Genomic DNA, 257,835 nt, shown 5'->3' with positions numbered 1-257,835 from the left:
CTCCGTAGTCTACCTTGAGCATGAGGTGGGTAACGGGCAGGTTTGACTGTTGGATGCCAAGACCCAATCTGTTATGAAGCGGGAGGTGCCCATTACCCAGACTGAGGTGAGGCCCTTTTTAGGACTCACATGATAATACAGGCACTTTGCGGCCAACTATGGGATGTGGTGGTACCACTGAGTGCATTCACCTCTAGGAAGCAGTCCAGTGAAATGATCTGGACTGAGGAGTGTCAAAGGGCATTTGAGGAGCTGAAGACAGCACCATTTAGTGCTCCTGTACCGAGAGCATGGTACTATAGCCAGCATTTTAATGTACATATAGATGCCTTTGACCATAGGGTTGGAAGTTTGCTAGCTCAACTGAATGACAAATGTAAAGCATACGGACGCCTTTATCAATAGACGGTTACTCACCAGGGAAAGGAACTGGGCGGCCACTTAGAAGGAGTGCTTTGGAACAGTGTGGGCCTTGTAGAAGTTCCATCCTTACTTGTTTGGCACTAGGGGGCAGATTTACAAGCCCCTTGCGCCACTTTTGCGTCACTTTTCCCATGTTAAAAGTGACGCAAAAGTGGCGCAAGGGGCTTGTAAATCTTCCCCCAGGTTTGAAGAGCATCGGATCATGTGCTATTGGAGTGGTTGATGTCAATGAATGGAAATTGTTCCCGGTTGTTGAGATGGTCTATATGACTGCAAGGGTTAGCTTTTGTAGTGGAGCCCTGAATTGGATTAAACCACAAGAATGCACATGGACTTTTCCATAGGTTTTGCCCATATGACAACTTAACATTAGGAGTTGGTGCAAGGTAGTCTAATCTGAGAGTGGTGTCTGTTGAGACAGAAAAGTCCCCTGCATGGTGACGGACGTGCATCCCTGCCCTGACTGTCCCAGATGCATGGAGATTTGGACCTATGGCACTGATTCGTGGTCAACAGCAAACATGCATCATATGTGTGCCCCATGACCTAAGCATTGAAATGAGGTCTTGTTGGACAGAGAGGCGCACACCAAGTGCTACCCTCATGATGGTAAAGGGCTACTGTCCTTGCCGGGTGTTAATTAACACAAGCACTGTGGTGGCAGCATACCCATTTTGGGTTCGGTAGTAATCAGTACTGTAAGCAGGCCTTTTTACCTGTGTAACTGGAGTGGTGGCTGCTGGTACTGTGCGCTCCATGCCACTGGAGTCAAGCTATCCTGGCTGATGAGGGGTAAAACCCCAAAACCAGTCCTAGGATGATTGGTTCTAGTCCAGGGAGGACCTGGCCTGGCAGTTCGGGCTGGACTGTTCCCATGAGGAACAGGGTCAAGACTGATTTGCATATGGCTGGGTTCAAACTGGAATGGCACGAGGAGCAAAAAAACGATGGATTTAGGCCCAGATCTCTGTACTGGGGTGAATGTATGACATCGTTCTGCATTCTGTCCATCAATTGTTCTTTTTGCATTTGTCACCCGAGTGGGACGGGTATGCCAGACGTGCTCTCCATGCCACTGGAGTCAAGCTATCCCGGCTGATGAGGGGTGAAAACCCGTAACCGGTCCTAGGATTCTTGGTTACAGTCCAGGGAGGACCTGGCCTGGTAGTTCGGGATGCACTGTTCCCATTGGGCACAGGGTCAAGACCGATTTGCATATGGCTGGGTTCAAACTGGAAAGGCATAGGAAGCAAAAAAACGACGGAATTATCAAGACTGGGATGAATGTATGGCATTATTCTGCATTCTGTCCATCAATTGTTCTTTTTCCACTTCTGTAAAGCTCCATGACTATGTACTTAATTCACTCTTGACCTACATGAATTGTGTACAATACCGGAGAGCGTATGATACTTATGACTGCATGCTGGGATGTATGTGTGTGCACCTGTGTGTGGTACATGACATGGAAGCCAGTGGGTTCCATTTTGGAAACACGGGGCCTGGAAAGGCGTGTGGAGGTGAGAATCGCTGACATTCTGGAGGGCAGTGGTGGGATCACACTGAACAAAGGGGAACAGGGAATCGTCTATGCACACGCGAGGTCTCTTTGATTCCAGGAACAGTTACTGATTAGTGGGGTCTGGGCTCATTGTCAGGGAAATGGTAAGACTGATAAGGTAGGCACTGTGGAGCAGAGAATCTTGCTAGAGAGGATGGTTTGGGTCTATGAACCTTTATGAGTCCTATTTCAGTGGAGGTTGACAGTCAGGTGTGCTCCCCAGTTACTCAATTGGCCTGTGTTGTGGCCAATCAGAATCGGAGCCAATCCTGCTTTGGTACACTATGCCTTTGACAAAAGGCAGTGCAAAGTACAGAGCACTTCAAAGAAGCTGTAATCCAGACTAATTTCAAAGAACCAGACACTAAATCACATTTGTGTTTGGACCTGGACTGTAAAGGTTGGAGAATGAGCCTCACACTTAGTTCAACAGCACTGTTCAGTCATGAGAGAAAATTATCAAGACCTTCGGCTCTTAGACCAGGACTAGGGACCATGGTCTGCTAGTCTCCCAGCTGGGTGAGTGGTCACCACCCATAAAGTCAGGGCCACAAGCACTGAGCCTAGAGAACCAGCCTTCTGCCTGTCTGCCAAGACCAGTGGACTCTGTGAGGAGGAGGTATGCACCTGAGGAAAGGAGTCCTAGTAGGTATGTCGCCGTGTATCTCAGTGAGCAAAATGTGAGATGTCTGGTCCAGTCAGGACCATTGCTGCAGCAAAGTTGGATTCCTCTATATGCTAAGTGGAAGCCATTGTGATGTAAGGGCTGATGTCCTTGTGCAGTGCGAGATGGTGACCCCTGCATGCTAGGTGGGGGCCACCGTGAAGTAAGGGTCGTCGCCCTGTGCAGCGCCAGTCAGAAACACCCGTTTGCCTGGTGGTGGCCACTTTGGAAGCAGGACTATTACCCGGGCCCACCATCCGAGGCTGCTGCCAAGAACACTTTGTGATCAATTGTGAGGATCCACAGAGGAGGATCTCTGGCACCGACACAGGCTGTCGGGAGACTGAAGGAGGCACAATGCATCCAAGAGGAAAGACCGCAAGAGGTTGCGGACCCTTCTCATTGGGGGACCGGAGCCAGCCAAAGCACACCGTGGTCCTCCTGCACTTGCCAGCTTCCATCAGGTCAGATAAGATTGTGCAAAGCCAGCATGCCTTCGGGGAACTTAGCACATAGCACTGTTAAAGTTGACTCTTAAGGCCAAACTTAGGTTTTGTCGTGCAGAGACTAGCGTTGGTTGCATCTGGGAGTCGCCTCTAGTATCAAATGGGGAATAACCAGTCTCACTAAAATGGGATGGAGGAACTCGAGGATAAAACCCAGAACAACACTAGCGCAATGATCTTATGAGACTGTGGATGTTATTTAGTGTGTTGCCCCTATACCTTGTGTGCTTTCATTAAGAAAAACTCCTTTTAAAAAAAAGAAAACGTTAAAAAAAAAATCAAGTATTTGGCTTCAGAATAATCTTATTTCTGTTACTGTGTGTATTTTGAGACTTGATCCTCTGTATGCCTCACACCTACCTCCCACTAAAAGAGACTACCCGCGCTACCACTAAGAGTCAAGTGCTTAAAGGGGTAGTAGCTGGCCAAGTTACTCAGAACCCATACTAGGTAAGGCCCCAGGACATTAGGGGTAACTCCGGTGGTTTGGCTTAGTAAAGTCTGCTTGCCTCATAGCCCTCTGAAAGGGGTTTTGACAAATACATGACAATGTTTTCACAGTCTGTAAAGTACAATTTACAAAAGTAAAAGACAAAACATTTTAAAATACTGGAGGAAAAGCAAATACATATCATGGGATCTCAGAACTGCACATTAAATTCAATGTTTTCAATCTTAAGAAATGGCATGGTTTATTTTTAAAATATTTTTCACTCTGGAAACTTTAAACATAATTTAACGAGAATAAGGAGGCCTCAGAATTAAGAGAAAAATAGTTGCCAAAGCCTAATTCTCTTTCCATATGATTCAGCCATTAGGCCTTCATTGGGAGCTGTTCTGCTCGATTTTCCTGGCCTTCTTGTGTTAACAAGTGATTGAATGTGACTTCAGTCTCTTACCATTCAAGCCTAAGGGTTAGAGTAGTGAATGGAGCCTATTTACTAGGCACTTCGACATGATTCTGTGCTCTTCCCCATAGATCAGGGCTTGCACACATAGCCTAGGGGATAGATTCGTTAGTATTAGGGATAACCTGTCCTGTAGTGAGGGTATTTCATGGAGCTGTACTGAATTCAGGCCTGGTAGGCCTCAAACGGGAGAGACTCCATCTTTCTTTCTGCTTCGGCAGCTTGGGATGTTTCTAGGCCAAGAGTAATGTTTTAGTTATGAGGTGTTATTCGCTTGGAGAGAACCGGTTCAGGCCGGCCCTTATCGAAGGATTGTATTTTTCTTCATGCCGAAGACACTACATCAGGCCGGCCGGCTGGGAACGTGTCCTTGGTACGGGGAGGTACAAGAATTTGGTGGGCGGCAGGTTACGGGCCGGAATTTTCCATGAGGAAATGCACCTCTATATTAGTGAAAGTCTGAGGCAGTTACATGTTCAGTCCGTAGGCGGCATCTAGCCGTTAGCAGTAAAGCTACTACTTATTCCAGGGAAGACAGACGCCATCTTGAAGGCGGAGAAGAACTGAGAGACAGATGCTTTCCTAACAGAATAGCCAGAGAGGAGAGAGTAGCCGATAAGGAAGAGGTCCCAGTGACTCGGAGAAGGGTGATTCCAGACGAGCCGAGGCACAGACGAGAAGGGAGCCTAGATGACCACTGAGTGCAGGCTACATACTACTAAGGTGATGTCGACCCTTTCTTATTAGAGTGTACAACTTAATCTTTCACTTTTCTTTGCAGGTTATGTGTTATATCGTAATGTTATGTGATTGTATATGCAATGAGTAATAAAGTATCCAGTTTGTAGTGAACCAACATGTGCTGTGTGTTCTTGTATAAGAGGGTAGCCTATTCTTCTAGTCAGCTGCGGCTACATGAACAGATGCTAACCCTGATCAGGTAAGTGGTAACTGAATAAGGGAAAGAGGAGCCCCTCAAACCTGAGAACAGGCTATGCCCGAACTGGCAATCCTTGTGTGATCTGATGAATAGTGAGACTGATTCCCTTTTTGTATGTTATGGTGATCATAGGATGAACTGTCGTATGAGACTGCCGTCTAGGTAGAGAGGTCTGGATTCGTAGGGGATCGCGAGGCCGCTGATTGTGCTGAGACTGCCGTCTGGGTAGAGAGGTCTGGGTTCGTATGGGACCGCGAGGCCGCCACTTGTGATACTGTCGTATGGGCAGAGAGGTCTGGGTTCGTATGGGACCGCGAGGCCGCCACTTGTGATACTGTCGTACGGGCAGAGAGGTCTGGGTTCGTATGGGACTGCGAGGCCGCCACTTGTGATACTGTCGTATGGGCAGAGAGGTCTGGGTTCGTATGGGACCGCGAGGCCGCCACTTGTGATACTGTCGTATGGGCAGAAAGGTCTGGATCCGTATGGGATCGCGAGGCCGCCGATTGTGAGATCTTGGTATGCATAGTAGGAATCCCCTGTCCTTAGGTGATAGATTTATGTGGTTGTAGGATTGTAAATAGGTTCTAGGGAGGGGGTAACGTTCTGGCTGGGTTAGTGAGGCTCTGATGAGCGAGTTCTATCTGATCCGAAAACCCAAGCAGAACAGGAGCCCAGGCAGCAAATGTATAGGCCTCCAGGGGCCTAAGAGACCATCCCTGCGCCATTAAATCCTTTGAGTACCAAAGCTTGTACTTTCATACTATATGTGGAATGCGGGATATAAAACTAAATATAACCCTACATTTCTGTTCTTCTATCACACCCCAACAAAAATAAACTTGTTGCTGTGGTTTTACATGCAAACCAGAAGGGGTGGAGAGCAATGCAGCATGGGGAGGTAGTACTTGAGGAGGGTAGCATCACTCATGGAGTGCTAAATTAAAGGAAACAGGTAGTTCCTTAAATGTGAACAGTGGAAGGATACAAGTGAGGGAATCAAAAGGATAGTAAAGAGGCTATGTCCCAGAGAAAGGAAAGCCATGGAATAACCTACAACCGAATGAGTGAGCAGCACAAAATACAGTTTATGTGTGATTGGAGGGGAAGATGGTTTCTAAGAGCCAGAATTGACTGCTAGTGATGTAGAGTTCTTTAAAAAGGTCCCTCTGGAATCTACCTGCTCCCACAAGCAGGAGGGGAAGGTGTTTTTCGATCAAGGGGAGTTTTTGTTTCCTTTTTAGCATAGTGATTGATCTATGAGGGGGCTCAGAGCTCTTGGGAGGGGACTCAGATGTGCCATTTCGAATGAGGGACTCTGCAAAGATTTACAGTAAGGGTGAAAGTGGAATGGCTGAAAAAAGGCAGTGGAGATTTGAAAAGGAATCTTTTAAGGAGATTCTGGCAGGATTGGGCATAAGGTCTGCTTTAATCACTGGATACTGCACATGAATAGAATGGTACCTCAAACCAACTCTCCCCAATATTCCCAGACCCGAAAGAACATCTAAAAAAAGCAAGAACGTCTTCTGACTTGCTTGGAAAGAAATCGGAGGGGCACCTGGTCTCCATTTTCACCCTGGGACAGGACCTGTTCTCGGACAGTCATATGGCTCACCTCTTGTACACTGTCACCCCAGGGCCACAAAAGATAGTTAGGGCCCCATCCTTTGAAGAAGGCCCATCAGGCCTGTTGTGAGTGGATTGTGCTGGGCCCTGTGAGAAACATAAATGTAGAGAAACCTGGTGCTTACAAGCCTGCCTTAATGTTCTGTAGGCTGTAGAAAAGACCAAGAGTGCCTTTCACAAGATCAAGAAATATTGGGACGTAGTAATTTTTCTCTACCTCCGGAGGAGGGGAGCAAGATGTTGAGGTTACCCAAGAGAGAGGGCGCAACCAAGATTCCCAGATAAATCTTGAGTGACTTGGGCAGGGTAGCAAAGTTATCCCAGTGGCGAAGAAACCTTGGCTGCCAGGTGATCGGACTTTCTTCTGCTTGGAACTGTTGGCACCAGAAATCAAGGTTTTAGGAAGAGCTCAATAAACACTTTTCTGACTTCAAGGGACCCTAACAAGCTTTAGCATCTTACCTTGTCCCGCTGAAGGATTTTAGAAACTAGAAAAGTAATACATTCCCAAGGTAAAACTTTGACCAGTTTGACCCGACTCCCTCTCCATTGCAATTAGTCAGAAATCACTTCTAGATCCTGGTAAACAGCAACCATGGACCATGACTGGTGCTTTGCCATTTCTTACTGCATTTTGCTTACCAACATTAACAATCCATAACTCTGTTTTCCTTAATCCATTTTTAACAATGTTTTGTAATTTTGACTATTAGATTTTTCTTGATTTCTTTTCTTTCTAGTTTGGGAATATTACTGCGTTGCATTCTTAATTTTGATACGGCTTAGCACCTCTTGAATCTAACATGCTTTTCTCTGGAGAACGGCCTGCTGCTTTCTCTACAGCTACCAGCGGTTAAGCAGTGTTTCTCACCGCATTGTGTTTTGACCTAACCAGCCTACATATATTAAGCTGGTAAGGGTCTCCACTTCAAACCTAATTACTCAATTTCTGACACCCTGTTACCAAAATATTGCCAAAAATATCACGCCAAAGTATACACAATAAAAACAGCACAGGAAATACCAGCAACCACACGCTTTAACATTCCTTGAGCACTTAATCTGGATGGCCGGTGCAGATATAAAATGATAATTTAGCATGACTGCTCAGGGTGTTACATTTCTGGTCATAGGTTTGCAACACAGCTCTTCTTTTTGTAAAGTCAACAAACTGAGTGACATTCAATGGGTAATAAAACAAATTTCCAAGCACTCTCAAATAAATCCACATGGCGTTGTGTAGTTTTTCATCAATCTTTTTTATTTTCCTCCAGAGTCATTATCTAATATTCAATGTGTCTGCCTATAGCTTCAGCCAACATGGGTAATAGCTACAAACTGTTATTTACAGTGCCCTAAAAATCAAGATAGCATTATTAAGGAATGTGTTCTTTTTTGCCACTTTATGCATATGCCAGACTTTTTTTTTTTTTGCAGGTTTATATAGCGCAAACTTGACCCAAAGGTATTGGAGCACTTCACATGAGCACCAGTTACATTACACAAGGGCACATTATATTTTTTTGTAGGCACGGGGAGCTTAAGTGATTTGCCCAGGATCGCAGGCTGTTGAGCCGACGCAGAGACTTGAGCCTGGTTCCCCAGCTCCAAAGCTCGCTGCTCTGGCCGTTACTACACATCCTCTCCTGCATTCCTTGGCTACCAGGTAGGTTGGTAAATTAAACTGTCCCACTTTCGAGCAACGTGTGATACTGCTACCCACACTCTCGCTCAGAGTGACGGGTAGACTATAAGCAGCCATTAGCCTGTGTGTGGATTCAAGGATATGCAAAGTTGTAAATGCTAAGAATCTGAGTCAGAGCCCATGCAACGGATCCATGGAGCGTGTACCTTTTTGTGAAATCTGCAATGGTATTGTGTTGAAGAACATGTGCCGCAGAACAATCATTGCATTAGTGAACCGTTTATTCCTTGAAATTGAATGCAGGTCATTTAACAAAATGGACATGTATGTTACTAGAACAGAAAGAGAAAGCACAAAAGGCTACATTCTAAAACAAAGTAATGTTTTGAGCAGAAGGGTACGGAATAGTACCATTTAATTTTTTCCAAAATACAGTCGTATTTATAGAACACTTGATGCACTAGACGGAAGTAACAGTATTGCGCACAGTCATGTTCATCTGTTTCACTTTTTAGTTTTTTATGCATTTTTAGTACTGTGCAAACCCTTCTCCAAGTATTGCATCAAACCCAACTCTAGACTTGTGGGTAAGAAAAATCCTAGGGACATCATCGGAGAAAGTGGCTGTATAAAGAGACCTGGAAGATATTGAAAGGTAGCCTAGAATCCTTTTCAACTCCATGCCATCATTAGAATTACTGGTCTGCCATTCCTGTTGGGTTTGAGATCAGTATGCCCTTCACTTTTTCTTTTGCATCTAAATTGAACTAAGCTAGGTGGTGAAGCGGTAACGGCATTATTATTTGCCGATGATACCATCCTCATTTCTCAAACACCGAGAGGCTTACAAAACTTGGTTGACACATTCCAGAAATATTGTGTGGGGAATGGGTTAGAAATAAACCCTAGCAAAACTAAGTACATGTCCATAAACCCCAAAAAATCCATCAGGAGTAATCTGTTCCTAGAGAATAAAAAACTGGAACAGGTTGGGAGCTTTACCTATTTGGGGATAATGTTGGACAGCAATTTGTCTTGGAAAGGGCAGATGGACAAAAGTTCCCTATCCCTCAAACAAAACTCAATGCCTATTTTAAAAGTCCATGGAGCCAGCTACTCCAAAGCTATATCTCCGGCTCTTGAAGTATATAAAGCTAAGGCACAATCGGCTGCCCTTTATGGTGCTGAGGTTTGGGGCTACTATTGTAATAATACCTTTGGAAAAGTGGAAAATCACTTTGTGCGTAGTCTACTAAAAATACCAACTAGAACCCCTTTGGTTCCCGTATTTTTAGATACCAATCTCAAAAAAATAGATTACCAAGTAATATTAAGACCTTTGCTATATTGGGTCAGGTTATGGGTAACCCCGGAATTGAGTGTTTATAACAGTGGTCTAGTTGAATTATCTCAGATCGAGGGTTACCTGTATACTCCATGGGTAAAGTATGTTTCAAAGTGGTATGAGAAATTAGGGCTTGCAGATTTATGGGATGTTCCACAGAATATGACACTGTCTTCTAGGAAGCTCGTAAAGGATACTTTTTGGTCGTAGGTCAACAGAGAACTATTGCATAGCTCATCGTCTGGTAAATTGACCTTGGAATTTTTGAATTTCAAAGATACACCTAGTTTAGAGCAATTTATGGATGAGATCTGTCCCCCATTGGCAAAAACATTATACTTACAGTTTAGGTATGGGGTTCTACAGATTAATGCATATACATCCCGTGGGGGGGGGGGCCAAAGGTCCTGATTTGTGCACCCTTTGTTCTCTAGGGGTTAAAGAAGACGTCGCCCACTTACTCTTTTTCTGCCCGACATTCAAAAAACCAAGGGCTTGTTGGATCAAACCCGTTTGCAACTATGTGGGGGTTAGATCCTACAAAGAGGCAGTGCGTATATTTAGGTCAAACACCTCACAGTTAGTGGTGTTTGGCACAAGTAGATTTTCATACAGTGTATATTTTATTAGGAAACGATCAGGTTATAAACTGTAAATACTTGATATGCTCTGCCTTCCCCCCTTTTTTGACTTAAGTACATGTTTTATTGTCTCTCCAGCCCACGTAATTAATTCTCCTCTGGCTTTTAAACTATTTATAACTGTTATTTATATTTTTATACGCGGTATTGTGTATTCACGGGTTATTTATAAAAAAAAATTTTTATCGCCAACTAAATGTAATAATCTCCCATTATCATGATGGATTGTATATATGTATGTTGTACTTATCTCTTGCTGACTTTTATGGCATATTGCCGAAATAAAGTTTAAAATAAATAAATAAATACATTGAACTATGTTTAACCTAAAAATTGGTGATCTGTGTATAAGATGATTACATATTAAAATTTCAAAATTGATCAAGAACACGCTATGTACTTTTTTTAGTTTAATATGTTTTCTTCAAGTATCAGCTTCATGGTCTTTTAGGTGAAACACAGGTTTTATATTTTCGTACTGCCTTCTCAAGGAAGTGGTGGCACACACGTCTATTGTCTGGCAACTGGCTACCTGCCAGAGGGCTGTGAATCGTGCAAGGAATTTACTCAGGCCAAGCACATTCAACTAAAGGGGTACAAGAAGGATGGCAGAGGAAATTAGGTTAAAGGAGGTGTCTCTCCTCCACATATCATCAAAACTGAATTGGGGAAGTGGAGGGGTGGTGCTTAGAAGCCTTGTTTTTAGTATTTTTAATCAGCGTCTCGTCCTCTCCTATGAAAAAAAACCTATTTCAAAAGGCATTGAGTATGCACCAGTCTCAGTTAAACCAGAACAGATCCTAAGAGTCATTACTGCCAAGAAGAGCAGAGGTGTATGTCTAACATTACAGCTTTGCCAGCTCAACAAGGATGCTGCCAAATTATTTACGCTATTTTTTAAATAAACTATTCGTTTACTGCAGGAGAAGCCATTCAGTTGTTATCATTATTGGCACTTGATTAGCACCCAGTCGGCTATTAGTATCAGCCTTATATACCTATTTCTAGATTTTCATCAATAGGTGTGACTGAAGCTATTAAAGACACATTTCACAGAAAGCATAAGGTTCTAACATTCAGTATTAAGTTACTAAGAAGAGTTTACAACAAGTTCCTACAGTATTCTTTAAAGGGAAATTATTTAAAGGAGTCCACACTTGGATACAAATGGTTACCTGGACAGCCATCTCCGGACACCTGTCTTGGCCATGCAAGCACGACTTGGGCTTGGGAAAGAAATATTAGAACAGCTGTTGTGGTTTGCGAGTCTGAGAGGTAAATGCTGAAAGGCCATTATAGCGACTGAGCAAATAAAATGATGGTATATTGCAAAAAGAATGAGTACAATAATTGTGCAACATTTTCTCAAATTCCAGACATCTGTGCATCAAGACTGAAGCAGCCCCAGACTTCTAATACTGCTTGCAAGACAGTGGGTGCCTCAGTTGAAGATAAACCTAGGGGATCAGAAGGCTAGGGAACGGAGGACTAAAAGGATCACGTGATAGTGATGCAAGTAGCGACACAAGTCCTTTAGTGTTGAAACCCAATTTTCATTTCAAACAAGCATAGTGGGCCATGAGGATTGTGGCAGATGCCTCACTCATAGCATTGGACTGGTAGTGCATACAAGAGTGTGCTTCCTGAAATAAGGTTGCACATGAATTAATAGGAACTGAGCAGTCTATACCAGAAATGACGTTCGCGGTGACTATATGGGAGCCACGCAGGCGTGCCAACATCATTTACTTTTTGCGAATTTCTAAGCCAGAGAAGCAAAGAGCCACGGAGTACACTGGCCACTGGTGTGGAAAACTAGGGCCCTGAAAAACGGAAAGCTCTGTCCCTAGAAATCCATTTGTAGGGTGGGAAGTATGGGTGAGTCGGTAAGGAGTCTGCGGCTAGAAAGTCTCTACCGGATAAGGCATTACCAAAGCTAAGTAACTGGTTCGTCTGATATAGACTTCTAGCAGCAGATTACTTACCTTAGACTAGATATACCCAAGCAGTACCTCCCCGGAGGTGGGTCTGCAGACCGATTTCACATCAGGAAGTCATGCAGGACCAAACGGGTAAAGTGACCATCCCTACGGACCTGATGGTCCAGACAGTAGAATTTGGTAAATGTGTGCATGAAATCCCATGTTGCTGCCTGGCAGAGGTCCAGGACCTGAACTCTGTGAGCTAACACAGTAGTGGCAGGTTTAGCTCTGGTGGAATGAGTACGCAAACCCTCAGGGGGTTGCTTCGTAGCCAGTGCTTAGCAGATTTTGATACAGAGAATGATCCATTGTGAGATAGTGCTCTTCTGAACAGCCCGTCCTTTCTTCGCTCCGACATACCCCAAAAAAGAGTTGGTCATCCACTCAGAACTCTAGTGTGCGGTCAAGGTAGAACAAAGCAGCTCTTTTTGGGTCCAGAAGGGGAAGTTGTTGCCCCCCCTTCCTTGGAAGGATGAAGCACAGCGTAAAAAGTAGGCTGAGTGATGGTTCGGCCTTAGTGAAATGGAGTGACCATTTTCGGAAGAAAGGAAGCGCTTGTACAAAACACCAGTTTGTCTGGGTAGATGTTGAGATAAGGAGGCTTGGATGACAAGGCCTAATGCTCACTGACCCTCCGGGCAGATGTGATTGCCACCAGGAAGGCCGTCTTGATGGTAAGGAGCCTGAGAAGACTCAAACTGAATACACATCAAGGAACGTCAGGGCCAGATTAATGTCCCACTGATGCATAATGAAAGGAGAAGGAGGAAACATGTTGCAAACCTTTCAAAAGCCTGTGTGCAATAGGGGATTGGAAAAGGGATGGTTGGTCAGGCAACCGACGAAAAGTAGAGACTGCAAAAAGATATCCTTTAACAGTGCCCAGAGCAGAGCCCTGCTGGGCAAGGCAAATAATGAAGAGGAGAACCGGAGAAAGCAGGGCAGAAAGGGGAATCAATGCGCCTTTTTGAACACCATGCCACAAATTTTGTCCAATGGCAGGTATAAACTGTCTTGGTAGAAGGATGCCTGGCTGCCAGGATAAAGTTACAGACTTCGGGTGAAAGATTAAAAGCTGTCAACTGTTGCTGCTCATTCTCCATGCAATAAGGCGGAGCGTTGACAGGTTCGGGTGAAGAAACCCCACATTGCTGCGACAGAAGATCCTCCCGAAGGGCAGCCTGATTGGAGGACCGATGGCCATGCTCAACAGCTCAGGATACCAGAATCTCTGTGCCCAATCTGGCACCACAAGGATGACTTGAGCCTGGTCGTTCCTGATCTTCTTGAAAACTCTGGGCAGGAATGTTGTGGAGAGTAAGGAGTACAGGAGGTCTGAGCTCCACTCGAGAAGAAAAGCGTCTCTGAGCGAGAGACGCATTGGAAACTCTAGCGCGCAGAACTGCTAACATTGCTTAGTCTCGTTGGTGGCGAACAGATCTAGCCAGGCTCTCCCCACTGCTAAAAGAGACCTTGCACCACCTCCAGATGGAGAGGACATTCATGATCCACTAGGCTTCGTCAGCTGAGTATGTCCGCTATGGCATTCAGAAAGCCCGACAGATGTTGAACCACCAGGTATATGCCCTGCTGTTCCAGCCATGTCCAGAGATGCAGGGCCTCTTAACAAAAGAGTTCACAACCCTACCCGCCCTGTTTTTGCAGTATCACATGGCGGTGGTGTTGTCTGTGAACACTTGCACAAGCCTTCCCTTAATGGAGGGAAGAACGGCTTTCAATGCCAATTGGATCGCTCAGAGCTCCAACAGATTGATTTGGAGTCTGGATTCTGCCAGAGACCAGAGTCCTCGGATCTCCCAGATGGGAGCACCCTACTAGGAATGACTCATCTGTCACTACTCTCAGATCTGGTTGGGGAAGGTAGAGGGGGTCTGTCCCGGTTCATAAGCCACCACAGCAGGTCCTTTGCAGTTTCCTCCGAGATCAGGACCATGTCGGAGAGATTACCCTGATGCTGCACCCACTGGAACTTCAGGTTCCACTGCAGAGCCTGGATATGCCAACAGGTATGTGTCAGAAGCAGGATGCAGGGTGCCATGAGGCCCAGAAGCCTCAGAGTCAGTCTCACCAAAATCCAGGATTGAGGCTGAAACATCAGTATCATAGCCTGGGCTCACCGTTTGGGAGGATAGGCTCGAAACTGCACCGTGTCGAGAACAACTCTGATGAAAGCAAGCACATGAGAGGGAGTCAAGTGTGCCTTCGGCACATTGATAGTGAACCACAGCGAATGCAGGAGGTCTGCTGGAGTCTGGATGTCGGAGACGACAGACTGGGGCAAGCCCGCCTTCAACAGCCAGATGTTGAGATAGGGGAAGACTGGCTCACCTGATCTCCGTAGATGAGATGCAACCACCACCTTCACCTTGGTGAACACCCGAAGGGCGCTGGTGAGGCCAAAGGGGAGCACGATGAACTGAAAGTGCTCTTGGCCCATGGGGAACTGCAGGTAATGCCTGTGGGCAGGCAGGACAGGTGAGTGAAAATACGCATCCTGAAAGTCCAATTCTACCATACACTCTTCTGGGTCCAGGGCAGACAGGACCTGAGCTCGAGTGAGCTTTTTGAACTTCTCCTTTTTGAGAAAGAGGTTGAGAGAGCACAGTTCTCAGATAGGAGAAAGTCCTCCATTCTTCTTGGGCACCAGAAAGTAGCAGGAACAACAACCACAGCCCACTTCTGGCGTCGGCACCCTCTCTATGGCTTCTTTGGCCAAAAGAGCAGTCACATCTTGACGAAGAGACAGGTGGTCTTCTGTCAGCCTGTCATAATTAGGTGGGACAGAGGGAGGCATAGTCTCGAAAGGGAGGGAATAGCCTCTTCCGACAATCTGCAAAACCCACCTGTCCTATGTTAGGGACTGCCAGTGGTGGAGGTGACTGCGAACTCTACCACCCACTGTGTGCCCATGATGGAAAGCGGGCAGACTCGGAGGGCTTGAAATCTGTGACTGAAGGGGGAGTTGATGGACTGACACGATCGCTGTCCACTCGACGATTTGGGTCCGGTGAGAGACACATCCATGGCCATACAGAGGCTGGTAGGCTTGTGCGCTGCGGTGGCTGGACGGGTTTGGACGCTGCTGTACACCGCTTTCGTGGCCATGAATGAGCAAAAGCCGGATTGGGGGTGATGAGGGGTCATGGAAAGGCACAAGGACCTGGCTGTAGCCGTGCGGTCCTTAAAACTCTCCAGCGCCGGGGGGCGTGGTTTCGGCGCCGAAGGAAATGGCCGCTGCTCCGGAGAGCTCCGTAGGAACGTAGCCGCGACGGGAGTTCTTCAAGTGCTCCTAGCGACTAGCGGTGCCTCAAAACCGCATAAATCACCTGCGGAATGCCTGCTGCTTCTTCTGTTGTCTTCATGCTTCACTGGGGTGAGCGAAATAGTCCTTTTTTCGTCGTTGCATTTTCGGCGGTTCGCGCTTGAGGTGCGGCCGCCATTTTGTGCTCTCTGCCTCCCCCAGTGAACGCTGCATACCCTCCATTCAGTGAGCGCTGCATATTCTTCACTCAGCTTCACGATGACATGGATTTTGTCAAGCGCCTTTACGCTGAAATATTTGCCTACATTGTTGCTTTTTAAGTAATGGAAACTTCTTTCCTGACTGACTCTGCTTTATTTTGAACTGTAAGTTCATCTAACTGCCATTTTTGATGGGGGAATCTCCTCACTAGCTTTCACCTCACTATTTTCCTACGCTACAAAGTAGATTTCTTCGGAATACAAATTTTTGCAAGTCGCTTATTTGCTTATCTATTTGAGGGGAAAAGTTGCTTCTACTGTGGACTCCTCTCTGTTCAAGTATTTTTAGCCCTGTATTGTAGAAACGACAGATAAGGTAATATTACATCCAGTTTTGCCAAGTCGCTCTCCCTTTGTGGCATTCTTTTTCGTGGACTATTGTTTTGGAACAGTGGCTCTTGGAAATTTTTATTGCAGCATTTGCAATTCACGTTTGTCAAAGTATCCAACTTACTTCTTGAATTGTTATTTCATTTTCATATTTAAACCTCATTTTCTCAATGGCAATGCCGCGCGGTAACCGGAATTCCTCTCAGCAGGTTAATGCTGCCAACGTGCCTTTGGAAGATGCTAACCCCTTTAGTGTCTTGCAAGAGAATTTGGAAGATTCACCCAATGACTATTGCCGCAAAATGCTCCTCTCCTCATATTTCGCGTCCAAGCTCAAAAATTTCTCTCCTACAAATATAACAACCTCCATCTCTATGGAGCTTTTATTAGAGGAAATTCGTTCACTCAAACCCTACATGGCAGAAACAAACGCCCGACTTCAAAGTCTTGAAGACAACTGGTCGCATACTGAACAAAAGGTTGAGCATCTTGAAAAGACAATTGCGTCAGTTCAGGTTTTTACTGACCAAGTTCCAAGTATGCACAGAGAAATTCAGAACCTCAAGCTACAAGTGGAAAATTTAGAAAATCGAAGCAGGCGTAATAATTTACGCATTTACGGTCTTGCAGAAGGTCTTGAAGGATCAAACTCCGTATCCTTTTTGCAAACGTTTTTACCTACGCTGCTTGGTCTCCCAAGCTCTCCAGCTTTGAACATCCAACGGGCGCATCGCCTGGAACCAATTTCTCGTTCATCTAGTGCTTCTTCTTCCTCTGTATCAAAACCCAGGGGTGTTATTCTGTATTTTTTAGAATATACAGATTTACTCAAAGTTTTTCAGGCTGCTAAGCAGAAAGGGAAAATGAGTTGGCATGGCTCTAACCTTTTCTTTGCTCAGGACTACGCCAAAATTACTGCAGACCGCCGCAAGAAGTTTTTGGAGATGAGACCTGCTCTTCGTTCTTTGAATGCTCGTTATGGTCTGTTTCACCCATGTTTGTTTAAAGTGACTTATAACAATAAGACGACGAATTATGAGGATCCGGCTGTGCTTCAACAATTCTTGGACTCTTGTACAAATGAACGGATGGATATCCCTCGAGTTTAACTATTGAGCATAAAGTGCTTTTTATATATTGGAATGATATTCCGTGCTGATGTCGTTTCTGTCTTACTCCCCCTTTTGTATTTTGTATTTAGTATTTTGTATTCCGTACTTGGTCTTTTGTAGTATATATTTTGTGCTTTATATTTGCTTGTCTTCTGTTGTGATTTTAGTTCTTAATATTATCTCTTTTTGTATTCTTTTAGACGCGGTTTTGTGACCCTTGACGTGTGTGTTCTTCAAACTCACTTGGAGGTCGTTCTCCCCTTGCGCATTCCTGTGGAGTCTTCGGTTTGGTGTGCTGATTTCCTCATGTGGTTCCACCATCCTCAGTCTCATTGTTTTCTTGTGGTATGTCTTTCTGTCGTCTTTTTTCTCTGTCAATTGTTAATATTTAATCACTTCTTTGTTCGTTGTTCTCTTCTCTCCCAGACGTTTTCTCTCTTTTCCTTTTTTCTCCCCTTTTTCTTTTACGGTATCTTAGTTTCTACTCTAAACTATATTCCTTTTGTCATCTCTCCTTTTATACATATCCTGTTCTTCTCCCTTATCCTGAATATATTTCGCAATCCTCTTTTCCCTGTTTTCTGTCTATTAGGTAATAACAATCTGAACTCTTATACTGTTTGCATATTGATCGCTCATATTTTCTTTGCTAGATATTTTTCAAATGTTTTCATTATACTTGTGCATGTTCTTTTTAATGGTTTGCCTTTAGAGTTGTAACCTGGGATGTTAAAGGAGTTAATAATCCTATCAAAAGACAACGCGTGTTAACCCATTTATCTAGATTGAATACGGATATTGCTCTAATACAAGAAACTCACTTATCAGATGCTGAAGCAGCTAAGCTAAAAAGATGTTGGGTGGACAATGTTTTTTCTTCCCCGGCCCTAGGAAAGAAGAATTGTGCATCGATTTTATGTCATAAGAAACATCAGTTTTCAGTTATATCTCAGGAGAATGATCCAGATGGTCGTTGGGTAATTGTTAAATTACTTATTGATCAATTACCCTTAGTATTACTTAATGTTTATGCACCTGTTAATGTGGATAATAAGTTTTGGACTCAGATTTCTGACAAACTTCTTCTGTTAGATGATGACTATGTTATCTTTGGAGGTGACTGTAATCAGGTCATAGACCCCATATTAGATAGATGCTCTTCTGTAAAATTTTCTAATACCAAGATGCACTCACAATTCATTTCTGCCATACGTCGTAAAGCTTTAATTGACAGTTGGAGACTTTGTAACCCAGATTTACAAGAGTACACTTTCTTTTCTCCTCCTCACCATTCACAATCTAGGATAGATTATCTCTTTTTTAGTAAACCGTTATCCCAACATATTTCTCATGCTGAAATAGGTTCTATCCTCATATCAGATCATGCTCCGGTCTTTGTAGATATTGATTTGCTGCCCTTTTCCCCTAATGTTGGTAGATGGCGTTTTAATAACACGTTATTATCAGACCCTAATTTCACAAGCCAATTCACTTCTTTTGCTTCTGAATTCTTTTCTTTTAATTCCACTCCGGATGCATCTCCTGTAATGATTTGGGATTCTTTTAAAGCTGCAGCGAGAGGATTTATCATAAATTTTGTTTCACGAAAGAAAAAGGTTTTTGAAGCTAAAAACATTCAGTTACTAGCCTCAATTAAGCAACTTGAATATTGTTATTATCGCTCTAATTCTGAAGCATCGTTAAAGAATCTTATTGAAGCAAAAATCTCTTTTAATAAAGAAGCCGCATCCTCTTATCTCTTAAAAAGTAGTGCCCGTTATTATGGAGGCCAGAATAAGATGGGCAAATTGCTTGCAAATTATAAAAATCCGTCGCGAACGGACTAAAATAGACACCATTCGTAATAATGTAGGAGATTTGTTGTTTAAAGATAATGACATTCTAAATGAATTTGTTTCATTTTACAAAAATCTGTATACACCAGAACATCAGCCAACTTCAGAGGCACTGTCCTCTTTTTTCCAATCAATAAATTCCCCCCCTTCGCATGATACTGATTTTTAATGAACGGACATTACTTTAGCTGAGATTAAGCACGCTGTGTCCGTACTGAAAAGAGGTAAAGCACCTGGTCCTGATGGATTTACTATCGAATTTTATGCTCACTTCTCGTCCCTATTACTTCCGCATCTCTTATTGCTTTATAAGTCTTTTGTCAAGGATGGTTCCTCTTCAGGATCTTTTCAAGAAGCTATGATTTGTTTGATTCCCAAGGAGAACAAGGATCCCGCTTTTTGTAAAAATTATCGTCCGATCTCCCTAGTAAATTTAGATTATAAGGTTTTCGCTAAGATTCTTGCTCTTCGTATTGATCCCATTCTCCCGAACCTTATTGGCCCAGAGCAATCAGGTTTTGTCAAAGGTCGTTTGTCTTCAGATAATTCCAGAGTCTTTTTTAACATTTTGAGTAAGGCCTCTTCTCTCGACTATCCCATTGCTGCAATAGCTTTAGATGCGGAAAAGGCATTCGATAGAATCGGTTGGGATTTTATGTTTCACGCTCTTCAATGGATTGGTTTCCCTCTTATTTGATTTATTTTATTTCTTTATTATATTCTGGCCCTAAGGCCTCTATTTTTGTTAATGGGAAAACCTCTGAATACTTCCCTCTTTTTAGAGGTGTTCGTCAAGGATGCCCTCTATCCCCTCTTCTTTTCATAATCGCGTTAGAACCTTTTCTAACGAAAATTAGGTTATACGAGAGAATCACTGGTTTTAAATTGACCTCTACTCATGTTAAAATGTCGGTATATGCTGACGATATCCTTCTTTATTGCTCAAATCCGGCTACTTCTCTTCCAGCCTTTCTTTCCCAAGTTGATACTTTTTCTCAACTTTCTGGATACCGCCTTAATTCAGATAAATGTGAGGTTCTTCCATTAAATGTTCTCTGTTTAAAACAGGATTTTGTCTCCACTGGCTTCTCCTGGAAAAACTCTAAAATAAAATATTTAGGTCTATGGTTCTCTCCTACTATTCCAGAAACCTTAAAAGAAAATGTTGATAATCTTGCAAAAAATGTATCTATATCTAATGACCGTTGGCATCCACTTTTCCTCTCATGGTGGGGACGTATGGACTCTATCAAGATGATGCTTTCTCCGTTAGTTCTCTATCTCTGGTCTATGATCCCGGTACATATCCCTGGTTTTTACTTCAAAAAAATTGATTCTTTGTTAAATAAATTCCTCTGGAAAAATAAGACTCCTCGAATAGCTCTCAACGCCCTTAAAGCTGACAAAAACTCCGGTGGTCTCAAATTCCCTGATTTTAAATCCTATCATTAAGCCTTTTCTCTCAGACAATCCTCTCGCTGGCTTTCTCCAGATCAATGTGTTCATCCCCCTATTTGGTTGAATATTGAAAAACACTTTCTGACTCCTTTCAAGTTTCATGAATCCCTTACTTTTAATAACACTATTTCTTCTTTTCGCTCTCAAGTTATTTCTCATACACGTAAAATATTAATGCCATTACTTCCATCCTCGTATCCCTCTCCTTCTTTGTTAGACCAACAACCTATCTGGAATAATCTTCTATTACGTGTTAAGGGTCGTACTATCTATTGGAAATCTTGGAGACTCAAAGGTTTACTCTGGATTTCACAATTGGTATCAAATAATACTCCGCTATCCTTCTCAGAGCTTCCACCACAATTTTCCTTACCCCCTTCATGTAAACCTCAATATGACTCTCTTCTTCCTCCTCTTTTACAATATCTTCTTTCCCTACCGCCTAGTCCCAATATCCCTTCCAAATGTTCCAATCTTTTTCCTTTATTATCTTCTAATTCATCAGCTTCTTCTTTATATAGAACTTTGTTTTTCTCTTCTGATAGAATCAAGGGGAAGGCTGAATTGGCTTGGGAGAAGGATCTTGGGGAGTGTTGGCCTATCGCATTTTGGGATAAATTATGGTTAAAAATTCATAAGACATCTAGGGCAGCGAATACTTCTCAGACTCTTTATTTTGTTTACAAACGCCTCCTTCTAACTCCTTTGAAGATAGCTTCTTTTTCTACAGAATATTCTTCGGCCTGTTGGACATGCGAAAGGGCTTCAGCGGATTTAAAACATATGCTCTTTGACTGTCCCTCCCTTTCCCGTTTTTGGTTTCTAGTTTGGTCCCAAATTAATAAAATTTTCAATACCCACATTCCATTTTCCCTATCTAGCGTCTTTTTAGGCTCCTTATCACCTTCCTTGCCACACCCAACTCCCAATCCCTCTTTAATTGACTTACTATTAGCTATAGCCCTACATTTAATAGCTTCCAATTGGAAGCAAGCTAACAAAGTCACTTTCAATGCTTGGTGGAATGCTGTTTGTTTTAATCATAGACTGGACACAAGCAATGTTTCTCTCATATCTTTATCTGTTAAAAGGGATCTTTTATGGCTTCCTTTATCCTCTTACCTAACTGATATAGCTTCTAATTCCGCCACTATAGTTAATACTCCAGATGAAGTCAGAAAACCTCCATAAATCTTATGTTGTCTCTTTAACTCAGTGCTAAGTGTATATTTTGATATTGCTCCTTTTTATTTTTCAGTATTGTGTTTTATGAATCTATAATTACAGTATATTCACTAGATTGCTTGTTTATGCAATAGAGTTTCAAGCTCTGATGATTTCTTCTACCCATACAGGATTTTCCTCCTCCCTATCCCCTCTCTCCCTCTTTTGCCCTTTTTCTTTCACTCATAGGTTTTTTGTCTGTTATACATTTAGAGTATTCATTAAGCTGTGATTTATCCTATATAATGTTACTTCCTTGTATACTGCAATTTATTCTTCAATAAAATTTAAACTTAAAAAAAAAAACTCTCCAGCGCCGAATCTGCCTTCTCTCCCAAGAGACAGGGGTCATCAAAGGGCATGTCCATGAGTGATGGGACATCCCCAAGAAAACCAGTAGTTCTCAACCAGGTGTGGCTTCTCAGAGCCACGGTCGATGAAACCGCTCTGCCAAGAGAGTGGGCAATGTCTAGTCCACAGCGAATGGTGGACGTGGCTTTCTCTCTCCAGATGGCAACACCCTGGGAGAGCATGGCCTGGGCCTGCTCCTGAACTCCTGGCAGCACCTGCGCAACTGTGTCCCACAGAGCGTGAGAGTAGCGACCCAAAAGACATGTGGTGTTCACAGACCGCACTGCCAAGCTAGTGGAAGAAAACATTTTCTTGCCAAAGTTAGCCTGCTTTTTGGATTCCTGGTCTGGCAGGGCTGTAGGGAATGTGCCAGGGTTTACTTGAGAGGTGGAGGTCTGGAACATCAAGCTCTCAGGGGTGGGTTGTTGGGTGAGGAAGTTTGGGTCCCCTGAAAAGGGGGGCGGTGGCAGCAGGCAATAGTCCTCTTCACAGTGCTGGGCTTGGACCAATACCAAGCAGGAAGTCAGTAAGTGCCTCATTAATGGGAGGAGCGGTTCAGATGGGGGAAACACCTGCCTGAATCACTTCTGTCAAACCATTAGTCTTGACTGCCACTGAGGACAAACTAAGGTCCTGGACCTCAACAGCCCTTCGCACCACCATTGAACATGAAGCTCCCTCCTCCATTACCATGGTCGGAGGGGAAAGCATATCAGCATCTGGAGAGGTGTTCAGTCCACTGGCTTCACCCAGATCCTCACACTAGTCCATAGGGTTTTCATAAGGCTGGCATTCTTCAGGGTCCAGCGACCCCTCCAATTACTCCGTATGTACCAGCCCAAATATGAGATGCATGGCCTCATAAAATTCTCGTAGCTGGGCAGGAGTCGCTCCGGCTCCTGGAAACTCAGAAGGCGCATAGCCAACCCAGATGTTGGCGCAACCGCGGAGCCAGGCCGAGTGGCGACACTCCATCTCGTCCGGCAACGTACGAGAAGTCGAAGCACACTTCGGTTTCTATTTCTTCTTATCTTTGGTCATACCAGAGTAGCTTGACGTCTATGAGTGCGACGGCAACACCGGGCCCTTCATTTTGACCAGAACCCTGATCGTTGCATCTTCCAATGTCGAGCCGCTAAAAGCTTGAGGCATCGCTCCCTCAAGGCCTTCAGGTGAATGACACGGCAGTCGGGACAGGTCTTTGAGTCATGGTCCCGCTTGAGGCACCAAAGGCAAACAAGGCGGAGGTCCGTCACTGACATCTGCCAGTTTCAGGTGCCCAATGGTTTTAAGTCGACCTCCCTAGATGACATATTCCTACCACATCAGGAAGATATTCTCAAAAAAAGTCGACAATATGGCAAAAACCTAATTGAAAATGACTAAGGAGAGCTCTTCCCGGATCTGTGCTGACTGGTGGTGAAAGAAAAGAATTTACATCAGCGCGCCAGGGTGGCGCCTCTATAGGCACTGTGAACGTCACTTCCAGCACAGACGACACAGACGCCATGTGTAGCCGAACGACACCGCCTACGGGTGCACAGGGGTACTGCTCACAAAAATTTACGGATCCAGTCTGGGGATAATTCTAAGGTAAGGAATCTGCGACTAGAAGTCTCTATCAGATATTACCACAATGACTATCCAGACTGATGAGCAATGCTCTCTAAACAAGCTAGGAGGCCATCAATGTTTGTATGTCAAACTACTGAGTATTAATTATCAACCTGTAATAAAATAGTATCAAGAATATCGAATGTTACTATATGATCATGGTAATGATATATAGGTAAGTATGGATTTTCTCACTTCCCGCAGGCGAAAATAAATGCCCGACACGTGATTTGCGCATTGTGTAATAAAGTGCTTCACAGAGACCAGCCTGGTCAATATTCGATAGGCACTAGTGGAATGTGGCAACTCTTGCATGCAATCCAACCAAACCATATTGCCTGTGTAAAGATGTAGAGACAACATTAAGGGGAAGCGCAAGAAGCTTTAACACTGCAGCAACGCAGCATGAAGACAATGCAAAGATGCAGTAGTTTGCCACAGACTGCATGCAAGGTGTTTGTTCTGTGGAGAGGACGGCTGTATAGGATTAACCACCAAAACAAGCCTCAAGACTTGCAATTTACAATCAAAATGTAGGCATGTATGCGTTAGTCAATGATAAGTCACATTCGTCTAAGTGCAATGGACAACCCTCTGTTTTGTTTACAAAAAAAAAAGCACTGCACACTTTGCTGAGATGGGCAGAATGGCATACAACTTTACAGCCATGCATAAAATCAAATATTGATATAATGCATGTGTAAGCGGTCACCCGAAATTTGTAGATTCTTGAACAATGTGCAGTAACTCAAAAACATCAGTGAAGTTCTGCATCTAAACAAACACATTATAAACCTTCACTTTACATACAATTTGTCTTTAGCTATGTATGACGACCTTTTCACAGGGGCTCGTGGCCACACATGCACCAATGGATAATCTTTTGTCAAAAGAATATTTGACTTTTTCACAGATGTTTGGTGATATGCTTTACCCCTAAGGCAGAACCTCCTTTAATAAGTGCCACTGCAACCCACACATGGCATGTTCAGCCTTTTGTCATCGTTAAGAAGCAGAACTGCTGGCACCTGAATCTTTACTGGTAGGTAAACCATGCACCAAATGACTTTCCCCATGCACAGCCACACTTGACTGAAGGGCTTACCGTATATGTCCTTCATAAGCAACTATGAGTATATTGAGTGTAGCTTGTTCATGACGCAAGACCTTTAAATATCAATTTTATTTTTTAAGAATGCCAGCGTTCATGGGCAAATGTGAATAAGAGTATCATGGATGATTTCATCAATGATGTCATCTGATATGTCATCAGTGATGTCATTTAATATGTTATCATTGATGTAATGTAGCACATTATGAATGTTGTAATATGCTAGGTCACAAGCAGTGCATGATGGCAGCTCAAGTTATAGTTAGTTCACTACATAATAGCTGGTGAATTTCAGTAGTTTTTCGTTTTTTAAACAACTTCATGTCTCATTTCCACACCTAACTAGAACGTCACTTTATCTTGACTTGATGATACATATGCTGGTAGCCGATACTGTGAACACAATACTATTGCAGGCAGATAATTTAAACTCAGTAAAGTGGCAGAACATGCCGCAAGTTAATAACTTAGTGCCATAAAGTGTAAGGAATTTCTTACAGTTCTGTTAAGTATTTAAGTGACTGAAATTTTATGAGGTGACTAAAAGGTTTCCCATAGAAAATGATATGCACGAAATGTCGTGTCCAAATAAGTATTTTCCCATTATTGGGTTTCGTTGGTGACATTTTCCCTTAATTACTGCATTTAGCGCATTGAAGGTTTGCGTAATTAACAAAGACAGTACATTTGGCTGATTTAAATGTTGCTCAAAGAAATTGGGCACTTCTTTACTATTCCAGTTATTGATGCCATTGTTGAGATTCTTAAAGGGTCATTTTGTCTGACCACACTCCAAACATTTCTTGGGAGCTTGGTACTGGTTTTACCAACTAACATATTCAGGTTTCGATTCCATCCTTAAGTGTAACATTATGTTTTACCTAAGAAAGTAGTTTTCATTGCTGCTATTAACTGAACTTGCAGAATCAGAAAATGTGACATTTTGTCACTTATTGAAGCCTTATAGGAGGCCATGTGTAGGAGTTGCTGGTCACTCCCCACGCCGCACGGCTCCTCCTGGTTGCCCGTGACTGCCCCTACTGCTGCTGCCAAGGGTTCGCCGCTGGTGTGCCCCTGGTACCTGTTTTCGTGGTACTATATTGTTGCTCCGTTTTTTCTCCCCCTTTCTGGCTGTTATTTTGTTTTCCGGCACTTCTAATTGCCGTTCCTGTACCCTTGTCCTCTGTGCCCCCCACCCGCTCCCCGCTTCCCGCCGCTGCTCCCAGCGGCCCCGCCCCCTTTTTCCTTCTGTGCCCTCGCCCATTGGCCGCCCCGCTCCCGCCTCCCAGCTGCTCCTCCCTCCCACCTCCCCTCTTATGGAGGGCGCCACGCGGAAGCGCAGCGGGCGCGCCGCTGGTGCGCCAAAGTCAAGCCCGTCTGAGCCCGGACCGCGCCTCGAGCCAGAACCCCTGGCCCCCGCAACACCAGACTGCACTACGACTCCAGCACCCTCCACGCACTCAACACCGGACGATACCACCCCTGCTACCGGGCCACCCCGAAGCACACCCAAGGACCCTTCACCTGCCGGAACTGCAGATACACCAGCATCCAGCCCTACAAACCACCAGCCAGCGGACCCAACCACCTCCGCTGCATCCTCCTCAACACCCGCTCCGCTCGCAAGCATGCCATCGAACTCTGGGACCTTCTGGACTCCACCGCTCCCGACGTCGCCTTCCTGACGGAGACCTGGCTGAACGCCACCTCAGCACCAGACATCGCCATAGCCATCCCTGAGGGCTACAAGATCTCCCGCAGAGACCGCACCAACGGAGTGGGAGGGGAAATCGCCATCATCCACAAGGACACCCTCAGAGTCTCAACCAACACTGACGACACCCTCACCACCGCCGAGCGCATGCACTTCCAGATCCACACCGACCCCAACACCACCCTCAGAGGAACTCTCGTCTACAGACCACCCGCACCACGACCACAGTTCTGCGACACCATCGCCGACCTCGTCAGCACCCACGCCCTCGCCTCCACAGACTACATCCTCCTCGGGGACCTGAACTTCCACCTCGAAAACAACAACGACACCAACTCCACCACCCTGATCGACAACCTCGCCAACCTCGGACTCAAACAACTCGTCACAACACCCACCCACGCCGCTGGACACACACTGGATCCCATCTTCTCCACAAGCCCCCACATCTCCTTCAACCACACCACCGAACCCCACTGGACCGACCACAGATGCATCCACTTCACCTTCAGGAAAACCACCACACACCACTGCACCCAACAGCTACCACGCCACCGCTGGGGAAAGGTCACCAAGGACCAACTGACTACCACCCTCACCCTGAGACCACCCGCCGACCGCACCGACCCAGACACCGCCGCGACCAACCTCAAACAATGGATCAACGACTGCGCCAACACCCTCGCCCATCTCAAAACCTCCACTACTAACCACACCAACATGAAAGCCGCCTGGTTCACCGAAGACCTCCGGACCTCCAAGCGCACCTGTCGGAAGCTGGAGAAGAAATGGCTCCACGACCGAACACCATACAGCCACGAGGCCCACAAAAGCGCCACCCGCAGACACCACCAACTCATCAGAACTGCCAAGAGGACCGCCTTCAAGGACCGGTTAGACAACAACGCACACAACACCAAAGAACTCTTCAGCATCGTGAAAGAACTCTCCAACCCCAGGTCCAACACCAACGACATCCCACCACCACAAGACCTGTGCGACTCCCTGGCCACTTTCTTCCATCGCAAGATCGCCGACATCCACAACTCCGACACCCCCACACCCACCACCGAGCCCACAACCCCTGCGATCACCACCCACACACGCCGCCTGACCACCTGGACTCACGTCAGCGACGAAGACACCATCAAAACCATGAACTCCATCCACTCAGGATCCCCATCCGACCCCTGCCCTCACCACGTCTTCAACAAAGACAGCACAACCATTGCACCCCATCTCCGGAAAACTATCAACAGCTCCTTCGAGACAGCAACCTTACCGACAAGCTGGAAGCACGCCGAGATCAACGCCCTTCTGAAGAAACCCAAGGCGGACCCCAAGGACCTCAAGAACTTCCGGCCCATCTCCCTGCTCCCGTTCCCGGCAAAAGTGACAGAGAAAATTGTCAACAAACAGCTGACCCGCTACCTCGAAGACAACAACGTCCTGGATCCATCCCAATCTGGATTCCGCAGCAACCACAGCACCGAGACCGCCCTCATCGCCGCCACTGACGACATCAGGATCCTGATGGACAAAGGAGAAACAGCCGCCCTCATCCTCCTGGACCTATCAGCTGCCTTCGACACGGTCTGCCACCGCACCCTAGCAGCGCGCCTCCATGACGCCGGAATTCAAGAGAAGGCCCTGGCCTGGACCACATCCTTCCTCTCCGGCAGAACCCAGAGCGTCCACCTCCCTCCATTCCGCTCAAGAACCACCGAGATCATCTGCGGCGTCCCACAGGGTTCCTCCCTCAGCCCGACGCTGTTCAATATCTACATAACTCCACTCGCCCACGTCGCACGACAACACAGTCTCAACATCATCTCCTACGCCGACGACACCCAGCTGATCATATCCCTCACCGAAGACCCCAACACCGCCAAAGACAACCTCTACAGAGGAATGAAGGCCGTCGCCGACTGGATGAAGGACAGCAGACTGAAGCCGAGTTCAGACAAGACGGAGGTTCTCATCCTCGGACCCACCCCATCAGCCTGGGACGACTCCTGGTGGCCCACAGCGTTAGGCACACCCCCGGAACCCACCGACTATGCACGCAACCTGGGGGTCATCCTCGACTCCTCCCTCTCCATGACAAAGCAAGTCAACGCCGTCTCCGCGTCCTGCTTCAACACCCTCCGAATGCTCCACAGGATTTTCAAGTGGATCCCTCCCGACACGAGAAAAACCGTCACCCAGGCCCTCATCACCAACAGACTCGACTACGGAAACGCCCTCTACTTGGGAACAACAGCCAAGCTCCAGTGACGACTACAACGAATCCAGAACGCCTCGGCACGACTGATCCTCGACGTCCCCCGACGCAGCCACATCGCACCCCACCTGAAAGGCCTGCACTGGCTCCCAGTCAACAAGAGGATCACCTTCAAGCTCCTCGTTCACGCACACAAGGCGCTACACAACACCGGACCAACATACCTCAACAACCGACTCAGCTTCCACACCCCCACCTGCAACCTCCGCTCTGCCACCCTCGCCCTCGCCAAAGTTCCTCGCATCCGGAAAACCACCGCTGGAGGCAGATCCTTCTCCTACCTCGCCGCCAAGACCTGGAACGATCTCCCTGCCAACCTACGACAGACCCAGGACCTGCTGGCCTTCAGAAGACTTCTCAAGACCTGGCTCTTCGATCAGTAGCAGTCCCCCCCAGCGCCTTGAGACCCTCTTGGGTATGCAGCGCGCTTTACAAATGCATGATTGATTGATTGAAGCTCTCGCCCCTGAAATCTACTTTGAGTTGATGGTCTCAAGTGTGAATGCAAACAAGGTCGAACTCGTTCTTCCATCGTTTTGCTATAGCTAAACTGTGTTTGAGGACATTGCACCAATTATTTACTGCAAAATCGGTGTTGTGAGGTGCCACAAAAATAAGCAATAATGTAATATTTCAACATTCAGATGAAGAAAGTGTTTCTAAGATATTATCGAATAAATCAAAACATTTTCCTACCAAAGTTCTTTACAATAACCCAGAGGGTAAGTGAAAATTCCTTGCATTTATTGGATGAGAAAAGGGCTTTGCTGGAATGCATCAACCATATTTAATGGGTTTTTATTGCTATGGGAGCAAACAAAGTTACCAACTGGTTAAATGTCCCATTCCTCAAAATCCAAGTACTCACTAAACAAGAGGGAAGCATGTTACTGTTGGAATAGCTCATTGGCTACATCTACAAAGAGGTGATGTGACACTCATTACCTGTCTTCACACAGCACTTGGATTGGCTTCCAAAGTTAGTGAGTGTGTTAATTGTCAGTGCAGCATTTACACTTTGACATTTTGGCACCAGGTCTAGAATGAACCCCCAAGAAAGAGAGCTAGAAAAATGCACAAGTAGACCAGGTGGTGAGGCGTCTGTTCAAGTAGGTTTTCTTTATCTGCATAATACCTTAAAAATAATATTTGTTTGACAACACAGATCACATGAATTTACAACATATCAATTGTGCGAAGTGAGAAGTTAAACTCCAGTTCTGAAGTTGTGTATCTTTCATAGATTCACTTGCAATTCAAGAAGAAAACAGATGAGGACACAAAAGATGCTTTCTAGCTTCACTGGCCCAAAAACGTATAAGACAATGATGGCTAAGCTGAAAGAATTCTAGGGTTCCTGTTGGGATACAACCAGGATCTAATTACATACATGACCTATAATGATTGTCACAAGATCTTATTTTATACTTTTTCAAAGACGTCTTTGGCTTTTGTCACAGGGCAGCAAAAAAAAGTTCAAACTATAAACCGTACCAGGTACAAAAAACAGTGTTAAAGGGAAGCCAGTCTACTATAGCAAACCAGGAACATATACAAATATCCATAGCAAACATTCATGTGTCGGGAAATAAGAAAAATTGGAGATACACACAAGGACACCATTCAGCTTGACGAAAACCGACAAACGGATGAGATTATGTGTAGAGTTTTACATTAAGCAGTGAATTATACAAGAGCAACATTCATACTAAAATAGAGTGACATCCGTGCCCTAGGGCAAACCACGCTGCCTTCCTAAAGCCGTACAATCGTATTAAACGGGAAGCGGCGTTTACTTAGCATGTGTTACTTCGCATGCCGTTACTACGCGGTCGTTAGTACGACCGCGTTGTTACTTAGCATACCTTTACTTCGCAATTCGGAACTACGAATTGCAGTAAGGGGGGGAAGGTGTTGGATTTAAAATCCAACACCTTCCCTAGTGTCCGCATAGACTGGAGTTGGAATAGTAAATTATACTATTCCAACATCCAGCACCCCCGCATGCGAAGAAAAGTTATATATTCGTATTAAACTGCTTTCAAGCTGAAATTAATTCATTTAAAACACAGGACAAGACCTGTGCTAAAAATGGGAAATAAAATCACAGTATAAATAAAGAGTGATGACTGCAGAAGCATGTGTGGTCATCCAGGACATGTGTGTTCATGTGAGGAACTGCCCCATTTCTCTTTGGCTTGAGTGGAAAAAGGAAAAGAGTGCAGTTTTTGTCAAACTGCACAATTGCAATATCCGCAAAAAGCGGATTCGTCGTTCCTTCCTCTCTTTGACTGAAAAAGGTCACGCTGTAACAATATTAGCACACAGGTCCTGGCCTACTAAAAGGGCCCCAAAAGCAGCATTTGCAGGTTAGTCCCTCAACCCAACAGAAGGTCCTCTGTCCAATAGGACCTCACACCAGCACAAGCTACTTCAGAATCAGTTGATTTGTTAATGCATGTGTGAGGGAATTTCAGAGTCACAGTCATGGAGTTCTCAGAGCAATGAACCCTTTTGATACCAAAATATTGGTCACTTTTGACTCTGATGTAAAGTCCTGGTCTCAGTGAGAAATGCAGCTAAAGTTATGGACACAGGTCAGCAGCAGCGACTACGTAAAAAACATGGATTTCCCAATACTCAAAATGTAACCACTGCAGCAATAAACTTTCGGTTAATGCACCAATCTCCACAAAGCTGAACGCTCGTTTAAGGCACAGACTCATTTAGGAGCGAGCACTCCGTGGCGGCACGGATCCTTGTGCCAGGTTGCACTCCATCGAGGTACCGAAGCATGGAACAATTAAACACTTGTGTGCCAGACCATTGCCAGTAACAGCAAAAATGCAGTCGAGACCTTGATAACTCAAAGAATGACGACTCATTTGAGGATCCAGAGGCTAAAAAAACTGTACCCCAAAGGGAGTAGCAACTTCTGTGCCAGGGACTATTCAGCTGAGGCACCATTCACTGTAACAGCCAACACTTGTTTGAGGCACTAATCCGTGTAACAATGATGGATCCTTCGAACCATCCATATCTGGAACCGGAGACACTCACTTGTGGCATAGTATCCAGAGATATAAATAAGGCAGGTGAGACATCTGACGACACAGATCCTCTGTTAGGCCTCCTCGTGCAGTGTTTCCGTTTCCTCTTCATTCACCATCTCCTTGAGGAGCTGGGACCCTTCGCGCCCAGTACCTTCCCGGCCGAGCATCTTCTTGGTGGCGGTGACCAGGCGTGAGTAGTTCTCTGGGTTGTATTCTCTGCTTCTCTTGCGCTGGGACAGCAGGGGGAAGCCGTCCACGGTATGGGACAAGAAAAGAGGCGGCCGTCGCAGGTTCTCCCCATCCTTTAGGGACTCTGGCAGGCACTTGCGCTTGCTCTCGGGCAACAGCATGATGGTGAGTACGGAGAGGATAGCGAAGGATGAGAAGACCACATGGTGCAGGAAGAAGCCTCGGTTATTCTGCAGGTCCATGAGGGGAGCTACCGCTCTACCGACAAAGCTGGATGCCATGATGAGCCCCAGGCCAGCACCCCTGCAATACGAAGAGAGAATAGTGAGATGCAGGCAGGGATGTGATAAACATGTGACCCGGGCAGAAAGCCAAGCACTAATGAGGAGGAATGGGGATACACGGACCAGAACCCCTGCAGTAATGAGACAAAGATGTGTCACAGGCAATCCCTGCAATGAGAGAGCATGACAAACAATCAAAAACGCAATAGCCAAATGGACTCAGTGGTAAATCCTGGAGCAGTTGGTTTCCTAAGTGCTGGACTTATGGCCAAGGGACAGACGTTGCCTAGGCTGAAAGGCCATAGAGTGTGCAGTTGTGACAATTTGTTCATTAAATCCTCTTGTGTGAAAACTGCCCTGCTGAAAGCACCACATCCTTTCAGGGTGCCGAAACATGTTGAGTAAGGTAATATGCTGGATCTGACATAAAGACCTGCATGATATGAGACTTGTGATGGGGACGGCATGAACAAAGTCTATACTAGTTGGCAGTCCCTTTGTACAATTTGTATGTCTCATTGTTGCTCCTTACACACATTTGCTACTCAGACATAACACACTACCTATCTCCGTTACACAGCATCTGCAACAAGTCCACGTGACAAACTGGACTATATCAGGACTCCTCTCAGCTCCAGATGTGGAGCCCAATGATAAAGAGTGACACGCTAGATGGGTGAGGATTCATGTTTCCATGGGAACAATAATCCTCAATTCAATTTGAGGTAGTGCGTCAAGCCCCACAGAAGTGGACTGATTTTTTTGTGTCTTTCAGGAACAGCCTTGTTTCTCTGTAGCAGAAAGAAAAGAGTCAGGCAGAGGCTAGGTCCACAGAATGACATGAGACATTTGGAGCCAGACCCGACCCACTGCAGTTATGAGAGCAAAACATTTGATTCAGGCCAGAACCTATTTATTAATGACACCAGGCAGACACCAATGAAGCAATGAGAGAATTATATGACCCAAACTCAGACTCCTGCAGCAAGAACAAAGGAATCAGACCAAGTCTGGATCCTCTGCAGTAACCTGGGCAGATCCCCTGTGGACGGAGTAAATGATAAAAGCAAGACCAGATCCTCTGCAGAAAATAAAGAGAATGACTGAACGTTAACAGATCCCAAATGAGAGAAAGAGTGAACTTGAGATTGAGAGGTCAGCGATGTGGAAAGTGAGACTGCGGGTGCGTTTGAGGCCAGTGATGTGGGGGGTGAGAGTACTGGAGTGTTTGAAGCTACTCATGAGGGAAGGGAGACTCTATGGAGCAAGTGGGGCCAGTAGCATATGGACTGACACTCTGCTACCAGGGTGAGAGGCCAGTTCACCAGGAACATAACCAAAAGTGTCTTGTGATCAGTGGGGTGAGCACAGGTGAGATGAATGTGGAGAGTGACGTAGGAATTGCCAACTATGCACCCAAGTGACAGAGGTGAGGAAGGTGGCAAGGAATTAGTGGAAAAGTGTGATGGACTGAAGGTGACAAATCCCACATTATACTGAGGCGGCTCCTCATCCCCCTCCTATTCACTGGTAAGAGAGCGGTCGCCAGCTACACAGCTAGTGGTAGAACATGAACTCACCTCACAACCGTGGGAAGGATTTCACTGGCAAAGAAGATGCTCAGCATAACTAGGCCATGTGATGCCAAGGAGCCCAGGATGGAGATCGCAAGCGTGAGTCCCTTGTATAAATCTGAAAACACAAATCCGCAATAGAGGGGTTTACAACCAATACAATGAAAGACTAAGGCTGAGAAAAAGCCTTAGTGATGAACAGTGACATTAAAGCGCCAGTAATGTGTACTAATTTGATATGGGTAATAGGGAACACTGGGCATGTGCTAATTTTGCAGCCACCATAACGCACCAAATCACTACCAACAACTCAAAATTGCATAAAGACAGCAACACAGCAGTGGCACAAAATCAATCATGTCCCAGTGACGGGAACACCAAGGTTGGGTAGAGCCAGACGTGGGTTCTGTGCTCACTGTGCCATAGGATTCAAACAGCATCTTTCTGAAGAGGCCCAAATGGGCTGAAAGTGGTCGGAGGTTGATTGTATTCATTAGGTCTCGCCTGGCCATCTCGTAAGCGATCGCTCAGCGAGACTTATGTAGGGGCTTCCGAAAATGCTCCCAAAGGCTTCCCAGGCGGATCGGGTGGCGGTTACGCGCACAACCACGCGCATTCCATTTGCCACCAGCTACTTTCTGCGCGTGCGCCGCCTCACACATTCAGAGAGATTTAGTAAGGGGCACACGACCTTAGGAATGCGGTTTATGGCCAGTGCATGTGAGGCATTCAAGCGCGAAGCTGGCAGCTGGCATCTGGCATCCGACTTGAAAGCAGCAGCCTGCTTTCGCCAGAACTTTCGTTATAACTCACACCCCATATGCTTGTTCCCTCCCACCCTTCTTTTGATCTCCGCTTTTCTTGTTGTTTACAAACCACGCCACACACTGCTGCACGCCGCACACTGCTGCACGCCGCACACCACACACTGCTGCATTACACACTGCTGCATTACACACTGATGCACGCCGCACACTGCTGCAAGCCTCACACTGCTGCAAGCCTCACACTGCTGCAAGCCTCACACTGCTGCACGCCTCACACTGCTGCACGCCACACACTGCTGCACGCCACACACTGCTGCACGCCTCACACTGCTGCACGCCGCACACTGCTGCACGCCGCACACTGCTGCACGCCACACACTGCTGCACGCCACACACTGCTGCACGCCACACACTGCTACACGAAACACTGCTGCACGCCACACACTGCTGCACGGCACACACTGCTGCACGCCACACACTGCTGCACACTGCTGCATTACTCACTGCTGCATGCTGCACGACACTGCTGCATGCAGCACACTATTGCACGCCACACACTGCTGCACGCCACACACTGCTGCACGCCACACACTGCTGCATGCTGCACAATGCTACACGAAACACTGCTGCACGCCACACACTGCTGCACGCCACACACTGCTGCACACTGCTGCATTACTCACTGCTGCATGCTGCACGACACTGCTGCACGCAGCACACTGCTGCACGCTGCACACTGCTGCACGCCGCACACTGCTGCACGCCACTGCACGCCACACACTGCTGCACGCCACACACTGCTGCACGCCGCACACTGCTGCACGCCGCACACCACCGCACGCCACACACTGCTGCGCATACTGTTGCATTACACACTGCTGCATTACACACTGCTGCACGCCTCACACTGCTACACGAAATACTGCTGCACGCCTCACACTGCTGCACGCCACACACTGCTGCACGCCACACACTGCTGCACGCCGCACACTGCTGCACGCCGCACACTGCTGCACGCCGCACACTGCTGCATGCCGCTGCACGCCACACACTCCTGCACGCCGCACACTGCTGCACGCCGCACACTGCTGCACGCCTCACACTGCTGCACGCCGCACACTGCTGCACGCCGCACACTGCTGCATACCGCTGCACGCCACACACTGCTGCACGCCGCACACTCCTGCACGCCGCACACTCCTGCACGCCGCACACTCCTGCACGCCGCACAGTCCTGCACGCCGCACACTGCTGCACGCCGCACACTGCTGCACGCCGCACACTGCTACACGAAACACTGCTGCACGCCACACACTGCTGCACGGCACACACTGCTGCACGCCACACACTGCTGCATGCCGCACACTGCTGCACGCCGCACACTGCTGCATGCCGCACACTGCTGCACGCCGCACACTGCTGCACGCCGCACACTGCTGCACGCCGCACACTGCTGCACGCCGCTGCATGCCTCACACTGCTACACGAAACATTGCTGCACGCCGCACACTGCTGCACGCCGCACACTGCTGCACGCCACACACTGCTGCACGCTGACACTGCTGCACGCCGCACACTGCTGCACACTGCTGCATGCCGCACACTGCTGCATGCCGCACATTGCTGCATGCCGCACATTGCTGCATGCCGCACATTGCTGCATGCCGCACATTGCTGCATGCCGCACATTGCTGCACTCCACACACTGCTTTTATGCGAGTTTATGCTACTGACATTGTAAATGACAATGCCTTTTATTTGTTTTAAAACCAAAACATAAATAAAAGGCATTGTAATTTTACAATGCCAATAGCTCAAACTCTTATAAATGCGAGACCTATTGCATTGCAAATGCTTGTTTTTACATGGGATCTGGCATGGCAGCTCAGGCTGGATTGTACCTATTCAATCAGGAGAGGGGCAGTTTTGTATATGGATCCTAAAGACAGGAAAGTTATTTGATTAATCTCAGACTCACTTACCCACACCATTCTCACTAAGTAAATAGACTAAGAGTTACTGATCAGTATGAATGTCAAGTTTAACTTCACCAAAAGAAAGTTTTGAAATTTTTAATTGCCCATAGACAAGCTACAACCTCCCTCTAAATGCTAAGATAGTGCGATTTAGATAAGTTCATGCACCCGAGGCAAATCCAATGGTGTGTTCTTTTCCTAAAGAGCTTTGTGTTAAGACTACTCACTGCCTATTGCACTAGCATGAACCTTTAGTACACAATCTGCATCAGGACTCAACGGACTGATCATGGATTTAAATTTGTTTGGAAGCATAATTGTCCTATCTACCACAACCAAACACAGTGCTCCTTCAAAGAAGCCTTTTAAATGGTTCTGCTATTACAGCACAGCCAGGAAAAAATCAAGCATAACAGGTGCACAAGCCTAAAAACAACTTAATCTGCCCCTTTTTAGAGGGAAAAGTATCATTCTTAATTGCACCAAAAATGATAATTTTCAGGTAGGATTGTTTTGGAGGTTATCATATGCCCCAAGCTAGCAACAAACAAAACCGATTTATGGCACATAAAGCTACTGCATTCTGCTTTTAGCTGTGCAATTAACAAGGTCGCTAAACTGCATTCTCTCATCGACGACTGGCACACCTAATGGTTTGGTGCCACGTCTGGATGATTTTGCAACCCTATAACACTTTAGAACCAGCAGCATACCTCAGCACGACATATCCAGCCTATTTAAAGAGAAAGCTGTTGGTCATTGGGTCAGGGGTCTTGCCATCTTTGGCTGACCATCCAGCATGGAAACACAAAGGCCCTATTACATGCAGATTATGTGATGCTCAGAAGGAAGACATCATACACTTGGTTTGCATATGCTCAGCCCTAAAGAAATTACGTGCTTTACTGCTGAAATCCAATTTCAACGAACGGGGGATACAAACTTGTTGGATGGCCATAATAAAGAGCAATGACCCTTCAGACCCCTAGATCAATTGCAAACTTCTGAAATTTCTGGCATTGCACGGTAAACTACTTAAATATTGCTAGGTCACCCTGGGAACAGCATAAACAAGGATGTTTTAGTGACACTGTGGTACTCTATCAACCAAGAACCCAGATAATTTTTTTAACCGAATGATATGTGTCTATGGCACTTTATTTCTTCAGCCGAGATTTTAACGACAAACAATTTATACTAATCGATGCAAGGAAGGAAAATGTTACTTACCAGTAGACATCTGTTTTTGGCATGTAGAGCTGTAGAGTCACATGCTGTGCATAGATCGCCATCTTGTGTTGGGTCCGGATGTTTGCAATTTGTTTTTATTCGAAGAAGTCTTTCCAGTCACGAGGCCGATAACTCCTCCTTTCGGTGATAGTGCACATGGGCATCGACTCCATTGTTAGATTGTTTGTCGTCATTAGGTGAGAATGGAGTTAATAGTATATAAAGAGATGACCATGCGTATGTATGTAATAAGTGTTGAATTAAATGATTGTAACTGCAACAGGTATAGGTACCCGGGGAGGCAGGTGGGCGCATGCAACTCTACAGCTCTACATGCCAAGAACAGATATCTACTGGTAAGTAACATTTTCCATTCGAGGCATGTGAGCTGTAGATCACATGCTGTGCATAGACTATACAGCAGTTTGCTCCCAAGTTAGCCTGTTGTCTGGCTAGCACATCTATGCAGTAGTGTTTAGTAAATGTGTGTGGAGTAGACCATGTTGCAGCTTTGCAGATATCTGCAATTGGAATGTTGCCTAAAAAGGCCATAGTAGCCCCTAATTTGCGTGTGGAATGAGCTCTAGGGGGTGTAAGTAAAGTCCTTTTTGCTTTAGCATAACAAATTTGGATACATTTCACGATCCATCTTGCAATGCCAGACTTAGAAATTGCATTGCCTTTATGCAGTGGTTTAAAAGCAACAAATAGTTGCTTGGTTTTACAAAATGTTTTTGTTCTTTCAATATAATAAAGTAATGCTATTTTTACGTCTAATGTGTGAAGAGCCCTTTCTGCCACTGAATCTGGTTGCAGAAAGAATACAGGCAACTCTACAGATTGGTTCAAGTGAAAAGCAGAAACTACCTTAGGTAGAAATTTTGGGTTGGTACGAAGAACCACTTTATCATTGTGTAGGCGGAAACATTGTTCTTCGATTGTGAATGCCTGCAGCTCACCAACTCTCCTTAGCGATGTAATGGCTACGAGAAAAGCATCTTTCCATGTGAGAAACTGCAGCTCACATTTGTGTAAAGGTTCAAATGGTGGACCCATTAGCCTGGTAAGGACAATATTTAAGTTCCACGCTGGTGCTGGTGGAATTGTTGGTGGAATCACTCTTTTTAGTCCTTCCATAAATGCTTTAATCACTGGGACACTGAAAAGTGAGAGATGCTGTCTATTCTGCAGATATGCAGCAATAGCAGCTAAATGAAACATTATAGATGTATACGCTATATTTGAGCGTTGTAAATGTAGTAACATAAGATGTTTTGTACTGAAACATCAAGTGGGTCAATGTGGTTGTTATTGCAGTATATAACAAATCTTTTCCATTTGGCTGCATAGCAAGCCCTAGTGGTAGGTCTCCTTGCTTCTTTAATGATGTTCATACAGTCTGGTGGGAGGTTAAGATAACCAAATTCTAGGACTTCAGGAGCCAAATAGCAAGATTGAGCTCATTTGGATGCCTTATGTCTCCATGGCTCTGAGTGAGGAGACTGGGTGTGAGATGCAGCTTTTGATGTGGTACTTCCGGCAGTTCTAGTAGGGTTGTGAACCATGGCTGTCGAGCCCATGTAGGAGCAACCAAGATTAGAGTCAGGGATGCTTGTCTGAGCTTCCGGACCACTAAGGGAATGAGTGGGAGAGGCGGAAAAGCGTAAGCAAACCTCCCTGACCAGTTCATCCATAGGGCATTGCCCTGTGATTGTGGATGTGGATACCTGGCGGCAAAGTTCGGGCATTTTGCGTTAAGGTGAGTTGCAAACAGATCTCTTTCCAGAAACCCCCACATTTGGAAGAACGGAAGGAGAACGTGAGGATGAAGTTCCCACTTGTGGATCTGTTGCTTTTGCCTGCTGAGTAGGTCTGCTATTTGGTTGCTTTCTCCTGGTAGATGTTCTGCCATGAAATAAATCTTTTGAGGAATGTCCCACTTCCAAATGGTCTGAGCAAGATGCGACAGTTGGAGAGAGTGTATCCCATCCTGTTTTTGTACATAGAACATTGCTGTCATGTTGTCTGTGCGAATCAAAACAGCTTTGCCCTTGAGGTGGGTCTGAAAAGCCTTGAGTGCTAGGAAAATTGCTAGCAACTCTAGGTGATTGATATGTAGGTGCTTCTGCTCCAGACTCCACAGTCCTTGAATGGTTAGAGTCTGGAGATGTGCTCCCCAACCTATTAGTGATGTGCCTGCTGTTAAGATAGTCTGTGGAATCGGGACGCTAAATGGCCGCCCTTTGGACAAGTTCTGTGGATTCCACCACTGCAGAGAGCGGTGGGTGCAGCCGTCCACCAATACTAGATCCTTCAGTTGACCTTGTGACTGATTCCACTGATGAGCTAAACACTCTTGAAGGAGACGCATATGAAGTCTTGCATGTGGTACTATTGTGATGCAGGACGCCATCATTCCTAGCAATTGCATGAAAACTCTTGCAGGAAGTGATTGGTTGGTTTGGAATTGGGAGATCAGGGTTTAAAGATTGTGTATTCTGGTTGCAGTTGGAAATGCTAGAGCTTTGTGAGTATCTACCGTAGCCCCCAAGTATGTTTGAGACATGGAGGGCTGCAGATGCGATTTTGTGAGATTGACTGTGAAGCCCAGACTGTGTAACAGTTGTACTGTAATCTGTGTGTGCTGGAGACACATTTGTTGAGAGCTGGCTTTGATGAGCCAGTTGTCCAAATACAGGAAGACATGTACGTTTTGTCCTCTGAGATGAGCTGCGACTACTGCCAGACATTTGGTGAAGACTCTGGGAGCAGTGGTGATTTCGAAATGAAGCACTTTGAACCTGGTAGTGATGGCCCGCTACCACAAACATTAGGTATTTACGATGAGCAGGATGGATTGGGATATGAAAGTATGCATCCTTTAAGTCCAGAGCGGACATAAAGTCAGCTTGTTGCAGTAATGGAAGCACTTGTTAACATATGGAAGTGGTTGGAATAAATGTAGAAACTCAAGTCTCTGAGGTCCAAAATGGGTCTGAGTGATCCGTCCTTTTTGGGAATTCGAGAATAAAGGCAATAGATGCCTGTGTCCTGATATTTTAATGGGACTGACTCTATTGCTCCTTTTTCTAGAAGAGATCGAACATCTTTGTTCAATAGGTGAAGGTGTTCTGGAGACATTTTGTGTGTTCTTGGTGGAATGTTTGGAGGGTTGTTGGTAAGCTCCAGGCAGTAACCAGATTGGATAATTTGTAATACCCATTTGTCTGAGGTGATGTTATTCCAGACTGGGAGTGGAATGATCTGGCGTTATCGTCAAAAAGTCACTGTTTGGTATTTGCGGGGGAAGTACGTGTTGAGTTGCCTCTACCTCTTCCCTTTCCATTGTTTCCTCTAAATCCACCTCTGAAAACCTCTTAATGAGGGCGATTGACTGTTGCCCTTGGAAGAGGGATTTTCTGATGCCATACTTTTGGAGCCTGCCCTATAATAGGAGCGACGAAAGGAACCCCTACCTGAAGATGTTTGCAAGGCCCCCATAGACTTAGCGAATTCAGAATCTTTTTTCATCTTTCCCAGCGAGGTGTCAACTGATGGACCAAAGAGGTGTTCCCTATCGAATGGTTGGTTAAGAATAGAGGCTTGCACCTCAGGCTTAAAACCTGAAACTCTCAATCAAGCATGTCTGCGCAGAATTACACTGGTGTTTACTGCTCTGGCTGCTGTGTCTGCTATGTCTAAGGCGCATCTAATTGAAGTATTAGTAATGAGCTTGCCTTCTTGAATAAGATCATTATCCTTAGATTTGTGCTCATCAGATAAAAATTGCATGAGCTTCTCTAGCTCGTCATAGTGAGCTCTATAGTAACGAGCTAATAAGACTTGAGTATTAGCAATGCGCCATTGATGGCTGCTTGCGATGCCACTCTTTTGCCTGAGGCATCAATTAACTTGGACTCTTTATCAGGAGGAGGGGCTTCACCTGTGGTCTGTGAGTTAGCTCTCTTGCATGCATTGGAAACTACAAGAGAGTCTAATGGCAACTGACCTCTGATGTAAACAGGGTCAGTAGGTGCAGGTTTATACTTTTTGTCCACTCTAGGTGTGATTATTCTTGCCCTTATAGGGTCTTTAAAAATGTCTTCTGCATGCTTAAGCATTCCCTTGAGTGGTCCTTTGAGTGGTATTAAGGGTTTCAAATAAAAAATCATCTTCTAAGTTTTCTTTATATAACTCCACTCCGTGATAATGAGCAGCTCTATTAAGAAGCTCAATATATCCTATGTTGTCATCCGGTGGTGAGGGTTTAGACGGACATAAATCCGGGTCATTATCAGTATTAACATTAGTATCATATTGTTCCAATGGTTCAGGGTCCCTTATCCAACCCTGATTATCCTCCCCATCCCCTTCATCCTGTGTGTCAGGTGATTGTGGTGAGTTTGCAGGTGAAATAAGCAAATTTGGGTCAATCGGTGGAGGAGATGGATTGTAGGGTGGGGAAGAGTTAGTGCCCACATTTTTCCTCTTCAAAAGGTATGTGGTAATCTTCCAGAAGGCTCAAATTCCTCTTTTCAGGTAATTTGTCAATGATATGTCCAGTAGCTGGATTTATTTCCAGTTCTTTTGGTTTGGATCCGAAGATGGAACGTCGGACCGAAGTTCTTTAGAAAGTCTTTTCTTTACTTGCCGTTTTAGGCATCAAAAGTTGTGGCTGAGATGTTTTCGGCTCCGAAGATTTCGTTTTGGATAAAGATGGAACAAGTACCATGACATGTTTCGAATTTGGCACCAAAGCTTTCAGTTCGGTGCTGGTATGGGGCTGACTCGAGCCCAAGCCCGAAGGCTTTCCTTTATGTTTCTGGGCCGGACCAGATGGTGGGGTGCTCTAAACTTTTTGTCGGTACCGACCTCGGCCCGAGGGCAGAGGAGGGACCAGAGCCTTTTTGTGGAGTAAGTGGCAGGGAAAGGCAGTCTCTGATACGTTGACCTGGTGTGATTTGGTCTTCGACATTGGAGTCGGCTTCATACACAGCGATGTGTTCGTCCTCCACTTCGGCATCGGCTTCCAGCGCTTTGGATTCCTCTTGAGCGGCATCTTCTCCGAAAAGATCCACCATGGAGCCGCTTTGCTGATGCATTTCGTGACATCGAGTCCGAGGGTCACGGAGCATCTTCTTCAACCGAAAAGATCGGCACGTGCCGCAGTCCTTCTCGTCGTGTTCCGGAGACAGATTTTGCACACTTCGTGCAAGTCGGTGCACGGAAACTTAGAGCGACACCCAGAACATAACTTAAATGGAGTCCGTTCCATCAACTGCTATGGAGCCCGACGCGGGTAGGCCCAACGGTCCTCCACGAGTCTTTCCGATCGAAGGTCTTTGACTTGAAACGATACAAGGAGAATGGGAAACGCATTCGAGAAACAATACCGTCGAGAGTAGTGGATTGCGCACCAAGGGGAACCAGAGAAACGGTGTTGAACCGGAGCGCAACAATTCACGCCCGAACCCGATGGCGGAAAAAAGTCTAACAAGTTGATGCCCATGCGCACTATCACCGAAAGGAGGAGTCACCGGCCTCCTGACTGTAAAGAATTCTTCGAAGAAAAACGAACTGCAAATATCTGGACCCAACACAAGATGGCGATCTATGCACAGCATGTGATCTACATTTCACATGCCTCAAACACATTTATTTTTGTAGTTTACAGTATTAGATCACCTGGGTCTGTCGCAGTGTTGAATATTAACAGGTATTTTATGAAAAATGTTGACAATGGTACCTTTTAAGGCAACTAACCACTTACCAGCCCAATTTGATATGTTTATGTTATGTTAGGTAATATTGTGATGGTTTTTATTTACTTAAAACAATAAACAATTCTGACTGAATGATTCATATGCGCCAAGTAGTATAATAGCACTCATACTGAACTTTATAGGCTTGATTCCTTTGGACGTTATCAAACCTCCTCAAGTACTCTACTTTGTCAGATAAATACATACACTTTCTAATGATTATTCCGTGAATTTGGAGAACGTTGAGAACTCTCTCTAATAACACATTATGCTGGTAAACTGTCTTCGCAAAGATGAGGATATCCTCTTGATTTGCCATCACATCAAAAAGAATGTACATTAGTTCTTGAAAGACAGCACTGCTCAGGGAAGTGACAGACATATCATATGCAACAGAAGATGAGAAGTTGTGCTAATACCGTTCACGTAAGGGCTTCATACTCACACTGCGTTAGTGCCAAAAGCAGCAGAGAGGAGATCCCGGTGAGGATGGCACACAGCAGAAGGATCCCCCGGCGGCCGAAGCGGTCAACAGTTACACACAGGAAGATGCAAGCCAAGGCCTCGGACCCGGCTAGCAGGAAGTACATGAAGTACAGGGGAGGTCCATAGCCCATCAGGTTCCGTGAGAAGCACTGCCGGATGCCACTACCAATCAATCTGCAGACAGAAGCGGAAGGCCGAGAAGTGAAAACAGCTGAAAGAGTCATAACATGAGTGAAGAAGACTAACTGAGCCAAAGAATAAAGTGGGAGAATCAACCAAAGTAGAGGTGAAAGAATAAGCCAACCATATGTAGAGTAAAGGAATGACAATGAAGTGAACCAGGTTAGGGAGTATTTAAACTAAGGAGGGGTGAGTTAAGCAGAGTGACAGAGCCAGGCTGAAGGGTCTAGCTTAAATCTGAAGAGTGGAAACTCCAGCCATGAAGGATCTCAACTGAAGGAGGATGGAAGCAAAACCCGGGTAAATGAAGGCGGCAAAAAGTAGAAAATAAAGGAAAGGTAGTGCAGGTGAGAAGGAAGGATGTGTTAAGAGGGTTGTTACATGCATTGCTTCATTGCAACCTCCAATATTTCAGCACACCTTAAAATTTTCTCTAGCATATACTACTGTCTCATTCAATTTTTACAAAGCTCCACAAGCTTTTTGAGAAGCTCAGTATCGAACTTCAACGAGAGGCCTCCTTCTGTTTACCTATCCTTCTTTGTAAAGGCCACAGCTCTAATTATCTCCAGGAGTCCCAATCCTCTTTCTCCAATCTGCCTACACAGCTTCCTCCGACCTATCATACCTTGTTTCCAGGTTCTCACATTCAAGTTCCAATGTCTGCAATTCTTCTCTAGTCACTTTAACTACCTTTATGTCAGGCTGTATCTGCTCTTCAAAAGATCGTCTGCCTTCCTCCTGGTCCCCTGCACATCATTCTCCAGACTCACCATTCATCTTTCACCATTTTTGCCAACCTTTCCTTGCCCCTCACTCCACCTTTTAAATCCGACCTTCCTGCATGCCCCAGGTTGATATGTTTCCCCTGCCATCCTATCTGCCTTTGCCCAGATTTGTAAAAGCTTTTCTCTGCCTTGAACTGGCCTAGTCACCCTTCTGCCAGGTCACACCCTCAACCCCCTTAACTGCAGCCATTTAGGCAGCTTTTAAGGTCTGTGGTTTGGCTTGAAATGTATACATAAAGCACAAGTCCAAGCTCCATTTCTACACTGGTACTCAGTGTACCCCTCGAAAGGCTCATTATGTGTTTTCCAGTTTGAAAACAAAGCTGGTTGTAGCCCAGCTGGCACCACCATGTGCATAAAACAGACAAGCAACCTGATTAGATGATGGACATAGTAGGACAAAGATACGCAGCAGAGGGAAATAGGAGGAAGTGGAGGAGACAATAGGCAACACCTCACAGAATTCCCAGTGTGAGTATGGCTCCTGCTTACGCTGTGAACCCCAAGATGAGAGTATTTTTGCTGATCACCCGTGAACGAAAGATCTCATAGATGGTGTAGTAGTGGGGAAGTGGATCATCCTCGGCCAATGCATCGATCTCTGTGGGTGAAGAGCAGTAGCAGTGAGTAACAACATGACAATAATACAACTTGTTGTGCCCCCAGCAGATAACCTTCCTTATTCCATTGCTCTAATAGTGATGGCACAACTGTGGCACTAACACTCTCCTCTCTAAACTATTTAGGGCTATCATCAAGCATTTTTATCATGAGATTCCTCCCTATCTAGTCCTCAGAGAAAGTAATTAATGTGGTGACTTGCTATATATGTTGAACTACGGGGGACAGACGTGTACCTGAGGTACCATAATCATAATTGACTTCACAAATGACAATATCACCAAAATGTTTACCTTTGCACATCTATCAGAAAGCAATAAGAGCCAACTGCCTGCTGGCTCAAATACATCAACCCTGTGTACAATCTCTGCAGCAATATATTGTGGTTGAGGATAACAAAAGCTGCTGATGGGACTGGAAGTATCAACAGAGCTTTGATCCATGATCTTAAGAACAGTCATCTGAACATCCAGCTGGGCCATTTCCATGCTTCTAATTGTCCTACACTGGGATTGCCACTTCCCTAATCTATGTTGATGCTCTAAATAGGTTTCAGTTCTAAGGCTATGGCCTTCTCCAAGGCTTTCAAGCAGGCAGGGGATGCTGGAAATCTCTTTGAATGTTTTTTTGTTTCAGATTAGGGATGCTAACAGACACATTTTTTCAAATCACTGAAATGGGATTCACTTTTTAATGATTCGTTCACAAACTGGGAAGCCAGCGGCCTTTTAGAGTTGCAAAGTTTGATGACCACAAAGGAGCAAGGGGGGCTCTTATAGGTCACAGGGCATAAAAAGTTTACTCTGTCGTTAACTTCACCAGGAGTCGCTTCCAAGGCAGAAAAATTCCAAGAAAGAAAACGTGGGCTATTATTGTGTTTGGGCAGACTGGAACACCGAGCTTTCCAGTACCCAGTGCTGGTACTGTTGGTGATAATGTGTCTAGTACTAAGAAGCTTCTCCATGGAATCATCGTGAATCACCTGGCACCATTCCTCTTTGGGGGGGGGAGAGGGGACACAGTGCAGTTTGCAACTGAGATTTAGAGATTTAACATGTTCATGTCCAAAGTTACCTGGCCTCTCGATTTGATCAGTAATAGAATTCTTCTTTACCTTGAGTGTACTTTCTAAATGTGTCCTTACTTTCTTCTTAATATGAAGTTTCAGCTCTCTGGATTTTTTACCAAGCCTGTGGAGCCCGTTCAACGTTAGCTTTTGCAGTTCTCAGGTCTTCAGAGAACCAGGTAATCGTATTATTTGTGTTTTTGTAGACCTTGTTTCTCTGAGGCATAAAGATTGAGGGAAGAGATTTCAGGCCCAATATGGGGGCCCATCATATGAGCTATCTAGTCTTTAGTAGATGATTGGGTTTACAAAGGGCTGACTTTTTTTTTTTTTTTAGCCCTTTATGCTTTTCCCGGGGTCAGATTCTCATCACTTCTGTAGTGCTCGGTTTTCCAAAGTTTGGCTCCGATTGGTAGCAAGATGCATCACCCCATCTGCATCCCATTCTACTTTGTGCACCCGAGAATGGAGGATATACACAAATGGGCATGTTATTCCCTTCTGTGATGCTCACAAACAATGCAGCTGTACTTGGACTATAACTCCCAGTTGGATGTAAACAGAAGTTTGTGATCAATTCGGTATTATAGCAGTGATTAAAATTGGGGCCTACCTTTTCATAAGCCGGTGATATGTTGGTCGAAACCGGATGAATGGGCAATATTAACTGATGGCTCATTGTTACTCCACTGCCCTTGCCATTAACTCTGTCCATCCTGACTACCCCCTGACTCTATGGGATAGCCAAAAGCAGGAAAGTCATCAAGCCAAGGTTCTGGAATGAGTATCAAGCTCATGAATCAATAGATCATCAATGGCAGCGCAGTGTGCATTTACTAAACGTGCAATTACTAATGCACTACTCACTTTAGATGATGGTGTGAACTGTAGGCGGCTGATTGATATAGTGCTTGATGCATCAATAAGTGGGTCTGTGTTGGGGTTACAGGCCTTATGCCCACTGATAGCACACATCTGCCCGTCACAATCGATATCTGCCTCCTGGTTCAGGGAGTCTTATGTTAAGCTAAATAATGTGCTTTTTTGCTAATCTTCTATCAAAGAGAACACCATAATAATTCACTGCTCTTTGGGTTTCTGCTCAACCCTGGTCTTTGTCCTACTGTTTGTTTGGTCATACATGTCTCATTCAAAACCACCAATAAAGTCCTCCCTCTAACCAATGACATGTCCTCGCCCAAGAGATAGACTGGTGCATCACTTTCATCCAAGATTAACCTACTAATATATGGAGATCTTAGATCTCAAACTAGAACCTCCGGATTATTATGTTTTAAGTCATCTATATGCACCTGTAGCACCTCTGGCATATTTGAAGGTTCCTCGTTAGTCCTATTCATGACCTTAATGCCAGATTTATTCCTCTAATCAGTAGCCAAGGCTCCCTTTGCCTCACTCTTGTCTAGCCCAGCTCCAGGTGTGGAGTAGGTATTTATCTGGGCTGAGGAGAGACTCTCTCTCACTCTTCTGTTCAGTCTTGCTTGATATTCTTTGCTATCACTTGCACTACCCTGGGGTGGCGAATGTGAAGGCGCTAATGGAGCGAGGACAGCACTCGCCTGGGTGACTACTCAATGTTAGGGGGCCCTAACTATGTGTTCCATGATTTTCAAAGTGAACCATCACTTCATACCTTTTCTTTTCTATAAGTAGGTTAAATCCTTAAAGCGCCAACTAGAGCAGAATGCCAAGCCCTCCCATCGCTCAAACTGGTCCAAGAAGGCGCATGCATAGGTGCACACCAAAGCGGCTTGTTTAGGGGGGTCTATCGCCAAACGAGTTGTGATGCGTTGCCTCATGTGCCACCATCAACTCTTGGGAGTCCTAGTTTCCGACTTGAGATACAGCCCCAACACAGCGGTAGAACAATCTAAGAAGCCCCCATACAAAAGGTGACCCAAGCGATCTGGACATTTTCCATGGTGAGAACCACAGCTTTTCAATTATGAAGAACACATTAGCCATTTTTGTTCAAAACAGCAATTCATAATACTGCATTACTGAAGATAGTCAACATCCCACATTTTACCTGCAAACAGGTTGTCATGGTTGTATAATTCATCATCCACGTTAATACCGTTGGCCTCGGCGAAAATGCGCAGCGCCTTCTTGCACCGGTCGAGCTGACGCGTGGCCAGAAGCCAGCGAGGTGATTCCGGAAACAGAGATTGACAGCTGGTGGCAGAGGGAGAGATGGCAACAAGCGTTAGGAACAGCAAGAAAGGAGAATTCAGAAAGCATATGACTAGTGTGGCACGGATCACAGAAGATGCAACAACTGAGTATACAATACACAAGGGATTCATAAGTTGGGCAGAAATTTCACAAGACAGGGCTTCAACAAACACAAGATGGCTGGCACTCTTGATCGGTGATGTACACAAGTAACTAATCGTTCCCTTGTTCAGGATACATTCGCAGTTTGTCATCAACTAACCGTCAGATAGTCTCTTTCAAATGTCCACCAAACACTCGCGTACACCCCAAAAACACACATCTCCCATAATTTCCAAAGGACTGTAACATTGCCCCAGCAGGCACCTACATAACCCACGCACAATCTCATAAAGCCACCAATGGGTATGAAACAGCCCCAGCAGAGAAACCGATGGACCTAAGAGTCCCTCCCATCCCCTTCAGAGACATTATCCAAAATATACCTTCATTTAGCCCCTCATAAAACCACTGACAGCCCTCGTTTAGACCCAGCCCACCTGCAAAACACAACAAACAAACCCTACTGTCGCACAGAAGAAAAACTCTCACTAAGCACACAACGGACACTCACACAGCTATCTCACAAAGAGATGAAAGACCTGAAATTTCTCCCAAAGGACCTCTACATATCCACTAAATATAATTAAATACAATCTAACACACCATCACACAGCCCAGACAGAAGAGAGTCAGACCTTTACATAAACTAAATTTGATCCTCACAAAAAATACAGCACATCCGAAGCTCCGAAGGACCCTATCAGCACCATCATAGTCCACCAGATAGCCCAAACCGGCTATCACATAGACCCCAAACAGAGGCTCACACAAACAAGGCAGGAACATACAAAAACCAGCATATTTTCAGGTGAGACCCCAAAATGCCCTCATATAGACAACATTCCTAATGTCGAAACTAACATAGGCTCATGGGGACTCCAAGTTACATCCAGGCAGGCACTTAAATGGCCACCATAATACAGCAACTAGCATTCCCCTACAAAGACCCCCACAGAACCACACAAAAAGGGTGCAATCCATCCTACCTGGCACACCACTATCACATTTGGCACTTCACTGGAAGCACCACTGGCACATTGCGGCACCAGTAACATCACTGGTACCATCAGCAAGCCTGGTTGCTCACCAGTTCTCAGGGCATCATACCTGGCACTGACTGGGTGCATCATCATGTGTCACGCATCACTAGAAGCACTGTCACACGTGGGATAACACTAGGACCAGTGTCATACATGGCATGCCACTGGGTACATCATCATACAGGAACAATATCAGCTTCTCACATCACTGGTACCAACATCACCACTGCAGTGGCGACTCCTTTGCTAAGGCTGCCCAAAACAGTCATGCGCGCTTCCCTGTTCCCCATGCAGGCTGCATTACAGCCTGCATGGAGAACATGCCCACCCCTCCAGCCCCTGGCTGAGTGCTGTGTCATGGCGCTCATTCCACACACAACTCTGCATTGCTGCGTTGTGATTGGCTCAGGGGAGGGAGCCTGGATGCCTGCGTCCTGTCCCTGGAGTCGGACGCAGCAGAGCAGGAGCAGAGGCGTGGGATCCGGCGGCAAGGCAAGTGTTATTTTTTTACATTGCAGTCCGCGCCCCTCACACCCGTGAGCCGTGTTGGCCGTCACTGCACCACAGTGAGAACAATACTAGAAGTAGTATTACTTCAGACGTTCACTGAGCATCACACAAGGAACATCAATGGGGTTACCATTATACCTGGCACTTGACTAGAGCCAAGATCACACCAGCAGCACGTCACTTGTCCCATCTTATGGCCACTGTCAATTTCCCAGGGTCCAGCAAACATACATCACACCTGAACCATCACGGAGTCCAGCACAGCACCCAGCTCATTCACATGCAGAGCCAGCTGGCTTAAAACTACCTTATATTACGATGCACACATTTGTAGTTTATCAGTGAGTTAAGTCCTCATGATCCAGGAGGACCCGACCAAAGTCTTGGAGGGTGACAATAGAAATCTGAATACCAAACGATTTGGTGTGTGTTTCTATGACTGATGGTAGTTTAAGTTTGCACCTCTTTCATGGATGGTTGAGGAGTGTGCTAATTTGACGAGCTCCTCACCCTTCTTAGTAGATTAGGTATATACAATAAAGGTCCTGATGAAATGCCATTTGACCGCTTCTCGACATCTCCAGGCATGAAACATGTTGACTGATAATTAAGATTCAAGTACACTTACTTGAACCTACATGCGAACAACACTCTTCGGACTTAAGAGACTTGGACCATGATATTCCACAGTCTCTTCTAAATTTTTAACATCAACATTGACCAGATACCCTATTAAATACATAGACTTATATGGTCGTAAGTTGATTTTAAGCCACAACCCTTTCTTTTCCAATTTGTCCCAATCTTCTCACTCACTGACTGGACACACACTCACTGCCCCTCAGTCTCTTTATTGATGACTAAAAGATCTCTGGTAAAGTGCCCCCTTGAGTGGCCTGTCGGGCATTGCAGTGACAGCCCGACGTGGAGCAAAGCCCGATGATGAAGCATGATTCCCTTGGGTGTGTGTGGTCAATTGTTCCTAAGAGCACATGCTCCCAGTGGCTCTACATATACTCCAGTGCGAATTTCTAGTGATATTCACGGAACAGTCTACTTTGTGTTTAAATAGTTCTACTTTAGAAGCCTAAAACTACCTTCATGCTCTCCAGAGCTAAGGCATTCCTCAACCAAAGCAGACAGTGATGGTTGCCCTAATGTTGAGAGGTTCTGAGGGAAGGTGCATGGGGCTCTTTCCCCGCTGCATCATACACTGCACATTATCTGAAGTCAAACTCTAGACTTTAGTTTCCCGTTATGTTAAGTTGAAACCTTAATTTCATATCATTTTATTGTACTTCTCAAGCACGGGTGCTTAAGGGCTGAGAAGAACAAACATCACATGGTGCACCGTAAAATTATTTCACCATGCTAGCAGAGCTGGGAATGCCTCACAGAGAAGATGTTCTTTCACCAAACAAGAGTTGAGCATACAGAAAAAGGTTATGAATGCTAAAGCCCCGGAGCAAGAAGGGGAAAGGATTTGAATCTATAGTGGAGGAGGGGGGAATTCCAATCAGAATTGAAAGGCAGGTTATAAGGGACAAGGGGGAAATGTAAATCTGAACCAGAGAAAACTGAGAGGGTCAACGACATGGAAGCATATGAAAGCAATTCATAGAAAGCTGAATTGTAGCCGGAAAAAAAACAAAAGCCAGGGGAGGGATGAGGCAAAGAATGAGATGGAAAATGGGAAAGAGTTTAAGAGAATTTGAATAGCATAGTTAAAGACTGAGTTTATAGGAGTGAGACAATAGGTAAGAATGGAGAACAGTACAAAAGAACAATAATCAAGTCAGGAGAAAATCAGAGCGAGCATGAGAATTTTGATGGTCTAAATCCAGAAAACAGTGAGTTTTGCTAAAATTGTAGACCTGTAAAGGCAGGACTTAGAAACACAAGAGGCGTGTAAAGAAAACAAGAGGCTAGAATCAAACAGGCATTAGCAATGCAATAAGTCTCGCATTTGCGAGAGTTTGAGCTATTGGCATTGTAAATGACAATACCTTTTATTTATGTATTGGTTTATAAAACATAAATAAAAGGCATTGTCATTTACAATGCCAATAGCTTAAACTCTCGCAAACGCGAGACCTATTGCATTGCTAATGGTTGTTTGTAAAAGCACTCCATGCCGCGCTTTCACTTTAATGGTGGCCACGCCCCTTTCTTTAGAAGACCTGCATCTAAAGAAAGGGGCGTGGCCGCCAATAAAGTGAAAGTGTGGCATGGGGCGCGAGTTATAGTTATCTGAACTAACTAGAACGGTGGAATTTCAATGGTTTTTTACGAGTGAAATGTCCAGTTAACTATAACATGTGTGAAACCTATGGTTTTTTAAGTGAATTTGCAAGGTTTTTTAAATGCTAATTCCTAACTATAACGTGTGTGAAACCTATGGTTGTTTTAAGTGAATTTGTAAGGTTTTTTAAATGCTAAGTTATGTATGTTTTATTATATTTTTTATATATTTATTTTACACTCGTTTAAAATGTTTTTTTCTTTTTAAGGTTTTTCACCGTGCGCGCACCCCGCGATTTTTTGAAAAAAAAAAAAAAATGTTTTTTTCACCCTTCGGGGTCCTTCAGGGACCCCCTGACAAAGGCTAGGGGGTCAGGAACGCTCTACCCTGCCCCCTTTTCACGTTCTCCACCTTTCTTTTTCCCTGTCACACACACACAACGCACAAAATGGCGGCCGACACTTCCTGATTTCGACCGATTCGAACGTTGACTGACATGTAACCACCAATCAGAATTACGCTCGCGCACGTTGAGGTGCGCGCACCGTGCGCGCACCGTGCGCGCTTATAGACATTTATGTGCTTTTAACTGCAATTTTCTCAGGAACTACTGAACAGATTGACACCATATATGTAAAAGGCACATGCCTGACCTGAGGACTACCTCTTTGCCAAATTTCAAGTAATTCTGTTCAGCCGTTCGGGCTGTACCTTCGACTAAAGGTCCGATGGGAAAATGCATGGGGAAAACACGTTTTGGGACCCCCCTTTTTTCTCAGCCCCCGCTTGACGAATCACCCCGAGACTTTCAGGGTAGGAGCTGAGCGGAGCGCCCCATTAGTTTTGAAAATTTCGCGAGGATTCGTCAACCGGCGCCAAAGTTATTCAAAATAGAATTTTCAGATTTCCTATGGAAACACGGTCCTAACTATAACTATCTACTGGCGACCGCCAGTAGATAATATACATATATATATATATATATATATATATATATATATATATATATATATATATCAACCACTCCACCAGTACGTCAAAGCCTGATTCCAGGATTCAAACGCTTTATTAAACAACAATCCCTATGCACTTCAGCTCTGCTTGGAGCATTGATCAGGGCAGAAATTAAATGAGGGCGGAGTCAAGTAAAGGTTGTGAACTTAAATCTTTTCAGACTTAGCAAGAGCATACATTCTGTGCAGACCACTTCTGTAAAATGGTCCGGCCACATATCTCCATTTAATGCCTGCTTGACGATGTCCCAGCCTCTCCTTCCTTTAAGTATCAATATTGGGCTACTTTTTGGTTGGCTGTGCGCAAGAGAATGGCAACACTGTCCCTGGGGCAAGAGAGAACGAGAAAAGAATGGGCCCTTGAGACAGAATAGGTACAATCAGAAACGACAGGAAGAGAACCAAGAGAGAACTGTGTCAGAGATACCAAAGGAAGAGAGGGTGGAACGCACAGTCGAGTTTACTACTGAATCAAAAGCAGCCGACAAGTGTAGGAGAATAAAGGAGGGAGGCCAGTGTAAAATGGAGCGCGAACTGGAGATCATTTTAGGGGGCAAGATTTGCTGTCTCCGATGAACTGGCCGGTTGGACACTGGACTACGAAGGAGGAAGCGCAGAGTGGGGTTACAGTAGAACAGGAAGCTGATTATGAAGAGCGTGTTCCAGAAATTTTGGAAATAAAGGGAAGAAGCAGTGGTCGAAGTGGGCGGGATCGGAAGGGCACGGCTTGCCCCTACTTTTTACATTTATTACGGTCTGTTCCCCTACTTCTTTTTATTAAGAAAGCGTCCCAGGACTGCAGGAATGGTCCATACTAAAATGAAAGCTTAATCATTTAGCCATGTCCCTCCCCTGTGTGGTGCATATCGAAGAAGGCCTCTGCAGTGCCCATGACCTCCCCCCCCTTCCCCTCTGTATCTGGGGACAGGGGCCTGTAAAACAACACTGAAAGGGCTATCAGTGGGAACACTGCTACCTCTGATGGCTCTAATTACAGTGATTTACAGCTCATTTACTGCTGATGCTACCTGCCTGCCCCCACTGTGACCAATACAATGGTCACATCAAGAAGGTTTGGTGGCGCCGCCCTTGACCTCATGTGCCCTTTATTTTCGGGCTCACCCAGATTGACGGACACCTCACTGAAAAAGAAGTGAGAGGGATTCAGTGAGGAATCCCTGGCTGGCTGCGAATCTGCTCTCCAACCAGCCAGAACTCGAAAATAGGAGGAAGGCGGCTGCTGTAGAAGAGGCCCCCAGCTGACCCAAGCCCCCAAGCCTCTCCTGGAAATTGTTCTACGTGCCTGCCCAGAGGTCCCCAGCCCCTCCTTTACAGACCTGCTCTTTTCTCCGCACTGGAGCCTGGAAGAAAAGCCTGGACTGCCTCAACTCCAGGTTGCTCGTATATAAACATCAAGTAAGTTGGGAAATTTAAAGAATACCTTGATGCATTTTTTTTAACAAGCGTTTAATGTCTTAATCAGCTGTTTTTCTTATGTTATTTTATTTAATGTGTCTTATGTTATTTTATTTAATATGTGAATGGCTACTCTATATGTGTTAAGAGATGTGTTTTAAAAACATACTGTTGACCTTTTCAAAAAAATAATATTGCATTTAAGCAGCACAAGTTCTGTGACCCCCGAGCACCAGAGCCCCTTTCAGACCCCATCCCGGGTCAGACTATGAAAACAAATAGGCCCTGGCACCAAGGTCAGACTGGCAATACCGGATATGGGAGGAGAGGCTGGTTTTGTAACTGGGGACTGGTTTTGCGGCAGTGCTGCAAAATCGGCCCCCAGTAACAAGACAAGCATTTACAATGCAATAGGTCTCGCATTTGCAAAATTTTTAGCTACTAGCATTGTTAACGACAATGCCTTTTATTTATCTATTTTCAAAACCAACACATAGATAAAACGTTTGTCATTTACAATGCCAGTAGCTCAAAGTCTCGTAAATGCGAGACCCATTGCATTGCAAGTGCTTGTTTAAAGCCCTCCCAAAAATGTGTGCAGACTACAAACATACTAGGATCCCAAAACACAAAACAGATACTGAAAAAGAACAAATAAATGTACTTCTTTTAAAAAGCATTTACAATTTTAATTTCTTTCATGTTTACACAAGATCACACAGTGCTTTCGTGTTTTAATACATCACAGAGTTACCACCTTGTTGGAAGGCGGTTCCCGGGGAGGTTGCGGAATACGTTCCCGACCACCCGAAGGCCCACCTTTCCCAGAGTTAGGCCGAGCAAGAGCGGAGAGGCCCTTCCTGGAAGGGTCTCGTACCTAGGATCGCACACGCTGCACTCACTTTCTTCGGATAGAGGGACACCACACAGGAGTTCTTTACAAGATAATAGACTTTATCGTTGGTTGTCAGGGATCTTTATGATCCGGAAGGCAGGTGCAGAATTAGTGCCACAAGCGGCAGCGATCTCGTGATGAGGGGTAAGGGGTAGCGGGACAGTCTTTGAATCAGTGTCTCTGCGGAGTATCCCGCGCACAGCTCTCAATCCTCGAGCTGAGGGGATGTTGCTTCTTTCGGCGATCTCTGCCGATTCTCTTGGAGGAGCGGGCCGCGAGTCACTCAGCAGGCACCGGAGGTTCGTAGTTCGGGGCGCCGCGACGGCGTCAGCAGGGCTCAGATGGTTCAGAGTTCGGGGAGCCGCGACAGCATCAGCAGGGCTCAGATGGTTCAGAGTTCGGGGAGCCGCGACAGCGTCAGCAGGGCTCAGATGGTTCAGAGTTCTTCCGTTCGGGGAGCGATCGAGCCGCGACCAGGTCAGCAGGCTCTCGTCAGTCCAGGTCTTCTCTGCCTCCCGTCCCTTCAGCACCCCTTGTTATACTTCCCCTCCTCTTTGAAGTCCGGAGTCCTCGCGGAGAGGGGTCTGGTGCCTGGGGGCGGTGTGTCGGGACTTCCTGTCGCTCGGCCCTTTGATCTGTTCAGGTCGGTCTGGGAGGGACTCCAGATACCCAGCAGGCGAGGCGGCCGCTCACCGGGGGCCTGGTGGTCGATCGAAACCTCCCTCAGGGAAGAGACCAGAGGTGTGACAGGGTCGGCGCCTCTCGGTCTGATTTGGGGGGTTTCGCTCTCCCTCGGCTGGGCATGCGTGTAGGGGATCTGGCCGGCCCTCGGGATGTTGGGCCATGGGGGCCGGAAGTCTGTGACATCGAGGATCGGTGCGGTTGCAGGGTAGCTTGCTGGTCGGGAGGGCCCATGCCACGAGGCCGGTCTCACACATTGCCCCCCCCAGCTGAAAGGCGGGGAGAACTACCCATCCACTTGGGGGTTCTCCTCGCTGAAGCGGAAGAATCGGGACAGGCCGTCCGCGTTGGCGTGGTCCATCCCGGGGCGATGTTCCACAGTAAAATCCATCCCCTGGAGGGAGATGGACCAGCGTAGCAGCTTGGGGTTTTCCCCTCGCATCTGCATCAACCACCACAAGGGTCGGTGATCGGTTTGCACTCGGAAGTGTGTTCCGAACAGGTAGGGCCGTAGCTTTTTGAGGGCCCAGACTACTGCGAAGGTCTCTCTTTCAATAGTGCTCCACCGCTGTTCTCGGGGCAGTAACCTTCGGCTGATGAAGGCTATGGGCTGATCTATGCCTTTGTCGTCGAACTGTGAGAGGACTGCCCCGATGCCGTGTTCCGAGGCGTCCGTCTGGACCACAAACTCCTGGGCGTAGTCGGGGGCTTTAAGCACTGGAGCCGTACACATAGCGGCTTTTAGGGCGTCAAACGCTTTCTGGCAGGGGGGAGTGCATTGTACTTTCTTGGGGTGTCTTTTGGAGGTCAGCTCTGTGAGGGGGCCCGCGATGCTGCCATAGTTCTTAATAAACCTCCAGTAGTAACCGGTGAGGCCCAGGAAGGCCCGGACTTCCGTTTGGGTCGTGGGGGGTTCCCAGGACAAGATGGCGTCGATCTTTGGCTGGAGGGGGGCGACCTGTCCGCTTCCCACCTGGTGCCCCAGATAGGTTACGGAGCCGTGCCCAATTTGACATTTGCTGGCTTTGATGGTGAGGCCGGCTCGGCGCAGAGCCAGCAGGACTTGTCGGAGGTGCTGGAGGTGCTCGGTCCATTGGGAGCTGAATACCGCTATATCGTCGAGGTATGCCGCGCTGAACCCCTCTAGTCCGGACAGGACCCTGTTCACCAGCCACTGGAAGGTGGCCGGGGCATTCTTCATTCCAAACGGCATCACCCTAAAGCGGTAGTGCCCATCCGGGGTGGAGAAGGCGGAGCGCTCCTTGGCTCCCTCGGTGAGGGCAATCTGCCAGTATCCACAGGTTAGGTCGAAGGTGCTGAGGTAGCGAGCGGCCCCGAGGCGGTCAATGAGCTCGTCTGCGCGGGGGATAGGGTGAGCGTCTGCTCGGGTGACCGCATTGAGTCCTCGGTAGTCCACGCAAAACCTCAGCTCGGGGGCGATACCCGGGGTAGTCGCTTTCGGAACCAGGACTACCGGGCTGGCCCAGGGGCTGTCGGAGGGTTCAATCACCCCGAGGGGCCAGCATCTTTGCTACCTCGGTCTGGATGCAGGTTCGGACCCGATCAGGGACCCGGTAGGCCCGGTGTCTCACGGCCGGGCTGTCGCCGGTGTTCACGTCGTGGACACACCAGTTGGTGACCCCAGGGGTTAGGAAGAAGAGGTCCGCGAACTGCCTTAGTAGCTGGCGGCAGTCGTCGGACTGTTGGGCTGTGAGGGCGGTTGATAGTCTCACCCCCTCCACGGAACCATCGGTCTCTTTCGCCCCCAGGGGGTCTGGAGGGGGCTCGGTGTCTTCTTCGGCCCCATCGTCGGTGGCCAGGAGTAAACTCAACTCCGTCCTTACAAAGTGGGGTTTGAGGCGGTTCACGTGGAGAACCCGGAGGGGGTTCCGCGGGGACTGCACATCAACGAGATAGGTGACTTGGCTCTTCCGCTCGACCACCTTGAAGGGTCCAGTCCATTTATCTTGGAGAGCGCAGGGTTTCACCGGGGCCATGACCCAGACTTGTTGGCCCGGCTGAAACTCGACCAGCGTAGCATTCTGGTCATACCAGCGCTTCATCTCTTCCTGGCTAGCCTCGAGGTTCGCCTCTGCGAGTTCTCGGAATTTACGGGTCTGGTTGCGGAGCGCCAAGATGTATCGGAACACATCCGGAGGGGTCCCCCGGAGAGTCGTTTCCCAACCCTCCTTGACCAGGCTCAGGGGTCCCCAGACGGGGTGTCCATATAGCAGTTCGAATGGGCTGAACCCCAGGGATTTTTGTGGAACCTCCCGGTAGGCGAACAGGAGGCATGGGAGGAGGACGTCCCATCGCCGGCGTAGAGGTTCTTCGAGGCCCATGATCATTCCTTTCAGTGTCCTGTTAAAGCGTTCGACTAGGCCATTCCCTTGGGGGTGGTACGGGGTGGTGAACTTGTACGATACTCCGCACTGCTGCCAGAGGGACCTCATGTATCTGGAGATAAAGTTCGTACCCCGATCACTCACGACTTCGCGGGGGAACCCCAAGCGGGAGAAGATCCCCATCAAGGCCCGGCCCACCACGGGGGCCGTCACGGTGCGGAGGGGGATGGCTTCGGGGTAGCGGGTGGCATGGTCCACCAGGACGAGGATGAACCGGTGGCCCTGGGCGGTCTTGGGGTCCAGCGGTCCCACGATGTCGATTCCTACCCGCTCAAAAGGAGTACTGACGACGGGGAAGGGTTGTAGCGGAGCCTTGCGCTTCCCCCCACTCTTTCCGCTGGCCTGGCACGTGAGGCAGGACTTGCAGTGGGCCTCCACATTCGCTCGCATCTTGGGCTAATAGAAGTGGGTGACGAGTCGCTGGTAGGTCTTATCTTGGCCTAAGTGTCCGGCCAGGGGTACATCATGGGCCAGGCCCAGGAGGAGACTTCGGAAGCGCCGGGGTACCACCAGTACTCGGGCCGATCCCAACTCGGCCGACTTCTGTTCGCTGTACAGGAGGCCGTTTTCCCAGTATACCCAGTGGTTGCCGGTCCGGTCGCCTGCTGCTTGGGCCTCGGCCTGTTGTCGGGGTCCAATGAGGGAAGGGCAGGTGGATTGTTCTTGGCAGAATTCTTCTCGGGAGGGGCCTCCTTCGCAGTGCCACTGGGCCATTTCCGGCAGGTCCCCGAGCTCGGTCAGGGGTTCGGGGTCGGGAGGCACGGACCCCTCGTCGGGAACGGTCGCTTCGTCCGGAAGGGGGTCGTTGGCCCCTGGTGGCGCATCCTGGACCTCGGGGATGATGGCGGTGCTCAGCGGCATGGCCTCCCCCCCCCTCGGAGGAAGGCACTCTGAGAGTCATCGAGCGCGTGGTGGCGCATACCCATTCGGGTAGGCCCATCATCTCGAGATGGGCTCTTCGTTCCACTTGTCCCCACGGGGAATTCTCCAGGTCGTTGCCCAGGTGGCAGTCCACGGGCTGGGAGGTTCGAACCGCCACTTTTAACTTGCCAGTGACTCCCCCCCCCATTCGAAGGGAACTAGGGCCATTCGGCAGAGGCTCTCGGAATTGTCTGATGATACGACGGGACAAAAGGCGCCGGGCAGGATCTGATCTTCGGAGACCAGGTGACAATGAACCGCCGTGACACTCGCCCCCGTGTCCCGGAGGCCCTCGACGCGGTGACCGTTGACCGCCACCTGCTGTCGGTACTTCTTCGTGTTGGCGGGTAGAGACGTTCCGGGGACCATCTCCCGGTCCCCTAGGGAGACCAAGGCCATGGCGGCTGGTTCCCATTCTTCGGAGTCTTCCATCTCTTCCCCCAGGGCTACGGAGGCCATTTGTCGAGCCGGCGTGGTGGTTGTGGCGGTTCGCTGGTACATGGGACATTGAGGGTCGCTGGCGTAGTGTCCGGTCTGTTGGCAGCGGAAACAGGTGATCCTCACTCGGGGCCCCGGCCTCCCCGGTGGCCCGGGGCTAGCCGGAGGTGGAGCTGGAAAGGGCGGAGGTTGTCCCCTGGGGGGGGGGCTGAGCGGGGATCCCCCCGGGAGTTCCCTTGGCCGGCCTGGATTCCCTCTGCCCCTCTGGCGAGGGGGTCCCTGACTGTGGCGACCGTAGTCTCCCACGGGACCCCGGGAGGCCCGGGTGTTGACCCACCGGTCAGCCTCGACGGCCAGTTTTCGAGGGTCTGTGAGTTTGCTGTCCAGGAGCTGCTGGCGCAGTTCTACAAAGCAATTAGCGGACAAGTGTTCCCATGCAATTAGGTCGAACAGCTCCTCAAAGGTGGAGACCTTGCTGCCCTTGATCCACCCGTCCAAGGCCCGGCTGTAAAAGTTCACGTACTCCACCCAGGTGGTACCGGGTATCTTCTTGCAGTCTCTAAACCGTTGCCGGTACATTTCAGGGGTGAGCCCATATCTGGCTACAAGGGCCTCTTTCATGTGACTGTAGGAGTTCATCACCGTGGAGGGCAGGTCCAGCAGGGTATCTCTCCCCTCGCTCAGGAACTGGCCCCACAGCCCAGCCCCCCAGTCTTTCTGCGGGACTCGGTGGGAGGTCATGGCGACTTCGTAGGCTTTGAACCATTGCTGGATGTCGTCGTTCTTATAGTATTCCTTCACCACATCCTTGGGGATGTGGACCTTTGGTTCCACGGTGGAGGAGATGGGTTGGGTTTCCGAGGGTCTGGCCTCCGCATTCTTAGCCTTGAGCTCGATCTCTTTCAGGCTACGTTCGTGCTCCAGTTGGAGTTTTCTTTCTTCGTGTTCTCTTTGTCGTTTCTTTTCCTCAAGTTCTCCTTGTAGGCGTAACTGTTCTACCGCCAGCTTCTATTCGGCCAGTTTTAGTTCTCCTTCGATTTTTAATTTTGCTAGTTCTAGTTCGTGGTTGCGACCTCTCTCTCGGTCCGCTAGTTCCTCTGGGGATAGGCCCCCCTCGGGGGCGCCGTTCCTCTCCGGGGCGCTTCGTGGTTTGTTAGGAGGTTCTCCTTCTGTTTGTGTCCGGGGAGTCCCCGCCTCGACCCAGGTTTTTAATGCTCCCTGGAAGTCCTCTTTCGTGCTTAGTCCAGTGGTAGCGATTCCAAGGTCTTTGCAAAATTGTTTCAGTTCTCGGTGCGTATAAGATTCCAACTGGTCCTCTCGGAATGTCGTGCTCGGGTTGGTGCCTGCGGCACCTAGGGAGGTTTCTCCTTCCATTTCTTCTTGGTAGTGCGTTAGCCGTCTACTGCACGATCTCTAGGTGTTGGCTCGGATCCCGTCGCCTGCCACCAAATGTTGGAAGGCGGTTCCCGGGGAGGTTGCGGAATACGTTCCCGACCACCCGGAGGCCCACCTTTCCCAGAGTTAGGCCGAGCAAGAGCGGGGAGGCCCTTCCTGGAAGGGTCTCGTACCTAGGATCGCACACGCTGCACTCACTTTCTTCGGATAGAGGGACACCACACAGGAGTTCTTTACAAGATAATAGACTTTATCGTTGGTTGTCAGGGATCTTTATGATCCGGAAGGCAGGTGCAGAATTAGTGCGACAAGCGGCAGCGAGCTCGTGATGAGGGGTAAGGGGTAGCGGGACAGTCTTTGAATCAGTGTCTCTGCAGAGTATCCGGCGCACAGCTCTCAATCCTCGAGCTGAGGGGATGTTGCTTCTTTCGGCGATCTCTGCCGATTCTCTTGGAGGAGCGGGCCGCGAGTCACTCAGCAGGCACCGGAGGTTCGTAGTTCGGGGAGCCGCGACGGCGTCAGCAGGGCTCAGATGGTTCAGAGTTCGGGGAGCCGCGACAGCGTCAGCAGGGCTCAGATGGTTCAGAGTTCGGGGAGCCGCAACAGCGTCAGCAGGGCTCAGATGGTTCAGAGTTCGGGGAGCCGTGACAGCGTTGGTAGGGCTCAGATGGTTCAGAGTTCGGGGAGCCTTGACAGCGTCAGCAGGGCTCAGATGGTTCAGAGTTCTTCCGTTCGGGGAGCGATCGAGCCGCGACCAGGTCAGCAGGCTCTCGTCAGTCCAGGTCTTCTCTGTCTCCCGTCCCTTCAGCACCCCTTGTTATACTTCCCCTCCTCTTTGAAGTCCGGAGTCCTCGCGGAGAGGGGTCTGGTGCCTGGGGGCGGTGTGTCGGGACTTCCTGTCGCTCGGCCCTTTGATCTGTTCAGGTGGGTCTGGGAGGAACTCCAGACACCCAGCAGGCGAGGCGGCCGCTCACCGGGGGCCTGGTGGTCGATCGAAACCTCCCTCGGGGAAGAGACCAGAGGTGTGACAAGGTCGGCGCCTCTCGGTCTGATTTGGGGGGTTTCACTCTCCCTCGGCTGGGCATGCGTGTAGGGGATCTGGCCGGCCCTCGGGATGTTGGGCCATGGGGGCCGGAAGTCTGTGACATCGAGGATCGGTGCGGTTGCAGGGTAGCTTGCTGGTCGGGAGGGCCCACGCCACCAGGCCAGTCTCACACACCTCAAGGTGAGAAGACGGAAACAAAACTCTGTTGCAAGAATGTAGCAGCCAGGTTGCTGGGCGCTTTAATCTCAAAGATGTTATTTTGTGCAATAAAGAATTCTGAAGTCGACAAAGTTAATAGACCCTAAGCACTGTAAACTGCCCCAGATCACCACCATATGTGAAAGTGACGCCAAGACTCAAATGGTTGTTTTGTACATTGAAATCGCCGCGGTCTGTGAAAAAAAAGAATTCTTATCGAACTGAATTTGTACAAAGCTGTTCTAATGTACTCCAAGTTAAATATGAAGTCGTGCATGCACAGCTACACACAATTTCTCAAAAAGGGTGTAAGTCATTGAAGTTTACGACAGTATACACTCCATAATAAGAGTTATTTTTTAAGTTCATAAACAAAAATCAAATGACTTTGAAACCATTTTATGCTCACGTGTTTTTGTTACAAAGAAGTATGCCCTTAAATAAAGTAACTGGTGACCATGTAACGTGCTCTAAAGACCTCTGGTTGTGTGTCCGTCGCTGTGAGCAGGTCATTGCCACATGTAAACAGGGCGCAAACTCTTTAATGCAAGCATTTGTAATGCAATAGGTCTTGCATTTACGCGAAACCTATTGCATTACAAATGGGAGGCATCACGGACAACGGGAGGGGGAGGAGGGAGGGAGAGGCATTACGGCCAACGGGAGGGGGGTGGCATCACGGCCAACGGGGGCGCGGGTGAGATTGAAAGGCACAGGCAACAGGAGGGGGTGGGTGGGGGAGTGAAAGGCACAGACAACGGGAGGGAGGGCTGGGGGAGTGAAAGACAGACAACGGTAGGGAGGGCAGGGGGGAAGTGAAAGGTACGGACAATGGTAGGGGTGCGGGGGGGTAAAAGGCACAGACAACGGGAGGGAAGGAGGGGAATAGTAAAATGCATGGACAACGCACAGACAAGAGGAAGGGGGGAGTGAAATGTACGGACAACGGGAGGGGGGTGAAAAGGACGGACAATGGGAGGGAAGGCGGGGCGGGACAGGGCAGGGGAAAGAATGCAGCAAAGCACGTCCTGCGTGCAGTAGGAGAACCTCATTAGCGAAAATAGTGCTCAAAGTCTAAAATAACACCTACCATGTAATACTCAAAGTAAAGGGGACAGTCGCCATGGGAGGTGACAAATGGAGAGGAGGCGGTACTAAGAAGGGACTAACAAGCCTATTGAAAAATCTGAAGGCAACACTTAGGACGGACAATGACACAAGCCAATGGCAAATATGGGCAGAGTGGGCGGAGCTTGTACTCCGGAGCTTCTACTCTGTACTCCTCTACAATTAGCCTTGCAGAGCAGCGCATTCGCGCGCTGGCTCTGGGCTCCACCTAACCAGCAGAACTGTGCAGCAAAAAGACTATCCCTTAAAGACACATAACTCCCTGCAGAGTTCCTTGTAAACCCAGTAGTTATTCTGCAACTATTAAAGTGTTAAGACTGTTATCTCTGATTGTTTATCTTCTTGCTGGAGATAGATTAGAGATTTGTTTGTTGGCAATTTTGAGGTTTGACTCATCTAATGTAACGCACAGGGGTAATATGCCTGCTGCAAAGAAGCTGCACCATACAGATGGCAGAAATTTATTTAATGTTCCGAAGTTCTAATTAATTAATGGGAAAGCTGGATCGGTAGTTTGTGGCTGTCATTAATTCATTGATGATTAAACCCATATTTTATAGGGACCTCTAAAAAATTGTTAGTTTCTGTGAAAAACAAGAAACATTTAGAAACTTCATATTATTTAATGCATAAAGATAAATTAACCATTGCCGATACTTCTCAGTTTTTGATACAAAAATGTCAAACGCCAACCAGAATCGAAATCAATAGCTGAACTGTAGGTTAGTTTGGTGAACAATTGGTCCCTTTGTATATGAGAGAGGACTTGTAGAAATTGGGATAGTATTATGGCTTCCCTGCCAAAAAGATTTTTGCATAGTAAAGCATAGGCAAGAAATGTACAGGAAGGTCAAAAAGGCAAGAGGTCTACCCAGAGGCCTTCTTTTGGAGATAAGTCGTGTAGGAAGCTTTGTACCAAACTGCTCATGTGTATCATTCATGCAGGAACCCAATTCAAAGGATATTCAGAAAGAATCTGTGTCTTACACTAAGAGTGATCCATGACGTTTATATCAAATAAGCATATATATCTACAATAGTGCATTGAAAAAGGCTTTACAGTAACTGGGCCAGACTGGCCGTCCCGGGCATCAGACGTTTCCCAGGGCATCCGGAAGGGTAAGGGGGTCGGTTTAGTTAGTGGGGGCCGGTTTTGTAGCAGTGCAGGAGTTTTAAAAACACTGCAATGTTCCTTGTATATTCAGCAGGTTCCGGGCAACAATAAAAGTGCCAAGATAACTCTGGTGATCAATGTACCTGAAGAGAGAGATGGGATGGAGTTTTGTCTAATAGCTATTTTGACCCATCTAAGGTAGTGCAGAAGTTTAATATGCCTGATGAAGAGAAACTGTACCATGCATATCAAAAACAATAATTTATGTGCATAGCTCAGTGGGTTACTGCTTTTTGTTCACTTCCCAAATGAAAATATAATTTTGTCTTTTACTGTCAAGATCTCTTTCAAGTTTTTTGTGAGTAGAAGAATTAGCCAAGCCAGACAGTTCAAAAGGTATCCTTTGCAGGACACTTGAATACATAACGCCTATGTTTGAGCAGCTAGCTGGCTGACGTGGATGGGGAGAAGTCCTGGTGGGTTTCCGTGAGTCAGATCAGATTCTCCTGAATAGCCCCTTTCTCTTCTGAGGCCTGCTTAACCCCTTCCTTGCTGTCCAGGAATGCAAAAAAGGCACACCTGTGTACAGGAGGAGCCTTGTATTCATGTCCTCAAAGTTTGAGACAAAAAATACTCATTGATTTCTGAACAATGAGTGTAAAAGCGTTAAGGTAACATGTCGTTCCTGCTTATATTTCGCATTCTTTTTCCAGGGTGTTATTTTTTTCAGGCAGTGCATAATTTGAATTGAGTCCCATCCAGGTGTTTATAATGGGGCAGAATTGGTTTGTAGCTGAAGACAGTGCAAGTTTCTCTCAGTGGGGCACAAGGGTGTTTGGGGGGATAGGATGTGGCACTATGGCCAGTGCTACCGAATTTGGAACTGGGGAACCTGGCTCAGCCTTCATGACTAGTCCACTAGACCACTCTCCTGAGGGAGCAGATTCCCCTACTAGACCTTAGAAGGCCTAGCTAGACCTGAGAAGCCCTGGTATCTTAGCACTTTGAAGGACTGTCCACCACAATCCATACTGAATTTCACCTCCAGTCTTGCAGGCAGGACTAAAAAGCAGCACACCCTCGAGCAGCAGTGAATTTGTCACTGAGGTCATAGGACCCTTGAGGCTAGTCCACCTCACTCATTGGTGCCTCCATTGGCTTTGTTTCAGCAGTACTAATGCAACTCACCAGGGATTGGCATGCACAACGCAAAACTCCAAGTCATATTTTAAAAGCCACGCAAAGCCACTTTGCATGTCTTGAATGGCTTCATAAATATGAAGTAATACAATGCAGCGCAAAGTGCTGCGTTGCCTTACTGTGCGCAAAGGAGGTGTTGCGGTGGGTGTTGGGTGGGAGACTGGTTTTGTAACCGGGGACTGGTTTTGCAGCAATGCTGCAAAATCAGCCCCTAGTAACAAAACCAGCAGAACTGTGCACTCACTCTTAAACACACATAATACACTGCAGAGTTCCTTGTAAACCCAGTAGTTTTCCTGCAACAATAAAAGTTTCCACGCAACTCCCACGGTTTCTGATGTATTCACAGATTTACAAGGACTTCTAAACTTGGGATTGCATCAAAATCTTGCACCTCCTGAGAGGAGGCATAACGAGGAGAAATATTGTTATTTCTCCTTCTTTTTTCAGCACACATAGAAAGAGGAAAGAGCCTCTTAGGATTGTTTTTGCACAGGAAGGTGCATGCAACAGAGGCATCCTTGCACCATGGTACAAGTGTGTCTTCGTTGGGGCTAGGCTGCCAAAATGGCATCAGCACAGGGGAAAAGGAAAGGAATGCACCATATTGGATAAATACGGTGCATTCCTGCCCTTTCCCTGTGACGCAGGGCAGCGCAGCAAAGTAACTTGCTGCGCTGCCCTGCGCCACCATTCCCATAAATATTCCCCTAAGTTTGCAAACTTCAGTCTCTCTGCTTCATGCACAAGCACTTTTAGCATGTTCTGCCTGCTTTGATGCTGCTGCAATTATGCAGCAATGGAAGACAAAATTATGTTGCAGTGTTGACTAAATCCTGCAGCAAAAAAGGCTGCAGCATAATGTTGTACATTTTCTGATACTTTATTATTTTGACATTTTTACACATACTAATAGTCTCTGCAAAGCAGTTTAACAAACAAGTGCAGCACTGAGAACGTGATCAGTCAACCTTTGTAAAGGGCCCGCCACTTCACAGCAACACAAGTCACGTTGTTAATCAATTTGAGCTACAATTTATTAATTTTTTTAGTTAAAATCATCAGATTATGCAGCAGATGGTGCATTATGTGGCAAACACGGTAGAGCAATAATTATGTGGAAAACATTTGCAAACTAGGATATTTTGCCATCCATGTTTGAAGTTCTCTCATGCAGTCTCTGTTGGGTGGTATTCCTAGACACCTACAGTGCTCATGGAGAGACAAAGGACGAAGTTGGCTAATAGTGATTGCAGAGGATAGTAGTCTGGAGGGGAGAAAATAACTGATTGAGATAATCCGAGGACCACTACCTATTTCTGACTCTACCACTGTTTGAGTCTCATAATTTCAGAATTGATGCATTTGCAATTCTCATTGCTAACTAACTTGAGTAGTAATTACACAAACTACTAATAAAAAAGTTGCATTTCATTCGTCTGATACTACTAAAAGCATCTGCGAAACCACCAGGTCTGGGTTGTTTGAGTGCGCTATGTTTAGATACAATAACAGGAAACTAAGAGGCATCTAATGCTGGCTTCATGACATGTTGCGTGAAGCACGTAAAAACGTAGGAATACAATTTTGCATGGACCGGGGGGCACAGAATGATGTAATCAACAGTGCTCCCAAACTCGTGGGGCCTTCTGTCACAGAATCTAAAGCCACATTTTATGTTCAGAAATGGTTAGAAAAATGGAGGAAAAGTGCTGCTGAAAGAAACTACATGGCTTGGACACACATGGCTTATGATTCCACTTATGCGTATTTGGGACATTCTGTGATTGAAAACGTATCCCACATTGTAAATGTATTTTAATGTCAATAACTTGTTTTAAACCTCAAATAAACGTGTTTCTATTGGTAAAAAACACTTATAAGCTGTAACTGGTCAGTGAAATGCCAAACATGCTAAAAATTAGGATGTTTCGCTCTTTCTAGCCACACCTCTGACTCCGCCTACTAAACCAATCCCAGATTATTCCCGCCCCCTGATGCCCCGCCCACAGTTCCCCTACTTTTTTTTCCCCACGTCGACCACTGGGAAGAAGAGACATAGATCAGACATTAGAGAGCAAGGGGAGATCAAGGGAGACTCAAGGGAGCAGAGACTAAACGAGAACTTGAAAGGAAGGGGGAAGGAACCACGTAGAAGAGAAGGATACAAATAGGAGGAAGAAATGAGGGTGAAGAGAGCAGCACTCCGAGACAAGGGAAGCAGGAACGGGATAGAGCGCTGGATCGGTTAAAAAGAAAGAGGCTCAAATCAGGGAAGCTGTAGCTGATGGAGCAGCAGGTGATGGCCCGGCCGAAGACAAGTTATGGCGTGAGAACATTTTAAAAGTGAAAATGTTAGGTCCGGGGTACCAGAGATTGATAGTGAAGAGACATAGCCAAGGGGTAGGGTACGGCGGAGGAGTGGAGAAAAGGCGGCGGAGACAGGATTACTTGGCAGAAGATGTCTCCACACATAAAACTACTGGAATGTTCCATAAAATGTGAGCGCAGATAAGATCCCTTTCCTGGAAAAGTAAACCTCTGCCAAATTAAGCATGGTGCCATTAGAGAACAATGAATAGCAAGTCAGTGGTCAAGCACCCCCTATATTTGGCCCTTGGGTGTTATTATAGGGTGTGCATAATTTAGACTGGTAAACCACATACAAGAAAGTATTTTGTATAGAGCGCTCCATTAACTGATGTATTTCAAGTAAATACCTAGGATCACACAATTTAATCAAGTGAGAATTTGGAAATAATCAGTTTTCCTGGTTCCAAAATGTGCACATCAACCACTAGATCGGTATCCATGACCCGTTTAACTTCAAAGATTAGTTCTTCGTGTTTAATTCTTTCAAGCATCCCCTCACACACACAAAACACCAAGTGGCGGCTGGTGACATTTAAAAAGTGGTAGGGCGTAAAAGTTACGACGTGAGTGTTACATCTCGAGCAAGTCTGACTTACATAAAGGGATCTTAGGACGTAGGCGGGTTCTCCCTAAAGAGAACATTTTGAAAAAAAGAGTGGCCAAATGGAGCATTTTAATTGTTCCAGGACCACTGCAGACTCCATGGGAGACCAGATTGATAGACCTGATGCAGTTAGTTACCGTCGGCATCCTCAGGCCCAAAATGAAATCTGCGCATGGTGAAGGCAGGGAAAAAAATTATTTGCAAGCAAAAGAAACACCTCTGCAAAGCGAGAATTTATCACTGCCCTTCCAAGCTATTCTGTCTGTATCCAAATAAAACAGTGTGCACATACTGCACAGTTGAGTTGATTCGTGTTTGGTGTACTGTAGTCAGACTGTCACCCACCTCAAGGCCAAGCAAGAAGAGACAACTGCAAAAAAAAAAAAAAAAAAACTATAGACCTGCATGTAGAACCACAAGAAGCAGAATGCAAAAGGTGCACACGGTAAAGGATGCGCTGGCAAGGAATGACTTGAAATCACAGAAACTTTACAGTCACTTCATGAACATTTGAAACTGAGCGGCAGCCATCGGTAGTCCACGCATTTTGCAAGTTTAGAAATGCCAAAAGTGGCAGAATATTGCACTATGTTGGATATTTACGCAGACACAACCTGAAGCATTTCCCTCACACACTGAAAGCTAGATACACAGTCAAACTAATTGGTTTAAAGGTGGTTGGGTGCCTACCTTGCACCGTCTACACCTCATCACAGCACAGAGTTACCGGTTCTTGCTTGCAGTGATAATGGCACACTTCATTATTCAGCTAACGCACTCCTAAAAATCCAAAGCAATGCTTTCCAAAATGTAAACAAAAAAGCAGAATGTACTTTCTGCAGTCGCACCTAACACACGGTATAAAATGCCTCATGATTAGGCAGGGGAATATGCGCGGCTGCCCTGGAAATCCTCGGGGTAAACAGTGCGGACCCGCGTGCGCACACACCCCCGTTTGTTTCTGGCATTTACAGATATCCTTTCCGGCGAGTATAGTAAGGCGGGGCCGGCATCGGACACGCCGCATGTATGGCGGTCCTGCCGGCCCCCGATGACCAGGCGTGCCCCGGAAGTGATGGTAATCACTTCCGGGGCACGCATCGCAGCAACGCTAGGCCGGTTAGAACTGGCCTGGCTGGAATAGTTTTGGAATAAAAGGCTGGGGAGCGGCGGAGTCTACCTCTTTGCTCGCCGCTCCCACAGCCTGCCCCTTAAGGACAACAGCCTCGCTAGGAGGCTGTAATTTTATTTCATTTCTTCTTTGTTTTCCAGGTCATCGAGAGTCGAGCAGAGAGCAGAGTGGGGCAGTTTTATCGCCGACTAAGCGGGACTTTTCAGCGCCTGGCGGAGGACGTGCAGCGCCTGGCGGGGGACGTGTGCTGCATCACCGGACGAGTGTAGAGGTTGCCTTCTCGAGACCTGCGTGATGAGAAGAGCAGCTGGGCTTGGCGTGCGACCAGTGCCGGTGTTGGGCTCGGCGGCGGAGGAGGCGATCGTGCGCGAGAGGAGCAGCTGTGTCAGTCGGCTGTGGTGCGACCTGCGGCCGCCCCCCCCCCCACCTCTTATAACGATGGTGAGCATGCGCTTGGTGGCAGCGTAATTTTTCAATGGCAGGGGGACTTGAATTAGGAAAACGTAGCAAACGTCACACGGGTGCAAGGGATATAAAAATGCAGCATGCTCTGGCGCAACACTGTAATGCTACGATTTAATTTAAGGGTATTTCGACCGTGCTTCGAGTTTGCCATTCATCCGGTGTGGGTGCAACGGGGCAGCTGTGCGTCACTGGAGAGGAAGGAGTGAGCCAGTGGCGCAATCGGTTAGCGCGCGGTCTTATGCAGCAGTACTTGCAGTGAGCCATGCCGAGGTTGTCAGTTCGTGCCTCACCTGGAGCAGCCGAGTGGGTTTTTAAATAATATCACATGCAAAGATTGGCAATGCAAAATTAAAAGAGCATATTGTGTAGCTCAGTCGGAGTTAATCTTGATTTTAGTATAGCTCTGTTAGTCGTGTTTGGGCTATATTTTTAACCACACATGCACCGTTGAGGACGCTAATGGGATTGATTTTTAACAGCGGCAGCGTCCGGCTTTAACCTGATTTACAGGTGGGAAAACGATCATGCCATATACGAGAAGAAGCCCCGTATATTTAAATTAGATTTCGGAAAAGGCATGCTGTGTAATTTTTTAAACTTTATTAGGCGTGCACTGCAAATCAGACAACGTTATGAGTTTGTCGCCCTCTAATGGGCATTTAATGTTCCATATAAAATCCCATTTTATTATGGAGAATTGTTAGAATTAATGTGAAGAGCAACTTTTAGATTGTTATCAAAAATTCGGTTTTATTGATGTTAGGATGTGACGATCATTTTAACAAAGTAGTATTGTCTGTCCTTGGATGTTTTATATGCTTTTATGGCAAGCATGCCGAAATAAAGGAGAGGATGTTGTTTGGTGGCTAAAGCTGCCGATTTCGGTGTTGGAAACCAGGGTTCGAGCTTCGGGGTAGCGTCCACATCCTGTGAGTATGGGCAAATCTCTCCGTGCATTCTAACACAAGTACATGAACGTGTCCTTGTGTAACGTAACCGGTGCTTAGGTAAAGCGCGCCAATACCCTCGGGTCGAGTTCGCGCTTTAAACATGGAAATTGAACCATACCCCTCCATGCCTTACACAAGTTCCCTCAGGCTAAAACACAGTCACATCTTATGCTCCCTTGCGGAGCGCAACTATGTTGGACATAATTTTATACCGGTTTTCAAGCGCCATGCTACACTACGCGCTCCCATTTTAAAGAATATATTCTTAATGTTCCTCGTGTAAAGGATATGGCGCAGAGATACGCGCTCTAAATTAACAGTCTATTTGCAAAGTGTTGTCTTATACGGCAATGTGTGCTATGTAATGCAACGGGTTCTAAGCTGGGTGCACTCAATTGAAAGTGAGTACAATGCTCCTCAAGTAATGTTAATGGTAGGCACTCTCATTAGGGTGATTCCAATGTTACCTCATGTGATGCAATTGGTGAAAATGGCAAGTCTGATAGGTAAAACTGGTAAGGGGGTACATCATAGTTGCATATTTCTTTCCCTTACACTCAAAGTGAATTTTGAAGCACCTCGGACAATAGGTAATCTTTCCACCGATATCTCAATCATATGGTTTAAAGGCTATGTACCTTTTATCCCCTGTGGGTGCTTCGTGAGAGCCCAGTATAAACAAGCTGTAAAAAACAACCAACTTGTGCGAGCCTACTGACTTTCGCCATAACATATGAAAAGTTGGGAGGAGGTGCATCTCAGGCCTGTTTGTTTCTTCAGGCATTTTTTCTGGTTACTAGTGCCTTCTTTGTCAGAAATGGCAGGGTCTCATCATCTTCCTATAAGATATATATTGTAGTGTATAAGCTATCTATACAAAGAGGGTCTGGTTCAGCTGACTGGTGTTAGGCAGTTACCATATGAGAGGGCCCATATATGCCTTATATGATCTACAGTGAGTGAGAGGCTAGGTGTAGGGTTTAGCCCAGGATCATATGGTCTGCTCAAGTTAGGCAGCCACAATTGAAACTCACGCCGCCTGGTTCTAAAAGCCCACATTCAGCCAGCGATCACATTTCCTACCTCTGGGAAATTCTTTTTGTCTGTGTCTTAGCCTGTATTCCATGGGATCGCAAACACAGTGATAGGATTAGATCCAGCACTTTACCATGCCTGGTTTTTAAACCCAGAGAGAATGCATTTGGATGCAAATATTGGAATTAGGTTTCCCAGATGGTTCTATTATTCATCAGCATTATGCTCAGATTCTGGCATTTCAGGAGCTGGAGTCAAACAAGAAACTTTCACTGGCAATTCCTGTAATACAACTGGTGCTATGCTAAGCACTCTCAGCGGGCAGGCAGGCCTCATTGGAAAGTCTGATGTCAATGATCTGCACAGTACTTGATGATCTGAATAGAAAACCAAGAGAAAAAGGTTTGCGCTCCCTTGATGGTTTGTAACACCATGCATGGATAAGGGTGCTTTTGCCGTTTCACAAGGAATGCAAGTATGGATTCGGCTTTCGTAGGTTAAATTGAGTTTGGGCCGCTTCACAAAAGTGCAAGTTATAGATGCCGCTTTTGTCAGTTACACGTTCTTTTCACGTTTAGCCCAATTTTGGGGTATTACTGATTGGGGTAATTACTGTAAGCATGATGAGGGGTGCTGGTTCATCAGAATGCAATGAGCTCAATGTCACATACCCATGCGTGTTTTAATGGTCACATTTAAAGTGTCAGCGGAAGGTTTTTTCGCACTAATGACCTGGCCGTGGCGATTTGTTACCATCAGAATGGCAAAATCATTGGCGTTGGTAGTACGAAACGTGACTTGCCTTTCAGTGGCCATTCACATCTAGATATTCCAAGCTGTCATGTGACAGCAACCCATTCCACGGTTGGGAGGTCAGTCTTGCGAGGCGCTGGCCCATGTGAAGTTACTCAAGCGCATTATCGCCACGAATGATGTCACATCAGTACGTCCCATGCCTGGCTGTAACGCCTTCATGAGTACTTACGCACGCGTGTGCAGTTACACATACAAAGTAGGGGACTGCCGAAAAGCATCTAGACACCCATTGCAGCTACACCTATAGATTAGAAACCCGATAGGTCACAAGGAGGCGCAGCAATTTATGCTGGTGGTTGTCACATGGTACCGGTGCACCCATGTGCTCTACTGGTATGTATGCATACTACTAATTTATAGTGTCACACACTATCTCTGCACCCAGGTGCCAGAACACTGGTTCATTGGATGTCCGTGTGGTGGCGCACGCTACTGGTCTGCCCTATAGACCTGAACAAGCATAGAGGCCTATGGTTTGTCACGTAGTATCTCTGCACTCGATTTCTGCGATACACTGTACCTACCGTTCATGGCTTGCGCACTTATAGTGTGTTGGGATGCCTATGATATCCTGCATTTGTTTTGTGTTCACACTGTATCTTTTACCCAAGGACAAAAACACTAATCATCTGTGTTTTGATTTTCATTTATGTACGGCTGGATCCATGACTGTTACATGGGAGGCACTCCACACCACAATGACTGCAAGATGTGGGCAGGCAGGGGGACCAGAAGATCCAGGACGGGAGTGGCAAGCAGCGGAATCAAGGCTGATGGGCTATCGATGGAAAAGCTCAAGAGGTGCCAGCGTGCATGGGTGAGATGGTGCTGCCCATGCACTGTATTGGTTGAATATAAGTGTGTCAACCATTTGTTGTTGCCAGCCAGGGTATTTAGCAGTACGCTACTTTACAGGTGTAGGTGTCAACCATTTGTTATTGCCAGATGTGGTATTTTAGCAGTACGCTACTTCACAGGTGTATGCCTGGCCAGCGCGACTGAACCCAGGTTTTTAAAAGGCGGATCCGACAACCCTGGTCGGGAACAGGTATTCTGTCATTACGGCGCCTGTGCTCACAGGCGCCATCGTAGGCAAGCTGTTGGGATGCTACGCAGTAGGGGTAGAAGCTTGCGCAGACGGTATCCCAGAACATAGTGGTCCAGTGTAGGTTGTGTTCCATGATATGTTCATGGGGGATCTTGGGGGCCCGTAGGGGCCCTCCCGGTAAAGCCTTCCATTGGGGCACTTCCACCGGCAATGAGTATCTCTCTGGGGCATTGTGTATTGGGCACATCGCGCTGCTATCAATTGGGGCCGTTTAGTGGCTCCCAGACGATGTCATTTAGCCAGTCAGCCCTCGCATTATTATCCTACACTCGGGGTGGGGAGGACCGGGTACGCTTGATTAATAAGGGGGGCTGGGCAAAACACCAATTACAGATTTAGGCGGGCAGGCACGTCGATGCCCGTGGTACATCCGGGCACGAGGACTGCAAAGATCCCCTAAGGGGAGGCTATCTAGGACTCCACACCTCCAGACTATAGAGTCATGCTTCTTAAAAGACGGCATCCATCTGTCAGAGTTAGGGATTTGTACTGCAAGGATTCCCTAAGGGGAGGCTGTCTAGGGCCCCACACCTCCAGATAATAGAGTCGTGCTTCTGGAAAGACGGCATCCATCTGTCAAAGTTAGGGATTTGTAATCGTTATGGAGGATCTTCTAGTCGAGTTAGTTGGGTATAGGGGCAGGGCATGACCTTTCGGTGAGTTTTTTGGGGGGGCCTGATAGTCGGTCAACTATGCAGGCCTGTGGCGGTAAGGTCATGATTGGTGAGCAGTAAATTTAAGGTCCTTAGAGGGCGGCGCCATTCTTGAATGGCGGCGCCCAAGGGGGAGGGACAAGTGGTCTCTCATAGAACTCCAGGGGCAGTTACAGCCGGTTGGCTGGATGGGTGCGGGGGAGGGGGAGTCACGCTTTTCCTCTAGGATGCTTGGCCACCCCGCACGTGCACAAGGGCGCAAGTAAATGGCGCATAACTGCAAAGGCCCCTTATGGAGAGAATTTACAGGACGTACGGGGGTGACCTGGGGGGGGGGGGAAGTACCCTCACGGGAAATGGGCCCTCTGCGCATGCGCACTCCGGTTGGAGGGCGGGCATAAGGGCGTACAGGGGCGACCTGGGGGGGAAGTACCCTCACGGTAAACGGGCCCCCTGCGCATGCGCACTCCGTGGGAGTGCGGGCATAATTTGATAAGGATCTGGCACCAGTTAATGACCTTGCCGTAGGCTCAAAATAGGGATACGCAGAAAATGAAATGTTATTGTTATGATTATTGATTATGTAATGTTTAGATTCGGATAGGAATATCTTTGTATTAGAGATATGTTAAGGTTAGGAAATTACACCTGTACCTATCCAAGTAATCAATGTAATGGTTTTTCTGCGTATTGTTTAAAATATTATAATTAAAATTGTTGTTTTAATTTTATGTTAATAAATACGGCCGGGGTGTTTACGCCTCCCTAATCCAAAAAATTAATTCCTTGTGCTAGGCGTGTTACTGTCTTAGTATTGATAAGGGAGGAGGGGGTCTCGGCTGTACCTGACCATACCCCGTTTTGCTTTGGGCAGCCCCCAGCTAGGGCTAAGTGACAGATCCCTTCCCTTAGGCCGGGCCCAGACAGCACGCACCTGAGGCCTCTGAAGTACCCCTTACATAAAGGGGCGGGGTGAGGTCACATCAGTATGCCCCCATCCTTACCTTACCTCCACAGCTCCCCGTGCTTGCACCTTCTACGTATTTACATCTTGGTCTGGCCCCGCAGAATGCCGCTGTGCTCTGAAAACATGGACAGATTCAATATCTGGCAAACTCCAGCGCCTCGAAGCAGAGTCCTCTGCGCGCTTGTCACCAGTGGAGGGTATAGAAAGAGACCCTCGTATTAAGGCTCCCCCATCTGTGACTTTAAGACCTACTCTGGTCCCACAGCACACCTTGTTTTCCTTCAGCCAATCCCCAGCTGGGGCTTAGCGGCGGATTCCTGTCTTGGGCCAGGCCTTGTACCTCCCACCAGAGATGCCGAAAATAAGAGTCGGCTGTTTAAGTTTTAGTCCTCGACTCCCTGCTTAGCACACGGGGTGGCAAAAATATTGTTTGCAATCGCGGCCGGCATGGCGCAGGGGGGGGGGGGGGGTTAATTTAATGAATAAAACCTACCAGGCATCTCCTTCGGTCCCGCGTCGCATCACGTCTCCTCTGCAACGTGGTGGAACTAACTTCTCCCGCTCTTTTCTTTTGCCGCTCAACAGGAAATACTAACTGCAAAATCAGGAGACTGGATGTGACGGGGCCGGGCTGCTGACCCTGGTTTACTCTGTATCCTGGCATTTGATAGGGCATGGGGCGACTATGCGAAAACACATCACCGCCCGAGCAGGAGCCTATCTCCAGATGCCTGTACTACACTGGGCATGCGCAGCATACCTAATGGTTTGTGAATGTGAGTGAGGAGCAAAGCTCCTCTCTCACTTGCGCAGGCAGACCATCTTCTGGACTCCTGCTCTCGCCTGCTGTGCGTTGACATGCGCACTTTCACCCGTGAAGCACAGGCCGGCCCAGAAATGTAAACAGACAAATTGTGAAAGCTGTCAATTCGTCTGCTTACATTCCTGTTGCCCGAACTGCAGTGAGCAGTTTCTTTTGTGGGGCGACGCCCCGGCGCCCCTATGGACCAGTCCCCACTGAAAACACCCACTCACCTATAAGCACTGGGCATTCTTTTACTTTGCCTTCTCAATATTTTGAAAGCTGTATACCCCCTTCAGACAATTTCGCATAGAATCACAATTCCAATTGCTACATGTAACTATTGCCCTATGCACTCTGCAGTGAGGCCAAGGTATGGATGAATGTGTGTTTTGAACACCTTTATGACCCATTGACAGGCACTGTGTGAAACTAGCACTTCCTTCAGCCTCAACCCCAGAGCTCTCAATTGCGGCCCGTTATAAACACCACCTCAACTTGAAGACACAGAGGCGCCTATATTCTGTATGAAAAAACATACAGAAACACAACACCCTGGAAAAAGCAAACACTCCTAGGGAATGCAAGAGTAAGCAAAATAACATACATGTTCACAGGAACTACATCAATTACAGGGATTACCTTAATGATTTTAAGTCATTGCTCAGAAATGGAGCAGTGTTTTTTTCCTGTAAAGCTAGGGACACGAACATTGGGCCCAAGGGGGGCCAGTTTCACGATCAGGTTTTATGCAACTGGGGCATCCTGTGCGGAAAACCTCAAACTAGCCGAAATCTAACTCTTTGGCCAGGTATGGAGCCCATCGATTTTGGATACGCTCTGCCACGCAGTAAAGGGAATAGATTATGCTTTACCATAAATATCCTGTTCAGGTTTGATGCTTTCCCAGATTCACTGCTCACACAACAATCTATCGATCTATCTATCTATCTATCCATCTACCCATCCATCTACCCATCCATCTACCCATCCATCTATCCATCCATCTATCCATCCATCTACCCATCCATCCATCTACCCATCCATCCATCTACCCATCCATCCATCTACCCATCCATCCATCTACGCATCCATCCATCTACGCATCCATCCATCTACCCATCCATCCATCTACCCATCCATCTACCCATCTACCCATCTATCCATCTACCCATCTACCCATCCATCTACCCATCTACCCATCCATCTACCCATCCATCTACCCATCCATCTACCCATCCATCTACCCATCCATCCATCCATCTACCCATCTGTAGGAGAGTAGGGTCTGCTATCCTATGGTCACCCCAAATTTTTGCTTTTTGCTTCACTGGTTTTTGACATATTGAGGCTGTGGGCCTGCCAATCAGACCCCAGCCTGCTGTTCTCTCTACTAAATTTACACTATGCACCCTAGGTGCATAACCAATTGGAAGTGGATCACCCTGTGAGCCCCTGTACCAGTGTACACTAGGTACCCAGGGCATTGGTGTATCTAAGGCCTACCAGGGGCTGAAGCATGTATTGTGCCACCCCTGGCCTGGCCTAACAAATTTGACACAACTGGCTGATCACTCAGCTGGGGTAAGTTGGTGTAACCACCTCTTACTTAGGTGTAGTATACCTATACCTAACCTTAAATGGAACACATGGTAACCTATCAGCCACTCCTATAGCAGGCCTTGACAATCGAATTGGAATACTAACCCCTCGCCAATTCTGGCGACGGGGTTAGCATTCCACCCTTCTAGAGGGACACGACATGTACAGTACCTGAAACCCGGGTAAAATCAGACATAGCCTCAGCTCCACAAAATGGATGCTGCCACCACAGACACAAGTCTGCCCTCCTGCTGCTGGGAGTCCTTCCAGCTTGGGAGGTGTGGACAAAGGGTTTCCTGCCAGGGGAGGTGCGTGCACCACCCCAGACAGGATTTTGTGTATTGGTCAGGTAGGGCTTGAAAGAAACCAGACATGCCTGAGGCTCACAAGGAGCCTTGGTGCATATGCCAGTTCAAACCGGTCCTGGGGCACACCAGCCCTGGACCTGGGGCGAGCTGGACAAAGGATTGGGGGTGTAACCACCCCCCTTCCTGGTCCCACCCTTAGGGAGGGACCTAGCAGGTAGTCCGGCCCCTAGAATCCGAATAAAGGTAGGAGCTGTGTCCTAAGACTTTAGACATCCTGGAATCAACTTAACTACAAGAAGAAGACGGGAACTTCGACGCTCTGCCGCACAGAGGACTGAAGCCAATCTCCCCTGTGGTCAGGGAGTGACCACCTTGCTAACGCAAGCACCATCCAGCGAATCAACGTCTGCTTTGCCGCCGCCTCCCGCCGGAGCCCGAGCCCAGAGACTGACAAGACCTGGACCTCCAGACCTCTCACCGCCCGATCCACAGTCCCTGAAAAGAAGGAACCCGTGGAGGCACCGAGACACGTGGAGCCAGCCATCTTAAAAAGACCACGACAAGCTGCAAGCGCGACAACCGAGGCTCCCTCCAAGTTGTGCTTTGGGTTCTGAGAAGCCCAACACCCGAGCAGCATCTGCACCAAAGGTGAGCCCTCCAGCATCTCCACGATCTGCGTGGGGCCCCTCTGCATTTTGCCACTCGACGCGCCTAACCGGTTGCTGGCCCGTTGGCTAGTGGCCATCTTGGCGACGAACTTCAAGAACTACACCGCTGGTCTGGTTGCTCCAGACTGGCCCTTGCTCCCCTCCAAAGGAGCAGTCCCTGCGTGGGACAGCTCGTGAACCGACTCCTGGACGTCGTCGACCTTCAGGGACCACGTGGCTGCAGAGACAAGCTGCACCTTTCCTCCTGTTTGCACCCGACATCGCCTGGTACCCACCTGGTGCCACGCTGGTCACTGGCTAGTGACTGAACACTGTCCCCTCTGCTTACAGGTCTTCTACAACTCCGATCCACTCTGGGATCCACCGCATCTCTTCCGGACCGACCGCCTGCAGCATCTTTGTCTTCAGGCTCCATTGAACAGATAGAAGAAACCCGACGCACTTCGAGACCTATGCACCCGCTTCCTGTGGGTGAGGTAAAGCTGGCACTCCGGTGCCCAAGTGTAGAGTAACATCTCTAGTGTCTGTGTTTCCAATCTTGAGTTCATAGTCCATCCTGAAGATCCTTTTTGCAGTAACTTTGTAACTTTTACGCACCCATTGAAAACCTATGGGAGCCCGCGTGTGACTGTTTGCTCTGCACACGCAACCCGTGGACCTCCTGGTCACTAACTAAAGTTAGCTCCTTGTAGGCCCAGCGATTCTAGAGGCCCTAGGCCTTTTCCCTTTTCTGTTCGTGGTACTTATACCACTATTTTAGAATATGGTTCGAGTGGCCACCAGGGCCTATCCATATAAAGTGCAACTTCTGTGTATTCTAACGTATTCTTGTTTAACGATTTGTGCTCCTGTGCTCATAAAGAGTCTAGGGGATACTTTGAGAAATAAATACATATATATTTTCAATATATATCTGTGTGGTGTCCTTTCATTGGTATAAAGGGGGGGTTACATTTGGTAAAACAGCCTGCTTAACACGTTTCACGAGTTTAGCCTCAAAGACTGCTTAGCCTACGCTACCACTAGGGCAGCTGGTCCGAAAAGGTTGACTTACAACCACACCATAAGGGTTGCTTGGCATGGTACAAGGTGGTCACTTTAACTAGTGAACATCATATACCAGGCCAACTTCTCACATTGGTGAGCAGCGGTTGGATTTGAGCTTGCTGTGTTTTACCTCTGTAATCTCTTTGTTACCAATTGAAAGATCATACAGGTACCTTTAGGTACATATAAAACAAGAATAGATATACTTAAGTTCTACTGAACTTAGTTGTTGTAGAGCAAAGGGAGTAGCACACCCTGACTACAACTACTAGATAGGTTTAGTAGGAAAACCCAAGTGTAGGTAGATTGCAACACATCCACCCACACTTAAGAGCAATGGCTGGGGCAGAGGGGTCCAATGTACCCATCTCTGTTGAGAGTGACCCCCAGAGGGCACCATCCATCTTTGCTACCCTAAACCAAAATGAGCTCAGGCAGTTGGCAAATATCAGGGGCCTTAAACAGCCCAAGAATCCTACTTCTGCTGAACTCAGAGAGCTTTTACAGGCTGATGAAGATCAGAAAGCTCTCAGGAAAGCCTCCCAGTTAGGCCCCTTAGGGACTGGAACAGGAGGCCCCCCTTCTGAAGATGCTACTGAGGTACCCCTTTCCAATAGTCACCCCTTAGATGAGATTCATACTACAGAGGATGAAAGTGAGAAGGGTACTGATACAGAAGGTAGTGAGGATGAAGGGAGAACTAGCCCAGTGCCAAGTGTTATACGTGGCCCAGCTAACTTAAGGCTACTGGGGACTGACAATGGGATCACCCCATTGGATCTCCCTAGTGGACTTAACCAGGGGCTTGGGAGGCAAAGGAATCACTCAGGTGAATCTAATGCTTCTCATGCCTCTAGAGGCTCTCAAGGTCACTCCAGGAGAAGGATGACCACCCCTCAGAGGAGGGAGCATGAGGCCAGAATGCAGGAAGCTCAGCTGAGAATCAGGAAACAGGAGCTAGAAGTAGCTCTGATGGAAGAGAAACTGAGTAAGGCTAGGCAACCTAAAGAGAGTGGGTCTATACCCACTGGTGGCAGCATTGTCCCTAAGGACAAAGATAGGGTCTTTGATAATAGGAACCTGTCCAAGGTTGTGCCCCCCTACAAAAGTGGGGATGACATCCACAAATGGATGACTGCTCTTGAGAGAGCCTGCAAAGTGCAGCAGGTTCCTGAAGACCAGTGGGCAGCAATCCTCTGGCTCTCCTTTGAAGGAAGAGGCAGAGACAGACTCCTCACTGTTAGGGAGGAGGATGTCAGAAACCACAGAGTCCTGAAGAGTGTCCTAGTTGATGGGTTAGGCTTAACCACTGAACAGTACAGGTTAATGTTCAGAGACACCCAGAAGACACAGACTCAGGACTGGTCTGAATACATTGAATGTGCCACTAAGGCTTTGGAGGGTTGGTTGCTGGGAAGTAAGGTATCTGATTATACAGGATTGTACAATTTGATGATGAGAGAACAGATTTTAAATAACTGTCAAAACCAGCAACTGCATCAACACTTGGTTGACTCTGATCTGACCTCTCCCCAAGAATTGGGAAAGAAGGCAGACAAATGGGTCAGAACCAGGGTTAAGCAAAAGAACCAGAACCAGGGCCAAGGGGGTGATCAGAAGAAAACAGACCAAAAGGGTGGAGATCAGAAATCTAAAGACCAGAAGTCTTCAACAGGGCCCCAAACTAGTACTAAAGAGGGTGGGTCCCAGCCTAAAGGGAAGAAGAAAGAAGGTCAAAAGAAACCCTGGTGCAATTCTTGCAAGAATACAACTCACTGGACTAGTGATTGTAAAAAGGGTGGAGCCCCCAACACTGTTGCCCCTAAGGCACCTGCTCCCAGTACTACTGTTAGCAGTGTTGGTCCCCAGACAAAGGGTGTAGTGGGAATCACTATGGGAACTGAAGGAGATTCTGACTTAGACAGAACCCTGACACAGGCAGTCCTGATCTGTGATGGGGACATAGATTTGTCCCTGACTGTGAGCCCCAGTAACCTGGGCAAGTACAGACAGACTCCTTTAATTAATGAAAAAGTGGCTCAAGCCTACAGGGACACATGTGCCAGTGTCACTATGGTGACACCAGGCTTTGTGGACCCTGGACAGTACATACCAGGTGAGAATTACCTGGTGACCAATGCCAGCAATGCCACTACTTCACATAGTGTGGCAGTTGTTAACTTCTCATGGGGAGGGGTAACTGGCCTCAAAAGGGTTGTGGTTAGTGCAGACCTCCCAGTAGAATGTTTGTTGGGCAATGACCTAGAGAGTTCTCTATGGTCTGAAGTGGAGTACAGGACACATGCAGAGATGTTAGGTATATCACCACATGTCCTTGCTGTGACCAGGTCACAGGCCAAAAAGTGCCTTACTGAACCTCAGGTCTTGGATCCTGGAACAATGGACCAAGCACCTACCAAGAAGAAGAACAGGAGGGTCAAGGCTGTGCCTTCCCCCCTGCCTCAGAGTGATGATCAACCTTCCCAGGAAGCTGATCTAGAGAACCCTGAAGGGACTGTCCCTGAAGAGCTTGAACCTGATCAGGTTGAGTTTCTGGGGACAGGGGGACCTTCAAGGGCTGACTTGAGGCAGGCTCAGTTATCCTGTCCCTCTCTTGAACCCCTCAGACAGCTGGCTGCTGCTGAGGCTGCTGGGAATGCTCAAGGTACCCATAAAGTGTATTGGGATGAAGGGCTCCTTTATTCAGAGGCTAGAGACCCCAAGCCTGGTGCAACCAGGAGGTTGGTTATACCTCTGCAATTTAGGGGCTTCCTTCTTACCTTGGCCCATGATATTCCTTTAGCAGGACACTTAGGCCAGAACAAGACTTGGGACAGGCTTGTCCCTCACTTTCACTGGCCTCACATGAATGAAGATACCAAGGAGTTTTGTCGCTCCTGTGTGACCTGCCAAGCCAGTGGCAAATCAGGTGGCACAACAAAGGCCCCCCTGATACCACTACCTGTGGTGGGGGTCCCCTTTGAAAGAGTGGGAATAGATATAGTGGGTCCCATGGATCCTACCACTGCATCTGGGCACAGATTTATACTGGTGGTAGTGGATCATGCCACCAAGTATCCAGAGGCAATTCCCCTTAGGACCACTACAGCACCTGTTGTGGCCAGGGCCCTGCTGGGAGTATTCTCCAGAGTGGGGTTTCCTAAGGAGGTGGTTTCTGACAGAGGTACCAACTTCATGTCAGGATACTTGACAGCTATGTGGAAGGAATGTGGTGTCAACTACAAGTTCACCACCCCTTATCACCCACAATGCAATGGGCTTGTTGAGAGATTCAACAAGACCCTAAAGGGTATGATCAAAGGATTACCTGAAAAGCTCAGGCGAAGATGGGACATCCTTCTACCCTGCCTTCTGTTTGCTTACAGAGAGGTCCCACAAAAGGGGGTTGGCTACAGCCCCTTTGAATTGTTGTTTGGGCACCCTGTAAGAGGCCCACTGTGTTTGGTGAAGGAAGGATGGGAGTTACCTCTCAAAAAGCCTAAGCAAGACATAGTGGACTATGTACTTGGTCTCCGCTCCAGGATGGCTGAGTATATGGAGAAGGCATCCAAAAACCTTGAGGCAAGCCAGGCCTTGCAGAAAGCTTGGCATGACCAAAAGGCTGTCTTGGTTGAGTTTCAGCCAGGACAGAAGGTATGGGTGTTGGAGCCAGTGGCCCCAGCAGCACTCCAAGACAAATGGTCTGGACCCCATGCAATCCTGGAAAAGAAGGGAGAGGTTACCTACTTGGTAGACCTAGGAACTCCCAGGAGTCCCCACAGGGTACTCCATGTTAACAGGTTAAAAGCATATGTTGACAGGGCAGACATGGGCTTGCTCATGGCTACAGATGAGGGACAGGAGGAAGAGAGTGACCCTCTCCCAGACCTGTTGTCTCAGAACCCTGAGGATGGTTCAGTTGAAGGAGTGACCCTTGGAGGCAACCTCACTGATCATCAGCAGACTGAATGTAGACAAGTTCTACAATCATTTCAACACATGTTTTCCTTGATACCTAGCCAAACTGACTGGTGTACCCATGTGGTGGACACTGGTGACAGTCTGCCTGTAAAGAACAAGCTTTACAGACAACCTGATCACGTCAGGGACTGTATAAAGGCTGAGGTACACAAAATGCTGGAATTGGGTGTCATTGAACCCTCAGAGAGCCCCTGGGCTAGCCCAGTGGTTCTGGTCCCCAAACCTCACACCAAAGATGGCAAGAGAGAGATGAGGTTCTGTGTGGACTACAGAGGACTCAATGCTGTCACTAGGACAGATGCACATCCTATTCCAAGGGCAGATGAGCTCATAGATAAACTGGCTTCTGCTAAGTTTTTGAGCACATTTGACTTGACAGCTGGCTATTGGCAAATCAGATTAGCTGAGGAGTCTAAGGCCAAAACAGCATTCTCAACCCCAGGTGGGCACTACCAATTTGTGGTGATGCCCTTTGGTCTGAAGAATGCACCTACCACCTTCCAAAGGTTGGTGAATCAAGTCCTTACTGGGTTGGATGACTTTTGTGCAGCATATCTTGATGACATTGCTGTCTTTAGCTCCACCTGGGAGGATCACCTGATCCACCTGAAGAAGGCTCTTGAGGCTCTGCAAAGGGCAGGCCTCACTATCAAGGCTACTAAGTGCCAGATAGGGCAGAGTAAGGTTGTGTATTTGGGCCACCTTGTAGGTGGAGGCCAAGTTCAACCACTGGAGAGTAAGATACAATCCATCAAGGACTGGTCTCCTCCAACCACCCAGACTCAAGTTCGAGCTTTCTTGGGCTTGACTGGGTACTACAGGAAGTTTGTTAAGAACTATGGGTCCATTGTGACTCCTCTTAATGATCTGACATCCAAGAAGATGCCCAAAAAGGTTCAGTGGACAGTAAGCTGTCAAAAGGCATTTGATGACCTGAAGGAGGCCATGTGCTCTGCACCTATCCTGAAAAGTCCTGACTACTCCAAAGAGTTTATTGTCCAAACAGATGCTTCTGAGTTGGGTGTGGGAGCTGTGCTGTCACAACTTAATGCAGATGGTCAAGACCAACCCATTGCTTTTATTAGCAGAAGGTTGACCCCCAGAGAGAAGAATTGGTCAGCTATTGAGAGGGAGGCCTTTGCTGTGGTGTGGGCCCTGAAGAAGCTGAGGCCATACTTGTTTGGCACTCACTTCAAGATTCAGACCGACCATAAGCCCCTCTTGTGGCTAAATCAGATGAAGGGTGAAAACCCCAAACTGCTTAGGTGGTCCATTTCCCTACAGGGGATGGACTTTACAGTGGAGCACCGGCCAGGTACTGACCATGGGAATGCAGATGGTCTCTCCAGGTACTTCCACTTAGGACATGAAGACGAGACTGGTCAAGGCTAGTTTAATGTCCCTGCGTTTGGGGGGGGGGGGGGGTTGTGTAGGAGAGTAGAGTCTGCTATCCTATGGTCACCCCAAATTTTTGCTTTTTGCTTCACTGGTTTTTGACATATTGAGGCTGTGGGCCTGCCAATCAGACCCCCAGCCTGCTGTTCTCTCTACTAAATTTACACTATGCACCCTAGGTGCATAACCAATTGGAAGTGGATCACCCTGTGAGCCCCTGTACCAGTGTACACTAGGTACCCAGGGCATTGGTGTATCTAAGGCCTACCAGGGGCTGAAGCATGTATTGTGCCACCCCTGGCCTGGCCTAACAAATTTGACACAACTGGCTGATCACTCAGCTGGGGTAAGTTGGTGTAACCACCTCTTACTTAGGTGTAGTATACCTATACCTAACCTTAAATGGAACACATGGTAACCTATCAGCCACTCCTATAGCAGGCCTTGACAATCCTGAAGGCAGAGTGCTTGGTTCCATGTGAGATGGTGCTCTGGCATGAGCTGAGCCTGTCTGCAGTGGTCGGAACCACTTCCTTCTACTGTTTCCCGATATCGTCATACCATATACTCTTAAGTGCATTATGAACCTCGCGGTTAAATGCTATCTTTGGTTTGGCTTTATCAAAACATGTCGAGTAAGGTGTCATACGAATTGGAATACTAACCCCTCGCCAATTCTGGCGACGGGGTTAGCAGTCCACCCTTCTAGAGGGACACGACATGTACAGTACCTGAAACCCGGGTAAAATCAGACATAGCCTCAGCTCCACAAAATGGATGCTGCCACCACAGACACAAGTCGGCCCTCCTGCTGCTGGGAGTCCTTCCAGCTTGGGAGGTGTGGACAAAGGGTTTCCTGCCAGGGGAGGTGCGTGCACCACCCCAGACAGGATTTTGTGTATTGGTCAGGTAGGGCTTGAAAGAAACCAGACATGCCTGAGGCTCACAAGGAGCCTCGGTGCATATGCCAGTTCAAACCGGTCCTGGGGCACACCAGCCCTGGACCTGGGGCGAGCTGGACAAAGGATTGGGGGTGTAACCACCCCCCTTCCTGGTCCCACCCTTAGGGAGGGACCTAGCAGGTAGTCCGGCCCCTAGAATCAGAATAAAGGTAGGAGCTGTGTCCTAAGACTTTAGACATCCTGGAATCAACTTAACTACAAGAAGAAGACGGGAACTTCGACGCTCTGCCGCACAGAGGACTGAAGCCAATCTCCCCTGTGGTCAGGGAGTGACCACCTTGCTAACGCAAGCACCATCCAGCAAATCAACGTCTGCTTTGCCGCCGCCTCCCGCTGGAGCCCGAGCCCAGAGACTGACAAGACCTGGACCTCCAGACCTCTCACCGCCCGATCCACAGTCCCTGAAAAGAAGGAACCCGTGGAGGAACCGAGACACGTGGAGCCAGCCATCTTGAAAAGACCGCGACAACCGAGGCTCCCTCCAAGTTGTGCTTTGGATCCTGAGAAGCCCAACACCCGAGCAGCATCTGCACCAAAGGTGAGCCCTCCAGCATCTCCACGATCTGCGTGGGGCCCCTCTGCATTTTGCCACTCGACGCGCCTAACCGGTTGCTGGCCCGTTGGCTAGTGGCCATCTTGGCGACGAACTTCAAGAACTACACCGCTGGTCTGGTTGCTCCAGACTGGCCCTTGCTCCCCTCCAAAGGAGCAGTCCCTCTGACCTTGCTGGTCAGAACCATCAGCTTATTTCGTTTTCCACAACAATTGCTTTTGCCAAGGCTTGTTTGCTTCGATCAAGTCGCCGACACCGCCGACAGCGAGAGCCTGCGTGGGACAGCTCGTGAACCGACTCCTGGACGCGGTCGACCTTCAGGGACCACGTGGCTGCAGAGACAAGCTGCACCTTTCCTCCTGTTTGCACCCGACATCGCCTGGTACCCACCTGGTGCCACGCTGGTCACTGGCTAGTGACTGTGAACACTGTCCCCTCTGCTTACAGGTCTTCTACAACTCCGATCCACTCTGGGATCCACCGCATCTCTTCCGGACCGACCGCCTGCAGCATCTTTGCCTTCAGGCTCCATTGAACAGATAGAAGAAACCCGACGCACTTCGAGACCTATGCACCCGCTTCCTGTGGGTGAGGTAAAGCTGGCACTCCGGTGCCCAAGTGTAGAGTAACATCTCTAGTGTCTGTGTTTCCAATCTTGAGTTCATAGTCCATCCGGAAGATCCTTTTTGCAGTAACTTTGTAACTTTTATGCACCCATTGAAAACCTATGGGAGCCCGCGTGTGACTGTTTGCTCTGCACACGCAACCCGTGGACCTCCTGGTCACTAACTAAAGTTAGCTCCTTGTAGGCCAAGCGATTCTAGAGGCCCTAGGCCTTTTCCCTTTTCTGTTCGTGGTACTTATACCACTATTTTAGTATATGGTTCGAGTGGCCACCAGGGCCTATCCATATAAAGTGCAACTTCTGTGTATTCTAACGTATTCTTGTTTAACGATTTGAGCTCCTGTGCTCATAAAGAGTCTAGGGGATACTTTGAGAAATAAATACATATATATTTTCAATATATATCTGTGTGGTGTCCTTTCATTGGTATAAAGGGGGGTTATATTTGGTAAAACAGCCTGCTTAACACGTTTCACGAGTTTAGCCTCAAAGACTGCTTAGCCTACGCTACCACTAGGGCAGCTGGTCCGAAAAGGTTGACTTACCTTTGGGGTGGGGTGGTGGGGGTTAGAAACACAATATTTTTTTTAAAAAGTACCTTTTGCCACCGGTTGCCTCCAGCATTGCGTTTGCTGCCTCTCCTCTTCCTGGGTCCCCTGCAGTCCCTGGGACAGACTCCCATCCAATCCCCGTGCTGCAGAGCAGCACGGGGGATTGATCTGAGCAGTCTTGAAAGACGCCCTGCTCAGACCAGGGAGTCTGTGAGGTTTCTCCAGCCCGGCTGCTCAATGCAGCTGGGCTGGAGAAAACCTAAGTGCGCATGTGTGTTTTGGTCGGCCTGAGACAGCCGGCCAAACACACATGAGCACTTAGGGAGTGGCGTGCACATAGCACTCCTCCTCCCCCCTCTCATGCATCGGTCCCGCCCCACCCAACACCGCTGGCTAAGAGCCGCCAAATGCAAAATAAAAAAATGCAAGAACATGGTTTTATTTTACATTTGCTGGCTCCGAGCCAGGCAGTGAGGCGACGCTCCTCCACTATTGCGGAGGAGCCACCATTTAATGGGAGCCAGGAAGGCTAGGTCCTCCCAAGAGAGCCCCCTGGCCCTCCAAGGGTCCATCCTCAACATAGCAGCGGCCATCATTTGCTTTTAAAAAAAAAAGTTTCAAGTGTGTCTGTGTTCTATTAAATGCTGCTAAATCACCTCACTAGTATATACTGAAAGAAGCTCTTAAAACTTTCTGTATGAATAGGTGTGAATGTCAGGAGGAATAGATACTGATGTTCCCTTCTTATATAGCGCTTTATGAGGGATGAAAAAACTGGGGGCGTCTCTCAAAGGGGTGTGGTCGATGTAATTAAGGGTATGGCTTAAAAACCCAAACTAAAAACCTGTGCTTAGCTCAGTGTGCCGCTCGACAGGTATTTTGCTGCTTCTGTCATTGCATCCAGATATATAATACAACAAGTAACAATCCACCTACAACAAACCAGGACTATTGGATTTGTCAGTGGTCGTTAGTTGCATAAGATAAATAAGCAACAACTATGGCTTCATTGTATAGAATATTAAAAATGCTTCAGTTCTCACATGATGAGACAGTGGAAGAACTACAAAGAGTCTCTTGTGAGTCACATTAAAGGCAGTGAAGGGTGGTACTGCTGCTGAGTTAAGATTTTGTTTACCCTCATGATGAGGGCAAAAATGGAGACCCCGATAGAGACCCGTGCCAGCACCCGCTTTTTAGAACTGCCGGGGCTGAGCTCCGGCAGGACCCGGCCCACCTAAAGCCCTGCTTCTATACACAAAAAAAGAACAGCAGTGTATTTATTAAGCTCCCACTATAACAAAGAGTGGAAGGTCCCTATGGAGATTAATTCAAGCATTCTATGGATTATTGCACTGAGTTCACGTGACGTGCACGTGTATTTAGATAGGTATCTGTGCCAGTTGTGTGACTTCTACCCGAGACACGTGTAACCTGAAGGACACTGTTTTGAATGCCAGCATGGGCTTTTCGGCATTTAATCCTTAAGAAACTAATAAAATGGGATACATGGGATTAACCTATAAGAATTCCTTCTATTTGGAACGCTACAAAATATATGAAGTCCTGCATAAAACACACATTTGTGTATATTTCTTTAATAAAAAAAACAAGGTTGCAACGGTTAAACGTACAATGGAATGTAGAAAGCAGCACATAAAACTAAACACATCTCAAAAGCTGGTAATTAAATCAATTAAGATGCCTTTATTAAAAAAATAAAATACACATCGGTGTGTGTTACAAAATACATTAACTATTTATGAATACTGCAGGGAGTGTTGGCTTATTGATTATCATTCAGAAGTTGTTCTGAATTTTGTATAGCTCTGTGTGTGTACTGTTTTGTCAACAATGCTATATCTGACATACATCATCAGTACCTTTAAGAAATATTGGGCAACTGTGTATTATGGTTCTATACAAGTGTCTGCAAAGCTGTGAAGTTTATCACTTTGCATATTTGTTTTTAAACCTCATAAATTTTCTGAAGTTTGAAGCTGGCAAATCATTTAAAAATGCCCCCTCTGTTATACAAGACCATAATCACACCACCAGGCAACCCCATCTTACTGGCTCAGACGAGATTCTTATACCCACCCCCCACCTTTCTCCAGTACTAAAGGTATGGAGGAAGGTTTTCCGGCAGCAGGCAGGGGGAAGTATGCCATTAGCCCCCAGCTGACCCTCGAGGTGGAATGACCCCAGAGAAAACTATTTCCTGCAGTTGCATATCCTGCAAGGCTTCAGGCAACAGGATGGAAGGCATGTCATGAGAATGGGCACGTTTATAATTTGCCTTGCCTTAATTCTATACATAGAACGAGGGGTTCTTTTGACATGATTGTAAACTATGAGTTAGTGATGCGTAAATGTCACCAGTACTCCATAGCATTAGGTTTTGTACTGTTTATATCACACTTTTTGAGACATGAACAAGTGTTTTGAAACCAGCACTACATATCACAGCTGCATGCTGTAGTATAGTGTATTACACTACTCTCTGGTGTTATTGTTGGGTGATGATGTAATTTTCACAAATACTGCAAAATAAATATTTCATCAGTATGTCATAATTCATGTGAAACTTCAGTTGAGAAACTACTGCATAAAGAACATTCTACTTGTTAAACAAAACTTTTTTAAATTGCCTTTTCACAATTTATGTTGAGTTATGGGGTCCATATGCTTTAGGCAAGCCCTGTAGTAAAAATACTCTTGCCTGCAGTAATATCTGGGCATAGCTATGCTTAGTGAACACTGGGCAGAGCATGGGCAGTACCCTTGCCCTCTAACCAGGAAGATGCTCCCAGTGTCCCAATGGGCACATCATACAGCTGTGCTGACAGTGTAGTAAGTATGGATCATGGTGTGTAGGTATTCTGCCCAGTACCACACTGCACACGGCGAATTAGTTCTGTGCCAATGTTTGTTTCAATTAGAGTCAGCAATAGTAAAGACATGCAACTCTCACCTCTTAGGCTTGTCAAAACTGGACCTATGTTGCTAGTAACTAAAGCAGCAGAACATCTGAAATCCTTTGTTGGTTTTTTCCCTTACAATAGCCATCATCTTGGCCCACCCATGGTCTTCCCAGATCCAGAATCCTGGAGCTGGGCCTGATTCCCCATTTCCAAAGTCGGCCGATCTCTCCGCTAAACCACATCCTTCCTGTATTGTGTTGTTTATACTGTACTGTTGACAAAAGGTCTTCGACAATATACAGCTAAAGCTGTCCGTTGCGTAGACGCGACCAATAACCAGCATTGGCATTGCCAATAGATCTCGCGCCTTTGGGACCTTGTAAGCGTTTAGGTATGCAGCACATTATCCTATGTATTGTGTTGCTAGGTATTAAATAGCTTTACAATTACTATATATTCTGTTATGCAGTCTGACTTATGACGAAATGCTTGCCTCTTCCGCGTGCTGTATGCATGCTTTTCAATTGAATAACATGTGTATCTCCCTTTTTGTCCTGATGTGCTACTGTCAGTGTGTGCTTCCTACGGTGCATTCTTCTGTGCTGCTGCTCTTGTGCTCTACTGTACTTGCGACCTACGGCTCTTGGCAGCACACACACACACGCATTCAACTCACAAAATGTGACAGCGAAGATGAATCTACAGTGAAATCCGGAATTTGTGGGGAGTTGGAGGCTTCCGTGGATAAAATACACATACAACATGCTAGAGGAAGTTTGAATATCTGCAGCGCTGATTTGGCCTTTCATTCTACTGAAGGTGATTCAGACCTTTTTGTGAGTCACACTATTCTTCGTGTGAGCTGTGTGGGTGGTGTGTAGTGCTTCTACGGGCTTTCAACTCTGTTGTCTCGCTGTAAATTTAAGCCTTGTCACTTACATATTGCACTGAAACCCTGTCATTTAGTGACCAAGTAGAAGCATGCTTGCATGCAGGAGAGGAAGTCTCCAATCTTCCCAGCATTAGCATATTTTTAACTGAGTCTCGGCATCGGAGCAACATCCTGTGATTCTGGGCAAATCGCTTAATCTCCCAGTGTCTTTGTCACAATGATCTGATACACGGGCCGACTGTAACCTCCTCCCTCGCTTTAGCACCTAATAACAACCAATGCATGTGCTTTCATTGTTTCAGATAAAAGCTAGGAAGGCACCCTTTAACATTAATTTAAAAAACAAAAGCCAAAAAATTAAAAATGAAAAGTAATCTGGTGCGCCTGTAAAATTATTTAGAAAAAATTATTTAGAAAATGTATTACATTTACCTTAATAAACTGATCTTAAACGAACCGCGAACGATTCCAAAAGCCTCCGATACATCGGCCAGAAAGCCAAGCCAACGTGACGTCACTTAGCATTAAAATAAAAAAAAAGAAACAAGCGAAAGCGTGGCGCGTTGTGTGTAACCTGATCCACGAGGAATGCAGCTGCCACCCTGCGCGCCGCTGCTCACTCCCGAGAGCAAAACGCCTAGGGAGTGAACATTAAAAAAAGAGGTGGGACATGCGCCCGCCTTTAGCCATTTGCATGCTTTCATTATTGAAAGACCCACCCAAAAGCCAATCCTATATGTGGGAGGAGTCAGACTCACACGGAGTAAACACAAGCCTCACAGAGCAACGCATGCGCGCTTGCTCAGGCTCGACCTAAAAACGCCTTTGTGCTTCAGTGTACCCGAATTAGTGAATACAAATTATCTCTGATGTACTCTATCCCTCCACGGGAAGGCGCTGCTGCAGTATTTATGGGCTTGCTCTCCAGCGTAGTACCCAAATTCCGACTTACTTTTACAAACTGAAGTATTCGTGAAATTATGAATATGTGCCTATTCTGAATACACCTATTTTCATGCACTGCTTCCAGTTCTCTGATTTCAATTAGCTTTTACGCGCGAGATTTGTAGGTTCCCAGATTACCTTCTTAGATTGAGTGCCTGGTAAATATTTATGTATTTGTTTTTATTAGCGCTACTATATTCCAGGGGCATCAGAGAGTTTTCTGAGTAAAACAGAAAGCATTTCCTTCCCAGTTCCAGAGGTGTGTTGAGCACCGTCTGTCATGCCCGGGCAAAGTGTAGGCACAACCTGCAGGTGGCACTCTGTTCAGTCTAGGAAATGAGGTCACGGTGGAGTCAGAAGCAGGGGGTAGGGGGTGTGTACAAATCAAAAGGTCACCAGGGTACAAAGCAGAAGACCTCGCTTCATGGCCTAGATTTGACCCAGAGGAGGAAATAGAAACCCGAGGTCCACTCAGCACAACAGGGAGGCAGGATTCTATGTCAGGACCAGAGGCTCCAATTATGCTTCTCTTTTTTTAGTCTTCAAATTTCAGCAGCCAATCATATTAATACTTTTAACAAAACTACATTTCCTATGACCACCTAGTAATCACCTGATCAACCATACAGTTCCAGCCCTATATATTCCTCTTGCAGCAATTCAACTTTCTCTTTCTTTGCTGCTTCACAGCCAGTTAAGTGCATTCCTACTATTGAATATTTTTATTGTTTATTGACATGGTCTGCTGTGTGCTTGTTTTGCATATTGCGCGCTGTTTGCAATACCAGACTGCTTTATCGTGTTTACAATGTGGTTGCCCTTCTAGACGCTGAGGCACGAGGAGCTGTACAAGCTGTGTACGCGCTGTGTTTATTGCGAGTGGCCAAAGGGAGAGTTTGTCCTCCCGGTAGGGCGGCGTGCCGCCTTCGGCTCATTAACTGTGTACAGTGGGAGAAGAGGAGCGAGGACGCGCAAATGATTGTTGCGCGGTCCTCTATCTATGGAAACATTTGGTTGCCGGCGCGCATATGCAGCGGCCATTTTGCATCGTTCTAACACTCACAGCTAATTTGTAAATGCGCCGAGACATGTTTTTCTTCCTCTCTTGCCTCAGCCCTTCGTTCTGGCTCCCCATTTAAGCACTGGTGGCTTGCCTTATCCACAGGGTTGGACAATTGTCATAGGCTCTGCCTAGTGTTGGTAGCAGGTCCTCCCTCCACATTTTAAGTGTGTACAGCCACACCAGTGGTTAGACTTGACCTGCAGGTGGGGGTTCTATTTGATTACTCCACCCGATTGGCTCCTGATTGGATTGCCCATCTCCTACCCATCACCTCCTCCTGCCCTTAGTCCTAGCCCCTCCTGAGGCTCTTAAAGTGCTGCTTCACAGGTTTTGAGAATGTCGGAGTACTACAATGATAATACGGAGGGATATCATTATTATGATGTTTCTAAAGGGTCTCTGGAGCAGGACCTAGTGGATGCACTTGACGCAGGAGTGCAGCATTCTGTAAACAAAGCCCTAGTGTGGGCCACTGAACCTATAAAGCGACACTTTTGTGGGTACACTGAGTAGCAAGACTGGCTGCCAACCCACCCCCACCCCCCGTTTGGAGGTGGTCAAACGTCCTCTCAGGCCAAGTCCAGTGCAAAAACCCTTAATGGCCCCCATGCTTTAGATTTCGAAAAGTTGGTGAGTTCTCTGGCGAAAGATCACGCTTATAGCACTCCTCCAACCCACGGGGCACCCCGATCAAAGGCAGGATGACTCCAGCTCTAATTCATCTCAGAGCTCAGATGGTGCAGACAAACCAGGCCCTAGTAAGTGTAAAGGCAAGTCACACCACACTAACGTAACATATCAAGCTAGGGTACTCACCTCTGAGCCTAACAAAATCATCCACCTGAAGTCTGCTGTGTGGCTCCCACCACAGGAAGTGGTGGACTATGTTCAATCCCATATCAGACAGAGTTCAAGAAAGATGTAAGGGCACGTCTACAATCCAAGTGCCCCAGACCAGACCTCCTGGGCAAGGTCACTGAAACACCGAAGGTGGGCCTCACTCTAGTTACTTACCAGAAAAAATACTCTATGGATCCAAAGAAAGGGATTGATCGGGCTTAGGGCGGGTGCCATGATAAGCTACTAGATGGAGCAGGGCCCCTAACCAAAATACTGGAGTGGGATACCACACCAAGGAGTCGACGACCCTCATTGACCCCGACGCATTGGTTGGCTGGGCCCAAAGAGATATATGTCAACTGGGGAGTGCAAACTATGCCATATCCAGCGAACAGCGCCGGGCCATCCTCCTCAAACACGACTCGAAGTTCACTGAGCTCACATTGTCCAAGTCAGGTCCCACCGCCCAAGGGCTGCTGTTTGGAAACCCCTTTCTGGAAAAAATGTCGAAATTCGTAGCAACCTTCAGTAATCTGGATAAGGCTCAAGTGTCTCTCAAAAAGGTCTTTCGCCCAATTTTTGGCAGAGGTGGACGCTTCAGAGGGCGGGCGTTCGGCAGTGGCTATCAACAAGGCCCACAACAAGGTTTTTATTAACAAGGTAGAGGTGGAGGTGGATACCAAGATTCCTCCAACAGTTCCACCTTCAACCCCTCCCGCCCCAGAGGCAACAGGAACCATTTACTGAAGGGACGATACGGAGGCTCGCGCGGCTCTTCCCAGGAGTCTGGCACCACAGGTGTGAATCATTCCACTTTCAGAGATGCTGTGAGGGCAGGACCATGTTATTCCTACGCAACTGGCAGTGTATAATGCAGGACCCATTCAAGAGGCCGTTCAAGGTTACAAGTTGGAGTTCTACAGCTCCCCAATGCAGTCCTCCCCTCCTCCCATGATGTATTTTTCCCTACAAGAGCAAGACTTCATCACCTCAGAGGTTCAAGCTCTACTGCAGAAAGGCGCGATAGAGGTGTCTTACCCTCACCCAAATGGGTTTCTCAGTTGCATCTCCCTGGTAGAAAAGAAGGGAGGTGGGTCTCATCTGGTGCTGAATCTGAAGGATTTCAATAGCTGGATCGTTTACTGCCATTTCAAGATGGAAGGGATCCAACTCTTAAGGGATATTCTTCAGGCGAGAGATTGGATAGTCTGGTTATATTTAAAAGACCTCTACCTCACTCATCGTCCCCATTTTTCCGTCTCACCAGCATTTTCTTCAGTTCCTCTGGCACGGTTGTTGTCATAAGTACAAAGTCCTCCCTTTTGGCCTCTCCTCCACCCCTTGGTGCTTCATGAAGATCACAAGACCAGTGGTGGAATCCCTGAGAGCCCGAGGTGTCCATCTAATTATCAAACCTGGATGACATCATTATCACGGCCCAATGTCCTTAGTTTGTCCTAACCCACTTGGTGTTACCGTTTCTCCTCCTTCAGGATCTCGGCTTCATCATAAATGCTCAGAAGTCGAACCTGACTCCTTCCTTGCTGTTGGAGTTCTAGGGTTTTCAAGTAAACTCTCTCCTGTCCCAACTATTCCCCCCACACCCCCCCAGATACCAGGGGCATCAAGAAGGAGTTGTGGTCGACAATCAGCAAGCAGACTGTATCCTTGAGGTCGATAGCTCACATTGGGGGCCTATTGGCGTCATCAATTCAGGCCGTTTTTCCCATCCCCCTCCACTATAGCCCCCTTCAGAGAATCAAAATTCAACATCCCCGAAAGGGCCTCAGTTACTTAGAGCAGATTCTTTTTCAGAAGAGGCGAGGACGGAGATGTCATGGTGGTTGGACCACATGGAGGCCTGGAATGGCTGGGCAATTTTTGGCTCGACTTCAGAGATAATCATTGAGTCCTATGCCAGCCGGTGGGGTTGTGGGGCTTGTTGCGGTTTGATCTGGATGGGAGGGTGGGGGTCATTGGTCCAAATCGGAGCTGGATCTCCACATCAATTACTTGGAACTCCTGGCAGGTTCGTTCGCGATTCGCAGCCTCTCCCAGGAGAGGTCAGATTGATGCACACTTCTATATATGGACAATATCTCAGCAGTGCATTATGCGAACAATTGGGCGGGACAAAATCTTAACTTCTGGCCGAGATATCCAAATATTTTGGGCATTTTTGTCTCCAAAATCAAATATCTGTGTTAGCGGAGTATCTCCTGGGCCAGAGCGATGCCATCGTGGACTGGTAGTCGCAACATCTTCGGGACTTTAGGGACTGGAGACTCCACCCAAAAGTATTCCATGCGCTTTACCAGCTCTGGGGACTCTGTTGGGTGGACCTCTTTGCATCTCTCCTCAACTGACAGCTTCCAAGATTTTTCAGTTGGTGCCAGGACCCGGAAGCCCTGGCCACAGATGCATTTCTTCAGGACTGGTCCCCCCTTCGGGCTGTGGCTTTCCCCCAATCATGCTGATTCCCAGAGTTTTGACACAGTTGAAGCACCAGAGCTGAGCTGCTCTTTATGACTCCACTTTGCAGAGCACAAGCGTGGTTTCTGGTAATTCTGGAGATGACCTGTGCTTGTCCAATTCAGATTCCTTTCCGTTGGAACCTACGCCTGGATCCAATGAGCCTTCCACATCCTATAATCCTGTCACAACACCTCTCTCTCTAGTGGCATGGTGGGTTTGCGGGAAAGATGGAGTCTCCCTGGATATTCACAAGAGGCTAATGCTTTCATCTGCCAAGCCTGGTCTTCAAGAACACACGAGCATTATGCGTCCACTTGGAGACGCTGGTGGGCTGGTCCTGTAAATGGGGTGCAGATCCCGTTGGAGCGGATTGTAGGTTGGTCATAAATATTTTGTCCTGCCTGGCCTTCGCTGACATGGCATACCACTCAGTAAACAACTTTAGGTCCGCCATTTCAGGGGTCGTATGCCGGTTGATGGTAAACCGGTAGGGGAATACCCAATAGTGTGTAAGTTGTTAAGAGATATCAGTATGGTAAGGCCCCCTCTTCCAAACTATTCTGTTTTATGGGACGTTAACATAGTCCTGAGAGTTTTAGATACTTGGCCAGACAATAAATATCTATCACAGAAACAATTGTCAGCCAAATTGATCATGCTCTTGTGTCTGATTTTTTGTAAACGGGTGTTTGATGTACAAGCTTTAGATCTGGAAGGGAGAATTTTTTCTACTGAGGGTGTTGCATTCTCAATTTCTCGGCGGACCAAATGTAATTCCAGGTCAGTATCTTACCCAGCTTTTCAGGATAATGCTAAGCTTTGCGTAGTGCAATGTCTGAAAGCCTAGGAGGTGTGTACCGCTGAATTTCGTACAGATATTGGGGGTCAAGTGCTAATTGCCTTGCAAAAGCCTTTTTGTCCGGTGGCATCTCCCACTCTTGCCAGATGGAAGCGATGGCTGATGATTGAGGGTGGTATTGATACCTCTGTGTTTGGCGCCCATTCAGCTTGAAAGGCGAGGGTTTCCTAATCATTTGCTTTGGGTTCTAGTTTGAATGATATTCTAAAAGCGGCAGATTGGTTGGCAGGATCTACGTTTAAGTCTTTTTATTATAAGCCTAGTGTTGATGTTGCTTCTGTGGTGATGGCCAAGGTTTAAACAAGCATAATCTGAGCCTCTGGTCCTAATCTAGAGTTAAATATTTTCTAGCATTCGCAACAAGAATTTTTAAATCTATTAAGGACACGGAGGCGAGGATTGTCCCACCCATTTATTGGTCTTTGCCTGCATACAGTTATTGGCATACACATGTATTATGATGTATCGTTTGATAAGAGATTGTTCTTTTTCCTCCCTGATGACATTCTATACTGACTATGGTATGTCTTTCATGAGATCAGTGTTTATGGCTTTGGTGTTTTGACTTTCCTGCTAGGAACTGGTGTCAAGTGAGTTGTCTTTCGATAGTATTCTGACATTTTGGAAGTTGGCCTCCATGTTTCCAGAGTCAGCTTTCAGAACATCGTTTCTGATGTTTCAGACGGATAATTTCGGGTCTGGCAAAACCAGAATCTTTTAGTTAGGCTGCCGTTGGGGCTGATGGTGATGATCTCAGTTGGTTATAGATCCTGTCGTTACAGGGTTTTGGGCTGTTTTTCCTTGGACTGGAGCCAAGAAAGAGGAATCTGTATTTCTGCAAGAGGGTTATATAGGGCTGGGACTCTATGGTTGATCAGGTGACTACTAGGTGGTCATGGGAAATGTAGTAGTGTTATAAGTTTCAATATGATTGGCTGCTGAAATTTGAAGACTAAAGAAAGAGAAGCATAATCCTTGCCTCAGTGTCCTTAATAGAATTGAAACTTCTTGTCCCAAATGCTAGAAAATGTTTTACTCACCGGCAGCAGCACTCAATGGGCTTTCAGCTCCGAGGAACAGCAATGCGGGGTTGGGGGCCAGTAAATCGCCTTTGCCTCCATGTGCATCACGGAGGCAAGAGGGAGGATTGCATTCTATACAGCAATCGCCACTGCAGTTTTGTCATGCAGCATGCTGCTTATTATTGCACTTCAGAAAGATGAAAGGCTGAGTTGGCCCCGTAGAGGTCCAAACTTGTAATATGCACCTAATACAGAAAGATCTAAAAAAAACAAAAAACTTTCTACCTTAAGTTACAACCCTACTTAATGGACTAGCCCAAGTTCATCTGAAACAGAGCTACATAAAACCTGTGTATCGTATGAGAAACATGAGCGAACCCTCATAACAAGCTGAGAGGTGTTTCCAGGGATCTCTCTAAATTAGACATCAGCTGAGGACCAGGTAGAGAAGCCAAAAGGCTGGAGAACATTCAGAGCAAACATGTGTGACTGTCTCTGGCCCAGCCCTTCCAAGCATACAAGGCACCAACAAGTGGGGAAATATTCCATTTCACTTAGAATAGCATGCCTCTAATTAAGAGAGGGGGTCAAGTAGCTAAATCGGTCTCTGATTACCTTGGTTCAACCCTGACTCCCACAGTTGCTACACCGTGTAATCCTCGGCAGACGACAGGTTTCCCTCATCTGCCAGCATTGGGAAGCTTAGAAAAGGCCTAACTGCAGTCATGCAGGTCTAACGAAGTAAAAAGAGGGGAGGGAAGGCCCTTAAGGCATACATCAACAAATGGCAACCAATACAATTTGAGGTGCAGAATTGGTGAATGATTGTAGCCGTGTTCGTCATGTTTTATTATTATTAAACAGCTCGGTGCTCTACATGTGACCAAGACACCCAATTATGATAGGCAAAAACATGGACAGCTGGCACGGACTCATTTATGCGAAGGCGGATAATCGTTAAAAGTGAAGGGGGGGGGGGGGGGGTAGTCACGTGTCAAACAAGCAAACGAGGCCTACTAACCCCAGCCCTGCTTGCATTTCAGATGTGCTTGTATGTAGGGGAATCTATTTACAGGGGACCTTCAAGCCTCTGCTTCGAGGACTATATTCCCGGCCGCCATACATGTCCACATTGTGTGACCTGGGGCACATCACACTATGTTTGTGCACCTCAGATCCCTTCAATATCAAATCGCCGAGCGCTTACAAAGCACTACACAAGCAAGTTGGGCCTTTACAATGTATTTAATGGAGATGCGGTCATCACAGACCACAAAAGCCAACTGAAGTAGGAGCGGTGCGAGTGCACTGTTGATGCATAAAACAAGCGGCTCGAATCCAGTGATTACACATTTTAAGTGATTCATAAAAACAGCAAGGAATAAAAGCACCATATTTTCCACATACATTATTTAAAACGATAGTCTCTATAACCAAGGAGGAAACAGAAGCTGCCCTGTGTAGAAGCAGCAGTTTGACAGACACGTTTTACATATGCTGGAAAGACACCCTTATTTATCTCTGTTGTACATCATTCACATTTTGACACTGGCAAGAATAATGACTCACCTTTAGCGAAGCTCACTAAAGAAAACAGGCATTGGCAAAGCAATAGGTCCAGCCTTGACTATAGTTTGTATTTTTTTTTTTAATACGCCCACCTCTTCCCTCCCTCATTCTTCTAAGTGTGCCCGTGACCTAAGCACTCCTCTCCCCTTGTTGGGGAGGGATCCAGCATCTATGCCCTGGAGTCTCACCGTCCCCGCTGAGAGAGTCCACTGCGACAAGGGAATCACACAAAATGGAAGACTGGGAATGTTCAGGGAGCTGTCTCCCACCCGGCCAGACATCAGACACAGTTACTTCCTCCTTGGCTCGCGGTGTCTCCTACCCCCACCCCCACCTCTTCCCTCCTTCATTCTTAGCTTGCTTCCCGTATTCCTTTCCTCTCTCCCTTGAATCACTCTCCCCCTGCCTGCTTTGTTTATCCTTGTGCCTTTTCTCCGCTTAATCACCCTACCCATCACCCTGTTGCATCACCCCCTCACCCTTCCACATGCCATGAACCAACGGGTGCAACTTGTAATTGATGTACCTTCTATAACAATTTGTACTATGTAACTCTCCTCATGTAAAGCACGCTGATACCTCCGGGTCTAGCCAGCGCTATATAAAACTCAAGTAAATAAATAAATACATATGCAATGGCTTTAAAATGAAAAAGTAATAACTGATTTTTATGTTTGCAAAAAAAACAAGTAAAAAATGCTGCACTGCAAAAATTAATAAAGAATATCAAATAAAAGTAAAAATAGAAGCTTGGAATAGCCTAGTACCACTGGCTCGGAAGAGTACTACTTTCTAGGTAGACATTCACATGTGCAAGAGTCAAATGTTGTCACTCACTGTGAAAAAAGCCAAAGATGGAAGTGGGCTGACCCTCTGCCCCATGGTGTGGTGGGCAGAAGCAAAATGTGAATGACAGGTGAACAGACCAATAAATGAAAAGAGTTAGGTAAGTAGGTAGCATTAGATGAAAAGGAGGGTTAAATAGATATTTTCTGGAAAACAGGAGTCTGGCAAAACCGTTACAGCTTCCTTAAGGCCAGTCCTAATAAAGAAATAAGAACTTTCCGGAGCCAAACACTAGAGAGCAGAACAATGCTTAGCATGTGAATCCAGACAAGACTAACAGTGCAAAATCTCCTTCACCCTGTCTGCTTTCAGAGACTTCTCAGGTCCTCGTGCTAGCTCACCCTGCAACAGTTCCACTGGCGTAACAAAACTTGCGGGGGCCTCCCTGCAAGGTGTGTGGAGGGGCCCCCTCTGAGCTCAATCAGGAGCTCTCTGGCCAGAGTGCTATGCTGAGGGGGCCCCCTGGAGCTTGGGGGCCCCCCGTACCGCGGGTGCTGCAAAGGCCTGCGTTATGCCCCTGAACAGTTCTTCTGTCCAGCCTGCCCGCAGTCCACTACCCTCTGCTGCCTTAGGTTTGTGCCTCCTCTGCTCGTTTTCTGCCTGCTTTTCTGCTTGCTTTCTGTTCGTTTTTCTGCCCACTTCTACCTTTAATTTTTGCCTCTCTGCTCGTTCTGCCTGTTATTTTGCCTCTTTCTGATAGTTTTTGTCATAATTCTTCCTCTTTCTGCATGTTCCTGACCCTTATTTTTCCTAGCTTCTGACCTTTATTTTCCCTTTTTCTGCTTGTCTCTGACCTGGCTCTTTGACTGAGAAGTCTCATTCACAGTGCCCACATACCCCTAGGGGTGACAGTGCTGTGCTATACAAATGCTGATTGACTGATAGTGGCTTCAATGAAAATATGAAGGTGTAGGAAGCTGGCTCTGTATATACTATACCAAAGTGAGGTATAGTGTGCACAGAGTCCAATGGAACCCAAAAGGTAAGCAGAGGTAAAGTTAGATAGCACCTCACTCTCTATTTGAGGTAGTGTGGTCGAGCAGTAAGGCAGTATCCGAGGACAGTGTTAAGCATTTGTTGTACCCACTCAGTCAGCAAATTAATTCACACACTCAAAGACTGAACTTTAGACCAATTGTTGTTGTATACAAATATTCCTTTATTTATTTTATTTTCTAGAACCAAGCAAGCCTGGCACAGGTAAGCAATAAATACTTTACAGCAGTAATGCAGTTGTAACAGTTTGGATTGTATATGCACTTTGTTTTGATTACAGTATTGTTCCTGAAAATGCAATACTTTGGAAATACAGTACATATACCTTGTATAGGCTTTTTAGTAAAATGACCAGTAGATTACTTTGCAGATTACTTTTCTTACACAGTACAGTATACGAGGATACTGCACTGGGGCATTTGCTGTAAACAGGTGAGTAAAAGCGTTTTTGTAATTTATTACAATTTTAATTAGATTTCTTATCTTTTCCAACTCCACACTTAGAAACATTTCATTGAAAAACAGTCAATGTTATCCTATGGAGGAAAATAGTGTTATCAGTTGACAGGTAAGTACTTTGTTGTGGGAGTTGGTATCATGGAGTTAGACTCAGGGGTCCCCCAGGGGCAAGGATGCACTCTTGTTACACCCTCAGTGGCACTAGGCGGCCGAGTGCTGAGGCCCAATGTTATCCAATGAGGGATAGGGGGCCTCCGGTTGGTGGCTGCTGATGAGCAGGCCATTGGGATTTGGGAGCCAAGCTCCTGGACTTAAGCTCTGGGCAAATGGGGGTTTAGGCCAGCACTAAAGGTGCACCCTTAGAAGCAATGGGGCGGCCGGTTGCAGGGTGCTCTGCAGCTTTCAATGGGGAGTCTCCGGTTTGCAAACACACTGCAGGCTAAGGGACGAAGGTCTTCTGGGTACGACCCCCACATGGAGAGGTAAGTTGGGATGTTGGGGGTTGGTTAGGCACCATAGGTTGGACCACCCAAGGCTGTGGTGCATCGAGTGCTGGGTTGCCTTTTAGGGTCGGATCTTCTTACCAGCTCCTGGTTGCGGTTGGGGGGATCTTCCGGTTTGAGGTGGCAGGCATCGGCTGGAGACTTGAGGCAGGTCAGGGGTCACCAAATCTCGGGTCAGGATCGCCAGGGAGACCTCCTCTTAGTGTTGGGCCACTCGAACTCGGGCTGTGGGCGCCTGGTGCAGACCCGAGGATCCTTGCGGAGCTGGAGTCTGTTGATGAACAAATCCAGTGTTCCCTGGAGACAGTCTTTGGGAAGGAAGGCAGTCAGGTTCTCCGGGTTTCTCAAGGGTGCTGGCTGCAGGACACACCAGGATTTCACTGGAGCAGGTTCGGGGTGGGGACAGGCTGGTAGGGCTGGGGACAAGTCAGTGGGTGCCCTCCTCTTGTTAGCTCCGGCACGGCTGTTCGGTCCTTCTTTTCTTCTTCTGGTTTCTTGTCTGAGGAGGCAAGGTTCAGGGGTGCCCCTAAATACTAGATTTAGGGGTGTTACAGGTAGGTAAAAGGTTGGGACCAATGGGTCCCTTCCCTGGGTTGGGTACACCCCATATTATGCCACCCTCCGGTGGGAGGTGGGCATAAGCCTTTCCCTGGTTGGCTGGGTCCCCCCATCTGCAAGATGGCGGGGCAGAGTTGTGCTTCACCTCGCCTCCCCCACTGGAGGGGTGGAGTTGGCAGAGGTGGGCACACCTCTCTTCCTCACTTGTTTTTCCCGCCGGTTCTCCCACCCAAAGTGGGGGTCAGAACCAGTGGGGACCAGTTGCTGAAAGCAGCAAGTGGCCTGTGAAAGCTCACAAAGGCGGCAAGCCTTTGAAGCTTCCCCTTCGTGGACCCTGCCCATCCTGGGGGAGGAGGCTTGGTACCTCGTCCCAGGTTGTGCATTGTTTCAGGCCCCCAAGAGCAACAGGCTCTCGACCCAGGGGTCCAGAAACACGTCTGGTGGCGGCAGCTGAAAGCAGCCACTCAGCCTGAACACTAGTTGTAGGTCGTTTTTCAGAGGGCGTCTCTAAGATGCCCTCTGTGTGCATTTTTCACTTAACCCCACATGGCATCAGAGTGGGTTTAATGTGCAGAGAAGTTTGATACCAAACGTCTCAGTTTTCAGTGTAGCCATTATGGTGCTGTTGAGTTCGTAATGACAAGCTCCCAGCACCAAATACTCTTAATGGCAGCACTGCACTTACAATGTCTAAGAATGGACTTAGACACTGTAGGGGTACAGAGCTCATGCACCTGTACGCTCACCACTGGTATAGGGCACCCAGCTAGAGGGGTGACTGATCTATACCAGGGCATTGGGTTGTAGGCATGGCACACAGGGATGTGTGCTATGTTGACTCTTCACTTTGTTCTGAACCAAGACACGCAGCCTGCAAAGGCAGTGTGTAAGTGTAAAGGTACAGGACCTCTAAGGGTGGCACAATATGTGCTGCAGCCCTTAGAGGCCTTTCCTGGTAACAGTGCCCTGGGTACCTGTGGTACCATTTACCAGGGGCTGCCGGAATGTGGCCAGATATGCCAATTGGGTTTTGTCTTCAATGCAGTTTTAGGGAAAGAACATAGGCCCTGGGTACCTGATTGGCAGGAACCCAGGGCACACTTAGTCGAAGCACATCAGCAGTTCAGCAAAACGTGGGAGCTACCATGCAGAAATAGGGCACTTTCTCACAGAAGGAACCCCTCTTCTGCTTTTGTGTGCATGTTTTTTAAAGTTTAAATTACCAATGAAGTTTACTTACACACTTGTGTATGTTATGGGATGACAATCAGTATTTTCAGTCTTTCCATTTCCTGGAAGATTATTATGCCACAAGAGTACCAGCGTAAAGCTTTCATTTGTTTAGCTGTTATTTGCATCTGATGGGATCAGCTAGACTTGCTTACAGCAACGTGTACTGTAACATTATGCACAGTAGAAGAAACAGATTTAACAAGTAACCAGAAAATTAAATGTCTGGTAACTCCCTGTTCTAAGAATCATACTTGTAATAAAATGTGTTTATTTATCCTCATAATTCCGATGAGTAACTGCGCGTAAAATAAAAAAAGCAAGCGTACATAACCTATGTCTGCGAGGGATCATCCTATGCCAAAGTCTCAGGATAAACATGGATTATGCAAATTAGCTCCGTTTAGAGGCACTGTATGTAAACAGATCTTTGTGGATATTCCTGGAGACTGCAGGAAAATATCAGTATACCATCTTAGTACACTACTTCGTATTGACCTAATAGGTCTCTTAGCACATCTTTTATAAAATGTTGAAATACTGTTGGGGCATTGAAATGGGCAAGTTACATCACCAAGTATTCATCTGGGCCATAATTTATGTTAAAAGCCATCTTCCACTCACCTCCTTGACAAACATGTACCAAATTGTAGGCCCCATGCAGGTCAAGTTTTGTGAAATACTGGGCATTGCTTAATAAATAGTAGATGATGGTAAATGTGGGTGTGTCAATGACATTGAAAATTATCTCTTCCAGATGACAAGTAAGTGACACTATAGTGATCATTCAGTCTCCTAGACGACGTCCCTGGAGTCAATGGCCCTTATTTGGTTCTGCCTTTTCCTTTAATACTAATGCAATGGCCATTTTCACAGATAAGTTTATGATCATTGAAAGAGCTGGAGGCTCCTGAACCTACTATTGCGAACCTGTAGGCAAGGAGGGAATGATGCCCAAAAAGACGCAAGCTCTATTTTCAGCAGGAATTACAGTGAGATTGCACGAGACCTTTCTTTAAGGGCGAGCTTGGTAGTTTTTGCAACAGTTGTGGGCGCTTTTTTACAAAGTGTTAACAAAGTGGGCCGATATACCACAGTACATGTATTGACTCTTTATGTCTTTGTTCCAGCTCCTGATTGGTTACTTTTTTCCTGGAAGACTCAGTCTGCATCTCAAAAACAGAGGAATTTGTCTCCACCAGTGGGGTGGGTTTGTCCAAATAATGGGGTCTCTCTTTCTCCCTTTTAGTTATTGCCCAATTTGTATGGTTAAATAAATTAATTATACTTTAAAAAGTTGGTCAATCAGCAAGTATGGATAAGGCATCTTTAATCTCTTCATGTAATCTATTGTAGTTCAAGCCGCTTTGGAAACAAGCCACTGAAAATGAGCAATATAGGTTCTGAGTTCTAGGAATGCCGTGTCAACCAAATGAGTGGCATATGAGCGTCTTGTTTAATATGGTGGCTTTAAAAAATGGCTTGAATTTGCCTCAAAAAGTACCAAATTGAGAGAAACAAGGGTCTTGTTTTAGTATCAGGGGTGTAGTCCACATCAAAAGTCTAGGGTCAGGGAGGATAAACTGAAAGCTACCTTGGCCGTATTATTATCAAATAAGAGAGGGCCATTCATTAAGTACAGCTGGCATAGCGCTAAAAAGGCAGAGAAGGTTCTTGCATCTCCTGTTAATTTTTCAAAAGCGGCAAGTCCATGATTGTTAGACCGGTCAGCCTTAGGGCGGTCTTCCCCCAAACGTTTTATCTTCACTCCTCCTGTTTTTCTGAATTTATTTTTGTTGACCTTAGGACTCTGCACACTTTACCACTTCTAACCAGTGCTAAAGTGCTCTCTCCTTTAAACATGGTGAAATTGACTTACACCCAATTGGCACATTTTATTTACTTGTAAATCTCAAGTGAAGTAGTACCATATGTACAGAGGGCCTGTGAATTAAAGGCTGCTAGTGGGCTTGAAGCACTGATTGTGCCAACCATGTAAGTAGCCTTTTAAACATGTCTCAGGCAAATATGACACTTTACTCCGCATGCGTTTACAACGTGTGCCATTACCCCGCATTTTTTACTCTGCAAAATCTTTTGCAACGCAGGGCTTTACAACGCAATCCATTACAATGCATTGTCCATTACAACGCAATTTACTATTCTAACTCCACCGGGACGTTGTAATGGGGAAGGTGTTGTAGTGGTTTGTGGTGGAAAGCCCACGTTGTAAAAGATTTCGCGGAGTAAAAAATGCAGGGCAATGGACTGCATTGTAATGCAGCCATTGTAAAGGAGGTTTACCATCTGCAGTTTTAAACTCCAATTTCAATCCCACAAAATAAATCTTTTGCCAGGCCTAACCGTTCCTTTGAATACAAATAAGTCACACTTAGGGTAGGCCCTAAACAGCCCATAGGACAAGGGTGCATTATATTTAAAAAGCTAGACATGTAGTTTTAAGTTTTACATGTCCTGACAGTGACAAACTCCTACATTTGTTTTTCACTACTGCGAGGCATACATCTCCCATAGGATAATATTGGGTTACCTTATTACATTTAATGAGTGACAATGTTTGATTGGGAGTAGTATAAAGGTCGTAGAAATGAGATAGAAATGTTGAGTTTCTTTTTTAAAGAACTGTAAAACCCTGTTTAACGGTAAAGTCGGATTTTAAGTCACAGTTCTGAAAATGCCACTTTTTAGAAAGTTGGCATTTTCTTGTCCTATCCATTTGGTGCCTTCTGCCTGTTTCCTGGGTCCCATGACTAGGTGTAGATGGCAGTTAGTCTTTGTGTATTCCTCCCAGACAGTATCAAAAGGGGAACTAGGTGTTGGTAGGATGGGCCTCAGCACATTCACAAAGGGTTTCACACTTCTCCATTGTGATCTCAGGCAATCTGGAGTCAGGGCAGGAAGAAAGGAAATTCTAGACATCTTTGCGGGGCGGAAAACTCTATAAGCTTCTCCCATTGCAAAAGGGGCACTAGATATAAAACTAGGACCCTCAGACCCAATCTTCAGATCACTTCTGGACCTGTGGAAGACTCAGAAAAAGGACTGCTGTGCTGCCCTGCTGCTGGAAGGGCTGCCCTGCTGCCTGCGGAAGGAGGCCTGGACCTGCACCTTGAACCCAGGACCACCAAACTTACTCCAGATGCTAGTTGGCTGCCCCCCCCCCTGTTGTGAGCTACAGGGACATAAGAAGCTCCGACACCCTTGAACCCAGCACCTGGACTCTTGCCAGCAGTGAGTCCTGAACCTCCAAGTGGTGTCCCCCAGTCCTGGACCCTTGGGAGTGGAGCTAAAAGTCCTGTACCAGCCTAACTTGGGTCTACATCAAAAACGACGCAGAGCAACAACTTGACGCAGGAACTCACAGCCCTTGCAGCTCGTACTTTAAACTGACGCAACTCTGCACAGGAATACAAAGCCCTCACAAGTCCTAATTGGACACGACGCAGTACAATTCAACTCTGAGCGGGGCCTTACAGCTCCTAATCAGAACCGACGCAGCACGAAGCAACTCGATGCAGGACCACAAATGACAACCCTCACAGCTCCTCTTCAAAACCAACACAGTGCGATGCAATGCCCCATGTCAAGGACATAAGGTACAATTCTCAGCTGGACTAACCTTGGTCCTGTATCCAGCACGTGCTCCACAGCGGACAGTCTGAACTTGTGACTTTGTCCCAATTCGGCACGACCAGATAACCACAGTTGCCACTTTGTGCTTATCGGTGCTATTTTTACCTAAACCTTTAAAATTGCATATCTTCGGTTCCACTGATCGGATTTTGTTGTTTTGGTGTCATTTTATTTGCTTGTGTTGTGTTTTTAGTTTATTACAGTTTTTGTGCTAAGTTAAGCCTGACTGCTTTTGTGCAAAGCTACCAGAGGGTTAAGCACAGGTTAATTTAGTGACTTTTGTGGTTCACTTTGATAAGGATTGTGGCTGTTGCTTGAGAAGGGCTCACACCCACCTCAACTAACATCTCAATTTCTCACAATGATTAATTGGTGATGATTCTATCACATTATCTTGTGAACCCCGTATAGATACCGGGGAAACCGCTGGCAAAGATGAATGGGTCCCGGTTAAGCAGTGGTTCAACTATGACATTGACTGACTTTATCTAGGGGAAATTCTGCTCAGCTTTTGCTGTTTCCATTTCTTTCTCTAAATTCTAGATAGAGGAACTGGGACAATGAAGTGCAAAGGTTAAGCAGGATATCCTAAGTAGAGAAACCGAACTTATGAAGGGATGGCCAAGTGCATACTGGTACAAGAGTGAAGAAGCCCAACAAAATGCCCAGTTGAGAAGCAAGGTGTTCTCAATTCTGCTGGGTTAAACAAAATCTGTCGCCGACTTAGCCTGGAAATACTCCTCCACCATCTTGGATTGGGAAGTCTTTATATTCTCTTATGGAATCAGATACCCTGATTGAATGGGAAGGACAAAAACATTTCCAGCACTTCTAAAGTATCATTATGGCTATCGACAATGTAAATGTCGTTTTCTTAAGCCTCTGGAGTCTGATATTTCCATGAAAACAGTGAAACCTCATTACAACCCAGAGAGTGACGATGACAGTAGTGCAAGGACTCCTGTGCTGAGCCTAAAAGGATGAATATGTGTATGATAAAGACTCACTGATCCAGCCCCCCAGAGTTTCCGTGAGCTTTGTGGCTGAGCTTGACAAATTTCCAAAAGCAAGGGAGTCGCACTCATTAGCAAAGGTGGAAATTAGTCTTTTCCAGAGGAAGATACCTTTGATTTACACCATTTTAATAACTTAAGCAGAAGACTAACTGGAGAAGTAAGGGAACTCTATCCTGCTGAATAATGAACTATAGCTTGGAAGATAAGGTTCCCAGTGAATTAACTCCTAATTCTCCCTACTGTTGCTATAATAAGAGTATGGTGACCAAAAGAAACCCATTGCATACTGTTCTTCCATTCACAACTGCACAGCTGCAGTTCTTTTTGCCAGGCTGTTGCTGCACTTCTTAAAAAAGCTTCCAAAAACAATGTTTTGGGTTGCACTTTAATAGTTGCTGTTCCCCACTCCATGCCTGCTTCATTGCTCACAATGAAAACTCAACATTTAGCCACTGCACTCTAGTCCCAATATGACATAATTGAACCCTCTGCCTCTCACAACTCGCCAGTCAGGTGCCCAGGACGGAGCCCAGCTTCTCTGATGCCTAGCGCATAAGATAGGAGAGCCTCATGATTGTTCACTTGTTGCTGGACATTTGACTAAAACTAGGACTGATCTGTCTGATGCCTCTAAGAACAATAGCGAACTACTTTACTATGGAGCTGGATTGTGCCTCAGAAATGATGTTCGGAATCTTGTTGCTGGATATGCTGTACACATTGTATGAGGTAATAGAGGCCAACGACTGCCCCAGGTTCGCTCTGCTCAAGTGGCTAAACTTCTTGCTCTTACACGCGAGGACATTTTGACTTCACACAAAACTGTAACAATATTTACTTATTCCAAGTATGCATTTTATGTGGCCCATGATGTTGGGCTATTATGGATGCAGGGTGTTTCTTAATGTGTGCCGGAACCGCTAAAAAATAACGGGATGAGCATTAAAAACTTGTTAGACACTTTAATGCTGCCATGTAAGTTGCCATTCTTAAATGTGCTGCTCACGAGTCTTGTGAAGATGAACTGCCACGAGGTAAGGCATTTGTGAACGAGCTGGTTAAAAATGCAGGTTTATTTCCACACTATTAAATAACTATTTATACTAAGCAAACTGATGCATTTACTGTATTTGCTCTTAAGAATTTGCCTCTGCTACAGGAGGGGGCATCTGAGAATAAAGTCATGGGTCAAGCAAAATTATAAAATGGAGGCTAACAGAGCATCAACAGACTGAATGCATAGAGTGGTAGCCCTAAAAATGTCTGCTCCCCATCCTCGCAAGTTTGCACCACCGTCATGCCCATGACAGAAGGAATGGTATGCTTCAGATTGCAGCATTCTACTGGTCTGCATCCTTCTTTTCCTCGACCGCCCATCACACTTGTCACTCGTGTACCAAATTGCAAGACCCCAACACTTGAAAAGGGATTAAGACCACTCTTACTGCACACCCACATCTTTAGGACCCCTTTGACCACATACAGATGGACTTTAATTATACATCTAAGCGTTGTTCCTATTCCAGCCAACTAGCAACTGTATTCAAATGCTGTGGCTGGATAGAAGTGTACCCATGAGCTCCTGCTGATGCAGTTACCGTGATGAGGCAGCAGCTAAGGGATTCATACCTAGGCTTGGAATCCCTATACAGCTTTCTAGTAATCATGGAACGTTAACTGTTTCATCTGTAGTGCAGAAAGCATGCAAGGGTCTAGGGATAAAACACATTTTCATTGTGCTCATCACCCTTAATACTTTGCTAATGTAAATCAATATACTGTATACTCAAGAACAAGCAAGCTGGAAAGTAGATGGCACACCAGCAAGGAAATGACCAACAAGATCGCCTTCAAGACAACCCTCAACCTCTACCACACACAGTTGAGAGAATAGAACAAAAAAGGCCTAGATCCAATAATAGCAAATAACTTTTCAATATTGCCAAAGAATTCTCCAACCCCATGGCTGCAAAATACAACCTTACCCTTCACAGGAACTCTGAAACAACTTTGCAGACTTCTTCCGTGATAAGATCGCCAACATTTACAGAAACTTCAAACCCCAGCCCAAGACCACAACTTCTTCAAGCAACACAATGACCCAGCTACCACTACAGACATTCGACTAACTGAATGGAGCCAGCTCGTCCCACAGGTCACTGCCTCCACCATGAACTCTGTCGACTCAGGGGCCCCAACCAACATATGCCCTCACCACATCTTCAACCTAGGAGAAGCCAGAATCAGCCACATTCTCACCACCTTGTCCAACACCTCAATTGCTACGGCCACCCTCCCCACGGACTGGAAACATGCAGAAGTCAACACCCTACTAAAGAAACCATTGTCAGACCCTAGCAAACTCAACAGCTACAGACTGAAATCCCTTATCCTGTTTCTGGACAAAGTATTTGAAAAAGCCATCAACCAACAATTCTCCTCATATCTAGAACAGAACCTCCTACTCAACTCCTCCCAATCCGGATCTCGTAGCAACCACAGCATCAAGACAGCCCTAACGGTGGCTACTGACAACATCCAAGTCCTACTCAACCGACAAGATATTGCGGTTCTGATCCTCCTAGACCTCTCGGAAGCCTGTGATATGGTCTCCCACCACACACTCATCACAAGGATGTACAACATAGGCATCAAAGGAGCCGCTCTCACATGGATCACCCCTTTCCTCATCACGAGAATGCAAAAAATACACCTTTCCCCCCTTCACCTTCGAACCCAAGGAAATCATCTGTGGAGTACCCCAAGGTTCCTCGCTCAGCCCTACCCCCTTCAACACTTATAGGACACCTCTGGCCAGCATTACCAATACCCACTGTCTCAACACCATATCATACGCCGACGACACACAACTCATCTTCTCCCTCTCCGAAGACATCACCAACACCAAAACCAACTTCCACAACTGCATGACAACCCTCGCCAACAGGATAAAGGACAACTGCCTGAAGCTCAACTAAGAAAAGACAGAGGTACTGATTTTCAGAAACAAAAGTTCACCATGGGACGCATCCTGGTGGCATTCGGAACTCGGACCTACTCCTACCCCCACTGACCATGCTAGGAACATAGGCATCATTCTGGACAACAAGCTAACCATGATGTCACAGGTCAACTTTGTCTCCACCACCTGCTTCTTCATTATCTGCATGCTTTGTAAGATATTCAAATGGCTACCCCAAAGCTCAAGAGGCACCATCACCCAGGCTCTTCTCTCCAGCCGGCTGGACTACATCAATGCCCTCTATGCAGGGATGGCAGTTCACCTTCGATAACTACAGACCATTCAGTACACGCAACTAAACTCGTCCTGGATCTCCCTAGACAAAGCCACATCACCCCGTACCTCAGGGAATTCCACTGGCTTCCTGTACAGAAAAGATACCAGTTAAGCTCCTGACCCATGCATACAAAGCCCTACCAAAATGCTGACCCGCTCACTTATGCTACTAATGGGCCTACAAAATATTTTCAACAATATCTCAGCAGGAATTATTGAATTCTTTGCAATTGTATGTACAAAACATTACAAACCACAAAGCAAGTAAAAAAGAGGCTTCAAATAATTTGATTAACGCGCCCGTAGGCGTCATGTATTTGGAGAAGATTATGTGAAAAATATATACAGATTGTAACAGCACTACTTGGTATGAATACCAACACAACCCTAAAGAAAGAAGTGCACAATGTGCTCGTGATAATGGAGTGACGGCGCAAGTGACAACGTGAAAGAAACCCTAGCCAAATGGCGCAGAACAGTATTTACAAAATATATACAAGATGAAAGGTTCAGAAAACATCCAATGTTTGTCAATTGTTCATTTGGTATTTTTCGAATTTATTCGGAGAACCAAGCAATAGAGGGCGCCGGAAAGAGTTTAAGGCTGATGGGCACTGGTCGACGACGTTTCGATCCTATTGAATTAGGATCATCCTAAGGACCAGGGTCGCAAAATTCAGGGAGTGCTGTGGCACGGGAAGGAGGGGCTCGGAAGTGGAAGGAACCGGAGAGTGGATGTTAAGCCATCACGGTGGGGATCCAATTGAAGGCACGAACGAATGTAGCGTGTCTGTTGTCAAGGAATTGAATTGCATGACATCCGAAAAGGTGAGGAATTGGCGTCTCGCTGACAAGAGCGGAACTAGGGAGCCAGGGAGGGATTCGAAGGGAAGCTTCAACGAAATTGGATAAGCAGGTCAGGGGAGTCAGGGTCCGCAGATTCAACGAAGGTACACCAAGCCGCCACAGATTTGTGCGGTACGCCAGGCAGCGTTCGAGTACCGCACACGTCTGTGGCGGCTTGGTGTACCTTCGTTGAATCTGCGGACCCTGACTCCCCTGACCTGCTTATCCAATTTCGTTGAAGCTTCCCTTCGAATCCCTCCCTGGCTCCCTAGTTCCGCTCTTGTCAGCGAGACGCCAATTCCTCACCTTTTCGGATGTCATGCAATTCAATTCCTTGACAACAGACACGCTACATTCGTTCGTGCCTTCAATTGGATCCCCACCGTGATGGCTTAACATCCACTCTCCGGTTCCTTCCACTTCCGAGCCCCTCCTTCCCGTGCCACAGCACTCCCTGAATTTTGCGACCCTGGTCCTGAGGATGATCCTAATTCAATAGGATCGAAACGTCGTCGACCAGTGCCCATCAGCCTTAAACTCTTTCCGGCGCCCTCTATTGCTTGGTTCTCCGAATAAATTCGAAAAATACCAAATGAACAATTGACAAACATTGGATGTTTTCTGAACCTTTCATCTTGTATATATTTTGTAAATACTGTTCTGCGCCATTTGGCTAGGGTTTCTTTCACGTTGTCACTTGCGCCGTCACTCCATTATCACGAGCACATTGTGCACTTCTTTCTTTAGGGTTGTGTTGGTATTCATACCAAGTAGTGCTGTTACAATCTGTATATATTTTTCACATAATCTTCTCCAAATACATGACGCCTACGGGCGCGTTAATCAAATTATTTGAAGCCTCTTTTTTACTTGCTTTGTGGTTTGTAATGTTTTGTACATACAATTGCAAAGAATTCAATAATTCCTGCTGAGATATTGTTGAAAATATTTTGCATTTACCCTGATCTCAGTTGGGTCTATGGGTTACACTCCTGTGGTTTTCCTATACTAATGGGCCTACAGCACTGACTGTGCCAACTACTTTAGTAGCCCTTTGAACCCGTCTCACGCCTGCCATTACAGAGCCTGTGTGTGTAGTTTTAAACTGCCATGTCGGCCTGGCAAGTTAACCCTCTTGTCAGGCCCAAACCTTCATTTTTAAAATACATAAGTCACCCCCATGGTAGGCCCTAGACAGCCCTAAGGGCAAGGCACAGTGTATTTAAAAAGTAGGACATGTACTTTAAAGGTTTGACATGTCCAGGTAGTGAAAAACGATTACATTTGTTTTTCACTACTGCAAGGTCTATCTCTCCCATAGGTTAACATTGGGATTACCTTATTACATTTTGTAAGTGTAATTTCCAATTGGGAAAAGAAAGATATTTTGAGTATGGTTTCTCTGGACTCACAATACAAAATCACAACTTATGGTAAAGCCAGATTTTAAATTGTAAGTCTGAAAATGCCACTTCTAGAAAGTTGGCATTTTCATACTTTAACCATTCTGTGCCTCTGCCTGTCTCTGAATATACGTCTGGGGTGGGTAACAGCTGGGCTTTGTGCATTTCCTCTAGACAGCCACACACAAAGGGTGCTTAGGTGTGCTTGATGGGCCACTTACATCCTGAAGGGCCATTAACAGCCTGAGCAGGGTGGGAGGGTGGAGCTGACACTTGCACCTGAATGGACTGTGCCTGTCTCCACACAAAGAGCTGCATACCCCCTATAGTGAGTCTGGAGCCAGGGCCGGAAGGGCAGGGACCTTGTGTACTTTAAAGGCCTCTCCTTGAAGTCTCCCCCACTTCAAAGGCACAACAGGGTATAAGTACTGGACCTCTGACACCACCAACTCAGTACACTTCTGGACAGGAGGACATTCTGCTAGGAAGAAGGACTGCTATGCTGCTGAAAGGACCGTCACACTGCTGGACTCCGGCTTTGCTGTGCTTGTCCTGGTGTCCTCCTCACCTGAGAGTGAGAAGGACAGGACATGCTCGGACTCTCACTGTGAAAGTCTGGCATCCTTTTTCGTGGAGAAAGTGCAGGCGATCTACCGAGGCTTTACGTCATCTGTTCCTGGTGCTGAACAAGCTGGTGTGATGGCTACGGTTCACGAAACCCTGTCCTTCCTGCCTGGAATGTCTGACGAGGTTTTCGATACTCTGAGCCTCAAAATTAAATCCGGTTCTCCATTAGATCTGTTGAAGCCAGAGCTATTCAGACTTCTTCCTCCCTTATTTCGTGAGCCTATACTGGACTTGATCAATCTTTCGCTCGCATCGGGCGTGGTCCCTTTTCACTGGAAGCAGGCAGTGGTCAGCCCAATTCTAAAGAAGCCTAGCCTTGACCCCCTATTACCAGAGAACTACCGTCCCATCTCCCTCCTGCCCTGGACCGCCAAGGTTATTGAGGCACACGTGAACTCCATCTTGTCTGCCCACCTTTCTCGAAATAACATTCTTGACCAGAGCCAGAATGGATTTCGTGCACAACACAGCACCGAAACTGCACTGCTCTTTATGACCGAGCACTTGCGTACGGTGCTGGATGCTGGGCAGACAGCGGCGCTCCTTTTGTTAGATCTGAGCGCCGCGTTTGACACGATGTCTCACGACATTCTGATCCAGCGCTTGGAGGGAGTGGGAATTGAGGGGACTGCTCTCCAATGGTTTCGCTCCTTCCTTTCGGACCGGTCTTTTAAATTAGCCATTCCACCTTGTCAGTCCCCTTTCCATCCATTGGGGCTGGGGGTTCCGCAGGGCTCTGCGTTGAGCCCCACTCTGTTTAACCTATATGTGAAACCGCTGCCTGCAGTTGTCAGACGATATGGCCTAACCATGACATCGTACGCCGACGACACGCAGCTGGCGGTGACACTCAGCGGTGACCCCGAGGTGAACGCTCCCAGATTCCGTGCAGGACTCATAGCCGTGGCAAATTGGATGCGAACTAACTCTTTGCAGTTAAATGCCAAAAAAAACGAGGTCCTGATATTAGGAAAGCAGGCGGAGCTCTGGGGAGACCAGTGGTGGCCTCCAGAATTGGGGGTGACTCCCATCCCAGCTGCCGAAGTTAAGAACTTGGGGGTTTGGCTGGATTCCACACTCTCTTTCACCAGCCACACGAAGAAGGTTGCAGCTACCTGTTATGGTATTCTGTGAGGGCTGAGACCGGTCCTCAAATTCTTCGACCCCCCTACTCGGCAACTGGTGGTCCAAGCCTCCATTCTTTCTCGGCTGGACTATGGGAGTGCGCTGCTGCTTGGAGTGAATCAGGCGGAGGCTACCAGATTGCAAAGGGTGCAGAATGCCGCGGCGCGAGCCATCGTTGGCCTGCCTAGACAGTGCTCTGTCTCTGCAGTTTTGACCTCTCTCCACTGGCTGCCGGTCAGACAGAGAATTAAATTCAAGGCTCTGTGCCTGACATTTAAAATCTTGAAGCTTTCCTCCCCTCCAGCCCTTGCTAAGCTTGTTTCCTCCTATGTTCCTACGCGGTCCCTTAGATCGGAATCTCTCCATCTGGCGGTTAATACACGGTTTAGACTGAGTAGGATGGGAGGTCGCTCTTTTCGAGTATTAGCGGCAGGATTATGGAATTCTCTCCCTGTCCATATTCGAGCCTTGAACAATCTTACTTCCTTCAGGCGCGCCATAAAAACTTTTTTGTTCACAACCACTGACTGATTCCCTCCTTTTCCTTCCCAGCATCGATTTGTTGTGTTGTGGTACCTGATCAGGCGCCGGGACGCCCCTTGGCTGGGGCAGCTGCGCGCCTTATAAAAACTACTAACATAACATAACATAACATAACATGCAGCACTACATTCTCAGAACCAAAGTTAATCCAAGTTTTTGCTGAATTGCCGCCTGTTCTGAAGTCTCGGGGACATCAAAGACGTCCAACAACCTTTCTGCAGCCTCTGAACTCTGCCAACTGTGAGTCCTGCCCAGCTGAGAGGTGCTCATCCAGTTCTGGGCCCTTAGAAGTGGGTTTTCTGGCTGTTTGCTGCAAAAACCACACATCACCGTCATTGCACCGGTCTGCACTGGCGCATCTCCGCTCAAAGTCGACGCATCGCTGCTGTGGACAACGACATTGCATTGCCGGGTGCGCAGCTCAACGACAAGGCATCGCCTTCATCTTAAGGGGATCACCAATGACGCATCTCTGACTGCGTGGATCAGAACCGATGCATAGCCCAGAACTAGCTAGATCAACGGCAGTGCATCGTCTCCTTTGCTCCTCACATCCGGTCTTTGATGACGCATCCTCCATCCAAAGGTACTTTTTCAGAGGGACATGGTCCCTGTATCCGATACACACCCCATCACGGTCGGCCTGAATGTTTAGATTTACCCCGGTCAAGTGTTGCCAGATGTCCCCGGTTGGGGCGTTATGCTTTTAAGCACTATATTTCAATTCAACCATTAAAAATTCATAACTCTGGTTCTTTTTTGGGGGGGATTTTTGTCGTTATGGTCTTGCTTTGTTCATTGAATTAAGCTCTATTTTTCTAAGCTATTGTGGATTATTTTGTGTAATGTTTTCACTGTTTTGAGTGTTGCACAAATACTTTACACATTGCCTTAAGTTAAGCCGGACTGCTCTGTGCCAAGCTATCAGAGGGTAAGCACAGGTTAATTAAGGGTGTGTATCTGACATACCCTGACAAGGATTGTGGTCCCTATTTGGACAGGGTGCAGAACTCTGCCAATTAGAGACCCAATTTCTAACACTGGTGATCAGCGGTGAGGCTAGGACTTGTGTTTATGCAGTGCCTTACAGTAACTTAGTGTACACTACCAATGCATACCCAAGACCAATTCAAATCAATTCTTCCTGATTGCCATTTTGTTTCCTACCCTTCCTGATTGGCATTTTTAATGTTTCTATTCTCCCTGACTGCCATTTTTGCTTTTTTTACTAAAATCATATATCTGACTGGAGGTTCTACACCTACATTGATTTTGAGCTGGTCAAACTTAAGAGTTGTGCTGTGGCCCAGCTCAAGGATTCTGCAAGGGGTTTTTGTTTTCTATTAAAGGCTTCACTAGGAAGGTGGAGCTGCGAAAGGCGCTGAGGGCCTAGTTACAAGCTCGGGATGCAGCACTCTTGACCCCAGAAGAGGAGGTTGAAATACAGGATGAAGAGCTGAACCAGGATTCACTGGAGAATCTGGGACTGGCTGTGGACCAGGGGTCTAATGTCCTGCCAGGAGTAGTGGTTCCCACCAGGCCAGGGAGCAGTGTGTCATCCACAGGTCTGTCCCCAGAGGAGCTGGAGGACAGGAGGGGGGAGAAACAGTTGAAATTGGAGGTGGCTAAGCTCACATTGGATAAGGAGAAAGCTTTGGAAGAAAAAAGACTGACCATAGAAGAAAGGAAAATTATGTTGGCTAAGGAGCTGAGCCTTGTAAGAGCTGAACATAAAGGCCAGGAGGGCTGAGTCCAGCCAAGATGGTGGCATCATTTCTTCAGTGTCCTCCGACAGGAGAGCCACATACACAAGGGTCTGGTATCTAACTTAATGGTGGGAGACGACATAAATAGATGGTTTGAGGCTTATGAAATTGACCTACAAATGCACAGGGTCACTGAGGAGGATTGCGGGCTAGTTTGTTGAGGCATATCTCTAGTGAGGAGAGGGACATTCTACTCCTCGTAGAAGGGGTGGCAGTATGAGGTATCCCCCCATGAAGGAAGCCCTGATCAGGAAGTTTGGTCTGGCCCCAGAGAAGTATAGTAAGAAGTTCAGGGACAACCAGAAACTGCACCAACAATGTAGATTCTTTTTGCACTGGATGGTTAGGTGAAGGGCAGTGAGGTAAAGGATTACCAGGGGCTGTATAATTTGTTTGCAAAAGAGCACATGCTCAGTCTTGGTTTTCCAGATCTGTGCCAACACCTTGTTGACAGTAAGCTCTTTGACCCCAGGGAGCTTGCTCAGGAGGCGGACCACTGGGTCAGCACCAGGGTACACAAGAAGGTAAGGCAAGGTCCTCGTCAGAAGGAGGAGGCTTGGCAAACACAAGCGTAAAGAATCCTCATACGGACCCCAAAATAGTTCTTTGGTTCAGGACTCCCATACCCTACTTAGAAGAAGAAGAAATGGTTCTTTGACAGTAGGTCTGCAAGGAAGGCACCCTGAAGTGCTTTGTCTGCAGTAAGGGCCCTTCAAGGGAGATGATGCCAAGTGTCCCAAGCGGGCACCGCTCCCCACCGGTGAACAGTCACTGAGGTTGGCTAGTGTAGCGCTTGGGGAGGTGATTGCCCTAGATAGTTTGAGGGAGAGAGTAGAGGTTACCCTAGTGCCCCTGGGTGATGGAGAAATGGTGCGGAGAACCCACATGCCTGACAACACTAGGAAGTACAGTCGGTGGGTCACCATCATAGGCGGAGGGTAGAGACTCAGACACAGGAGCCAGCATGACAATAGGCCGGTGTCATCTTGTGTCTTCTGAGCAGGTAGTCCCTAATGTGTTCCACCAAGTTGTTGCAGCTGACAACCTTGAGAGCCACTACCCACTGGCTCTGGTTCCCTTTTAATGGGCGGGGGTCTCAGGTCCTGTCTGTCTGATTGGCAATGACCTGGAGCATACCATCTGAAGAAGGTGGAGCTCAGGATACATTAGGAGATGTTAGGGTTGCCTGAGTGGGTGTGCCTGACCACACGGTCCATGGCAGCCTGTGAGGGTGGGCAGGAGGACCCGGAGCGTGGATGATTGGCCCAGGTGCCTGCTAAGAAGAGGAAGGGCAAGGGGCATGGGAAACCCACTCCTGAAATGCCCACGGTCCGGGTTGAAGCTGACCCTGAGGGGGACACCCCGGTACTTACAGGGGAGGATGGGGCCAAACCGGGGAACGTGCCTGAGCTGTCCAACTAACAGCAGGAAGGGTATCCCACCAGGGAGGTGTTCTGCAGGGTGCAGAGGGAATGCCCTACTCCTGTGGGTCTTCAGCAGCAGGACGAGCCCCAGGCAGCCATGGATGCCTTTGGCAAACACCTGCTCTACTGGGAGAATGGTATCCTGTATAGTGAGCCTCAGGCTCCTGAGTCTGGTGCATTTCATGTGTTGGTGGTCCCCCAATGTTACAGGGCCTTCCTAGTGGGGCTGCCTCATGATGTGCCACTGGCAGGTCATTTGGGCCAAGACCTTTGACAGGCTTGTCACCCACTTCTATTGGCCTCAAATGAGAAAGCTTCGGATGTGTACTGTGGGTCCTGTCCGACCTGCCAGGTGAGTGGCAAGTCAGGGGGAGGGGAGGAAGTACAAGGCCTCCCTTGAATCTTTTCCTTTCATTGGCACTCATTTTGAGAGGGTGGGAAACTGCATCAATCGACCTCTGGACTTCAAAACAGCCATGGGCAATAGTTACGTTCTGGTCTTGGTGGACCATGCCACCCAGACCTGAACGTTATCCCTCTGAGAACTGTGACTGCGCCCGCCATGACCAGGGCACTAATGGGGATCTTTATCCATGTGGGTATTCCCAAGAAGGTGGTTTACCGGGGTACCAATTTCATGTCTAATTACATTAGACCGTGTGGAAAGAGGGTGGTGTAACTACATGTTCTCCACTCCATACCACCCCCAAACCAATGTCTTAGTTGAAAGGTTCAACCGAACCCTCAAAAGCAGGATTATGGGCCTACCAGAACATAAGTGCGACATTCTTCTGCCATGTCTTTTGTTTGCGAACAGGAGATACAGCAGAAGGGGGCTGGCTTAAGCCCCTTTGAACTTATGTATGGGCACCCTGTGAGAGGGTCTATTAGTTTGGTGAAGGAGGGCTGAGAGGAAGATCACAGGAGAGCCCCCCAGGATGTGGTCAGCTACATGCTGGCCCTTCACAACCAAATAGCCCTGCTTCCCGAAACTCACCCAGTCAAATCTGGAATGCCAGCCAGGAGGACAAGAAACACTGTATGGCCAGAATGCCACTCTGGTTGAGTTTTACTCTGGCCAAACATTGTAGGCAATGGAACCTGTGGAGCCCCGAGCTCTGCAAGACTGCTGGTCTGGGCTCTGAGAGGTGAAGGAGCACAAGAGCGATGTCACATACCTTGTGAAGCTCAAGACTCCTAGGAACCCTTTGAGAGTCCTGCAAGTTAATCGCCTTACGCCCCAGTTTGAGAGGTCTAAGCTTACCATTCTCTTGGTCACTGATGATTGGGCGGAAGAGGACAGTAAACCTCAGCCGAACCTCCTATCTTCCAAGGTGCAGAATGGGTCAGTGGAGGGTGTCAGCCTCTCTCCTACACTGACCCTAGACCAACAGAGAGACTGCTGCCAGTTGCAGGAGCAGATTCCCTCTTTATTCTCCCTTACACCAGGACTCACTACATGGTGTACCCATGATATTGATACTGGGGACAGCACACCTGTGAATAACAAAATGTATAGGTTGTCTGATAAGGTGAGAGCCAGCATTAAGGAGAAGGTCTCTATGATGCTGGTGTTAGGGGTTATTGAGCCCTCAAACAGTTCTTGGTCCAGTCTAGTGGTGTTGGTCCCCCAAGGCTGCCCTGACAGGTGTCACCCCTGAACTAAGGTTCCATGTGGACTACCGTGGGCTCAATGTGGTCACCAAGACTGGCACGCACCCCATTCCTAGAGCTGATGAGCTCATCGATCGACTTGTAGCTGCCAAATTCCTCAGCACTTTTGATTTAACGTCTGGGTACTGGCATATTGCCTTGCGCAAGGGGGCAAAAGAGCTCTCCATTCGCCACACCAGAAGGGCACTTCCAGTTCCGGGTAATGCCCTTTGGGCTGACGAACGCCCCTGCCACCTTCCAGAGGTTGGTCAAACAAGTCCTGGATAGGTTTGGAGAACTTAATTACCACCTTTCTAGATGGCACTGTGCTCTCCAGCTCTAGTTGGGTGGACCACCTGTGGCCTCAGAGAAGTGCTTCAGGCTCTACAGAGCGCAGACCTGACAATCAAAGCTAGCAAGTGACCGATAGGTCAGGAACTTGTGGTCTACTTGGTTCACCAAGTGGGAGGTTGCATGGTGCATCCCCTCCAGGCAACCATTCTGGCATGCAGCCCCCCCCCCCCCAAGACCCAGACACCAGTGAGATTCTTTTACTCCTCACTGGTTATTACAGGAGAATCATCAAGGGGTATGGCACCATTGTTGCCCCCTTGACAGGGCAGACTTCCAGGAAGCAGCCCAGTCAGGTGATTTGGACGGGTTCTTGTCTGAAAGATTTTGACACCCTGAAGGAGGACATGTGCACAGCAGCCGTGCTCAAGGCTCCCAGACCTCTCCCATGAATGTATTGTTCAAACAGACACCTCAGAACATGGTGTAGGGGCTGTGCTCTCACAGCTAAATGAAGATGGCCTGAATCAGCCTGTAGCCTTCATCAGTAGGTGGCTACTTCCCAGGGAACAGTGGTGGAGCACAATAGAATGGAAAGCCTTTGCTGTGGTCTGCACGCTGAAGATGTTAAGGCCATACCTGTGTGGCACTCACTTCCTGTTCAGACAGACCACAGGCCCCTCAGATGGTTAATGCGAATGAGGGGTGAGAATCCCAATCTGGTGAGGTGGTCCATCTCTCTACAGGGAATGGGCATTACAGCATGGTGGCCCTCCAGCATAGGTCCCTGCCCCATGCCAAAATCTACAGTGTGTAACCATAGGATTATGATAGATGATGAGTGATCTATGAAAAACCACGTAAACCAGACATTGACCACATGCTATGGCACCCTGAGAACGCTATGAAAGATCTTCCAATGGATCCCGCTGGAATCCAGGAAACGCTGGTGCAGGGTATAATAATTAGCAGACTAGACTACGCCAATTCCCTAATGGCCTCCATTAATTTAGACCTATATACGAGGCTCCAGGTAATGTGGAGCACCGCCACTAGCCTAGTTCGGAATCTTCCTTCCCGATCCCCATCTGTACCTACCCTGAGAGCACTGCACTGGCTGTCAATCAGGAAGCGTACTTGCTACAAACTTACGTGCATCGCACATAAAGCCCTGTATGCTATTTATCCAAGAAACTCAGCTGGTACTCACCAAGAAGAAACCTGAGATCTGAAGGAAAACATCTTCTCACCCCTCTCAAAGTGCAAATCGCCCAACAATGGAATTCGCTCCCAATGCATATTCGTGCCATCTCAGACCATTGACAATTTAAAAAGCAGCTAAAAACATGACTATTCTAAATCCATCTTTTCCATGTTGTAGGACCCCTCCATTATGGCCCGCTACAGAGACAGGAGACCCCTCAGAGTGGTACATGCACTTTACAAATGGTCATGACATAACACCGTCCAGGAAAAGACCATGCCAATGCTTATGGTCTCTCCAGGTTTTTCCACCTTAGTGAAGAGAACTCCCAAGGGGTTGAGTAGCTCTATAGCTCTTCCCTCTTTCAGCTCGGGGTGGAGGGGGGTATTTGTGTTAAACCTGGCATCTTGGTGTGGTTTCCCCTGACTCTTTGCCCTCTGAACTCTTGTTTTGCTGACTTCCTTTTTCCTGACCTTAGGCTTCTGGGCACTTTACCACTGCTGGCCAGTGCTGAAGTGCACATGCTCTTTCCCTAAAACTTGCTAACATTTGGCTTGTCCATAATTGCCATATTTAATGTACTTACAATACCCTAATAAAGTGCACTACATGTGCCCAGGGCCTGTAAATTAAATGCTAATAGAAGGCCTGCAGTACTGATTGTGCCACCCACTTTAGTAGTCCTTTAAACCTGTCTCAGGCTTGCCATTGTGTGCAGTTTAAAGCTGCCATGTTGACCTGGCGAGTTAACCCTCTTGTCAGGCCTAAACCTTTCTTTATATTATATATAAGTCACCCCTAAGGTAGGCCCAACACAGCCCTAAGGAGACGGTGCACTGTATTTAAAAAGTAGGATATGTACTTTTAAGTTTTACATGTCCTGGAAGTGAAAAAGTATTACATTTTTTTTTTCACAAGTGCAAGGCCTAACTCTCCAATATGTTAACATTGGGATTACCTTATTACAGTGTCATTTCCAATTGGGAAAAGCTAGATATTTCGAGTTTGGTGTCTCTGGACTCACAATTTCAAATCACAACGTATGGTAAAATGAGATTTAAAGTTGTAAGACTGAAAATGCCACTTTTAGAAACTTTCAGAAAGTTGGCATTTTTGTACTTTAACCATTCTGTGCCTTTGAATACACGTCTTGGGTAGGTGACAGTTGAGCTTTCTGCATTTCCTTTAGACAGCCACACACAAAGGGAGCTTATGAGTGCCTGATGGTCCACTCACATTGTGATGGGCCATTATCATCCTGATGGGTCATTCTGGGCAGAATGCGAGGGAGGAGCTGACACTTGCACCTGAATGGGCTGCGCCTGTCCCCACACAAAAAGCTGCACCCCCCCCCCCCATAGAGAGTCTGGAGCCAGGGGAGGGACCATCAAAGGCCTCTCTTTGAAGTCTCACCCACTTCAAAGGCACAATTGGGTACAAGTACTGGACCCCTGACATCACCAGCTCAGTACACTTCAGGACCTGAGGACATTCTGCCAGGAAGAAGGACTGCTGTGCTGCTGAAAGGACTGTCACTCTGATAGACTCCTACTTTGCTGTGCCTGCCTTGCTGCCTGCCGCCCTCCTTGCCTGCATGTGAGAAGGACTGGACCTGCATCTCTACATCCCCAGAACCAAAGTGAATCCTAGGGATTCCTGGCTTGCCTCCTATTTTGCAGTCTCTGGGACATTAAAGACTTCCAACAATCCTTCTGCAGCCTCTGGACTCTACCAACTGTGAGTCCTATCCTACAAAGAGGTGCCAACCCAGTTCTAGGCCCTTGGAAGTGGTTTTCGGTCTATTTGCTGCAAATATCACGCATCCCAATCACTGTGCTGGTCAGAACTGATGCATCTCCCCTTGACGCATAGCCGCTGTCGCTGAGGACAAAGACATCTCATTGAGGCTGCGTGGCTTAACGTCGATGCATTGCCTTCATCGAAAAGTGTTCGCCGTTGATGCGTTTCCACTGCGCGGATGAGACCCAAAGCATTGCCTACGTCAAGCCAGATCGACAACGACGCATCACCTCCTCCGCACCTTGCATCGGGTCTTCAACGACAACGTATCTTCCATCCAAAGGTACTTTTTCAGCCCGACAAGGTTGGTCACCCGTGCTTCATCATGGTCTGACTGAACTTTTGGATTTACCTCGGTCATGCGCGACCAGATGCCTCCATTTGGCGCTTGATGCTTTTAAGCACTATTTTTCAATTTAATATTTAAATATTCATAACTTCAGTTCTATTTATTTGATTTTTGTCATTTTGATCTTGTTTTGTTAATTACATTAAGCTCTATTTTTCTAACCTGGTGTAGATTATTTTTGTGTGGTGTTTTCACTGTTTTGAGAAGTGCACACATACTTTACACATTGACTCTTAAGTTAAGCCTGACTGATCTGTGGCAAGATACCAGAGGGTGAGTACAGGTTAATTTCGGGTGTGTATCTAACTTACCATAACTAGGATTGTGCTCCCTACTTGGAGATGGTGCATACGTCTGCAAACCAGAGACCCAATTTCTAACAGTGATCTACAGCACCAATCTCTTGCTTCATGTTGTGTCATGCTTTGTTTTACATCAAGCTGTGTTTCAGGCCTGACAACTTCCTAAATAATTTCAGTGTGATGAGAGGGCAGAGCTTAGTGTGTAGTAGTGCCCGAGGCACTTTAACTCACTCCCCAACCAAAATAATAAATAAAAAAAAGCTTTTCAGGCTGCTTTGGAATCTTGCAAGGTTTCACACCCTGGGATGGACGTTGGATGCTCAGAGGCTTCAAACAATTAGCTGGATGCCTGCTCTCTTCAGCAGTTTCCAGTTAATTGTGTGTAATGTTGGCTCCTCACCAGGTGACTGTGTGAAGGGAGTGGATATCAAGTGACACCATGCCATTGTGTGAAGACGAAGGTCTGGTGCTTGATCTTGTTGATATAAATATGAGTGGATTGAATTTATGCAGCGATGAAAGGAAGCAATAGCAACATGAATGTGTGGGAATAGTGAGGATTGCTGGGAAATTTTGGAAGGCACATAAAGTGAAAAAATCTTTGTTTTTACAGATCGTTATGCGCAAGCATTTCATTGCCAAGACTAGATTCTAGTACACTCTTTCTTATCTTAAAATCAAGAAGCCTTCTTGAGAAATTATGGACTCTAGCCAAGTGTTTCAATATTATCTGCTTAAACTCAATAATGTGGCTATGTGATTTTGTTAGGATTCCCAAAGAGGACTAAACACATCAACACAAGAATACAAAGACCATGATGGGCCATCAGTGGTGATTTCAACTGACTGCAGGTGTTGTCTTGGTTCACTTTATTCTGGCTCCTGAATAGAGACTAAGCAGATCAACTAGCAGGTCTGACTTGGCCATCATGGTGGCAGAGGGCAGGGACAGGCACATTATGAGAAGATGTAGCTGCCCATAATATTAACGGCCACCATCAAACTGAGTCACTTGGTCAATGTCTTGGACAAAGGTAGCTTAGAGCACGAGTTAGGCATACAAACACTCTCTGATGAGATGATGGACAGGTAAGGTTTGGCTACAGCCAGCCATCTTGGGAGAAACAGCACAAGAAGTTAAACTTACCACCAGTACCCAAAGAGCAATCCCAAGGATACAGTCCCAACAGCCTGCAGAATCCACCAATCTCTGCATAGCACGGCCAGCCCTGGCAACAGCAGCTCTCCAGCGACCCAGAAGAAACCTCCAACCATGGTAAACATCAGGCGGTGAGTTGGATCACAGACCTCCAACCCTGTGTGGAAAGGGTAAAAAGGTTACAATAAATAACCAAAGAAAAGGGGCCTAAAAAAGGGATGCAAAGTCAGCCAGAGCACAAACAAACACTATGTGTGGATCAATACAGTACCAATGCAGAAAGGTCTCAAATCCTGCCAGCCACGGCACAGCTCTTTGTTTAGCCTCTCTGCCTGTATAGTATATAATCTGCCTCCGATTCACTCCAAATAGTATTCAACAAATGCATGGTTCACCTGAACCCATAAAGTGGAAACTTCTTACTTAAAAAGGGAGAGGCCTAAACCATGAAATCGTTATGGACAATACACAGTCCTGTACAAATCACTTGCTGATGCGTCGGCAAACTGTTCTGTGATTTTAAGTCTGGGGCCACACAGTCCTTTGAACCCAAACAGCAGATCCTTCAAGTTTTAGAATGCTGGACAGCAAAAACACTTGAAGATCTAATTCTACTGACAGTACAGCCAGGAAATAATTAGTGCCCCAACTTCGTTCTTTTGTGCATACAGTTGAAGCAAAGGAAAACCCCTCAACAGTAGATGAAAGAAAAAATAAGCCTGTTTTAGTTGCTCTGACTTGAAGAAATGAACCAACTGACCAAGGTGACTGGAGAAGATATAGGTCAAGAGGTGCTTCTGGTCAGACTTCAGTGGATCTAGTTGTATCTTTTGATCCAACTACTAGGACATCTGTCTATGGAGCACTGTGCTTCAGGTTTTCTGTAGCATCCAGTGATCAATAGCAATTAAACAACTGAATAAAATCTCTTGTAAGGTAGACAGCAAAAGAGCCAACTAAAGCAGTATTTGAGTACCGCTTGCATTGCTCTAGAATGATTATGAACAGTATTCCAAATAGCTGAGTCAGCTAACACGAGGAGAGGAACACTGAAGAACAGTGTGGGCATTGCAAACTCCTGCAGGACACTGCATTTTGATTTGGCAATTTGAGAACGGAATAGAAAATGCATATTCTCTATTGGCAAGAAAAGACCTTGGGCTTCACTCAGGGGCTGGCAAATGTGTGGAATCAGCTCAAATAAACCAGATGCTCCTTTTTCCAATCTGTGGATTCTCCATTTAAAGCTGGGGATAAGGATTCCACCGATGAGGCCACAACTAGCTCTGCTAGCGGAAACCTCTGACTTGGAGGCCCATCTGCCACTGTGCTGCCAGGTCAATGTAACAGCTGCCCCACACTTTTTAGGTCAGGCCTACTGTCAGTGACTTTTAGGTCTGGCCTACAGGCTTTAGCTACTTGGAAGCCTCGTGGTTTCAAAAAAAGCATATTAAAATATATACCCAAATAGAGGGGCTATCAGTCAGTCCTCTTCATCCACTGGTTTGTTCAAGTATGATTCATATTTTGCTACCAAGCCACCACAGCAAGGGTCAGCCCACTTCATCCATTGGCTATCTTGCACTGTGAGTGACTGCATTTTGCTTCATCACACGAGCACGGCTGCCTGAAAAGTGGTGCACTTTTTAGCTTATTTTACTTTGCAAACTTATGCCTGCCACCTTTCAACATCAGAATTTTTACTTTCACATTTTTGATACACTTGCAAAAAAATAGCACTCTTCCCAAGTCCAAACCTAATTGCTTTGCCATTGCTTGTTTCTGGTTCAGTCTGGCATACGAGGTATAGGGAGGCAGGCAGGGAAAACTTACCATGAACACCACTCACAGGCAGGGAGAAAACATATCACACAAGGGTCAATAACATATCAGGTTCGCATTTTTTCTTTTGCTCAAACTCGCTAACACTTTGGCTGTTCATGTAGGTTAAAAATGAATACCAAGCAGGCATAAAACATGACTCACTTGACATTCATCCCTGCCAGTAGTGCATGCTCTGGTGGAGCAGAACGGTACAAAAGGAGGTAGTGATGGACGGAGCATCAGAACCAATCAAACACTCACACCCAGTCAACAGATCTGGGTTTGATCCATCACCGTTCTTTAGCCCACTCTGCCACCCCAGTTCAGACATGGCCATATGCAAATCAGTCTGACCCTGTGCCTCATGGGAACAGTCCAGCCCGAACTGCCAAGCCATGCCTTCCCTGGACCGGAAACAAGCTTCCTAGGACCGGTTTCTGGCATTTCAGCCGTCTTCAGCCAGGCTAGCTTGAATCCAGTGGCAAAGTGAGCAAGGGACTCACGTCTGAGCATACCCTGCCAACTTATGGCGAACAAAGCGGTACAAAAGGAGGTGGTGATGGACGGAGCATCAGAACCAATCAAACAATCACACCCAGTCAACAGATCTGGGTTTGATCCATCACCGTTCTTTAGCCCACTCTGCCACCCCAGTTCAGACATGGCCATATGCAAATCAGTCTGACCCTGTGCCTCATGGGAACAGTCCAGCCCGAACTGCCAAGCCATGCCTTCCCTGGACCGGAAACAAGCTTCCTAGGACCGGTTTCTGGCATTTCAGCCGTCTTCAGCCAGGCTAGCTTGAATCCAGTGGCAAAGTGAGCAAGGGACTCACGTCTGAGCATACCCTGCCAACTTATGGCGAACGAAGCGGTACAAAAGGAGGTGGTGATGGACGGAGCATCAGAACCAATCAAACATTCACACCCAGTCAACAGATCTGGGTTTGATCCATCACCGTTCTTTAGCCCACTCTGCCACCCCAGTTCAGACATGGCCATATGCAAATCAGTCTGACCCTGTGCCTCATGGGAACAGTCCAGCCCGAACTGCCAAGCCATGCCTTCCCTGGACCGGAAACAAGCTTCCTAGGACCGTTTTTTGGCATTTCAGCCGTCTCCAGCCAGGCTAGCTTGAATCCAGTGGCAAAGTGAGCAAGGGACTCACGTCTGAGCATACCCTGCCAACTTATGGCGAACAAAGCGGTACAAAAGGAGGTGGTGATGGACGGAGCATTAGAACCAATCAAACACTCACACCCAGTCAACAGATCTGGGTTTGATCCATCACCGTTCTTTAGCCCACTCTGCCACCCCAGTTCAGACATGGCCATATGCAAATCAGTCTGACCCTGTGCCTCATGGGAACAGTCCAGCCCGAACTGCCAAGCCATGCCTTCCCTGGACCGGAAACAAGCTTCCTAGGACCGGTTTCTGGCATTTCAGCCGTCTTCAGCCAGGCTAGCTTGAATCCAGTGGCAAAGTGAGCAAGGGACTCACGTCTGAGCATACCCCCTTTTGTACTGGTGGAGCGGAAGGCACAGAGATCCCCTCCATGCAGACAGGGATCTCTATTAATAGAGTTTGGTCCTCTGTCAGGAGAACTGATGCCAGGGTCTATGCTGGCCTGGCTGGCTGGAAGGCGCAAACAAATATCTAAAGGTCCCTTGTTAGAAATGGCACCTTTGGCGTGCGTTTCCCTTGTCTTTTTTGCTTCTGAACTCCTGTTTTTGACTGTATGCTGCATTTCGTTTTTGCTGGTTTTAGAAATCTGGGCACATTACCACTGTTGATCAGTGCTAAAGTGCAAGTGCTTCCTGTGTAAATTGTGATTATGATTGGCAAATTTGATTTACTGGTAAGACCCTAGTAAAGTGCACTGTGTGTGCCAAGGGCCTGTAATTCAAATGCTACTAGTGGGCCCACAGCACTGATTGTGCCACCCACATGAGTAGCCCTGCAACCATGTCTCAGATCTGCCACTGCAGTGTCGGTGTGGGCAGTTTTAAACTGCCATGTCGACCTGGAAACTGGCCCAAACCTTCCCTTTGACTACATGTGAGGCACCCCTATGGTAGGCCCAATGTAGCCCAATGAGCAGGGCGCAGTGTATGTGAAAGGTAGGACATGTACTGGTGTGTTTTACATGTCGTTTTGCACTATTGCAAGGACTATCTCTCCTATAGGATATCATTGGAGCTGCTTTGTAACACCTTACAAGTGTAATTTTCAATTGGGAAGAGATAGAGATTTGGATTTTGAGCTTCCTGCGCTCACAATTTAAAAATACATCGTTCTGTGAAGTTGGTTTTTAAATTGTATCTTTGAAAATACCACTTTTAGAAAGCAGGAATTTTCTTGCTTTACCATTCTGTGCCTCTGCCTGCCTGTGGCATGAACGTCTGGTTTATACTGAAAGGGGCTGTTTGTGCACTCACTCCAGACAGTCACACAAAGGGAGCTGAGGTGTCCCCTGCATATCCTAATGGTCCATCACCAGGCTGATGGGCCCATCCTAAGCTAGTGTGGTGGGAGGAGTTGTCACTGACACCTGAACAGGGCTATGCCTGTCCTCACACAAAGCTGTCTCCACCCCCTGTAGTGTGTCTGGAGCCAGGTCAGGACAAGGATGGGTCTTGTGCACTAGAAAGATTATCCTTTCAAATTTGCCTACTTTAAAGGCAGAAACTGGTATAAGTACTAGAGCCGTGACCCCACATTTTAAGAACACTTCTGGACTAAGATGAGATTCTGCCAAGAAGAGCTGTAGGAGCTGTAGGAGGGGAACTGCCATCCTGCTTGTTGCTGTGTTTTGCTAGCCTCCTGCTTGCTGCTTCTGTCCTGGACAGTAAAAGGACCGGACTTTGTTTTCATCATCCTGCTTGCCAAGGTTCTTCAAGAGCGCATGTAGGCTTGCCTCCTGTTAAGAAGTCTCAGGGTCATCAAGGATTTCATCTGCAGCCGGTGGCGGACGCTCCAGGGAAGCAGTAGTTGGGCAAGGAGGGGAGAGAGGGTTAAAAAAAAAAGAAGAAAAGAAAAAAAAAAGCACCTGCTGACCAGCCGGCTATCTGGCCACCGCTGCCTCTCCTCCACCCTCTCAGTCCTCTTCCTGGCTTATTCTGTGGAAAAAGGAAGCAGGAAGGCACCCGGGCTCCCAGGCTGCCCCATAGCCAATCACAATGCTGCAATGCAGCGCTGTGATTGGCCTGAGCACCATGGTCTGGCACTCCGTCAGGGAATGTGGGTCTGGGCATATTCTCCACTGTAATGCAGCCTGCATGAAGAACATGCACAGGGCGCATGAATGTAAACATTCATGCGCACTTATATGGTGCCCACCACTCCTCCCCCTGCTCTGAGAACAGAGCAGATCCACTCTGCCGAGATACCGTAGGAGGAACACATAAAATAATAATAATAATGTAGAATTATTATCATTTTATATTTACTGCCAAGTGGTGCCAATTCCAGTTCTGGCCCCTTGGAGGTGGCTTCTGCAGCAAATAGAGAAGAAACTCCACGAATCGACCTTCAGCGCCTGTTTTTCCAGCCACAGTCTTTCTATGTGGTTGAAAATCCAAAGCATCGCTGCGGAGCATCATAAAAATTGATGCAGCGCCTGCCATGCAGCCAGAGGATCGCGGCAGCCAGAGTCCTGAGTCTCCAACATCCGAAGCACCCGCTCCAACTCCGACTCAGGCTCTACTGTGCGGATGAAATTTCGGCGCACCACCTGTATAGCGGCTGGGAACTCGACGCAGCGCCTGTTTCGCCACATCGACCCATCGCAACAGGATTTTCCACGCATCGCACCCATGCATCAAGACTTCACCGACGCTGCCCAGCGGTAATGAACCCACGCCCTGTGTCCGAAATTCGATACATCACCTCTCCTTTCAGAAGGGAATCAACACATTACCTCCCCTGACAGCAAGGAATCAACGCATCACCTTCTCTGCACTGCAGCAAGGAATCAACGCATCACCTCCTCTGGCATTAAGGAATCGAAGCATCACTTCGTTTTTGGCACCTCATCTCCCCGGGGCCAGTTTTTGTTTTTGACACATCCCAGGTACTTTGTCATAAAAGTTACGCATCCATAGATTCCTATAGACTGAAATGATATCTTTACTTGTGTATGTTGGATTTTTGTTGTTTTGGTATTGTTTTAATCAGATAAAGATTGGTTATTTTTCTAAACTGGTTTGGTGCCCATTTGTGGTGCTTTCACTGTGTTACTGTGTGTGTTTTCTACAAATGCTTTACACATTGTCTCTGAGATAAGACTGACTGCTCGTGCCACGCTACCCCTTTTAGGACAGGGTGCAAGCCACTGCTAACTAGAGAACCCCATTTCGAACATCCCTCTTAATCAGGGCCATTAGAATTATTCAATTCTGCAGATGCTGCTTTTTTTTCTTAGATAATTTTGGATTTGCCACATATTCCATCATCCACTACATTATCTCCAGTGTATTAAAAAAATAGCTTCCAGCTCAAATGGATCGAATACTTACTAAATAAATGTGGCAACGTGTTTTCGCGCACAGTGGAAGGCCATTCGCGAAGATTAAATGGTCATCTTTTATTTGCTTATTTCTGTATTTGGATGTTAAACTGATTCTGAGGTGAAATCTTTGCCCAGACAGTAGTAGGATGAGTAAAAATGACAAAATAATGAATACTATCAAAAGGTGTGCCGCATTATGTCGCATAATTTGCCTTTTCTTTTTGGTGCTCCCCTGCCGCATAATTTTCTTTCAGTCCTTCTCTTAATCTAACAGTGTGTACCCACTACAAGTTGCAGCCATATCAACAAGAATTAATGCATGAATACATTGACTGCGACAGACTCTTCCCGCTCGCGAACACTGTTGACTTTTCACCTAAAATTGTACTGAGTAGAAACAAGAGCCTCCGTGGTCTGTAAAGAGCTCTGTGGCGAACAATAGACTAGTGTTTCTGATAAAACCCTGGGGTTGTTTGATCCTCAGGAAGTGCACCCGGATATGGAGATAGCGCAGTAGTTCCTTAATTCTATTAGGGCCCTCTGTGTTTTCTTTTAATAGTTAAGTTGTTGTTCATAGCTGGCCTGGCACGATGCCGGATATTGTACTAAGGACTCAATACTAAGCCGTGGACGATCCGGTCTTGAGAGTGCAGTGCCCATGGGTATAATGGTGCCAGCTGGGCTTGCACCATTACACCCTTGCCCAAAAACACTGCCTTACCACTGGTGTCAACTGGACAAAACGAAAGAAAGATGCTAAAAGTGGATCTTTGGGCACGAACAACATCTATATAGTCTACACGCCTGATTTTGAGATGTCAGGTTTGATGCTTTTTCATCAATATTCTCGTACTTGGTAAATTAGTTGTCATAATATGGATCAAATATGTATTCAGAACATGTGAGTTGGCGCAGTAATCCACCTGCTCTTGTTGGAATCCTTTGTTTATGCAGAATCCTAATAAAACTCTGCAGAGTTTGCCTTAATTCAAAATACACTTTTACACATCCCTTTAAATCAAAATAAAGGTTTTTCCACTGACAACCGTAGCCGTGTACCTATTGTTCTGCCTAAAGCACAATAGCTATGTCTCCCTGGTCTTTCAAGTTTCACCTTCTCTTTTGTGGTTTGAGCTAATTCTGCAGTGTATTTCTTATTATTAGGTTTTCACAATTTCAAGAGGGGATATTGGTCTCAGCCTGCCAGGGGTATTGAAGTATCTTATTCGGAGCACGCAGGCCTTCAGACATTCATGGTTGTTCAACCACAAATCTGCAAATCTGGTTCAGGTTGAACATTTTCCCTCGTAGATGGATGACTGAACGAGAAGATGTTTGAGATACAAATGGCAAAAAAAAAAAAAAATCATAAATTGGTCTAACCCTCCTGGGGATAGTGATTCCCCCACAATAATCAGTGTCCCATGACTCAGTGATAAATTTGTAATCTAAGCCGGTGAATTCCACAACATGCCGCTGTACCGGTGGCTCCTATTTTCCCAACAAGGCGCAAAACAATGTCTCCTTGTTGGGGTCACTTTAAAGTTGTATGCACTTTACTGTTCCGGAAGCCGAGACTTAAATGGTTAATTTGTTCTCGAGGTGGCGGCATTTTTCAAAAGAGTGGATTCATGTGAGCCTTGTCTAGTGGTCACGTTACGTTTGGTAGCCATAATGGCCTGCTTCTTTACCATGAGGGAATGCGATCACATTTTGCAGAGTTCTATGGAAGAAAAAATAAGTTTACACAATGCTTAGCCATCTGCCATTGACCCAGCACAGAAGGCCGCAGATGGGCTCGACTTGGTCGTGCCTTTGCTGCGGGTCTATCATAGAAGGGTATAACTGGCTTCCAAGCTCCATGCCAATAAGGAATCTCACTAGGTTAGTGGTTCTTCACCTTTTGACTTCTGTGGACCCCCCCACTTAATCATTATTGGAACCTGGGGAACCCCTCTAAATCATTATTGGAATCCAGGGACCTCCACTGAGTCATTACTGGAAGCCGGAGTCCCACACCTCCTAAGCATATTCGATGATTTGAACTGCAAAACGATACACACAAAATACAGAAACAAGCAAACATCAAATGAGTACCCACATGATTAAATATTTTAGTTAATTCACAAACGTGTAAAAAAATATATATATATATTTATTTTAATGGTCATATGAACCGTGGGTGCAGAGGTCAAAGTGGGTGGGATCTATGGGTAATGACGTGGTCATACTTTTCAAAAAAATTAGTTCCCTTCCCCCCACACTTTTAGTTAAAATAACAACCGTCCCAGGGTGCTTAATGCCAAAAGTTGAGATGTCTCGGCTGAAAGCGAAAGGGAGGTTGTGTCCTATGTTGTGGACCCAAGGGAGAGACAAACGGAAGAAGAAGAAACAAGCAGGGCGGGGTTGGAGCAACACAGGAGATGGGGGTGGGGCAGGTGCGGGAAGCAAAACAGAGGGTCACAAGGGTTGAAAGCAACAGGGAGGGCCAGGGTGGAGTGGAAGCGACACAGAGGATGCGGGAGGGGATAAGCAACATGGACGGCATGGGAGCGGAGAAAGCAGCAAGGAGGGTGGTGGAAGTAACACACAGTGATAAGTACTTGATACTGAGTGACAGCAACATAGAGCACAGGGGTAGAAGAGAAGCAAAGCACACAGTCGAGAGAGAGCAACGTGCAGTGGCGGCTCCTCCGCTTGGCGGAGGAGCGTCGCCCCCACTGCTCGTAGCAGTGGAAAATAAAAATAAAATGAGAATAACAAGAAGTTATTATCATTTTGTTTTCCTTTGCGGCTCGGGGTGGGGGCGGGGCTGGCTGACGTAGAGGGAGCAGGAGTGGTTTGCACTCCCTCCCTACATGCGCATGGCACTTTGGCCAGCCCCCTAGGGCCGGCCAAACAGTCATGCTGAGTTGACATGTTCTCCATTGGGCTGTGTTGCACAGCCCGATTGAGAACATGCCCAGCCTCCTAGGTATTGCCTGAGCAGCCAAACCGGCCACTCAGACCAATCCCGATCATGATTGGATGGCAGAATCAGACGCCTGGGTGCTTCCGGTGCAGGAAGCAGCCGGGAAGAACAAAAGACGAGGAGAGACGTGCGGCAGATGCGGCAGCAAAGCAGGTACTTTTTTTTATTTCTTTTTCATTCTGATCCGCTAACCCCTGTCCCCCCGCCCCTCCACCCCAGTTCAGAGGCAACCGTCACTAGCAATGTAGACGGGGAAAAGGAAGACGTCCCCGGGAAAGAAAGCAACATAGCTGAAGAAGCTCACGAGGGCGATTGCCTCATGGTGGGGAGCGAAGAAGAAGCACATGGGCAAGAGAGCGCAACATGATTGCGGCAGGTGGGGGGAAAGAATTAAACAAGAGCTTCTTCAGAACTTGAGGCAGGAGGGGCAGTGGCAGGAATGCATGGAGGAGTCCTGAGCTCCACTCTAGCTGGAAGGTGTCCCCAAGAGAGAGACACTTTGGAAACTCTCAAGCTCAAAGGTGCTCACACTGCATGTTCTTGACAGTGGCGAAAAGAGTAAGCCAGGATTCTCCCCATTGCTGGAAGAAGCCCCGTGCCACCTTAGTTGCAACTACTATTTGTGATCCACTAAGTGCCTGCAGCGGAGTTCATCCGCCCTGGCATTTAAAGATCCCACCATGTGGTTGACGACCAAAGAAATGCTTTGGAGAACAAGCACTTTCAGAGGCACAGAGCCTCCTGACACAGGAGCCAAGAGCCCACCCTGCCTTGCTTGCGTGTTGCAATACCACATAACTGTGGTGTTCTCCATGCGCACCTATAACAGCTTTCTTCTCATGATGGGCAGGAAGGCACTCAACGCCAAGTGAATCAGGTTCAACTCCAACAAACTGATGAGGAGTTGCGTCTCCGTCTGAGATCAAAGGCCTCTGATCTCAATCTCCCACAGGTGGCCTGCAAAACCGAGCAGTGATGCATCTGTAACCACTGAAAGCTCTGGGTGGGGTACTGAGGAGACTGCCACTGACCCAATTACAGTCCAGTAGCCACCATTGCAAACTTTTTTCAGTCTCCTCTGAAATTCGGATACAATCCCACAGACTTCCTTGATGTTGTGCCCACTGGGATTTGAGGTCCCACTGCACAGCCAATATGTGCCTCCTAAAGCTTTTGGCCAGCAGGATGCGGAGACCAACATCCCCAAACTGCCTTAGAGTTACCGATGACCGAGGCTGAAATATTAGGATCATAGTCTGAATGTCCTGGACTCTCGGCTCGGAGGTGAAGACACCAAATTGCACTGTATCCAGAATAGCTCCAGTGACCAGGAGCATCTACAAAGGAGTCAGGTATGACTTCGACATATTGATGGTGAACCCCCAACAATGTTAGGAGGTTCACATCGTCTGGGGGTGGTTGACGACTGCCTGGGGCGAGCTCGCCTTCAGTAGCCAGCTGATGAGATAGGGGTAGACAAGATGGCGGACGTGTAGGAGCTTCACAAGGAGCTCCCGGTTTGGGGATCACCTTTTGGTATTTATCCCCGATAAACTGTTCTCATCGACCCTCCATTTGCCCTTGGAGCTGACTGGGACCCCCACCGAAGCACATCATTGCAGCGACTACTGACATTTAAAACATCTTTCTTACCTGCTGGATCAATCTCCGTGGTGGCCCTGGTCCTGCTTGCTCTGCCCAGTGCTCTGCCCAGACTCCGGTGCTACGGCCCGGACCCTCTACTCCAGGATCAGCCGACCGCTGTGGGGCTTCGTCGCACGGATCGCCATCGCTGCATCTGCAGAGGACCCGGATCGTTTCGCCCGGTGCCGGGACTGACTTGCCAGTCAGGCGCCATTACAGGATTCTCCCCTGATGCCCAGTCGTGTGTCCTACAGATGCCCGCCAGCTGTCCAGAGTCCTGGCATGCCAAATGCGATCTCCAGGTTAGGATTTTGGCACCACTACAGCTTTGATTCCTCCGTGTTGACGTCAGGTGCCCGGAGCCCGGTATCGACCGCCTCCTGTCTCCGCTCCCGCTTGCTTCGTCCTCCCCGGCCGGAGTGGAGCAATGATGCACGCAGGGTCATACGTGACCTGATTTGACCCACATCAGATGAGTGAGCTCCCGGAGGCCCAGTGGATATCCCCAGTTCGTCGGCGCTCCGCATGGCTCACGACAATCCGTCCTGGTGATAGCGCTTCCCGACAGCTGCCCTCTCTCCCCGTCAACGGTGCCGGAGCTTCCGATCGGCGCTCAACGCGGTCGGAGGCGGCGTAAACGAGGAGCCCTGATCCTCCGACGATCCTCGATCCAGGTAGATTGCTTTCTGCTCCTTTTTCTATTTAGAGTATTACTTTTCAAACTTTAAGAGCCTGCAGGCTGCCTGATCCCAAAATGGCGGCGCCCCAAGATTGCGGGGAGTACAACCATGATATCGACGAGTGGGAGGGATAAGAAATCAAGGGTGAATTAGAATCGACACGCTGATGTAAATAAAACTAAAACAGCGCTCTGAGGCAGCACAACTGTAATCTAGGGATTGAAAAGGTTTATTCTCAGCATTTACCCTTCATTTACACTCCATTCAAAATGGCTGGAGATGGGAGTATTTCTAAAAGATAAACACCACCCTCCTCCCACCACAACATGGACAAAGACATAGGACTAATCGTCACAGCAACCACAAAATGGACAAAGACATAGGACTAACAGGCACAGCAACTCCAACATAGAAACGGACAAAGGACTATCCATAAACTAGGCTTGTAGCACGGAAAGAGTGATAGGACCAACAAGATTTGTTTTTCCACATCTACAGCCAGCTGGTTACCCCTTTATTCTAGGCACTTTCACCTGATCATACCCACTCTTCCAACACCTAGTCGTCCTAACCCATTATTCCAGCGATGTTTACATCCTATAAATATTAGGAACTACTAGTATCTAATTCGATGGATGCCAGACCATCACTGAGGAAGATGCATACGAGGATGTCGTCACTGACACATATTAGTAGCTGCTAGGATTTGATTGGATAGGCCAACAGGTGTAAGTTACATAGATACAGAAGCCTCTAGGTCATCCTCTATATACCACCTCTCCCACTCCTGTACCCGACTACCCCTTCCCACTAAGCCCCCTATCCCACCAGCCCCACACTATGGAGCCCATAGGCCTGCACACCTACTCAATCAAATACCCCCCTGGCCTCTCAAAAAAATCGGCCAAAGACTTTAAACATTGGCAGTTAAAATCTCACCCCGAAACACCTATTGCCGACACCTACTTCTCTAACAACACAGGACGCACAACTAACGACATCATTTTCTACACCAAAAGAAGAGCACAATGGAGAAAAGCCTTTCTCACACTACTCGCGACTGCATCCACCAAAAAAACTGCACACGGTCTCACATTACACATCACTCCTTCCCCGCTCTTCATAGCGAAGGCCACTATCACCATCTATAATAATGGTATCATCCTCATGCAGGCCTCAGACCATAATCTTCACATTCTGGATAACATCTTCCCGATCATCAAAGCAAAGGTCGCAAGTCCCTACCTCACCTCACCATCTAACCATTCCCCCAACTATCGGACTGACCCCCCCGCGGACTCCGCACCTGGACTTCCCCTAGCGTTATCCCACAACAATAAAACTCACAGCCCTGGCGTAGCCGACAACCCATTAAGCAACCTACACAATTCATACTCGGCCCCCAGCACCATCTCAATTTCTCCTATACCTACCTCGCCTTATATTGGCTCTATCTCGCTCCCAGCCTTCACACACGCCCCCTCGCCTACCACTAACACTCCCCATCATACTTATGGTACTCCCCTCTCCACCTCCACCCCCACACCCAACAACCTCGCGGCTGACCGGGCCCTCGTCGCTCCCCAGTCCCCCTGCACCACTCCTGATCAGCTTGCAGTCCCATCTTCCCCTTTTCCCTGCACCACGAAGCGCACGGTCCCGTTGCCTTCTGCTCACATTAACACCCCCTCCCATCCCCTATGTACTCCCCCCCCAGCCAATGTTGGCCACTTTGAGATACTGCCTAACATTGAACCAGTTACGTCGAAAGCACACATTAATACCCAGTCACGTCCCCTCTCAACCACGACAACCCCTACAACAGACCACAGTCTGGATAGGATACTTATATCCCTTCTCCAAATCAAAGAGGACATCCAAACCCTTCACGACCTAATTCTCCAACCACACAAGCCACAAACTAAATACCCTCATCAGCCATGCATTAGCCCCTTGTCTCAGTCGCCCCCCAGTTGGAAAACAGTACCGTACCCCAATGCCCCATCACGTCCCAACAGAAAAACATCCACACTATCTGAGAAAGATCTTACCTCCCTTCTTCGCTCCTACTTACCCCCACCCTCTCCCTTGGAACCCATGCAGACAGACGACCTGCAAAAATTGTCCTTTATCCAACCCATCCAACCCAATGCCTCTAGTGTCTCGAAACGACATACTCCTAGAGGTATAGTTGAAAATAACCTCAAGAGGATACCCATCCTCCACAACCATAACACTACTCCCTCTATATCCCAGCTCAAATGTATCCTACTGAACTGTAGATCTGCATCACGTCATGCCACGGATATAGCTGACCTCATATTAACCACTGAACCCGATCTCATAATCTTGACTGAAACCTGGCTAAACAATTCCTCCACGCCCCTCTTAGACATACTAGTCCCCCCTAATTACTTCATCACTAGACTTGATAGACTAGATAGGCCTGGGGGTGGCATTGCCTGCATCTATAAGAATCACCTGTCGGTGAACCGCATCAACTCACCGGTGCTCTCTTCATGTGAGTACCTTTGCCTAGACATCACGAGCAATAACAAGCCCCTATGCTCTCTACATTCTTTTTACCACCCTCCTGGAAACAATCCCATCTTCATCGAACAAATAATGGATATCATAGCCACAAATGTCGGACAACAAAATACGCAAATCTTCCTGGGTGACTTCAACCTCCACTGGAATGATCCTGAAGACTCAGAGGTCAATAGCCTCAAAGCTTTTCTGTCCGATCTTAATCTGGCCCAAATATGCGATTGCCCCACCCACGATAAGGGTTCCATCCTCGACCTAGTAATTGCCAAAATAGACTCTACTCAGCTGGTTTCGATCCTCCCTTGCGATTGGTCTGACCATCACATAATTACTTTCCACATCATCAAGGAAGGCAAGCCACTCTCTATCCAACCAATGAGAACGAAAATTTGGAAGAGGAACCTTGAAAACATCACCCCGGCCTCGCTCACAACCGCGAGTCACACCCTCACACCCCCACTGGAGGGTCTAAATGATGTACATGTTCTAACCAACCACTACTTTCACTCTATGAACTAGGTACTAGACAACTTAGCCCCATTACAACTGAAAAGAGTCACCGCAAAAGGATCAAACCCCTGGTATGATGGTAGGCTAAATGAAGACAGAAGATCTCTAAGAACAGCTGAAAGACAATGGAGAGCTGCTCCATCTGCTGCCCTCCTCAAATTGCTAAGAAGTAAAATAAACTCCTACTATAGAAAGATTAGACGATCGAAAGCTGACTTCATTCGTCACCAATTAGACCAAGCCAAGAATTGTCCCAAAAGACTATTCGAAATAATCAAAGCCCAATCCAAGGGTGTCTCCCACTCCCCCCAAGCTGATCCCGAAACACTGCCCAATTGTGAGGATCTTGCATCCTTTTTCTCAACTAAGACTGAAAACTTAAAGACAGTCCTACTTAATGACCTATTATCACATACTGACCCACAAAGGAGTGGTGCACCGACCATACCTAGCATTTCGTTAACATCCCCTCCAAAGCTCGCACTCAAGAACAATGCCTCTTGGACCGACTTCAGCTTCTACAATGAAGAAACTATTTTATAAATGATCACAGCACTGAACCCTTCCAATCACTTCACAGACCCTCTCCCAGCAACCCATTTAAAAACCTTCATTCCACTGCTATTACCCCTATGGACCAGGATCATAAACACTTCTCTTTCACAAGGAATCATCCCAGACATCCTCAAAGTTGGTCAGATATCCCCCATCCTAAAAAAACCATCGGCGGACCCATCTGACCTGAATAACTATCGCCCAATTTCCAACATCTCAACCCTTGCCAAACTGCTAGAAAAATGTGTCCACGTGCAGCTTAGTAATCACATAGATCACTTCAACGTGCTCGATCAATACCAATCAGGCTTTCGATCAGGGCACAGCACAGAATCAGCCATGACCCACATAATTGACGACGCGCTACAAATCTTGGATCAAAACAAGGGATGCTTGCTAATCCTGCTTGACTTATCCTCAGCCTTCGACACAGTCAAACATGACAATCTTCTAGACCTCCTAAAACACAGGATGGGACTATCTGGTACTGTGTTAAATTGGTTCACGTCCTTCCTCCAAAACAGAACTCAAAGATTCAAGATTAACCAATCGCTATCCAACCCCTCCCCGGTCACTCTGGGAGTACCCCAGGGCTCATCCCTCTCCCCGACACTTTTCAATATGTTTATGGAACCTCTCACTAAGCTACTCAATTCATCTAACATCCAATATCACATGTATGCCGACGACACACAACTCTACATTAAGATCCACTCACTAGATGACATCAAGTCCCTTAATTCAACACTCCATAAAACTCAGATCTGGCTGGCAGAAAATCATCTAAAACTAAACAGTCTAAAAACTGAATTTCTCCTAATCGCCCCTCCCAACCAAACAACCACCATCCTTGAATGGATGAAGCACATTACAGCACTCGGTGGTCAACCGATCATCATTGACTCAGCTAAATCACTGGGAATAACCTTGGACAACAAGTTAAATATGCAGAAGCACAGCAGCGCTGCAACCAAAGGAGCTAATTTCCAGATTAACACCTTGAGAAAACTGAAACCCTTCATACCGGCCAGCGACTTTAAACAGGCAGTTCAATCTCTAATAATTCCCAAAGTGGATTATGGAAGTACTGCTCTCTGCGGCTTACCCAGATCAACGACCGCTCCTTTAAGAGCTACAATCAATACAGCCGCTAGGCTTATCACTGGCTCCAAAAGAAACACCCACATCTCCCCTGACCTTCGTGCCCTCAACTGGCTTCCTTTTGAGGCCAGAATTCATCTGAAAATCGCTTGTATGACACATAAGGCCTTACACCACAAGACACCGAGATACCTAGCGGAGAAACTGGTACTATCGGGTGGTAACAGATCCACTAGGAGCTCCGGCAATCTTCTACTTAAGCCACAACGGTTCTACAAGATGAAAACATACTACCGCTCCTTCTCAGGAATGGCTCCCAGAATTTGGAATGCCTTGCCCCAAGAAACGAGACTTAATCCATCCGCAGCTTTTTTTTTAAAAAAGAAGTGAAATCTATTCTTCTAGCCAAATTTACTTGACTCTTTGATATTCCCTTGTAAATACATGCTATTCGTGTTTGCTCATCTTTCCTGTATTCACCTACTTCGCGATATTTATATGTTTTTATGTTGATAGCTCTGTACTGTAAAGCGCTCTGATACCTGCAAGGGTCTTGTTCGCGCTATACAAAACTGCTAAATAAATAAATAAATAAATACTCCAGACCTCCGAAGGTATGCTCCAACCACCGTCCTCACTTTCGTGAACACCGAAGTAGCACTGGTGAGGTCAAAAGGGAGCACTGAAATGGAAATGCTCCTTGCACACTGTGTACCACAGGTAGCTCCTCTGGACCTGTAGGAAGGGGATATGGAAATAAGTGTCCTGCAGGTCCAATGCTATCTCCGGCATCTAAGGCAGGCAGGACCTGTACTAGTGTGAGCATCTTGACTTTGTACTTCCACAAGAAGATGTTGAGGGGACGAAGATCTAAAATAGGACGAAGGCCTCCATCCTTCTTTGGCACAAGGAAGTAGCAGAAGTAACACCTGGTTCCTACTTCCAGGGTTGGAACCCTCTCTATGGCCTTCAATTCTTACTAAAGATGGACAGGTAGTCCTCTGTCAGCTGACCTGATAGTGGTGAAAGGAGTGGCATGGTAGAAATAAATGGGAGGGCGTAGCCCAGATGTGCGATTTCGGAGGAGCCACTTGTCTGAAGTAATAGCCTTCCACCCTTGGGGGAAATATGGAATACTGCCTACGACAGGGTGGCTTTGTGTTGGCAAGGACACATTAAAGTGGTTTTGTGGATGCTGGAAGGGAGGTGCCCTGAGCTGCATGTTGTCCCTACTGCCCTGAAGGATGTCTCTGAGAACTGAGGTCCCGGCCATGAAAGGGTTCATAAGCCGTCTGGCCTGGTGGAGGAGTCTGGCGCTGGCAAAATGAAAAACCTCTACTGTAGCCATGGAGACGGCAAAACTGCTGGTGAAATTGCCTTGTGGGTGCAGAAAGGTCTTAGGAATGTGTTGTGGCTCTGCTCTCCTTGAACTGTTCCAAGGCCGAATCTGCTTTCTCACCAAAAAGCTGCGAGCCATCAAAGGACATGTCTATTAAGGATGGCTGTACATCCTGGGAGAAGCCGACAGTTTTCATTCATGCGTGGTACCAAAGAGCCACACTAGTACCCAATACATGCCCTAAGCAGTCAGTTGTATCCAATCCCGAGCGAAAGACACGTTTTTCTCCATCACAACTGTCCTGAATAGTCTGGGTAAGGTATGCTGGAATGTGGTCTGGAACAGTCAGCAAAACGTGTGTCACAGTATCCCATAGGACATGAGAATAGAGGCCAAGAAGAAAGCTGGCAATTGACAGACCTCAGGACTAGGATGTGGATGAGAAAATCAGTTTCCCAAATGTTTGCATTCTTTTGAATTTCAATTAGGAGGAGTAGTAAGCAGCACTGGGATTAATATTAATGGTTGGCACCTCTGCCTCTGCCTCTCTGGCGTTGGGTGTTATGAAGAATGAGTCCCCTGGGGCTGGGCGATGAGTGAGCTTAACAAGGTTTTGACCAAGTACCCAAAAGAGTATCCGTAAGGGCCTCATTAAATAGTTGGAGCCTGATCAGGCTGAAGGGTTTGTGTCAATACATTAGTCATTACGTCCATGGTGGGCAGATGCCTGCATAAAAACAGCAAAAGCTGTGATTTTATCCCTGGCAGGACTGGGGAAGGGGACACAGGGCCAGTGTCTGGGATCCAAGGGCAGCCCCGCTGGTGGAAGTCTGACTGGAGGCCCATGCAGATCCTTGGGGCCCGAAGGCACGTCAAAGGGAGCCAGTAAAGGGCCAAATATACACAGCATGGCCTCCCTAAACGCCTCTACGTACTTGGACCAAACTCTGAATGGAGATCAGTAGTGAAGCCGGGAGGCACGTTGGTCGGAGCACTCCTGCCCTCTCTGGAGCGCAAGAGTGGCCGGAGGGTCCAATTCACACTGAGTTAATTTTCGTGGACTTAATTGAAGACCTCGACCAAGATGAGTAGTAAGCAGCACTGGGATTAATCTTAATGGTTGGCACCTCTACCTCTGCCTCTGCCTCTGCCTCTCTGGTGTTGGGTGTTATGAAGAAAGAGTGAGTCCCCTGGGGCTGGGCGATGAGTGAGCTTAACAAGGTTTTGACCAAGTACCCAAAAGAGTATCCGTAAGGGCCTCATTAAATAGTTGGAGCCTGATCAGGCTGAAGGGTTTGTGTCAATACATTAGTCATTACGTCCATGGTGGGCAGATGCCTGCATAAAAACAGCAAAAGCGGTGATTTTATCCCTGGCAGGACTGGGGAAGGGGACACAGGGCCAGTGTCTGGGACAGTATCAAGTCCACTGGCATCCTGAAGTTCTTCATACCTGTTTTCCTCATCATATTGGGGAACACCCACGTCCCCTTCATCATAGCTATAATTTGTCCGAGTCAGTGCCAAAAAGATTGTGTAAAGTCTGGGCCCTACCATATGGTAAGGACAAGGCATCGGAATCTGAAGGGTTGTCGGGTGGCTGTGTGCCAGTCATAGCTGGGTGCCAGCTTGTTCGAGGTCGTGGTGGATTCCGCTCGGAGTCAGATAGCATTATCAGCTTATTATCCTTCTCCAGTAACATAGTCAATCAGAAAGAACCTGGTGCAGGCGACGGCATGAGAACCAACGTCAACACCGGAGCCAGTGCTGAGCCAGATGCAAGTCCAAGGGGCACAGAAGGATCCAAGGGCAGCCCCGCTGGTGGAAGTCTGACTGGAGGCCCATGCAGATCCTTGCGGCCCGAAGGCACGTCAAAGGGAGCCAGTAAAGGGCCAAATATACACAGCATGGCCTCCCTAAACGCCTCTACGTACTTGGACCAAACTCTGAATGGAGATCAGTAGTGAAGCCGGGAGGCACGTTGGTCGGAGCATTCTGCCCTCTCTGGAGCGCAAGAGTGGCCGGAGGGTCCAATTCACACTGAGTTAATTTTCTTGGACTTAATTGAAGACCTCGACCAAGATTATCTGCCACAGCTACGACTTCGGGAGGGAGACCTTACTTTCGATTAGTTGCGGCATGGAGTCTACTTCTGTTTGGCCTCTGTCACACAGGCCTTCCGGTTCATCTGGGCATATCCCAGGCACATATCCCAGGCACAAACAATCATCTGTTTGCGGCAGTCCCTACATGGTTTAAAATCCAGTACTTTTAGGGGGTTATAGTTTCTCTCATACACTGGATAATTTGTGAAAAAGTAATAGTCAAAAGACCGAGGAGAAGCTCCGGATCCGTGTCCAGAGATGTGAAAAGAAAGGAACAAAGGTCAGCGTGTAGGCGGGACTTATATGCAGCTTCGCTCGTCACTGCTGGAGCGGAACGACATTGGTGCAAAGCAGCAAAGCAGCAGAATGACACCTACCGGCGGGCAGCAGTACTGCTTTTAAAGTTTACAGATCCAATCTACGGCTGCCCGAGGCCACCACAGAGGGCCACTCAAGAGGGCGGCCCTGTAGTGGCATCGGGCATCCACCCCCCACTCCTTTCTCCTCCCCCCTTCTCCTGGGGAGGGGGTTGGGCCTAGGGAGGAGTTCCCCCTTGGGTCGCGGGTGTCCCGCGTCACGTCCGGTGCGCGATGCAGGGTACATAGGTATCCCCCACCCCCCTCCTCTGCCTCTTTTCGCACCGGACGCGCCGCGGACACCACGCTCTCGCCACGCTTTTGCTCTGCGGCGAGTGCATGATTTCTCCCCACCCCCCATGCCTGAGCTCTCCAGCTGGGGTTGCAGATGGCGGGGCGCCCCAGCCTAGGTGGATGGCTGCCGGGGTTCGGGGGGGGAGCGGGCTTCTGCCTTGGGGGTTCCTGCGTGGGTCTGGGGCTGGCACCTCTTGACCGGGTGCCCCCCCCAGGCAGTGCCTTGGTGGGAGCCGCACTGCCCGGGCGGCGCTCGAGGTGCAGTGTGCCTAGGGACTCGCCCGGCCGTAGCCAGCGTGCCCTCGGGCCTGCCTCGGGGACCTGCCCTCCGGCCGTAGTGGTTAGGACTGTGTTTGCAATTAGGGGGTTCTCCCGTGGGACCCTGCCCTGGCGGTTATTGTCGCGGCTCGCCCACAAACCAATTTCAGCGCGAGAGCTTACCCGGCGTCAGCCTCGCGTCCCACTGCCCAGGCTGGTGCCTGGTTCCTGTAGGGTTGCTCCGCACTCCCTCCTTCCCCGGAGTTTGGCGCCTCTGGCTGGCGGGGGCTCTGGGGGCCGGTCCCACGCCAACAATGTTGTGGCTCGGTCGCTTCCTCGCTGGGGGCTGTGCGCATGGACTGGCCCGGCGTCTTAGAAGGCCCGTGCGTCGGTCGGGGGCGGGGCGCCCAGGCCCCCCTGGGAGTGGCTTGGGGCGTTGCGGGGGGAGCCTTTTACCGCTAGCAAATAGGGCACGAGTAGTGGGTTGAACGTCTAGACTGCCGACTTTGGTGCTGGTAACTAAGGTTCGAGCCTCAGTTGTCGTGTCTCATCCTGGGAGTCTGGGCAAATCACTTTAACCCCCTGTGCCTGACTGTGTCCTTGTGCCACGTACCGGTGCTTTTGCCATGCGCTCCGGTTACCTCGGGTCCAGTTCGCGCCATACACACCGGAATAACTTTGGGAGGCGGGTGTTGGCCTCTTCCCTGCCCAGACCACCGGCAGGCGTGCGCGCCCGGGGGCGGGGCTTGCGTGGCGTGCACCGCCTCCCCCTGTTTTTGTGGGGGGCAACAGGCAAGGGAGTAATATATAATTTAAAAAAGGAGAAAAATGACCAAATACATCAATGAAAGCTAGGTAGGAGAGCCAGGCCCACTTACCGGTTGAGGCTCAGTCTCTTATCCTGAAGTGTAGGTGTCCAACGGCTGGGCTTTTTATGTCTTTTTTGCGCATTGTTATACGCTGGCCAGGGTATTTCCTCATGAGAGGTTGGGATCCACCAGAAGGGCAACGGGGATGCTCGCAGCACTGTGCCTTTAGCCCGAGGTGGGCTGCAGAGGCACCCTCCTGGGCGGAGAGGCACCGGGAGGGAGGACACATTGGGGAATGCAATTTTAGGGCACACGCTTTTTCGTCCGGTCTCCATCAGCTGGTGGAGCCACCCATTAGGGACAGGGGGCCGACAATTGCGAGAGCGCTCCTCCTGTGGGTCTAAAAGGTAGAACCACGGACCCACGGGAGTAATGTTCACCGAACGCCCAGTCATCGTCGCAGACACGAGATCAGGGGAGCTCCAGGGGGTTCTCATGCTCTACGGCTAAGCTTGCGATATCAAGGGGGGGGGCAGAGGCCGGCCTGTGCGAATGTATTAATTTATTTGTTACTTTATGCAGGAGTAGGATTGGATGCCAGGCCCCTCCCTTCCTCGCCCCCACTAGGATCCTCCTGAAACACACAGGTAAAGGGTAAGAGCCGCCAGAGGCAAGGAACACGAAGGGGTCGGAACGCCTACCGCTGCAATGCAGGGCAGGGGTGTCGTCATCAGGCCAAGGGCCGCGCGCCACATGGCCATGTTAACCTATGCTCCCCCCGTCCCCCGCGGTGACCAGGTCAGGTGGTGAAAGCCACTACCCCCCCCTTCACTCCGCCTGCTTTGTTTTCCAGCTCGTCCCGCGCTTTCCTGACATTCCGCTGAGGTGCAGGGTACAGCACCAGTCACCGGCCGAGGTGCTCTTGAGGTGACGCATGGCGGAGTGTCCGGCCGAGGGGGCCAGGGGGGGGGCTCGCAGGGCAACACCAGCTCTAAGGGGGAGAGAGTCATGATGGGCAGGCAGGGACTGCTGCCGCGTCAGTGGCCGGAAAGTCCTTCAGGTCCATTGGTTAACAATTTTACCATCATCCCCTCACAGGGTTCAGCAAGTTCCTTCCCCGACTACACGACTTCACGAGCATCATCAGGAGGAGATTAGCGATCACAGGAAGTAAGTAGGGGGTGAGGGTTTGGGACCGAGCTGCGTCGGCGAAGACTGGAAAGCTGAGCAGTCACCAGCAGTTAGGTTTTGGCTGACCGCTCAATTTCTCTTCCAGGTGGGCAGTCGCAGATCCATCCAGATGACTAGCCAGGGATCCCCCCTGCTTTTCTCGATGATGTCCCAGGTGGAGGATTCCCAGCCAGGAACCTCCCAAGATGCACAATTGTCGGCCGTCATGGAGATGGTCAGGGCCAAAGGAGTGGCTTGGGCCACTGAGCTGTTGATGGCACACAGCCCCGACGATTCTGGTATCGCCATGCCTGCCCCAGGCACGGGTCAGGAAGCCGCTGAGGAGAACGGTCCCACCAGATCAAAGAGGGTCCGCAGGCCCACAGTTAAGGACTTTCCAGCTGAACCGCTGGTAGCTAGGAGTCGCACCACAAGTGCAGACTCTGGCCGTGCCGTTGTCCGACGCTCCCCTGCCCCCCGCATCCGGACCAGTGGCCCCCCTGGTCAACGCAACACCGCCTACGAACTTTGCCACCTGCGACGACCTGGGTAAGCTCACGGATATGCTAACAAACTTCATGTCGGAGATCAAAGCTGGTCTCCTGGCGTTCAACAACAGCAACATAGCGAACTGTGGAGTTGGGGTAGCTAGCACAGCATCACCTGCGCAGGCATCAGGTGCCCCTTCAGTCACAAACGTTTGGGGTGGCTGTGGGGGGGCAGCCACCGACCAGTGCTGCCACAGGGCAGCATGCAGTAAGGAGTCCCAGGGCCTGCGCCTGAGCCCAGGGCCATCGAGCACTCTCCCCTCCCTGCTTGGGGGGGACTTCCCGCGAGTTAAGGTGGCCAGATACGAGCAGAGACAGCCATCCCGCCCGCAGCCCCATGCGCTCCCCCCGCGGTCCCTGCCGCCAACGCCACCCCTCCGCCTGCGTCCCCAGCGTCAGGCACCCCCCTCACACCCGCGTCTCCGCCTCCTGTACTCCCTGCCCCCGCGCCGCTAGTCACGTTGGCCCCCCTGTTGTCCGGCCGATGCTCATTAGCGTGGCATGTGCCCTTGGCGGCCAAGGAAGGGATTTGGAGGAGGGAATTTAGTGACATCTTTATGCTGTTGATGCACGGGGCAGAAGGGGTTGATACCAGGAAAATGAGCGGTAAGGAGGAGGACAAGAATGTTCGCTTCAAAGCTTGGCCTGATAAAAATATCAAAAGGTGGGGACAGGCCTTTGCCATCCTGGCAGCTGTTGTCATGGAACGGTACCCAGAACAAGGGCCGGAGCTGTTCCACTATGCTGGCATCATCACCAATGAGGCGGAGACTAACGGCGGGATGGGCTGGTACAGGTATGATTGCGAGTTTAGGAAGAAGATGGCCATCTGTCCCGAACTAGGGTGGGACCAGCTGGAGGTGCGTCTCTGGGTCCAGCACATGGGCATGGGCAGGGTTGAGGCTGAGGAGAAGCCTAGCTCCACCATGAAGAAGGGAGAGTCGAGCAAGGGCCAGAGCCAGGACAGGAAGGGGCAGCTCAAACAGCCCTTTCGATGAGGCCGTGGTGGGGACCAGAAGCAGGGACCCAGGGGAGCCTTCAATGGTACGTGTAGTCTGTTCAATGCTGGGTCTTGCTCCTGGGGCAAGGCCTGTCGATTCTCTCACACCTGCAGCAAGTGCGGTTCCCCACACTCGGCCACCTCCTGCGACAAGCGTGAGCACGCCTCCATGCCCGCCAGACAAGACAAGTAGACCCGGGTCTGGGTTCCTCATGCCGGGACCTCACCCCCCCCCCCCCCCAGAACAGCCCACTTGGCACCCCCCCTGGCCTAAGGCCCATCCCCCGTTGTCACCGCCTACCTGCTACCACTACTAAGGGAGTACCCCAATGCGAAGGACAGACTGTCACTGGTCCAGGGGTTTTTGGAGGGCTTCAGAATTCCCTATCTGGGGCCTTTGGTCAATAGGGATGCGGAAAACCTCAGGTCAGCCAGGGATCATCCCGATGTAGTAGGGGCAAAGATCAAGAAGAAAGCGGCACTGGGGAGGGTGGCGGGCCCCTTCCGGCATCCCCCCCCCCTTCCGAACTTTGTTGTCTCTCCCTTGGGGGTGGTTCCGAAGAAGGAGCCAGGGGCGTTCAGGCTGATCCAGCACTTGTCCTACCCGGAGGGGGATTCAGTGAACCACTGGCTTGAGGAGGGTTTGTGCTCGGTCTCGTACTGTTCGCTCAACATGGCAGTGGACATGGTCAGGAGGGCGGGCAGGGGAACGTGGTTAGCCAAGGCTGATATTGAGTCCGCTTTCCGCCTTCTCCCGGTCCACCCTGAGAGCCAGCACCTCCTTGGGTTCAAGTGGCAAGGTGAATTCTTCTACGACAGGTGCATGCCGATGGGGTGTGCGGTCTTGTGTGCCTACTTTGAAGCCTTCAGCTCATTCCTGCAGTGGGCCCTCTCAGTAAGGTTCAGCGTAGAGGGGGTGACCCACTACCTGGACGATTTTTTGTTCCTTGGGAGTGCGGGAACACAGGAGTGCAGCAGGAGGCTTCAATGTTTCCAGGACCTGGCCATACACCTAGGGGTGCCGTTAGCACCTGGTAAGACGGAGGGTCCTGCGCAGGTTCTCACCTTTTTAGGCATCGAGCTTGACACGGTGACGGGAGTGTCTAGGCTCCCTGCACAGAAGGTCCAGGCTTTGCGGCAGGGCATCCAGTCACTGCTGGGGAAAGACAAGGCTCCCTTGGGTGTCATCCAAAGCCTCTTGGGCAAGTTAAACTTTGCAGCCAGAGTCATCCCAGTGGGGTGGGTGTTCGCCAGGAGATTAGCCAGGGCCATAGCTAACGTGTCTAGAAAACAACACCTGGTCGAGTTGGGGGCAGGCCTGAAGAAGGACTTGGTCATGTGGGGGGAGTTCCTGTTGCACTTCAATGGGACAGTTATCTGGAGGGCCCCCTGGGTTGACAGTCCCGAGCTCAGCTTGTTCACGGACGCCTCGGGGGGGGAGGGCTTTGGGGCAATCCTGGGCGAAGAATGGTGCGCACAGGAATGGCCCAACGCGTGGCGCAAGAGCGGCATCACTTCCAAAATCACCGTTTTGGAACTTTTCCCTATCATCATATCCCGCCACTTGTGGCCAGCCATCTTGTCTGATAGGAAGGTCCTTTTCTGGTCGGACAATATGGCGGTCGTGCAGGCCATCAATGGGCAGACCGCCGAGTACCCGCTGGTGCTCTGCCTGCTCAGGGAGCTCGGCAGAGGGAGTCTGCGCTGCAACTTGGAGTGTAGGGCTCGACACATTGAGGGGATTAAGAATGTTGCGGTTGACGCGCTCTCTCTCGTTTTCAGTGACTCCGATTCCAGGAGGCCTGGCCGCAGGCGAGAGCGGAGATGACCCCCTTCCCCGCAACCCTCTGGAGGACCTTGGAGTGGAAAAACAGCTAAGGGCCATGGGGGAACGGGCCTTGGCCCCCGGTACCAGGAAGCGGTACCTGGCATACCTGACCTGCTTTAACAATGTGGCTGCTGTCTTAGGCCTGGCCGGGGTACCCGTTGAGGGCAAGGTACAGGCTTTCGTGGTGTGGGCCAAGAAACAGGGAAAGAGTCACTCTTGGGTCTGTGGTCATCTAGCGGCGGTCAGTCACGATGCAAAGCTTAGAGGAGGACAGGACCCTACCAAGTCCTTTGCCATCAGGGCGGCTCTAAAGGGGTGGGCCAGGGAAGAGCCCCGGGTGCCAGACAACAGGTCCCCCTTCATCTTTCCCATCCTGCAGGCCATGCTAGACGTCCTGGGTGGTGTCACCCACTCGCCTTATGAGGCGTCCCTCTTTGCCGCCTCTTTTTGCTTAGCATTCTTTGGAGCTTTCCAGATCAGCGAGTTAGTGGCTTGGTCCAAATCTGATAGGTCAGGGGACGCCCTGGGCATAGCGGATATCCGGTTGTTGGATGAGTTAACGATCCACCTCAGAAGGTCAAAGACAGATCAGAACGGAAAGGGGGTAGTGGTGGAGCTACTGCCTTTAGGAGACCCCACATACTACCCAGTTGCCAGGGTCCGGGAGTTCGTTTCTCTTCGCCCTGCAGCACTGGGGTACTTATTGATTCACGCAGACCTTGTTCCCTTAACCATCTTCCAGGTAGACAGGGTAATGGGTGCTTGCCTGTCTAAGGCCGGCCTTCTGCAGGCTGATTAAAAATATTCAATCCACTCCTTCAGGATAGGGGCGGCCACCACTGCATTCTCAGCAGGCCTGGAACCGGCACGGGTCATGAAAGTGGGGCGCTGGGAGTCTCAGTGTTATAAGCGATACATCCGCCCCTGATGGGGCCTGCTTTGTGTTTAGGACTGTAACTTGCAGTGTTGTGTGCCACTTGTTTATGGTTTGGTGGTTGTAGTGCAATGTTTTACTGTTTGGTAATAAACTTTTGAGTTGAAACGTGTCCTTTGTTTTTTCAGGGTCACGTGTGTGGGCCATTGGGCACTCTGCCATCTCCCGGTTGGCCCGTTGGGCATCGATCAGGAACTGGATGCGGCGCTTCTCGCAGACAAAATTTGAGTGGTTGGGGTTTCCAGGGATGAGATGGTGCAGCCTCATGAACAGACTGGAGCACTCGCTAGCCACGTTGGGTGCCCCGCCCAAATTTTTCGTGATCCACCTGGGGGCAATGACTTGACCTGACTGCATTGGGGAGGACCCTGCTCCTGCATGCCTTGAAGACTGACCTGGAGGAACTGAGCAAATGCCTAGGTCAGTGCGAGCTCTGGTGGTCAGATTTTGCCGCGGAGGGTGTGGCAGGGTGCTAAGTCTGGCGAGGCGGTGGAGCGGTCCAGGAAACGGGTGAACAGCTCCATGCGCAAGTTCACTCGGCAGAGGGGCCTGGGATTTATCAGACACTAAATGATTCAGTAAAGGGTCAAAGGATACTTCGAGTCTGACGGGGTACACCTCACTCCGGTGGGGATGGACCTGTTCCTGCTAGACTTGGAGGAGGCACTAGCACACAAAGGTTGCAGGTAATAGACTGGAGCAGTTGGTGGGGGGCCCCGGCGGCGACGGTTGGCCACCTCCTGGGCTGTGGCGGAGTTACAGGGCGATCTGGAAGCATATGGGTACAGAACGGTACCGCTGCGCGGCACACGGTGGTGCCAGAGCCGAACCCCAGGAGCCTCATGGGAGGTTCACGGATTCTATGTCGGCGCCCCGTAGTCCTTCAGGCGGTTGTGGGCCTGAACAACCGGGGGTTGCCTAGCTATGCTCCGCCCAGAAGGGCGTGAGTATAATGGACCTAGGATGGTCAGGTGATCCAGAAAGGGGATCACCAAAAGGTGCAGTACTAAGTGGTTCACCACGGTGCTGCTAGGCTCAGCAGGCGGGCAGGTGGCGAGAAGGCTGCCTGTCCTTGGATCGCCCGTAAACTAACCCACCAGATTACATAATGTTGTATGTAATAAACCTGCAGCAGTTTTTTCCCAAGTATAACTTGTGTTGTGTGTTTCATTTGCAGGCATTCTTGCTGTTGGGGGGGGGGGGGGGGGGGGGGTCTGTGGCCATGATGGTGCTATGATCCTAGGGGAATATTCACAAGCTGAGGAATCTGAGGTTAGAAGTAAGTAACCATTAGAAATACGTTTTTTTTTTCATTTTAAAGTTATCATATCTTTTCATGACATTTATTGTCCGATGTAGCTCTTTTGATGGCTGCGTAATAGCTGTGAGTGCCTTTGACAGAAGTGCTATTTACCCCAACTCTACAGGCCTTTTCGTGGCGGTGGTCTGACAGGAATTCCCCCCGCGCCTCCATTCGGAGCATTCCGGATCGAATGTGTGTGCATCTCTAATCCAACGTGAGCTACTGTTATCTTTTACTTTGTCATCATGGCTGAATATATTCATAAAGCTGTGTACGCCTCTCTGAGGGCGTGACTGTGTCTGCAAACGCATGCAACAGTTGCCCTTGCACCCCGAGTTTGCTTAGGATAATGAGTGCGTCGCCGCAGACTGTGCCCGTGTGTACTCTGAGGGTGTGCCTGCCGTGTGTGCCTGCCGGTCTGCGCCGGAGGTATGTGACCGCCTGGCTCTCCCAGCAGCGGGCGTGGAGGCTGAAATTGCACGCACGTAAGTCCGTGTGCGCAGGCTTCGTTTTCGTTGCGTCTGAACCAGTCTTCTCTCGGAGCCCCCTTCCGAGCACGTCAAGCGCTTTTAAAACCTGCTGCTGCCTCTCAGCGCCCCAGGATGCCAAGAATATGAATGAGAGGTCAGTCCGTCCAGCCAAAACTAACAGTTCAAGTCACAGAGCAAACACTTGGGAGTTCAGTCAGAGCTCATTTCGGAAACAGAGGCTGGGCGCTGCTCACCGTCCGATGTTCAGGAATCAAAATGCAAATCCGGGAGCTGATCCGGGTGCAGCCACCCCCTCTTCCCCTACCAAGCCCCCTTCGCGCTGGCATCCTCCCACAGAGGTCCCTCCTTTCTCAACCACGTGGACATGGCCACGACGCATTTTCAGCATGACATGCTCCGCCAGCACTCTGTATTGTGGCCCAACTCTCTCGGCTGAGTCCAACACCTTACTTTATCCCTCCTCCCCTCTACAGCTCCCCACCGCGCTTTGAAGGGGCCCTTGTGTGGCGTGAGCGCTACAAAGGTACCCCACATTACCAAACACCACTCCTTTCTTCTCTCGTATACGTCGGTCTCAGTCTAGCGCCTTTCCCCTTCGCTCCGTTTGGCGCTTTAAAGCAGCCTAGGCAAAATAGGCCAACTAACGGCTAGTCCTCCACTCGACCAGGACCGACTGCCTCAGCACAGGGGTGTTTTGTCTGCAAACGCCACCACTGTGGCACTAGCGCTAGATTCTAGGCACCCTCCGCATCACCACTGCCCCTCTTGCAGTACAAGTCCTTGTTCCTCCCACAGTGCAGGTCTGGGTTCCATGCCCTCCGGTACAAAAGGCCTGACCAATGCTTCGTGCATTGTAACCAGGCTCTGCATGTGCATCGTTACACAGCAATCCCTACGGCATCACAAAAGCGCCAGTTCTAACATACACGGCCGTGCTTTAAATGGAAGTAGAAGTGCTGGTACTCACTGTCCAGAGTACCTGCACAGTGCTTGCTACTCTCGCATTACACGCATTGAAGCAGTGCTGAGATGTGCAGGTGCTTTCACTTCTAAATTAAAGAAGCGCAGGCACTCCGTACCGGACAGCACCTGCCCATTTAAAGCACGTGTAACACGGGCCACGATGCTGGATGCTTGTGAAACGCTTAGTGCGGTCTGGAGGGGGGGCTCATGGTGCCAGGGGTGGCCATGAGAGGCGAATGGAAGGATCAGCAGCAGAAACGGGAAGAGGGAAATAAGTCAGGAGCCGGGTGGCTAGAATGGCCTGCCCCACGGTCACACCGCCCAGGGTAAAGGGGTAAAGTGCATTATGAGGAGAGGAGCTATGCGACCAGGAAGAACGGAGAAGAAGTAAAAGTAGGGACAGAAGAGGCGAACAGAGCGCCAGGGAGTAAAGGGGCAGGGAGACAAATTAATAAAGAAAGCAGGGTCTAGTAGACAGACCTTTCTCCTGAGGCGGAAGACGGGAGCATTCACTCGCGAATCCACTCTTTTTTAACAATTGACTGTCACGAATTAACCTGTACTTTTAAAATACTCCAATCAACAACAGAAGAGGAAGGGTAAAAACACGACTAGTCCCCTCAAGGGAAAAGTTCCAGAACAACAAAGTCAGTGTAGTGTCTGCAAGGCACTTACCATCCGAAAAGCACGGGTCTCCAAAGTCGGGACCTTCCCAAAACGTTATAGGGAGGAGCACAGACCTTGGGAGGTAATACAAATTAAGTATGAAAGCCCTCACTCACCAACCTGGTTGGTGACATGCTTCATCATCGGGCTCCACTGGGTATGACCGAGTGCCATCCCAGTGTGCTACAACGCCAGGTTACTGCGGAGCGGGATTTTGTGAGGTGATAGTGAATTTGGAATTAAAAATACCCAATTGAGTCAAAAAATATATAATTTAATAGTTTTGCGAATTGGGAATGATTAAAAAGGAGTGAGGGTCAAAAAATAACAGACCGGATTCACTCCATGGCGGTCAACATGTTTCTGCCTTGGGTATGTTATACAGGCTTTCATCAGGACCAGAGTGGGAGTGTGTGAGCCCCGGAGGTATAAACGCACTAAGGTTTACCCTGCCGTGGGCTCTAATGTGAAAAAGTAAATAAACAATTCAAAATCCGCCAAGTGGTATCAAGGTGGAGAGAAACGAGTTTACTCTTAAAATGAAAAAGGACAAACAAACACAAGACAAAACATAAAAGAATTGTAAATGTGCATGGTCAATTCATTTCTAAATCGCCGTAACTACTGGCACAAAAATTATAATAGTGCAAGGATGGGACTGTGCCAATAATCAGTACCTCAAGTGACAAAGGATGTGCTATCCGTGCTATACGCTTATCCAGGTACTAGTGTCAGGGGAGTACACCAGACTTCGCCTGAATAACGTGACTAGTACTCAATATCGGAACTAATCGTGAAAGTTTGCACGCTACGTGAGGATCTAGATCAAAGAGAGGGGCCGAGAACTCATTGGACATGGCCCGTGCATCAATTCTAGGAGGCAAAGATGCTTAGATGTGAAGAAATATTCTTACTAAGAGGCCAGACCGTTCGTCGCCTCAGGGATCCCGGGGTGGGGGTGCGAACAATATGGCACACCCTGAAGAGAGAAGAGAAGAAAAAGAGCGAGGCCACGAGCGGCTCAATAACCAGAACTGTGGCTTCAAAGGAGAATAAAATAATAGAAAAGAAGCAGGTAACGGGACGTTCACTTACGCCCTCGCTGTTCGGCACCCGTTGTGTACCTATGCAGCCTCGATCCGCCGGGTCCAGGAAGTGACGAGACCCGGAGCGAGCCAGGTATAAACAGGAACGTTGTGGGAGTCAGCCCAAATGTGATTGGGCAAATTCCCTGAGGCTGTGTTCTAATTGGCTGGGCCCCAGCCAATGGAGAGAGGGGAGACAAAGTACGTCAGAAGGGCTCGGCCGTAGAAACCCGAGACGCTGTCATTCGGGAAAACTTTATGTTGTATTGGGCAAACGAACATCGTTCGTGTTGAGCCTGGGAAAATAGAAAAAATGCTGAATCCGCAAATCGGAAGCAGGGAGGTAATCGAGCACATGCTAAGTGCTTCAATGTTGTAGAGTGTCAATACGAAAGATGGGAGATCAAATGTTCGTGGAACAAATGACATTGTGCAAAGAAGCCAAAACACAGGTATTTCAGAGGAGAATTATTAATCGTGTATTTCAGAGGAGAATTATTAATCGTGTACAGGGGGTCAGAAATATTACGACCCAAAAAAAGACCTATGTACTAAATAAGTCTGCGGTGCAACAACCAAAGAAGGGACCGACCAAGATGAAAGTCAAGTCATAATCATAAAGCAGGGGAAGGGTTTACATGGACTGGCAATCATAGTGAGTAGTGAGATCTTCAGTCCATACTTAAAGTATGTTAACCCAAGGTATATTATCGTTCAGACCCACAAGATTAGTACCCAGACGATACACCCATCTTTGTTCCTTCTCAAAAAGGATTTTCTGAGTATTGCTGCGTGTCGTGATTTCTTCAATTATTGTCCAGTGTAGATCGTTAGTTGTATGGTTAGCAGACAGATAGTGTTCACTAAGTTTTGTAGTGACTCGCTTACATCTAATGTTGCTCCGATGTTCACCGATCCGGAGTTTCACTTTCCTCATGGTCATCCCTACATAGCGTAGACCACAGGGACAAGTGATCAGGTAGACGACATTGGATGTATTGCAATTGGTATGTCCTGTCTGGGTCCAGACCTTGCCAGGTTCCAGGTTAAGGCAGGTAGTGTGACAGGTCAAGTGACATATACTGCAGTCCGAGCATGGGAAATGGCCAGAGATCTTGGGAAGACCCCATGCTTCAGTGATGGATCTTTGAGCAGTGTTTGATTGGATGATAGGGCGTGTATGTACCAGACTATTCCGCAGACTTTGTGCTCGTTTGAATGAGAATAGAGGTTTTTCCCATCTACGGTTGTTGCTATTGATAATACGCCAGTGTTTCATGACGACTTTCTTCATAGCATTTGACAGGGTACTGTAAGTCGTGACGCATGTGAGTGGTATGGGCATGACGTCTTTAACAGAGTCCTCTAAAAGGACTTCTCTAGGTTGGTTTCTGGCCCGTTTGTAACTTTTAGAGAGAAGAGGGACGGGGTACCCTCTGGCTGTCATTTTGGAAGTGAGATCACTGGATTGGGCCTTAAAATCTCCCAAAGAGGTACAGTTCCGCCGGAGGCGGAGGAATTGCCCGTAAGGCAAATTCTCCCTCAAAGCACGAGGATGAAAGCTCGTAAAATCAAGAAGGTTATTTCTGGATGTGGGTTTATAGTGTGTCTTCGTGTGAAGAGATCCAAATTTCTTGGTGATCACAACATCGAGAAATACGACTTCCTGGAGATCATAGGTGTACGTAAATCTTAAGTTGGGATCCAAGGTGTTGACCCACTGAAAAAAAGTTTTGAGGGCGTTGATATCGCCGTGCCAGATGAGGAGCACGTCATCTATATAGCGTCTCCATAGGCCTATGGAGGATAGATGAGGATTGGTATCAGGAAGAATAAATTTTCGTTCAAAATCATACACATACAATCCCGCTACACTGGGAGCGAAGGTACTCCCCATGGAAGTACCTGTGGATTGTAGGTATAAATGTCCCTGATATTCAAAAAAATTCCTTTTCAAGGCAAGGGTTGCACATTGAACAATGAAGTTCTTAGATGTCCTATATTCCCAAGGATGGGTATTGAGAGACTCCCCCAGGACACGGATGGTCTCATCCTGGGGGATACTAGTGTATAAGCTCTCGATGTCCAGTGTGACCAAGACCGTGTCCTCAGAACATTGAATGGTGTTTAGTAATTTAAGCAGGTCCTTAGTATCCTTAAGATACGTGGATGATTGCTGGACCAGAGGCTTGAGGAAATGGTCACAGAACCGAGATAATGGTTCCAGGAGAGAGCCAATCCCTGACACAATAGGGCGTCCAGGGGGAGGTAGTCTACCCTTGTGAATTTTGGGGAGTGTGTAGAAATAGGGAATAATACCCTGGCTCTCAGTGAGGAATCGTGCTTCTGGTCTGGTGATGATGTCTTCTGTGAGTGCTTCTTCGACTATCCTCTCGATCTGGTTTTTAAGATCATTAGAGGGGTCGCTGGAAAGAGGTGTATAGTTCTTGCGATCACTGAGAAGTCTGCGGCACTCATGGTCGTAGTCAGCAGTATTCAACAGGACCACTGCTCCGCCCTTGTCAGCCGGTTTGATGGTAAGATTAGGGTCCTGGCGTAAAGAATTGATTGCTCTGAATTCATCGGCTCTAAGATTTTTGAAAATAGGGGGGATATCCATATTCTCAATTTCGGTAAAAACCGCACGTTCGAAAGTTACAATTTCCACTGGTGTGGTATGTGGGGGAGGTATGAACGTTGATTTTGGTCGTAGTGGTGTGTCACCTGAATCTACATCCGTTGACTCTGAGGTGTGTTCCTCAAAGAAGGCTTTCAACTTTAGTTTCCTAAAGAAAGCCGAGAGTTCGCAATGGAGGCGAAATTTGTCGGGACGGGCAGATGGAACAAAACCCAATCCCTTTTCCAGTATAGCTATTTCGTTGGAAGTTAGGATCTTGTCAGATAAATTGACAATTAGGCTGTTGAGGTACTCGGACCTGCGATCGTCTGATCCTGTGGTTGTTTGCTCCTGGTGTGATTGCCCACCGGGTCGTCTTGTATCCAATGGACCCTTTGGTTGGGTTCTCTCCGCCGTCCCTTGCCTCTTTGGCCTCTCTCTAAAAAAGGAGGTCGTGTAAAGTGATTTTGTGGATACATTGGAGCCGTGTACGCTGGGTTCCAGCCCATTTGTGGGTTGAATGGGTAATGGAACTGCATTGGGTGTGTCCCCATAATACCTTGTTGGGGAGGAAAGTTCAACCAGGGTGGTTGATTAAAGGGAGGGCGTGTTCTCCCCCTTTGTCTGCCTCTCCTCGCCTGTCTGGAACTGTTATTACTCGAGCCGCTACTGTTTGATGAATCATCATCAGAGCCATAGGTGTAGGTCTCGGTTTTACGCACTGCCACAAAGGAGGGATCTGCGTAAGGATAGATTTTGGTGAATTCGAACTTTTTCAGATCTTTTTGAAATTGGTTCACCTTACTTTGGGTCAGATTCTCCTTGTATTCATTAATGTCTTTATTTAATTCATCTAGTCGTTTTTTGAACCCCGTTAGAGTGGCCTTAAATTGTGTCTCTGTTTGGGTGATTTCAATCATGATTGCCTCTGATAGTCGTACTGCTGTTTTTATAATCAAGACAAGCCAGTCTCGAGTGCAGTGCCATGCAATCATGGCCCACTCTTTCCTGAAGGTGGCATCCTCTAAGAAGATGCGGGGTGCATTGGTCACTAGTAAGCCCCTAGGGGCTGTATTCGTCCTCAAGTATTCAGTTAAGATAGTCCCATGTAGTATGGTACGGATACGATTTTTCTTTAATTCTGAGAGTTGTTCCCATTCACTGGCATATGTCACTGTCTGTGAGATGGTTGGATCTGCAAAGAGTGAGGGACGTGCTAAAATAGCATCGACCTCAGAGTCAGAAAAGGTGAGACCAAGGGTGGCCATATTGTTAACTTCCGGGAAATGTTTAGAGATAAAGGAAGCTCCCTTCAAGTAAGGGAGAACAAGGAAGGGGCTCTCACAGCTGTGCGCTGCCAATATGTCAATCAACAACAGAAGAGGAAGGGTAAAAACACGACTAGTCCCCTCAAGGGAAAAGTTCCAGAACAACAAAGTCAGTGTAGTGTCTGCAAGGCACTTACCATCCGAAAAGCACGGGTCTCCAAAGTCGGGACCTTCCCAAAACGTTATAGGGAGGAGCACAGACCTTGGGAGGTAATACAAATTAAGTATGAAAGCCCTCACTCACCAACCTGGTTGGTGACATGCTTCATCATCGGGCTCCACTGGGTATGACCGAGTGCCATCCCAGTGTGCTACAACGCCAGGTTACTGCGGAGCGGGATTTTGTGAGGTGATAGTGAATTTGGAATTAAAAATACCCAATTGAGTCAAAAAATATATAATTTAATAGTTTTGCGAATTGGGAATGATTAAAAAGGAGTGAGGGTCAAAAAATAACAGACCGGATTCACTCCATGGCGGTCAACATGTTTCTGCCTTGGGTATGTTATACAGGCTTTCATCAGGACCAGAGTGGGAGTGTGTGAGCCCCGGAGGTATAAACGCACTAAGGTTTACCCTGCCGTGGGCTCTAATGTGAAAAAGTAAATAAACAATTCAAAATCCGCCAAGTGGTATCAAGGTGGAGAGAAACGAGTTTACTCTATTGGCACTATTATAATTTATATATTTGAATTGTTTATTTACTTTTTCACATTAGAGCCCACGGCAGGGTAAACCTTAGTGCGTTTATACCTCCGGGGCTCACACACTCCCACTCTGGTCCTGATGAAAGCCTGTATAACATACCCAAGGCAGAAACATGTTGACCGCCATGGAGTGAATCCGGTCTGTTATTTTTTGACCCTCACTCCTTTTTAATCATTCCCAATTCGCAAAACTATTAAATTATATATTTTTTGACTCAATTGGGTATTTTTAATTCCAAATTCACTATCACCTCACAAAATCCCGCTCCGCAGTAACCTGGCGTTGTAGCACACTGGGATGGCACTCGGTCATACCCAGTGGAGCCCGATGATGAAGCATGTCACCAACCAGGTTGGTGAGTGAGGGCTTTCATACTTAATTTGTATTACCTCCCAAGGTCTGTGCTCCTCCCTATAACGTTTTGGGAAGGTCCCGACTTTGGAGACCCGTGCTTTTCGGATGGTAAGTGCCTTGCAGACACTACACTGACTTTGTTGTTCTGGAACTTTTCCCTTGAGGGGACTAGTCGTGTTTTTACCCTTCCTCTTCTGTTGTTGATTGACATATTGGCAGCGCACAGCTGTGAGAGCCCCTTCCTTGTTCTCCCTTACTTGAAGGGAGCTTCCTTTATCTCTAAACATTTCCCGGAAGTTAACAATATGGCCACCCTTGGTCTCACCTTTTCTGACTCTGAGGTCGATGCTATTTTAGCACGTCCCTCACTCTTTGCAGATCCAACCATCTCACAGACAGTGACATATGCCAGTGAATGGGAACAACTCTCAGAATTAAAGAAAAATCGTATCCGTACCATACTACATGGGACTATCTTAACTGAATACTTGAGGACGAATACAGCCCCTAGGGGCTTACTAGTGACCAATGCACCCCGCATCTTCTTAGAGGATGCCACCTTCAGGAAAGAGTGGGCCATGATTGCATGGCACTGCACTCGAGACTGGCTTGTCTTGATTATAAAAACAGCAGTACGACTATCAGAGGCAATCATGATTGAAATCACCCAAACAGAGACACAATTTAAGGCCACTCTAACGGGGTTCAAAAAACGACTAGATGAATTAAATAAAGACATTAATGAATACAAGGAGAATCTGACCCAAAGTAAGGTGAACCAATTTCAAAAAGATCTGAAAAAGTTCGAATTCACCAAAATCTATCCTTACGCAGATCCCTCCTTTGTGGCAGTGCGTAAAACCGAGACCTACACCTATGGCTCTGATGATGATTCATCAAACAGTAGCGGCTCGAGTAATAACAGTTCCAGACAGGCGAGGAGAGGCAGACAAAGGGGGAGAACACGCCCTCCCTTTAATCAACCACCCTGGTTGAACTTTCCTCCCCAACAAGGTATTATGGGGACACACCCAATGCAGTTCCATTACCCATTCAACCCACAAATGGGCTGGAACCCAGCGTACACGGCTCCAATGTATCCACAAAATCACTTTACACGACCTCCTTTTTTAGAGAGAGGCCAAAGAGGCAAGGGACGGCGGAGAGGACCCAACCAAAGGGTCCATTGGATACAAGACGACCCGGTGGGCAATCACACCAGGAGCAAACAACCACAGGATCAGACGATCGCAGGTCCGAGTACCTCAACAGCCTAATTGTCAATTTATCTGACAAGATCCTAACTTCCAACGAAATAGCTATACTGGAAAAGGGATTGGGTTTTGTTCCATCTGCCCGTCCCGACAAATTTCGCCTCCATTGCGAACTCTCGGCTTTCTTTAGGAAACTAAAGTTGAAAGCCTTCTTTGAGGAACACACCTCAGAGTCAACGGATGTAGATTCAGGTGACACACCACTACGACCAAAATCAACGTTCATACCTCCCCCACATACCACACCAGTGGAAATTGTAACTTTCGAACGTGCGGTTTTTACCGAAATTGAGAATATGGATATCCCCCCTATTTTCAAAAATCTTAGAGCCGATGAATTCAGAGCAATCAATTCTTTACGCCAGGACCCTAATCTTACCATCAAACCGGCTGACAAGGGCGGAGCAGTGGTCCTGTTGAATACTGCTGACTACGACCATGAGTGCCGCAGACTTCTCAGTGATCGCAAGAACTATACACCTCTTTCCAGCGACCCCTCTAATGATCTTAAAAACCAGATCGAGAGGATAGTCGAAGAAGCACTCACAGAAGACATCATCACCAGACCAGAAGCACGATTCCTCACTGAGAGCCAGGGTATTATTCCCTATTTCTACACACTCCCCAAAATTCACAAGGGTAGACTACCTCCCCCTGGACGCCCTATTGTGTCAGGGATTGGCTCTCTCCTGGAACCATTATCTCGGTTCTGTGACCATTTCCTCAAGCCTCTGGTCCAGCAATCATCCACGTATCTTAAGGATACTAAGGACCTGCTTAAATTACTAAACACCATTCAATGTTCTGAGGACACGGTCTTGGTCACACTGGACATCGAGAGCTTATACACTAGTATCCCCCAGGATGAGACCATCCGTGTCCTGGGGGAGTCTCTCAATACCCATCCTTGGGAATATAGGACATCTAAGAACTTCATTGTTCAATGTGCAACCCTTGCCTTGAAAAGGAATTTTTTTGAATATCAGGGACATTTATACCTACAATCCACAGGTACTTCCATGGGGAGTACCTTCGCTCCCAGTGTAGCGGGATTGTATGTGTATGATTTTGAACGAAAATTTATTCTTCCTGATACCAATCCTCATCTATCCTCCATAGGCCTATGGAGACGCTATATAGATGACGTGCTCCTCATCTGGCACGGCGATATCAACGCCCTCAAAACTTTTTTTCAGTGGGTCAACACCTTGGATCCCAACTTAAGATTTACGTACACCTATGATCTCCAGGAAGTCGTATTTCTCGATGTTGTGATCACCAAGAAATTTGGATCTCTTCACACGAAGACACACTATAAACCCACATCCAGAAATAACCTTCTTGATTTTACGAGCTTTCATCCTCGTGCTTTGAGGGAGAATTTGCCTTACGGGCAATTCCTCCGCCTCCGGCGGAACTGTACCTCTTTGGGAGATTTTAAGGCCCAATCCAGTGATCTCACTTCCAAAATGACAGCCAGAGGGTACCCCGTCCCTCTTCTCTCTAAAAGTTACAAACGGGCCAGAAACCAACCTAGAGAAGTCCTTTTAGAGGACTCTGTTAAAGACGTCATGCCCATACCACTCACATGCGTCACGACTTACAGTACCCTGTCAAATGCTATGAAGAAAGTCGTCATGAAACACTGGCGTATTATCAATAGCAACAACCGTAGATGGGAAAAACCTCTATTCTCATTCAAACGAGCACAAAGTCTGCGGAATAGTCTGGTACATACACGCCCTATCATCCAATCAAACACTGCTCAAAGATCCATCACTGAAGCATGGGGTCTTCCCAAGATCTCTGGCCACTTCCCATGCTCGGACTGCAGTATATGTCACTTGACCTGTCACACTACCTGCCTTAACCTGGAACCTGGCAAGGTCTGGACCCAGACAGGACATACCAATTGCAATACATCCAATGTCGTCTACCTGATCACTTGTCCCTGTGGTCTACGCTATGTAGGGATGACCATGAGGAAAGTGAAACTCCGGATCGGTGAACATCGGAGCAACATTAGATGTAAGCGAGTCACTACAAAACTTAGTGAACACTATCTGTCTGCTAACCATACAACTAACGATCTACACTGGACAATAATTGAAGAAATCACGACACGCAGCAATACTCAGAAAATCCTTTTTGAGAAGGAACAAAGATGGGTGTATCGTCTGGGTACTAATCTTGTGGGTCTGAACGATAATATACCTTGGGTTAACATACTTTAAGTATGGACTGAAGATCTCACTACTCACTATGATTGCCAGTCCATGTAAACCCTTCCCCTGCTTTATGATTATGACTTGACTTTCATCTTGGTCGGTCCCTTCTTTGGTTGTTGCACCGCAGACTTATTTAGTACATAGGTCTTTTTTTGGGTCGTAATATTTCTGACCCCCTGTACACGATTAATAATTCTCCTCTGAAATACACGATTAATAATTCTCCTCTGAAATACCTGTGTTTTGGCTTCTTTGCACAATGTCATTTGTTCCACGAACATTTGATCTCCCATCTTTCGTATTGACACTCTACAACATTGAAGCACTTAGCATGTGCTCGATTACCTCCCTGCTTCCGATTTGCGGATTCAGCATTTTTTCTATTTTCCCAGGCTCAACACGAACGATGTTCGTTTGCCCAATACAACATAAAGTTTTCCCGAATGACAGCGTCTCGGGTTTCTACGGCCGAGCCCTTCTGACGTACTTTGTCTCCCCTCTCTCCATTGGCTGGGGCCCAGCCAATTAGAACACAGCCTCAGGGAATTTGCCCAATCACATTTGGGCTGACTCCCACAACGTTCCTGTTTATACCTGGCTCGCTCCGGGTCTCGTCACTTCCTGGACCCGGCGGATCGAGGCTGCATAGGTACACAACGGGTGCCGAACAGCGAGGGCGTAAGTGAACGTCCCGTTACCTGCTTCTTTTCTATTATTTTATTCTCCTTTGAAGCCACAGTTCTGGTTATTGAGCCGCTCGTGGCCTCGCTCTTTTTCTTCTCTTCTCTCTTCAGGGTGTGCCATATTGTTCGCACCCCCACCCCGGGATCCCTGAGGCGACGAACGGTCTGGCCTCTTAGTAAGAATATTTCTTCACATCTAAGCATCTTTGCCTCCTAGAATTGATGCACGGGCCATGTCCAATGAGTTCTCGGCCCCTCTCTTTGATCTAGATCCTCACGTAGCGTGCAAACTTTCACGATTAGTTCCGATATTGAGTACTAGTCACGTTATTCAGGCGAAGTCTGGTGTACTCCCCTGACACTAGTACCTGGATAAGCGTATAGCACGGATAGCACATCCTTTGTCACTTGAGGTACTGATTATTGGCACAGTCCCATCCTTGCACTATTATAATTTTTGTGCCAGTAGTTACGGCGATTTAGAAATGAATTGACCATGCACATTTACAATTCTTTTATGTTTTGTCTTGTGTTTGTTTGTCCTTTTTCATTTTAAGAGTAAACTCGTTTCTCTCCACCTTGATACCACTTGGCGGATTTTGAATTGTTTATTTACTTTTTCACATTAGAGCCCACGGCAGGGTAAACCTTAGTGCGTTTATACCTCCGGGGCTCACACACTCCCACTCTGGTCCTGATGAAAGCCTGTATAACATACCCAAGGCAGAAACATGTTGACCGCCATGGAGTGAATCCGGTCTGTTATTTTTTGACCCTCACTCCTTTTTAATCATTCCCAATTCGCAAAACTATTAAATTATATATTTTTTGACTCAATTGGGTATTTTTAATTCCAAATTCACTATCACCTCACAAAATCCCGCTCCGCAGTAACCTGGCGTTGTAGCACACTGGGATGGCACTCGGTCATACCCAGTGGAGCCCGATGATGAAGCATGTCACCAACCAGGTTGGTGAGTGAGGGCTTTCATACTTAATTTGTATTACCTCCCAAGGTCTGTGCTCCTCCCTATAACGTTTTGGGAAGGTCCCGACTTTGGAGACCCGTGCTTTTCGGATGGTAAGTGCCTTGCAGACACTACACTGACTTTGTTGTTCTGGAACTTTTAAAATACTCACCAGCTAGCGAGATCACACACAGAGCACTCGCTCGAATTAGGACACGCACGCACAGCGGATTCTATCGCTGCCACGTAGCCTCCTACAACACTCCCCCTGACGCCATTACCAGCCACGAGAGAGGCGACGCCCCTTTTTAAGCCACGCCCATCGTCGCTGAGTATAAAATCGCCGATCAAAAGCGACTCTTCAGACAGACCTTTCTCCTGAGGCGGAAGCCGGGAGCATTCACTCGCGAATCCACTCTTTTTTAACAATGGACTGTCACGAATTAACCTGTACTTTTAAAATACTCACCAGCTAGCGAGATCACACACAGAGCACTCGCTCGAATTAGGACAGGCACGCACAGCGGATTCTATCGCTGCCACGTAGCCTCCTACAACACTCCCCCTGACGCCATTACCAGCCACGAGAGAGGCGACGCCCCTTTTTAAGCCACGCCCACCCAATCCCCTCCTCCCGGTATAAATCATGTGCATCTACCGGAAGCGCAGCGGGCGCGCCGAAGGCGCGCCAAAGGCAAGTCCGTCTGGGCCCGTCCGGGCCCAGCCGGACCCAGGCCCAGTTACTCTGCCCATTTCAGCCAAGAAATGCCCGACTTACTCCCGGGATAAGCTTTTGGCCCTAAACACCCAGAAACACCCCTCCTGCATTTATACCCATATGGGCGACAATCCTCTCACCAGCTGCAGCCTCTGCAACCCCCCTGGCCCTGACCCGGTATCCGGTGGACTCCAACCAGGCCTACTTAACTGCAGGTCACTCGTTAAACACGCGCATGAAATCAACCTCCTGATCTTAAACCACGCCACTGATATCCTGTTTCTCACGGAAACATGGCTCACTCCCAACAACGGCCCTGACATAGTCCTCGCACTCCCTTCTGGCTACCTATTATGCTCGCTGAATAGACCAGAGGGTAGAGGAGGTGGACTAGCCATAATATACAGGGACGTCTTCACCTGCAGAATCTCGGATGGCAACATCAATGGATGTGAAAGCTGCCACTTCGCCATCCAAATCTCCCCAGTGACATCGCTGTCGGGATTGCTTGTATATCGCCCCCCTGGCCAACTCGCCGAATTTCCTAGCAAACTCATCGACCAGGTCACCATTAAATGTACGACGTCCTCCAATTATCTCCTATTGGGGGACCTCAATATCCATTTTCTGGACCCGGTCGACAAGCAGGCGACAGAACTTCTACAGGATATCACCTCCACTGGCCTCGGCCTAAAAAACCCACAGGCCACTCATGACAGAGGGCAGCTACTCGACCCCATATTCACTAACATCCAAGATCTGATCACCTGTGCTCACGTCCCCCTCCCTTGGACCGACCACTTCCTGGTCCCCTTTGAATGGCCTATCAACATTCCCCCCCTCAACCCCCTAAAATTAGAACCCTTAGTAGACGTTGGCATAAACTGGTCCCTGACGATTGGGCAGCCAAATTAAATGAAAACACCCCCTCCCCTCTCAAGACACCATCGCCGCTGACAACGAATTCAATACTTGGGTCACCCAATCTCTGGATGACATCCTCTCGGAATCTAGCACCCTTAAACGAACCAAGAGAGTCAATCCGTCTGCATGGTACACTCCCGAACTTAACCTATTACGAAAGGAATGTAAGAAGAACGAACGCCTTTGGAGGAAAGATAAAACGGCAGACAAGAAAGACATTTTTCGTGCCTCCGTAAAATCTTATAAAAAGGAACTACACAATACCAAAAGCAACTTCTACGAAGACAGAATCAAAAACGCCTCCTGTTAGGCCCACAAAACCTTCGTCATTCTTAAAGAACTCCTTCACGCCCCAGACCCCCCTGTTAAACCATTGGACCCCAAAGCGGCGGAAAGCAAATGCATTAAACTCGCCACCTTCTTTGATAAGAAAATACAAAAAATTCTCTCGGCCCTTCCCCCTATCGTAATTAGCCACATGGACGGGGATCCTGCCAACTATCCCATCCTCCACTCCCATTCTCCTGACGTCCCTCACCCTCCCTGGACACCTTTGGCCCAGTGTCCACGGAAGAGGTAGCCGCAACATTGGCTTCAATCAAAAGTGGGTCCCCTCGCGATCCCGCCCCTCTCCGTTTCCTGAAAAAAGTATCCAGCACCATCATCCCCCCCCTCACGTCGCTTATCAACTCCTCCCTCGCGGAGGGCTTGGTCCCCCATGGCTGGAAAGCGGCAGTGGTCAAAGGCCTACTAAAGAAACCTTCTTTAGACCCCCAGGACCTTTCCAACTACAGACCCATCTCCCTGCTCCCAGGAAACAGTAAGATCACTGAGAAGCTAGTGAACAAACAACTTTCACTATTCCTGGAGAGCAACAACTTACTCTGGGTCTCCCAGACAGGGTTCCGTCCAGGCCAGGGCACTGACACCGCCCTCCTGGCGACTGAGAACTGAACCTAATCTCCTTCAGTTTAGGAAGGCACTGAAGACTCTTCTCTTCCCGGACCCTTAACCCCCTCCCCTGCTGACCCCCCCTTGAGTTCAGGTCTAGCGCTGGGATGCTCTAGGGTTACTACGCGCTCTACAAAACCTTAAAATAAATAAATACTTAGAGCGGAAAAAAGGGATAGATTAAGAGAAAGCGAGACAGGGACAGAAAGAGACGTGATACACAAAGCTTTTTTCCAAAGTAGCTGGGTCTTAGTCCTGTCTTAGTAGGGAATTACACGTGGATACCCAGGACTGATTTGCAACACATTTTCTCTGAGTGGATGTGTCTCAAGCAAGGGTTAGCTGTGAGTTATCAAAAAAAAATCTTTATTAGTCAGGCTTAAATATTCAGGTGCAAGTCAGCCTTATGACCAAAGTACAACTACTCTGATAAAAAGTTTTATTAATTAGGCCATAGGACAGTAAGAAAGACGAAAAAAGATAGAGAAATCCAGAGATAGGAAGCATAAAAAAAAGAAACAGCATAAAAAATTGAGGCAGAAAGAAATAGAGAGTAAGAAACCCACAAAATGTTAGAACTAGACAAGGAGGGCAAGAAATCCCGCAAGTAAGCACTCGAGAGTGAAATCAAGATACAGAGCAAGCATTTATAGAGTAAGAAATTGAGAGGGAACGTAAACATTCAAGAGCAAGGTTTAAAATAGGATTCAGAGTAGGAATTTGAGACAGAGAATACAAAATCATGAGTGCGAGAGACTGAAAAGCAAGACTCAAAAGAGTAAGAATTTGAAAGAGTGAGCACAATACATTGAGCAAGAGTAAGAAATATTGAGTGGGGATAAGAAATGGAGAGAGAGAGAAATTGGAAGAAAGAAATTGAAAGTCAGTGACTTTTGGAGAGTCTAAAATTGAGATTTAGAAATAGAGAGAGTAAGAAACTGAGACTGAATGAGTAAAAAATCATGAGAGATTAAGATATAGTGAGTGAAAGTAAGACATTGAGAGTGGCAGTAAGAACAGAGTGGTAAATCCATAAGCAAATTTTACATTATCATGTGGTAACACTACACCAGTACAATGCAATTGGAAGTTGAACCGAAAAGAATGGGGAATTACAATGCGGAACAGGATTTACAGGTTTTAAAACCAGAATTCATTGAGCAGGTGGTAAATGTGTGCAGGAGCACCTGAGTGGGGTTGGGCAAAGGATGGGGGTGGAGGGACTCTTAATCAGGGCTCTGTGAGGTACCCAAATAAGACTAGTGCCAATGTCTCTAGGATGCAACAAAACAATTTATGATGCCCACTTCATCCAGCACAGGTAGAGTATTTTTGTAGTTGCACCAATGAGAATATATTTAGGCTGTCTCCTTCTGATGAAGGAAAGTCGTGAAAATAATTACAGATTTAAGAATTAAGCTGTCCAATTAAGAGGTGCAGGTTTGGTATGTAAAGGAAGAATTTCAAATTAGAGGCGCCTGGGGGTTCTACCTGCAGGGAAGATTCCATGACAATCTGTAGCGATAGACATGCACACAATAAATAAATTCCACATTTGCAAAGCGCAAACTTATCACCCCTAAGGGTATACGGCGCTGGGGAGCCGTCGGGGAGATTAAGTGAGCTACTGCCCATCGAACCGGAGCCCCGCGCTTCAGAGTCAGCCGCTCTGGCTGCTGCGCCACACCTCTCACACAAACATGTAGGTAGGTTACTGCTTTTGACAGAGATATCTTTTTGTTACTTGTAGATCATAAGGTGTAATACTTCTAATGTAGCACAGTGAGCTATAAACAGACATCAAGGAGCTGCATGCAAACTGCCAAGTCATGTGGTTGGAACCTTATTAATGTTGTCTCAATCTGTTTTTACTCCAAGGTTATGAAAAAGGGCTCCTTTAGGTAGTAATAAAGTCCTCGAACTCTTAGTGTAGAGTGCCTACCAGTAAGGACAAGATCTTACTCCTACACCTTGTAACCCTCAAAGTCTTATATCTTGTGCAAGTCATACACTTGTAGGACATCTTGTCTTTGTATTATATGTGCATGTGATGTAAAGCGCTTTGACACCATACATTGGAATGAGTAAGTTGCTACTCAGAACGAAAAGCAAACAATGTGCGGACACTGCTGGTGAGTCCTGGTGTTGTCAACACCCTAACAAATTCAAAATATTTCACTGGGGCCTTCCCAGATCCACTCTAGAACAGTTACGGGATCCAGCTGGATCCCCTTCATTTCCTGCACTGTATTTAGCACATTTGTGAATCTTATGCATGACAGATGCGTCTGAAAAATAAGTAAGTTCCAAGGAAGAAAGGGGAAACTGTTCGAACCATGTGTTCAGACTGTCAAGGACTGAAAGGGTGGAGCAGTGAATAATTGGGGCCCCGTCATGAATCCTTTTTGAGGTCTAGCCTAGCAGCAGCACGCATGCGCTGCTCGCTCTGCGAGGCATGCAGTAGTTGGGTATGCTGTGGAAGCCTCGCCTTCTCTCCGTCTATATTTTTGATTGGCTGGGGTCATTGTCCTTGGTAAATGCTGACTTCCGATTGATAATGAGGCTTGTTTGTCCCTCCTTGATATCGCCCTGTCGCCATTTGTTACCTCCCATGAGGCCTGGATCTTTTACTTGTGGCGTTACACGGTCTCCCTCATAAGTCGGTAAGCACTATTTTGCTGTTTCATTTGCAGCGCGGTCCACTATCACTTTAGCGGCCACGCTTGTTTATTTAATTAATTTGCTGCCCGGGCCAAAAGGGAGCGTTTCTGCTCACTAATCTAACAAGCATTTGCAATGCAATAGGTCTCGCATTTATGAGAGTTTGAGCTATTGACATTGCAAATAACAATGCCCTTTATTTTTGTTTCGTTTTTAAAACATAAATAAAAGGCATTGTCATTTACAATGCCAATAGCTGAAACTCTTGTAAATGCAAGACCTATTGCATTGCAAATGCTTGTTCCTATTTAGCACACATGCACAAGCCTGTAGGGTCGAATGTGCAAACAGACGTGGTTTCGATGTGCTGCATCTGGACAAAGTCATTGTTCGGCAGCTCATGTGTACAGTATATTTTATTTGCATGTAGCTGATCAGAAACCGGATCAGTCTTTTCTTTAGGGATCTTTATCCCACCCCACCCTCAAAGTACAGCGGAAATCTTTAACCAGACTCCTCAGGATTTCGCAGCCAGGGATTGCAAATTTTGCAGCAAAAGAAAAATTTGCAACCTCAAAATTTGCGGTGTTTGCTGCACGTAGAACATGTGCTGGTGACTAAAATATGGCTTGGCCACTACTAGAGACCCTGACCAGTCAAGCAGAGTGTCCAGCAGCACCGCACCTCGGAAAAGGAGGGTGTCTAATGCCAGAGTGCATTTCTAAATCTGTAAACAGATCTCCCTGGCATCGTACAGCCACTATTCCTAAGATACACAGCCAGCAGGGGGAAAATGTAGTGGCAGGAACACTGGAGACTCGGAGTGGGAGGGCAATGGGGCTGAGGCGAGGGGACCATGAGTGTCCTGGGGTTGTTGGGGTAGGGGTGTTTACCAAGGGAAAGAGGATGCACAGGAGGGGGTGACTCCTCTCTTCCATGGTAAGCTGAGAGGGTGTGGTGTTAGGACCGGACCGGCAGACTTTGGACTATGGGGACCAGGTTTGAGTCCCAGCATCAGCTCAATATCCTATGATTCTGGGCAAATCACTTAAACACATGATTAATGTAACTGGAGGTCATGTAAAGAGCTCCAATATGCAGCAGTGGCTCCTCCACTTTGGCAGAGGAGCATCGCCCACCGTCAGCCGCTGTAAAAATTAAAAAATAAAATTGTAAACCAGGTTTATTATCATTTTATTTTTCTCTCCTGGGGGTGGGGCCTTTGCGGGGGTAGTCACAGAGGGGGGAGTGGTGGGCACTGTTGTCAGGGTGTATGTGGGTTTGGCCGGCTGTCTCAGGACGGCCAAACTGACATGCGCACTGAAGTGGTCTCTAACCAGAGCTGCGTTGCTGGGTTGGAGACAGCAGACATATGCTTCCAGTCTCTCTGGGAGTGCAAATCGAAAGCGCTCAGGCAAATCCTGAAGCTGCTCAAATGCAGCATGAGAGCAGAATTAGGATTGGCAGCAGGGGATTCTGGGAGCCTGTGCTGGTGAGGAGCAGAAGAGCGACGATGCGGCAGGTACACTATTGTTTATTGTTTTATTGTCGTTGTCAGCCCTCCCTTTGCCCCCCCCCTTTGCCCTCCGCCCGCCACTCAGCCCGGACACCAGCCGCTACTAGTGTCGAGTTTGCACTACATAAAGCTGCAAAAAATAAGGATCCAAGGGGCAGCAGGTCCCAGGAAACAAAGTGAATGGGCAAGAGCGGGACCCGACAACAGGAATATGGCCTGCGGGTTTTAAATGCAAAAAGCCAGAAACCGGTCCTAGGATGCTTGATTCTGGTCCAGGGAAGACATGGCTTGGCAGTTCGGGCTGGACTGTTCCCATGAGGCACAGGGTCAAGACTGATTTGCATATGGCCATGTCTAAACTGGGGTGGCGTAGTGGGCAAAAGAACGATGGATTTAACCCAGATCTCTTGACAGGGGAGAATGTCTGCATTGTCAGCATTCCGTCCATCATTTGTTTGTTGTAACGCTGCGGATTTTAAAGGCAGGCCATGGAGTATCTTAAATCCTCTGCCCGCCTGCTAACCTGTTGCTCACCCTCCTTTCATTGGCTCAGCATAGAGTAAAGCCCATAAAAGGAGGATCAGGCTCAGTTTATTCACAGTGACATGATACCTGGAGGGTCTGTTTAACTCTCTTTACCTGGATATTCTTTTCTCTGGTTGAAATTCACTTCCTCGCTTATGAATCATTGCAGACGTAGAAGCCTGACCCACCGCGTTATTACAAATGTCAGAAATTCTAATAATTCGCTTTTGAATAACTACATGATTTCTTTTTAAAAACACAGATAAATTACGCATAGTTAAACATAATTACACAAAATTTAACTACGACATTTGGTGCTACATTTGAATGTGAAAAGCGACTGGGTGCTCCCGCTGTTCCCATGCCCTGGTGCTACTTTTTTGCTGTGAACGGCACGTGTTTCCGTGAAGTGTCATAAAACCACAATTCGAGAATTTAGCATAAAAAGCATCATGTGAAATTACTGTAATCATGCAATATTACTCCAGCATAATGGACATTTCTCCCTGGGTCTACATATTATTGGGTGAACCCAAGCAGGGTCATACTAGCAGCTCTACTCAGGTGAGATGCTGAGCCCAGCCCCGGGGATGCCCCTAGACTTTAGAACCATGGATAAACACTTATTTTTTAAATAATACTAACTAACCACCCTGCTAGACAACCTTTAAACCCAAAAAAGAAGGAACAAGTCCTAAAACATAGGTGGGGACTATTTAGCATAGGCAATGTGCAAAGATGTCACTATATCGTAGGAAGGGCCATCACACACAGAAATGGGGAAATGAGCAGTTTTTCAAAGAGTAAAAAGAAATGCGATGCTTACCTGTAACATTCAGATTGTGGTTTATTGCACAGCCTCATTCTGTGCACCATTTGTCTTAATGCACTGATGAGTGATCAATATTCTGTATACAGAAAGCAAAATTTAAGGTCGCAGGGTTATTTAAAACTATGTTCTCATGCAGCCGCCTGAGTGCTGTTGACGCGTTTCGACGTCAGCAATGTGTTGTAGGAGATCATTAAGGCCTTCACCAAGACATAATAAGATCCTCCAGTCTCTTCTCGTTTGGAATGAGTTTGCCAATGAGTTACTCTGGTCTCACAAAGTCTTGAGCCTGAGTTAGCTGCTTCCCACTAGAGAAGCTCCTTAGTCAGTCTTCCATTTAACATGCATGTCCTGGGTTCTCACGGAGACTGGGCCCCCTTGAATCACTCACCATGATAAGGCAAGCCACAAAGACAATACTTTACTGCATGTCCTGGATCAATAGAAGAAGGGCCTTAAGGACTCCTTGGGATGGCTGTGCTCCCATGTACCCTCTGATTCCAATGGGCATGTGCAAATGATCCCACATCCTTTCAAATGGGAGGAACAATGCGATGACCCACACCTGGATGGGCATTTTATTCCTGAGAGTGGTAGGTCTACCACCTCTGTTACCCTTCCCGGTCTTACTAAGCCTCTCCAAGATGCATCTGTTGCACGTGGATTGGTATGGGAAGTTGTAAGCATCATCATCGTCATGGGACACGTTGAGTAATAGGTGTGTCTATTCCTAAGCAGACCAAATTGAGTCCCCTTCCAATGTTTACTCAAGCCGAGATACTGTGAACAATCGTTTCGCCCTGGTTTGTTTAGCAGCAGTAGTACATTAGTTTAAACTTGAACTTACTACACTTGTGGTAATCCGGCTTATGTGCAGTTACACAAGGACCGGTCTGGATCCTTTTATCCATCTTATGCTGAGATTCGCATCTAATATTTTGCCACGTGACCTCCTGCTCTACGTAAGAGATGGAGCAGAGGCATTTCAGAAGCTTCTCCATTCTTTGCCATCTTGATTCCAAGCTACGGGATGAGTCTATGAGAGCCGCCCAGTTGTAAGGTACTGGAGGAGGCAGCAAATTCAACTGCCAAGGCACGCGATCTGATAACTACCCAGCTAGTGGTACAACAAGCTATTATGTAAAACTGAATGGCCATAGATTTTGTCCTGGCTGCTAAGAGTGGTTAACATGTGATCAATAAGGCTGAATGCTGAACTTAACATAACCAACGTTTCCGCAGGTTGCCATGAAGTATTTTAGACGATATGTGAAAGTTTCAAAGATCTGCACACTATTAATGATATCTTTGTGCTTGAAGGTTTGGAACACCGGTCATGGTTTAAAACAATTGATGAGGTATGAAAATACTGTAAGCAGCTTTGTGCATTACGGACTTCGTTTCCGAGTCGAGTCTGCGTTCCCTCTATCGCACGCAATACCATAAGTGAGGGTGCTTTGCCATCTCACCTGATGACATTCTAGGATGATGACAAAATCATTATGATATTCGTGAGCATTCTGATTAGGACTCCTGGGTAAGTTGTAAAAGTGATGTGGAGCAAGAAGTTTATTGATTAATGAATATTTAGGGGTGAAAGGTTGTGTGATAAAAGAGCAGAAGGGGGCGAGATTGTGAACATTTCAAACACACTGGGCCTGTCTAAGGGAAACCAAACCTGCTACAGCTATGTTTTTTTCTGACACTAACAAAGCCCACACAATGTGCGCGGCTATGAAGTTGAGGCGTGTTTTGGCACTCGAGATGTGAAAGTCAGGAAAAAGTGATTTTAGTTTTGTTACTTGTGAAGTCCTTCTCTAGTTCTCATGAGCAAAGCTAATGCACGTGCTGTGAGAACCCTCTCGACTGATCCATACTAGAAAACTGTGAGCATTGCAGTCTAAATTCGTGTCCTGCCTGGAATCAGAGAGACACTGCATCTACCATTTGTTTCAGGAGACCGGTCGGTGGAGTTTATTGACAAAAAAAACATTTGAATAGTCTGTGACTCACACTTTCTTACTTAAACAAACAGGAAGTGAGGCTTTCTTTGACAAGGGGATGAACAGGAAGAGGACTGAAGAGAAAGATGCAAACTCCTCACAAGCAAACAACCAATCACAGCTGAGGTGCGCTGAGAGTAGGATCACACCACACTGACAGATGGAAATTGAAAGCCATCTGAACTGGGCAGAATGCCACGGGGTTGTGGAAATATCGACCGCAAAGGTTTCCTCAAACTTGGAACCAGGGAAATAAGTTTGCGAAACCGGAGATACACACAGTCTCACAGGGAGACATGAGTACACATTCTAATTTTTAATTTTTAGGTTCTTAAGATTCATTAGAATACACATAAATAAAATGGACATCACAAGGTGAGTTGGAAGGAAGCTGAGTCATAGATGATACAAAACAGAATAAAAGACAAACATAATTTCTAAGACCCAACACTAGAAACAAAACAAAAATAACATAGTTAATGCAGGAAGACTTAACAAGCATTGGCATAGCCAATAGGTCTCGCCTTTGGGACCTTATAAGTGTTTAGCCATGCAACAGTTGCATAACTAAATACTTATAAGGTCCCAAAAGCGAGACCTATTGGCTATGCAAAGCGGCCGCGAAAGTGAAAGTAATCGCGGTAAAGCGCGGCGCGCGCGCCCGCGCACATGCACTGTAACTCTAGGCTGGCATGGTAGCACTTTTTGGAGCCCTCTCAATAAGTCTCGCCAGACCAGCGCATGCGCTGGGTCAGGCGAGACCTAAAAAGGAAATGGAAGAAGGAGGTTACCATGATACCAACGAGCCAATGCTGTACATGTGATGTCTGACATTCTGCAGTAAGAAAAACTGAGGGGCGGTGGTCCCAGTAACTCATGTCTTCGGCATCAGGAAAGCTAGGGTATGGTCTCGCTCTTGTAGGTGGTGGTTTGTGGTTTACTTGTGCCCAAATATTTTGCAAACAGGTGTTCTTTCAATAGTTGCTTAAATAGACGTGAGGCTTGTCTAATATACGGCGGCAACATGTGCCAAGTTAAGGGTATTTCCTAAGAGTTCTCTCACACGTGTTAATATTTTTTAAATAGTATATTACGTACTTGTTTTTGTGTAGTGTGAGTCAAGCTAATAAGCACCTGAGCACTTTCCTTTGCTCCAGAGGTTTCTTGTGTTTTGTATGATGGTTAGTTTCCTTTTGATGTATTGGGGTGCACAGCTTTGTATGTTAGGGATGCTGATTTGTAACAGCATCTTGTCTCAAAGGGCAGCCACCTCGAAGAGAAGGGGTGTGAGATGGTCATATATGCCTTTATTTTTGACTGAATGTGCTGCTGAATTTTGACAAATTTTATATGTAGTGGCACTTTTTGGGTCAGCCATGTTAGGAGTCCATTTCCCTAATCGGGAGAGGTATCACCAAGCACTGAACTGCAGTTTTGAGCTCTTCTCCAGCAAATAATTGTTTTCAATACCTGAAAAGTATATATTGGCAAAAGGAGGACTTTGAAAGATGTCTGCTATGGGTATCGAATTTGAGATTTTTGGACAGTACGAACCCCAAGGATTTTGAAGTTTCTACCACTTCAGCTTTTATACTACACTCTGTTAGGGCAAAGAGCCATGTGTCACTGATTTTGGCTTCTTTAGTGAGAAAAATGTAATTGTTTTAGAGTCATATAATCTGCACTTCAAGGAGGGCGGCACAGATGCCGACCTCAAGGCAAGAATTGGCAAAGCAAGGGCTACCTTCAGTCAGCTAAAGAAGATCTGGAGCTTCAAGGACCTAACGCTGCAAAACAAGATCAAGCTTTTTAACACCAACGTAAAAACTCTCCTGTATGGAGCAGAAACTTGGAGGACAAAAGTGACCACCACCACCAAAGTCCAGACCTTCAACAACGCCAGTCTGAGGAAAACCTCCAAATCCTCTGGCCAAACACCATCAGCAACAACGACCTTTGGCAGCAGACTTTACAACTCCCTGCCCTTGAAGAAATCACTGAATGAGGCTGGAGATGGAAAGGTCACACCATACGCAAGCCCAAATCAAACACCGCCAGACAAGCCCTGCCCTGGAAAGCTCAAGAGAAAAGGAAAAGCGGAATCGAGACTGACTGCAAGGAGATGGGCTACACCTGGAGGTAGACTGAAAGAAAAGTCCAAGACAGAGATACTTGGAGAGTCCTGGTTCCCGGCCTTATACCCCAGGCGGGGTAGTAGGCATAAGTAAGTAGCAAAGTTATCACCCCTAGCCAGGTGCAGTTGGTAGATCAGTTTTATGGTTGACAAAGGTGAGTTTCATTTCATTGTTTTGTGATTTTGCCTTAAAGTATGTGGTGAATGTTTTGCACTTCCCTCCCCAGGGATCTGGTGTGAGGTCGTCAGGAGGCAGGATTCCTTTCACAAGTCATATGGTTTTTTGGACCTATTTTAGCTGTGATAATCTGAGATTTAAACAATCTACCCTGAATTTAAGGGCGATGCACTTGTAGTGGCATCTCTTTAAGTTAAGGAACAGTCTGGCCAGGAGATTGTTTCTCAATTTTCTCTCAAGCATGCCAACAATCTTTGTTTGTTATTTAGGTGGGAAGAAAACCAAATATTTGTATTCTCTGCTCCTTTCCTCTTGTTTTTTTTGGGAGGCTACATTGTTTAGGATGTTTTTGAGTTGTAAAGGTTCATGAAACTGGAGGTCTCATTTTCATAGTTGCCGGTCTCTGAAACGTATTCAAGAGTGATTATTAGTTTATTGTCAGAGCATTGACTAACTTCTCACAACGTGCTATTTCAAGGTTTCACAGGTCATTAGACCATAATATCCCTATTACTTTATGGATTTTAGGAATGTAAGGGGAAATTGGTAAAGAAAAGAAGTCAAGGCATGATCATACCCATCTATTAGGGGTACCAACTATGAACATCCGTACTGTGGATGTAATGAGACCTAGAATAGCACCTTTGGTGTGGGAGGGGATATTGGAGTGTTGAAAATGGTCATGTTATCTAGGAAAGTTTAAAGATGTGGCAAGACTAAGTCTTATTTATGTCTCCATTTTGGGTTAAAATTACCTAAAACTATGCTCGTTGAGCAGGTGAGGAGTTCAATAGTCAAGTAGTAAATAAAGTCATGCATGAATTTTTGTTTTTTCCTTTGAGGGGGAAGAGTGATTGCAAGGTCCAAAATTGTCTTGTTTGGTAACACCCTTCAGGTATAAGAATATCGAGAACAGGTTGTGATGCCTGTGTTAACCAAGTCTTGTGAGGAATAGGAGGTCAAGCTTATTGTGGCACAGGAAATCCTCCATCTCTGTAGCATTTGAGATGGTCCATCTGTGGTTTGGGATGGTGCACTGAAGACATGGTTGTTTCTCATCTTAGGGGTTAAGGCAGGGAGTTAATATAATTTATTACTTATTTGAGAGTTTTATACAGCACGGATACATAAAAGGTCCTGGGGCTTGCATGTTGCTGTTCGGCTAAAAAGGAGTTTATGAATAATTTTATGTATCACATAGTTCTTTCAGGGTCTGATTAAAGGGGGCATGCTTTGTATGGTGAAGTGGTCTATGTGGATGTTGCCTTTATAGGCTGCACTTCTATCATTTTGGTGTGTTAAAGGGATTTGGTCTCTTTAGAGTATGTGTGGTCAGACAGTTATGAGTTTCCACAGTAATGGGTGAGGTGGCGATAGCGGTGATGTTGGTTCTGGCTTCTAGGGTGAAGAGAACAAACTGGGCAATTTTCAGGAAGTTTTCACTGGTTGCTATATGTGAACTAGGTGTGGATATCATCTGCAAGAGTGTGGAAGATATGATTTCTCTTGTGTGATATTTCCCGGATGCCTGTCTTGGCTTAATACTTCTGTATATGCCTTGTTTATGTCTGTATCTATTGAAAGTTTATCTCTCAAAGTTTGCAAGCGGGGCTGATCCTACATATAAGCCATGTGTTAGCTTGCAGACTCTGAGAAACCGCCACAAGAATGTGCCAGTACTGCAGGCACTTGGAAATAACCTCAGTCAAGTGCCGGCCATGCAGACACTAGGAAACAATCGTATGCATGGAACAGCACTGGTGGAAATAGGAAACAACCACTTGCATACGCAAGCCTTTGAGCAATGGAAATTAACCAAACACATAGGCCAGCCCATCAGGCACAGAGAAACACACACAAATGTGTACCAGCCACAGTGGCACTACCGAACAAAAACGCAAATGCTCCAAGCTTACTAGCCGCATGCGTGTACCACCCCCAGAGAAGCTGCCATACAGGCATTGGAGACCAACTTCACACATGTCAATCTGACAGACAATAAGGAACAACCATATGCATAGCATAGGCCAGCTCTGCATGAACTGGAAAGCAAACTCACACATGTATTAAACATGCAGGCACTGGTAAACAACCACATTAATGTAGAAGCCCTCCAGGCCCAACGAAACAAACACATGTATGCGCTAGCCCTGCATCCCCTGAGAAACAAACACAGGCATTAGTAAATCCTTGCATGTCTCAACCCTCGGGAAACTGTAAAATAATTTCATGTATGTGCCCATCCTTGAGAAACTGGGATGCCATTACTTATTCTTCGTCTCCCAGGAAGCAGCTAGCCTCAGCTGCATACATGTTCCTGCTTCAGAGAGAATGAAGACCAATTATATGCATCTGCCTTCCCAGGAAAGACTGAGGAACACCTGCATGTATGTTACATGTTGTGCCTGCCCTGGAATAATTGAGGAACGCTTGTATGCATGTTTTAATTCTGGAGAGACTCTGGAACAATTACATGCTTGTGTCTGGCATGGAGAAACTTACATGTGGAATATCTGCGCGTGCCTGACCCAATGACATGGAGGAAAATCTGCATACATATGTGTGCTCTAGAAAGACCTGAAAACACAGCATGCATGTGCCTGACTTAGAGAGACAGTGCAACAATACATTCAGAACAAGAATATTTATGGTCTGACCGGATGGTGCCAGGCAATATTGTACACTTACTTGCAACATAGAGGGAGAGGAAGATTCCAGCCAGTGCCGCCCCCTGGAACAGCCGTGTCAGAAGGAACATGAGAAAGTCCATGGAAACAGTAGCACCAGTGCCGAAGAGGACTGCCAGCAGAAGGGCAGCCAGAAAGGTGCTTCGACGTCCAAACCTAGAGAGAGAGCATACCAGCATCACAGATAGGCCACGTGTAGAAGGATAGGGGTTTGGGAGGCAGCAAGTACAGACTATGGGTGCATGGAAGCAGAATAGCTCTGCAGGGTGCAGCCACTGTCAAAGAAGTCAAGCAATGGCACACTATTGGTGTGGTAAACTTCAGAGTGGAGACTGCACAGTACTGAGCAAGTTCAACTGAAAGGAATCTTCCCTCGAGAAAGCCAAGGCAATCAGCATCCTGGACACAAAGAATTATTGCATGCTGAAAAGAAAGGGCGGTGTACTGGAGGTTTCGGAAACACGGGTGTTGTACCAAGGGAGGGTGCTGTACTGTGGGGTTCTGTACAGAAGTGGTGTACTGATGTGGTCTGAAGCAACATAGGTGTACCAAGAGCTCCCGTGTGCTTGGTGTTTTGACGGTGTAATGGAATTGGCGCAGAGTTATGAAGTAGGACTGATGTTCTCAAGTGGTACTAAAGCAGTGATGGTAAGTTGAGGGAGCTTATCACTGGCGTTGTGTACTACGAGGCTCTGAAACAAGTTCTGTCAGACCCTGTTCAGGGGACCACAGGGCAAGCAGGGGCAACTGGACCATAATTGTGGTGGTTGTGGTCATTTGATTCTGGTGTTCTGGGGGAGCATCTCACTACGACTCAGCAATCTGGGCCAAGAACACACTTTCTACGCTTGACTCTCAGGGTAGCGAGGGTGAGCAATCAAAGGTTCCTCAGCGAGATAATGTGGGTGGTAGAGACACAGAACAAACAACAGCTACAATGATTCATTGTCTAGCTATGTGATTTTCTTTTACTAAAGAAGTACTTTAATAACACCAAAATGATATATTACACACCAGGAACGTTAAGCACCACAATGCTGTGCACTGCAGTTTTCTACACAGAAATCAGTAGACTAGATTCAATCACAGGTGCCAGCTAACTAGAAGGGGAGATAAGCAGTGTCCCTGGTTTCTATGACGGAGCAGTCAGTCTGTATTTTGGTTTGTAGACAATTCTCTTTGAGCATGTTTATTGTTAACGCATGGATCCCACATAAGTCTGTGACAAAGCTTGCAGTCAATGTTCAAAACATGCAATGGTTTTACCTGAGATGTGGGCACTTGTTAGCAGTGGCGGCTCCTCCGCTAAGGCTGAGGAATCGCCCCACTGCTCAAAGGGAAAAATAAAATAACGTATTGTTATCATCATTTTAGTTTTCCTATTGAAGTCAGTGGCGCGGCGGGACTGGCCAGAGATGGGGCAGGAGTGGTTTCCAGTCCCTAAGGGCGCACAACTGTTTGGACGGGCCTCTTGAGCCAGCCAAACAGTCATGCGCACTTAACATCCTACCCACCAGGCTGTAATGCACAGCCTGGTGAGGAACAGGCCCAGCCTCCGATTTCCCGTCTGAGCGCCGGACCACGGCGCTCAGACCAACCACAACGCTGCATTGCAGTAATGTGATGAGCGCGGGTGCTTTCAGGTGTTTTTTTTTCTTGTTTCTTCCAGTCCCCCTCCCACTGGCCCAGTAGCAGCCGCTACTGCTGGTTAGGCTTAAGTACGAGCATACAGGCGACAGCCGCACGATGAGCAGATGTGTTTAAGGGCTCAGGGACTCGGCCAGGCCCTGCCTTCTTCTCTTTGCATGGGCCTGGTGCAGGGCCACAAACACTAGGAAGTTGGCTCCCACTGGGCAGATGCTGGCACTCCCAACGGGTTGGCCTCCATCCTCTGATCCGGGGTGCAGGTCCTCTGTCTCCGTGCGCATAAGATCAGCACACGTCTGTTGTACTCGTCTGGTGGCGGTTGCAGGAGCAGGCATGGTGGGTGGGGAGAGAGGGGTGCGTTTCAGTGAAGAAACACCCATAGAGGTAGAGAGATCTAGACTCAGCTCAACTTACTCTCCCACAAGCAGTCCGCTGTTCTGAGCCGTTCCTCTCTGGGCTCGGCAGCGGGGTCTCTCCTTACTCGGTCACTCACCTCCTGCAGGGACAAACACGCTACTCTTCCCAGCAGGTGAGGTAGCATCCAGGTCACAAGCAGACTCACAGTTCTTCCATCAAGATGTGGAGACTGGCTTTCTGGCAGACACAAGTACTAGATCTCTGCAAATTTTCGAGTACTCTCCGGAGCACTTCCTTCCTGGAGCTAGAAGAACCAGGAATAAGAGCGAAGTGGAGTAGTATGGGTCTCACCTTTATTCACCCTTCCCAGATATGGGATGTTGATCCAACTGTCAATACCGAAGAATTAATTTGTGGAGGTTCCTTTTCATATGCTGCCAACGTCTTTGTAGAGGGTGATGGCTCACACAGCAAGTATTGGCAATGCTTGCTCTAGGTAGGAGGACCCAAAACATGAGCACAATGATGTGTGAAAACACTGCACCAGGCTGTCATTGACCTTCTGGAAGTAGCACTCCAGGAAAAACAAACGGGCCAGCCCAGTCTACAAGTTTCCATCCTTCACACAGATTCTGCTGGATCACCTCATTTCCTGACCATGAACCCAAATTGCAGTGCTCAGAAAGTATTGATCAGCAATCCACTTTTAAAAACCTCATCATGGAAATTCCGAATAAAGCGTCTAGGGTTACCCTCTCCGCTCAGGAATTTAAGCACTATCCTTCCACTGTCAGGTGAGGCTACATCACAATGTCAATAGTGCGCCCTGGAATGCCAAGATAAATCCAAAATGGATCCCACCGTCTCAAAAATCCAACACAGACATCCACACAGAGTCCTGCTACCATGTAAGCTTTACACAACCGGCACTCAACATGCATACAGGATATCAATGCAAGGGTACGGATGTCTAATACATGCAGCACTTTACACAAGTGGGCCCAGTAGGCCCTAAACTGCTCCTTAATCAGAGAAAGGTTTTTTCAGTACTAGAATTACATATATACCAAGCATTTGCAATGCAATAGGTCTCGCATTTGCCAGATTTTAAACTATTAGCATTGTAAATGACAATGCCTTTTATTTATCTGTTGTGATAATTAACCCATAAATAAAAGGCATTGTTATTTACAATGCCAATAGCTCAAAGTCTTGTAAATGTGTGACCCATTTCACTGCAAAGAAGCAGCGGCCATTGTACCGGGTTGCTTGGAAAGTGAAAGCTCGCATGGTGCACTGAATGTTGCAGGAAAGCATGTCGTGCCTGCAGTAGGAGAAACTCATTAAAGAAAACAGTGCTTAAAGACTAAATAATACATACCATGTAACAATAGAAGTAAAAGGGACAGTCCTCATGGAAGGTTACACATGAAGACAAGGCGGCGCTAAGGAGGGACTAACAACCCTATTAACGAATCCGAAGCCAGCATTTACAAAGGACAATGACCTAAGCCAATGACAAATATGGGTGGAGAGTGGGCGGGGCTTCAAGTCCATACTCAAATACAGCATGCCTTGTAGAGCAGCGCATGCGCTGCCCAGGCTCGACCTAAAAACAGTACAATGCCACCAGTGCTTAATGTCAACAAACCAGGATATGGAGTTTAGTCCCTTGTCTGCTAGAGAGCTTAGTGTGCCCCTCCAGGTCTCAGAATCAAAGGACAAGCATAAGCGCACATGCATGTGTGACAGAGAGAGAGCTAGGCCACAAAAAAGTAAAAACAACAGGCATCACACGGTCCAATTACAGCCTTAATAAAGTCATCCAGGCAAAACACCTATTGATTGCCTCTCGCCTTGATTTATGGACCGTTACCTTGAAATAAATGATTAATGGACTGCACAGTGTCATTTCTGTTTACTCGAAGTATCTGGGGATCCGGGTGACTATCCATGGTATACTGAGGGGTTTGGTAGCAGGAGGGGTGAACCGAAGAGTTCTGACAAAGGAGTGCTGTATATGCCCACCCATAGCTTTTGCGCGGACCTCAACAATCTGGGGCTGGTGTGCATGTGACATGCATATGGGAAATGTCTATTTTGTGCTGCTGTGTATCTAGTAATTTCGCTCTCCCTTTAGCGGCTGGTCTCCGCCCGCTCTGCCTGCTAAACTGACCACCCTCTGGCACAAGGCCTTCTTTTGCTTTTATTTGTTAATGTCAAAAGAGCAGTGCAACCGAAGGTTTGAGGCCTAAAATAAAAGGTACAATGCAGAGAGTGTGGGGGCAGATAGTGGAAAGATTTTTTTTTCTTTAAGTTATAGTTTGGGTTTTTGTTAAACACCACAAGCCACCGCACGGCAGCCTGGGTGTTTTAGAATGCTTGAGAATTGAAAGCCACCTTCCACCCCGATAAACGACAAAGAGCCCAGTCAGTGCATACTTGCACAGCCCGCCATGTTCAGACACATGGTAAACATCTCTAGTAGCTGTAGTAGGCTTGAGATGTTGCTGAAGTGCACTCAGAACAATCAGTACAGACTCATTTGTCAAAGAAATGAGAGATATGGTTCTACACTTCACACACAGGGCGACATTCCTCTGCATTGCTTGCTACGCCACCAGATTCAAGCTAGTCTGGCTGATGAGGGGTGATACCCTAAAACCGGTCCGAGGATGCTTGTTTCTGGTCCAGGAAGGACCTGGCATGGCAGTTCGGGCTGGACTGTTCCCATGGGGAGCAGGGTCAAGACTGATTTGCATATGACTGTGTCCAATCTGGGGTGGCGTGGTGAGCAAAAAAGCAATTGATTAAACCCAAACCTGTGACTGGGGGTGAATGATTGATTTGTTCAGCATTCCGTCCATCATCTGTTCTTTTTGCATTCCCCTTACATGCTGCACACCCCTTTCCCCCTCTTCAGCCCCCACATATCCAGGGTAAAAGGCTACACCCCACCTCTCCAGCTAAGTCCCTTCCAGGTTATGGTGGGGTATCTTTACATACCAACTAACACCCGGGGTCCCCATCTTTGGTGATCCTTCACAGCGACACATCCTACCACTTACCCTTATCAATGCGTTTGTGATTATTACTGCTGTGAACATGTGGTGATGTTGAATGTTCTGTGTTCCGGATGGAGCTGGAGAGCAATCCAAAGGCCTTTTGTGCAGAGAGCAATCAAAAGAAAGAGCTCAAAGGGGGCTTCTTGACAATATTCCAGGAGTACTTATGGCAGGGTCCAAGGATTTAAGTGATGGCACCCAGTTATTCCCACCAGCAGCTGTAAGGCTGAGCGAATGGTGGCTTGCCTGGTATCGCTCCACCCTGCTTAAAAGTTCACCAGATGTTGTGTAGTCCTAGAGGCGAATCAACCGAGCAGCCAACTTAGATCTGATCATTGCCTGCTGCCCTTGGATCGGATGTAAATTAATCCATTAATTTTCCGCATAAAGCCTGCGCTTGTCTGGCTATGGGATATCAGATTATGCAGCCTGTTGTAATTCTTCATTAACCCTGTGTCCAGCCATGTATGTCAACAAGCAGCATTCATTTACACTTTATTTATAGAAAAAAAAGCGCCAGTGATGTACCCTGCTTTGCACAGCTACAATGGAGCTCAGTGACACTGAAGTCACAACAACAATTGTATTCCCATTAAGACATATAGTGTGAAGTATCCGCAGCACCATAGACAACCTGCCAAGCACACCTGCTGCATAGTTTCCATCTCATACTTTAATTTAACTTGATTTTATTTTATACCTTGGTGGAAGTGAAGACTCTATCTACACAACAGCTAACCAGTGGGTCAAACATATGATCCTATATGGATTACCAATTGTTACACAGTCCCTGTCTGAAGTATAAATTGATAATCTCTGGGACTTTCCAACACTATTAGGGACCCCAAGGTTATCACCGGAGTCTAATAGGTATGGGAGAAAAAGAGCTGGTTTGAGTAAAAACAAGACAAAATGTGTTCCTTTTTAAGAATTTCATATCCATCCTCATGATTCTATACATGTGGCCCCAGTTAAGAATGCACTTTATCTGACCAAAGGGATGGTAGCCAGTGAGACAAAATGGTTTTCCAATGAACAACTTTCAGAAGACCATGAAACTGCACGGGGAGCTTGACATGGGATTATGAATAACACCAAGCAACTTCCAGTAGAGTAGCTGGAACCCACTATGCAGTAAAACAATTAGCTGAACATAGTCTCAAAGGGCAGCCATTATTGGCTAGTAACAACACATGAAACACAGACGACTTTCCTCAGGCAGCTCTAAAGTGCGCACCTTAAGTACTTTACTCCTACTTTGTAGATAAATATTGACTCTTCCTAGGGATGTTTTACTTCTTGCGTCCTTGCGGGAGTAAAGCTCATTGCCGGGATGTGAGAAGTCAGTCCTACTGCAGGACTTTGTATCATTCTGGGTTTACTTTATTGTTTGGTGTCCAAGTCAGTGGAGGTCAGTAATGGTAGGGCTCACTCCCTCATGAAAGGGATTTCATCAAACCAACCCTACACGTCTCTGAGGGAGACCCAAAGAGCAGCACCATGGAACTGAGACTTGCTCTGACTTCAAAGTTCCAAGTCCAGAACACATTAGATAGACAAAGAAACTACATTTGATGCCACTTGTCCAATGTTGTGCTGGGACAATGTCATCCCTGGGACAATGACACCCCTGAAGAAATGCCAAGTGTGAGAACTTGCTCCTTGCTACTAAAAACAGTTTTTCACCTGAGACCTTTAACAGATTGTCACCAAGAGGCAGGACTTACTCCTCAGGGGGCACTGAAGGATAAATAAAAAGGTAGCGAGACTATGTACGCAAACTCAACTGTACTCCTTTATTTCAAAATTCAGTTTCTATGAGGAGCTTTCTTATGGAGGCTAGCAAATATTCTCTTATAGTTTATTTCAGTTTGGACATCCAAAATGTGTATTATATCTGAACTCTTGTTTGAACTGAATGATGTGATCTGTTCCTGACCACTATCCAACTGATTTATATTCCACACTAAATCATTCTGTGTACATTACAAAAGACGATAAATATTGTCTGTATATCAACCATAAATTCATTTCTCATTCCATAAGGTATTGTCAAAGGATGTTCAATTTACAAGCAAACTATAAAAATATATTAGCATTCGAACCCACTGAAATCCAAGCGAACAGGAAATAAGCTTGGCCTAGCTACTGAAATAAGTGAAACAAGCAATGTTAAAGCTAACAGATCTGACTTGAAAGTGAGAATGCTTCGTCAATCACTGATGAGTTTAAGCCTTCAATAGGTCATTATACAAGCATTCTGTCCCTCATCCTTGCACTCATGCATCCATTCATCCGACCACTCACCCATTCTTGCACTCCCCCACTTAGCCACCCACAGTAAAACAGGCATATGCAACATAAAAGAATAAAAGTAATCCAGAAGGACTAATGAAAAAAGGAGGAAAGAAATAAAAGGTGAAAACATTGAAAACAAAATGACTGGAAGACCAGCCGAGACATTCAGACGCATTCATTCTCAGATGTGCACGTGATGCAAAATGCCGTTACCCAAAGGGCAATAGAGTCAGTGACAGAAATTCCCTAAACCACTGTCACATGCAGTATGTCATCATGGAGAGAACCATAAAGTGAATGATACTCAAACACACAGACGTGGGCTGATCCAAAAGACCCTCCCTGAAGGTATATGTATGTATAAGTTTCTTTTTATTACTAGGGCCTGGTATACGACGACGCCTGCCAAGCGCTGCTAGCAAGGACTATCGAAGGGCAAATCTTCACCCCCCAGAGTTTATACAGGCTTCAACAAAGTAATACAAAACGACCTTTAAAGACCTATTGGCTTCCACATACGTTTCGCACAATAAATAAGTCTGGCCTACTGTCTTTGTTGTCATTTTTCATAATAAACAGATAGGACCTTTAGTATCTGACATAACTTTTCTAATGAAGAAAAGGGCCCTTGGCTTTATATCATTGGCTCATAATCTTACCCAACTCAGGCAATCACGTGTTAGCTTTCTCACATGACAGCCATCAGGCAACCAGTCGGCAAAATTACAAATATATATAAAACGACTGTCGGCAAAACAATGTACAGCCCCTCTTAAATTGGTCTAACGAGGATTATCACAGTGCAATTCTTTAACCCCAAGGGTTTTCCAAGGTGGGGAACCAACGCCAAACCCCTTGTTTACTAAATTATTCTGCAAGATTCCATGAAACTAAATATCTTTAATAGAGGGTTACTCCCTTAAAGGCCTGTTGGCTTTAGTAAATGATTTCACAATACGTAAGTTAGGTCCTACTACATTTGTTGTAACATTTCACAATAATAATGTATCTGACATAACTTTTTGCAATGAACCAATCAAGCCTATTTCCTTTATCACTGGCTGGTCACATAACTAAGACCTACTATATTCAGCAGAAACTTTCCCATAAGGCAACAGTCAAGTATATATTTCTAAAATGACAAATACACACAAAATTAGAGTGGTCAAAACAATATACAACTCCTCCGAAAAGGGCAAAATGTGACTTGTCACATTGCAAAATCTTCTTTACCCAAAAGTGTATGTCACTGTGTAACCAACACGAAAAGCCTTGCCTACTACAGGAATCTGTGAGATTCCATAAAACAAAATGTTTACATTCTTTAACACAGTTGAAAGGCAACCCACCATTAAAAGCCTAATCGCTTTAGCAAACGCTTTTAACAATGAATTGGTCCGACCTACTGCCTGTGTCTTATCTCTTTATAATAAACAGAGTGGACCAATGGCATCTGACATACATTTCCCAATGAACCAAACAGACATATAGGGCCATATGTAGGTAATTTCTATTTACCGATTCCTAAATATCGAATTTTACCGATTCGGTATTTAAGAATCGGTAAATAGAATGTAGGTAAAAAAAAAAAAAACTTTACCGATTCGGTAATATTCGTTATTACCGATTCGGTATTTACCGAATCGGTAATAAGGCATACCTTCCCATTCATTCCTATGGGCCTGGAGGCCCATAGGAATGAATGGGAAGCCATTCACTATTACCGATTCGGTAAATACCGAATCGGTAATAGGGGGAGCATATTCAAGGGTGGCAGGGTGTCACATTGACACCCTGTTGCACCCCTGAATCGTGCATGTGTGCACATGTGGCGCACATACATGACCTAAGGGCATGTATGTCTGCCACATGGCACTTTTAAAAAAGCACAAAATTGCTTTTGAAAAAGTATTCGGTATTTACCATCAACTTGTAGTTGGTGGTAAATAACGAATCCTTAAACCAAAAATGCACTCACTTGAGTGCTCCCTACATAGGATATAAGGATTTGGTAATTTACCGATTCGGTAGTTTACCGATTTCTTAAAATACCGATTCGGTAAATTACCGAATCCTTAAAACCTGCCTCCTACATTAGAAAGGGCTAAATACCGGTCGGTAACGGGAAAATTACCGATTTTCGGCCGTTACCGACCGGTATTCAGCTATCTACATATGGCCCATAGTCTTTATCATTGGTGTGTCAGAATAGCCAATTCAGGCCTACTGAACTCTGCACAAGTGTTTGCACAAGGCAACCCTCTGGAACACAGTCAACAAAAAAAGAGCGCTAAAAAGGTTTATCAAAGGGCTTATCTTCTACCTGCAGGGTAGAAACAAACACTGCAACCCTTACTCACTACAGTAACCTGTGAGAATGTATGTGATTCAATACCTGTCTGCGGGCTTTAACACGCTGCAATATTAATCCACCTTAAAAGGCCAATTGGTTTCTAACAGATGATTATCACATCCAACATGGTAGGCCTACAAAAGTTTGTTGCAAATTTTCCCAATAAAAAGATTAGAGCTATAGTCTCGGACATAACTTTTTCCAATTAACTAATTAGTCCTAAAGCCTTTATCAATAGCGTATTACCATAACCAAAGCAAGGCTTCTGTAATCCGCATAAGAATTCCCACAAAGCAACTATTGGCATACAGTCATAAAAAGTGCAAAATTACAGTTGCCAAAAGAATAAATAACCCTTCCTAAAACGCCATAAAAGGGTTTCTCAAAGTGCAAATCTAGTACCCCAAGAATCTGTCACAAATGGTAGCCACACCAAAACCCCCTGCCCCCTACGGCAATCTGGGAGATTTTATTTAGCAAAATATCTGCTTTAACGCTGTGTACTGGCAATCTACTCTTAAAGACATATTGGCTTTAACATATGCTTTTCTTAATTAATAAGTCAGGCCTACTGCCTTTGGCATAGCTTTTCATAATAAACAGAGCAGACCTAGGGCCCTGATCATTGGCTGTCACCATAATCAAATCAACACTGCAATACAAGCACTTTTTTTCAGCTGAAGCAATTAACTTTTAACCTATCAAAATCTGTTCTCCAAAGAATAAACATTTGGATTGAGCGGACTACCATACACATCCACCCACTCACTCACCCACTCATCAACCCAACCATTCACCCACTGCAGATGCACTCAATCAGTTTCAGTCTCATCCACCCACTCACCCATCCATCCACTTGCTCTTACACTCATTAACTTATCTAGCATCAAATCCTCTCTCTCTCTCATATATATGTATATATATATATATATATATACACGCGTTGAAAAATGTGCAGCAGAACGCCTCCTTGCCAAGGGCCAAAAAACGTTGCTTCACGTGTGTGGTTTAAGCTAACCTGGAGGGGAGGTGTCAAACGCTCTTAATTGCAGAGCACCTCTGAAAGGAAAGGAGGCGGAGGGAGGTGACAGATTTTTGCACACAAGCTACAGGAGAAGGAACCTATGAGATGGCACTCTTCTTATGGAAAAATGGAAGCTGTCTGTGATTGAATCTGAATCCTGTCTGTCCTGTTTTTGCTGGCCAGGTATCTGACTGAATGCTCAGTCCTTCATAATATTGCAAATTCTGTTGTGTCGTGCTCACTAAAACTAGCCTGGCAACCACAGACCTTGTCTCAGGGGCTTTCACTGCCCCGTGGGCAGCACATTAATCAATATGGCTGACCTGTGAGCAAAAAAAGCACAGCTCCCTTCTCCCCCTGGGAGCAGTTTTTAACTTTATTTGTCCCACCTTTACTATTTGCTCATATGTGGCGACACCGTCTATATGCTTTAATTGATTGTTTGACATGATGCATGTCGACTTAATTCTGCTAATTGTGATCAATTAACTGAAGTTCATTTAACTTATTTTAGTTACGTTCTGCCGCCCAATAGGTGGATGCTTATCGTCTCTAAGTCTGGCCCTCCAAAAGTGCTCTGCGCTTTGCTTTTTCTAAATTGTCCTTCTTTTGTTTTTACTATCGTCATATTCATCTAATATGGAGGACGCCACCCGTGCCCTCGCCACTCTCACTTCCATTAGCCATGCAAGTCCACACAGCAGACCTGTGTAACGATGACCTCAAAGCAAGCCCAAGCACTTTTCCGAGCTAAGTAAGCGTGCAGGTGGCGGCTCGACCACAGTTAGCAAGTTCACTTGGAGACCTACAGGTCTGTAAGATGTCACAATTAATATTAGCCGTCGTTCAACATTCTCTGTTACTTGTGCCAAGGAATGGACTCAAACGTCTGTTAACAATGACTCACCGACCTCTCGAAAGATGTGGCTGCCATGCTTTCCAATGGCAGGTGTTTGGGGAGTCATCTAGTTAGGGTTTAGATACTGCTTCAAGTTTGACATAGGCTACATGACAGGGACAGAGCCAGACCACATATATGCCTAGTGGCATCACCCGGTCACCAAAATGTACATGTCGATCATGGGAGAACTCTTGATAGAGTGATGTTACCTTGCTCCCGTTTCCAGCTTTTTATAGTAAAGAATCATAGTTAATAAAGGTTCAATTTTAGCAACTTTTTATTTTATTTTCTCCATTCTGTGTAAAGACCTCCTGGGCCTTCCCCACTTCCTTTCTAAGTTTTTTCAGACTTTTATTTCCTGTTTTATACTTCAAGCCAGCACGGCAGTAGCCCATGGTGCGGAGGTAAATTGTTCCTTCTTGAACGAACACGGAAATGTGCGTCCCTCGCCAATGATGGTAGATTTGCAGCAGCTTGCAGCATTAGCAATGTTTTCCAGAGGTCCTACTTTAGATTTGGTGTTCACTTCAGGAGGTTAAGTTACGCATTGTAATTATTTTCCTAGAGACTGGTGTGTGCCGTTTACAGTCCGGATCCAATCAATTTCTAGTCTAGTCCCAAACAGCTTGTCTGTGGTTGTTCAATGGATTAGGCGAGGTCAGAATCTTTATCTGAGGCAAGAATTGATTCTTTATCTAATCTTCACACATACAAGGACACATTTTTAAAAGAGTACTCATTTTAGTTACATGGGTCAGGAATATTATGGTCCAGTACTGTAGGTATCTCCTTTACTACAAAACCTAATTAGACTAGAGCAAATGTGTCTTTAAGGGCAGATTGTCAGTACCCAGCGGGCTTTTTGTTACATAAAATCTCTCAGATTGCCATAGGAGGGAAGGGTTTTTTGGTGCTGGCTACCCTTTGTGACAGATTGCCATTCGGCTTCTGGTTGCCTAGGAACTGGCAGACTCAAAGCGTTGTCTGAATGAGCAGCGCAACCCCTGGCACAGTGAGTGGCCGCCCGGTATAATGAGCAGCCCTGGCCACTGTTATCCTCACTGACCACCACTGCATTTTAAGTGGAACTCTTTGAGCAGCAGAGTTGGGAGACTGGCAATAGAGCAACAACCCAGTGCTGCCCAGAACAGTTGAACAGCACCTTTTCATAAAGTGACCAAACCCTTCAATGTTTGAGCTACTCTGAGACATGCACACGAGGTACAATATTTTGATGAGTTTATGGGCATAAACAGTGATGGGCATTAGGACTTGAAATTGCTGACATTTGCATAATTATCTGCATGCAGCGCATTTAGTTTTTGGGAGGGATGCACACATTTGTAGGCACGTGCATTATTTAGTTCTACAGGGAACTACTGTTGTTATGGACTCCCGCTCGCTTTGCTTCTGCCAACCCTTTAGTGGCTCGATTGCACGGGCTCCCTATTCAGGCCTGAATTTGTTTAAGATTCTGTATTTGGTACACACATGTCAAGAAGGGACTGTTTCTCATTTTCTGCAATGTTGTGCAGATGCCACACATCATTCGATCTATGATCAGCTCAAGTTTGTCTCCTTAAAGTTGCATTGTTTCACAGATCTTTAATAGGAGGCCGCGCTTTCTAAGGCCTCGCACCCAAGTTATGGAACTTCGTCCCATTGGTTATGAAACTTGCATCTTCTCACATTCTTTTCAGAAAACAAATTAAAACATTTTAGATCAACTTATCCTGCTTTGTCATAAATTAAGTCCTACATAGCATAACTGAGAGGCTATAGAACACTGTAAAATGTCATGAGTGTTGCTTCATATAAAACAGGGGACAAAGGCAACTGTATGCAGAGGACAGTCAGTGGTAAGTTTGTGTACGGTGTGTAACAGGAAACATGTTTCAACCTAGGCAAACCCATAAAATAGGGCCATAGCTTATGAATGGGAAAATGTAGAAACAAAGGTTGCAGCCATCTTGTCCTCAATCATAACTTGCTGGTACAGGGTGCTAATGATCACACATTAGCAGTTCGTGAGGAGATAGCTGACCATAAAAGTTTACTTCTACATGGATTTCTTAATTGCTTGTAACTTTGGCAGACACATGCGATGCTCCATGAAAAATCATACTGCAATGATGTTATGCACGGACGCCGTCTTTGCGTGCCATTCTTGGGAACAAGGATTCAGCAGTCCTGCATTTACAAGGCAGCACCAAACAAGAACATACTATTAGTTCAGACCGCAGTCTCACAACTAGCAAAATAGCTCAGCTTGAATGCTGCAGAATTAGCAACCAGCAATTGCAGGTTAAAATGTTGGCTGAGCCGCAGACTCAGCCCTTCAGAATTTTGAGGATGATAAAGCGGGTACCATTCTGTGTGATAATTGGAACACATACAACAATGCTATAAATTCACAAGGGCGACATACAGAGTAAGTTATTACAGTACATGTACACTAATCTGAACTAATGACGCACTCCATGGTCAACATGCAATAGGTATTTTTACAGGCTGGACTCAGTGCTTCAAGTCACCACCCCCTTCTGAAGATAATCAAAGAAAGAAGCTGCCATCTCTGCCCTCCACAAACAGACCTGGCATCGACTACATACCCTGGCACTCTAGCGCTTGTTTAGGGCCCCGTTTTAAATTCTTTCAAGGGGCCTTGCCCAGGTTCAAGTCTCCTCCATACAATTTTGTTTAGGAAAAGGGCTTACCTGTCACAGGTGGATCCGAACACGAGGAAGCCGCTCAGGTAACCAAGCGTGAAGCTGACCTGCTCCACCGGTACCTTCCAGTGACTGTCACACACCAGGTCCCACTGCAAGGAAAGAGGTGAAGTTAAAAAACTGCAATCGCCTGGGAAAGGGTTGCTTTATAGACCTATGCAAATGAAACAGAACATACTTTACATTTCATAAACAAATTAAAAAATATATATTTTAACTTAAATCTTTCAGTCTTAACTTTATCTTTTCCATTACCTGGTTTTGAAAAACTCAAATTGGGTCATAATTAACAAACTCATCAATTTACTGAAATACATTGGCATAGTATTAGGAAAACAATAATGTTTTGTGTGTCTTATGCTTGTACATAAAAGCAAAGTGGTATAGTGTTTTAATTTTTCTTTTTACTACTTAAACTTAAGCCTCTAACCTGTGTGCATGTCCTCTCAGTTTCATCTCCCACGCGTTTGCTCTTTGGGGTGCTTTTTCAGCTCAACATTTATTTAAGTTTTGAAGGAAAGGGAAACACAGGAAGAGGCTAGCATTGCACTAGACAACACAACAGGCTTTGTCTTGAAAAGACAGAGTATCAATCACACCTTGCACAACATTCCTAGACATAGAAACCCATCTGCGACCTGAGGCCTGGACAGGTTTGTGACAGGAAACAATGAATGCACACAGTACCCTGCCACCAAGAATGGAAACACAAGGCCCGATTTATAAACCATGCACCTGTGCGTCTTGACATACTCAGGCAAGATTTCCAAGTGCAAGATGTTCACAAAATATATCCCTGCACTCACAAATACTTACTCGCGTACAATATTCTCAGGAGAGTGTAATAATGAGCATTTGTAAATCCAAATCAGAGGGTGGGAGTGGGCATCCCTGGGTGGAGTTTCAATGGAAAGTTTAGGAAAGACTGAATACTCAATAGTATTTGGGTATTCTTTAAAACCTTCCCCCTTGCCACCCTAGAAATGGTTAATGAAGTACTCCTGCTAAGGAAGGAATTTTCCAAACTGGAAATGGTCGAAAATGTATTCTGGCCAAGGGCAGAAGTATATTCATTTCCGGGTTAGGTAGGAGGAGCAGACGCCCTCACATTGGGAGGGGGTGCAGGGAGAGTTTCTTCACAAGGAAAAACACTTTCCCCATGGAGAACATTTTTGTAAAAATAAAAAATGTTCCTATGCACCAATTGAACACCATGCATAATTGTAAAAGTGTAATTATGCAAAAGGAAACACCTCTGCACTGGCAGTGTGAAGGAATTCACAAACGTTTTCCAGGAGTATGCCTGGGTGCATGTGACTGTAGTTTTTATGAATATCTGAAAGATGTAAACCTGCATCCATGTGACCTTCTTTGCGAATTGGGCCTAATGTGTCTCGAGCCACTGTGTGCTTGCACAGAGTCCTAATCTCTGAAACAACATTGACTGCTCAGCGTTTCCAACATTGAGCTATATGTCCATGCCAAGGGCTGACGGGCAAGGAAACGATGTCCCTGCACACCACAGGTGCACCTGTGCAATGCGGACCAGGACATTCATGGTGTGATATAAAGGATTGACGACTTCCGGTTCCTACCCAGCCGTACAGCCTCTGTAGGCCAGGTGAAACCACAGGTATTGCCGGACCTCCAGGGCGGTGGAGTTGGCTTGACATTCCCGTAGCCAAATACGTCAAGGTAACAACGAGGACTACCCATCCTACCATTAAATATTGGCATCCCCAGGGTCTCATTACAGAAAGTGCCCAGGGACACAACAGGCATGTGTGGATGTTCTGTGCGCCCCTGGTGCAATTTGGTATTACAGAAGGGCCCACAGACATTTGTTCGGTCCCTTCTATAATACAGATAGTGCTGACGCACATGTTGCACCAGCGCAATCGTTAGAGGGCATTCCCTCATTTGCAGAGGGGCATGGCCCCATGCAAAATGAGGGAATAACTTGCCTCTGCACCTGCGCCGTATTGTGGACGCAGGCGCAGAGGCAAACATAGCTCCAAAAAGCAGACCTCTGGAGGGGAGAAAAAGGGTCTCATGAACGACCCAGACATCCCCTTGCAGGTGCGTGCAGTCAATCACTGAACCGGCTGCAAGGAGATCTCTCTCTCTCCACCTAAAAGTGCAGGCGCGTTGCTGCCTGCACAATGAAACACAGAGCGGCTTTGAAGCAGCCATTTTGTATTCCACTTGAATGCGTTGATCCCAGGGCAGCTCCACTTCACAGTGCTCCGAGGGCAGCGCACTAACCATAATTGGGCGCACTATCCCCGTTTCCGCCTGGCGCACCTGCTTTAAGGTGTGGCGTGGTGCAAACAGAAAAAGTGTGCCTTTGAGGATTTGGGTGTATTATATCATATGGTTCCTTCTTTGGTCCTTTCTCCAATGCCAGTATGACCTGAGGTTAAGGGTGCCATATTTATGCCCAGAAAATGCCCTGGCGGGATAATGCTTTCACTAGCCATAGGGTATCAGGATCTCTTCCGCTCTATGATGACTTTCAGGCTATGTATGGCATCTAGCAATCTCAGAGTGCACTATTCAGCACACTCTCGAGATGTTTGAACCCTTCATCGGAGGTTAGGAGCTTGGTAGCCCATCCTAGAGGTGTGGCTACCTGTAGGCAACACGCCCATGGATAAACTATTTTAGGAACTGGTCTCCACTCTGTTCCCGCCGCCAACCCATCCACTCGAACAAAGGGCATCACACCTGGAGTGCAATCGCCATTAGCCCAGCAAAGGCAACTTTGCCTTTGAATCTTGCGTTCTGGGCTAACATCCTTATTGGCTTCCTGCGAAGGTGAGGTAACGCCTCACCCTGTAGCAGGCTGCTATTGTTTCTAAGCCTGGGAGTCATTAACACAACTCCCCAGGAAAGCAGACAGTTGTGTGATGGCAAGTGACTATAAGGTTACTGGACAAACTGGGTCACGGAGTGGCAACCTCCTAAAAGTTGTATTTTTCATAAAAGTGACATTAAATTCAGCTCAGGCATCAAGTCGGGTTAAATGCCACAATTAATTTGATACCTTGAAGTACACATCTCAGTAGTCCTAGTCAGAAGCCAGCCAGGCTGAGAGTCAGCAGGCAACTCTGTGTTAGCCAATAGGGCCACTAGCTCTTCCACGGCAAATATGACAATTTGGAAGACTTGCTGTTAGGACATATATAAAAAAAAGATGTTCCACCTAATAATATACAGCTCCACCCCCTAGGACTTGGTAGGTCTTCCTTGGGTGAGATTTACAAATATTGTCAAGGAAAGTGGAGGCTTTACCATTGGTTTAAATGGCAAAGTCGAACTAGTAGTTCCAACACCGCCCTTCCGGTTTGCAGTGGCAGGCTGGGAGCCATTTTGTACTTTGTCACACACAGGGTGGCACAATCAATGCCGCAGCCCTGGGTGGACACTCTGCTTTGCATGCCCTGGGTATCCTGTGCACCATACACCAGGGACTTACAAGTAGGTCAGTCTCTGCCAATTGGGGGTAGCCGATTCGACACACACTTTGTAAAGGGTCAGAACACTGGCACGGAGGTCTGGTTAGCAGGCCTCAGTGCACTCTCAAAGTCCAAAAACCAGCAGCATCAGATAAAAAATGTGGGGGTGATCATGCAAGAGACATTTCCTTACGGCGTCCGTATGGTAATATGGGCCCTCGTGTTCCTCAAGAACATAGAGATCACCACCAGGTTTTGCTTCCGCAGTGTGGAACAGGGCCAGGAGCATGAAGGACATGCACCGCCATGCTGATGTCTGCCACAGCCCTGCCACTTTCTCACCCAGCCCAAGCAATGGAATAAAAGCAGATGTTATGCCTGGGCAGAGCACTGCCTCCATTCACCACAGTCTAACTTGAGATCTTAATTATTGCGTTTACAATTGCACTATATTCTTTAGGATAATATGAACTTCTTACTTCCTTTTGCAGTTGTCTTATCCTTCTGACTATCCCTCTTATATCATATGTGTGCTTTTGTGCCTTCTGAATGCCAAAAGCACACCAGTTGCAAGCAAATCTGGGGCTGAATGGATTGGCAAGGTGCGGTGCAAACACAGGGTCCGGTACTTTCTTAACAAGCATTGGCAAAGCCAAAAGATCTTCCCTTTAGGACCTTTTGACTTTGCCAACAGCTGTGATAAAAGCTGCAACGATGCAGTGGGCTCGTCATTTTGTAGGTACAGCAACACACATGTGCCTACAAAATGAGGAGAGCAATTTTCAAAACATTTTTATTGCAGCGCGATGGGGCGAACAAAACAAAGGGTTGGTATGTGGGAGAAGCAGCAAGGTGGGGGTGTACTAGAACGGCAAGGTGAAAGCAACAGCATGTTGGGGGGGAAGCAACATGGCGAGGAAGTGGGAGAGATGGCTAGAGGCAACTCAAAGGGACGAGAGGAGGAGAAGCAACAAGTGAAACACACAGGGCGCTGGTGAGGGGATGGGAAAGGTGGTGGAAAGCCATAAGGGAGGTACAAGTGGAAGAGAAGCAACAAGTGAGAGAAACAGGGCACCCGTGGGTGGAAGCTACACAGAGTCTGGCAATGGGGAGAAGAACAAAGGGGCGAGAGAGCAACGAGGAGTGTCCGGAGGAGAAGCATATCTGCGAGTAAGCAACGGCAGAGGGACAGTATAAGGGGGTGAGGAGAAGCAATGGGTGAGAGAGGTGGGCACGGGTGAGAAAAGCAACACAGAGATCAGAGTGGGGAGAAGAAGCAAAACACATGCCCTCTCAAGGAGTGCTTACAAAAAAAGAGAAAAATAGTTAGCGAAACAGAACCAGGAAATCAAACACATTGCAAAGAGAAAATGCGCCATGGGAGGGTGGATTCGTGGCCATTTCACTGTGGGGCAAACACCAGTGTTTGCCCCATGGCGATTGCCGTAGTTTTTTGTTTTTTTTCTTAACAGGACATGCTCCCGCTCCCCTCCCCACCCTGACCATGGGCATTATGCTATCTCCAACGGCAGCTCTGTTTAATTGGGTGTTGCAGACAAGGTGGCAAAACATCAGTTGGCAAAATAAATGTGGCAATAAGTCTGCATAGCGGGACGGGACAAACACAAGATTGACTAAAAACCCATCAACATAAAACCCAGCCACCATGGACTGACCACCACTGCGTGCACTTCACCGTCCACAAACCCAAGGCGCCAAAACCAGCCCCCCGCCCACCAAGAAGGAACCGGAGCAAGGTGACCGACGAGCAACTATACTCAACCCTCAGACGAGACAAACACACCTGGACACCCGACGCAAACACCGCAGCCAGAGGACTTCACACATGGATCTCCAACTGGGCAGACAAACTCGCCCCGCTACGCAACCCCGGCAAGCTGCGCCCCAGAAAAGCCGCCTGGTTCACCACCGATCTCCAAAAAGCCAGACGCACCTGCAGACGCCTGGAGAAGAACTGGAGGAACACGAAGACAGCAGAAAACTACTCCACCTACAAGGACGCCATGACAGACTACCACAACCAAATCAGAACCACCAAGAGGAACTTCATCCACAACAAAATCACCGCCAACTCCAAGGACCTCTTCAGTGTCATTCAGGAATTCACAAACCCATGCAGCTAAGCCACAGACATCACACCGTCCCAAGACCTCTGCGACAAGCTTGGAACCTACTTCCACCACAAGATCAAAGCACTCTACAACACCTTCACTGACCACCCACAAAATGCCACACCCAGACCCCCGCCTCCCAGAAGCACCAGCCAGCCCACCATCCTCAAATGGACACAGATCACAACCGATGACACCGCCGCTACCATGAAAGTCATTCATTCCGGGATCCCCACCGATCCCTGCCCCCCGCACATTTACCACAGAGCCACGGACGCCATCGCACCCGAACTACAACGCACCATCAACACCACCCTCGAAACAGGCCCCTTCCCAGATGACTGGAAGCAAGCAGAAGTCAGGCCCCTGCTCAAGAAGCCCACGGCTGCCCCCACCGACCTCAAAAACTACCGGTCCATCTGGCTCCTCCCCTTCGCAGCCAAAGAGGCAGAGAACACACAGTCAACAGGGAGTTAACACGTTTCATCGGAAAGAACGCCATCCTCGACCCATCCCAATCCGGATTCTGAAGCAACCACAGCACCGAGACCGCCCTACTCGCCACCACAGACGACATCCGCACCCTCCTGGACCAAGGCCACTCCGCGGCCCTCATCCTACTCGACCTGTCAGCGGCCTTCAACACCGGACTTTCACCGCACACTAGTAACCAGGCTACACGACGCCGGCATAGAAGGCACAGTCCTGGACTGGATCCGATCGTTCCTCACCGGAAGAACCCTAAGGATCAGACTACCACCCTTCCACTCTGGCCCCGATCACCTGTGGAGTCCCAAATGGTTCATCTCTGAGCTCGACCCTCTTCAACATCTACATGGCCCCCCTCGCAACCATCGACCAACAACATGGCCTCAACATTGTATCCTACGCCGACGACACCCAGCTCATCCTTTCCCTCACCAGACATCCCACCACCACGAAACTCAACTTCCCGAAAGGTATGCAAGACGTCGTAATCTGGATGCCCAACAACTGCCTCAAACTCAACGACGAGAAGACAGAAGTCCTCATCCTTGGAACCACCCCTTCAGCTTGGGACACCACCTGGTGGCCCACCGCCCTCGGAAGCCCACCCACACCCACAGACCACACCAAAAACCTTGGCATCGTACCAGACTCATCGCTCACCATGCACCGACAGGTCAACACCGTCTCCTCTAGCTGCTTCAAAACCCTCCGCCTCCTCTGCAAGACTTTCAAATGGATCCCTCCCGAATCAAGGAAGACAGTAACCCACGCACTCATCACCAGGACACTGGACTACGGAAATGTGCTCTATGCCGGCATGAACAAGGCCCTGCTCCACAAGCTCCAGAACACCGCGGCCAGACTCGTCCTTGGCATCCCCCGCCACGAACAGATCAGCTAACACCTACGGAGACTCCACTGGCTCCCCGTGGAGAAGAGAGTCACATTCAAAGTCCTCATACACGCCTACAAATGCCTGCACAACACCGGACCCCAATACCTCAACGACAGAGTCAACTTCCACATACCCAAACGGAACCTCCGATCCTCCAACCTCGCATTGGCCGAAACCCCGCGCATTCACAGAGCCTGAGCAGGCGGAAGATCATTCTCTCACATTGGAGCCAAAACCTGGAACGAACTACCGGCAGACAGAATCTCCCCCTCCCTAAACACCTTCAAGAAGACCCTCAAGACCTGGCTCTTTAGCTGAACAGATCTGTGTGCTCCCCCTCCCCCCCCCCAGCGCCTTGAGACCTCCACGGGTGAGAAGCACGCTTTAAACCCCCCCGATTGATTTATTGAACAAAGAAGCAGGAAACCAAGTGACAGTAAAATTAACCAATGGCAAGCAATAGGCAGGCTCCCGTGTACGTTCTAAGTAAGCACACTATGTCTGGCGACAACAGATGTACTCGACCTAAAACAAATGGGACGAGGGAGAAAATTCATGCTGAGAAAAAAATACAGAAAGAACAATTGATGGACAGAATGAAGAACAATGTAATACATTCACCCAGTACAGAGATCTGGGCCTAAATCCATCCATCGTTTTTTTTTCCTTTTTTACATTTGTTAACTGATGTGGAAAGTGGACTACGACCACATTCTGGGCAGGGTCCTGCAGAGGCGAATTCCTGAGGTTTCAAAATTTAAAGGAAACATTAATATTTCCAATACCTGGAGGTGAAGAACACATCTCATTGGGAACTATCAAATTATGACTAATATTATGAGTTTCTTATTGTAAAAGTACTTCAAGGTCTAAAGATTCTACCACCTTAGTACAGGACTACAGGTCTCCATAAATGTTGAGAATTTCACACCCTTCTTCTTAGAACTGCTCTCCAGCATCAAATGTTATCAATAATGTGAGTGTTCTGGTCCTATGCTCCTTGGTGATCAACTTGGTGAATTCGACTGGACATACCAGATAATGACCCATGCTCTGAGGGCAGCGTCATTTCTGATATGGCTAGAAAAAGTGTACAACCAAATTGTAAATTACAAAAAACATGCATCAAGGTCACATTCACGCTGTTCAGTCATTTCTCCATCTAAAAGCTGGTAAAATGCCTGGGATGCAAAGTGGCCGAAAATGGGACGTTCCCATAGGAATGAAGTGCAATAATCCCCAAACCCTGCATTAATTACATATTTCTTAGGGAACAATCAGGGCAAAGTCAGAATGCCATGGTATTCTCCCAGAACTTTGAATATTGGCGGTATCATTTCAGGACTAACCATCTTGTTACAGAGCCCGATGTTTATTTCTCCTGAATGTGGATTTTTTTACTTGGTTTGATCATGGAGGTACTGTGTACACTAAACATATCTCCATTGCTATAAAGAAGAATAAAATCAAGGAACACCGCTGTAGAAACAAGTATGAATGTATTCTATTGTCATTAGCTAGACCTTCCTCCAGTAACATCAATTGTTCCTTTGCAAACAAGGCTTATCTTGGCTCACCTTGGATTTGTCCTTGATCATTTCAAATAAATCAATTCCCAGGCAATTTAGGGCTAACCAGGCCCAAACGACTTCAGCTGAAAGGGGCAGACACAAATCTCAAGGGTAAAAAACAGGCAGAACTAGCACACGTCTATTACAATACTGCCACAAACAGTTATTATGATTTCCTTTTTTTAGAAGGACCACAGTACATGCTTCTCTGACCACATCTTGGAGGATGCAAACAAATAGCAGCACATTTTCACTATAATCAGGGAACTGGTCAAACCCATAGCTCCTAACAGTTCTTTCAAATCAAAATGTATGTGACAAACTCTCAAAATAAGGAAAACTAATGGGCCCGGCCATGTTGACATTACTTCTAGAATGATCACTTCCCAATGTGAAGTTCAAGGTAATCACGGAGGATGAATTCTCACATTATTAACCATCACTAAAAAAGAACCGTCCTGTTGGCTCCTCTTGTTCACCATCGTTCAATAGCCTAGTACTGGCTTTGTAGAGGAGAAGGGAGGCGTATGCTGTGTGGTGTATGTCGTATGTGTCCTCAGAAGCGTGCAGGAGTAACTATTCTGCGGTCAACTAAATTTGCACAATTATATTGGCTCATACTAATATTTGCTCACGAAAGAGTCAAAGACAGGCCCTACACAATTAGTCATTATAATCAATAACAAAAAACCCTATCCCTCATTATTGGGCACAAAGGAACATTGACAAACCATCAAATACATTGAGATTCACGAGACAGATACAAGGAGAGGAAACTGAATTGTGTAACCTTCAAAAATAATCAAGATAAGGTAAGTGTGCAGAAAGCAGGCCGAAAGGGAAGTAAGAGTTACTGCAACCACTCAAGTAACAAACAGGAAGTCCAGTGGGAACAGTTAAGCACCCTAGGTGTTATTTAGAAGTTTAAACCGGAGAAAAGAGCATTGCTCATTATGGGTTCAATAAGTAAGACCTACTTTCTGAGAAATTCAGGTGGGGGAGTGCATTAAGTCCAGTCTCATCCCAATCAACACAGATTTTACCCTCGCTAACTACAGAAATGATGTTGCAAACATTTATCCAATACTCACTGCCATTCTTTAGTTAGAGAATATACACCATTCTCAGGCCGTATTTATCACACATTATAACCATAACATAACAATAAAAACAAACTTTTCATAATAATTTACAATATGTACAGCATTGTGAATGATGGTTTGACCCAACAAATACACAAACAACATTTCTAAAAAGATATCCAAGTCATGGTCGACCACCCCCGGAAGGTCGCTTGTGGCATCACTTAATCCAATGTACTACCCGGGGAGAAAACCCCTGTCCTTTACAAGGTAATCCCACCTGCTTCTTCAAGATAGAGGGAACATGCACCAGCATGAATGCTGGTCTCTCAAAAACAAGCATGCCAGAGCAACCCAATAGAGGGATACTCCGGCACCGAATGGAAGATGGACCTGGGCAACCGGGCCATACTTCAGTCCTTTAGTGAAGTCATTACCCCGCCTCCCTCCCACCTCCACCCCCCCTCATAATTCCCCGGCCATGTAATGGAGTACCCTGTCAGGCTATGGACAATCACTGTTGTGGATGCCACCAGCCCTTCACTAGAGACCGCAGTACCCCTGCCTCGGATTCGACCACCAGCTTAAAAAAGCGATTCTATCTTGAATTTGCCTGCACTTCTATTTCTGTGCCAAGGTTGTCTAATTGTTTTGCGGCCAAATATCAAGAAAAAACATCACCTCTACAACACTGTGCTAGCTGCAGGGACGGCAGGCAGGAAAAGAGGCTCTTGGGCCAGAGAAAGAATTGTGTCAACGGTTGTCAGTGACAGCAAACCAGCAAGGTGACAATCAGGTGAGGTTGCCCCCAATTCGACTCACTTGGCTGTCCCTGTCTGCCATCCTGGCCACCCGGTAAAGCTCACCACCCCTCCACCCCCCACACCAAGTGACCATGAAGCACCCATGAAAATTCAAATGATGCAGCCACAGTTCGTTGCTTCCCTAGACTTGTCTAATCTGGCGCGTACCGGTCTCGGTCCAGTAAGCTTGCACCAGGGCCCCTTGTCCATTTGTTCAAAGTTCACTCAATTTCGTAACCTCCTTAGAGTGTTTATTTCATACTCCCTCCTTGCCCTCACCTTCAAAGCTCTCCTGCGCTATTTTCTGTTGCTTCCCCAATCCAAATTTCCAACCACTCTTGAGCTTTTGTTTCTTGCAGCCCTCTCACCTTTGCAACTCCTCTGAGCTTTTAATTCCTGCCCCAGTCTTCCTGCTCCATTCATACCTCCTATGAACTTTAATTTCCTGTCCCTGCCTCCCTCCTTCTTTCCAATCTCTCCTGAACTTTTATTTTAAAGCTATCACAGCACACAAGACTTTGAGGACGCAAACAGTAGGGCTCAACTTGCTGAGTGGGTTCACCAGGAAATCAACCTCTCACCAAAAATCATGCACTTAGATATCTACAGAGATTTGAACGACCGCAATCCTTGCTAATGGGCCCTACATCCCAGTGATTATTTTGAGCAGGTCTTTGGTGGTGCTGACCACCATCACTTATTGTTAGAGGGCTGGGACATATGGCAATAAAGTTGCTTGCTGTCAGCACTGAAGACTAGAAATTACAATATGTGAGACTCAGTCTGAGGAGTTAGTAAGCAAAAAAGTCTGTTTGCGGGATAAGTCAGGAAGATGCCATGCAACATTAAATGAGTAACATTGTAGCGATGACCAAGAGCCACAGCCAGTGCTTGCTCACCCATGTAACATAGGATGGGCCAGGCCATACCATTTAACTTGGAACGCTTACACTTTTTAGGTCTCGCCTAGGTAGCGCATGTGCTGCCTCGTCGAGACAGGCTGAATCCCCTCTGTGGGCTTACAGCCTGCAGATTGCTTGATTCGTTTCTTCGCGTGTCCTTCCCGAAAGCTTGTTTCTAAGTGGGTAGTCTGTGATTTTTGTCCCTCCGTTTTGGGTCTTACTCCCTCCCACGAAGCAGTGGCCTATTACTTGTATCCTTTCACTTTTTTCTGTTTCAGTTCGTGTATGCCCATTACATTTTTTCGTTTCTTTAAACCTGTGTTTTGGGAAAGTTCCCTTTTGTTACTTTGTAGTGTTGATGCTCCTAGCGCCGTTTCAGTAAACAGTCCTTGTAAATCTTGTTCCTATCTTGTCACATTTGTGGTTTTCTGAGGGGGCTTGTTCCGTTCGCCCACCCCCTCCCTTAGCGCTTATTGCCCGCTCCGTCGTTGGTGCCCTTTCCATCTCCTCCCCTGAGTCTTGCTTTAGCTTCCCGGACTCTTGTTACAAGTGCTTCCAATGGAGAACTACACACAGATGTGCGACGCCCAATCATCACACAGAGAAACAATGCATTACTAATAATTATCGCAACCATATATGCAAACCCAAACCTTTACAGCTATTTATTTTATAAAAGGACTGTTAATGCACAGTCTTGCAGCTAACCCGCATGTTTCAAACGTTAACATGAAGGAGTAAGAAAAGCAGTCGTGCGAGTAGTCTACTTCATCTTCTTCGCACTGTGTCACATGACTCAAGCTGGCTGAGGGGTTGTGCAAAGATGATGCTGCACGAGGTGATTGATTTACAGACATTAATTCACACTTTTACGTCAAACTGCATCAGCAATACTTCACAAACCAGCTAACACTTCGATCATATGTTGCGATGGCGCTGCCATAACAATATACAGAGCTCTGGTGTCTTTCAATTAGATTTATATATAAATTCCTTATACATACTTCTGTACTGAATGGAGGCTAAAATAAGCACCCCTCGTCTACTAAAAGAACCAAACCTCTGTGTGCTGTGCTGAAATGACTTAACAAAAGCATGTACTATAGCTCGCTGGACACATGTCAAGAGGGGCTTATGTAATCTGCAGTAATGGTTTCCAATGCCACTGAGGCAGTGCAGGGCATTAATGCTTCAGCTCGATAACATTGACAAAAGGCAATTGCGTGGCCAATAGGTCTACCGGGGCAGACAAAACATCCAACATACATCACACAATCAGCAAAACATGAAAAACTATTTTATTAACACAACCTATGTAGGTTGTGTTAATATAATGTTTTTTAATGTAGAACAGAAAAAACAAAAATAGAACTTCTCACAAAGGCGAGACCTATTGCCTTTGCCAATGCTTGTTCAATCTTCTGTCTGCCTTGTCCAATCCTCACTAAGTTAGGGGCGTTTACCGACTCCGCGGGAGGACGTAAGCTCTTCTGCAAGATAACCTTTGATTACCAAACAGGCATTTCTATCACTAACTAACCACTTACAACTGAACATATCTGTAAAACAAACATGGCTCACCAGTTCTTACAAAACTTCACTTTCAAATCATCTATCAATCCAGCGACTAAATACAGTTCATTGATTCTCACAGCACAAACCGTGTAATTACACCATATACTGGGCTATTTATATACTGTTGGCCCAACGTAGCCACAAAACTAGCCTTGAAAAAGTTGTAGTGACAAAACACGTGTTGGCTGTATTAGATGACAATCGAGGTGAAGGGGACTACTCTGCAACCTGTCATTACTTGCAAATCTAGTAGCAACCTATGTTAGACACTGGAAATTACATCTTTGCCGCCAGAATGTACTATGTATGATTAACGTGTAATATATTCTAATTAACACAAAAAAAAGTTGTTGGGGTCAAATATACAAAAAAATCACCTGAATGAGAAAGTTAAACACATTGTTGCATTGTTTTGCATTTTTAACTCCTGTGTTGTGCTCCAAACAAATATTATGTTTACAAGTGAGTGATGTCCTTGTCTTCGCTCTTAGTACACTTTTATGGTGGCTAAAGTGTAGTCTGTTGGAGCAACAAGTAGACTGAAATCCGGTTATCCTTGTGTATCACAAAATTAGCCAGTGTAAGTTAGGGGTGTGTGGTTTTTCCAGTACCGCTACTACCTCTCTAATAGCTAATCCTCAGTACATACTGCCTGCCCGTGCTGCCCCAACTTCAGGGCTTACAATGGTAACCTTGACCTTTTACTGATAGCTATCATAGATCATTGTGTCTGGTGATAGCCCCCTTTTTTAACAGACAAGTAGACTCACCTATTTAAAAAAAATCCCATTTAGAGGACTACTAAGTATTTTAACAGACGCATTCCTTTATACATTCACTTACATACACCAATCTACACAAAAGGCTCTACACCCACACTTCACTAACAGCTGTTGGAAAAAAAGATCTCCGACAAATAGGTCCCTTTTGGGTGCTGTCGAGCATTGCACCGCCGGCCCGACAAGGACCACTCTCTGTGATGAAGCATGACACCCACTCAGGTGAGTGAGGGCTCCTTTTCCTTAGAAGGTGGACCCCTTTCGGCTACCCTAGCATCTGTCCAACCTCTTTTTTCTCTTGGAAGGAACTGCATACTCTTGTTATAGATTACATCTCATAGGAGCTCGTATGCTGGACAGGCCTACAACCCCATGGCACTGTAGCAGCACACCATCCTACCTGTGCTACATGATCAGATAGTTGGGATGGGTGGGCAGTGGGTGAATGATGGGCATTGACCAGGCAACTACAATGACTGCTGCCTATACAGAGGCCTGCCAGCACCAGATCGGCAGCCACAGAATCAAAAGGCAACACAACAGAGGCAACCCAGTCCTGTAAAGGCCTCATGAGACCACATTGTGGACTTGCAGAGGAAACAAACTTGCCAACATTAGGATACAAAAAAGATAAGATATGTGAGGTTTCTAACCTACTAATTAACATAATAATTAAATCACACACACTTTGACCTGCTGATGAGATAAGAAATCACATCACACGGTGCACAGTTCAGATGATATGACCAAGTGCTTTCGGGCCTCGATCACATCATGAGAAATAAATGTGGCCAGCCTTGATATCATGAATACATTTATCATCCATTAACACGTATGCTTTGTTGGCCCTTGGTTACTTCAGACACAATTTTAAAGCAGGGATTTTTTAAAACTGCACGCTCAGGGATCTAGTTTTGGCCTCTCAGGCGGATGTCTCAATGAATTGATTGTCATGTAGCCCAGTGCCTAAATTAGCATGGTTGGTAAGCAGGAATTACATAATGCGATCTTTGTTTACTGCACGTGCCAACCAAACGGGGTGGGGTGTGTGTATGCGTGTGTGTGTATGCATGTCCCCTTTTCAGGTTTACAGTGCCGCATAAAAGTTATGCAAAAAATGAAGCAGGTAACCTTGGGCAGTTACCAAATGTTAGGCGGAGAGCAACCCCTTCATATGGAGCACTCTACAACACCACCTAAACTCTACAACTGCTCACCTTCAACAACAGTTTTTTTTTATAGCAGAGTCTCGATAGACAGACAGACAGACAGACAGACAGACAGATAGATTACATTTTTGCAGTGGTCTTGTCTTCTACTAGTAGCGTTGATATTGTGTGAGTCACTGGCTATTTATGGTCTTAGTGCTTTTTCCATCTTTTGGTTAGTGTACGAAACTATGCTTACACACAAAAACAGCCAACAACAACATGAAAAATCTAGAAAAAAATACTATGGAAAAATTACTCTTTTTAAATTGTGAAAAAGCAGGAGTTTGTGGGTGGGCACTGCAAGAGATCGACTCAGTAATGGATGTTATTTTAGTGACATTTTAAGACAATATTCTAAACACAAAACAGCAAGTAGGGTTTGTCAATTTTGACTTTAAGCTTAAACACTGGCAAAGCCAATAGGTTTCGCTTACACAAGAGCTATTGGCTTTGCCAATGTCTTTTAGACATGTTGTACAGCGGCGTGGAGTGGTGTAGAGTGGAGTGGAGCGGCATGGAGTGCAGTAGAGTAGAGTGGCGTAAAGCGAAGTGGCACTTAGTGGAGTGGCGTAGAGTAGAATGTTGTAGAGGGGAGTGCATACAGTGGAGCAGAGTAGAGTGGACTGACGTGGAGTGGACTGGCATAGAGTAGAGTGGCATAGAGTGGTATGGAGAAGAGTGGTGTGGAGAAGAGTGGCTTAGAGTGGATTGGCGTAGAACAGAGTGGGGTAGACTAGAGTGGCGTAGAGTAGAGGGTTGTGGAGTGGCGTTCGGTAGAGTGGGGTAGAGCAGAGAGTAATCGAACAGAGTGGCCTAGAGTAGAGTGGCACTGTGTGGAGGGCGAAGGGTAGTGTAGAGTGGCACTGTGTGGAGCGAAGTGGCGTTAAGTGGAGTGGCATCATTTGGAGTGGCACAGAGTGGAGTGCACTTTTCTAGAATAGAGTGGTGTAGAGTACAGTGGGACAGAGTGCAGTGGTGCGGAATAGATTGGCACAGAGTGTATTGACAGTGGTGCAGAGTAAGCTGCAGTGACAGAGTGCAGTGGCATGGAGCACAGGGTAGAGGGTGGGAAAGAAAAGAAGTAACATAGAAGGGGGAGGACACAATCACTCATATGCAATGCTTGAGCACAAAGATAAAAGTAGCTCCAAAAAACGTGAGCAGTGAATGGACACAAGTACTTGGTCCACGTACCAGGGAGGGCCAAACACAAGAAGAGGACATGACGCCTGCATGCTGTGCCATGTAGGTGAGAAGCAAATGAGTGACGCTGAAGCTAACAAACGGTAAACTATGGGTGACACTGCGCATGTGCTGTCTAGGCGAAATCTAAAAAGTGGACAAGAATGCATGAGGAAAGGATGAAACGTAAAACAGGTTGATGGACTGCTAGAAGGAACATTTGTGCTGGAAAAACATTTAAACGGCACAAAGCTGGCATCTTCAAACTAAAGATGATGTGGTCCCCAAAGAGAGGATGGGAGATCTCATCCTCCCAGATCGTCCTTATGAATTCCCATGTGTTGATCTACGGGGTGTTTGCAGTAAGAAGAACCAATAGGAAACTAACCTCTTTTCTTACTTTAAGCTGTATTTATTAAGCTTTTTCAAGATAGTGATATGATAAATACATATAGTATATCCGCCCATAATTGCAGACCATAAACATATGACGCACAATCAATAGGATGATACATAAACTATACAGGACTAATACATCCAAGCGTGCAACTTACCTTGGTTCTTTATAGTTGGTTCACTAACATGTATTGCTTTGAGGGAAAACTTAGGCAGCAGAGCATGTAATGTCTGTTCTTTTTATTTTCATTGCTTTAGGGAGAAAAACAAACCAACTTCCCCTTGCATTGGCAGGTTTTTCAGATATCGGATTTTCTCAATTTTATTGATCCAATCAAGAGTTGTACGATTTTGTAAAATTATAATCTGTTATTGTGTGCACAAGGTTCAACTCCGATTTAACAATAAAGAGCAAAAAAATCCCATCATGTGCCCCAGATCTGTCCTCCCCAAAATTAGACCATCTCTGGACAGAGATGGTGCTAGCAACATGGCATTGGGCAGTGCCAGTGGCTGAAGACACAATCTGCAGTGGCAAGATTAAAATACCCACACATTTTGAGCCCTGGTACTAATGTATTTTTAATGTAAATTAAGCACCGCCTGCAGCTACACCCCAGCAGAGTTACCCCACTCTTGAGAAAACAAAACCAATCCCCGATTGGCTCCCCCATAGAAGTTCTCCCCGAGACTGCCTACGGTCTCTGTTCTGCCGCCAGTGTTTTGCCGTGGAATAGTGTAATTATAGTATGCCTTGTGAAATAGTCAATTAGTGACTGCACCGCCTGCATCTTTGTTTTTGTGCCTCTAATTTTCGAGCCTCATTTGCTCGCTGGTTGTTTATACTTTGTGCTCGTTGTAGGAAGCTGGCTCTGTATATACTATACCAAAATGAGGCATAGTGTGCACAGAATCCAGTGGAACCCCAAAGGTAGGCAGAGGTAAAATGTAGATAGCACCTTACTCTCGATTTGTTGTCGTGTGGGCAAGCAGTAAGGCTTTATCAGAGGGTAGTGTTAAGCATTTGTTGTACACACTCAGGCAGCAAATGATGTAACACACTCAAAGACTGAACTCAGAACAATTTGTTTGTATCAAAAATATTATGTTATTTTATTTCTTAGAACCAAGCCAAGCCTGGTGCAGGTAAGTGAAATAAATGCTTTGCAAAATCTTATGCAATGTTTTACAGTTGAATACAGATTCAAAGCAGTTGATTGAATTACAGGTAAGTCAATGTTTTGAAATTACCTTTCAGTTACTTTTCAGATTACTATGTATGTTACTTTTTAGATTACTTTTGCTAATGGGCGATATGCCTAGATATCACACCGATACATTTCCTAGACAAAAGGTAAGTAATACACTTTTAGCAAATAGGTAGTTTTTTGATGTTCCATACAAACAAACTCCACACTTAGAAACAATGTTAAAGAAAAACAATCAATGTATTCCTATGGAGAAAAATGAAGTTAACAGTTTGCAGGTAAGTACTGTTTTGTGGGAGTTGGTATTCTGTGGTAAGAACCAGGGTTCCCCCAGGGTCAAGGATGCACTCTTGAAATACCCTCAGCAGCACTAGGGCGGCCGGGTGCAAAGTGTTGAGGCCCAATGTTATCCAATGGGGAATAGGGGGCCTCCGGTTGGTGGCTGCTCACAAGCAGGCCACACGGTTGTGGGAGCAAAGCGCCTGGCGTTAGGCTCAGGGCAAAAGGGGATCTGAGGTAGCACCCAAAGTACACCAGCAGCGGCGCAGGGGTGGCTGGGTGCTGTTTTGGCGCTGGGTGCCCTGTTCATTTCAATTGGGATTCTCCGGTTACAACAAAGACTGCAGGCTTGGGGACGAAGATCTTCTAGAGGTCACCACCAGTCGGAGAGATAAGTTGGAATGCCTGGGGATGCTGGGACATCATCGGTTGGGCCATCCAAGGCCATGGGGCGTTGGGTGCAGGGGTGTCTTTAGGCGTTGTGTTTTCTTACCAGCTCCGGTCGAGGTCGGGGGATCCTCCAGAAAGAGGCTGCAGTCTTCACTTGGAGGTTCGAGGCAGGTCAGAGATCACCAGATCTCAGGTCAGAATCGCCTAAGAGATCTCCTCAGGATGTTTGGCCTCTCGAACTCGAGCCGTGGGCGTCAGGTGCAGACTCAAGGTTTTGGCTGGAGTCTGAGTCTGTTGGTGAGCAAATCCGGTGCTCACAGGAGACAAAGTCTTTCTTGTAGAAGGCAGGGCAGTCCTCTTGGTTCTTGAGGTTGCTGGCTGCATGACACACCGGGATTTTGCTGGAGCAGGTTCGAGGTGGGGACGGGCTGGTAGGGCTGGGGCCAAGTGAGTGGGCGTCCTACTCTTCTTAGTCTCAGCACGGCTCTACTGTCCTTCTTCCCTTCTTCTTGGTTGGTTCTTGTCTGAGGAGGTAAGGTTACCCCTGAATACTAATTTTTGGGGGTGTTACAGGTAAGTAAACGTTGGGATCAATGGGTCCCTTCCTTGTGGTGGGTACACTCCCTATCATGTTCAGTTTTTTAAAGGAGACTGGAGTAAGTTCACGAAACGTGTTAAAGGGATAATGGAGTGGAGTTGAATGTTTGTTATATTTGAGGTTTAACTACGAAGGTTTTGGGAGAGCTAATCAGTTTGTTTCCATGAAGTTTACCAGGTTGGTAATAATGGGGAGGTCACATTTCTGTTTTGCGGGTGAGTCAGTTTGGTTTATTTATTTGGATGCAGGCGGGAGGAGCACGAATTAGTAAATGGAATTAAAAGACAAAGTGATCGGTTGGAGTTTTGTTAGCTGCTATTCATGTGGGACTGATGTATACATTTTTAAATCATTGTAGATACCCCTGAAGAAGGTTATTAATATGACCGAAATGCATTGGGTGAAGATTAAATGTGACAAGGAATCAAGTTTGTTTACGTGCCTATGAATAGGCCCGGATGGGCAATTCTTGCGCAATTTTTAAAATGCGTGAAAACATGAAAACTTTGTGTCCTTCACGTGACGGATTAAGATGGATAAACTTTGAAATAAACAGGATGAATTAGAGTACAATTTTGAGTACGTGGATAATTTGATCACAAACGTGTAGCAGGCTGTGCAACTCTTCCGTGACACGAAAACTGCGTGTTGCAAACCCGTAATCATTTCTCACAGGCGCATTTGGAACGGAGCGCATCAAGAGTGTATGCACGCCAAACGGGAATAACATGGATAAAATTAACTTTTGGATTACTGAGGGTGTGCTTCAGGTTGATGCAAAAATGACACAGGAATGTGTGCCATGTCGACTCTTCACTTTGTTCTGCACCAAAACACGCAGCCTGCAAAGGCAGTGTATGTGTGTAAAGGTACAGGGCCTCAAAGGGTGGCACAATAAGTGCTGCAGCCCTTAGAGGCCTTCCCTGGCCACAATGCCCTTGGTACCTGTGGTACCATTTACAAGGGACTGACCTGTGGCCAAATAGTGTCAACTGGGTTTTGTTTTTAATGCAGTTTTGGGGAAAGAACATAGGCCCTGTGTACCTGTTTGGCAAGAACCCAGGACGCACGCAGTCAAAGTATATCAGCAGTTTAGCAAAAAGTGGGGCAACCATGCAAAAAGAGGGCACTTTCTTACACTCCTTCCCACCTGTTCACCCTCCCACTTCCCGCCACCCAGCACCCAGACCCCCTCCCAGGACCTACTTAATGGAGGCCGCAGTGTGGCCTCGCCGCTGGCGCGCCTTAGGCAGACCCGTCTGTGCCTGGACTGCACCCAGCCCCAGGAACCATGGCCCTCCAGCCACTCACAGATACTCCTCCGCAGAACTCCGAGCCCTGGAGCATGGACGCTGCAACAACAGCTGCCTCGCATCTCCTCGATCAATGGTAGGACCATTCACCTGTCATCACTGTCTCCTCACCTGCAACTCAGGACCTTCCGTAAATCCACGCCACTCCCACTTCACCGACTTCAACTGCCTTGGAACTATTCCGATGCCTCCTGCTCATGACCCGATTGCTCTGCCAACGCGCTACCGAAATCTGGGACACCATCAGCAACCTCACACCTGATGTGATAATCATAGAGACTTGGCTCAACCCCTCCTTCACCTCTGACATCGCCACCACAACACCCAACGGCTACAAGATGATGCACGGGAACCGCACCAACAAACACGGAGGAGACATCGCCATCATCGACAAAGACCATCCGTTGCACCACTGATGGAGCAAGGACTCGTTTATGTGAGACTTGCTCGGACTCAATTCACTCGTTTTAATTTATTAACATGAATTATTAATTGTGTTTTGTGATTAATCCTTGCACATTACATTTACATAAAAGACAGAGAAGCTTGCCTATGTGTTTTTCTAACCATTAATACGGATAGTGGACTAAAAGTGCGGCTCTGACAGGAAAAACTTTACTGCGCATGCCTCAATTACATCTACGTAATGTGACGTTTACCAGCTTTAGAAAACGCTTTAATTACTAAGAGCTAATGCAGGGAAAGTACTAATGAATAAAGGGGAGTAGAGATAGGTGGTCTACAGTGAAATCATGTATTTCTTTAATTAATATTTTCTCTTTTACCCTTTTATTAGTTCGTATTTTGGGCCTTCTTGCCATAACCCGAGTGATTGAGTGAAAGCCTTCTGCGCATGTGTGACCGCTACTTCCCCTGGAAGGATGAGCCCATAATTGGACCACATCCAAGGCCACCGACCGCTAAACCCTGGGAACCCAGATGTCAAAAGTGCAGTGACTGAAGTCATATGAACATTATTGATAAAAATGTTTTGAATGTGAATAAACTCGGGTGGACAAAGAAAAGTGCTATGCCATCCTGGTGTGATGACCAAACGCCCCTTGCCTGTCCAATTAGAATTTGTATTTTTACGATATTGCACCTTTAGGGGGTGGTACATGAATCCCAAAAGGTATAATTGAGGTAGTTCAGTTAGTTTTGGGTGAGATCCCGAGAGAATACTGAGAGGGGAGATGCTGTCAGAGTTATTGATGATGTGAGATGCTTAAGAAGATTCAAATAGAGAATTTCCTATCTAAAGCAATTGATTGGAAGAAGATTGCGGAAGAATATCGAGGAGGACGAGAGTGTCAGAGAGGGGTGTGACGTGTTCGGCGGATTAGAGAGGTTCACTGTCCTGTCCTGAAGTCTTTGTCCCTGATCTTTCCCGGGTACCCTTACCAGCCCTTTGGCCAGGGGGTTGGTCTTCACACCATCATTGGTAATTATAAATTTTGTATATTTCCTGAATGTACTGCTGTCTCTATCCTCTCTTTTCTGGGCAACGTCAATCTATTGAATCTGTGAATTAATTTGAATTAACTGAATCTTCCTCCCTAATGATTGATGGTGTCCGTGGTATGTATTTGAAAGGTTCACTCACATTTAAACTTCTGTGTTTATTATTGTAGATGAATTATTTACGAGAGAGGTTATGTGCATCATCACCATCAACTAGTTTGGTTCATCGACCAAGTGGAAAGAACTTATTGATCAGTGATAGTACTGATCAATTCATGAAATAAACACCCCCCAGCGGCTAACCAGGTGAATTAGAGTGTATGTTTTGATGAGCCCAGGTGAATATATGGTATTGGAGTATCTGTTATTGGTGCGCCGCTGGATCACCACCATCGAAGATGACACCACACCGATCATACCTCAACTTCCAACTCCACACAGACAGCAGAACGCCCATCAGAGGCACCCTTGCATACAGACCACCCAGGACCATGCCCCGGCTTCTGCAACCCAATTATCAACTTCATCGCCCCACTAGCTATCGACTGAAGCACTACATTTTCCTCAGCTACCTCAACTTCCACCCCGACGACCCCAACTCCGCCAGTCTCCTGAAATGCCTCACCCAGCTGGTCACTGGCCACACACGCAGCACATGACACACGCTTGATCCGATCTTCACGGCCAGCGACAGAGTCAAATACAGTCATGTCACAGAACTCACCTGGACCAACTACACCATTGTCCCATTCACCATCGCAGGATCCCCATGCACCACCACCAGGTCTCCCAGTTCCTCCCTCCAAAGCTGAAACAAAATGACACTGACCCAATGGACAGACGCCCTCAATACCACCTGGCCTGAACCCTCAACCAACCAGGAGTCCGCCCAGAACTTCACTACCTGGATCACCAACTGCGCCGACAGTCGCCCCCATTAATCCAGCTAAGACCTACAGACCCACCAAACAAGCCAGCTGGTACACACTAGGACTCAGAACAATGAAACACAGCAGGAAAAGGCTGGAGAGAAGATGGCGCAGCAGCAGAGACCCAAAAGACAGAGCCATCTTCAAGTCAGCCCTCAACAAATACCACCAACACCTCAAAGTCGCCCTGGCAAACTGCATCGAAACAAGCACCAACCCCATCAAGTAACTCTTCAACATCGTCAGAGAGTTTGCCTGCTGGCAGCCTCCAAGACCATGATCTCCCCTTCACAGGAACTCTACGACACATTAGTGAACTATTTCAACAGCAAGATATCGACCATCTACATGAACTTCGAACCCTAGCCCACCAACCTCAACAGCCTCCTCACAGCAACAGACGCCCCCCTCGACCATCCGCTCACCACATGGGAACAGTTCACCACCCAGGACACCACAGCCATCATGAACTCCATCCACTCTGGAGCACCCACGGACCCCTGCCCCCACTGCCCCTTCAACCTCAGAAGCAACAAAAATCAGTAGCCACCTCACCATCGTTCTCAACGCATCCATCACAACAACCACCTTCCCCGACGAACAGAAAAATACAGAAGTCAGACCCCTCCTCAAGAAACCCTCCGCAGACCACAGCGAACTCGAGAACTACCACCCCATCTCGCTGCTCCCATTACCCGTCAGAGTTCTCAAGGCCATCAACTGTCAGCTTACCGAACAGCTGGAGAGAAACAACCGGCTCGATACATCTCAATCAGATTTTCATCCCAACCACAGCACCGAGACCTCCCTGAACAAAGCTACCAACGACATCCGTACTCTTCTCGACAGGGGAGAATCAGCGACCCTGATTCTCCTCGATCGGTCAGCAGCATTCGACACCGTATCCCACCACTCACTCCTCAAGAGACTGCCCCACATCAGGATCCAGGGTGACGCCCTCAGATGGATCGCATCCTTCACAGGATGAACCCAGAGAATCTGCCTGCCACCCTTTACCTCAGAACCAAAGAGCTCTATCTGAGGCATCCCTCAAGGTTCATCCCTCAGCCCCACCCTCTTCAACACCTACAGGACACCCTTGGCCGACATCGTCAGAACCCATCACCTCAACATAATTTGCTACACCGACAACACCAAACTCATCCTCTCGCTCTCAACAGACCCTCCACCGCAAAAAACAACTTCCACAACTGCATGACAAATATCCCTGACTGGATGAAAACCAACTGACAAGACTGAAGTGCTGCTCTTTGGAAACACCACCTTCCTATGGAACGATACCTAGTGGCCCGCCAAACTCGTACCTTCTCCCACACCAACAGACCTCCCCAGCCACCTTGGCATCATCCTGGTTAGCAAACTCACCATAAAATGACAGCTCAACGCCTGTCTCTACCACCTGCTTCCACACTCTCTGCATGACCTGAAGGATGTTTAAATGGCTCCCCATTGGCACACGGAAAACCATCACTCAAGCTTGAGTCAACAGCCAGCTGGACTACGGCAATGCACTGTACGCAAGAACCACCGCCCAACTCATGAAGAGGCACCAGACGATACAGACTCAGTGGCCAGACTCACCTTCAACCTGCCCCAATAGACCCACATCACACCCCACCTCAAGAACCACCCCTGACTCCACGCCCAGAAAAGATGCCAATTCAAGATGCTGACACACGTCTACAAAGCACTCCACTACCAAGGACCGGGACTGAACATCAACCAACCGTCCAGATATCTTCGCTCCACCTCCCGCACCCTCGCACAGATGCCTCGCATCTGCTGAAGCTTCAGTGGAGGCCGTTCCTTCTACTTCGCGGCCAAGTCCAGGAACAGCCTTCCCTCCACCTTCAGTCAGCACCCTCTCTAACGGAATTCAGGAAGAGACTCAAGACCTGGCTTTTCAACTGATCCTAGCACCTATTAAACCTTGCGGAATATTAGCCACGCTCTACAAATATGGATTAATTTCATTTCATGTCATCAATATGGGTTGAGGAAAGCACTTGTCTCATTTTAATTCAGTTTTTAAGACACCACTACTCACAGCCTTTCTTGCGGTAAACTTATTAGATTTATATACGATTCAAAACCTTATCCTTCATACAGGGGCGTAACACAGGCCCTCGCATCCCCCTCAGCCCAGTAATAAAACCTGAGCGCTCCATATTAAATCCTGATCAGGGGCCCCTCTTTGTACATTGCAGGGGGGGGGCCTTAAACTTTCCTTACGCCACTGCCTTCCAAGGGGATTAAAGGACAAGGTGTGGTGAAAAGATGTGTAGGGAGTAGAAGTAATGCAAGAGTGGATTTTGGGAGAGTGCATGCAGGGAGAAAGGTTAAGAGGTGCAGAGAGCTATTTGGGGGGGGGGGGTCATCATGTCAATATTTGAAAGTCAGCTGGACATATGCAAATTAAAGGAACAAAAGTGAATATAAACTGGTTTCAGATTTGTGATGTATCAAATGATTCTGCCTTTTTTGTGCATTTTTTCTATTATTTTCGCCTCATCCTAAACTGGTAGCACTTCCAAATTTACAAATAGGTCTGAGACTTGTACTGGCTACTAAAGGAAAACGCAGCCAAAGCGCCTCTCTGCAGCATTTCAAATTCCTATTACTCACTGCTCAACATTTAAAGGTCTCAATTTAATCGTCCAATCCCCTGTGCCCAGCCTTCCCACATATTGGAAAAAAACATTCAGCTGGTCTAGCCATCTCTATACTAAATGCACAACTTATATGTAATTATTCCCCCTAAACTTTGGCCTGAAACCTGAAAACCTACCCAGAAGTGTAAGCCGGAATCAGAGGAGTACCTACAATTGGTGCAGCAGGTGCAGTGGCGCTGAGGCCCAGAACACTAACGGGCTCTCTGAAGCCTTAAAACTACTGCATTGTACTACCTAAAACAACAGCAGTCCGAGGGGCCATTTTCTTTGTTTGCACCAAGGCCTATGGTATTCAAGCTACGCTACTGACAAACAGTGTCCTTTCAGCCCTGGAAATGGGCATCTTGGAGGCAGCTGGAGCCATTTAAAACCCTGAATAAACACCTCATTGGTTAACATTTGTTTGGGACATGAAGGAACATGGAATCACGTCCATGATCTTGAGCACTAACCCTTACAACAATGTCGCGCTGTAAGGCAAGCCCCCTTCTCGAAGGCTTACAGAGGATAAGGTGGGACCTTGATTTAAACAACAGTATAAGAAGGTATACTCAGTTTCCACCCTTGGCGCAGACGCCTAGCTGGAAGAAACGACAGACAATGAATGTTATCAGAAGCGGGCTTTGATTTTCAATCCGGAGTACCCAGATATTTAAAACGCGTTGACGTGATCGGACTAAATTTCTATCCTGAAAAACAATTTGGAAATAAAAAAAAAGAGTTTTCCTGCACAAAAACGTGCATGTCATTGAAACAGTGCCTAATTTGAGCCGGTGGGGGCCACCAATGTTATGTACCTGTATTGACACCCATTTGCAATTAAGGACGAAGTTAAAAGACAAATCGAGAAGCTCCTAAAGGAAGGTATAATTGAACAAGTGGAGGCAAGTGAATGGGTCGCACCTTTGGTGGTAGCCAAACGACCCAACGGAAAATTGAGACTCTGTGTGGACTTACGGGACCTTAACAAGAGTATAATAATTGAGCAGTTCCCGTTACCTAAAATTAGCGAAATGCTTGCAACAACCAAAGGGGTCAGATGGTTTTCAACTATTGACCTAAAGTCTGCTTACCACCAGGTGCCACTGCACCGTGAGAGCAAAAGGCTTACGACGTTCATCACACCATTTGGATGTTACCAATTTACGAGAGTACCTTTCGGATTGGCATCCGCTGCAGCGATGTTTCAGAGACTGATGAACAACATCTTCAAGGGAGTAAAGGGTATTCTGATGTTTCAAGATGATATCCTTATCATGGGAAAGACAAAGGAAGAACACGACGACAAAGTTGAACAAGTGCTAAAAATCCTGGAAACTAAGGGACTCACGGCTGAGTACAGTAAATGCAAGTTTGCATGTGAGTCAGTGAACTATCTGGGGCACGAAATTAATGGTAAAGGAATCTACCCGAAGAAGGACTTGATGGATGCAATTAAAAACTCTCCAGTGCCCAAAAACAAAGATGAGCTGAAGTCTTTCCTAGGCCTTGTAGAATTCTACGCGAAGTTTGTAAAGAACTTTTCGGAAAAGACGTACGATCTACGACAACTATTAAAAATGAGAAGTGAATTCATTTGGACTGACATATGCCAAGCTGCATTCAACACCATAAAGGAAGACCTGTGCAATGCAATACCCCTACAAGGATTTGACCCTTCACTCTGCAACACCATTACAACGGACGCAAGCTCTAAGGGTCTGGGAGCCGTATTGACTCAAGGAGATGACAAAGGTTTACAGTACACCATAGCGTTTGCATCACGGTCATTGACACCGAAGGAGGAAAAATGCTCGGTTATTGAACGTGAAGAATTGGCATGTGTGTGGGCCTTGGAGCATTTTCGGAATTATGTGTGGGGAAATAAGGTCACACTATGCACGGACCATAAGCCACTCACCAAGGTGTTCACCACTAAGGGTCTATACTCAGCTTCACCTAGGCTGGCGCGTTTATCGGTACGCCTATTTGACTTCAATTACAATATTGAATATGTGCCAGGGGTGAAGAACGTTGTAGCAGACTATTTAAGCAGATTGCCGATAAAAGATGAAAACCAGGAAAATGGAACTGACGAGGGAGAATACTGTATTGCCAGCCTAGATGACAATATTCAGGGAATCTCAAAGGATGAGTGGCTCACTGAGCAAGAGAAGGACAGGGACATATGCCAAGTGATCCGAATGTTAGAAGGAGAATGGACTCACAAAAATAAACTAACTGAAACTATGAGACATTTCTATGAAGTGAAGGAGGAACTGTCACACGAGAATAGCTTACTGTTGAGAGGGTCTAGGGTGATACCCCCAGTCACGTTAAGAAAAAGAATCCTGGATATTTGTCACGAGGGACATTTAGGCATAGTTAAATGTAAAAGGAGAGTCAAGGAAAGCTACTGGTGGCCCGGGGTAAGCAAGGACATGGAAAGAGTAGTCAGAAACTGCAACATGTGTCAGCAATCTGACAAGACCCAAGTCACTCTTAGACCACCATTACACCCCATTAGTTGTCCGACTATGCCATGGGAAAGAGGTTGGGATTGATATCATGGGCCCCATAGAGGGAAAAGAGGAGCAATGGTATATAATAGTACTCATTGACCATTTTACCAAGTGGCCTGAACTTACGTTCACGGTTAAACCTGATTCCAGGGCGGTGGTAGAGTTTCTAGATTCTGTTTTCACGCGAGAAGGGCTCCCTAAACAGATAACCAGTGACAATGGCCCGCAGTTCCTCTCAGACCTGTTTAAGGCCTTTACTTCTAGGAACCAAATTGCACACAAAACCACTTCAGTGTACCATCCTGCCGGAAATGGAGCGGTGGAACGCTTCAATAGAGTACTCAAGGGCATTATCCAGTTGTCCAACGACAACAGACTGTGCTGGAAAAATGAGATCCTAAAAACTGTATGGGCCTACAGAATCACACCGTGCGACTCAACTGGTCACAGCCCTTTCGTACTTATGCGGGGCAGAACGCCTCTCTCTAAGGATAATGTGGGTTGGGCATTAGCTTCAAAGAGTGTACACTGGTCCAGTGACCAAGTAAGAAGGAAGGTTGGGCTTGGTCAGAACAAAACCAAAAAAAGATACGATCACAAACATGGTTGCAAGGATGTGCAACTCTCCCTGGGGGAAACCGTTAAGGTAAAGAAAAGTGGCCACGTAGCTAAGGGCCAGAACAAGTTCTCGCCACCCCTTACTGTTAAAGAGGTGTATTGCAACTCCGCCCTCTTAAGCGACGGTAAGGTGCATCACTTCTCAGCCTTATCCGTGTGCAAGCCCACCACGGTAGTCACCAACGGAGTGCACTGTAAGCGTAATGATAACAAGCACCACATTTCCCTATCTGACTCATCCGACAGTGAAGCCACACAGTACCCTCACATTACACATGCTGAAGCTCCCAACCCCGTGACACACACCCCTAGCACAGATCCAGGTAGGGTTGTCAGAGTTTTGCCACCCACTCCTAGGCATGACGTGTCACTACCTTCTAGTACCAGCAGGTGTGGCAGAAGGATAATACCACCTGCGAAACTTAACGATTACATTTGTGACTAGGCCTTCTGTTTATCTTTGTTAGCCATTGTCTCTCTATTCATAAAGGGGGAAGATGTGTTATGTACCTGTATTGACACCCTGGGGACACCGTTGTGTCACTTGCTTTTGCGTGTCCCTGCGAGGACACCGTATCGCTGTATGAGACCAGCTGTGACATCACCAGCTGGCAGTTGATGACAGTTGACAGCTGGTGATCCTCAGCAGCGGCTGCATTCTTGCGCTCCATGTTTGGAGCTGTGTTGGTGAATAAAGAACTTCTACTATCTATACGGATTCACTTTGTTCTTTACAACCAACACTTATATTTGGGGCCCGTTACTTGCAGTGGCAGCTGGTGACTTTTGAAAGGGGTGAGGCGCGAAAAAGTTGGGGGTGAGTGCTTTGCCGCCTGCGCGTCCTACCGCCATAAGATGAGTTCATGGGGGTTCTACCCACGGGGACATTTTGGAAATAGAGTGGGTAAATGGTACTTTAAGCTAATTTGAGGAAGCATTAAAGTTTATGAAGCAATGGTGAAAGTGCAGACTTGAAATATTTAAACAAAATAAACATTAAAAATGCTACATATCTTATTGAATTAAAAATGTTTAGCGTGACAAGCAAGGGTTTCAGTTATCTTACCTGCACAAGGGTTGTCTCTGCACTGCATTTATGAGGTTTACACTATAGCAGAGCAGACTACAGCCTGAGGGCGAGGCATTTGTTACCAGGCCCCGTGTTTGTGTCCTGACAAATGGTTTGTATTGGCAGTTTAGAACCCAGAAGCCCAGAGGCTGCGAGAGCCAATTATAAATCAAACATTCTAAAGCAAGTCATAAGAACGCTTAAGAAACGGCCAACTAGGAATATGTAGTCTTGCAGGGTAATGAAAATTCAGGTATCAGGAATGAAATAAACAATACTAATCTATATAGCACAGAGGCATACGCAAGAAGCACATGTAGTGCAGAAAATGGGAGGTTAGGGTTTCCAAGCGCTTGGACCTCTGGACTCCAGCAATGGGGCAGAGAGCTGGGCGAGCCCGGGTGCCAGAGGGTACACATCACAGGCCAGGCGCAGCGCTGGGAATCAGACCCGTGTCGGAGGCAGCTGGACGGTGAGATCACGTCAAAGATCAGGAAATTGCCACCACTTACAGAGCAAACAGGAAGCAATGAGGCAGAGGCCCCGGCAAGTCCCTGGGAGACTGAGCAACAGGGACACATTCATCACACTGCCCTTCTCCTCTGGCAGTTCCATCATGCAGGTCTGCCCTCCTCACCCTTACTGCCAACCAGGGAAACTACATTTGTGCTCAGTGGAGCGACTCGCCGACTGTGTGCACCCATGCATACAAAATATAAAACCTCAATGGATAAACGTATTAGGATCTACAAAATGTTATAGAATTTCCACATGTCAGCAGTGGGTCTGGTACTAACTAAGGTTGATGCATATGGGCCTTGGTTTGCTACGTGCGTCTCACAGGACATTCCGGTCCGTGAGACGGTCTTTGCCATACACCAGTACGCCAATTTGGGGTTCATGCTCACCGGACACAACAGTCGAGCTAACAGTTTTGGACAGTACGGGCATTTTGATTCCGCATGTGGGACCCGGTGGCCGTTGTTAGCTCTCCTGGTTTCCGCAGTACATGCCCAGGAATGGACATGCGTAACAGCCTGGGTATGTTCGTGGTTGTCAGCAGGCGTTTATCACAGCACAGGCTAAATCACACGTACGTTGTACGGCATCAATAAGTTATTTAAAGACCGCCGTCTGCGTCTCGCATTATTATGTCAAATTTGCCAATCCTTATCGAAAGTAGGAGATAGAGTGCGCGCGAGGCTGTCCATATTTCAAAAAACAAGAGCAACCCATATGTCCTTGTGAACTGGGTAAGCACTAATGCTAAAGCGACAAATGTTCACAAGGAACTCATTCATTCATTATTGAAAGATATATGCAAAATTCAAATTTTTTGCTCTGATTTAATCTTAATCAAACTAAAAAAGGCCCATCACAATAATAGTCACCTATTACTTACTTCAGCCGAAGTAAGTGACATTTATTTAATTTTGTCAATTATACCACAAAAACATTTAATTATATATTAAACATAGAAGCATTTTTTATATACACATTGTGAGTGATTTGTGAGTCCCAGTGAAATAACCATAACCAAGCTCAGTGAAAAATAAAATAAAAAAGGGGTGAGGAATAGGTTATTGGGGGAATATTAGAAGGAGAGCTATCTACAATAGCCAATTAATTATTTTAGGCTCTCTCTTCCTATTGTCGACGGCGTTTCGACCCACTCTTGATACGGGGTCTCTTCAGGACAACGATTCTGGGGACGGTACACCACAAGGCATCTATTTCATGTGGATTCTTGAAAATATAGGATATAGCGTGTTACTGGCAAGAGATCGACGGACAGGACAGTATAATAGCTGTACTTTTATACGCTTCCATGAAGACCAGGAGCGTTGTTATGTTCGAAGGAGAACCCTTCTGTGGGGTCTGAAGTTATATAGCTACTGGCTGCAATACCAGGATGGTTTAAGCGTCGTTGTATAGACCTCCGTATGAGCAATGCTCTATTTCACTTCCATGGATACCGGGAGCGTTGTTGGAATGGCAGGAGAACCCATCTAATGGAAACCAATCTATTGTCGGGACGAATTAATCGTCGTAGCGCAGACCTCCGTGTAGGCAGTACTTGCTGTTAAGTACTGCCTACACGGAGGTCTGCGCAAAACACGTCACCGCCCGAGCAGGAGCCTATCTACAGACACCTGCACTACACTGGGCATGCGCAGCATACCTAATGGTGTGTGAATGTGAGTGAGGAGCAACGCTCCTCTCTCACATGCGCAGACCATCTTCTGGACTCCTGCTCACCTCTCGCCTGTGTGCGCTGTGCATGCGCACTTTCAGTCTTTCACCCGTGAAGCACATCCCAGCCCGGAAATGTAAACAGACGAATTGTAAGCGGTCAATTTGTCTGCTTACATTCCTGTTCAACTGTTGTCCGATTCTTTTGTGGGGCGCTGCCACGACACCCCCTATGGACCAGCCGCCACTGGTCACTTGTCTTTCTGCAAGAGAAATTTGCCGATTGCAAAAGAAGGAAAAAACACACAAAGGGGAAAGACGAGGTAGAGAAAGGTGGAAAAACTGCCACCACAGGAGAAAACAGGAACCTGGAAGAGTGCGATAATTGAGGGAGCGTCTGGTAGTGGATTAAAGAGGCATGAGGGAAACTGAACGCCTCAGTTTTGACTTTCGGCGCGTTGACATTTATTTTCACGAGCCGCGGGCATCTGAGTAGATCTTTGGGCACCGGCACTCATTTATTTACAAATTAAACACTGTATAGAGAGTATCTTGTGTGCTTGGACTGGTAAAGCATGCAGTGCAAAGTCACATGCACAAGTCAGCTGGAAAACAAATTCAGAACGAATATGCCCGGGGGGGGGGGGGGGGGGGGAAGGGTGAAGGGGGGACAGGACACGTCAGCAGATATATATGAGTCTGAGCATAGAAACAAGGCAAGATTCCATATAACTAGGGGGGGGCACAATTTGCGTAATCGCACTACGCAAAGCTCCACGAAACGGTAAAAAATCTCCGCGAGCACGCAGAGTTCTGCGAACACGCGGAATTGCTTGTTCCGCCCCTTCGCGATGCTTTTTTCCTGTTCGCGCACGCTTTTTGCGTGCTTGGGGGAAAATATCTTGCGAACACGCATTTTGAAAGCATAAACAAGCAAAAAATTCTGCGAAGCCGCGGAATTTAAGGCAATTCCGCGTTCTCCGCGAAACACTAAATTACCCAAATTCTGCAAATTCCACGAGCGGAACAGAATTTATCACCCAGGCCTACATATAACCTCTATTTGTATGGCGACAGCAAGTTGAACACTATACTTTTTCAGTCTACAGACAGGGATGTCCCTAAGATGTTTACAAAGACACCTTCACATGCATTAAGAGGATACATATACGAGGGTCTGAAAATACAATTTACTTATAGAATGTCTTGTACATATAGGGCCTGATTACGACTTTGGCGGTGCTGCGCCGGGTCCGCCCAGCCGCCGCACTGCCGAAGTTGTTTTCATATCGCCCACCATATTAAGAGTTTTCTCCTGTCTGGCGGGCTTTTTTGGGGGAGGGGACGTTCCCACGGCAGTGCCCTAAAAATGGGCACAGCAATGGGAAAGCCAAAAACAGTTTCTGCATAGCATGGAGAGAAAAGTCTATGCCATGCAGGAACCGGTATGCATGCACACAGGGGGCACATGTTGTGCCTTCCTATGTGCATCCACATGCAGATGAGGCTCTTTTTTTCCTCATCGCCACAGTGTTCATGGAGGAGGAAACTCCATGACACTGCCGGCGGAGAGGAAACTCGAAATATGCTTGGCGGGACCATGGCGGTCCCGCCAAGCATATTGCGGCCTCCTGACCACCGTATCACCGAAAGGGAACTGCAGTTCCCTGGCAGCTGTGGCAGGGCTGTGGCGGTCCGACCGCCCAAATCGTAATAGGGGGGTTGGGAGACCGCCGCCGCCGCACCCCCACAAGTCTGGTAGTTCGTGGACAGCCAGACTCGTAAACGGGCCCATATTGTTTTACCTTTTAGTTTGTGCCAAAATAAACATATTGTTTTACTCCTAAACAGTTCTGGAAAGGACAACAAATTAAAAGGGCTTAGTGAGTGACCCTGAATATGGTAGCACCTCTGAACAATATCTCCCTCTAATGCTGGTAAACCATAGATTTAGGTAGCAGCAGTGCGGATGAAAGGGTTTCATATTAGCAACACAAAGAAAGGACAAAGTGAAGGCACATCAAATGAAGGCGTTGGTGTGATAATTGATTAGACATATTCAAAGTATAACAAATAAAGGGTGTATAGTGCAACAATATTTAAGGTACAGGTATCAAAAGCCGAGGGCGACCTATCCGCGGTGAGTAAAGACAGCAACAGCCCATCTCGTCTGTTACTCTAGTTGGGCGGCACCACATGAAAGAGGAAATGCACAGCATCTCTCCTATGGCATCACAAGTGGATCTATAAACCAAAAGGGTGAACGGGTAGCAGGGTTGGCAGTCGCCGCAGCAGGATCTCCAGTCTTATTTAAAGAAGTACTTCAAGGAGTCCTAAACACTACCAATGGAGGGGAGACATTTTGGTGGCATGAAGGGATTTTCCCGCCCAAATGAGGCTACGCAAAAAAGTCTGCATTTGCGCTAGCTTCAGTACCTTTGTCTATCAAGTACATCCGGAGGTCAAATATTCTTTGAAAAAGGACAGGAGAACTCACAGACGCATTTTAAATTAATTTGTCTTCTCAAAAAGCACATTTGCTGCAGCATTTGAAATATTGTGTTTACAGCCATGTGAATTTTTGTGCGTCTGTCCGTTTGATTTTGTGGGGCTGTGCACGTTTCGAGACGGGGAGTCATGAAGAATGACAGTCATGGTGGGTGCAAGCATAAGTGGGGGGTAGATGTTCATTACTGGCTTCAAAACATTGACCAAGTCCACTCGGATCATTCAGCAAGATAAACTTATGTACTGAGGCCATTTCCCGGTCCAGCAACTTCAACGACATCTTACTATGTGAAAGGTACTTTCAAGTGACCAAGGACAGCGTGGAAGTGGGGTCTACGCTACTGCAGCAGCCAGGTAAGGAGTGAGACCAGAACAGCCTGATCTGCAGTAAGTTACGGTGAGGCAGGGCCGGACTGGCCGTAGCGGGCACCGGGCATTCCCCCGGTGGGCCGCAAGGGTGGGGGGCCGGTTTTGGGCCCCTGGGGGCCGTTTTTGTTACAGGGCCGTTTTTGCAGCATAGCTGCAAAATCGGCCGAAACCGGCCCTGGCAAAGAGCTCGGCCGCACCCCCCAAACCCTGGGGGGCCTGCCGAGCACTTTGCCAGGGCCAGTTTTGGTTCCCAGTCCGGCCCTGCGGTGAGGTTACTATGGATCCAAAAATATTTACATAAAGACCCGTCTGCAAAGTGTACCTCTTCTTGGGGAGCCCCAAGAATTCAAAGAAAGACCCCTGCTGCCTAGCATGACCAGATACGATTACAGCTATCAGGACAATTAATAACAAGGTACAAGTTATCTGAACAGACATATGGCTTTAAAAAACCAAAACCTTTCAAACTCAAGCTTTGAAAAACGTTGCAAATTATATTAGAGAAAAACAGTAGTATAAAAACCAGTTTTCAACATACCACGTTCACATAATCCCAGAAGCCACATAACACAATGTAAATTCAATTACTGGGGCTTGTAGTCATTAAACCCCATCCCCACCGCACACCTGGTCCCAGTGGTCAGAGAGGTCATCTTTTAGGGGCCAAAGATTATGGATGTGGTAAAGTAACATGGGCTACAGCCGCAGAGAGCCAAGTAGCCAACAACGTACTTGCTGGTCCTCATCAGAACCAGATAATGCCTCCTCTACCATTACAGTGGGCATTTCTCTAAATCCAGCCCGGTTAAACACAAAGTAATATCAAAATGTAGCCCAGTAAAGACCTTTGGCTTTTTCAATATATTATCTGGGTTAACATACCCCCAAATGTACGTTATACGGGTACTGCAAGTCAGAGAAGTTGCCTAACCGCACAGAGGCACAAGGCTGCAAGCAGAGTGCCTTTACTGGGGCATGGAACTCTGAGGAGACCTGAAGCATCCTTATAATGTACCCAGTCTGGGGTTTGATATTCCTTATAATAAGTGGATGCCCCTCCCCCCCTATAAAAGGTATGGTATGTGGAGTGGCAACCTTTCAAGTGAGGGGTCGCACCAAAACGATGATGGCATATGGGAACTCTGGGCGTGGGGCCTGGTCTCTACAATGAGAGGCCACAGCAGGAAAATGGGAATGGCGCATGGCCTCTCCACCAAGAGGACTCAGGCGGACAAGAAGCAGGTGTCATTGGCCATAGCAGGTAAGGAGGTAGGAATGAGCAGCCTGTCCTGTCAAAGGCAGTGGCACAGGCCGGGGCTTCACTAGTTCCTTGTAATAAGCTTTTACAAGGGACTAGTGACATTTTCTTATTACATGCACACATCACTTAAGAATTATAGATCAAAACAGATTATCTTATATTAGTAATCGTACAAAGACTTTATTTCTGATATATTTGGAGCATTCTCCATTATTAACCCATGTAATGAAAGTTCTATGTTGCTTACACAGAACAAAAAGAAGTTTAAAATGGGTTAACCTGGAAAAGTTTATTTTGAGCTCCCTGAAAAAAATATGCTCCTTAGATCCACCAAGAGGCACATCAGGGCGCCCTGACACAGAAGAATGGACATTACACAAATTAAACTTCAGCCAAATTTCTTGAAGGGGCACTGAGGTCCCAAGATTCAAAGTTTGCTTCAAACCTCTCCCTTTAAGTCGAGTTAATGTTTTGAGAGCAGTAAGGGATTTCATATTTGAATCAACAGAGTATTCTTGGCACTGTGTTCTTAGCTATGACTTAATCATCAAACAGTACACTAGTTATTAACCCTTGACATGACAGTCATGTCGGAATGACCTTCAGAACCTATTGTCTTAGAATGTAGCTGTCGAAACCTTTTCCAACCCAACACCATACCTAAACACTATACTCGTTACCAATTTCCTAGATTTCTTCCCAAAACCAGATTAGGATTGATCACGAAAGAGTTAAGCAAAATATACATCTCCAAAGCCAGCAATCTACACTGCAGCTTTATCCATCCTTGGGCCACCAATACAGCAATATCAGAGAATCGATAAGTGGGAAAAACATTTTCACTGTAGTGAGAGTCGATTTATTAGTCTCAATGCATTTCTGGTTATTTTGTGAACTATTCATCGTGAGAATTATAGTTATTTGTTTTAGCTAACAATTACAAATTGAAGAGAAACAAATATTAGGCCTGGGTGGAGTTTCACTCTGTGGAATTCCGCGGTGTGAAAGAAAAACGCCGCCAAATTACGCGGAGTTACACGACTGGGCAGAGTACTGCTCGTCCACCAAAAATCGATTTCTCAAATATGCCTTGTTGTATAATATATTTGTTTAAATGACCCTACCCAAATAGCTCACATCAATCTTATTAGATCTTCAGACCTATTCCAATAGTGTCCAAATCCCATCACCGAGGTAATGGCGTTCCTAATCCTAACATCATTGGCATAGCTTCCTAACCGTCCATCCATCCTCTTGTCTTGATTCAGTACAATCAAACTCATAGTCTCTCTGTGCAATTTATTGTGATTTGCTTCAACAAGTTCAAATTAAACAACTCAACCTAAAGACATTCATTAAAGCCTTTCGGTTGTAAAGAATCTATGTAATGTATCCATCCAAAACATTTCTTAACTCAGCAATAATTTGCCACAGTCACTACCCCTTTCCAGGATTGGAAAGCATAATTTGTACACAGTCAGTCTGGGCTCTTTAAAATGCACCACTACAGAAGAATTATCATTATTTTTTGCAAATTTTACTTTGACTATTCGGTCAACCTAATTTTGACTTTGTTTTACATTTTCTGTTCATGCTAGTTGGTGTTGTCGGATTAGGCAATGTCGCTCACCACAGGATTTCAACCTTTACAAATGTACATGGAAAAAGAGAATTGTGCATGTCCTTCAATTCAGGATATTTTCAAAAATATGTTCTTTTCGCCGCCATTTCTCATCAGAGACTAAATTGTGGTTTGCCCCTGCGCGTTGCTTGCAAGAATGGCCTCTGGCTCACCCTGGGTACATGACAATGTCCACAACAGTGTATGAATGGGTTTACTCAAAACTTGCCCTGCAAGGGAACTCAGACCCTCTCCCAGCCACAGAAATGCCTGTTTCAGGTGTGAAGTGGGTGCAGGTCAAGCTCATAGGCATGGTTGGTATGGCAGAGGTTGCCCCAAAGGGGGCCTCAAGGGCTGCTGCAATAACAGCCGCCGGTAACCCGTAAATTCCGGTTTGAGACGCCATTGCGGCATACAACAAGGGGGCGGGGGCACCCCCCAGGGGAAGGAAGATCGTGCCAAGGTTAGAGTGAAAACACTGGGCCAATGGAGGGCCAGGTGATGTTTGAAACCCCCCCTCGGGGGGTGGCACTATTGTACCTTTCCAGGGGACATGGGGGTTAAAAGGACAGCGCTCCCCTTGCAGAAGGTAAATTCGTCAAGCAGCGTGCAGGAAATTCATGCATGTAATAAAACTGCAGCCAAGAATTCCCACGAAAGATACAAACATACGACTGGTGTAATTTTATTCACAAATGTATATGTGGCATGTGTACTAATTGGAGTGGGCCAAGTGCGGGGGTCATCAGTGTAGATGACACCCTGCACCGCTGACACCCTGCGCTCTTGCCTCAGCCTGCTAAGCCCTGCTCCTCTGTGAGGGAGGAAGAACCCATCTGACTTGCAGGTACAGCACCTGGCAGGAGTGAGGCACATGTTTTCAACGGAAGGAGGACGATGGGCGTGTCGCTTGCTAGTATCTGTAAAATAAATAAATATAATAAGTTCACGGACCCAACGTTTTTCTTAAGAGCCTGCGGGTAGTGCTGCTGAATGCTGGTGTCAAATGCAAAAACAACAGTTGATGGACAGAATGCAGAACAATGTCATACATTCACCCCAGTACAGAGATCTGGGCCTGAATCGATCGTTTTTTTGCTCACCATGCCATTCCAGTTTGAACCCAGCCATATTTAAATTAGTCTTGACCCTGTGCCTCGTGGGAACAGTCCAGCCGGAACTGCCAAGCCAGGTCCTCCCTGGACTGGAAACAAGCATCCTAGGACCGGTTTTGGGGTTTCACCCCTCTTCAGCCAGGATAGCTTGATTCCAGTGGCATGGAGAGCACGGGACCCACGTCTGGGCATACCCGTCCCATTCGGGGTGACAAATGCAAAAACAACAGCTGAATGCTGGTGTTGCAAGATAAAAATGGTGCCCGGCCTTGATTCGGCCTCATGCCTCTGTTTTTCCACAGCCATGCACTTCTCTCAATCTCACTCTTGATGGCTCCTTTTCATCCTGGCTTTCTCCCTTGGTCACTGTTTTCCAATGTTTCTGTTTCACTTTTTTTTTTTCTTTCTCCTTCCTGTGCCGCCCTTTCTCTTGCGCCTGTTATAAGTCTGATGATGAAAACCAAGTCTCAGATCCTAAAACGAGTGCTGGTGCCTGCCTCCTGCAACCACCGGCACAAATTAAGTCCTGCCTACCAGCCCAATCCAAGAATTCCCAGGAACCAGAACCCGACATCTGGCACCAGCAAAGACTCCCGCACTTTCAGGCTCCTCTCCCTGCCTTCTACCACTAAGGGGCACCAATACCCTACTGCAAACAAGTGACACTCCTACCGTTCTTTCGCTCAGTTTTAAACACAGATATTTATTTTGGGTGTTTTTGTGTATTTTATTAACTGTATAGGTGGACTGCGTAGGCTTTTCAATAAATTCCTGCTCATGTACCACATCGAATGTGGGAGAACGAATCGAAAGGGGTTAGTCATTTTGTAGTTGGTATGTATATTTTCAGGCCAAAACACCTCTGCCCTTGCTTTGCAAAACAGTAATTGCCAAATCCTTATAGATTTCACTCTCAGAAAAAACATGAAAAGAAATGTGCAGAAGTTTAGAAGATGAGCAGGTTTGAAGACTACAGTGTGAAGGGGCCAACGTGAAAAGGGCAGAGTTGTTCCTTCTCCAAACCTGGTTTTTAGGTCGAGTCTGGGCAGGGCATGCACTGCTTTGCAAGGCATGCTGTATTCAGGTAGGGACTTAAAGCGCCGCCATCTCTCCGCCCGTATTTTTCTATGGGTTGTGTCATTGGCCACAGTAAACTGTGGCGGTTCATTGGTCAATAGGCTTAGCAGTCCCTCCTAAGTACGCCGTGTCTCATTTTGTAACCTCCCATGGCGACACCCCCTGTTACCTGTGTTGTTTCTCAGTAGGCTTTAATTACAGCCTCCGGGCACTATTTTCTCAAATAGTTTTGTCCTGACTGCTGTTACAGGCAGGACACGCACTGTCCCAACGCTTTTTAAAAAAGTTTTATAGCACGGGCGCCGAAAGCATTTGCAATGCACAAGTCTCATTTGCGAGAGTTTAAACTATTGGCATTGTAAATGACAATGCCATTTATTTATCTCTTTTAATAACAACACATACATAAAAGACATTGTCATTTACGATGCCAAAGCTCAGACTCTTGTAAATGCGAGACCTATTGCATTGCAAATGCTTGTTACAAAAACTTTTCGGCTACTTGCACTTTACATTTATTATTCAAGTTCCAGAATTCAAAACAGGACTCTGGCAGTCATCCAATCGGATGGCATACCTTCTGCCATGTGAATTTGAATTAGCTATGAACTGGTACAATCACCACCACATGTATTCGGTTTCCTGGCTGGCCCGTCATTTGAAACTGGTCCATTTCCTTCTAGTTTATAACTCACAAGTGACATTTCTCGACAGGTGTCGCCTGAGATGGCACGGCGACTTAACATCCCGCAGGCATCCTAGTGACCAGCGGCTCGCGAGCTTGAATCCGAAGCAGGCCAATGCATCATTCAGAGTTTGATAAACTGTGTAAAATTAATTTAGGTGATCATAGCAACTGTGACTTACAGTGCTTAGAAATCCCCCAAGAAGGTGGTATTAGCGCTGCATAAGATATTATTATGACCTCAGAGCAAGGCAACCAGTCAGGGCTTCAGTAATGTTTAAATCCTTCTGATGCCCACGAGCAAGTTTAGAGCTGCAGTTGTTATTTCATGCACTTAACCAATGACAAATAACAAAGGCTGAATTTGCGCTACTGGATGATAGCGCATTAGATTGCTCCACCCCTCCAACACCAGGCTGCCCACAAGGGTCCTAAAGTGAAACCAGGGTCTGCAGCCCCATGTCCTACACCATCTAACTGTGCGCCCTTGCCCACAAGCTCTGAACGCTCCTCCTAGGGATTCAGATTGCTGTCCCACCTCAGTGACTCCTCCCGCTGTTATAGCGTTAATTCTGGGTTCACTTCTCCGCCACAAGGGCGACCTGGGCCTACCAATCCTTCGCCCGCCCACCAGAAAAAAGTGTCTGCGCCAAGGCCCAGATGCCATCAATAACCAAGTCCATACCCATGTCTGATAAGTGTACCCCATCATGATGAAACATCTGGTCACCCCTAATTAACTTGTGAGTTATATCCACAACCGTCCAGGCCCCGGGGAGAGCTTAGCCATTTCAGCGTTGAGGCGCCTAGCCAACATGTTCAGGGTCCTAGCTCTCACATACAGGCTCCACTGGTGCCACGGTATCATGTGCGACCAAGCGATGGATGTCTATGGGAAAGTCCTACCCAGCCAGGCAAAATCCCCTAATAGAGCCTCCCTAACCACCCTATGCCCAAGCTTCACAATGCTGTTACCATCAATGTGAAGGATGATTAGGTCTGGGAACTGCAGTTCAGCGCCACCTTTCGTCCCCTCGACTAATCAGCGTAGCTAGCTGACCCTGAGGCCCGACTCCGTGCCAGTGGAAGAAGAAGACGTCTTTCAACCCAGCAGGCTTTGACCTACGATGCAGTTGCAAACGTTAAGTCGCCTGCCGCACAAAGTAATAACCAAGGAGCCAAACAAATTTGGATGGCATACTAAAAGAGAATAATCATGAGTGAGAAAGCAGATCAACGGGATATGAAACCACAAATTCACAGCAATCAAGGACGAATGTAATGCTGAAAACAGGATGAAGACCAGCGGCCAATCCACTTGACGTCAGCAGAAGATAGACCAGCCACCGTCGCCACAGTTGCTGCCCCAATCCTGAAGAAATGCAAGGAGTAGCCGGAAGGGTCTATCCCACCAATTGTAAGCGTGCGGCGAAGTACCATGGAGAACTGGTACTGCAACAAGCAGTTCCCGTTACCATGTATGAACAATGCAAAGGCCTGCATCGCAGGCCTGACTGACAGGTATGCTTTTATACATGTGACTAGGCACAGAGCAGACCCCTGTGCCACCATGAGCTCAACTAAGGCCCCTCTACTGGCGGGAAAGCAAAAGACACACAATTGATGGACGGAATGCAGAACAAATCAAAACATTCAACTCCAGTCAAGAGATCTGGGTTAAATCTATCATTCTTTTGCTCACCATGCCACCCCAGTTTAGACCTGGCCATATGCAAATCAGTCTTGACCCTGTGCCTCATGGGAACAGTCCAGCTCAAACTGCCAAGACAGATCCTCCCTGGACCGAAAAGAAGCATACTAGGACCAGTTGTCTGACCAAAAGATCACTATCTTATTCTGGAAAACAGTCGATCAAATGATAACTGCAAACACAAAAGGGAACAGTTCCAGGAATGCAACGTTCCTGGTCAAACTGGGTCTCGTGCCACACAGCTGCCCAGTACACCCAGCAATATCGATGCTCCAGAATGGCCCAAAACCCCACACTGCCCGCCGCATCTGTAAACAAGCCACAGGTTTCGCTGCAGATAGGTGGGGTGGGTCACACCACCGAACCATTAAACTGGTGCAAGAATTCCCGCCAGATAATCAGATCTTCTCTCACCTCAGCATTAAGTCTAGTATGATGGTGCTACTACGAGAGACCCGCTATTACCCTGGCTATTGATCTGGAAATGGGGGTCCCATGGGAATAATGCGAAGTGTACAACTGAGTTGACCAACCAGAACCTACAACTGATACACAGTTACCTGCGTCTTGGAAAGAATGGAATCAATAGTATGGGTAAAGGCCTGAACTATGTTGCGAGGCAATCTCCACTCAACGGCGGTGGTACCAATCTCAATACAGGGGTGTGGAATTTATTAAAATATCTACTTGTCCATGGGGCAGGTTGCTTCCTAAATCTACTTGCCCTGCAACAAAATCCACTTGTCCAGTTCGTGCCATGTGGTGTAGTGACAAATTTTGGCAGCAATATCATTATATAAGAGCTCTGATTATAGCCTCTCTGATTATGCCATGGCTCGTAACATAGTAGAGTTTGAATACTAGCAATTACCCTATTTTGCCACCTTTCCACAGATTTACATACTGGGGTTTAAGGTAGTGGTAAGCAATAGTTCCAGAACTGGAATGCCTTTTTGAGTCTGTGCAAACCTACTAACTTGCATGTTTTAAGGGTTTTCACCAGACCTTCTCTAACCTTTTCCCATACTGAGAAAGTTTGGAAATGTACTCCTGACAATAGCAGACATAAAACTTCTTCCAGAGTTGGAAAAAAAGTAATTGGTGGGAAAGTGAACTTGCAAACGCTCGAAAGATGTTCGCATGAGCAAATCTACACATGCATGTTTGCTTGCGCTAAAATGCAGTTCACAAATATTTTCTAGGTCTAAGATTTCTTGACCTGCTTCTGTAAATTCTTATGAAATCATGAAAGCTGTAAATCTGCACTAATGCAAGGACATATACAATGGGTGCACTTTTGAGATTTCTTTAATAATTGGGCCCCTAATTAGGTCTGGCGATAACCAAGACCTTTTGTGTTTATTAAAATTCTAACTCTCTCTAGCTACAGGTTGGCTTCACTACGAATGACGGCATTCTGCCCTTTCACAAGGAGCATATTGGCACACAAATTAGTTTTGTTCAGTAACAGGAACTAATGTGGCAATGAGTGCTTTTTAAAACCAAAATGTTTTTTTGCCAATGCTGGTTATATTTGCGAGGGCCCGGCAGCTCCCAAGCCAATAAGGTTTAAAAAAAAAAAAGGCCAAAACCAAACACACATGGACAAAACCAAAAGGCTAACCAACAATTTCAGACCTACTGGGTTTGCCAATGCTCGTTTATTTTTATGTTTCCCATAATCTTGTTGAAACTGGTTACACTGTTTTTCCATTAGAAATATTTTCAGGAAATACTAGCATGAATCGACACATTTTATAAATTATGCTGAAAAGAAATGGTACCTACAATTTTACAGTAGTTTAGCAAAATGGTTTTTTTCCTAGTTGCATTTTTTGAAAGTAAAGAATCATCCATCTTGATTTCAAGCTTCTGCAAATATTTGCATCTATTCAGAGAGCATTCTGGGAGCATTATACATAGCCTCATACTGCTAAACTTTGAAAATGTGTATACACATGTTTATACTGGAACTGCTGTCAGTAGTGCAGTCCGAGCTTAAACCTTTCCTTAGAATGCTCACCCTAATAATAAAGGCTTTGCTTTAAAGAACCATAAATACAAGTTCGAACAGCATTAATATATGAACAAAAAATTACCTTCACTGCAGACAATGCTCTTCCCCGATTCATAATGTGGTACTGTAAGCTGGCGGCCAAAGGGTTTGTGCTGCAGGGGGTTGGGCCTACTTGTCCCAAGGACAAAATACACATGAAAATGTGTTGTCCTTGACCCCAAACAACATGTCCTAGTCATCAGGCTATAGGAATTCCACACCCCTACAATGCCTAAAAGGAAAGGCAGGTGGACTGGCCACCTTTTTTTCCCCCAGAGCCAGCTGGACCCCTACATTTTTGAATAAAGAGATGAGCTCTTCAAGCGGCCGACCACAGGCCACTGAAGCCGGTCGACCCACGACAAGGAAATCGTCTAAGTAATGTATGATGTTGATATAGCCAGTTCTGCGGATAAACAACCACTGCAACATTATGCTAAACTGCTCAATGTAGTTACAGGAAGCGGCACACCCCATGGGCATATATTGGTCATAAAAATAGAGACCCCCAAATTGAAAGCCAAGTAAGTGGTAATCATCAGGGTGCACTGGAAGGAGTCTGAATGCAGACTCTATGTCAGTTTTTGGCTAAAGTGCCCAGGGCTCAGCTTGCGCAACTTAGCCAATGCCATGTCAACCAATGCATAAATCACCAAGCAGAGGTCAGGGTTGATTGCATCATTGAGGGCTAAGCCCTTGGATTCGCCTAAACTGACCAGGCTCTTTCTTGGGGGGGGGGGGGGGCACGCACAAGGGAGAACAAACAAACTCAAAAAATGGGGGCTCAGTTATAGGACCTGTTATCCTGCCCAACCTGCTTTGCTTCTCCAGCTTCTGAGTGACCACCCCTGTATGGGCCCGTGCAGACAACAAATTATTGCAATGATAAACCAGTAAAAAACCATGAGCCGGAATGCTAAATTCACTGGAAAAACCCTGACACAACAACTGCGCCACATTCCTATTAGCGTAGAAACTAAGCCAAGAGAGGAGTTTATCAGTTTGAACCAGGATGAGGAAGGTCTTACAGGTTGTATGACCGGAGGATTCCTTGCCTTTATCTCTGGAATTTTTAACACAATTGAATTCTGGACGGGAGAGGTGAATACTTGAATTTGCAAGATCCAGTTGGTCAAGTGCACAGCTTCCTGTTAAATACCCAACAGGACCCTTTCTTGTACCCGTTGCCCCATTGCATAAGAAAAGACTGCTTGATGGGGGTCATCGTCATTCACACTTTCAAGTCAAAGATTAACCTCAGTTTGGTTCCATCTAATATCAGGGTCCTCCACCTTAGCCAATCTAAACTACCTGTCGTAATGCAACACATGGAGTGTCGCATCAGCGCGGGCTCCTGCATGCCCTTTGGGGTATTGTTTTGTTTACCCATGTCCATGCCGGAGCGCCACATCAGTGCGGGCTCCTTCGCGAAGTTGGTGGTATTCCTCTTGTTTACTCTTAGAAAGCCAAAGCACACAATCTGCAAGGCTTCTCCATCAGTCCCAACCTCTTCAAAATCTACATGACGCCATTAGCAGACACCACGCATCCGCCACTGCTGCACCGGAGGAAGATCCTTCTCCCACCTCGCTGCCAAATCCTGGAACGCCCCTCCCCTCCACCTTCTAACATCACCCTCATTGGCGGACTTCAGAAAGGGACTCAAGACCTGACTCTTCGACTGAGAACCTCAGGCCACGCCTGGATACCCTCATGGGTGATAAGTCACGCTATTTAAGCACATGTTGATTGAGTGATAATTTCTTTTCACTACATGAAGCTGGCAACAAAAGTAAAACGGTCTTTAGGCTAGACCGCAAAAACATCTGGTAACATTGGCTCGGATGGACAGCTAGCAGAAGGATCTGGGAAAAGGCGTGTCCCTCAATCAATCAAGGATTTATAGAGCGGGCGTCCACCCTTGAAGGTCTCGAGGTGCTGGAGTTTGCTACCTGCTTCCTGGTGATCTGTTCATTTGAACAGCCAGATCTTGAATGCTTTTCTGAATTGCTCAGGCTGAGGTTTGCGGCCCACAAGCAGCGCTATAGACGCTACCCTGACAAATGGAATAGAAGGAAGGGAATATATCTGCCTAGATTGACTTAATAATCCTCTCAGGGACTTTACAATACAAGCTGACATAGTGGCGCTAAAGTAGCAGCTACACTGAAAAGTACAAGCAAGTTAGATATTAATCTCATTTATCAGTCATGCCTACTCAAGAGAAATGCCCTATGCTACATGGGAGATTGCATGGCAGTGTAGTGTGCATGCACAGTGTTGGGTGGCTACACCTTGCTGCAAGCTAGGCCACAACAAGCTGCCATAAAACACTAGGAGGCTCTTGCAAGCCTCCACCCTCTAAGTGATGCTGAATTCCTGGTCTGCTCACTGCTGACACTTAAAGTTGGTTCAATGGGTCCCTGGGCCTTATAGACCGAGACGTCCCCTGGAAAGGCCTTATCCCTAGGATGGCATCTACAGATGGCTGGCTGCACACTGCTAGAGCAATCTATTGCCCAGAACCCGAATGCATGGTGAGAGCTCTGCTTTAGAGACTGTAGATGCTTGAGATAAGACCCACCCTCTTTTTAAATTCAGTGTAACGAAGATTTCCTCAATTAAGGGGTGCCCCATTATCACCTGGATTTTTGGCCCTGCAAGGACTCATGGTCTGTGCCCGCTGGGCATGCCCAAATTCAGCAGTGTAGCAAGGGTACCATGGGCCATAAGGAAAGCAAGAACATGGTCCACTTGACTGCTGTTTGGCTAGTAGTATACAGCATGAGCAGGCTTCAGTGGGACTCTCAGGTCCATGGACCCTGGTGCCATTGCACATTGCAAACTATGTCCCTGAAACGTGAATACTCTGCTACAGGTCTAGCAAGAGTACCAATACGCAGGGAAGATCTCTTGCTTGTCCCTGTGGATTATTTAATCTCTATGCCCATAATCTCTGCAGTTCAGAGTAAGACCACACAGGTGGCTTGAAGTGCAAGGAAGACTGGTAAAATAGCATAGGAGATTAAAGCACTTGCTACATAGGTCTCTGTATAAGATGAATGACACCGGTTCTATTCAAAGCTGATTCAATCACTTTTTCAGCATTGAGGTCAGTTAAATCACCCACCATGACCTCAACAGTTTCCAAAACCCAGAACTAACCAGTTTTCAAAGTGAGCTATCCAAGTAGACCTACTACTAATTATATTTCGACTTTTTATTTCCAGTGGTCTTCGTCTGCCGCTTTTCACAAACACTCAATTCTTCTGGGTACCTACAGGTGATCAAATATCCAGTGTGCCATTTCAAAACAGTTCATGCCAGGTGTGGCCCTTTTAGGCTCCTCCTACCTTGGTGACAATGTTCCTCTCCAGTCCAGCCTCTGAATGGTAGTCCCAGCCTCTGGTGCATGGCCCGGTTCCATTAATCTGCGGCCTGGTCCCATTACTTGGAATGGCATCGTTCTTTGAATAGTGGTACAGCTCACAGCGGCTCAAACCCGAGGCCGGAGGGGGCAGGTGTGGAACGCTGGCATTCAGGAGTTCAGAGCCAGTCAGGTTTGCCAAAGTCCCAGGCAACAGAGCCGGGTCAGGCCTACAATGATGCTCTGGCGCTGCAGCGTAGAACACCTCCGAAAAGCAGGCCAGAGCCAGGAGTACATTAGGAAGCCAGCTAGCAGCGGCCAGAAGGCGGGAATAACGCCCGAAGCCACCAACCTGTGGGGCTACCCTGGTGTCAAAGTCCATGGAGCCAGAGCTGTGTAACAATAATATCAACTGGCAAAGGGGCAAGGGTAGTTGTCAAGGGATTAAAGGGACAGTCCCTTGCCAGGGGTTAGAAGGAGTGTCAGGTATGCTAGTGATCAAGGGAACACTGGATAGCTACTTTCTAGAAAAGTTGCCTATCAAAAGGTTAGATGGTTCACTTTCTATCAGCGGACTAGAGAAGATGCGGACTATCAAGTTCCTACAAAGGTCTTGGATAAACAAAAGGAATATTGGCCATCACAAACTATATTTGCTTTCATGGGCCTAGAAAGAATTTCAGATATCAAAGGGCTAAATGGAAAGCGGACTATAAAATAGCAAGATGGGACACTGTCGATCAATGAGCTAATAAAAGGAAGAAGGTATTCAAAGAACTAAAAGGGGGTATTGGCTTTTAAGCAACAAGCCGTGTGTTGATTTCAAGGAACTAGGAAGAGTGTTAACTATAAAGGAGCTTGGATAAATACTGGCCTTCAAGGGACTAAATTGCGTGTTAGCAGTTAAAGGGATGGTGGCTATCAAGAAGATAAAGGGATGGTGGCTATCAAGAAGATAAAGGGATGGTGGCTATCAAGGAACTAAGAAGGGTGCTGCTCTCAAGGACCATAAAGGCGTGGTGCTGATCAAAGAGCTCAAAGGGGAGTGGCTGTCAAGGGCTCAGATGAGATGGTGACTATCAAGTGGCTGAAAGTGAGAGTACATATCATGTGGCTCGAAGGGATTTTACACATCAAGAGGTCAGAACGGGCACCAAATACTGAGACAAGAGCTACAACGGGCTATTGAGAACGTTAGGGAACGGTGATCCTGAAGAGGCCAGAAAGAACTCTTCAGCGGTGAGAGACCATTTGTTGTCAGAGTGCTAGCGGGAACGATGGACAGCCAGAGGAACGAGGCAATGTCAACCATCAAGAGGCGATGGTGATCATCGAAGGCATGAGGGAAACATGTTCAGGGAGGGCTGGATGGGGTGGATATTTTCCAAAGGCGCTGGGAGAAAGGTTATTAACTGGAGCGGGCGATGCGCATAGAGGGTTAGAGGAATAGAACAATGGTCCTCTAGGGCTTCAAAGACGGAACGTGGTCATGGAAGACTCGAAGGTACGGATATGCTCATCAAGTGATAGAAAGGTACAACAGCGGTCATCGAGGATTACAAAGATGCAACAGGGATCACTGAAGATGAGAAGGATGGAACGATGTTCATCCAGGGATAAAAGGATACACAGAAGCTCATTGAGGAGCAGAAGGATGAACAATGGTCATCAAGAGCTAGAACAAAGGAACAATGATCATAGAAGACAAGAAGGATGGAAGGGTGGTGATGAAGGCTGTACGGACGGAATGACGGGAATGGAAGACTAGGAGGGTGGAATGGTGCTCAGCGAGGGATAGAAGGACCAGTGCTCAAAGATGGGTAGAAGAACGAACCAACAGAAGGATGGAGCAGAGGACTAGAAAGGCTCAGCGCTCATCAGAGATAAAGGCAACGGTGGTCATCGAAGTCCAGTGTGTACACTGGCTATTGAAAAGGGGAAAGGGGCAGTGGTTATGAAAAGCTACTATCAATGGTACAACATGTCAGGGCTGTTACAGGGTGTTCTGGAAGAAATAAGCAGGTGCTGTCAGAGGGAAAAGAAAAGTGGCCTTTCAAGGGAGAAATGGACAGTGGCTTCTTAAGACAGGAGAGGAAACTTTCAAGGGGAGGGGCTATGAGCGAAGACGACACAGGCAACTGTCAGATGAGAAAACAGCTAAGGTATGTCTGTGGAAAAAGTAACAGCTGTCAGGGGAGAAGGGGACAGTTTTGATAAATAGAAGAGGCAGAAACTGTAAGCGACAAGACACAACACGAACTTTAAGGGCAGACTGTATCACCTGGGAGTAAGGGGTCAAATATAGACCTGCGTGGATCAGCGAGATCGCAGCAGGTTCAGCAATCCTGCACCGGTCCGTGTCCGGGTCGAAGGTGAGAAATGGACCCCTCCGAGGGGAGCAGTCGTGAACGGATGAGGGAAGCGCTAAGTGGGTGGCTCCGTTTAGGGCTCCACAGGGTCCTCAGAAAAGGGGTCTGAAAAAGCAAAACAGCCGAGGACTTGGAGGAGGAACAAGACTGCAGGGGGCAGCCCTGGGTTCGAAAGGGCAGTGGAGGGCTTAAGGTGGGCAGCAGGCAGTGGAGAGCTCCAGGGGGCAGGCAGTAAAGGGCTCGGGTATGCGAAGGCAGCAGGAGACAGTGGAGGGTTTGGGGCAGGACTCCGATGAGGGCATGCAGGATGTCGTCACGGGGGGCGCAGGTGCAGCTAGGACGGCGGAGGAACCCCGGACTCCTGTGCAACCTTCTGAGTCGGGCAGTGAGCTGAGGTCCGCGAGTGACTCGTGTGCCTCAGACAGGGAGGAGGAGCCTCGGCCGGGGCAGAGGGAGGAGCCACCGAAGCGTCTGCCCGCTTAAAGGGGAAACTACGGGCGCGACACGGGCACTAGAACAGGGCTCTATTAAGGGTCAAAGGAGGAGGAGAGTTAAAAGTGTGCAACAAGCGGTGCCCGGAGGTAAACAGTAGAGAGCGAACGGGAAGTGGAAGGAAAAAGAAGGGGAGGGATAAAGGTTGGCTTAAAAGGGCACCTATTTGTGGGCCCAGAGCTGTGCTGAAATAAGCAAGCAGGAACTGTGGCGGAGAAAGGTATAAAAGAGGAGAATGAGAAAGAAGAGGCTAGATGTGTGGAAGGAGAGCCTCGGGAGGTTACCTGCATGCTGGTGCGAGAGAAGAAGAGGAGGCTGGAGGAGAATAAAGGCGTGAGGAGAGGGCGGGGTATAGGACAGGAGAACACGAATGAGCGATGAAGGGGAGTATTGAGCAGCAAAGCCGCAGTACCAGCCCAGGACATAAGTGCAGGGTACACTGTAGTAAGTTGACAGCGCCCCCTCCTTTTTTTTTTAAGTAAGTGGTTACCCTTCCCACGAGCCCTTGCCAAGTGTCGCATGTCAATAGTGTGAGGCTAGGCTATTTTCGTAGAATTCAGTGACATGAAGTTTAGGTTTTTTCCCTTATGAAACAGGACTACATGTCTCAGGGAGAAAACCATGGACTGGCACGCCTCGCTCGGGCATGGATCTGGGAAACTTGGCAGCTATCTATGCCACCAGGCATAATGAAGTTGCTTTAGTGTATGTAAGAGGGATAGGCTTTCGGGTGCACTTTCATTGAGGTCTCCTCATATATATTGTTATAATCACCCCTTCCTAGCATTTTAACATGTGCAGGGACTTGGCAGGAGTTATCAGACGCGGCAAGTGCTATCATTAGGTTTCAAAGAGGTTACCATAGTCTCTCGAATTATTGTGGATTGATTTTAAAAAAAACCTAAAAGTGCTTGAAACAAAAGTACTGCACTTCCTTGGCACAGAGACTGGTGGATTGTTTTAGGAAAAAATAAAGGCCTGTTGTCTATATTATTACTTTATCCACAGCGCTTTGACATGTATACAGAGTTACCCAATGTAAACTTGCAACAAACTCAATGACCTTGAAAGAATGAACGGCTGAAGTGCCCATGCTAGAATCTGAAACTGCAACCTTGGTTTACAATCAGCTCTCGCAATCAAGTGCTTAACCCACTAAGCTTTATCAAAAGCATATGCATTTATTTTGCGGTAAGACTGCTAGCATCGGAATACGCTAAAGCACCCATGTGAATGAAATGCGGTTGCCATGGCGCCCGCAGGGTGCCCTCAGGAGGGCGGGCCTCTAGTGCCAGCAAGGCACCAGCCCACCCCCTTCTTCTAAGTGTGGGGACCCCTTGGGGAGGAGTCCCCCTACTCTGGCAGCCAGGGGCTGCGGCGCGCAGGACGCGTCATTTCCGGGGCATGAGGAACGGGGGGGGGGGGTATATAGGCCTCCCCCACCCACTGGTCTTCCCCCCAGGACAACACGGCAGCTGAACCCGGGACCTCTTCAGGCCCCACAAAGCGACTACGGATCCCTCCCATCATCCTGAAGAACTTAGCCACCCACATGGACCTCGTGGAGCTACTGGAGGAACACTGCATCTCCCCCTTCACAATCAAGCCCCGGCAGGACCACGCCAAGATCATGCTCACCACACCGGACGACTACAGGAGCGTGACCAGCATGCTTACAGACCAGAAAATGGAGTACCACACCTTCTCATTGACCACTGCAAAAGCTCAGCGCTTTGTAATACGCGGGCTCCCGGCAAACGCATCCCTTGGGCACATCACTCAGGACTTATCGGAACTTAGACTTCCAGTCAAAAATATAACGCAGATCGTCTCTCCAGCGGACAAGAACAAGAAGTTTCCCCTCTTTGTGGTAACCCTGTCGGCAAGCAAGGATGGGAAGCCAGCAGACCTCTCATCAGTCACACGGCTCTGCAGTTGCACTGTCACCACAGAAGCACCTAGAGGGAAACGAGGACCGGTCATGTGCTACAACTGCCAGCGCTTGGGGCACACCTCTGCTTTCTGCCACCAGAAGCCAAAGTGCGTACGCTGTGGAGGCGAGCACACCTCTAACCAATGCACTAGGAACCGTGAAACCGAACCAGCAATATGTGCTAACTGCACAGGACCCCACCCAGCAAGCTATCGCGGCTGTCCCTACCTGCAGAAGGCAAAGAAGGATGGACCGCGCAAACCACCCCAACCACAAAAGACTTCCCCACACTCAACTGCAACAGACCAGGGACAAAGGAAGAGTTACAAACCCGCATTGGCACACAGGATCCCAACTGGCAATCCAACCAACAGCCATAGCGACGCGCGTGTTGATGGAAGAACATACGCAGAAGTAACAGGACCCAAACAGAACTGCCCACCAGCACCACCAACACCACCAACTGCCCCAGCACCATCCTGTGAAATAGGCTCAGCCATCAACTGGCAGGAACTCATCACGAAGATTGCGAAAACAGTCGCAGACATGAACATCCAAACTTTGGTGACAATGGTGGCGAATCTCATCGCCGGACTGTTCCACGGTGAAGAAAACACTCACAATGGCAACAAGATCTAAAGGAAACTCCCTCTTCTTGATGTGGAATGCTAACAGCATTCAGAAGAAAACTGCAGAACTCCTGCACCTGATGGAAACCATGGATGTGAGTATAGCGCTTATCTCCGAGACCCATCTCCAAGGAAGCCAGAAGCTCAACTTAGCAAACCACAGGGTGTACCGCACAGATCGCACCACCGGAGCCAAGGGCGGAGGAACAGCGGTGATTGTCAGCACAAAAGTGAAGCACCACGAGATCTCACTACCACCAGTGGGGAGCATTGAAGCAACTGGCATACAGATCCAGACATCTGCAGGCCCCCTACGGCTGATTGCCGCCTACTCACCCCCAGGCAAGCTAAGCCCAAAGGACTTGGATGCTTTATTGGACCCCCGCATCCCAACATTAATTGGCGGAGACCTAAATGCCAAGCACCAGTGCTGGAACTCTCGCGTGGCAAACAGCAAAGCACACACTCTACTTGCCCACTCAAAGAAGGAGGACTTTGTAGTGGCTGGCCCAACTCAACCAACACACTATTCAGGCTCTGCACTGCATAAACCGGACGTTCTGGAATCTCTCCCAGTCTATGGAGTTGGAAACACTAACTGCACTGACGTCCGACCACAACCCAGTGTTGATCACAGTTGGCGACGTGCTTGAAGACCAGCAACAGGGCACCAGACACAACTACAAGAAGGCAGACTGGAGCCTATACAATAGAAGCCTGGAGGAGGCACTGGCCCCTGGCCCCCTACACTGCATTGAAGACATTGACCAGGCGGTTCACCACTTCACAGCTGCAGTCCACACTGCCATCGAGCACAGCGTTCTCGAGCAGAAACTCCAACGCTGCTCTATCTACGACCTCCCGGAGGGCATCAAGCAGTCGATTGCTGACAAGAACAGAGCCTGGAGAGAGTGGCAAAGGAATCGCACCCCCGACCTGCTGAAGAAATACAACGAGCTGACAAGACAGCTGAAGATGCAAATAAGCCAGCACAGAGGTGAAAAGTGGGAAGCAGCTACGGCTAACTTCAAGGACTCGGACAACTCTCTCTGGAAAATGACCCGACGCTTGACTGGGAAGAAGGAACCAAACCCACCTATACAAGGGAAGACTCACCTGGCATGCAGCAACAGGGACAAGGCTGAGGTCTTTGCTGACACGTTGGAGGCATCCTTCAGGCCTAACCAGGCTAGCAAACTGGCAGCAGAAGTTGAGCAACAGGTCGCTAAGCACCACCGGGAGCACACACCAGAAACCAAAGCTGCAAACATTGAGGAATGCTCCACAGGCGAGTTATCGGCCCTGGTAAAGACACTAAAAAATGGCAAGGCACCAGGAAAGGACAGAATAGTCAACCAAGCCATCAAGATGCTCCCAGACGCTGCAGTGGATCACCTTGCTGAGATATTCAACGCCTGTATGCAGCACCAGTATTTCCCTAATGCCTGGAAAGAAGCAAGAGTCCTCGTATTCCCCAAGGCTGGGAAACCATTACGAGATCCTGCAAATTACCGCCCTATAAGTCTTCTTTCTGGCCTATCAAAGCTCTTCGAAAAAGTTATCCTTGCCCGCCTTGTGGACTTTGTGACAAGCGAAAACCTCCTCGCCAAAGAACAGTTTGGGTTCCGGAAAGACCACTCGACAAATCACCAACTCCTCAGAGTTGTGGACATCATCAGCCATGGATTCAACATCAAAACATCAACAAGTCCACTGGAGTAGTCTTTCTGGATGTAGCCAAAGCATTTGACCGAGTATGGCATGAGGGACTGCTTTGCAAACTTATCAAGCTCAAGTTTCCAAGCTACCTGATTAAACTGCTGTCTAGCTACTTGTCAAAACGGACCTTTCACGTGGCGGTACGAGACGAATGCTCAACGCCACGCCCAATCCTTGCTGGAGTGCCTCAGGGATCAATCCTAAGACCATTCCTCTTTAACATATTCACAAACGACATCCCCACGGACCTAAAGAAGACTGATCTGGCTCTTTACGCCGATGATGCAGCAGTCATCTCCCAATCCTTCAGCGAACAGGAAGTGGCTAAGAACCTTGAGTCATCACTCAGCAGACTCTCCGAATGGTACAGAGACTGGCAGATCACCCTGAACACTAGCAAAACCACAGCAACACTATTCACCAGGAAGCTAAACAGAAAACACCCAGCGATCCTCCTCAATGGGGATGAGATCAAATGGGAAAACAGCAGCTCCTACCTGGGGGTGACTCTGGACTCTAAACTCACATGGAGACACCACATAGAGAAGACCTGCCAGAAAGCAGCAACAAAACTGTCTGCACTATACCCACTCCTGAAGACCAAGTCGATGCCCTTGCAGAGCAAGGTGCGAGTAATCACCGCAATAATTCGGCCAACCATGACGTACGCTGCACCAGTTTGGAGTGGCTGCCGCCCGCAGCTTCGGAAAGACCTGCAGAGACTACAGAGCAGGGCCTTACGGATTGCAGCAGGTGCTCCACTCTTCACAAGAACAGCAGACCTCCACAGAGACCTAGGCGTTGAGATGTTGGACGACCATCTCCGCAAACTCAACTGGACATTCTACAAAGGACTGGATCAAAAAGATAACCCACTGATCAGGAAACTTGCAGACATTTCTACAAACCCATTTGACCGCTACCCGAGGCCCATCGAAGCGCTAAACTTGTGAAACTGAAACAGCAGCACAGCATCCAAAAACCCATCACTGCCTGAGGGCAAATCGCCCCGGCAGGTACCCAAAACTCATCACTGTCAGAAGGCAACCGCCGCGGCAGCCATCAAAAGCTCATCACCGCCAGAAGACATTTGGCAGACGAATACAAGACTCTGCGACTAAACTTGCTGACACTTCTGCAACCCACGGCCTATCACATTGCTGACCTTGTGATCCACCCTCTACTGTGACAAAGCGTCACACATCAATAAGACAACCTAAACAGCGACTAAAAAACTCAAAATGAATGTGGAGTAATGAGGCTATCGCCTCGGTATCCAAAAACTCACCGCTGTCAGATGGAATCTGACAGGCGAAAACAAGACACACGGACGGGTCTTCCTCTTTTGCGCCCTGGACATGCCGTGTGTCCGCGCTCTGTCCCTCTGATTCCCCAGGAGCTGCATATAGCCGGTGAGTGTTAAAGCACCCCCCCTCCACCTCCCTTCGGGTGTGTGCGTGGCCTGCTTTGGCCCGGCGACGTCCCGCTAGTGGGGGGGGGGGGGTGCAAGCTCCTGGTGGTCCAAGACAGCGGCGCCCAGCCTGGACTGGGCTAGCGCGTTGCTGAGCGGGGGGGAGCGCGGAACTGATGTATGGGACACCATATGGCGCAACAGCGAGTGCTGCCGACTTTAGCCTTAACCCCCCCCCCCTCGCCAGCCTTGCCTGCCCGAGCGGGGCATTGAGTTTGCGGGTGATGGCCCGCGTGCTGCCCCCGGAGCGACCAACCATGGGGGGGGGGGTACCCCACCAGTGGGAGGGGAGAGCGGGCTGTCCTCCTCTCGTCTGTCCTGTCGTCGTGCTGCGACCTGGCGGACGTGCGTTTGTTACGTCGTGGGTGGTGAGTGAATCACCCCTCGCCCGTCCTTTTGGCTTCCCTGCTCACGCCTCTGTGGGTGCCACAGTAGGTGATGCGGTCATTGCCTCTTTTCCATGGGTTGTCGCCCAAGCAAGTGCGATAAGATCTTTGCATGTGGTCTTTCACCGGCCAGCATTAGGAAGTAGGGGCGGCTAGAGCGCCCTCGACAGCCTTGTTCGGGAACAAAGCCACGCATTTCGGAAGGTCTCGGCAGGGGGTATGTAGGTGCGAGGTGGGACACTTCGTGCCCCGCACGGGCAGCACAGTGCCTTGGTGCCAGCACAGCGTAGTGCTGGCTGCCCGGCGCTCCCTCATGTCGAGCTCGAAGTCACCAGGTAGTGGCGTAGCTCCGCTGGTCCCAGCAGCTCCTTCCTATCTCTTTCCTCCCCCCCCCCCCCCCAGGCCACAGCCATGCATGACGGCAGCATGGGGGCAGCCCCGATGGTAGGCGAGTGGGGGTGGCACGGTGGGGGGACGATGCCCTGGCAGGTATGGGAGCCCGGGGGGCGGGAGCGCGGTGGTGCACACAAGCGTCTCGTTGGGCCTATGAATCAGGCGGCATGAGGATGGCTCGCAGACGCGCGGTGTGTGCAGCCGATTTTTAGAGGTGCAACTTGCCGCCGGGCTGCTGGCGGTAGAGCAGTGTGGACGGGTTGCGGGTCCAGGTACTGCCAGTGCATGATTCGGACATGGGGCGACAGGCTAACACTTGCATAACAAGCTTCTGCACACATGCACTGTGCCGAGCGGCATCGGGCTGGTGAGTGGCGTCAAGGCCCGCTCGTGTGGGGTGCCCAAGCAGGCTATGGCTCTCCCCCATCACAATTCAAAGCTGTTTAGTGGTATTTATCTCACGCGGTAGTACGGCTCCAAAATGTTTAGCCCCCCCCGTTTTACTGGATATACAACGCATGATGCCAAAGGGAAGTGGGTGAGTAAATGTATGTGTTGCGCAATAACGAATATCCAATTTGAAGCTAAGGACCGCCTCCCGCCCACGTCGAATGCGTTGTATTGGCAGTGTTGGTCGTGAGTATGGGCCCTCGGGCAGTTTGTGTGGCTCAGGGACACCATCTTGGGGCGGGATGCCCACCACGTATAGTCAGGAGTTTACTGCTGCCCACCCCCCCTCCTCTTTTGCAAGTGGGTTTGCCGGGGGGGGAGGGAATGTGCCGGTGCAGAGAGTAGTTAAA

The 257,835-nt window shown here is 47.2% G+C and overlaps 1 protein-coding gene across 1 annotated transcript; it reads right to left on the bottom strand.

Moving 5' to 3' along the window:
- Positions 1-29,934: 29,934 nt before the first annotated feature.
- SLC22A31 (solute carrier family 22 member 31) lies at positions 29,935-250,420 on the bottom strand. Its single transcript, XM_085640018.1, has 9 exons — positions 247,630-250,420; positions 200,135-200,238; positions 185,774-185,928; positions 128,983-129,151; positions 48,868-49,013; positions 45,623-45,731; positions 44,122-44,336; positions 33,948-34,059; positions 29,935-32,386 (listed from the first exon to the last, which is right to left on the bottom strand). Exons 1-9 carry the CDS (start codon positions 248,023-248,025, stop codon positions 31,966-31,968), a joined length of 1,827 nt encoding a protein of 608 aa, XP_085496144.1. The 5' UTR covers positions 248,026-250,420; the 3' UTR covers positions 29,935-31,965.
- Between the last annotated feature and the right edge of the window lie 7,415 nt (positions 250,421-257,835).

This window comes from Triturus cristatus, chromosome 12 (assembly GCF_964204655.1).
Source record: "Triturus cristatus chromosome 12, aTriCri1.1, whole genome shotgun sequence".
NCBI lineage: Eukaryota > Metazoa > Chordata > Amphibia > Caudata > Salamandridae > Triturus > Triturus cristatus.
This window is presented reverse-complemented; position numbering and strand designations above follow the sequence as displayed.

Coding starts and splice junctions, on each gene's coding strand:
- SLC22A31 (XM_085640018.1), bottom strand. CDS start 248,025: ATGGACTTTGACACCAGGGTAGCCCCACAGGTTGGTGGCTTCGGGCGT. Junction 129,152..185,773: donor CCTCTCCCTCTATGTTGCAA/GTAAGTGTACAA, acceptor CTTTCCACACAG/GGTTGGAGGTCTGTGATCCA. Junction 32,387..33,947: donor ATCCTTCCCACGGTTGTGAG/GTGAGTTCATGT, acceptor TTCGTATTGCAG/GGGTGCTGGCCTGGGGCTCA.